Here is a 288,358-nt window from a genome sequence, read left to right as displayed (position 1 = left end):
TGACATGATGCAGATGATGGCCGGTGCACCTTAGGTCCGATAGAGATGATTAAAAATGAGAAATATGTGTCTATATTCATGAATTACAGTGCATCACCCCATGAGATTGCTGCAGTGGGAAAAATTAAAGGAGGAGCCGAGGTTTGGCTGGCAGATGTGCTGTGCAGCAGGAACACAGGTGCAAGCCGCTTTAATGAGCAAAGGGAGACCATGTGGACTAAACTCCCTCATCTGTTGCCATCACACCCATGATGAGTCCTTTTTGGGGTCAGTTCCGCTCCGTTTACCCACCCTCCTGGACAAACAAGTTTCCAAACCTGGCCATATGGGAGCAAATGCAGGATTATTTAAGCCCCTTTGGCATTAGCCTGCCTGCAGGGGTTTCCTGTGCATATGGGGGGAATGCTATATTAATATAATGAGGGGTAACAAAGATATAGTTAATTGTTGCTGCATTAGCCCTCTAAATATGGAGGATTTGTGACAGAGGATTTGGGAATGCTACTTGCAAAATGTAGTGGGCTAAGATAACCATGACTCTAGCTTAAATGAAGCATGGGGCTAACCCTCAGCTTTAAATAGAGCAAGCTAAGCAGCATCTACTAATGTAGCTTGCTGGCATGATTTTTTTTTTTTACAGTGAACCAATTGTATTCCAAGTCAGGTATTTTTAACAATATTTTCTTGTGGAAAAATGTATAAAATATCACTGCTTTATAATAATGTACGTTGAAACATAAATTCAACCAACTGGTCTATAACACTCAGAAAACAGCCATAATTAAGCACAATTTAATCAATGCAAGGAATCAGAGTATGCAGGTTAAATATATCAAATTGGTTTGCTGTAGCTATCATTAGCAGAGCTAGCACTGCCAGCCTTCGGTCTTCTCTATAGGTTAACATCCACATCCCTGTGCTGGTTACACATTGCTGTTAAGTGTTATATGCCAGTTTATCAGAGATTGCTGACATTTTCTAGATCAAAATCCTCTGAAACTGTGCCACGCTGAGACACCATCCGTCATCTGTGCTTGTTTACATTCCAGTAGTTGTGCATTATATCATTATGGCAGTACCCATTAACTGAGGCTTCAGCCCTTGTTAGTGGCAGGTGGTTACGTTGCAGCTTAGACACCACATATATCCAGCATTTCAGGTTTACAATGATGGAAGTATTAAGTATTAGTTTAACTGAAGAGTAACTCTGATGCTGACTAGCGAGGGTGAAGCTAAATCTTTCTTGGGTTATTGGGAATCTAGTGATGTGGCAGAAGGCCTGAACACATACATGCCCACCTAAGGAAGTGTTGTCACAAACTGATGGATAATAGTTTCTTAAATCACAGTAGAATCTACTGCACTGTACCTCCAGCAATGCTTCCTAAAATATAGCTTGTGTGTAGCCAACAGCTCTACTTCATCAATAAGATATTTCAGATACTGAAAAGTTGTTTGCTTCAGGAAACAGCAGCATTTCCACCTCATACCTGGGGAAAGTTGTTGAACCAGTGGTACTGATGCTTGCAGTGCTACCGACACTGCTAATAGAAGGGTACAAAGAAGTAAAATATATTTAGTACAGAGGAGAATGGGTGTATTTGTAAGGAGCAGCAAGGGAAATAGTAGGCTACTACCATATAATCAAACACAGACTGGCCCCTTTCCGAGCCTCAAGAAATCAAAGCAAAGTTAAAAACAATGGACGCATAGTGGGGTGTTTAAATAATAACCAGGTTGCACAGCGGGAAACTTGTTTGTGTCAAACCAGAGTAGCTTTTTCCTATGACTAGCGCTTAAAACTCAAAGCCAGTGGAATAGCAGTCCAAGATTTACCAAAGGTCTCACTGTCACATTAAGTTACCACCTCTGTGAGTCTCACAAGACAGTGTTTTGGCTGCTTGAGATTAACTTTCATGTAGCATTATGATACTGTAGTTTTCCCGGAGATGTGAACAAGGCTTCATGCAAACACTGACAGGAGTGAAAGTTTACTTCTGAAGAGCCGCTAGGTTGGTGCACATATACCGTCTCAGAAGGCCCAGAAAGTAATTAAAGAATTCATACTGTTAATGGGTAATATATGTCACGCAGTCAGCCAGGCAGACTGAGGTTTGAAATTTGCATCAACCTGAATTTCCCATTAGATCCAGACAAGCTTTTGTTGTGCCTGCGGCTGATGTAAAGCTAAATGAACGTGGGCACAAGAGCTGACCTAAAGCTATTACTACATCTATTGTTATGCTGCAGTGTATCCTATTTGTTTTGCTCTGTTCTAAATTACCAAACAAATATATCAGCTGCAAGATACTGTTGTTCCATCATTGTTCTGCTTTGAGTCACACTGACTAATGTGGGACCGGTGGCCGGCTTTAGAAGCAGATAAAACTGCTTTGCTTTTCTACCAGTTTGAGTCCCTCTTGTCTGACATGGCTGGTACGGATGGGTTGCACAGCAAATAGACTTAGCCAGGGCAAAGGACATGTAGGATATCGCACATGGGCATGGACGGATGAAAGGTTTTGGTACTCTGCTTGTGACAACAGCCGTCTCAGATCTCTGCTTTGATGGTGGCGCACTATCTCCAGCGCTGCGCCCTGTCCTGCTAACCTCTCGGCCTTCCTGTGAAGGAGAGAATCACCATTTCTTCCCCTCTCTAGCTCTGAAATGTCAGCATCATCCTAATTGTTATTTAGCACTGCTGCAGCTAAGTATCAAATATCTTGTACTATTTACAGTGAACCCTCTGCTCCCAAGCTTCACTGTTCATTACCATCAGCAATTACAGATATCTGAGATTATTACACTGGGGGTGAGCTGGATAAAACTTGCTCGGCATTGATTACAGTGACAGTGAAATTGGAGAATCAATGTCTCCTGGTTATCACAGCCATTTATCAACATCAAGTCTGGTGTCTGTGTATAATGGACTGCAGACAAAATACTGTTTGTTATAAATATATTTGTATATAAGTCCATTTCAGAATCGCCTTTTCAAGAAACTAAACAACTAAAAGACAACATTATGGTTTAATTTATGTCCCTTAATAGAGGACATGGTTACCTTGATATTTGGGAAGCACTCCCTTGTTTCATAGCCCTTCAAATTCTAAATAAGCCTCAGGCCATTTTCATGTAAGCTGAGACTCTCTTAGAGTCCGTTCTGAGAGGTTGAATTCAGTTAGCCCGTCATGGATCCAGAAATGCCGATAAGTTGCTGGATCATATGAACAAATGGCCGACTCGAGAGGAGATACTGCCGGTCACTCAGGCTAAAGAAATAAAAAAGCAGCCCTGTGGTTCGCATCTCTCTCTGCGTTTGACCTCTGAGCGCTAACACAGTCTTCACTACAGATGGCTTGCATGCGCCTCACTGCTCATTGCTCACCCAGGTACCATCACTGTCACCTTGTTACCCTAACTCACACACACCAGTCACACAGCCCAGTGACAGGCCCAAGAGCTGGCAGGTGCCCAACAGCCCTGGGCCCACCTCCGTGCAGCCAGGGTAAGCTCTTACTCAAGTCACTTGAGAAATCTCTTGGAAAATGCGTCCGCCTCAAATGCAAATTCAGGCTTTAACTGCAGAGATGATACACTGCTCTGGTAACAAGTGCCATTCAGGACACTTTGCTGGAGAATTGATAGTGAATTTTTGAAGAAACAAATCATGTTTACCACCTCTAGGACTGCTGTACAACCTACAACGATGTCTGTTGCCTGATCAATGTTATGGTAAACGCATGTCTGTCCCACCTCTTTAAGGCACCTTGACCCTGTTTATCACCTTGCACTGAGCTTTATCACATGTGATAAAATCCTGACTCACCATCATATATTTTTGGAGAAGGTGGGATGGTCCTTTTACACCAATTGAGGGGAGTTGCAATGTACTTATTTTTCTATTAGGCTGCATCCTTGAGAAACTCTATATTATAGTGATTGTAAGATTGTAACATTGATGTCAGATTGTAGTGCATGCTAACTTCTGATGCTGTGTTGTATCTGAGCTGGCAAAAACAGCATAAATAATGCATTAAAATAAAAACATTGAGTACATAGGACTACAAACAGTCTTCATGGTCAATCATCTGCCTGACAAATATCTGCTTTATAGTATCTACAATAAATGCTAGTGCCATGTAAAGTCTTTGTTGATAAATGCTATGTTTGCTCTTTTAAGACCCCAACAGTAACCCAATGACCTCCTCCCTGCCCATCACATTCCCACACATCCTCTATGTCCTTAAAAAACACTCCCACAAAAGATCTATACACACAATAAACCATATGGACACACAGATAAATATGAACGCTGCATCCTGCAGCATTTTAATCTGCAGATTCAAAGTAGTGAAAAGAGAGACAGAGAAACATAGGAAGGAAGAGACAAAGAAAAAGAGGGCGAGATACATAGCTAGAAGATGCTTTGCTCACAATAACGAGCAAAGAGCAGGCTGTTAACTGCACTGAGCCTCCAGCACAGATAAACACAAGATAAAACGCTACATTCACATATGCAGCCACTGGAAGGAAAAAGGGTCCATGAACAATTCAACTTAAGGGTTCAGAAACTCAGTGAACTCAAACATGCACTACACAGAGGCACATATGCATCATTAAATCTGAATGTAATCAACTTAAAAGATGTAGCAGCACTTATATAAATGTGTAATTTACATACATGAAACAATAATTATTTCCTGCATGTGAAGGTTGGGCTATAAATGGCCAGTTTGCAGAGCCAGGAATTAATCTGTGACAATGAGATGAGAATATGAAGAACAAATGCAACAAAATCCAGGGGTGTGCTTGGTCTTTTTGGACTAGGGTGGCCCAACTGGGGCACTAACCTATGCGGAGGTGGCATGAAGTTTGTGAGTACACATTCACAAATGAAAGTCATCACTGTCTCCACTAATTAAATTACTTTGATACTATTGTGCAGATATTATTATCTGTGTTGTTGTTTTTTGAACTAAAAGTAACACAACATTCAAAACTTCTTAGCCTATTTTTTAAGAACTCAAAAAAAACTTTTGTCTAAAGTAACAATTAAGAGTACTATAAAAAAAATTGCAAGCAAACTCATTCAACTGTTCAAAACCCATTAACTGGCAATGTGTCATTGCCCAAATGTTGCCAACAAATGTATTTTCGACAGCTGGAGAGTGTGCAAGAATTTCCATGCAATTTTTGATAGGCTGCTTCCTCTCCTACACGCCTGCCTTATAACAGAGATGTGTGAATAATTATTATATGCTTTATGCTACTATCAGCCTGTTGCAGCTCAGTCCAAATAATTGTTTTTAACATATAAGTCCCTCCTCCGACAAGGCAAGCAGCCAATTATAGTTAAGGGATTTGGGGTGGAAAGATGGTGACCCCTTGGACAAGCCTCTTTCAAAATCAGTTACTGCTGCTTTCAAGTTGGTTTATTGTTAAATAGTTTCCTAATTTTAGGACTTTGAGATGTACGATCAGTGGGTTGCATGTCTTCGTCAGCATACTGTCTTTATCAATAATTCTCAATATCAACTTTAGTCTTGTTTTCATGAACAGAAACACGATACAATCTACAGTGTAACAATTTTAAAACCATTTTTCCCTGTCAAATCCTCCACAAGTGAGATTTCGTGTTGTCTCCCGCCCACATGCCTGTGATTGCCTACAAACATTTCCTCCTCTGATGTACTCTCCCATTAGTCTGCTAGAGTGACAGAGACAGGAAGTCAGACTCTATACATTTGCAATCTGGTGCCTCCTCATGGCTTGTAAATACACTCAACTGCTCACATCTACCAGGATGAACTTGCACTAATGGAAGGGGAGGAACGCTGCAGACACCTTCTAGGTTACCAATAGTGTCCTCATTGACATTCACCCACATGGAGGGAATCTGGTAAAGCAGCTCGCATGTGAGAGGAGATGTGTGTGCGTTTCTGCTTTTAGATGTTTGCCTTAGTGCGTGTGCGTGCGTGTGCAGAGTGTTAATGTCAACACAGGGTGCAGAGGGTGAGGCTCATTGTCTTTGAAGACGTCAGAAAGAGATGAAAGGGTTTTCTCGCACTGATTCCCCCCCTGTGTTATCCCTCTCTACCTTCTTCTCCCCTCCATAATCCAATGACGTGCCTATAGCTCTCTCCCATTTCCCTCCTCTCTCCGCTCACATTGCAGTATTGACATGCATAGGCCATACCACTCTCTTCTTTAAAGGAAAATGGATTTGGCAGAAGTGAGTCGTGAAGCACTTTTGCCTTGTTGAATGTCCCATGGGGGTTGCGAATGGATAGATCTTTCCAAAGAGCAGGTATAAAGAGAAGAAACCCCCCTTAACACACACACATAGTTCATTTTTTAGCTGTTCATGCAGCTCCCTATGCTTCACAAGCATCCCAACAAGAGCTTAACACTGCTTTCCTAAGAGTTGTTCAGCACTCCCCTGCATGCAAAGGTATAATAAAGGTTACCAAGGTAGAGATAAGAAGTTGTATTAATACAATTCTGTGAGACATGCCTTTTTGTGTTTAAAATCCTTACTCTGGTGAACTATATGGTAAAACATTTGCACTGTGGTTTGGTGTGATATCAGGATGCAGAGCATAGAGTTAGACAATGGAAGGTCCTGGGCAGATATTCAAACGTGTAAAGGTTCCTTTAACGCTGATAAAACTTTAAGTCAAGTGGTGTGTGTTGGTTTTGATCTGTTCACTCTAAAGCGCATTTGAAAAGATGGAGCAGACATTGGTAAACACATATACTAATTAAACCTAGAATGAGCAGATTTATATGGAAATATGTGTATGTTGTAATGAATCCAATTCCCACATACGCAGAGACTGTCAGTGTTGGTAGCTCAGGTAGGAGTAAGGATCCAAGTTCAGATGCTAACAGATGGACTGGTGCAGTATGTGTTAGCATAAGATAGCTTACAGATCTGGTAGGCAGCATGAACCGCAGCATGTATTTAGAATCAAACACCAAAACCTCACCACAAAAGTCCTGTGACATCGTGACCCCAGGTATTTTTGTAAATGATGGAAGGGACTTTCAGCAACAGCTTGTGCACCTCCAGCAACAGAGTTTTTGTCACAGAGTTGCATTGACTGTCACTAAAATGATTAAACTGTTAGGCTTTCTTCATTTACAGACGTCTGAGTTACACCTGGCAACATCTCGAGCTGTGAGCGTAAGCTGTCAAAGTCAAAATCCCTTTCATAGAGTGCCAATGTGGAAGATGGGAAAATGACAGTCAAATTTTTTTGCTGCACACATAATCAGATGCTTCAGGTCAGCAGCCACATGCAGGTCTCTCTGTTCGTAAAGACAGCATGTGAGTAGTCCCCTCTACAACTTTCATTGGCATTGCAGAATTTATCTATTTCTAGGCAATGGAGAAGCAGTGCATAATATATTTTGCTAGTGACGTATCAGCTCTACCTGCCCAACCGCTTCCTCGGTCTCCATGGTTTGTTGGCAGGCAGTCAAAATGATCACAAGAAAAAAGCATGCAAACAAGCAGCATGGTCAGAAACAAAGGAACAAAAGAAAGAGGTTCTGTCAGCTGAACAAAGAGTAGAGGCTGATATAAGTGGAGTAGGAGTGATAAGTGAAGGGTAAATGTTGATTTGCTGGTTGGAACCAGATTTAGGTGTGTAGACAGAAAAAAGGAGAGAAAGTTGAAGGGCATCTGGTGGAGAGGTGGAGAATGGCAGAAGACATTGGAAAGTGTGACTCTTGAGGAGGAACAGGGAGACAGACTGTGACAGGCAAGAAGAAAAGGAGAGAAAAATAACCGAAGAACTAGATATTCTGGTAAGTGTTGAGATCAGTCAGAGGCTGAGCTGTCACTCAAACACAGCACAGAGGCATCCAACACATGGTTGCGTAGGTTTCTAGCTAGCTAAAGTTGGTACATTGGCATTCCAGGGTGAAGGAACACAAACAGCAAAGCAGTTAAATTTGTGTGAATAACAGTCGGTGAAATTAAATGCCTGACTGTCAGTCTTAGCTGGACTAAAAAGCATGCATACAGCTCCCAGTTTTTGAACTGCTTAATATGCTGCTAGCTATAGCATTTAGGTCAATGCGCTGGGGTCTGCCCACAACTCTTCTCTACCCGCTCCCCTGGTTCAGAGGAGACAGTCTCAGCTGTTCAATTACTCTGTCAATGTAGAGGAAATGGCACAAGGGTACAGGAGTAAAGGGCCCCACTTTTCAGTATCTCTAACACCAATCCGGCTGTCCTATATGCAGCAAAGACAGCGTGAATGTCAGGGAGGAGAAGAGATTAGCAGTGTCAACCCTGACATGAGTTTATGCAGGAGCAGGCTTACCATTTGTAAGCTGAAAAGATTGATTACTGTTTGACTGTGCGAGTATTAGCTTGAGCGGTGACTATTTCTTTCGCTAAGCCAGCTTTATTGTTGTTTTTCTTTGTTTCATTGATTGAAAAGCGAGCTGTAATAGGCATCATCCATTGCTCTCCTTGCACTATCTTTCCTCCTCTATGCTGGACATCCTCGCCCTTGAATCAACATCCACTGCATCACTTTTTGTTTCCACATTGGAAAGGGCAGGCCATTTTATTTTAGTATTTCATTAGTTTTTCAGATACACAGAGAAGACAGATTGGAAGCTTGCTCCAAACACTCCCTCTGCTGTACACTCTGCATTGTAAACCCTTATTCTCATGCATTTGTCTGCCTTACAGGGTGACACTTCTTGACACAATCTGTTCTGCTTTTATTCAATATATTCCTGCAATGTTTCTCATATTAAACTTAATGTATCTACTGTGGTCAGTCATTATTCTTTCCATGCAAAGGCGGTCTGCTTTCCAGCTCCTTGTCATTTTTAATCAGTGATGAGTGGGTGACAAATCTACAACTGAGCAACCACAAATACGAGAGTTTTTAGCATGCTAAAATAAGTCAGTAATTTACATATGAATGTATTGCATCTCCTCCAATCTAAATCTTCCTGTTTTATGTCTCATCTAACTAGCAACCGAAGCTCACTCGTTCCTGAGCTGTTAAAGCGATTCATAAGCCACATTAACTTAGAGAAAAGAAAATTGAAAGCACTGAAGAAACGCTTGAGAGCTGTGCTGGAGAGTTTTATTAAAAGGAGACCTTTTACAGACTGAGAACTTAATGCTGCTCAGTAATAAGGGACACTCAGGATATTTAACACTTATTAAAATGTCAGAGGTTTGGAAACATATTTAAACAGAATTTGGCTAAGTTTGTAATACTTTGAGTTTCCATGTGAAGCAGACTCAAGAAGGCATGGATGTGCGTCCAAGGGAGGAACAGGATTTGAAATTAGATGAGGCAAAAATTGTATCAGCCACCCCAATTTCCTCTACTACAAATGGTTATTTGCCTTAAGGGCTACATAGCAACAGGCTGCCAGCAGTTTTTGAGGCATTTCAATGTAACTCATTATTTTTCTTGTTGGAGACAAACCTGACATCCATGTAATTAATTTATAAATAAAAAAACGTATACCTTAATGATGGTTGTTAAAAATGTGTGCCTCATTTGGGCCACCTCATCCAAAAAAAGACTGAACACGCTCCTGCAAATGACTCAATTCAATCCAAAGCAAATGTTTAAAAGACTTTTAAACCAAGATATAAGAACTTGATGACTCAGCAACTGTAATCAATTTATCAGAGTGGAGTCAAAGCCAACTGGGAAGCTCCAAGTGCCACATTTATTCTCTGTGTACCTCGCTATAGAAGATAACACTAGGTTACCTGACATAAAGCAGAATTTTATGATAGCTTAAACTAGGCTCTGACGTACTGTAATGTTAATGTTTAACACAAAGGGAGAGAACCCAGATGCAAACTATAAGGCTGAATTTAAGGGACAAAAAAGGTATAACAAAGACATTTACAGAGTCCAGGAGAGTCATAATCGAAAGGTAATAAAGGCTCCAACTAGGAAGTCAAACAAAACAGGTGATGAACACAGAGGGAGCCACAAGGAAAATAATCCTCACTGGTTGAAACAGTAAATTTCATTTGATCAAACTTACGATTCATTTATGGAGAGGAGGGTGAGCAAAGGGATATTCTCAACGTGCTAAACATTTCACTTCACCTATGGTAACTTATGTAATGTCTTTACTCCGTTTCTCCAACTTATCAATCAATAATTCAAAGAGTGTTTGTGTCGTTGCTTTTATAGTGCTTCATACATTACTTAAAGCTGATAGTAAGACAGAGCCTGTGTAGACTATGATAATATTCATATTAGAAGATACTAGATGAAATACAAAAAAAGGTCAAACAGCTCATGAGCTTGTGTTACAAATAATACAAAAAATGAAACAATTTTTGAAATAAGGCATTTATCAAATTAACATTTAGAGATATTAAACTTGAGACTGTCACAGTGGCTGAAGGCTGCCTCGTGCTGAGGAGCTGTTCTCGTTCATAACCTGTGAAAACTTGAACAATGTCATATTTATCACAGAGTTTTCACCTTTTATGTGGCTGCATTACACAACACAGTAAGGGCGCTTTTTGTAGTCCATCTGCAGCAGAATGTAGTTCTGTAGTTTGGTTTCACATGACATCTGTAATATATGTCTAGTCTAAGAGCAAATGGATTCTCCAAACACTGCAGTTGTCTTTTCCTAACTCAATCCTTTCCTTGACCCTGTGATGTTTTCCATCAGGGTTCAGGAAAAGTGATTTAAAAAAGACATGATTGGAATATTTTGGGGACTTTTTGAACGTACCCTGAATCCTCATGGTGTAATCAGACTCAGGTGTGACTAACAAGACACAGGTGACAACAATAAGGGCGGGGCACACAATGACAAAGGTGGGAAAAACACACAAAGGTGGGAAGTGCAGCAAAGAAAGGGTGGTGAGTGACAAAATGAAACAGGAATCATCAAATATAGATGAAAAACATGACTTAACATAGATCACATGTCCCAGACTCTGTGACTGTCTCCCCAGGTGCTGCAGTGTTCCAGGTTTTGTGAGACTGCCTGCTTGCTTTACTGTGAGAAATGATCTTTACAGGCTCGACATACAGAATGTTTGGCATTGCATATAAAATAAGTCCATGTTTCACTGCAGAAACACTTCCACGTGGATCTGAAGGCCAAAGCCCTTCAAGGTCATTTAAAAGACTTGAAGCTGCAGCATGACAGCAGAGGAGAGCTCCACTTTGTAGAGCAGGAATATATTATCTCTTCTGCTGCCACAGTTTAAGAGCAAATAACAAATTCCAACCCCCCCAACCCGAGCTGCCGCTATCATCAAGGGAAATCAAGAGCCGGGGTGAGTTACAGCTCACAATAACCTCAAGGTGTGATGCATGTTGCTAACACTGCACCTGTAGCAGAGCAAAGATCCTGGAAGTAGAGCAATTTGTAGCCCGTCACATGCTGATGTTTTCTGTCTTGTTATATTCAGCGCAGGATCTTTCCTCAACTGATCCGACTGTGACATAGCTGAGTCACGTCTCACTGTTGTGGAATAAAAGGTGGAAGATGGAGGAAGTCATCCATCGAAAGGCCTGCAGTGGGGTAAGACTTTGAGAGAAAAGGCTCAACAAGGCAGAAAAGGCTCAGGGAGGAGCAATAAGTTGTCCCTGAGGTGACCCAGTCTGATGAGAACAACAACACTGCTAACTGGCCACAGATGCGCCCACACATAGACAATGCTGTCTATCTGATAGAATAGGATAACAACCTTTCTCCCTTGTATACCCACAGGCTCTTTCTGTGACTCTGCAGGTTATACTGCTGCGATCCATCCTGCATCTAACAGGTAATTTGTTGAGCTACCACTACAGCAAGAGTAAAAAACCTATTAGGTGTTCAACCATCACTTCAATCCACACTTTTAAAGTGTTTTCCTGGCCTTAGTATTTCCTAGAAGGCTGCCTGAGACTGAGTAACTTTCACAAAAATTCTCATTTCAATTTAGTGTGTCAAAGTGGTTTAATCTAGAATCAGATATGGCTGCGGTTGAGGCCCACGTGTGGTTGTAATTAAGGCTGAGCAGGAGCTGTGCCGCTGGAGGGAAACATGGTCTCTGAGGTCAGACTACAATCACCGCCTTCACATGTGGCCCGCCTGCCTCTCTCTGCACCACAGAGAGATCTAAGCTTCCAGCCAGGTGACTTTATTATCAGCAGCCTAATTGGGAAAACATGCCTTTCATTGGCCGGGTAATGACTGTGAATGGTTTTATAGCTCGTCAAACAACAGGCTATTTTCAATTACCTGCAGAACCAAGTGTTCGAATGCCATGAAATTGAGCAATGGAGGAGTTTTGAAAAAAAAAAAGAAAAAAAATGCTGATGTGCTTAAATCTGTTCAATTGGAAAATAGACCTCCACTACTGATGGTAGTGAAATAACAGCTCAAAATGTTGAGGCTTTGCTTCTTGCAGATAGTTGATAAAGACAAATTTAAATCCAGAGCATGTGTGTCCCCCTCCCCCTCAACACACATTTATAAAAGGGGGAGTAATGTCCCTAGAAAATACATTTCAGGACATTTCAATACAGGGGAATTTGACCTTTGACCTTTTGTCAATTTTCATAATTCCATTGTTGATAATATTGGACATTGGTTTTAAATTCAACCCCAACCTTTGACCTTTAACCACCAAGACAAGGATGATGTGAGGAGTTTGTGATTGATTTTGAAATAGTCCATCTTTTATGTCGATGCCTCTTCAGGACCTGGATAGTAAAATGGTATCATCAGCAACAAGACAGTTTTATTCTTAAACCAGTACATCTGGTCACCTTTGGTAAGCCAATGATAATAAATCTGAGTTTACAAAGTTTTGTTGTTGTTACATCACAGATCATAATTTTGCGTAGCCAAAAATCAATACATTAACTCCTCATTCTACATCCTGCAAAAAGTTGTCTTAAACAAAGAAAAGTAGTATCTAAAAGAAGATCTGTGTTGCATTTAACTGCTTCACCAACATGAATGCACTGGCGAGAGCGACATCTTTAAACAGTGGGAGATGATGAAGTCTTCAAATTGCAAAAACACCACTGATTTCATCCAAAGGTGTCATCAACACAAAAACTACAAACAGTGCCTTTAAGTTATTTTCCAATCTTTGTGCCAAGTTTTACGTTTTTCCTTCTTGGAGTTCCTGAATGGGATGATGTGCCAGCAGAACATTTGAAAATGTCACCATCCAGTCATGACTGATGCCAGGAGAGAGGCATAAGAATATTTTTAAAAAGCTCAGTCTTCTGGGAAACTCGTCACATCGTACTGATTACATTTGAATTCATGTTTGGTTATAATGTGTTGCTTATAATTGAGCAAAAAGCACCTATCTCCTTGTGCCAAGTTTTCAGCTTGCTTTGCTGAGTATCGTATCGTCCCTCAGCTCCCACCTGAATTCAATGTTTCTGCCGTCTTACCTGCCAGCACACCTCTTAAAATGTTGCTGAATCCTTAAGTCTTCTGACTCTCCTTCTTATGCTGCTGTTTCTCCATATGACACCATTTAACTTCCCTTTATCCATGACTCTTTTGTCTCCCCCCTTTGCAACATTGTTTTTTAAGCTTCATGTCTTTTGCACTACTCAGCTTATTCCACCCCGCCTCATCGTTCAAGCTCTCTACCCTCTTTATTTTCTCTCCATCCTCACTTCATCAACCCCTTCGTTCATTTCATCTCTTCACTCCGGTCGCACCATCTACATCACTTCCATCCTTATATGCTGTCGCTCTTTCTATCCCTCGCTACCCAGTTCCACATCCTCTGGAGGCTGAGCTCTCTATTAATAGCATAGCAAAGAAAGAAGAGCATAAAGAGACGGAGAAAGAGAGAAATAATGGAAGAAACTGCAAGAGAAGCTTGCACCACATGATTCCATTTTCAAGGCTTTGACATAGGTGACTGTTGCAGGGATGCAGCCATCAACACTTTTAACAACTCAGATCTTACCTTCACAATGAGCTGAGCCTCATCCCACACTCTCAACCCTAAAGGCAGTTTGTTGCATAGCACCCCTTTTTAAAGAGGCCTGTGTGGGTTTAACCATTCTCACAATGGGGTTTCAAATCTCGGCATTCCCTCTGGAAATCATGATTCTCTGACAGCAATGCAATAGCAAACGTTCCCTCCCTTAAAGATCACCCTGGAAGCTTGGATTACAGATTTTTCAGCTTTATTATACTCCTAAAGAGAATTTCCAGAGAGTATATTTGAAGCTAAATCCTATATTATCAACTGTAAAGAGAAAAACAGATTTGATACTCCAAACAAAGAACTAATAGGCAGCCATGAATATGTTATTTCTGTTACACTTATATGCGTTTGTTTCCTGTTTGGAATCCTTACCTCATTAGACCTTCATCTTGTGAAAATAGACATAGTGTTTTTATCCCTAGCTCATTTTTTCTCACAATTCAGAACTCAACTGCAGAGAAAAGAGCATGGGAGAGAGTGGTTATGAAGAAGCAGACGTGAAACACTGTGTCTGGAGGTCAGCTCGGCTGGGGAGCAGACTCCAATCACTTGGACACAGATCACCAACGATGAGAGCCTATCTCGCCTTGAAATTAATTGGTTTCCTTTTTCCAATGCTGGAAAAATGAAGAAAAAACACACATAAATAAGTGACTGCAAAAGAATGTAAAGGGCAAGGAAGAGGGCAAGGGGTTCATTTCCTTCCACTTAGTGTCACGGGGGATTTGTGGATGGAAGAGAAGAAGAAGAAATAAAGAAAAAAGGGTGAATCAGAGAGGAAAACAGGAACTGAAGAATCAAGCAGTTGCTATCAGAGATTGTAATCACAGCACTGCACAGCTTGAGGTATTACTGAATGCCAAACCTATCACGATGAGAATAAGATAGCAAGAAAATTATCCTTTGAACTGATTCAAAGTGGGTGTTTGTGATGCGGAGAAAGTTTGTGCCTATGTGCGTGTGTGTGAGTGTTAGTGAACATGTATCATTGATTGCCTCCCCTCAGGTGTGTGTATCTTGTATGTCTCTGCCAAACCGTTTGCTATACTACAACAATCTGATCTGTACAGCCATTAATCAGTGTCACGCACATTTGTTAAAGAGTTATTCATGACTGTCACGACTGCTGCAGTATTACGCTCCATCTGTTGCTCTTTGTTCTGTTTGGTTAGGAACTGTCACATCTGTCTCTCTCCATCATGACTCTTTATTGTCTGGTAATTATTGTTTTCATTTAAATCAACAATAATTTGACCAAGTCATAAATGAGGATGATAGGATTCCTCCCTGAATAGCTTCTCTATAGGGTGTATTACTTCTAATTGAAAGTTAGACAACACTGTTGTTCTTTTGTGGTTGAAACTTGATGCATCATCAGTATGTTGATCCAACCATGGGCAGCACCATTTTGAAACCTGCTTAGTGATGTGTTAAAGGATAATCAGATGTAGATGTGCATTAGTAGTCTGCAGGAAAGCATTGCATTTCTGAGCTTTGTTTGTGAAAGGTTCAAGCCTGAAGCAAAAAAAGTGAACACACATTGGAGTTCTCAAATAATATTGTAACTTGCCTGTATTAAAAAAAAGTTGTTCTGCAGAACTATCAGATATCTAATAATTGAGTATCCTTGAAGGCATCAAGCTCTACTGTGGTCCCTGGAAGATAGGAAGCCCAATATACTTTGTACTCTATGGAAAATATAGCAATAATCTGAAATAATAACAGGAACTTGAAAAACGTATTTGCAATGAGGCCATACAAATTGTGAAAAAAGTGTTCTTTGGAAAACTTGCTCGTAGATCGGGACAGTACAGATCGTCTTTCAAGGCTTCTGCTTTACAAAGAAAGAATGTGGGGAAAACGAAGGATATGCAACAATGTCAAGTTGGCCTCTGGGTCAAGTAGAGCAATGACAATGAGCTTTTATGTGTACCTCTCTTGGATGATTACCTGTGATTGTGGGGGAATTACCGTGCATAGTCCATGCTGTCACAAACCCTTTTAGCAGTCTGCTCCTGTGTTTCCTATCATCTGAATCTGAAATGGGTTGTGAATTATATGTTGGAATATGTGGCTGCTGAGACATTCAAGCAGAGCGTGTGAAAGGGTCAGAGAAGAGGTGAGATAAAGCAGGAAGAACGAAAAAGAGCGTGCTACAAGAAACACTTCTGGTAATGGATGCAAATTCCATTCTGCGAGGTGGAAACATAGACTGTATAAAACATTGATGTTGTTCATGGGACATTATCCACTTGCTGAAGAGGCAAAATGATGCCCAAATATCGTGGTCACCAGTACTTCTGGTTATCCAAGACACCAGGCCATTGCCTATCTGCCTGGCAAACAGCAAAGCATAGTAGCATAGCAGCATAACTAGTAAAGTTTTTAGAATCAAAACAGATTTTTCGAAACATATTAGTGATCAGGCTGTTAAGAATTGTAACTAAACTCTAAAATCGGGGCTTATTGGGGCTTCCTTGGTTTTAGGAGCCAGCATCAAGTGGACACTTAGGGAACTACAGTTTTTGGATTTGGGCGCATCGGCTTCATTTTTCAACAACAGAGGTTTACTCTTGGTTGGAAAGCAAAACCAAAACATTTTTCAAAACTCTTAAAAGACAAGTGAATGATAGAACTAAAGAAAACGGAGCCTATGAGTGTTAAACATGTTTTTAAATTATCTAATTAAGTGTCCATTAACAGGGATTAATGGATTTCATGAAGGCCTGAATTTGTGCATGGCATTAATTCAGTTAGGCTACCAAGTAAAGCTCTGCCCACTGTACATCAGCTTATCTTTACGCCAGCCCTTATCAGCTGACAGCTGAGTCAATTACCTTCAACATATCATATTGGCAAGGGTGTTCTATTTAAACATCTTTAGCCTGCCTATTCTTCTTGCTTCCTGCTTTCTCCACAAAACACTGTGTAAACCTGAATTGTCACTGGTGCCTGCTGTGTTGTGTAACCTGATGGTCTTTGCTGCTGCTCTACCTGCCTTGGCTTTTTTATGCACATAAAAGGGAAAGGAGGGGAGATGTGCTCTCTCTGCCTCAGGCTTTGGCATTCCACATATGCAGGTGGAAGGACAGGGAGCCCTCAGAATAAAGCCATGTCACCAAATATAACTTATTGCATGCCAATAATAATTCTCTTTGAAGAGAGGGGTCATTATCATAACAGCTGAATTAGCATACTGATGGAAAACCTGCTGTAGGCTAGGAAGAGCAGTCAAAGTAAATACAATTGCATATGGTTTACATGAAGAAAATATAATGTTAATGTATGTTTGCCAATGAGACTACCTTGCGAACGTTTCAACAGCACTACTTAAAAGGTGTCCGATATGAGGAATTAACTGACCCTGCAACCAATCAGAATGAAGTAGTCACCAGACCATGGTATTACGGCTGGTGCCGCCATAGTTTTGTCATATTTGTACAGATTCACTTCAGTGGTCAAGTTTTCTCTAAATGTGAACAAACACTAATGATTTTTTTCCTCTGCAGCACTAGGTTAATTTTGTTTCTGCAGCACTACACCAGTTTATTTATAATGACGGTCATAATTGCTTTTCTTTCCTCTCCACAATCTGTGCAATGACATCCCACCACTCATAACAACTCACAACCTCACACTGTTATTCTTCAAAACCTATTAGTCAGCCCAGAGTAACAAAAGGCTATGCTTTCCCCACAGTAGACTGAACCTGCTATCGCTGGTTTATTTGTCTTCTGTTCAGCGTTGTCCACTCTTTTGCCTCTACAACTCACATAGTCTCACCACAAACAGTAGATGCAAAGACTAACACATAACTGCAGACACGCACACACAAACTCCAGGAGGGGAAGGGATATGGAGCTGTAATGTATCACCCCCGCTGGCGTGGCCTTTTCACACAAGCTGTTGTGGGTCTCTTATCACCCACACTTCTTCCATGAGGAGTGGCAATATTTCTGCAACTGAATGGCTTAGGCGTAACTATACTTCAGCAGAAACTTTATGGTCTCTGTTGGAAACTCCTAGAGGACAGAGAGGTAAACAGGTTCAGGGCTATGTTGGTCAACTGTTTGCTTCGTTGCTGCTGTGTTGCAAAGGAACAGCTGAGCCAAGGTGGGAAGAAAGGATGCTGGATGTAAACGGGGAAGGCTGAGTGGAAGCGTTTGATGTGTGTGAGTACAATGGCACACCTGATTAGACAAGAGAACAACAGCACTTTGTGGCATCCTGTTTCAGCTCACCTCATTACTTTCCCATTCAGTATCAATAACAAGATGTGCTGTCACACTGTCTGCAGTGCAGGGGTAAGAAGTCATTAGAGGTATTTATTGAATCCCAAAATAAAACAGCCTTTAGGAAGGCATTAGGTATAGAGTGGCTAATGGTATCCTGTTACAGAACAAAACGGTGAGGTCAGACTTAAATTAAGCACCAGCTCTTACAATGCAGACACACATGAGATATATCTGTATGTTGACCACTGTCCACTTTACTCTGCCTGAACTTTGACCCGTAGAATTGTACAGCTCTCTGGGGTTCAGTCTTTTTTTAAATAGCAGGTAAACTGACCTCTAATTCAGGAGACATCAATTTTCTATACCCTTGTTTGTACTGCAAAATAACACTAGTAGCTTTTCTCTGATTGTATTCCTTCGTCCTGCTTCCATTACAAAGTAATTTCATATACATCTCAATGTAGAAAAAAAGGACTAATCAAGTTATTGTTGTTCAGACCTTGCTTCGAAAGAGCTTCTTTTGCAGCTACTTAAGTAATTTGTGTGTTATTTAAAGCAACAATAACAGTCTATATTAGTGGTAAGCATCCCAAGTACTCCCTTTAACAATGCAGTTAAGTGGGAAACCTATACGTCCACGTAAAAGCTTAGCATCCATCTTGACTTCGCTGCTGAAAAATCCATATGCGCCTCCTCCATTGAGTTCAGTTGTGCTATACATAGCTGTGACCTGTTTGTGTAACCTTACACTACATTTATCTACATCCTCTTGTTAGAATGACCCTGAGACTGTACTTAAAGGATAGACTATAGAGTGAAATGTCAAAGAGATACATCATGCCATGTTCCGTCTAAGCCGGATGCCTTTTTACCTTTTTATTTTTTTTTCTTCTCCTGTATATTTGATAACACAGCTGTCTCTGTTCATATCCATCACCCTTCGACAATGTGGGTCATCTTGAATCTTGAATTGTACCTCAGTATTCCTCTTTGTATCCTCTTGGTGGTTCCATTTCCTACTCTGGCTTTTATCGCTAGATATCAAGTTTGCCGCCACATATGCCATCTGGTCTCTTATGTATCAAAGAGTTAGTGCCTCACTAGGGTCAACTAGGCAGCACAGTGAAGCCAAACAATGTCAGCAGGTGGGGAAGTCATTTCTTTGAGCTGGTCCTGAATGGTGTAAAACTTCACCCACTTTCTTTATAAAACATAAATCTTTAAATTCTGGTATGCTATGTCCCAATTTGCTCGAATGTTTGTGTATCAAATGTTCATTTTTTCCGCTTTCACAAAAATCAAATAAGCAAGGGAGGATGACAAGACAGTGCAAGGTAGTCAACCATCATCAAGGAATGTATTAATAATCACAAAAACAAGAATAAGAATCCTGCGCAAAATACATCCCAATTAGACTTCTCTGTGGTGTGGCCATAAAGTTAGCAGATAAGAGGGACAGTGTCACGTGCTCCGGAAACAAACTATGAATTCAGAGTGCCTGTTTAAGTATTTATCAACAGGCAATGTAGTTTGCTTTCATAGGTTACGACCTCATGGAAGTACAAGTACCACGACGCTGTTGAGTTGTTGATCTGTGAGGCTCCTCCAGGAGTTGCTTCCTTCATTACTAAACCATGTGTGGGAAGAGTTATTGACAAGTACAATGTTTGATTTACAATCAGGGGACACTGTCCTAACAAACAGGAAGCTTTGACAGAGTCTACACACTTGGCCTTTTATGAGAATACTGGCCTTCACTGAGGGAAAGCACCTGCAGAAGATGTAGGGAACACAAGGGAGCTTGAAAATCTTTGAACCTCTGTGGAAAGAATTGACAGGAGACTGAAGAGAAAGCATTTATTCTTACTTTAGCAGTGAGGAGAGAGCCAACTGGATAAAAGTGTACTAAGCCAGTTTATCCTTTTCTAACCTCTCTCAATCTGTTGTTTGAGTGAAGTTATTTGTTCTGATTATTTAATTTAATGTGTGCCATAGCTATTATTTGTAATAATTACACTCTCTGAAGAGTGCTGTTAAAATGTACTTTAGGTAAAACAATTAAATACAGAAAAACTGTGCTTGGTTCTATCATAACGGACACAAAGGGTATTAAAAACTGATGATGCTATTCTTTTTTTGTCCCCATATAGAAAAGCTTAATTCAGAAATTAATTGGTTGCACGACACATATATTAACAAAGCATTCAGTCAGTGCGTGGTGAGCCTGTGTTGGAGCATGTAATAAATGTGCATTAAATAGCAACAAAAAGGGGAAAGAAGGAAACCAGCTCTCAAATGGGAGTTGGTTCATATCGTTCAGAGCTTGCTCTTAGAACCGAGTCATTCGGGACCGACACGCTACTGCATTCTTGCTCTCTCTACAACTCAACCACTTGCCATAGTCTGAAAAGACCACATCGTCTTTCACCTCCATGTCATGTTTGTTATGCTAGCTTGCAGCTTCCTGCTTGGTGCCGGTGAGAGCGCACCTATTGGTTGTTGATAATGTTCACATCATTAAACAACATGAGACAAGACTAAAGACCTGTGATAGAATTTAACATGATTGCTTTTATGGGGGCGGCAGTAGCTCAGTCCATAGGGACTTGGCTTGGGAACCGAAGGGTCGCCAGCATGGACGAAGTTTGGCAAGTGGACTGGTGGCTGGAGAGGTGCTGGTTCACCTGCCTGGGCACTGCTGAGTTGCCCCTTAGCAAGGCACCCCAAGCTCCCTGTCATGGGAGATGTTGTCATGGATAGCCTCTCCAACATCTTGAAGTGACTAAACTATGAAGTCGCAGTATATCAATTTGCAGACATGCAACTGACACTGATCTTGATGGGTGTTGCCATAGTAACAGGAAAAGTACAAGTCTGTCATTCATGGAACAGTTTTTTTTTTGGTTTTTTTGGTGCTTGAACAGTCCTCCAGTGTCATATTTTTGGCTGTAAAAGGGCACTTGATATCACATATCCCACAACAGACCGAGACAAATGACCAGTCCATCTGGGGAGGCAGAAACAAGAGGCCACTTGGTATTAGATTCTCTCACATCCTGCATTGCCATCCACAGTTTTTTTTGGTAGTGCATATTTTCTGCCTTTCCCTTTTTGCAGCCCTACTTGACATTAAGATAACAGGCGGGTAATCACGTCTGACGCTTTTTAGCATCGCATCATGACAAGCTGGGTCAAAGTCTGAGGTCGCGTAGAAATAAAAGAGCAGTAATTTACCCTTTTTGTCGGAGAACTTCACAGAAAAGCTGATTCAACTTTGACCCCAGTGAGTCATGAAAAGAGCAGAAAGTTTGCTCCCTGTGGCAGATAGATGTAGAGTAGGAAAGATTAAGTCAGAACTCAGCTGACAGAGCTGAATGTTTTTAATATCCTACCAAGTGCTGCACTGAAGATGATGGTTATGCTTGGTTTCCCTCTCAGCAAAAAAAAAAGACCAAACACTTCCCGTCACCTTGTTCTGCAACACCTTTCTTTTTATCTGTTCAGTGAAGAGCCACATTTCAAAAATAGAAGGCGTTACCTGATTCACTTTTGTGTAAACACCTCAAACTACATGAGGTAAATGCAAACACTGTCTCTAGGGAGCAGACCATGTAAATACTGTCACCTGGTGTGTGTGTGTGTGTGTGTGTGTGTGTGTGTGTGTGTGTGTGTGTGTGTGTGTGTGTGTGTGTGTGTGTGTGTGTGTGTTTGTTTATATGCCATTGTGGGGACTGCAGTTGCAGACTGATCACAAAGAGGGGACTCATATTAATTCTCGTTGTTAGCATATGTGTTCACTTGTTTTAATCATGTTGTGGGTAGATGCATAGTTTTGCAAAGTTATATTTGTAGATTCAACTCCACAGGGTTGCCATATATTTCACGAGTGAGAATTGTGTGACAATTATTTTTAGAATAAGACATCATCATTCCTCAAAATAAAATCACTGTCTGACAGTTTAGTTACTTTTCAGAGGGAGTTATTCCGACACTCTCTAGACACCATGCAGTGTATTGCCAGGTGTGCAGATGTGTCGAAGAAGGCAGGGTGCTAAAATCTCTCTGAAGTGTTATCATACCATTCATCACTTCATTACTACTGACATTTTTAGCATGCACAAATGAGTACTACATCATGCCTTCCAGGTATTCCATTAATTTAATTATTACACTTTGCATTTAAAGGAAAACATGCTGCGTTGTTTGATAGAATCCAGCATCCCTGCCCCAGTCTCAGTAGCAGTAAAAGTTGAAAGCCACATAACTTTGAATCAATCTTGCAATCATGGACACTAAACAGAGCAATTGATGTGAAAAAGTATTGATATTTTCCTTCAGTATCAGTTCTTGACAGTATTCCACAGAGGCATATGATGATCACTACGTTTAAGTATGTTTAGATTTAGTTGGCTTAAAGGTAACGTGTCCTCAAATGAAAGGTAGGAGTGTATCTGTGGGTTTGAGTTGGATCGGGTGCAGACTCTTGAAGAACCACTTGTTTTTCATTTCCAGCAACATCCCTGGATGCAAGATCATTATGTGGTCTTGGATTAATAGCCATAAAATATAACCAAATAATATCAGCCCATTGTCAGTGAGTCAAAACAAAACTTGGCGCTGCAATTAGTGCTGTACTGAATGAATTATTCCTGCATGTCTGACCACCAGGATGCCATTAACTCTACATTAGGGAAGTCTTTTAGATGCCGGTTAATAGTACTGCTCTCCCACCCACCCACCCTCTTTCTTTCTCTCTCTCTCACATGTCCCCCAGCCTGATGAGTCTGTGCTGAAAAAAAAAAAACATCACCAGCAATAACCCAAGGCTATTTGACTCCAAGAAGCCTTCCATCACAACCCATTTAGGTACATGATGGATAACAGAGCACATTAATTCAATATTTGAAAAGGCTGAGGCAATTTCCAACATACATGCCACATATCTTTTCTACATTAATGTCAACAGATAAGTTTCTCTATTGTGTCCTGAATATCAAATGAGCAATGGATCAAACAGTGGATTTAATAACAGGAAGGGTATGTTTGTTTGTTTGCCAGTAATTGTACGTAAGTGAAATAATGTATTCTACAGTTGGCCTTTCCTATTAAACTTGTCTCTCATAATACATCAAAGAGTGTGAATTTTAAACGGCTATTATCCTCGTATTAAGCCTAGGTTTATGACACTCACAATGGAGTGCTCTTTGATTGCTGCGTTTCATTATAATGTGGGGAAGCTTGGATTTGCATGAGAGTAAACAGTCAAAACGAGTGATGGCACAGGCAGAAGTCAAAGCACAGAGACCCCATTTATCTTTCTCAACAAGTTCCCATTTGTAGTTGAGCTCCATGTACACGCACAACAGCAAACAGGCACACGACTGCTCACATTCAGTGTGTCTGAGAAGTAGACTAAAGGCAAACATTAGTGGCAAGGACACATAGATGTACACACATTCATCCAGCCAACACATCACACTGTGCAGGGCCCTGAGTTGTTTCAAGCACACACACGATCAACAAAGAGCAGGCAAAGGGGGATAAGACGGTGTGTGCCATGAATTCCAATGCAACACTGCAGATCTCTTTCTTCCAGACATATGACATTTAGTCACTTATCATAGCTGTCAAAACAAGTGTTTTCTCAACGCTGCACAGCGCAGTAGGTGATGGCATTGGAGACAAACAAGGATGGAGGACAGGAGGGGAGGATAAGTGGAGAAGAAAGAGCCCAGAGTGGTTATCTATGAGGTAGAGAGGAGCTTGAAATGTAACCAAAGAGAGATAAAAGAGAAATCAAACAGTAAAATCAACTGACTGAGAAGCTGCATGGAGAAACTTTATTGCATTTAAAACTGCTGTTACCTTTCCACCCAACACCATCCTTACACCACACCCATCTGCTCCAACTTTCATATCATAGGCTCTGTACCGTAGTCTTCTATGAACCTCGGCTTATCACAGACTGCCTCTCTGTGGACACATCCAGCCCTGGAGGCATGCCCTGGGGAGGAGAGGCCTCTGGATTTCATTGCAGGGCTCTGATTTAGCAGCTCCTCTGATGATCTAGCTCAGCATTCTTTGCTTCTGTCGGGTTATGATTAGGTGCACGCAGGCAGCTTGTACTTACATTAACATGCTGTTGGCAGCCAGCTTGGATAGATGCTATCTAATGTTGCTTTGAAAAACTACAGTAAACGCCGGCCGTGTCTGGGATGCCTGTTGATTATCATTCATAGTAGCAAGTCCACAGGCAATTCCCAGAGCGAGATAGAAGTGTTTAATGACAGGAAACAGCTCAAAATGCTGTCTTTTATCATTTCCTGTTGCCAAGCCTCTCCTCCTGCATGGTGAATAATAGCACAGGTGAACACATTTGGCCCCGCAAAGAGCCCTTCAATGCCCATTCAGAAGCGTTATCATTATGTTGCCAATTTCTTACTGTAGCGCCTTTAACAACCTGTTACCCTGTACTCATTTTCCAATCCTTCTCTTGGACCACCTCTGCTGCTCCCTCATTACCATACATTGATCAGAATAAAGGACTCGACTCAGTTGGAGTTGCTCTGGGCTGCACGGTCCCACAGCATCCTCCCACTGCCTCATTAAACTACTATTCATAATCCCTGTGGTCTTCAATGCCAAACTCAGCCCCTTTGTGTTTTTAGTAAAATGCCACACATCCACGAACACTGGAACAAGTTAATACTTAAAGGGAGTGTGGTTCCAGATTGCTACTAGTTGGTGTAATGGCACCATTGGTTTTACGCTTATAAAATATTACTTCTTTAAACACTCTGGAGCATGGCTAGCGCTGCCAAAGTATCAGCTCATTGAATGAGATCCAAACTGTGCATCAATCATTTTTAAGTGCTCCTGCCTGCTTTTTCTTGCTTGCTGTCTAATATCCATGTTCTAACAGATTTTATTCAACAATAAGGGAGGGCCAGCAGCAATGTTATTCTTTTTGACCTTAATAAAGACTGACATTTTTGGCATTTATTGAGTAAAACTGGTTTGACTGGCAGGACATGTCAAACTCTTTGGAACAACTATAGCTGTCCCTTTTGTGAACATTCATCTACATGTAAAAGCGTAGATTGTATGAAACATGAACATAGTTTCTGTGATGCCACCCACTGGCTGCTGTAGAGGCATTTGGAAGCCAGGTGATGGCAGTCACCGTATTGCATACGCTGTTTCAACCAAACTTCAGAGTACCCAGGAACAGGCCAAGAGGTGGAGCTGATGTGGGCTATTAGCCTCATCAAAAAGAGCTACAATGTGTCCACACCCTTTGACTCACCTGGGCCCCTAAATTCGGAAATGTAGGCATAACTCTTGGTCTTTTTATTATCTTAACAGATACATTTTAAAAGAAAATAATCTTTCTTTTTGTCTGTGGTAAAGTTGGACATTTAAAAAAAAGTTTTGAATGGGCTTTGGCTTCAGTATTTTCAAAGAATGGAAGTATAACTTTAGATGTCAAAAATCAGATCTTCAAACCAGATCTTTTTTGACTACAGAAAAATTACAAACTGCTGACTAATGAACTTAACAATAGGGAGAAAATTTGAGTTAATGCTGCATTACAGACCCTTAATTTTGAATATTTTTAGACAAATTAAGCAAAAGTATAGACTCCAAATTACACCATTAGTGGTTTGAACATTTTCAATATTTTATAGTGTTTCAAGATTTAATGGAAAACTGACATTCAAAAGTCATTATGCATGCACAGAGTGTACATATGTGCTCTTTGTTGTGTATGCTTTGTTTTGAATGTAGATTTGTGTGTTGTGTTACTTTAAGCCATTAGGGGAGGAGATTGTGTTCTAAAACTTTCAATTTGAAAAACTAAGATTGATTCTAGTTTGACTTTGACTGACACGTGGCGGTGCATGTGAAGCACGGTGACGATATGGCGTTTACTCAACGAGTCAGATTGTCATCCGGAAATTTCTGCACTTCCAACTAAATGACATTTTCCAAGAACTGGGCATGAGTCTTGTTCATAAAGCCACCCATGATTGCAGTTTAAGCATCTGTCTGGAAGGTATTACAGCACATTGCAGACTTTTGGAATCATGAAATTTAAGACTCTTTAGTGTAACAGAGCCAAGATTGGAAAAAAAAGAGTGTTTTTTTAAAGTCTTTTGTTTTTGATGGTTGCAATACAAAGCACTACAGAGTTTTTTGAGCACGTGTTTCCACTTGAAGTTCTGCTCTGGTTCAAGTTTAGTTCTTTAAAGGGTAAACTCAGAAGCCTGACATGGACCTAAAAAGAAAAAAGAAAAACAAACTGTTTTCCAGGCAACAAGGTCAGCGTTAAAGATTTGTGAAAAGATATATGTTTAATTGAAGTATCGCAGCAAGTGAGGGCTCTGCAGATAAACAGCTACAGCCACAGCAACTCACTTACAGCTAGGAGTCCTCTCAGCGACAAAAAAAGAGCATCTTTAGCCATCCGTATCTCTCTCTCTCCCCTCCATCACTCTCTATCTTCTATTGTGCTCTCCGAGGATCCCTCTCATGTTTTCTGCACTGGCCTATTAGAGTGTACATCCAGCCAGTGCCACATTAAAATCCCTACAACCCAGTGCTTGTGGACTCAGATGAAGATCCCTGTTTTTTTTTTTCTTGTTTTTTTTTCCAGGATAGTTTGATCCATCTCCGACAGCACTCTACATTAATATTCTCCCACAGATCAGAGACAAAAGAGCCCCAGACCCATGTGCTGTGCTGTACTGACTGGTGTGTCATCCGTGCATCATCCAGAAACAGAGCAAAAAAGAGAAAGGGGGCGTGGGGGTGATGCAGGGATACTCAAATATACGGTAACACTGCATGAATTTTTCATTCCCCAGCAGCTGTTTTCATAACCTTTTCTCAGGGCAGCCGCTGTGGTTTCTGCAGTGCCAGAGAGTCATTGGCACGTCAAGCTTGGCAGCCACAGGAGTCTGAAGGAGCGCGAAAAACAGAGGAGGTGGGGTCGTTGGCCATGGTGGCGGGTCAGCTGCGAGAGGGGACGACTGTGTCGGTCTCTTGGGTCTTTGGTTATGTTTGAGAAGACAACGGGCGTGTGTGTGTTGTGGTGAATGGATGCCCCTGGCAGGTTTCCCTTAGAGGGAGTCAGGCGAGAGACAGGATGCTTATCCCTGGAGAAACTGCCCAACCCTCTGTGCCAATTTAGGTCCTGCTGCTGGTGCATGATGGGAAAGAAAAATATCCCTCCCTCCCTTCTCTCTTCCCTTGTGAAAAGCACCCTGACCTGAATACAGATTCAGACAAATAATACTTGCTCTGTAGACGAGTGCGACTTTTTGAGTATTCATCATCTTAAATCCCCCCTCTTGCCCCCTTCAAGGTGAGATTCGGGGTGTGAGGACTGCAGCGTCGTGCTCTGGTGCCGGTGAACTGAGTGAGAAACACAGCGAGGAGTGAGAAAAACAAGCAAATGTGACTGCGCAGTTGAGAGCTGCAGCCCCAGATTCACAATCATACTGGGAATCACAACACTTTTTAATAATTCAGGATGAATAGAGGAGAGAAAATTCTGCAGCAAGCGAGGAAGCCAAGGAAATGACAGGGAAGAAAAGAACCCAACAACACTCTGCGAACAAAATTTCCCGGTCTGGAGACACGTCTGAGGCACTGCTATATAAGGTTAAGCCATACATCAGTGAATAGAGATCTCTTTTAGCATAGAGAATCGCTGTGCTTCTTGTTATTTATGACCTTGGCTCATTCACACGTTCTCCAGCAACAGCCTCCCTCACTGTGATGTCTTCATTTCATCTGCAGCCACACTAAAGAGTGAGGAAATTCCCAAATTAGCAAGCCAGGCTCCAAATTTACAACCAATATCACGCTGTAAACATGTTATCAGAGTGTACATTATGGGTGGTTCTTATATCTGAGGATGCAATTCATGAAAAATGGAACAAAGGTTGTACCATTAACATGCTTCGATTTTCCCATTCATCCTTCCTGTACATTCCCCCGGTCAACACTTCTGTTAAGCGTTGAGTCAAATTCTAATTAATTTCATATCAAATAAATCAGTTTGTTTTCTTGTTCTACTTCTCTCGACTCTGGCACGAACCACGACTCATTATGCTCCAATATTCTTTTTTTTTTTTTACCACGGGCAACAAGGTAGTGAGCAACAAAAAAAACCCTTTGCCAATTAGTCCGAGCCCTTGTGATTTTGCCACTCTTGCTAACAAATCCAATTTACATTAATTATTCATTTTGAGGTCGCACACACACACATTGTCCCCGCCGAAGGGGCCTGAAAGAGAAGAAATGCTGCGGTGAGACCTGTTTGTGTTGATGCTGTTTCATTTCAAATAGCTCCACTTAGAATGTCTGTCTTCCTGTTTTCCTCATATCTGTTTATTTTAATTGGCCAACAGGCATCAAATTGAAATCTGAAATGCATTTTTAAGCCAAAGATTGGACTTTCATAGCTTCAGTATTTAGAAAACAAATGTGTGTACCTGTAGAAATCACCTCAATCTGTCTGCAGATTGTGTTTCTGTCTGAACACCAGGTGCTGCTCAGGATAATATTTTTCTCTGACCTTTTGTTGCCTGTTTGGTCTTTTCTTATAAATCAGTATTCAAAATAAAAACCCTGCCAGTCCAGACAAAAAAACACCTTCACTTATTGTCCACACGTCTATCTCCTTCCCACAATGCCTTGTTTATTGTTGGGACTGGAGATATGCTGCAGCCCTGTGAGTGTTTAATGGGCTGCAGGGGCCCAGTGAGCCAAGCGGCAGGGTCACGGGACGGGTGCTGAGAGGTCACAGCCTTTATGTTCAGACATACTCTTCAGGGAATTCTGCTTGCTTTGGCTAGTGTTTGCTAAACACACAGAGAGACAGACAGACAGACACACCAGACACACTCACACACACTCACACTCACACACACACACACACACACACACACACACACACACACACACACACACACTTCTCAGACATGTCTTATTAATCACAAGGCAAAGAAGAGGGAGAGTGTTGGATTAAACACAGCAGTGCTGAGTTTTGACTGGAGGCCATGGGGGCAGACCTTGCTGTGAAATAGCTCAGGCTCAGACAGATGTTGATCCACTTGTTGCTTCTCCAGACAGCAGACTAAATTTATTGAATAAAGAATTCTGACCGTCCAAAGTCTAACAAATTAAAACTTAATTGGTTTTATTTCTCAAAACTATTTCTAATCAGCAAGGCTTGGTCTGACATTTGGTCTTTTGTTTTTTCATTTTCAAGATATTGGCATCAATTCCATCTCAGACAGCATGAGACGTGCTCTTTAAGGACGCCAAAACTTTTTGGATTTCTCTTGCCCAAGACTAATTCACCTTCGCGGAAGGGTCTGGATTCATTAAATGCATTTCCTTTTTACAGGGGGCATTAGCAATGGCTGTATGTGGAAGCAATCAGACAGATCTACAACCAATCAGAGCGACGCAGCATGTGACGTAGCCCAGAGCGGCAGAAAATGTAAACAGACAGGGGCATGCTTTTTGATTTACATCATCCAGTTTGTTTAAAACGTCCACAATATTGCAAATTCAGCTGACCTCCCATCATGGCAGTTGATGAAAAGTGCGTTGTCATCTCACAAAACGTGCAGTATTTCTAAATGAAGGATGATGAATGGTCCAGTGAATCTAAGAAATAATTTAGAAAGACAGAAGCTCCTGCCAGCAAAAATGAATATGAGCTGGTTGATGTGTCTGGCAACATCCAGCGAGATTTGTCTTTGTTCATGTTTTAAATTAAACAAAACTATCTTATTGTGAGTTCCTCAGAAACTCCATAAACTCTGACTCTACTTAACATAATTTCCTTTTCAGAAAGACCCACTTTACCGGTTTTGTTTGGATTTCACAGCTGTCTGTGCAGATGCCTTTCTATACACTGTAACATCTGCCATGTCTTACTCTTTTTTTATTGAAGTATTTGTGCAGACAGAGGTACTAAACTTTTCCTCAGCGCTGCAGGCTGAAGTCAACAGTAATCATGGATCCATTCTGAGAGGGTTTCTGCACACATGTGTTGTCTGGTGTGATGCCCACTGCAGTGACATGGTCCATCATAATACAGCCATCTCAACTCAGTCAGCACTTTTTTTACTCAAAAGTTGCCGCGGCTGTTGTATTGTAAAATAATACAACACATTTCACATCCGAGAAGACGCAACACCAGTCAAACCATCAGTACAAACACAACAGCATGAGTCAGCACATGAACAGAGTTGAAACTTGTAATCTAACACAATAGTTTGGTGTGAACAGAAACAAAACAGAACTTTATAGTACAAACTGTTTTGTTTCTCACATATGTGATCATAATATCACCTCTTTTGGGACTATGTGGGCCAGGATGAGTAGATGAGTAGTGTATGCAGGGAGAGAAAGCTCAAGCCTTTTGGTTCTATAGCTGTGTTAGTGCCTGCACCTGCTAGGTGGGAGGCAGAGAGCTGAAGAGGGCTCATACGTACACCAATGTAACAACAATGGTGTGAATCTCCTACAGAGAGGAAGAGAGAGAGAAAGATAGAGACTGTGTGTGTGCGTGCATGCATGCATGCGTGCGTGCGTGCGTGTGTGCGTGTGTGTGCGTGTGTGTGCGTGTGTGTGTGTGTGTGTGTATGTGAACACCTGCAGCCGGATCAGCCCAGATGCTCCCACACAGCGCCAAGAGCTATTCCGATCAGCAGGATAATAGTGCCATCATTGCATAGTTTCATAAGCCGAAGCACTCCATGCAGAGATGAGAAACTGTCTAAATGTATGCATTTTAACAGACAGTTGCAAACTAGAGCCCTGTGTGTGACTGTGATCGTGTGATTGTGTGTGTGTGTGTGCATGTGTGTGAAAGTGTCAGGGCCTGCTGTGAAGGGGCCCTGACAGTTCAGGCTGTGGGTGTGCCTTAGTTGCATTGCCACATTATGGAGCTTGTACTGCGTGGAGACTTTGGGACAAGGAGGATGTCTATATCATGAACAAGGTGTGAAATCTGGAAATAAACACAGCTCGGAGAAGAGCTACTTTTAGGGTAGGGGAGGGGAGGACAGATAGGGTATCTTTCCTCCACACTCAAACATCATCTTAATCTTTCTTTGTCTTTTTGTCTTTGCCCTCTCTTTCTATCAAGTGTTTTTCTTTACCCCTGAACTCACAGCGAAACATGCATTACCATTACAAACAGCACGCCTTTTGAGTGCTTCAAACAAATCTGTATTTTCAGATTCAACAAAAAACATGTAAATAGGTTGGAAGTATTCTGGTTTCCATCTGCAGTATGTTTGCAGTAAAATCACATATCAGCAGGCTTTGGTGTCTGCAGGAAAAACAACCCGTGTGGAGAGCAAAAGCAGGTAGAACAAGCACCACTGCAATGACATCCCAGCTCCCAAAAGTGGAAATCTGGCGTTCTTCGTCTTTAAAGAATTATCTTCATTCAAGTGCTGCTAACAATCTGTTGTGGATCAAACATTTCAGCAAAAGTTCAACAAACGAGCATTTTACAAAGCTTTAATTTCATTTTTTAACAATCAGCATCATGAGGTTGTTATTTTGGAAAACTTGAGAATTTATTTTTTTGGGCTCACATCTCCAAAGTATAATGCCTTTGTACTGTCTACTGTTACACTCCCAGGATTATAACAGATATAACAGAAGTAATTTTGTTGATGTTGCTCACATAACATGGCACTGATAAGGAAGCCTTGGCTGGAAATTGTTCAGTGCTTACCGCTGGCTATACCAGAATTAATGAAAAGTTGGCATCCATTCCTAGAGGCGTATATTGCATATCATGGAAAAATGATGATAGAAGACCATTGCCGAAGGGTTCCAAGATTGCTTCAAACAGACAATATTAGAAAAACTGTAATACTATCCTTACAAAAACCTATTCCTTGAGTAAAATGTAACCAAATTGCTGACATTTTGTCACTGTTTGGCTCATAAACTGGCCTTCTCTTGTTTGAAGTATCCTGTACTCGTCTAAACCTTTGAAAAACTCCACAAATGACTTGGAAATTGTTGATATAATAACCTTTCAGCCACTGAAACAGTGTTTGAGATGTTAAGACTATGCGGTAGTTAGGAGACTGCAGCTGCCTGTGCAGCTCTTGTAAAACAGACTTAAGATTAAATAGGGTCTCCAGAGGTGGCTAACTCGACATTATTTTACTCCCAAACAGTCAGTCTGATCTAAGTTGTAGAATGTAGCTTATAATACAGAAAATAACCACTTAAAGAGAATATATCAGAGTCCAAAGGAGAGGCCTTCCCTGCAGTATTCCATTAATCCTCAGAGCTACTGTTAACAGGCATTTCAGCAGGTTTAAGTGTGTGTGAGAGTGAATGTGTAACACATGCACATGCTCTTGATAAATGTCTGCTTGTCCCTTAGAAAAGTGGAACAGCCTCATTTGCACTGATCCAAGGAAAAAGACATCAGTCTTCAGGGTCGATGGGCTTAACATGTCAATAACACCATCTCAGTTAAACACACAGGCATCACCACAGCCTGATACTTTATCTCCCTTGCCCTCCCTCTCCGTCTTCACCCTTCCTCAACTGCAACAACTCTTTGCTCTTCCTTTTCTTAGAGTTGACAATTGAATTGAATCTATTAACTTCCCTTTGACCAGTGCGGTGCAGGATCTCCCTCTGCAACCCAATCTGTGACTGTGTACAGAAGAAAGAAACTCAGTTTGATTTCACAGTCTTGCATGCAGACATCTACCTTATACCTCTCCGGCATACTTTGCGGTCTCTTTAAAGAGAATGTCTTGCATTCCCCAGAGAGTGCAAGGCGAATATGTAAAGAGATGTAAACAGGGTAAACAACACAGCCTGCCAAATATAGCCACATGAAAGACGTCAGACGCATGTTATTTATTTTATTGGAATGTAGGGGAGGCTGGGTTAAATAGTCAGACTGGTTGACTGACTGATAACGCAGCTACAGGAGCAGTTCAGTCTGCAAAGTGGCTCCAGAGGATGTTGTGCACTCTGCTAGCTAACTCACAGCGACTGTTAACCTCCCCATCCATCAGTGGAGAGAGCAGCCGTGACACAAAAAACCTGCTTCTTCCATTAGAGCCCTGACAGAGCCTAATGCCTGCCTCTCCCTCTCTCTCTCTTTCTCTCTCTCTCTCTCTCTCTCTCTCTCTCTCTCTCTCTCTCTCTCTCTCTCTCTCTCTCTCTCTCTCTCTCTCTTGTCTGCTCTGTATCTCTCCACTACAATAATGAAGTCTTCTGCTTCCTTCTGAAGTGAACAACTCTTTAATAATACTGTTTTTGTAACATTCTCCTCAGCGCCTTTCTGCTTCCCTCGATGCCCCTCATCTTTTGAGGGATAAGTGGGGACTCACGTTGGTAAAAGTGTGAATTAGCACGGAGACACATGCGGGATGAAAGACCAGCTCTTATTATGGCCTAAACGCATGAGCACACTTTTGGGAATCAAGATGTGTAAATGAGCTCCACACTCTGAGTGCTGTCTGTTTCTGGGCTGTTGTTTTGCTCTTTTAAATAATTGACAAGGCTGTGCTTGTGGAGACAGGGACAAATCTGCTGAGTTAATGTCCCAGCCAGAGGAGTTTTAGCACCAAACACTATCAATCCCCCCTCTACATGGAATTGTTACCGCCATGGCAGTTCATAAATCTTATGTAACCCCAGCTCAGCAATATAACAAGTCAGTATTACAGCAGCATGTTCTGTTTATTGTTTAGCTGGGGAAGCTGGCAGCGGATGACAACTGCTATATTTACCCTGTAGATTACGTTCCTTTTCCAAACAACACTTTAATATCGCGCAGGTTGGGGCTGGAGACGTATTAGCGTGATTGCTGGGGGCAAACTGTCTGCCATCTGGGGAGTAAAGGGACTCTGTAGAAGTCGGAGCTGTCAGGGGTGCACACACTTGGCTTACACAGTGATCTTATACCAGGGCGTGGGGGCAGAGAAGTAGCGGTGTTCCCTGTCAGACTTAGGCATCTCTGTGTTCTCCCATGGGAGTTGAGGAGTGTGATTGAGGCCTTGACTGGGAGCAGCAAGATGCAGAGACGCAGCATACATGGCAGTGACTGTCTATTAGCCTGACACTTTTTTCTTTTTGTTTCTTCTTTTTTTTTTTTTTTAAACCGCAGGCGAGACAGGATGCAGCTTTTGCTTCAAGGTCCCTTGCCAACCTCGGCAGATGGGTGGAAACCTCTCCTCGGAATAAATAAAAAGCTCTGAGCTTTCCCCTATTGCTCGCCATTAAAATACTGACAAAAAGGCAACTCCTGTGCTGCCAGGGAAAGAAAAACCATATCTGACTGTTTGTTCATGCAACCTGGCCTCAAGACCACACCGTTTTGACATCTGTCTCTTTGTTGTGCCAAAATGACGGCCAAAAACAAGATGGCAAAAGGTTCTGAGAGAGTTCCCAAGCAGGTTCATCTCTAACTGAAGTGCACCTGGTTTTCAACCTGAGCAGCGTGTGAAGGAAAGGGCTTCATAAGTGAAACCCCTGCAGGATCGAGGTGGTTGGAATTTAAAGCGACCTACTTCAAGACTTGTCTCTGCTGTCTCTGCTAAAGCAGGGTCTCCCTGGCCACACCTCTTGCAAAAAAACAGGAAAAAAGGGATCTGCAACATCAGTTAAGGAGGCCAGGAATCCGATGCAGCACAGAACCAACATCTTTCTCACACTCTTACCTCTTACAACATATGTCACAATCCACTTCTGTATGTGAAAGGGCTCTGTACGCTTTCATAAGCACTGGAATAATTAATACGCTTATCTCTGGCCCTCAAAACAGCACCTTGCACCTCTATTATGAGTGTGATGCCCTGTGTTTATGACGCAAGGTCTAAATGGCTCGAATGGATTCTATGAATGAGGGCCAACACTGAAGAGTAATGCTTGTTCGAGGAAGAAAACAGACAAATGTCAAGGACTTCACTCACATTCAGAGCGGTGGAATACGTAAGAAAAGACTGTGACAGAGACGTCCAGATATAGATTTCAATTTGATGATGATAAACTGCAAACACGGCAGGACAATTTTGGCGCCAATTCAGCCAGATGTGGAAAAAACACAGGATCAATTGAAACTGGTAATTCCATCCCACTCTTCTCCCCACTGCACCAGCCTTAATAAGGTCAAAAACACGGTTCTGCCACTGAAAATGACTGAATTTAAGGCCATTCTGAGACAATTGTGAGGGATTTGCATATAAAAAGATGTGTGATTGTTAAAAAGACCTTGGCCTATATTCAGTAATTGCTACAACTCCATCTGTCTCTCAATCCTGCCTTTTAAATAATACTCCTCCGTTCCTCTTTGCAACTATCTTTTGGGTTCTTTTGCAAATCCTCTTGTCCTCCTCGAGCCATAATACCAGACAACATCTGGTGCCAGTCTGTGTTTCCTCTATTCACTCCTAAAATATTTAATACAATTAAATCATGCTGCCTTCAAGGAATAGCTGGATATACAGCAATTCTTCTGAAAATTGGATGAATGTGAGAAGTCCACGCTAACTTTCAGGAGAGGTTTTCTATGATCTGCACCCACGCCCAACACGATTGCACACCACAATTATTCTAATCACCCTGCAGTAGGTAAGAGTGGCACAGAGTTTTAAGTGGTTCTGCAGTTGCAATATCACAGTCCACACTGTGTATTAACATAGGGTAGGATTAATCCTAACAGGCTGAAGCAATTACCTGAGCCCTGACTGTTCCTTGGTAGAAGTCATTCTAAGCCGTGACAAACGCATGAGCACAGATAACATTTGCCAGAACACACACACGGATGATATTACAAGCACTGAGCTCAGATGTGACAGTGACAGGAGCCGGTCTCATTAAAGCCAGGGACAAGGATGTCCAGCTCTCGAAGAGGAGAGGGGCAAGTGCAGCAACAGACCAATATCACAGGACTCTTGGAAACTGGATGAATCTCTCTCCTTTTTTTTTTCTTCACATTTCCAATGGAGGATTTTAAATTCACTAAGCAGGAGCTTCCGTCTGGAGGTATTTTCTTTAAAACGTGTATACTCGAGAGACTGAAGAAGTCATTGTTTTCACATCAAACAGTGTGAAATAAATGGCTTCTGACTGTGACATGGATGGAATGTGAGATTCATCAGAGGCATAATAAACAAGATCAAAACACGCCAGGAGTCACATCAGTTAACACATGATGTCAAACCAGAGGAGACGTATGCCAGTCTATACATTTAGACAGAACAGCAATATTCAGCCAGATATTTACTCGTAGCTAGCTAAAACACAACATATCATAATTTCACAGGAATATATCAGCTCCCTCTGTCAACCAGAGTGGGAAAAGTGATTGAAAAATTCATTACTGTCAGTTCATCTAAGCCTGCTTTCTTATTACCTTGTTTTTCTTGGACAAATAATCCTACTTTGTGGTCGAAAGTTAAATAATTGGATCTTCACAACGATTTGATTACATCACAAGGTAATACCATCCTTTAACACACACTAGACTGTCTATTTGCTTCAACCTACAGACTGCAGGATCCTTGGCTTCAGCTTTAAGCGAATTTCATATGGTAGGCTTCCATTTCTTTATTCTTAAGGGATGATTTTTCTCTTCTGGGCGATTAGAAAAACGTATGTCTGGGCTGTTTGCTCTCCGGGGTGTTGTGGGCCTAACTTAACAAAACAGCAGTGAAAAGAGGTGCCCATTTGATAACCTCAGTGATGCACTGGCGCTTGCTACATATCTGTCTTCAGGCTTTGGGTTTTGTGGGGGCCATGTGGTAGAGTAGATAGTATCAGTGTTGTTACTAACTGGAGCTTGCATGTACAGAGCCTGGGTCCATTATGTGGCAATACTGTACACATTGTGTTGTTAAATTGGGGTGTTCTGCTGGCAGCTGGAATGGAGGGGGTTGGCTCTTGGATGCCAGAACTAACTGTTAAGCCTCTCCGAGGTGTTGTGGGCCTAACTGAACGAAACATCAGTGAAGGGAGGTGCCCACTTGATAACCCCAGTGATATGCTGCCTCTCACTGCCCATCTGTTTTATCCATCTCAGGCTGTGTGGGACTTGAAGAGCCATTTGGTAGGCATCTAAACTTATTAGTAGAGGGCGTAGTGGGGCGGATTTCTTCACTGAGTGCTCATCCTCCTTTTAGAGCACAAGTACCTTGTATTTGACTCAGAAAGGGGAGACAGCCAGAGTTGTTGCAATGATAGACCATCAATAGACCATATTTCCACTGCAGCTATGTTCATGTGATGTCAAGCCCAGGGTGGGAAGGTTAATCATTGTAATCATGTCATACTGCTGTGTTTCAGGCTGTTAGTCATATAAGCAAAAAAAATCTGGAAAATTGTCGTTATTTTAGTGCTTCCCACTAGATCAGCAACTACAAAGACAACTACCAAAGTAACAACAGGACAAGTGATACTGTAAATCCAAAAAGATGTTAGGCCATATCTAAATAATAAGATATGGTTAATAACCGCTTAGCTAACATAGGAGAACAGCTACAGTAGCATCTAGCCACTTCCTTGATAACTTTTACCTTCAAGAATCATGGATATGATAGGAAAGGCATAGATATAAACCCTCATCTTGAACTCATTAAAATGAGCCTAGGGCAAAACTCTGGATGTATTTATGCTAATACCGTTATGTTAACTATGAAGCCTTCTCTCCAAGCGCCACCATTATTTTTTACCCTACTTCATCATCCATGCACCAGCAGTAGTTAAACAAAAATGATAGATTCTTTTAATTTTTGCACAAACACATTTTTCATTTATAATCTGACAACGTGTGTGGCACTGTTCATTTTAACATTATTTTAGCTAGCCAGAACTCCTGGAGTACAAAACCAGTAGACACAGGTCTTAACTTCATCATCAGGAATATAAGCCTTAGTTTTGTTGCTGGATTAAAAACCTTACTTGTGTATCCACACTTTCCTTAAACCAAATCTACAAATGGGATGATGAATTTTCTAGGATTCCCAAAAAGGATTAAAAAAAGGATACAGGAACTGGATTGGGGTCTATGTTTCTCACCGAAGTGAAATGAAAATGAACAGCAACATTAAAAATAGTGCTGCCAAAGTAGTTGGTTATATAATAATCAAATTGCACCTTTCTCATTGCATCCACAATTCTCAGTAGTATTAACTAGGGAGTGGTTGTATGCTAACATTAGCTGTGCTCTAATGGTAGCCAATCGTTTACCAATCTATTTTATGATTTGAAATATGTCCTGATGTCCTTTAGATTTTCACTATCAATTGCCTTTGTAGTGACTTATTGATTAGAAAATGAAAACAGTTTGTTAGACTTGATGTATCTTTGACTGACCTGGAACACAGCGGCAAGACACGATAACAGCAACTGAGTTTCCTGCCCTGAGCATGATGTCACAAAAACATGGCTGCCATGGAAAAATGGTCTAGACACAGATCAGATACCATCAGTAATTAACCGCCAAGAAACAATTCCACATTGTACCACTAGCAATGCATGCTATACTAGCCAAAGCTAGCCAAAAAAACACTACCAACCAGTTTTTTGTATTTTTTTTCTTTTGCAGTATTACATAAACTTTGTAACCACACTGGTACCTGAGGGTTACTCAGTTTTGAACGCACAGATCAAGGTAGAGAAATGGATACCAGAACATTCCCACAAAGCATTTCTTTGCAACTTTTTTTTGTCACTTGCTAGCATATCGCGATGAAGAACATGCAGCTCCATTTGAGACAAAGTCGATGGAAAAGAATGCTGTATCTCTTACCCCCCAGTATTAATGGCTTAAATTGCTCTAGGTCCATGTCCAGTACCACATTAGATATGTGGCCCTTTTTTTACTGGAAAATATGGAGCCGATGCCCATGTACATGACAGACGTTCCTTTTTTCTCCCTTTTCTTCACCTCTGCTCTTTCTTACAATGACACGCCACTCCATCTTGAAGACTTGCTAACTCTCAATGCCAAAAAGGGCAGATGCCCAGGTGCTGGTGAAGCTGAATTGCTGTCCTCAGCACACAAAGGCGATGTCGCCTGGGGAGGATGGCTCAGGAAAGGGGGAGAGCTGTCAGAGTAACAGGAGAGCACCTGGGATTACTGTCAACAGTCTCGTGAATCTGTCTCCCTCTGCCCCTCCCCCGCCTCTCTCCTGTCTCTTTAGATCTATGGCATTCTCATTGACATTGACCTTTAAACTCCAATTAGCCACTTAATCAGAAATTAATTATTAATATTAGAAAAACCAACAGGGCTGAGGTTGTTTGTCTCTTTCACCTCATTATCATCCGCTAATGACCATCCTTGCATCTCATTTCCACAACAAAGACTGACAAAGGTGGTGTTTGCACCAGTATCAGCTGATGTTTTCCCCTGTTGAGTGCTAATGGAGATGGATAGATTTTTTCCATGTATGTTCTGTAATTTTCACCCCTGACTCCTATTCCAAGTCTGGAATGTCCTGTGCAAGTTAATCATTCAGATGACTCTCCAGACTGCATTAATAAGAGAGTCCTCAGCTACATAAGAGCACAGCATCCACTTCTGAACTCACAGCCCTCATGCCCTAATTCAGTGTGAAATGGTTGACAGGGAAGTGTGAAAATGGCTCCCAGGGAAAAAAAAACAACAGTTCATGGCAAAAAAAGGGACTCTCACACCCGTTAGTGCTGTCTTCTCCTCACACACACACACACACACACACACACACACACACACACACACACACACACACACACATGCACACTTGTTAATTATTTGTCATCTTCTGTAAGGTGTCACATGGGGAAACAGTGCCAGAGGCTTCCATGGAAATACTCCTGAGTATTGGCTACTAAATAAATGGCTTTTGGATTTTAAACAACCTCCTTTGGCTAAATAAGATGTTTGGAATGCAGTGACAGAGCCAGAGGTGCATGTGTGGCAGTTTAATAAATGCGACTCAGCTATCCAGTAATTGGTAATGTTCCTCTGTCAATTACTCCTGATGCTAGGTTTCAGGGGTCGGGTCTGCAAACTACCAAGTGGTCAATTTAAAATAGCCTTTGGTTGCCTTATCTTATTAAATCAAAAGTTATTCTGTCATTTTGCTGCATATCATTGATACCCTGATTAGCTGATTTTAAACAGGAAAGGTATGCGTCTTATATTCTCAAAATGAACGTGTGAAACAGGAGTAGGATTGTTGTCCTCTCTTCAGATTTGCTTTCTATTTTCCAGGCAGCTTAGGAAGATTGGCGGGATCAGTTTAAGGTTAATATTTTGTTTCCCCTCTCCACAATATCATCTCCAATACTCATCTCCTTCAAAAAACCCTCCATCATCAGTCCAAACTGCCTCTCACCCGCATGGAGACACATAATAGTGCAACAATGCAGAGTTGACAAGGAGCGATAGCAGACGTCTGACACTGTGAGAGGATTAGGAGGATGATAACATGAGTGGGGAATCCATTCTTTTTAAAGAGAACTCTCTATGGGTTGTGATGATGGCTGAAAGTTTGACAGACGGGCGCTTGTTGTTCTTTCAAAACTCGTGTCATCATATCACATCACTTGTGTGGTGTTAGCTTCAGGGTGTGGACCTCCTACGTTGGTAAAGCCTCTGCTTGTCCTTATGTGGAAAAAAGACCATTTGTGTTTTATGACTTCAATATTTTTCTGTATTACCATCAACACAACACTTGATGTCTGAGTCACATCATCCTTTGGTTATACATCACTCTCAGAGATAAGAGAGGAGCCTCGTGATGTCTGCGGTGATTAGAGATTGTGGTGCTGAAGAGCCGCTGTGACGCCAGCGACACACGTCCATGATACCAGCTGAACGAGGGAGCAGAGAGCTGAGGAGCAGAGGCCACAGGTGCTTTCCTTGTGCTGATCTCATTAATGGCAAATCCTCCCACCCTGTCTGCTAGCACTGAAAACAACACATGCTCCTTTAAAGCCAATGCTCTTAATTGGAGTTGATTTACAAAATATGATTACTAAATGCTACAGGATTTCATAATTAGTACAACCAATTATCCCTGCATACTGTCAATCACTGGAGATGGAAGATTAAGTAACAGACTGTGCTGTTCTTTTATTTAAGATATGTTCAAGACAGAACATTTCTAGTGATTAGTATTCATGCAGATGCTCATGTGCATGCACAAACATATAAAGCTTGCATGATTTGTTGTGTTCATACAACCTCTTTTGTGCTCTCTGAGCTAAATTCCATTAAAATTGTTCAGCACGTTAAGTGAAGTCAATGCAAATGCATTTCCCAATTAGTCTTATCTTGCGAGTCTGACACTTACAAAAAGCTAATTTTACTGTATTTCTGTCTGCATGTGGGTGTGTACGCTCCTTTTTTTTTTCTTCCTCAAGGCCTTCAGAGGCCTACTTTAGGTTAAGAACTTGGATTTAAGGCTGATGATGGATTAAAGTTCAGGTACAAGGGTTGAGGTAAGCATGTAGAGTTGGTGCTTAGAAGTGCTTATCAGTGGTTTTGCATGTTTTAGCCCGTTAAGTACAAATAATGTATGTGTCATATTACAGTCAAAGCATTCCAGTTTTCAGGGCATGACACAGACTCTGAGTGGTTTCCTGACGCCCACACAGCCATCAGATTCAGCTCATGCTGGAACAGTATGAAGATCTACTTGTAGAGACTCTGCCTAAAGAATATTTCACCATGATGTGCATTTAGCTGCCTATATTGTCAGTCACAAGCTACACTTTTTGTCTGTGGTGAATGTAGATGCACCACGGGTCAGTTTTGTGTTGCATTTAAGGCTCTGGATTTTCAAAAGTCGTGTTCATAAAAGCACCCTTGTTTTCAATAGTTACAAAAGTGATGCAGTGGATTAAAAAGTAAAAATGAATGCTTGTTGTTTCATTTTCTCAAGCATGTTTCAAGTCCTGGAAAATTGATTTTCACACATTGTTCTGAAATTTAAAAGACACAGTAGCTGTTCATGGGGATAACAGAATCTATGACATCCAGGTTAGTGATGTAGTTGCGGTAAATTGGCTGAGACACGCCTGTATTAGAGTACATGGAATAAAAGTAATAGGAAGAGGACCCTTAGAATTGTACATGGATGTGTGTTTATGGCCATATGTGTTACAGAGGCTGCACATTGACACCCATGTTACACACCTGTCAGTGCTTGTTTTCATTGATTACTTCCCGTCATGTGAAATCCATAAAGTGTCATAAAACAGAACAAAAATCCTCCTCCAATAATAGTGACTTCCAAGTAACAGCCATTACAGGACGTCACAGGGCCGTACATATTCAGCCGACATCTCGTCTTTTCCATCTCAGCTCTGTTCTGACAGATCATCCCCAGTGTCCACTCTATGGCTGAGTGGTTTGGAGATAGAAAAAAGAAGAAGAGAGAGTTTGTGAAAGCAAGACTGAGAGATTGATAGAAAAGCTGAGAAGAAGATTGAGTGACATGTGGGCTTACATAGTACATGAATGTACACATGTACCCAGAAGCACATAAGTGGATTTTGTGTAAACTACAGAAAAGACTTCCACACACAACCAGGGAATCCCAACTAGCGCTCCCACTGTTCAAACAAAGATATGAGGACTTTGTTGTGTCACCTGCATTTGGATAAACACCAGAACTAGTGTTGGACATGTCTGAACATGTTTGTGGATGATATGGACATGACTGCTTTGTTGCAGCAGTAGTCCATCAGCATAAACTTACCCAGATATACAGATGACGAGATCAGCTGCTCGAGAGCCTAAAGGGCATCTTAAAATCTAAATGCCACTCCAGTTTTTGTAATCAGCCACAGCTTGCCACAGTTTGAACCAAACCTGTGTTAGCTAAGACACTCTCCTATGTGTTTGTGAATGATCTGTCACAGTAAACACTTTGCCTGATGCATCAGCCAGGCTCCCTGCAATGTGTTATTTTAGGTGCAAAAAAATTCAAATTCACCAGAGAACTTCTGCACTGCTCCTGCCAACGCTGACGCATTCCTGCTTCACTATTGTAGACTCAGACATGCTGGCATATACCGAACGCTTTTGGCAGACTGGCGAAATCTGTACTTTGAAGTCGTTTGTCTTGAATTAAGTGATTTTCTGTCGGGGCACCGTGCAAGCGGCAGGACAGCTGATTCACATAGAAAAACCTTGGACAGAGCAGGGATTGTGCATGTTCCGAGTACAAAAATTCCCCCTTCCCAACATGCCAATCACTTCTGATTCATCTCTCCATTTAAACCTCAGGATGAATGGAGAATGAATATGTGCTGTGGGGAGTCATCACTTTAAGGATATCTTGATGATGACATAATATAGTGTTTACCAGCATGGCCATTAGTTTGACACAAAACAGACACAGGCCTGTTTCCTATTACATTAAACAATATAAAGCTTCTTCTGGAATGCATGGTGACTCATTCCAGCTCTACAAAATAACAAATCAAAGACGTCATATTTCTCATAAATGATAATAAGATCAGTTCTGAGAGGCTGTCAGGATTCAGGTTGAGACAATAGGCCTTCCCTCCCAAGCTGTTATAGCTATAAGCACTCATCACCATGGTGTGTTTCATCTCGACTCTTGGAACAGCAATAATCGATCTGATGGCGGCAAGAAAAACATGTTGTTTTTCTCTGGCCCGAGGCACGCGGCAGAAACACACACACTCTAAACAGATGGTTTTTCACAAGACACACTAAACAAATACCAATAAAAACACAAGCTGTGAGCGTTGTATGGTGACCCCCACCAAGCATTTGTGTGTTTGTGAGGGATTTTTAAAGGTTAAGGCAGTTTTGATGTTTGAAAAAGCAAGAATTAAAAAGCAGGGTAGTTCTAAATCATCACAAAGGGATGTGTAAAGCTTACTCTAGAGTAGTGGTGTCCAAAGTGAGGTCTAGGGACCTACAATAGTCCCTGAGGGACTCCAAGGGCCACAGCAAGAGGAGTAACAGTTTAATTTCTCTATTGTTTCACTCCATTGATGATAGCACAACGGGAGCATGTATTACTGTAATCTATTCTCATTAGAGGCTTTATTCTCTCCTCTGTTGTCACACATCCAGTGCAGGCAGTCATGAAGCTGTATGGCCAATTAAAGCCTTGAAAGAAAGAAGCAGCTCCTTGGGACAAGAGATCATCAAATAAGAGCCTGTGGTCTAATGTGTTTCTATCCGGGGGATCTTGATATTAAAAGTTTGGAGAGCCCTTCCCTTTTTTATGAGGTGCTAAAGGTCCTGGCTGCTCATATAGAGTGTAGCCAGCGGAAGATAACCTTGTGAACTGCGGTTTGATCCATCACATCTAGATGTAGTGACACACAGCCAAATAATAATGCTCCGGCAGAGTGCAATGCTGGGAGAGATAGCCTTGTGACCCGGGTACAACTCATAAACTGCAGTGCGGCATCAGCTGTATTAATATCACATATGGTCGTCCCCACGTTTCCTTCCACGGATGAATATTTCAGCCAGTGCGTGTGGTGCAAATTAAAGATGCTCTTCAAATGGCGCATAGCCTGTAAGAACTCAACGTGGTGCATTATGGAATGTGTCATAATTAAGCATCCATTTCATAACCGTAAAAAAAAAGTACCTGCGCAAGATTCATGCACATCACGAGGACGCAGAATCCGCCTTTAAGGAAGCACTGCGCTGATAAAAGAGGCAAACGGCAACACCGCGTGATTAATTTGGGTTGTAAAGTTGCGTCTTACTCACCCCTTCTGAACATTTTGCAGGCCTAGGTGTATTTCGTCTTCGGTCCTCTGAGAATCATCTATTCTTATATTCCAGACTGAAAAAACTTGTGCGCTTTAGTTTTGAAGTTGATCCGGAGCTTCCGTGCCTCGACGCGTGAATGTCAGCTGTCACTCCTCGAGATTTTCTTGAGATTCCACCTTATCGAGTTGCTCCACAGACCATCTTGATTTTGATAAACACTGACAAGAAACAATAATCACCTCAAAGTCCGGCAGGAATCAGACGGACCTGCGAATTAGGAGGCAATCATTGCGAAACAGGCGCATCAAAATCATCCACTCAGTCCGAAATAATGGTTACTCCAGTGTGTGTGCGCGTGTGTGAGCACAAACGCACAGTTTGTCCAACAGAACCTCTGGTAACCAACTCCTTTTAGGCGCAAATGACTGTAGAGGCTGCAAATCAGCTCTGGGGGCAAGCCGATGGAGAGCGCGAACACTCCCAAAAACCCCAAAATTCAAGTGGCCAATCTGAAATTCTCCTCTCGGTGATTCAGAGCCGTCCAAATCGCATCATACTCGTTAAAATCTCTAATTAACATAAGTTATTTGGATTCACATTCCGCCTCTGATGTCGGATTATAAACGCAGGCTCCTCAAATCCTCCTTAATAATGTAGACTTTGAAGCTTTCGGTTTCCTTAAAATCCCCTCTTTTCAGCTCTCCTCTCTTCTCTCGTAATTGTTACATTTCTGTGATCTTGTCTGGGAAGATCTCGCAGTTTTTTTTCCACCTATGGATCAGGGCTCGCTGATGCGCTCAAGGAGGAAGAAAGTATGTTGTAGTGCCTCAGCCCCTCCAACGGGCAGCATCCTGCTCCATCCCTCTCTCTGCCTGTGTCCCTGTCTACGCCAGCCTGACACACTCAAACACACACTGACACACACACACAAACACACACGCTGCTTCCTGACACCAGAGGTCTTCATAAGAAACACAACATGACACCAAGGGACACACTGACATGTAACAACAGCAACTATATTAACCGACAGAGGAGCTTTGTGATGCTGCTCATTCTGCAGTGAGTGAGAGACTTACAGATCAAAAAGAGAGATTTTCTGATCAAATAGCCTCCACCCAAATCAATATGTGATAAATAATGGACTAATGCATCAGATAAACAAAGTACATCTCTCTCTCTCTCTCTCTCTCTCTCTCTCTCTCTCTCTCTCTCTCTCTCTCTCTCTCTCTCTCTCTCTCTCTCTCTCTCTCTCCTTTTTAATTTCTATTTCATGACACGTACACTTCCTTTGGCTGTACAGTTTATGCACGCCAGTTTTATTTTCATAGATATTTGAACTCATCTTACTTTTCTTGATTAGATCAGCATTTTAATGTTTTTATAATTATTCAGTGAATGTCGGTCTACGGTATTTTGTAATGTTTTTTTTTTTTAAATGAATCCTATGTTGATATCTATTTTTATTTGGTTCCATCCACTTTTATTTTAAAAAACTCATTTTTATTGAATTATTCTGGCATTTTTAAATTAATATTTTCAAATGTCTTACACCAATGTGACACAAACTAGGACTCCCCAACAGCATATATTTATTTTTTTCTTTCAAAATCTAGGTATTTATTTGATTTTTATTTGATTTATTCTTCTCTTTTTATATCATTTTTTATTTTTCATGTTACGCATATTTTTCATTTTATTTTATCAAAACCTGTTTTTTTATTTTGTATTTATTGACCATTGTGGAATATTTACATTGCACTTTAATTACTGTATATAGATCATATGAACTGTTGTTCCTCTATCGACGTTGTTTTGACGATCTGTCCCGTTTAGTGGCATCGATTACATCGGTGTTCGATTTATCTCCCCTGGACTCCTCACTCGATTGCTTTCGCCTTTCTCTTTTCCACATGTGTGCTGTTAGGAAAAGAAAACATGGCTGCGCCCGCGAGTGATGTACAGCTGGTCCCTGCCAAAAAGCCAACAGGTAGACATCTGACTGGAATAAGAACGATTTGATGTTGTAGTAGACTCGACATGTATTAATTTAGCGCCGTAGAGAGGTATACTGCTTCAACAACGACGATACGTGTCAATACTAACACGCTGTTATCAGCTGAGTTACACACACAGCAGTGTTTTGATACAGACACGATAATAAGTAAGGCTGTGGTGTTAAGCAGCGGTACAATAATATATCAAACTTTCATCATCTAACACTTGCTTTTGTGCTTGTTAGCGTTAGCATGTCTGGATGGTGTCAGCATGACTCAGCATGAAAACATTAGATCGATGTGAAATGTTTGAAAGCCTGGCAGCTTACTTTACTCTTCTCAAGTGAGATTTGGTCATATTTTGTTCACTTTTTACTGTTTTACCTTGTGGTCGGTCTATTCCAAGAGGCATCTGCTGTATGCTCGATGCTAACAGTGTTTGTTCGACAAAAGGAAAGTGCGTTTTTCCTGGCAGCCATGCACTGCTTCACTTCACACAGCGTGAGGTTGTTTCCTAAACCAGCATCGATTAAACAGCAATTTCCCCCAATATGATTTCACCATGGTAGAAAAGCTTTGAATAAATCTGAACTTAAATCTTTGTCTCCACTCACACTTCTGAAAGGATCACCAACACATGGTGTGGGTGAGAGTCTCGTCTAGTTCCAGCCATCATAGTCTGATTATTTATTATCCTTTTAGTCAAGCTGGGCTGACAACAGATCTAGAATAAAGAGGGATTAATAAGACAAAACTAGGCAAGAGATCTTCGTCCAATTGTGTTCAAACGTGTCATACAGCATCATATAAAGTGAGGGTGCTGTTTTGGTTACATGGCATGTCTCGGTTTGTCAATGTTAAATCAAGTATTCAAATACTTTTTAAATTTAAATGTGTGATTCAACAATTTTTAACTATTGGACTGTACAGTCACTCAAATTGGATAGTAATAGCTTTAACAAAGTAAAAACAAAACATTATCATTGTTGTCAGGGTAAAATTTAGAACCAAGCACCGAACCTGGGGGGACAGAGCCTTCTCAGTAGCCGCCCCCACCCTCTGGAAACTCACTCCCCTCCCATATCCAAAACTGCTCTGACCCTTCCGCTTTCAAATCTCTTTTAAAAACTCACCTTTTTAAGTTAGCTTTTCATTTGTGATTGTACTGTTGTTTTGTTTGATCTGTGTTATTTTATTTTATTTTATTTTTTTGCTTGTATTGGTTTTAACAATTGTACAGTGTCTTTGAGTTTTTGAAAAGCGCTATATAAATAAAATGTATTATTATTATTAACGAAAATAGTTTGACCCTGACTCAAGTCAGGATTTCTCCATGCACATCAATCAAATGTACTTATTTGGGGAATTAATAATTGACAAAGTGAAACACATTTAAAGTTTTAACGTCTTAGTTATTAGTTGAACCGAAAACAGAACTAATACAAATATACATTACAAAAAAAGTTAGGGCAGTATAAAGCCTTACCATGAGCAATGAAAGTGTAAGGGTATTGACAAATAAGCACTTGAAATTGTGAACTATTATGTGGAAGATAAGCAAGGTAGAGCAAAGTTAGTATGTGCAATTTAAAACATGTCCAGATGTTCTGACCAAAAAAGCTTGTTTTGGTTCTAAAATTCTGATGCCACATGACAACAAGTGGCTTTACATTAAGCTCAAACTCTGACAGTTTGTTTTACAACCCCTGATCACATCTCTCTTAACATTTTTTCCCCCATTTGAGACATCATTTACAGCCACTTATTGCTTTACAGGGAATTGTTTCAAATAAATGCTAAATGTAAAACGCAGTTCTTCAGTTCTGCACTCTGCTTTTTAAAAGTTGGTTCATCCTTACAGGGGTGGGGCAAACTTGTTCATTTTGAACTTCACCATACTGTCCTGACGTTACCAAATGAGGCCTCTACCCTCAGACTGTTGAACGTGTCTAAAGCCTGTTCTAAATCAGGACTTTACCTTCCTGTGTGGCAGTGAGCTGTACAGAGAGCTCCTGCTGTATAACTTCACTGTTAACTTACTGTCTGACTGTGACCTTTTTCATGATGACCGTGATATGGTATGTGTCACCAGCTCGTCTGTAGAGTGCACAGACACCACAGCAGTTAAATATGGTGTCCTTACTTCAACCCACATCCCTGACACTTCGTACTCTTTTACTCTGTCTTCAGTCCGAGGACCGCGGCGGGTCGCCAATCAAATCCCAGATGAAATCCTGCAGGACCCTGAGTTACAGGAAGCTATCAAAGCTCTGCCTGCAAATTACAACTTTGAGATCCACAAGACGGTTTGGAGAGTGAGACAAGCAAATTCTACAAGAGGTAAGCTCTCTTTTTTTTCTCAGTACACTAGTTTAAAATTATTCACAATAGTTGAACTATTTTTAAACTGAGGCATGCACTGTGTTAACTGTATTCACTTGAAATGACACACTTCAAATGAAAGGGTAGAACTTTTATGAACCATGTTTTCCACGATGAGTTTAGTGCCCTCTACTAAAGTCAGAGAGTAGCCATGCTGCTCACACACACAAGTCTCTTAAGTGCTTTTGCTAGAGGCTTTTAAACTGCAACACTGACTCTTGACTGCAGTTTGTCTGCATGAAGTGAGGAAAATAAGTGAGAAATTACTTGGTTCAATGTAGCGATGACATATGATGTGCGATGAGTAAACAAATACTGAAGTGTGCATATTAGACTTAACATCACAGTCCCATTGTCTTTCTGTTCTGTTCAGTTCAGCATGTTTTAAACAGAACCTGTCTTTGTGACACATTACATGGTCTCATTTAATATAGCTGCAGTGCTGTTCTCTTCCTCTGTGAGGTCTTCTTCAACCATAATTTTCTCAGCTCTCTCTCCTTCCTCGGCTGTTGTGCCAGATAGCCTAACAGTAGATAACAAATTGTACAAATTAATCAGAGGGTGAGATATTTTTTGTATTATTAATGTGCTGCGAAGTCTTGTGGGATGTGTTTATTGTAGAGACTTACATCTGAAAGAAGTTGCACGAGAGAAATTGGAGCACAGGCTGGATAAAGTGTCTGGAAGGAGGGTTTCTAAGACAGCCCGTGTGACATAACATGAGATTGTTCCCTATCCTGCAACTTGTGTGAGTAAGATAGGATGGAGTGTGAGTTTTTATTTGCTGTCAAAGATCTCTCTCCAAAAACCTGACTCTGAGAAACATTCCACTATTCTCTACGTCATCCTGACTTAAAAAAATGGGTAGTTTATTTCCAGCTCAGTGCATTCAAACTCTACTAAAGCACTTTACTTTGTATTATTCAAACCTCATTTACTGCTGCTTTTCAGGTTTAGAGAAGATTAACAGCACAGAGCGGGTGTATGAACACACAGGATGCACAGCTTTAAATATCTTATGCAGACAGACAGATAGCGTGTGCAAAAAAACATCCATGAATGCATCTGTGCTTTGACCCACTTTGACAACTTTATTGTAGAGTCACGCAGGTTTATTTAGTGATGACATAAATCAACAACAAAAGAAGGAGCTCCAGTGTGAAAAGGGCATGTAGGTCACCCAGCACTTACTCTGCCATTTAAACAACTTGTTCATTATATAACAGGTACATGTTAGAGGTGTAATGTATTTAATGCTCTGTGTGTGTGTGTGTGTGTGTGTGTGTGTGTGTGTGTGTGTGTGTGTGTGTGTGTGTGTGTGTGTGTGTGTGTGTGTGTGTGTGTGTGTGTGTGTGTGTGTGTGTGTGTGTGTGCGTGCGTGCGTGCGTGCGTTCACTCTCATAGTTACCAAAGTTAAGCAGGGTGCTTTTCACAAGTGCTTCCATGTCCACAGAGTTTTGGAGTCAGTTAACACTGAATTTGTGAGGGGGAATCTGTGAGCAGTCTCTGATCTTTCAGAGGAGGGACAAACCCTCCAGGAAGTCTGCTTATGTGTTATTGACAGAGTTGGACGGCTGCACTCACACTGCAGCTGACAGCGTGCCAGCTCCGATTTCTCCTCAACGTCCATGCAACACAACTGATTATGTGCAGTGTTACTTTAAGAGACAATCAATTCTTCTTCATGTCTCTTGGGACCTTTTCTTGTAGGCAGATTGTGGCCTTTTAAACAACACAGATTTCAAACTCAGTTCTGGAGTAAAAGATGGAAAAAATCAAAACATTCTATTTTTTAACTGGGCAAAAATTTCCCTCTCCTCTCCGACAGGCTCTTCAGCTGTCATGTCTTTTATTAGGATTTATTTTATTTGTTATTTCAGTCCATTTAAACTGACCCAGGTTATGGGTCACTTAAAAAACAGTGAAGTCAAAAAGAACTGTCAGATCTGGGAAATACAAATTTGACGCTAGTTGCTTGGACTGCTGTGTGTTTGTAGCCTCGGGACACACTGAAGTGAGAGGCCTCACTTACATTCGTTTGTTATGGTCTGTGAAATGGGAAAATCCATTTGTGTTGCTCCGGAACTGCTTTCAGTGAGGTCTGATTATAATTTGACATTGTGTTACTAAACAATTAATAAGGGGTCATTTGTACCAAAGTTACAAAATATTAGGGCTGTCAGAGTCAACGTGATAATTATGGCACTCATTTTTGTGACCTGCGTTGAACGCTAGCACGTTCTGTTATTGTGAGGCTCGGCCCGCCTCATGAGAACTCCCGAATCAGTGCAGCAGTAGCATTTTGGAGGGCAAGCCACGATGGGCAGAAATGGATAAAGAAACAGGTCCTTTGAATGCAAGTTCAGCCTCAAAGCTCTACCAGATGGTTCTCTCAACTTACAAAATGTATTTGCATTTAATGTGGATGTGAATTTAGTTACCACTAGGGTTGCAAAATTCCGGGAATTTTCAAAGTTGGAAACTTTCCATGGGAATAAACGGGAATAAACCAGGAATTTATTAAATTGAAGGTTGGCTTTTAATATGGAACTTAAATATAGTTGGGGAAAATATATTTTAGCATAATCCTGCCTAAAACAACCAGATTTCATGCAATTACAGTTGAATATCTATGCTATTCCTCAATCACATGCACATAGCACACTGCTTACTGCAGGGCTATTGAGACTACGCCCCCTACATGCACTGTGCATTCCTCCATCACATGCACAGAAATGTTTTATTTTGGATGGATGTCTGCTTATAACAAAATACATATTTATGCTTGGATATGATACATTTCCATTAAATTACTCTCAATTCCCGGTTAATTCCCATTAATTCCCATAAATTCTCATGGAAAGTTTACAAAATGTACCGGAATGTTTCCACCCTTTTGCAACCCTAATTACCACTAGAGTACATACAGTCTTGCTGGTTAGGCTCACAGCTGAGGCAGAGTCCTCCTCTTTGTTGCAAACAATCCAGCATGTGTGACATCATTTGTTTTTTAGCGTGAAGGATCCAGGAATTGAGCTTTGCATGATGGAAAATTTTACTGACCAATGCACTTGTTGCGCAATGTCTCTGTTGTTGTGATGCATGAGGTTCATGGTTTCATGTTGAGCTGCTTTAAAAACAGGGGAAGCTAAATTAGCCTTGACAAGAGTAAAGTTGGACACTACATTGTGTTAGTATAACTGAAGTAATGTTACATTCAGGTCAGTTGTTGCTCATTGGGCTTGAGTGTGCCATGTTGTGCCATCAGCATATTTTTGAGCATACAGTACCTTTGAGTAAAACTTTTCTGGACACTTTTCATCTTTGTTGTGAATGTTGCATCAATAATAGACATACACAAACAAAGCATATTTGTCCACTGCCATGTTGAAAAGAGTGTTTAAATCTTATAAAGTGTCCTTTTCAGGCACATTTAGAAGACATTGAAAAATGTGTGATTAATTAGTCCATGTGTTGGTGACATATCACCGACATATGGACTACTGTTGTAAATCCAGTGAGTATGCTTAGTGGGGATGAAAAGTCAAACATGAAAAAACATTACTGCATGCCCAGGGGTGCTCCTGTTCGCAGTAAAAACATAAATAACCAGAAGTGTTCTTTGATTGTCATGCTAACAAGAGTGATTTCCGTCTGAGTTGGTAAATATAGAATATTGATATGCATCTTTGCACACCAAACCCACAGGTGTGCATAAAGTACACAATTAGAAGTCAAACATGTAAAAAGTAAAAAAAAACTAAAAAAAACTTTGGTAATCTTTTAGACATCAGGCATCAAGAGAAGTTTCAATATTGGCTCAAAAATATTAATTCAACTCAACTCAACTGTATTTATATAGCACCTTTCATACATATAAACATGCAGCCCAAAGTGCTTCACAAAATAACAGATGCAAACTTGAAAATAACAGCCCTACAAATGTTACTGAAACACAATTAGGACTAATCAGATTGTCTGAATGCTTCACAGTGAAATGAAGCATTCCAGCTACTTATCAGCCTTTTTTTGTTTTACTTAGTAACAGAGCCACAGCTTTAAAATAAATAGTCTGGTATTCATGTCTGCAGAACTCATTACCACTGGTGTGAAAAAGAAACTTCAAAGTGTTTTAAGCAGAGTTGACATAGTTTCATGAAATGTATATGTGACAGAATCACCTCACAGAAAATGTCAAGGATAACTATCCATCACTCTTCTTCTGCTGCGGAAAAATCATTCTCAAAAGCAAACTTAACAAAACCCTCCTGGGTTCAATCAAATTCATATCTCCAAGGTCTTGTTCTGCAAAATACATTCAGCTGCTTAATTTTGAGGCAGTTTGGATCTAAATGGATTGTGACTTAAGTAGCGCCCCACTTGAATTTCAAAACCTATGACTGTTGTTTCTTTAAAATGGCTTTGGTTTAAATGTAAATTCATTTTTAAAGTACAATGACCTGTTACCTACAGGTACTTTAAAGTCAAATAATCACAGCTTCCAAAATCTATTTCAGTTATCATATGGTAATCTGAATAATTCAAGATAGACGTCAACAAATCTGCATCTGTCCTTCAATTTCTGCCCCGGTGCATTTTTGCATGTGTATTTTGACTTTCCCTCATGTGTGCTGTTCCCTGTGAAACAGGTCATTGGGTAGTGTTACAGTGGCAGCCTCCAGCTTCAGAAAAAAATCATCTTTCATTTATGTAAATGTCAAAATGTGTACTCGTAAAGTCGTTTCTGCCTTGGGTAGAAATATGCAGATGGCAAGCCAAGAGGATTGAATCATTTCTTAGATGTCCCTGTGGGGCGCGTGTGCTTTCCACAGTTTGCTGCCTTTGCTTTTTTTGTTGTGTGACGTTCTTTTTTTATTTTTTATTTTTTATTTTATCAGAGCTCATCGTCTCTCTCTGAACTCACAGAGCATAACTCACCTTATCACCCCCTGTCTCTCTGTGTTCCTCTTTGTGTCCATCTGTTTCTTTGTCAGCCTTTGAACTGCTCTCGAATCGCATGCGCCGTGCCTTTTTAAAACCAAGGACTCAGGAGCACACAGCAGAAATGTATTTTAGCTGCCCAGCCTCTTCACATCTGATTTTATTAATAGTCCAAAGATTTGTGTTAGTTTGTCTTATTTTAATCTGATTGTTTGTTGTTTAGATGTAATCTTTTACTCTGTCCTTAAAATAGTTTAGTTTTTTAGACCTATTCAACCTGCTGCCAGCTGTCTGCTGTCCTGATTAACAACATACAGTCAGATTAGGTAAAAACAAGTCAACACAGATTTACCGTAAAATCTGGAATGCAGTTTGCACAGGTGTAAACGACGCAGTTGATTTTGGGATGCCTCAGAGGGAAAAGGTTTATCTGTCTTCACTAGGGATGCACCGATCCGATCCTGGTATCGGATTCGGCTAGATCGGACTCAAAAAGCTAGATCGGATATCGGTGACAAAGGGCCGATATATAGTGCTAGTGGTAGATCTATTCATCTCAGTTCTATGCTTTTCTGTGTTTACATCAGCCATGTGCGTCTCCTACGTCATCAGCGCCGGCCGGTCTGTGCATTTTTGCCCGGTGGAGCATGATGGAGGTTAACTACGAGGCTCTGCAGTTTAGCTGCATGTCACGCTTCTTTTAACAACTCCGCCAGAAACCTGCAACATGTGCAGCGGTAATGTTTCAACGGATGGCGGTCGCGCTGAAAAATATAATGGAAGCCCAAAGGAAGAAGTTTACGTCAGCTGTAGCCTACTGCAAAGAAGCAAGAAACCTTCTATTAATGGATTCAAAGTGTGAAAACACTGACGGGTTATTGGATTTAATTGTTCCGGATCCTTGAAATTAAGGGATTTCAGCCTCTGGTTTTGCACTTGGAACCCAGATACAGTTCATCATCAAGTCAGAAAAGCCTGAAGTTGCCAAAACATGATTCTATCCTCACATTAAGGAATAGAGATTGTTAAAGCAATACCAGGATCAGATCAGCTAGTATCGGTGTCGGCAGATACCAAAGCCCAGGTATCGATTTCGGTATCGGGACCTAAAAAGTAGGATTGGTGTATCCCTAGTCTTCGCATGTGAAGACGTCAATCCCATTCAGCAATGTGCAGTATAGATGCAGCTGTGTAGCTCTTACAAGTCCCACCTGTTTTCACCATTCTGCTATTTACCAGCCTGCAGTGATGTTGAAAGTCATGAGCACCACAAGGTCTATGTACTTATAAGTATACCTTGGTTTTCTTTGAATACACGATTTCGACCTAATGAGAGAAAATGCAGTTAAAAAGAGTCACTTTCAGCCTGGTCCGCCTCACATTGCATCCAGCATGCTTCTCGCAGTGAGGCGGCTGCTTGCTTCCTCTAGCATCATCTTACTACTACAGCAACACAATATATTACCTGACACTGCATTTTATACCGTTGTGTAGGATGCTGCCCACCCAATGACAGAAAGCGTATTAAAAGTGTGTCTTGTACACAGAGTTTTACAGCAAATATACAAAACAACAACCTTCTATACAAAAAACACACACAGGTGAGTTAGTATGTTATTTAAGTGATGGACGAATGGAAAGAGAGGTCAGTCAAACAGATTAATCTGATGGAAACCCCCAAGCTTGCCTTTTAAGAATGATACAGTGGGGCAAAAAAGTATTTAGTCAGCCGCTGATTTTGCAAGTTCTCCCACTTAGAAAGATGAGAGAGGTCTGTAATTTTCATCAGAGGTACACTTCAACCGTGAGAGACAAAATGAGAAAAAAAAAATCCAGGAAATCACATTGTAGGATTTTTAAAGAATTTATTTGTAAATTATGGTGGAAAATAAGTTTTTGGTCACCCACAAACAAGCACGATTGCTGGCTCTCACAGACCTGTAACTTCTTCTTTAAGGAGCTCTTCTGTCCTCCACTCGTTACCTGTATTAATGGCTCCTGTTTGAACTTATCTGTATAAAAGACACCTGTCCACAGCCTCAAACAGTCAGACTCCAAACTCAACCATGGCCAAGACCAAAGAGCTGTCCAAGGACACCAGGAAGAAAATTGTGGACCTGCACCAGGCTGGGAAGAGTGAATCTACAATAGGCAAGCAGGTTGGTGTGGATAAATAAACTGTGGGAGCAATTGTAAGAAAATTGAAGACATACAAGACCATTGATAATCTCCCTCGATCTGGGGCCCCACGCAAGATCTCATTCCGTGGGGTCAAAATGATCATGAGAATGGTGAGCAAAAATCCCAGAACTACATGGAAGGACCTGATGAATGACCTGCAGAGAGCTGGGACCAAAGTAACAAAGGCTACCATCAGTAACACACTACGCCGAGAGGGACTCAAATCCTGCAGCGCCAGGCGTGTCCCCCTGCTTAAGCCAGTACATGTCCAGGCCCGTCTGAAGTTTGCCAGAGAGCATATGGAGATACAGAAGAGGATTGGGAGATTATCATGTGGTCAGATGAAACCAAAATAGAACTTTTTGGTAAAAACTCAACTTGTCGTGTTTGGAGGAAGAGGAATGCTGAGTTGCATCCCAAGAACACCATACCTACTGTGAAGCATGGGGGTGGAAACCTCATGCTTTGGGGCTGTTTTTCTGCAAAGGGGACAGGACGACTGATCCGCGTTAAGAGAAGAATGAACGGGGACATGTATCGTGAGATTTTAAGCCAAAACCTCCTTCCATCAGTGAGAGCATTGAAGATGGAACGTGGCTGGGTCTTCCAGCATGACAATGATCCCAAACACACCGCTCGGGCAACGAAGGAGTGGCTCCGTAAAAAGCCTTTCAAGGTCCAGGAGTGGCCTAGCCAGTCTCCAGACCTCGACCCCATAGAAAATTTGTGGAGGGAGTTGAAAGTCTGTGTTGCCCAATGACAGTCCCAAAACATCACTGCTCTAGAGGAGATCTGCATGGAGGAATGGGCCAAAATACCAGCTACAGTGTGTGCAAACCTGGTGGAAACTTACAGGAAACGTTTGACCTCTGTCATTCCCAACAAAGGTTATATTACAAAGTATTGAGTTGAACTTTTGTTATTGACCAAAAACTTATTTTCCACCATAATTTACCAATAAATTCTTTAAAAATCCTACAAAGTGATTTCCTGGATTTTTTTTCTCATTTTACTCTCATAGTTGAAGTGTACCTCTGATGAAAATTACAGACCTCTGTCATATTTCTAAGTGGGAGAACTTGCAAAATCAGTGGCTGACTAAATACTTTTTTGCCCCACTGTATATGTGTTGATCATTATTTTGATCAGAAGATGGATTAATAACATGGACAATTCTAAATGCTTGAACAAGTAAACACTGAGTGTCACATTTGATTTTCAATAAGAGGATGGATTTGTTTTTCTTTGTCAGAAAGCAAGACTTCCAGAGTGGTGTATCAATTCAATTCAATTCAATTCAATTTGCTTTATTGGCATGAACAAAGACATGTTGTTGCCAAAGCACATACAATTCATACACATTCTGTACATTACGTATATTCATTACATATTATATTAATTATATATAAATATATATATATTCATTACATATTATATATATTACATACTTTATAAGCATTAATGAACGATGGTGTCACCCATACAGATCAATCTGATCAATCAGTCAACTCTATCTGGCACAACCTATGTTTCCATATGCTGATAATCTGCTCTGGATGTTAACTCGTATACAAAACGACCACCAAAATATAGAGCAAGCCTTTTATATGGCCATACTTTAAAGTTTTGTAGTGGAGTTGGATTTTGATGAAATATTTTGGATTCATTCCTCCCATTTTATCACAGCCTTTGTCTAACAACTATTCTTCAGCTTTGCATGCGACCACTAAATCCCATTTGGAAAAACTGAAAAATTAGACCAGACAAGAGATGAAGCCAAAGAGGCACAGAGCGGTGCGGCCTTGAGAGTCTTGGGAGACCTTGAATTCATGAAAGAGTTTCCCTGCGGTGGTTGTAAAATACTCAGGGAGTTGTTCTGTTTTCTGTTCTCTTCTCACAACCGAACTACACACCATCAAAAGAAGAGCGTCGCTGACAGTTTGTCTTCAGATTTTTCCTTGAGCTCCTGGAGAATAAGCAACATGTGGACCGTTCAGATCCGCTTTTCAGATTCTGCTGTTTTCATCAATGCTACACTTACATTCAAGATGACAAATAAAATAAAGAAGTTTCAGAGATAATAAGGATGGAATAATCACGATTCATAAATATAATTTTGAATTAAGGATTGCCTTAATGCCAGTGTTAATTAAACATCCAACTAAGCCACAGATGGCTCGCCATAATACACAGAACCATCCAGATTGACAAAACATCTAGCTCAGTCCATGGCTGATATCTTGTTTTTCCCAATTAATGAATCTTCCCTTTCTAAATAGCCTCTTTGTGCATCCACCACCACTAGAACGAGTGATTTACTTCATCCCCAAATACAAAACGACTCCCAGTGAGTGGACTCAAATGGCCTTTTCTGCTCAGTCTGAGCATTGTCCTTTATAGAGAACATGACAGAGTGTTTCCAGGAGAAAGTCCAGGCAGTTTTCATAGTATCCACAGACAGGACATGCTTAAATGGAAGAGTGTGAATGGTGCTTATTGTATCCGTTTTTCAAATGTAATAATTTTTCAGATTCTTTTACTGGCTTATAAAGCTCTTACCCAGAATACATGACTCATTCTTTGTCATGTTATAAACTGTAACCTTTAGATGTTCTTCTGCTGGTATTTTAAGTACAAACTGTTGCACAAATAAGAAAACGTTCAGCTCAGTCCTTTTCTGTTTTTTAACCTCAACCCATGCTCTCTGATTTTTATGCTTCAATCTCTTTATACTTTGATTTCTTTCTCATAATTTTTACATATTTAATTGGTTCTAGAACTTTGATTTTTGCTTGAAAGTGTCCTTTTTTGGTTCTTATGACTGGTTGACGATGGCTCCACTATTCCCCTTCAAAAAAACATACAGGTTTACCATTGACAAAAATTACAAGCTTATCCTCATAATACAACAACTTTTTGCTTATGTACATTTACAATTTTATACTCATAAATGTAAGACTTTACACTTGCAAATGTAAGACTTTGTTCTTGAAATATTACAACTTTTTTCTTAATAACGTATGATTTTAATCCTCTAAATTTTATGAATTAATTCATGTAAATTAATGAATTTATTCCAAAACATTTATGACTTTATTTGTATGAAATTACAAATTCATCAATTTATAATTTTATTCAAACTATATTCTTGTAATATTATGATTTTTTTCTTCTTGATTATGGTCTTTATTTATTGTTTTGTTTTTAAAAGACTTATTATGCATAAAAGTGAAACTGAAAACTTAAGTGTAAAGTGAAATCTACACCCATAAAAACGAAACAATAAACCTTTGTGAAGATGTTTTTTTTAATCAGATTCATTACTCTTAGCTGGATTTAGCCCATGAACAATCGTCCATGTTGGACCTCCCTATCGTACGTCATGTGAACCCGCTAAGTGCATCACAATCTCTATACCAGTTCCATTTTATTCTTTGCATTGGAGGTGATTGATGTCTGACCATTCATCATGTCTGTCCATAAATGTTTGCAATGCAATCACACACACCAAATTTAATCTAGCACAGGATAATCCCTGCATAGAGCCATATTCTGGTCTCCTAGCTTTAACCCTTCTTTTGAAAATGCAGAGTAATCCCTTGGCTTTGTCAGCTCAGTCTGCCGTTCACTGATAAATTGGTGTTTCCAGCACTTTCTTAGTTTACTTTTTGTCTTTGATTGTCAACATAATCCCACATGTAGATATCTTGCACTTAAAGATCCGACAGTGTGTAAACCAAATGGAAACTTCCACAAATGAAGAGACACATACAGGAAAAAGACAACCTTGCATGCTTGTTTGAGTTGTTAGCTGAATAGACACGGCATCAAAGCTGTTTAATGAACTTGCTCTATTAAAGGTAGAAACAACTTATCATCCTTGTGTTCAACGTGTATGCAGTCCCTCCTCCAGCGTCTGATTCACCTTTCACAGGTGGCGGCAGATGGAGAAAGCTCTTTGCTTCTGTCAGCCGAGGCAGAGGTGTGCTCTGAAACCTTTCTCTGTTAATAAACTTGCCCTTTTCCAGGTAATGACCTGTCTCTCACTGTCTGCCTGGGCGCTCTGTGATCCCTTAACCTTTCATCAGTAAGAAATGCTCTGGCCCCTCCCCTCCCCACTGCCCCATCCATCACTCCATCTCATGACCACCCTCCCTGAACCTCCCTGGCCTTTTGTCCGTCCGAGCTTTCATTGTTTAATCCTGTCTGGCACAGAAGTGTTGGAAATTGTTTCAAGCCAAGCCATGTGAAAACCTTTGTGTGCTCAATGCAGCGTCCTGGTCTCATAAGCGTCCACTGAGACGTTGATGGATTTATTGAAGAAAGGTGTGACTGAGTTTGACTGGGAGAAAATGTCATGGTTGATTGAAACAAAGCCTTTGTGTCCAGGTAGGTAGTGACGCTGTGTTCCTGACATGGTGGCAGGGATTCATTAAACTTGTGTAGACCATGTGAATCACGGATAAATAACTGCTTCACAAAATTAAAACAAGAACTGCGACAGGAGGCCTTTGTAGAATGTCTAAAATGATCCAAATATTTCCCACAATTACAAACAGACAAAGACATGAAGATTTAATGAATGAACCAAACAGACAGAGAGCAGAGGAGAAAAATAGTGATGCCACCTGCATCCTGTATGTCTTCCATTAGTCCTGATGTAAGGACTGTTGACAGGGAGCTTCACACCACTGCACAACGATTGACACTACATTATAAGAAAATCAGAAAATGCAGAGAGACAGCAGAATCTTGGCAGACACACACCACACACAGCTATGAATGGTAATGCAGAGGGAATAGTTTCTACTGGGTCTTGAGATTTTTTTAATTTTTTTAAAGAGGTATTGTATTCTGACTTTTTTCAATGTAGTGCAGGACTAAAAATAGAAAATTACCCAATCTTTGGTGCCCAGGAATCCATTTTTCTTGCTGCGGTATTCAAACCGGCATCAATGTAATTCTACTTTTACTGGTAGTGTATTCATGTTTAAAAGTGACAACCATAACATAGCATAATGGCAACAATCCAAAACAAAGATAACCAGCTGCACATAACTTATGCACTTTAAAGCTGCTGCGAGGAACTTTTGTTTTGTATCGATTCTGGCGCCCCCCTGGCGGACAAAGTGATACCTCTTATCTCTTGTCCTATACATGCAAAAGTAGTGTTTTCAACAAAAGCCTCATCCTGTTGTCTTTAACAGTCAATTTTATCAGGCAATGTGATTATTTTCCATGAAAACAGTCAAATAAAGGCTGTTTCTGAAGTGAGATGTCCATCAGCTGGTCTGGCACCTACCCCCTCAGGGCGGTTTCAGGCATTAAAAATGACAACAGAGAAGGTGTCAGTGTTGCTGCTGATGGACTTGTTTGCTATTGAAGGTCATAAAGAGGCATCAGTATCATTTTCAGTCTGTTTCTCAGCCAGTACAAAACTCCTCACAGGGCCTTTAATCAACACATTACCAGGAGGCATTCCTGAGGGACCTTTTTCTCTATACAGTGTCTTCATTGATCAATAAGGGCAATCTTATCAGGGTAAAAAAACATGAGAAATGTCAAAATGGTGTGCAAATATACTTTGCTCAAATAGAATTATCAAACGTTTAGGCTACATTTAAGCCTGGTACAGTAAAAATGTGTAACCTGCATTGAAAACAAAAGATCATGTCACACCTTGTGTCTGTAAAACATATATATATATATTTTAGAATAATTCTGTTAAATTGGCTGAACATATTCACACTTCTTACATTTATAAAAACTTCCTCCTAATCTCAAGGAAGCACAGTTCTTCCATGGTATCAGCTTAAAAAGTAAAAGTATCACATTTTTCAGTCAAAATGACTAAACATGTTCAGACTCTAGCTCAGTTAATGTAAGTTAAACCTTCTTTTCTTCATTTCATATCACAAGAAGTAGAATTTTGGGCAATTTAAAGTTGAAATATGTCACATTGGGATCTTAGTGGAATTATTAGGACCATGTTTCACAGTTTGCATAGGTTTTATAGACCAAACTTCACTTTCATTAAAAAAAAAAAAACCCAAATCAAACAGATTATTTAACCAAGTAATGATGTTTTGGTGCAGTAGGAAATCAGACTGTTAATTAGTTTTAAATAATTAAATTTTTTTCCGCTGTGCTTTAAAAAAAAAAAAAAGCCAACTTAAAATGTGAAAACATGTAGAATAGGGAAATGATTTCATGTGATTTCCTTCTTTTTACTAGCACAAAGGGCTTTCCTGTCGCCCAGCACCATATTTGCTTTCCTTACAGTACAAATCTCCTCTCTGTCACTCTTGCTTTTTCCAATCTGGTCCACTTCATGCTCTGATTCCTGTTCGCTCATTCCTTGTGGGAGTACTTGACATCATCAATATATTAGTAGTCTCTGATTCCAAGGTGTCATCATGTTTATTTGATGACTAGATGGCAGGATTAATGTATACTTAATCATAGATTCTTTAGATACTTTAATGTAGAAACCACAAGTCTTATCTCGTCAGAATCCCCCACAGGAACCCTCGGATTTACATCCACTTTGAAAACATGATGATCTTTTCTTGAAAGGAGAACTCTGCAGTTCAGTTGAAGAAGATTAAACACTTTGAATGCTGTTCAAGTTTATGAAAGAGTGTTTGGGCATGTAAAGCTCATACACTTATCTTTATTTATAGAAATGTAAAATGATGTCTGTAAGATGAAGTCTTGATGGATTACACTCGAAGGAAATCAAAACAACAGATTGAATGATGTGAAAAGAGACAAATATGCACTACTGCAGGAAAGGTAACAGATCCACAGTTTGCTCAGCAGATACTCTGACAAGGGATGTTCTGAAGGGACTCATTTCCTAGTTGTTTGAACAGATTTTTTTTTATTTTGACTATCAAACTACTTTAAATGTAAGAAAACACTCAAAATTGAGCAGAGTGTGGCTAACACTGGCAGAGCTAGCACCAGCAGCCTTCAGTTGTCCTCCCAGGTTGACCTCCACCTGCCTGGTTACACATTGCTCTGGTTGAGTGGTTATATGTCAGTTTAACCTGACACAGCTGACATTCAAATGTATCTCTATTTTCTAGATCAAAAGACTGCCATGGTTGCATGACAGCTTAGACACAACATATGACCTCCGTATTGATCTTTCGTTTAACCAAAGTCATTCTGGTGCCGAAAGGCAAGAGTGACAATGTTTGATTGTTTAGTCGACCAAATGTACACACCCCTTCCTCTAACCACAATGAGGATTACTGTCAACATCGATCCAAAGCTGACATCTAAAATTGTGATTAATTACTACATAATTCATATCAATTAATTGCAAAGGGAGCATTGACTCTTATTGAACAGCCATCATAAATACATTAATGTATGATAAATAGTGACCCAGTTCATAAGCAGGCACATGGTGCAGACACTAGTGTTGTAATACTCAAGAACGGTCTTGGTCTCGAGATTCTTTTTTTAAAGTCTCGTGCTCATCTCGGACACGAACGCATTTTAACTCGGTCTTGTCTCAGTCTCGGATTGGGCGATCTCAGTATTTTATATCAAGACCAGTCGAGACCACCACTGATGCACTCTGTGTCCCTGTCATTATTTTGATAAGAGAGAACCCCTCAGGCTACATTGCACAAGAAAATGGGAGTAAGAATTATCATGCACATGGTGTTATAAGCGTTATGGTTCAGTTGCAATTGCACATGGCCTCTAATGTGGAATAGAATATTGTAAATGACAATGAGCATAATGTAGCCCACTATAGAAAGGTAATATTCCACATGATAATCAAGGGAGTAATGCTCATGATAGTGAAAAGTCATGCTCTATTTGACATTGTACTGAACTGGTACGAGTCAAACAGTTTGATGGTCACATGTGAAAAAGGCCACGCCCCCCTGATTAATCATAATTTTAAGGTTCAGTGAGCAAATTTCAACAATGTATAGTTGTCATGAAAAGATAAATGAGCTACAGAAACCAATAGTTTTTTTTGTACCAGGGCGACCAACTCTGCTGTAAAGCTGGGAGTTTTGATAAAGAGCCTAATGGGGATTTACTCATCTCTGGAACAAGCCTCAAGTGGTCAGTACAGGAACTGCAGTTTTTGGCTCTTCCTGCATCGTCTTTACTTGTCAGGCCCAAGGGGTCGCTTCTTGTGTTAGGCTTTTATCTCCCAGTTTTTTTCTGCTTTAAATAACCTTTTCCTGGTTGATGACACAGGCCATTAGATCAGTAGTGTCCTTGTTGTTAGCACACAACACCATCCGCTTACTAAATTCTGTGTAATATGTTGCTTGATTTTAATTTTATGGCAGCCTCATCTGTTTGTCCATATCCAATTCTGGCTTTGAAACCTAAACTTGTGTGAAGCTGGAGGAGGGTGGGGGTGTTTTTGTGCGTTTCAAGTAGAAAAGAGAGTGAAAATGTGACTCACAGAGCTGGTGGCGGGCACGGAGACAGACAGGAAAAAAGAGAGAGTGTAATGGCTCTGTACAAGCCCTGAGCTGTAGAGCCAGACCTGTGGTGATTGGTTTGGACTATATTTCCAACAGCCCGTCACTTGCTAAAATAAACCAACAGAACCGCTATGGCAGAGGGGAAATTGCCCTGAAATGTCACTATTTGCTGACAGCGGAGCTCTCTGAACCAGTAGCAGAGGCTTTGAATAGCTTTGCTGTCGAGGATTTATTAAATGTGCCATCATTCTAACACAAGAATGTTAATTTTTCTTCTTTGTTTGCCTTTATCCTCTCCCTCCAGTGGCTCTGCAGCTGCCAGAGGGCCTGCAGATGTTTGCCTGTGTCATTGCCGACATCATTGAGAGGTAAGATGGAGAAAGTTTTTCCTCCTCAATTAAATAAGTTATTCTAAAGTCCATGTGCAAGCAGCAGGTGGAGAAGAAAAACCAGCCATGTATGAACTTGAACTACAGCGGCCGCTCTGCACTCATTAGTCGAGTGAGAGCTTTATCGTAACTCCCCGCCTTCCACTCGATCAGGGATTCAGCAGAAAATGAGACACGATTAGGTTTTAGGACGGAGAAGATATCACAGCTCCACTTGCTCACGGTTGGAGTAGGGAAGAGATATTATTCTTGTTAATTACATCTTGTTTCAGTCCGCATATGCCCTATTGCGCACCAGCACTCCATCACACAGACACCAAAAAAGTTTTTTTTTACCATCCTGCGGAGAGAAGTGCTCCAGCCTGAATGTGCAAAGTAGTTTATCTTTTCTACTACACTGAAGGTTTGGCCTGCACTGTGCTAAATACACGATGTGCTTCAGTGCTTTGTAAATAGAAACAACCACTCAGAAACCTTTTAAGATGAAGCAAACTACAAAGCACAAGAAAAATCTTCAGTTTATTCCATCTTTCTTCCTTGTTGTTGCCTCTGTGGTCTTATTCCACCTCTACTTGACCTATAGTTCTCAGGAGTACTGTTGGCTAAGTGTTTTCTCAAAGAAAGGCTGCCATCATTAAACATCACTCTTTGTAGGTGCTCAGTCAATAATAACCTGATTACAAGATGGGTAAAGTAAGGAATAGAGTGATTGCAGTAGCCATAAAACCCAGGTATTATTTGTTAACAATTTTTAAATATGAAAACAAAACTAAAAAAATTTAAAACCCACCAGTTTTTCAATATTTGTCACCAATACCTAAACACCTTGATAGCAACTTATTTTCTTCCTGCAGTGGACTCTATAACCAATATTATACCAATATTATATATATATATATATATATATATATATATATATATATATATATACATATCTATATATGTTTGTGTGTGTGTGTAAGATATGCTTATTTTTTACCTCTTTAATTTTAATTGCCAATAACTTTTTAATAATTGTTATTTTATTAGCTCTTATTTGCTTTATATATTTCTTTTGCACTGTCTTCTCTGTTACTGTGACACTTAAATTTCCCCGTTGTGGGACGAGTTAAGGACTCTCTTGTCTTATCTTGTCATATTTTCTAATTTTATGATCACTTAAAGTGAAAAATAGCATTTGCTCAAATCCCATTTATCCCATTCCTCTACAGCCCCTTCAATGTTAGAACGTAGGTATAAATTGTTCTTTGAAAATTTTGTACACAACTATGAAGATAAGTGGTTAGCATTGTTGACTTACAGTCATATTATACTAACAAAGTGTTAGCTAAACATCTTTACCAATAGTTATCATGGTGCTTTATGACTTGGACATTTGTTTGATTGTTAATACATGTGCCTTGTAGCGTTTGATGGTATAGTTCTAGATATAATGAATGTACTGTTCTGTCAGTATTAAGAGTCCCACTCATTACCAGGGTTGCAAAGGGGTGGGAAATTTCCAGTAATTTTTTTGTAAATTTCCATGCAAAGTTAAGCTGGGGAATTTTGGAAATATTCCAAATTGGAAACTTTCCATTGGAATTTATGGGAATTAACTGGGAATTGAGGGGACTTTAATGGAAAGGTATCATCTCCAAGCATAAATATTTGTTCTGTTATAAGCAGACATCCATCCAAAATAATTCAATTAAAACAGATTTATTTGTTAGAAGAACTTTATCAAGTGTTAAATATTTTAATGAACAATCAATTATTTCATTGAAGAACAAAAACATGAATGTTGAGTGAAATACTACTCATCCCTGACCCAACCCATTCAAAAATTAACAAAAATGCAATTCCAACAAAGTCCCATTCAAAATGTTAAATGAAAAGAGCCACTCTACCTCCAAAAAAGTCCCATTCAACATGCAACTAAAAAAGCACCTTCCCATAAGCTTCTCAAGCCTAGCCTCTGCAGGATTCTAGAAATCATCTGTGCATGTGCATGTAGGGGGCGTGGTCTCAATAGCCCTGCAATAAGCAGTGTAAGCTATGTGCATGTGACTGAGGAATAGCATAGATATTCAACTGTACTTGTATGAAATCTGGTTGTATTAGTCAGGATTATGCTAAAATATATATTTCCCCAACTATATTTAAGTCCCCTATTAAGAGCCAACCTTCAATTTAGTAAATTCCTGGATTATTCCCATAAATTCACATTAATTCCCATGGAAAGTTTCCAACTTTGAAATCTCCTGGAATTTTTCAACCCTACTCATAACAGGTTATTTTGTGAGAGGAAGGTTAAAACATTCCAATAAGATTAACCCCTTCCACTGTTAGTCTGATTCAGGTTTTACATTTTTCAATACATTGATTTGACAGCTAACTACTCATTTGGATGAATGTGTAAACTCTAATAATTTTCCATTTGCGATGCACAAAATATTGAAGCTATGTTGTTAATAGTGTAAGGAGTTAAGTAGTTTATTGCCATTGCAGATTTCCTCAGACTCACTATGATCTTTGTGAAACCTTTCCATACCATTTGTATTTGATCATTGCAACAAGGATTTTAGGGCTTCAACTATTACTTTCAAAGCTTATTAAACGGTTGATCATTTTCTAAATTACTGGTAATTGATTTATATGTATCTGTTTGGTTTAGAATATCAGAAAGTGGTGAAAATTGTTGATCATTGCTTCTCAAAGCCCTTAAATGTCTTGTTTTACTCACACTGAATGGTATTTGGTTAAATGTCATGGAGAAGTAAAGAAACCCAAAGTATTTTCATTTAAGACGCACTATTTTAATTTAAATGTCTTATTCTGAGGCTTTACCATACATTCTGATGCTCCTCATTTTGGTGCCTGCCCAGATGCAAAGTAAGTGATCGGCTTTAGGCATTACCACAGAGGAGATCTCCTCACTCCGGCACTCTGTCTTAGGAAGTTGGGATGAACGCTGTGAACTAAAAGTCTAAACAGGTGTTGAGACACACCTCAGTTTCCACTAAAAACAACACAGGACTGAATGAATGAATGATATTGTGTTCTTTTTTACATGCCAAGACATTTATTTACCAGAAAAATGATAAAACTTTGGTCCGGCTGCTCAAAGAAGTATTGCAGCAGTCGTCTTTCTCCTTTCTGGTAACTTCCTGATCTATCTTTTTCCTTTATCGTTTTATCCATCTTTTCTCCAGCTGTATCAAACGCATATCGCCCCATCTACTAACTCTTTACTGCTTTTTATCACCAAAAGAGATGATAGAGTGAGGTTTTGATGATAAGGTTTGGTCTTATCAGTCCAGCTGCTATCACACTGAGAGCTACAGCCATTTGCTGCACAGCGCTGAAACCACACACCCATGCGGTCCACATTTATACGGTGTCAGTGTCCACAGTGGAGTCTGTTAAATTGGCCCCATCTCCTCTAATGAGAGCAATTAGCGGACACTAATTGCTTTTTCTCACTCACTTCATACCTCGCCCTCTATCGCTTGTCTCTTCGTATTTTTCACCCCTTGCTCCACCATGTCTCCTCTACACTGTGGCACAGGGGACATTTCTCAGGGTTTCTCCTTCAGTTGGACCTGTAATTTAGTTCCCCTTAAGCTATCCTGCATCCACCTATGCTGTCTTACCATGGAGGATTTTTTTTTGCAGTTCTGGGTTTTCCAGAATTAACAGATGGGTTCTTTGAATCCTGGATGAACATCACAGCCTCTGAGAAGTACTGAATATCTTCCATCTGGTGCACAGACTGACAGGTTGGGTAAAAATATTTGGATGACATCAGCTGAGTTTCAGGAGAAAACTAAAAAGTTGTTGATGAACTCACCAATGAACCAACATGTTGGTCATCCAGGATCATGCAACCTTAGTTTCATATAAAGCTGGCATTTCCAGTTTATTACAGCTTGGGTCTTATTTTGGTAGTTTTCACTTGGTTATTGTAACCGCTAACTAACCTGTAACCGAAGCATGGGTACAACAGAGTCGGACAAAACAGAAAAAGAGTGGTCAGGTGAGGCGTTGATATCAGAGTTAAGCTAATTTTGCCTTCTTGTGTGTCAGGGGAAACAAAATCATTTTTGGGGTTCAAATTGAGGTTTTTCTTCTCATATACAGTAAAATGCTCAAACTGTAGAGCCTGGCTGTCATAAGGAAGAATAGAGCTGTGACACTAACAGGCTGTAGGAAACAAACACAGAAAAGTACAATGAAGAAGGAAATCTTCTGTAGTGTATTTGCTTCCCATCCACTGAAACATACTGGGAAAGATTCACCCGTAATCATCTAACTGTCCATTTTTCTTTCTCTAAAATAAAGTGTTGAGGAATTTCCCAATGTTAATTAAATAACACAAAGACAGAATCAACTTGCAGCCTTTGCAGGTTTATTGAAGATACAGCATACAGCTCACATCTCTGATCATCCTCGAAAGACAGACAGACGGACCCAGAACCCAAGAAGAACCCCAAAAGAATCCTTTCCTTTGCTTTTTATGACCTCTCAGTGACGTCACCGTTTTGCGTTAAGCCTGATCATTGCTTCATACTTGGCTCCCTTCTCGTATCCTGTCAACGTATTGTATAACTGGAACACACGTGTTCTTCCAACTATCCATCTGTTACTGAGTATCTGTTCCTGAGAAAATGAAGCAATCCCTGTAAGGACAAATTAAGGAAACCTCTGGTTTCTGGGAAATCAACCTTTTGAAGTTCTCTTGCACATTTCTGGGAAATTTAGATGAGAGAATTCCCCACAACAACAGTAAGTTTGACTAAGACCTCTATGATTGTTTCTAAATCTTCCAACTGGTTGGAGTAATGGTTTTTACCAATAATAGGGATGGTGGCCAGCACTAAGATAATGTAGTCCTCCTCTTTGTAGAACCCAAGTATTCCCATTTACTTCAATTTTTTTCCATCCATTTCATTCCATTAAGACACTGAATCACAACACTTGTCTATTTAACAGTCTTAAGTCCAGGGGTTCTCAAACTTTTTGGAGCCAGGGACCCCTTACAGGTGAGAAAATTGTCCAAGGACCCCCTCATAATTGTAACAGGTTAAGCATATTAGTGATGTGTCATGATCAAAAGCTGTGGCTCTGAGAGCCGATGCTTTATAATGAATCAGAAGAACAATCGAGAGAGAGCCGGCTCCCAGTTTTTTCCTTTAGCTGCTTAGCTCTCACAGTGCTCAGGCCCAGCTCTGCTCACAGCAGAACTTTGTTTTGATTGGTCAGCATGGCGGCCATGCGGCCAATCACATGTGAGGATATAGGATATAGGTGATGGAGGTGAGGCTGTATCGTGGCTACATCTGTTCCTTCCGAGAGAATCTCCTGGTTTGGTTCTGGTTCTGTTTACTTGAGTTTGGTTCTGGTTCGGATTGCTTGAGTTTGGTTCTGGTTCTGTTTGCTTGAGTTTGGTTCCGGTTCTGGTTCGGTTCTGGTTCGGTTCTGGTTCGGTTCTGGTTCGGTTCGTTTAACTTTGGTTCTGGTTCGTTTAACTTTGGTTCTGGTTCGGTTCTGGTTCGGTTCGCTTAAGTTCGGTTCTGGTTCGGTTCTGGTTCGGTTCTGGTTCGGTTCTGGTTCGGTTCTGGTTCGGTTCTGGTTCGGTTCGTTTAACTTTGGTTCTGGTTCGGTTCTGGTTCGGTTCGGTTCTGGTTCGGTTCTGGTTCGGTTCTGGTTCGGTTCTGGTTCGGTTCGTTTAACTTTGGTTCTGGTTCGGTTCTGGTTCGGTTCTGGTTCGGTTCTGGTTCGGTTCTGGTTCGGTTTCTGTTTACTTGAGTTTGCTTCTGGTTCTGTTTGAGTTTGGTTGCGGTTCTGGTTTTGTTTGCTTAAGTTTGATCCTGGTTCGGTTCTGGTTCAGTTCTGGTTTTGTTTGGTTCTGGTTTTGTTTGGTTCTGGTTCTGTTTACTTGCGTTTGGTTCTGGTTCGGCTTGCTTGAGTTTGGTTCTGGTTCTGGTTTGGTTCGCTTGAGTTTGGTTCTTGTTCGGTTGTGGTTCTGTTTGGTAGTGGTTCTGTTTGGTTCTCGTTCCGTTTGGTTGTGGTTCTGTTTGCTTGAGTTTGTAACCCTAACCCTAGCCCTAACCCTAACCCTAATCATAACCCTAACCCTAACCCTAATCATAACCCTAACCCTAACCCTAGCCCTAGCCCTAACCCTAACCCTAACCCTAACCCTAATCATAACCCTAACCCTAACCCTAATCCTAACCCTAACCCTAACCCTAATCATAACCCTAACCCTAACCCTAGCCCTAACCCTAACCCTAATCATAACCCTAACCCTAACCCTAATCATAACCCTAACCCTAACCCTAACCCTAGCCCTAGCCCTAACCCTAACCCTAATCAGAACCCTAACCCTAACCCTAACCCTAATCATAACCCTAGCCCTAACCCTAACCCTAATCATAACCCTAACCCTAGCCCTAACCCTAATCATAACCCTAACCCTAATCAGAACCCTAACCCTAACCCTAACCCTAACCCTAATCATAACCCTAACCCTAACCCTAACCCTAATCATAACCCTAACCCTAACCCTAACCCTAGCCCTAGCCCTAGCCCTAACCCTAACCCTAACCCTAACCCTAACCCTAACCCTAATCATAACCCTAACCCTAACCCTAACCCTAACCCTAATCCTAACCCTAACCCTAACCCTAACCCTAATCATAACCCTAACCCTAACCCTAGCCCTAACCCTAACCCTAATCATAACCCTAACCCAAATCCTAACCCTAACCCTAACCCTAACCCTAACCCTAACCCTAATCATAACCCTAACCCTAACCCTAATCATAACCCTAACCCTAATCAGAACCCTAACCCTAACCCTAATCAGAACCCTAACCCTAACCCTAACCCTAGCCCTAACCCTAACCCTAACCCTAATCATAACCCTAACCCTAACCCTAATCAGAACCCTAACCCTAACCCTAGCCCTAACCCTAACCCTAACCCTAACCCAAATCCTAACCCTAACTCTAACCCTAACCCTAACCCTAATCATAACCCTAACCCTAACCCTAACCCTAATCATAACCCTAACCCTAACCCTAATCATTACCCTAACCCTAACCCTAACCCTAACCCAAATCCTAACCCTAACCCTAACCCTAACCTTAACCCTAACCCAAATCCTAACCCTAACCCTAACCTTAACCCTAACCCAAATCCTAACCCTAACCCTAACCCTAACCCTAACCTAAATCCTAGCCCCAACCCTAGCCCCTCTTACTACATTTTGCACTCTTCGTTGCCCTTGGAACTATTTGTATTGTAAAACGTATCAATGTAAATACTTCAGACCTGTACCATAGTGATAAACAGATAACACTTCAATTTGAATCAAGTAAATACCACTTGTATACTTTACAATAGAGCCATTTCATTCCTTGTGGATTCAACATGACAGCATTTATACTTTTCATGTAATTGATCTTAAACGCTTTCAGAAAATTAACAGTAGCAAGACTCACATATCCCTTCAAGCCACCAAATGGTATCATAACAATGGTGTATATGCTGTTTTTAATGACACAGCACAATTTTATAATTTATTAAAAATATATTCAAATTATTTCACAGACCCCCCACGCTATGGTTCGCGGACCACCAGGGGTCCCAGGACCCCACTTTGAGAACAACTGCTTTAGTCATACCTCAGATAGCTGAGCAGGGGGGTCTATGGCAAAGTCCACAGCCATAAGATTGAAATCCACAGAGTAAAGTAAGGCCAGAAGTCAACATTTACTGGCATCCAAGAAGCCCAGTTGCCTCTGACTTACTACATGTAGGTATCGTGACTCAGCAGACTGAAAATCTTCTTAGCCATACTTTGCTTATGTAATGGCCACAAGCACAGCAGCTTAAGTTGACGACTAAATCACATCTTGGGGCTTAAATTCAAGCAAAAAGTTAATAGAAGGTCAAAATCATCCGGTTACTCCCTACACTTTAGTCTTTGATCCTGATGTGGGGACAAAATTGAAGCTTTAGTAGGGAGGAACTAAAAGAACCCAAGGTCTTGGTTTTAAGTCTGTATCCCACCATGCTGTGACCTGATAGATAGTGCCCTGGAAGTCAGTGTAGTCTTGATAACAATCTTAACACAGAGGGCTCAGAATTTGGCTGATCCCCTCAAAGGTTTAACCTGCGGGTGAAAGCTGTCTGTTTCTGGGGGTCTAATCTTGCTCTGTGATAAAACTGCTTGTTGGGGAGAAACCAGAATGTCCAGCTGAGAAGCCTGTCAAAAGGTCTGGATACCAAAAATACAGGAAATGAAATAACTATGTCATTGAAGCGCAAAACCAATCAAACTGTTAGCCCAATGAAGGCAACTGTGGATTTAGCAACGATCGGATGGAGGTTTGTGTTTGACGATGGTGAATGACAGTAATCTTTGGATGTATGCACCGCAGGCAGCTGACCTTGTGTCACCTCGCTGAGGGTTATTAGAGGTCAGAAGCTTTGGGCAAGTCTGCCATCACCATTGCAGCCACAGTCCCTTGTATTGGTGAGGCAGGGCTGAGGTCCATATCAAAATGGGGATGAAAGGGCTTAGCTGGCCGCACAGTAAGGAGCTTCAGCGGGAGGGACTGCTAAGTCTAAATGAGGACAATCTGCTCTGAATTATGGGTACGCTGCAGTTAATTCATTCAGGCCAAAACACACACACACACACACACACACACACACACACACACACACACACACACACACACACACACACACACTCTTTACATACGCACACTTTTATATCACAGAGTACTATGCTCAAAGGAATAGGAGCTACATCTCTCTTTAATTCTCTCTTTCTGTCTCCCTCTGTCCATATGTCCACCTGTTTACATACAAAGGTAGATGGACATGATTATGAATATATATTTACAATGAAGCAACACAATAAAACTACAGCTTCTAAAGAAGAATGCAGAACATATCTGATCTGGAAAATGGAATAAAAACCTTGAAAGGATATATTAAATAAACAACTCCTGAACCTGATTGCAAAGAGTCATTCAGTAATTAATCCTGACCTGAGAACTATTGACACAGTCCAAATGAGATGCATTGAGTGTTTAGTGCTTCTTATCTGAATCACTCTCAGTAGTACCGTGTACCAACACCAATTAAGCCCAGAAGAAAGAGGTGATTTCAACGTGTTTTTGCCCTTCAGGCAACAACACAAGCCTCTTACATACTGCAACAGCACTGGAACACAGTTCCACCATCATTGCACCTTTGTACTTACACACTGCAGCCCGAAGCAACATAATACTGGTGTCCCAGCGTGTGATTACACATCGCATTACAAGGTTACAGAAGCGCAAGAGGCATGGATGGTAAACACACAACGGGAGTGCCATATACACTCAGACATGTACGTACATGCAGTGTTATTCCGGCCTGCTGGCTTCACATTGCCTCCTTATTCCCCCATTCCACCTCTGTTACTACAGGATCAGACTTTACCCCACCATTATGCCACCATGCGTTACACATTGCAGATGAGGCATAACATGGGCGTAAAAGTCCCCCAATGCAATGGCAGTATCTTAAATCCTACAGACAGCACTGAACTCTCCAATGACCATTATTGAGTTTCCTTAATGATCAGAGTCATTATTGATTCCACCATTGTGTCTTTTCTATTATTTGATGGAAAGACAAGGGGACAATACGATTTTCTGCTTAACAAGCTACAAAATCTATCCTTCAATAAACATGGCTGATGTGTTTGAAGGGTCTGTAGGATCCCCTTCAAACAAAACATGTAACTTAGAATAGATCTTGAACTCATCTTATGCCACCTTTTGGGTGTGCTTACCACAGCTGCTTTGAGTGGAGCAGAAGAATGGCTTTAGCTGATGAAAAAGTATTGTTGTTTTAATCTGAAGACAGTTAAAGGTAGGGCATTTTGGTTTAACTTGGTGCATAATGCTGACCATGGAGGTTGTGCCCCTACGCAATCAATTATTTGGCAACATAAATTGCGTTATAACTTCTTCTTGATAGTCAAACTTCAGCATGTGTCTTTGCATGCTCAGCCATCCTGGTGAGCAACTGACAACCAGACTTCTTTGTGTGGCTTAATAGCTGTTGGCTGGCAATAAGCCCACTGGGATCTCAGTACTACCTAGTTTTGATCCTCATTTCAGGTCATGTCAATAGTATGTGTCCAAGTGTCTATCAAAAGACATATGGTCAATCAGTGAGTTAAAGCATTAATGAAATTTCAGTGTTATATGCATTTCTTTCTTGTGTGATTATATCATTAAGAGGAAAGCATGATAACGCGTTTCGTCATGATGCATTAGTGAATTTATACCAATGTAAAAAATGCAAGAAATTGTATATGCATCTTTAGGCTGCAAACCTCTTTGGCTTTTCCATTTGAAACCAAACCAGCACACTTGGCCTTTAACTGGATTATTTAAATGTACCCTTTAACCTACAATTATCCAATGTCGAAATGTTAAATGTTAATGAAGATGATATGCTTTATTAAAACAGCCTAGCCCAATGCAGTTTTCTTTAATTCATTATAAAAGGTTTGTGTCTTATAGTCAGTTTCAGTCCATATTTTCCTGATGCAGATGTTTTCAGCCTGATTAAACCAAAATAACAGTACATCAATTGTTTTTTAATTTATTGTTAAGTAGAAGCTGGAGCACTTTAAGATGTGTGACAACTTGATAGTCATCTGGTCGGTACTTGAAACTCCTCTAGTGTCACAGTGTGTAAAACAGCAGTCCATTTATCACAGTGATATTGTCCCTAATCTGTTTTTCTCTGTGCCATTTCATTTTCTTCTCTCCTCTCCCTGTGTTGACATTGTCAGAGGAATTCAAAGACTTGTGAACTCTGCCTTCACAAATAAAAGCAAAGGAGAGAAAGCTTCCAGAATAAAACAAAGAATTGCTAACTTGTGCAGGCAGGCAATGATGCATGTGCTGTCACCGCACCATATGTTTTATTGCCTTTGATGGTATGCCAGCTGTCTGCTTCTCGCTTTGAAAGATACTTTTATGAACTTCCTTCAATATTTACTGCTGCTACGGCCTTTGTTGACAGAAGAGAAATAAAAAGCGGGAAGCGGGGTGTGCGGGGCTGTCACCATGTCCTAATCCTGAGGACGGCACTAGCATTTAATGTACTGTCTCCCTCTGTGCCCTCCTGGCACGGAAAACCCTGGGCCTCTACATGCAGATGTTAGCCAGCAACCTAATCCAAGGTCTTGTACTCTGAAGCTTGTTGGGAAAACGACAAATTTGCTGAGCACGCAAGGCCAAAAGGGTGCCTGTTATTGAGGCAGAAAAAGACAATAGTAAAAAATGAAACATCCCTCTCCCTGGGTTAAGAGAAGTCCCCTGGATAGCTGTAAGAAACAATTATGTCTTCACTGAACTGTGTTCAATATCTGTAACCAGTACTCACAAAAGGCATTATTGATAATAAGCTAAATACAAAAAATAAGATTGACATTTTCTTATGAAACAAAGCTGATATACTTTTGAGGACATTTTGTCAAAAAGTTAAAGGCACTTCATTCATCACCATTCGTTTTTATAACAGAGTGTCCATAGAAGTGAATTGGCAGTTTGAGACCACATGATTGTTCCTGCCCTTTTAGATTTTAACCAATATGATTCAGGTCCATTTTGTTGGCTTCAAAAGCTGAAGTAAGAAAAATGACTGATGGAATTTGTGGAGCTGGCTGTAGGTATCAGTGTCACCTTTAGGATCATTTAATGTCATTAGCTTTCTAGAAATGACAGTCTGTGTGACAAAAGATATATGTTATGAAAGACAATGCCTTGAAATTTGGTGGCAAAAACTAATGAAAATGTTTTACAAAGTAGTGAGCAGGGAGTTAAAAGGAAAAAGGCTGAAAAGATGGAAGAAGAGATTACTCAAATGTAAGAGTAAAATCTTAGTGAAAGTTTGGACTGCCGCCGGATTATTATTTTTTCTTTATCTGGCAGTTTCCCTGAAAACATCCACCAGTTACCCGATCCTGTTATTCCAAGTTTTGTCTCTCCAGAATAACAGTCAGCAAAAACACATCCGGTCTCTTCACACTCCAGTATAATGAAGCCCACATTTCTGATTAAAATAGAAACAAGAACAGGAAGCAAGTTCTTCCATAATAGGCTTAGAAATGAAGATACAGCAGTGACTGAATCTACCCATTGACAGAGCAGGCCAAGCAGCCTTGGCATTGAGTTTACAGAGATGAGTCAGTGATTTGTAATTAGTACAGAAATAAATGGTATCTAACAACCGGATGCTGAATTTGGGAGTCAAAACAAATTACCTAATGATAAGAGTAGAATATGAAAGAAGGACTTTTGTTTGGTCTCAAAGAAAGACATGTATGCCCCTACACCAAACAATGGATTACTGTGATATGTACTGCAAATCTTTATTCTTTCAAGGGGTAAATCCCGCTGAGTTTGTGATCCTCTGACAACTGAAAGGCCCTGTGAGGAGTTGTTATGTTGTGTTGGCTCTGGTGACCCCTTTGGATGGAATCAGTAGTGTTTTTCTGGTATGAAGACTGCATTTCCCATCAGCACCATCACCCACTGTCATGAAGACTCACCAAAGCTTGCATTTGTACAGATCTTTTTGATAATACTACTTTACTTTGTTCAAGACAACTTTTATACTAGGATACAGGAGGTTATATATTGATTTGAAGATACGTAGAATTATTAACTGTAAAGTACTAATAACAAAAGTTTGTAAACTGATTTATTATTAGATGGCTTACCAGGCGTACCATCACAGCTCCGGTGTCATGATGTATCCCAATCACTGTCAGCATAAGGTTTATATGCACACACTTGAACTCTTTAGTCCTTGTTTGTGTGATTGAAGACCTTCACTTGGCAATGCCACTGACATACCATCACACTTGTTTCCTGTCTCTCTACATCATGTACAGTCCCAGTTAACTGTCAGCATCCGCCGTCAGTAGTTGAAGTAACAGTCATGTCAGATTCTGTGTGTTGGTAAATTAAGGTACAGTATGTACACCATGCCCCCAGACATCTCCAGGTGCTTCAGCATAGCTGTTTTCATCCATCAGAATAGATTCCTCTGTATTCAGTATGGCAGGTTGAATCATTTCAGTGGGAGCAGCAGCCACAGCCCACAGCCTCCCAGGGTAAATGTCAAATCTCCCATTAGGAGGGAGCCTGGAAGGAGCCTCCAACGCCTTCTAGCCCTCACAGCATCTTTGTCTTCCCGGCGCCCACAGCGCAGCTGAGCTGTAGAAACAGATCTGGGTGTAAGTGATTGAACGAATGTGTCTGTGTCCCGGCATTTAATGTATGTTCTGTATGTGTATATGTGCACTATGGTTGGGTGTCTGTGCTGTCTCCTCTGTATGCTCCTCAGCTATTTGAGATTCATATATGAGGTAGAGAACAGTATAGAAGGAGAAATAGGTGCCTGTGTGCCTCTAGCATTTTCCAGCAACCTGTTTTTCCACAACTCTTCTGGGGTCTGGTTAAAAATTATTCAGGTTGTGAAAGCAATTAATGCCCCAGGGTGTTTGTTTGACAGCCATGTCAAATCAACATACAGGTGTGGCAAAAAAGTAGGACTTAATAAATCCAAGTTGAAGCATCTTGTGTTTTTTTCTTGGCCACTATCCGTGTCAAAATGCAGAACTTGCGGTTGAAAGATCTCCACATGTTAAAGATCCTATCCCCAGAGACAAACGAAATATCTGGAACAACTCTGGGGTTGTTTTTTACACTATAACCTTTTTCCCAAAGATCGAGAAAAGTGTGAAGATGGGAAAAGTTTCCCTTTAGGTATGAGACAGCATATGGCTCACCCATACAGCCATGTGATGTCTAATGAGGTCTCCCGCCAGGCTCACCCTTACAGCCCACCTGAAGCGTAGGATGAACTACAGCAATATCTCATCATCAGCAACAACCTGCAAACCCTGAAGAAATCTAGTCTGCATAGGTCAGATGTTTCTGCTCCTCTTTGTCATCTACGACCATTTATCCAGGAGGAGAGGCAGACACTGACACATACTTTAAGACTAAATGATAGAGGAGAAAGGTTAAACCTAGAGCCCTGTATCATGCTTGAGATAATAGTTCAGCAATTTCAGGATGACAGTTTCTCCTCGTCATACCTGTTCTTCTAAAAATAATGCTTAGTGAACATCAGGTACAGCTGAGAAAAGAGCGGACATTGTACCACCCACATGTGGACTTCTCAGATCAGATACTGGTCACTGCCTGAGGATGATGGGACACTCCTGCTTCCTCAGGTGAGTTTGATTGTAAGGTCAGGGTGTGGAAAGGGAGAGTGTAAAGTGAATCAGCCACACCTTTGTCCCTACATCTCGCAGACTGAGGTCTGAAGAACCGCTGAGACTCCCACTGTCTTATCTCTGCTAATCACATCTCTTGTAGCGAGATTTCATGTCCAGGCAGACTGCAATCCCTGATGGATGCTGACACTATGTCATGTGATATCCTGGCAGATAGCACCTTTGAAATTGCCTGAGCTATCATAAAAGTACATTTGATTCAATCTGAAGATACCGCCTGAGGAAAAAAAGGTCACTTGGGCAAGACTGGGCAAGCAAGATGGAGGTGTAGTGTTTGTTACTACCAGGCCTTTAACTTCTGAATTAAATATGATGATATTAATGAGAGCATGTGGTAAAGGCAGGGATTCACAATCCACTGGTGAAGAAACAACCAGTTTAGTCTTGGAGCGTATACTCCTAATTTAAAATAATGATACAGACTTTCCTTCCTCTCAGAGGTGCATGAGGAGAGGAGCAATGCTTACTACTGCAGGTTACAGTCTTCGTTTTCCCTTCTCTTCTGTCTCTAACACAACCTCTCAAACTGGCCATAATCACATTCATTTTGGATGGCACACTTCCAGACATATGACCATGTACAAATAGAGCTCCATTGTAGCTATTGGAGGACTATTACCAATTATTGAAAGGGTCCTTTCACGGTAACACAGCTGGCACTGCTAAAGAAGTCGAAGGACACAGATTGGGGATGCACAAATTGGAAACACTGTGTGTAGTGAAACTAGCCATGCCAATAAGTTACCAGTCCGTAATGAAACAGCTAAAATATGAACATGTCTTTTGCCACATTATCTTATATTTAGACATATTTTGATTGTATGCATTATGGCGATTAAAAGTAACTGAGCTTATGAAGGGAAGCGGAGAGGGAACAGCTGCTCATGTGAGATTGTCCTTTTATTCGTCAGAGGATAAATGAAGGACAACTCAATCTGCGGGACCCACCCCGATTCACCGAGCTCTGAAACAAATCCTAATGAGGGGGCAGTCCCTGAAATTAAGCGAGAGCTGTAATGATAGACAGCAGCACAGAGGAATTATGACAAGTAGCAGAATGGAGTCAGAAAGCTTGAGAAAATGTAGAGAGAGGGAAGAGACTGTGAAATGACTTGAGGGAGCCACCTGACAGATGAAGAGGAGGAGGAAGGGATGGGGGGGCGCTCAGGGATGAATGAAAGTAGGATTAGGAAGATCTGACCTCATCAATCAATATAGGAAGAGGTTTTTATATTGTCCAGAGTTCACTACCCTGCGGACTGGGATTATAAAAAGAGCAGTGATTCTCAGTGTTTTATGGATATTGTTTCCTAAGCTGAAATATGCACTTGCTGCCAGTAAGGTGTTTTCAGGAAGCTTCATTATGGTGATATATGATTTTATTTAAAATGTTTACTTTAGGGTCACTTCTGAATCAAATCAAAATGTGCCCACAGCTGTTGCATTTTTTCCACAGCCTTTAGATGAATTCATCGCGATTGCCTTACTATCTGATTTTAGCACATAAGAGATTGTTCTTACATAAAGAAGTTTTACAATTTCTATTCCATTTTTTAAATATAAAATAATAATAACCGTCATAATAAAAACATTGTTGTAATTATTATTTATTTATTTTATATTTTATTTTGATTATTTCCTTTTTTTGTTTTTTTCAAATTAAATAAGTCTTGTGATGATCATTTCCTATACAAGGATTCAGTCCCACTGACATGCTGGACCATTAAGTAGGCTAGCAGTCATCAGTTGACCTGTAATGTGGTTGGAATGATCTTACATTAAGCCCTAATGGTTTCTATTAACACAAATCAATATCCCTGTCAACTCTCTCTCTGGTTCCCTCTTCATTTTGACCCACTAGGGGGCCGTGCCAAAAAAGTTGCAATGGCAACACAAAACATTCACCGTCTCTTTTTTTTCTTCAGACCTTTATGCCTTTTTTTTCTGAGAAGACAGGACAGTGGATAAAGCAGGAAACCCAGACAGTAACGTTTTGTCTTGTCCTTTTATATGTGCAATAAGAAAAGAGCCACATCAACCAGAGAGTAAGGAGTGACATGAGGGAGAGGGGCCGCAGGTGGTGATTGATCCACCTGACTGCCAGCTTGAGGTCTATAGCCTTTGTACATGGGGCGCTTGACCTAACCACAAGGCCAGACCAGTGCCCCATACATTCACCTTTTAGGTTAATGAGGCAAACTGGCTGACTTTGTAAATATAATAAAATACAGAGGTAGGAACAGTCAATCAAGAATTTAACTCCATTAACGAAGCTGTCAACTTCAATAAAAAAGTTAACATTAATGTCAACGTTACAGTTAAAATTGCAGAAAGTGTCTCCATGAATCACGATCCATGTCCAGTAAATTTAATCCAAACATGTTACAGCCACAAAGACCCACAATTAGTTCAAATCTACAAAGTCTGATCATTCTAAAGTTGTCTGTGATCCATCTTACTATGTGAGAGCAGAGTTTGGATCCTTTTTCTCAAGTTGACAAATTGACCAGCCGCATTGTCAGTCAGTCAGTGGCTACCTGGTGCCTCATATTGGCGGAAAGTTTCGACATCTTTCACAAATTCTGTCCTCTCCATGGCCGGGATTTGTCAGCAGTGTGATAACTTCTAACCTAAAAATGACGATGTCAATGAAAACCAAATTGAATGGAAGTTAATTCATGATCAACAGAATTGTGCCCAGCTCTGAGAAAATGCCAAGCAACATTAGCATTTGTAGGAGTCTCATCTCTGACCAACTGAAGAATATAAATCTAGTTTTCACACTCCTTGAAACAAGATATATCTGTATTTTGTCTGTCGGTCTCATGTGGTCTCATTAGCTGCTAAATGCTTCACTATGTTTAGCAGGTATAAAAACTCTCTTGTTTGGTGCTTGGCAGATAATTAACGTTGGTTTGTTTGAACTTTTAATCTAAAATAATGCAAAAAGAAGTTGTGAGAGTTGACCAAAACTGTAAAAGTTGGTAGTCAGAAAACCCAAACAATGAGCTGAAGAAAGCTAAAAAGATGCATTAGCTTGAAGGGATCTGCTAAGTCATGTAAAAGTATTTGAGGATTGGTTACAGAAAAACATTTTTTTCCCCTTTCATTTGTTGCCATGAAAATACTGATTATACAAGCTTTATTTAATAACAGCCAAAGCAGTTCTTAGTTTCAAACCCTGCTTTTTATTCTTGCTTATTTAGATATGAATATTTAATGTTGTTGGAGCTTTAAAGTAGTCCCTTAAAACAGTATTCACATGTGGGCTTTCCATGACCCCCTATGGTGTGATTAATTTACTTAAGGCTATGCAAAAGATTAATAACATTCCTCCAACACCAACCACAGCTGCAAGGACGCTTCAGTGTTCAATTCCTGCAGAGGCAGTAGCATTTTTTTCCCATTATCTGTTCTCTTTAACCCAGTATCCTGATTCCTGTCTTTGCCCTCACAGATCTGATAACCGCTGTGTCAGCCTGGATCTAGATTTTTCTTTTATTATTATATTTTTTGAGAGATTAGATCTGTTCCTGGTTGTAGGCCTTGCCCTGAGTTCCCACTTCCTTGAGCAATGTGAGAAGAAGCAGCAGTCAGTTGTGTTAAGTTTCATCATTTTGGTACTGTTTAGTAAATTGGATTGGAGTTCTTTTAAGCGCGCTCTGCTATGCTGCACAGTTCAGGGCTCTATCTTGATAAAGCTGTAGGCTTTCCATAATGACCCATGGCTCAGGCATTTGAGTAAATGCCATGACAAATAGATGAGATACACTCACAGAAATAGCAGTAATGATCTTGTTTTTCAGGGAGTTAAAGGATTATCTAATGGTATTACTGAAAACATCTGTCTGAGCATCAACCCGCGCTCGCTGCCTCATGTCTCAGTGTTTACACATTCCTGGCAGATGTTCAAAGACTGCAGTTACAATGTCATATTTTACAGGGAGGTTTGTCCCTGGATTTTTTTCTTTGGAAAACAGACAGCCATGGATTTCTGTGTCAACATTACTATGAGTTGTATCGGAATAGACAGGGAGAGGCATCAAGTGGAAGATGTGCAGAATGAGGAAAGGAGAGGAGAACATTTAATCCTCCTGTCCAGTGCAACCTGCCAAAAGTATTTTTAGATGAGAGCATTTGTTGGATGTTTTCTATGTTATATGTGCAGAAAGCAGATTATAGATATCAGATTTACTACTATTACGAGCAAGCAGCTCATGCGCCTTACGTCGTCTCTCCTTGTCCTGATCATCACCCCTCTCTCCTTCTGTCTGCCCCGGCCCTCTCTCCATACTTCCTCTGGCCTCATGTGGAGAGCACCTCTCTTGCCCCCCTGTCCTGTTTTTCTAACTCACGTGTTCTGTTGTTGTGCTCCCACTCACCACTTTTACTCTTTCTCTGAACTTAAATTTTCTGGGTTAAGTGTTTTTTTCTCTCGTTTTACCTCAACTGAACCAACAAGGTAATAATGGCTGTACATGTCTGTTGCGTTTCCCAGCCACTTTTGGAAGAAGCCTCTTTTCCTGGCCCAACGTGATCTGCCCCGTGCCAAAGCCCACTCAAACAGACACACAATGTCTCAGCAGGGGAGCTGGTGTTTGAAATGTAATGGAATAAAAGATGAGCCTTTAGCAGAGGCAGGGAATAATTCACACATGCATTCTGTGTACAGGGAGAGCTGAGCCTCTGTCCTCTGTGTGTGAGAGTGCCAGCGCTTGGTGTGCTAACGTGCCACATATGCTCATTTGAGCTGTCTGCCCACCGTGTATCAGTGGCAACTGTGCAAGTGCAGTGCTGCTGCACCTGTGCCCACCTTGCTGACCTGCTTGTCATTTTGTTTCCTGTGAGACCAGTCTGCTACCTGGGCTATTATTAGACTTCAGATGTAAAAAATCTCAGTAGCAGCACAGTCACACAGACAGACAACCTACTGTGGAGTGTGCTGCAAACCTTCCTCTTAAGCTGCAGGGAGACGCGGTAACAATACAGACTTTCCTTCTTAGAGCTGCTCTCGTTTAATCCTTCCTGTCCATATATTCATCTCACCCAGGTCATTCAGGGTAAACCACTACAGACTGTATTCATTTGAAACATTCATTTTGAATATACATTTGCGTAGGCAATCATGAGATTCTCAAGTGCAGAAAAACTGCTGCTTTGCCCCCTGTTAATCCCTCTGCCCGTTTATATTTTCCTGCTGCACAATGATTCATTCATTCACATCATTCAAATGTGTGCACACAAACATGAACAAAAGCAGTTAAGTAAGCCTGTTTGTGTTATGGCTTACAGCTGCTCTGTTTTTTAATAAATAAATCAACATATTTATACAATGTTTTCATCTCAAATTGTGGCGTTCTCCTTTTAACGTGAGTAACCACAGGACTATAGCAATAGTCAGGGTAAAGCTCATCAAACACTAACATCTGGAATATGTTGAGTGAAGTACAATCAGTTTTATTGTAGCATTTCTTGGGCTTTTTACACCGTACAAACCACTTTTTGGGGTCTTGAAGGTTACATTTGAAATCTCAGAAGGATTGCTTCTTCTGGATAAACTCAAGGCCCAGAATAAGTGCAGCAGTTAAACCCTGAATCATCCAGGTCAGTCAAGCTTTTCCTATTTTCATGCAAAACTTTAGAATATCTCTGCCCTATATACCAGTAACTTTGTTTAAAAGACATTTTTTATTGAGACATCTGTTTCATTTTGAGCTTCAAGCAATGGCAGAGACGATTGTTTGAAGAAGAGCCAACTGGATCAGAGAAGCTCCAGATCTTTTGGAAACTTCTGACACTCCTCATTATGTCATAAATAGGCACAGGAGCAGCTAAAGGGATAATCTAACTGAGCCCACACAAGTTTGGCACATCAGATCCTCTTTATTTGGGAAGATCACGCCTTAATACCACACTGTGGCAGAGAGGGGAAAGCAAGAGGTAGCTGAGATGCTCACAGAGCACTCCCTATCATTTGAAGTGAAGCTGTCGGAGGCAGTGATTTGGATAAACAGTGTAAAGGAGAAAAAAAAGTTTAGTGTGGTGGTAAAGATGTGCACATTATGATGCATAGTGACAGCTTTACAAATCCATAATCCTTGAGTTTTACAGCAAAAACTCTATTGACTTATTTACAAACTATACGGACAGATTCACACTAGAGAGGCCATTCATACGGGGTGCTTATATCAATAGGCACAATGAGTATATGCAGATTATTTATTACAAATATTCTGTGAATTTTGACATTTTTATTTAAACATAATTAGGTAGGTGCAAAGTTCAATTGCTACATTGCGAAATCAGCTTTAATTCCAAAATAACCTAATGCCACTTGTTGAAATGATATTCATTCTTATCATCATTCAGGATTAACACTGTTGATGTAAAATGAAAGCTTAGGTCATACTGCCGCATATATGCATATGGGTTGTGTTCAATTTCAAAATTTGTTTAAATTTAGTTATAATGCAACTAAGGTACCAGCAAAAGATGATGCCTATCCTTACTAACTGTCCCTCATAATGATCATGTTGATATACAGTAACTACTTCATGCATTTATGTCCAAGCTAACTTGGCTTCATATCCTCCAATGAGCTAAACAGCGAGGCAGCTGTGATGATAATCCGATACAATTTGCAATTAAAGTGAAGGTAAAGTGAATGTCATTATGTTCTTACAATAGCACCTGTCAGTGGCTGGGATATGTTTTGGGTAGAGTAAACGTTTTGTCCTCGAAGTCAGAGTGAGGATGTGAGTGATTTAACAATGGTCCAATTTTGATGGCTTGGCGACTGGGTCAGAGCATCTTCCAAGCTGCAGCCCTAGCTGGGTTTGCCCAGTCTGAAGCAGTCAGAACAGAACCTAGCCAAAGTGGTCTAAGTTTGGAAAAGTAGTGAGCTGGCGGCTAGGTTATAGGCGGCCAAGGCATTTGATGTGCATGGCGAGCAAATGCAACAAAGCCACTGGAACTCGAACTGCTGAAAAAAAGAATCTGCTGGTTCTGGTTGAAAGATGTCAGACCAAACAAAGCATCATAGTTTGATGTGTATGCACATACCTGTCTGGGTGCCCATACTGACCGAGGTATATGCCTACAATGGGTGAGCATAGGTGAGCTTTAGAATTGGACCACAGAGCAATAGAAGAAGGTGGCCTGGAGGAACACAACAAGTTCAAGGTGTTGACTTGGCCTCAAAATTCCCTAGATCTCAATCTAATCTAGCATCTGTTGGATGTGCTGGATAACCAAGTCTGATCAATGGAGGCCCCACATCTCAGCTTCCAGGACTTACAGGAACTGATACTAACATTTTGGTACCACATACAGTGCATCTTCAGATACAGCACACCTTCAGAGGTCTGGTGGAGTCCATGTCTTGTCATGTCAGAGTCCAAACAGCCCAAAACAGAGGGGGGAGAGGGAGCTGCATTATATCAGGCAGGTGGTCATGATGTTTGCTGGTATTTTAGCACATATTACAGAACTGAAATAACATACTGGATGCACTTGATGTGTGACAAGACACACGGTAACATGGTGTATTATATTACCATAACCTAGAGGAGGCTGGTATTCTCACATGCACTGAGAAAGTGGCTGTGAACAATTCGGGATGGGTTTGCAATCCATCAGCAGCGACTCATTCACAATCCTGCTTGGCAATTTAGAGGCACAAAACGATTTTGCATGTATTTGAAGTATGAGAGAAAACTCAGGGCCACCGGAGGAAACCCACACACCCACAGGGAGGACATGCAAACTTAATATAGAAAGAGCCTTGGCTGAAGATTAGAAGCAGAACTGTCTTTTGTAAGAGGACAGCGCTAACTAACTAAAAATATTCTGCTGCCGGAGACACATGTGGTTGGTTTTCAGTATTCTCTGTTACAACTTAACACTCTTTTAATGACAGATGGCAAATGTTATAGAAGTACCACAAAATAAATGAAACATTCATCAATGAACCCAAAGGATGCAAAACTTTAAAAGCAGGTAAGCTCAGGAAAAGCAAGCATCTTGTCCATTTTTCACTTTCCTTGCAAAGATACTGCTGAACAAATTCAATTAGAAGGAAAAAAGAGAGCATATGAAATAAGCTAATTGTATTAAGCCACCAGATGTAGCAGATGACTGTGAAAAGTTCAGTTATTCCCAGTTTTTGGCTTGTTGACAACCACTACACTTGCCAAGGAAAGGCATAATACATGACTAGTAGCGTTAATGCAGCTTGTGGGAGCAAGTAATTCTTTCTAGGGGCATGATTGCACTCTGAATATCAGTTAAAGGTTTTTTTTTCATGCATTACCTGTAGGAAATCAAGCAGCTACCTTTTCTGTCCTCCATTAGAGTAAGACACTTAGCCGCCTTTTCTTAAGAGTGGAGATGAAATGGAACATTTCAGAATCTTACCAAAATCTAAGCAAAAGCTACCATCATTTAGAGGACAAACCTTAAATGTTGCTTTGAGCTGATTTAATTGTTAGAGTTTTAATGAAAGTTTGTCATGCTGGCTTTAATTATATGTTTGAAACAGTTTAATTTGGCTTTCATATGTCCATTTTTGTGATATTTGGAATGTTTTTCAGACACGGCTTATTTGTCATAATAGGTGACAATTAAAGTCACAGCAAGTCACCAATTAAGATAATATTGATGGTTCAGCATGAAATAAAGTGTGACTTGCTATTATATTTGCAAACCAAACAACTCAGTTACAAAGTTGGCCCATGCAAGTAAGATGCGTGTGAAGTAGCATGTTCCAAATGGGCTATCAGATGGAGAAACTTTTGGTCTCCTCCCATGGAAAAATGTTGGTCATCAAATGCCATAACTTAAGTGATTTTTTTAGTTCAGAGTATAGATAGATGTCCTTGCAAGAACCAGTGCTAACCTGTTTTTTAAGCTAAAAGTGTTGAGTAATTTCCCGATGTTAATTAAAGAACACGAAGACTAGGGATGGGAATCAAAAACCGGATCCGACTTAGAACCGGTTCCAATTGATCAATTCCATTGGAATTGCACACCCCAAATGTTATCGATTCTTCTTAACGATTAATTTCCCAACACGACGTCACTGTACGTTGCATTACGTCACACACTCTGCGACGCAGAACTCCTTCAACCATGAGGAAACATGGTGCCTGGAGGTAAATACTTTGCATTTGGAGAGGAAAAACACTTTTCTTCTCCAAATTTCAAAGTATTTACATCCAGACTCCAGGGGCAACGTCCAGACTCATGCGGCCAAAAACGAGGTCAACCTATTGTTCAGTATGTTCAAGTTGAATATGTTCATGTTCAGTGTTGTGCAGACATAATTTTGGAAAAAAATTGGTGCGTAAGACTGTGTATAACTACTTATTTTCTCCTCAAAAAAATACTCAGGAATCGTTAGGAGAATTGATAAAGAATTGGATTGATAAGCAGAATCGACAATGGCATTGACATTGATAAAATCTTATCAATTCCCACCCTAACGAAGACAGAATCAACTTGCAGCCTTTGCGGGTTTGTTGAAGATACAGCATACAGCTCACATCTCTGATCATCCTCGAAAGACAGATAGACGGACCCAAAACCCAAGAGCCCCAAAAGAATCCTTTCCTCTGCTTTTTATGGCCTCTCAGTGACGTCCACTGTTTTGCGTTCAGCCGATCATTACCATGGCCACAAACTCCAGCCTGGAGGTCTTGCTTCATACTTGCCTCTTTTCTCGTATACTGTCAACATATTGTATAACTGGAACATGCATGTTCTGCCAACTATCCACTCAGGTCAGGTTGATCTGATTATCTGTTCTTGAGAAAGTGAAGTAAAGAACCCCTTTAAGGACAAATTGAGGAAACATCTGGTTTCTGGGAAATCAACCTTTTGAACGTTCTCTTGCACATTTCTGGGAAATTAGATTAGTGAATTTGTCACGACAAAAGTAAAACTGAGTGTCTGTATGAAAATAAGCTACAACTTCTCTCATTCCCCAACACCTCAACCTTAAATAAATTACAATGCAGAGAAGTAGTGGGAGTCTGTTTAATCAAGCCCTGCAATTTTCATCAACAGCTGAGTGTCATCTGCAAAGCGTTGACTTTTGAGGGCGAACGGGACGTTTCAAGGCAGGGGAAGTTGTCTATTCTCTTTGTAACTTGCAGCTTCTCTAAAGCACTGCTGTTAACAAGTTTCTCTTTTATGCAGACATGAGAGAAAATTTCTGTCAAAGTCAGAAAAGTTTATCATCTCCAGAGGACAGGAGCAGAAAGATTAATCTGCTTTCACAAGAACAATAATGGAGGAGAGTCAGATGCTATTAATACAAAACACATCAGCCACTTCACCTGTTGATAAACACTGATACAATCAGCTGGCACTGAATACAAAGTCTTGTGTGTGTACTCATGCTGCCATATGACTGATGGTAACTATATATTACAAACTGCTTCTACACTTGTGTTTATGGCACATGCGCCAAAGCTGTGATTTTTTTTTTTTTCTATAACAAAGATTCCAATCAGTTGGCAATTTCTCACACATATTGAGCTGTATGCTAAAGAGCTAATTAACAAGGAACGTTATGGAGCTCACAAACTTCCCTGACATCTTAATTAGATCTTAATGACATTTCAGTTGGAATGGGCTGAACTGAGTGAGTACTATGAGATGAGGAAGAAACCAGTGCTGATATACAGTCGGGAACAGGAAGACGACTGATAGGAGAGTGAGTGTACGCAAGAAAGGAGAGAGTTTGAGGAGACGTAGAGTAGAATAAATGGAAATGAGTGGGACATTTGTGCTGTATATGTATCCTTCAGTCATATAGTATGTCTTGTGTGCGATAATGCGTGTTAGAAATAGGATTTGATTAACACTGAGACACATTTCATTCCGTCTTCCTTCCTCTCCTCTCTCCCAGAGGAATACGGGACTATATGTTGCCCAGTAATTACTCTGCCCATATCCCAATGGTATCACATCTCTTATGGGGCCTCTTAATCGCATTCTTAGCATTTATTACCATGAAGTTTCACAGTTCTCGCTCTGGAAACAGCAACATATGCGCTGCACTGCCAATGAAGATAACATGATAATGGTATTTTTGGCAGATAGATGGCTGATTAGCTTCAATAATCTTCTGTAGTGCTGTGTTTTGAATTGCAGATGGTTCTGCACGGTCTGCAGTGATTCCAGGGAGTAGTCTCTCTTTTTCTGAGTAGGGGGGGCTGTGTATTTTTAGCAGAAAGGTTGATGCACCTCTATGCAACTCCAAACAAAGTCAACGGACTGCAGTGGAAGAACAATGGGCTGCGGCGAATGAGAATATTAGAGTTTGACTCCACAAACTTCATACCACCCTGTGATTATATCATTTTTAGTGCACCGTAATTACCTTCCTGCTGTCGACTGTGAGCACACATGTAAGCAGTACAGCGAGGCACTCGCCGACACCTTGTCAGCAGAGGGGGTAATTGATTAAAATCTCCAAAGGCAAATGTTTATTTACCAGATAAGTTGCTGTGTGTGTTTTTCCTGGGCTCAGCTGGCCTGCGCTGCCCTTCACTCGAGAGCAGCCATTAGAGGAGAAGGGGACAGGGAAATAGGGAGAGACAACACAGAAACTAGCGGCCGATGATGAGGAGCCCAGAGAGGGTGCAGACCAGAGATTCCATCGGAGGAAATGAGGAAGGAAAGGCTAAACAGAAACTTTGTGTGAAGCCCCTTGCGAAGAGCAGAGCGAGAAATAAACAGAGTGGATGTGGGTTGAAAGATTGGGCAGCAGGAGACACATTACTGAGAATGTGTTGGTTACTGCTGATGCTGTTCTGTGTGCAGCCATGTCTGTTTATCATTTTGCTCTTCTCCCCAAGCCCTCCGTCTCATCTTTATTCTCCCCCTTATGTCTAGCCTAAATCTGTCAGAATACAGCCACAAATACCTGGCAACAACCAACATTTGCAACCACCCCCTCGTCTCCCCATCTTTCCTCTCCTGCAATGCCTCGAGCTTTTGCTCATTTGCACTTCCTCCCTGTTACTCTGAGACTTTATTCATTTCACTTAGCCTTTATGGGTTTATTTAGCATTTTATTCGCCTATAAAGGGCAATAAAAGGAAGCGCTTGTTTTCTGTAGTGCATCGGCAATTCATTCTAACAGATCTGGGTCCACGAAAGCTTATGTAATTTGGTGGTTCGCCTTGCTCGATAGCCATGGTATTTTTTCTTTCCTGTTAAAGACACAAAGTGGAGCGTTTGGCCCACATGGCCTGTGCTTCACTCTCACAACCTATTTGTGGCATAGAGCATCCAGTCTGAATAGTTTAGTCTTTTGCTGCAGACAATAACCGTTGCTGAGATGGTTTCTGCTGTTTCCAGGCAGATGTTCTGTAAAGCCAGACCAGAGAAAGACCAGCCTCTGGTCTGAGGACGGGCGGAATCGTGACCCATTAACCCTCGTCTGGCAGGGCTTGAACTACCAAACAGCTTGTGCAACACTCTGGCCCGTGGCTGCTGGTCATGAGGAGCCAAAGAATAGCACTGTGTCACTCTGATACACTGTGAGTCAGTCATTGACTGACACTGATGTCAGATACTATATAGTGTACTCTATCTGTACCAAGTGGATAGGCATTGATCTTATTCAGCTCTCTCATAATCACACTGTGCCTGGAATGCTACATGTATTGATCCTTATGGGAATGAACGACAGGATGTGCATATGGTCTGTGACAGCACTATTCAGTGTCTGCGTATGTGTCTGTGTCATGGCAGGTTCACAGAAGCGGATACCATCGTGATGGGGGACGTGACTTACGGGGCCTGCTGCGTAGATGACTTCACCGCCCGAGCCCTGGGAGCCGACTTCATGGTGCACTATGGCCACAGTTGTCTCAGTGAGTCCTTTTTATCTGTATATGTAATGTTTGTCCTATAAATTGTATCGTTATAGAAAGAGTCAGATACATTTTAAGACCTTCAGGTAGGCACTGTGGCTGCCGCCTTTTTGGTTTTCTAAGCCAAAGTGACCATGAATGGGATGTGGGTGGGCCACTGTACAGAAGAGAGAGGTTGGCAAATGTCAAAGTTTCAAAAGTAACAACCCCAATTCCAAAATAGTTGGGACACTGTGTAAAATGTTGATAAAAACAAGTTTGGGTTTTTTGCAAACCATTTAAAGCCTGCATGTAATAGAAAATAGTGATCAAAGAACATATCAAATGTTGAAACTGAAAACTGCTATTGTTTTATGAAAAATAACTTCTCATTTCAAAGTTCAAATATGTCCCTGTCAGATATGTACCAGTGTGATGCATCACCTCTTCATTGAACAACACTATAGGGAAGGAAGTTTTGCACCTGGACTCTTCTACTACAGAGTCATGCTGTTGTAGTACCTGCAGAATGTGGTTTGGAATTCGTATTGCTGAAATATAAAAGGTCCTCCCTGATAAAGGTATCATCTGGGTGGCAGCATACGTTGCTCTAAAACCTGTAGCATTAATGGTGCCTTCCCAGATGTGTAAGCTACCTATGCCAAGGGCACCTATAAGATCACAGCCATACAGTATTGGTTTTGGGTCTTGTTCCTTTTGTACAGAGATTTCAATGACATTATGGACTGTATCTAAACACTGAGAAACATCATTTTGAAATTATTAAACTATTTGCTCACGCAGTCCCTCACAGAGTAGTGATCCTCTTGCCATCTTTACTTCTGTGGGACTAAGCCTCTCATGAATTCCCTCTTTATACCCAGTATTTTTAGCGTTACACAACTTTTGTGTTTTCCCTTTCCCAAGTTTTTTTTTAAAGTTATGTTTTTTGGGGGCATTTTTGCCTTTATTAGATAGGACGGCTAGAGAGAGACAGGAAAGGTGGGGAGTAGAGAGTGAGGGGGACATGCAGCAAATGGTAGCGGTCGGGAGTCGAACCTGTGACCGCTGCGAGGAGGACTATAGCCTCTGTACATCGGGCGCACGCATAGACCGCTAGGCCAATGGTGCCCCTTTCCCAACTTTTTTATGTACTACCAGCATCAAATTTAAATTGAGTGAATATTTTTCACTGAAAAATATTTTTTTTTAGATCCAACATTTGATATCTTGTCTTTGCACCATTAATACATGTAGGGTTTAAATGATTTGAAAACCATCAAAATATGTGTTTATCAATATTTTAAAAATCATCCTAAATGTTTTGGAGTTGAAGTTGTATTCAGTATGTACCTGTGGCTGATTTATTGGCTTTAAAAGAGGTATTTACTTGTGTTTCCCAAAAAGTAAGATTCAGTTTTTAAGGGTAGCCAACCAGAGCTCATTAATCTAAGTATGCCAAGAGAACCAAGACAGGCGGAGCAATCATCAGACCTTACTCCTAGAAAACAGTCGCTTACGCAATCACAACACTGCAAGAGCTCAAATGCCCCCTACTAATAAATATAAACATAATAATAATATAATTTTTCCACTGGTAAATAGATCTAAGCAGGCTTGACTCGCTTTTGGATCAAGCCTCAATGGGCCACTCAAGGACCTGCAGTTTTTGCTGCTTCATTTTCTAGCCCTGGACATTGGTTCTTGGTCCGCCCATCTTTGCCCCTCTGCATGCAAGTAATACCCCACAGAGAGCTTTGAATGAAGCGAGCACTTAAAGAGAGAGCGGCACGGTAAAGAAGTTAGAGAACAGTCAGACCCACTGACGGGTGGAGCGATCGATCAGCTGAAAGCATAACTAGTTAGTGCATCCTGCTAACTCTAGTACTGAAGCACATCAGACCTTTGGAGCCCGGACATCACATTTAGCCGGCAGATCAATGGGGAACATGCATTAGAGCCGTCCTTTTGAAACCTCATGCAGTTCTCCAGGACCTTCAGCCTCGCCCCCGCTGTCTGTCTCTTACAGAACATGGGAGGAAATGCTAAATCAATAGTTTTGATATATCCCTGCCAGGACAGACTCCCCTCTCCCAAATACCAGCAATGACCAACAGAATTTTAATATACTAGAAAGCTCTTTCTGTGTGCCTTTTATTGCTCGTCTTTGTGTGTGTGAACCTTCATTATCTGGTATCCGTGGAGGAGTTGTGTGCATGCATGTTTGTTTACAGGGATATGTACACGCTCCCAGTATACTCATAAGAACCTGATAAAGGCAGAGATAAAGGTACCAAAGATCAATCATTGGTTGGTTGTGAAGTTTATTTGAAGACATTTTCAAACTAATTGGATTGAACCGCAGATTACAAAACAATCTGTGTGTAATGGTGCCAGTATGAATGTGTTCCTGACCTTCATCACTCAGTCATGAGGACGTCATGTACACTAGCTCCAAAGATGTGGTACCTGTGGGAGATTAAAGACACTGATTTCTGACTTACTCACAGAGAAACGGTGTGTCCTGTGCTGCTTCATCCTCCTTTCATTTCCTCTGAGGGATCTGCTTTTGATTATCAGTGCCATCACTTCTTTTATCCTCATAAAGCAACTCCATCTAATGCAGCACAATATGGGCAGCGCCATACAGCCATGATATATGCTTTGAAAGGTGTGCTATTTTTACTGATACAAGGGTTGTGAATTAAATGTAACCTTGTTGAGGTTAAAGAACAGATTTTTTGACAAAGAACACAAAGATGAAATGGGAGTGAGTGGGCAATAAGGAGAGAAAACAAAATAAGAAAATAAATATGAACTATTAAATCTGAACTTTATTTTTGCTGCTATCCAAGAAATGGAAAAAATGAAATTGGCAAAACATGGCAGCTCTGCTCTGATAAAGTAAGGCCAGCTGCTGTAGCTCATAGTGTCACATCACAAGTAGGCCCTCACTATTTTGAAGGTATGAGTCATTACAGGACAGCTTTGATGAGCAAAATGTACTCCTGGCACAGACTGTAGTTTGAGCTTGTTTTACTAATTGAAACAGCATGATACTTGGTTTTTAAGTGACGAGCAATTCGGCAGTGCAAATCCATCGACATGTGGGATTAGATATTATAACTTCTATTAAACCACAGTCAACATTTCACCCCAGAAAAAGCTTCCTCATCTGTACCTCATATACTCTAAAATGAAATGTTCTTATCACACAGCTTTCTTATTAATCATCTAGCTATGTTAATTACTTGATTCTGATTGGTCAAAACCAACCAAAGATGGTTACTGATTCTATATAAATTGTGATGCCAGAGACAACCAGATCTCACATGTCATATCAAATTTTTCTAAGGAAAGGAGTCTGGCACATTAGTATTCTTTATACACAGGTACGACTGAGGATATTTTGAATCTCAGTTTATTTGGAGGGCACAACTCTTTAGATTGGTGGTTAATGGCTGACCTGTCAACAGCAGAGAAAAGTAGGCAAGAAGAGGAAAAAAGCTGTGAAAACACACAAGGAGCTTAGTGAAAGAGACAGACTTGTCAGTGTGTTTGTATCTTTAGTTGGTGACTAAGTGATAGGCTGGATCCACCCTGAAGGGTTTGTTTCTTACATAACCACCTGCTCACTATACTTCATCCTAATCTGAATACATTGTAGTTTTGACTACAGATACATTAAGTTAAGCTGTCTGTGTGGGTAGTGTTTTCATCCATGATGTTTTGTACTGGTAAGCACGATCCAATGAATGGGCTTGGGTAACATTAGCAGGGCGGCATGGGTGGATCCAGGTGGTGGCCAGAGTTCTGCTTAAATTCTGACTGGTCATCCCAAAATCCTAAATAATTATTTGAGCTGTGTTGCAAAAGGCAGCCAGTAGCTTTCTTCACATTTCTATATGGAACATTTTGAGTATTTTAAAACTCTGAAAGTGCTTAACCACAATTCACCTACCATTGCTGATTGGTTTCTAATAATATATCATGACAAGCATTACTGATTTCAAGGTGTGTGGTGGATCCAGTCCATCTTTTTTTAAATTTTTTTTTACCAAAAAACAATACTACTATATATATAACTCAGGAATTAAGATTTGTTTTCATGTACCAAAAACATCAGTTGTCACTCTCTGCTTAACCAAGCAGTAAATTATACTCTGTAGTTTAATTCTTCCTCGTCTAAAATAATAAGTGCTGTAATATTTACTGAACCAAATTCAGTCACAACCTTGAATGAACCTGTTTGTTTATATTGATTTTTAAATAAGCCATTGAACCATAATGTCAAAACATTCCTTTGCCCCACTTGTTATAAATGTGCCATGTCTATCTGTTTACATGCTGGCGCAAAGAAACAGCTTCATTGTGTGACCTCACTGCTATAACAAATACGTAGATGTATAGAAGCACTGATGGTGCTCAGGAGTCCCGTCCATCTCATTGACTCCGTCTCTGATTGCAGCTCCTGAGTGCTCTCAGGCTACCATGTTAATGCAAACACAGATCGATGTCACTCTTCTTTGCCCTTTAGGTTTAGTGAGTCTCCATAAACAAGCGACAGGACAGCTGTTAGTCTTTTTTACTCGACTCCTCCAACCCTTTTTAGCCTCATGATATATTTAACTCCTTGGTTTTTCACTCAACACGCCGCCTGCAGCAGAGCCCACCTTTTTAAACCCTCTATCCATCTCCTGCTCTTCCCTCTCTGCTGGGATGTGAGCCCATTCATCACCTCTGGTGCCAGTTAATTGACAAGCCATCTCCCAAACCCCCAAACACACATCCATACACACTCAGAGTATCCTATTACTTTTTTTTCCCCACTTTTCTTCTCCTCTATGACCTATCCTTTGGAATTTATATACTACATTATTAAATCACCAATCCACACCACCATATTGGATTTCAGTGTTTCCCAGCCTACTTTAATGTGAATGTATCATTCCTTACTCCTGGTTTCCTGCTTTTAATCCTTTGTAAAGACTTTTATCTCCCAGCTCCTCCACCATCTTTTATTTCTATCTTTTTTTATCATGCTTTACCCCCCTCCCTCCCTATTTGTCTCTCTTACTGCTTCTTTAATCTGGGTCATCAAGTGAGCTGCATAAAACATTTCCATCATTATGGGTCATTTGTTTGATCGCAAAAAAAACCTCCCCTTGCGCCTGATCTGCAAATTGAATGTAACACAAGAGGATGAGTAATTATAATGACCAACACAACCGCTAATTTGTCTTTCTTATCCGTGGCCTTTTCCCCCCTCCTCCCTGTTTTCTTGGACCCTCGCCTACTTTTTCAGCATCAAACTCGGCACGTATCTCGCTTCCTCTTGTGGGCCGTGGGAGCGTAGTAAATGGCCTGTGAAATTAATGGCATTAATGGTAATCGCATGTGTCTCTCTCCTTTTCCTAAATAATTAAAGTCTTAGTATCGGCTCTTCTGGCATGTGCAGGGGATTCGCGCCACGTGGGTTTCAGTTAGATTGCACAGTGGGCGCCTAATGCAAGCTATAGTGTGCATGTCCTGTGTTTCCATACAGTGCTGAACATGTGAATATTCTATCAGCATCAACAGTGTACATGACACGGGCTAACCTGACATAACAGAGTGCATTATTCATCTCTTTCTTTTTTGTCTCCCTGCAGTCCCCATCGATTCTACAGCGGGCATAAAGATGCTTTACGTGTTCGTGGACATCCAGATGGACAATGGACACTTCCTGGATACGGTCAAGTTCAACTTCCCTGCTGGACAATCTCTGGCACTCGTCAGCACTATTCAGTTTGTGGCAGCACTGCAGGTGATTAAGAGCTGGCTCTGAATTTGTGCGTCTGTGAAAAAGACTTCTGTCTGTCAGAAACAGCTGACGTGGAGGGATTCTGTATCTGTTCCTGGATAGTTTTTGTCACTTTAGTGACTGCTTCTGCTTCTCTCAAGTGTTTTTATAGGTACAGTATAGGACCACACACACACACACACACACAGCCACAGATATATTTCTGTACAGTGTGCTTTTCCTGGCTTTTATGAACAAGCTTGTACTCCACACTTAAGCTCAGTTCAAGTGTGGGTTTGAGGAACCCAGCAGTGGTTATTTTGGATTTGAAAGGTGGAATGAACTCGGAAGGCCTCTGGGTTCAGCGTCGTGCTTATCTCTGCTCTTTACATAAGCAGTGGCTGCAGCTATAGTATTAAGGTTGAACATTTCCCTCTGTGTTCTATAGTGTTTGCTGTGTACAGCACTCTGAGCCTTTCACTAATGTAACCACTGTTATTTATAAACCTTGCTCTGCGGGTGGGTCATATTTAATGTTCGGGGTGTTTGTGTGCATTGTGCACCGTGCAGCAAGCGTGCCTGCATTTCAATCACGTCTTATAGTGTGTGGGCTTGCTTAGGTCACACAGTATGGGCGGGAGAAGCTGGGAGTTCGCCCGTAATCCCTGCAGACTGACTTAAATTAGCCTTAAATCGTTCAATTTATCCTTCCACCTCCGATCTCACTTACTCTGTTTTTATTTTCTGCTGTAATTGTTTGCTCTCTCATCTTTCTGCTGTGCTTAAATGAATGTGGGTGTTTGAAATAGTTGATTTTCTTGATCTTTAAAGATTTCTTTAATCCAAATATTGATTTTCTTGTTTACTTTTTATATTTCTATCTACATATTCTTATACATTTTTAATATTACTTGCTGTTTGGTGGATAGATTCTTTGCCAGTGCCTCTCTGAATGATAAATTCCATACATATATATACAATAGGACAGGATCCTGATTGGTCTAATCATGCTGTCATATTAGACATCGTTCCAACCCTGTGTTTATAAAGCACTTCCTGTCGTCTTCTGACCACTTAGAGCTCTTTTACGTTACATGTCACATTCACCCATTCACGCACTGATGACAGAGGCTGCTGTGTAAAGAGCCCATCAGTATCAAATAATATCAGTATCAAGTTTAGGGTCAAGTGTCTTGCCCAAATACGCTTCGGAAAGATGGACAGTGGGACCGGGGATTGAACCCCACAACTTTCTGATTGAGAGACAACCAACTCTACCACTGAGCCACAGCCACCCAATTGTCTACACTATTGCCTTCTTCCAATCCTTCATCAGTTCTATTTAATACATGCTCCCTCGCTCCCTTGCATCCTTTATCTGTGTGCTCTTGCCTCTGTTGTAAGCTATTTTGCTAGTGCAAAAAAAAAGAGGCCTTTTAATGTTTTAAAGTAATGAGGATTGATCAGCTAAATGTATTTTTTTCCTTCAAACTACAGGCACTAATTGGCAAAAGAAACACATAAAACATTGGATCAGCAGCCACACTGGAAGCATTTCAAGCTTGGCGCATTAAGATGTTTATTAACAAGCAGGAAGTGACAGCTTAATTCGCAGTCATAACATGAACCTTAACACTAAATGAGATGTTAGAGCAGTTCATATCATTAAACATGATATAAAGAACAGACCAGCAAAATAACATGCTGAAAAACAAAATTATCTGACTCCATCCATTTGTGGCTCCTTCCCTGTTTCATTTGTGACATTATTGATCTTTTGTAGAAGCCACAGCCTGTGGTTGTCCACTTTGCTTGTATTTCCTCTCCTCTCTCTTTAAATTGTACCTGACCTGCTGTAAAACGGCATGAGAAAATGAAAAGTGTCACCATCCACAAGTTGTTTTTTTCGCTGGTCTCAGTTCATGGTTTGTGTTTTGCTATAAACATCTAATAGTGCCATGAATGGCCTCTGAGAATAACCATTAAACTCTTCCACAGAGATTTCTCTTTGGAAAGCAATTCCAAAACCCTGGGGCAACTCCAGAAAACAGGAAAGTGTTGATGATGAACTTGTCAAAACATACAAATCTCTAACTGTGTCTCCTTCCCCCTGTCTCTGCGCCGCAGGCCGTGAGTGCAGCTTTGAAGCCGGAGTACGATGTGCTAGTCCCGCAGTGTCGTCCTCTGTCGCCAGGAGAAATTTTGGGCTGCACCTCACCTCGCTTGGACCGCCATGTCAACGCCATAATGTAAGAAACCTTCCGCCTACTGTCTGCCACTGCACAGCTTCAGTTACATGACTCAGGTTATAATCAGAATGACATCACCACAATCACAGCAGACACAGCTATCTGTGTCTGTGTGCCAGGCTTCTCTTGGATACAGCAGGAAACAGCCAGATGCTGAAATAGAGCTGCAAGACTAAAAATACTTTCAGTCTGTGCAAAGCTTTGAATAGTGTAAAACCAGACAGACAAACCTCTTCCAAACCAACCACAAAACATCCACCAACACTCGCCAAATCGGAGCGTTTGAGGTTAAAGCATGACACCCACTGTGATGCGTTCATGGTGAGAATTGATAAACTGTGTCACCATTTGTTTTTAAATTTGTTTCAGCTTGTGTCATCCCTTCTTTTTTTTACCTCCCTTTTATTTCCCACAGAGATGATAAATCCAACAGGAAGCTGCATGTGTCCTGAAAGACTTTTTATTCAGTGTTTATATTCACATCAATATAAATGCAGTGCAAGTGAGACTATCAAAGTGATGCTTATCCTGCCTGTGCTGCAAGGAGGAGAGCACTCCGGCAAAGTAACAGCATCAGGCAAATAAACAACACCTCCACAGCCTCTTTTTGGTCCATACATACAGTACATCTGGTGCAGCTCAACACTTAGCAGAAACCCATGCTTTGTGGGAGCAATGGCGTGTTGAAGTAATTCCCCAGGTATAATTATGTCTAGGTGCATCACCCCGTACATCTGATCCGTGCACATCTAGTTTTAGTCCATGTGATTAAAACCTCCCGGAGATTAAAATGGCAACACAAGGGCACGCTTTGCTGTATGGCTAAGCCAGGCTGTATGTGAAAGAAGAGGTGTGTGTGTTTGTGCTTTTTTTAGTGTCGGTGTGTGTGTGTGTGTGTGTGTGTGTGTGCGCGCAAGTGAAAGGAGTGAAAGTGGAAGGGTTAGGGTGTGCTTCACCTCCTAATCCAATGTGCGTTGTCTTTGATGTGTGTAGGGGTTGGATGGAAGAGAGGATCGATAAGGCTGCCTTAGACTTGTTCCTCTTCCCTCCCTCCCTCTCTCTCTCTCTCTCTCTCTCTCTCTCTCTCTCTCTCTCTCTCTCTCTCTCTCTCTCTCTCTCTCTCTTTCCTCTGTTGAAAAAGCCCACATTTCCAAACTATTTTTTATAATTAATCTAAATGAAGGAAGTCTTTCATTATTCTGTGACAGCTCCACATTTAAATCACTGAGTGATGGGTTCCTTTCATGAACAAGCTTTCTTTCTACAAAGGATTTCAGACATTGTCTTCGATTGTCTTGAATAAAAATAATACAGAGTTAGTGCCTTTTAACAGTATATGCTTTTGTTCATCACCTTGCACAGTAGGGTAGATTCATATGTAACATTAGGTATCGTACATAAATTCAAAATGAGTCAGCGCTCCAAAAAAAAACGTTACTTGTAATTGCATTTTTTAAGCTTTGAGCTACTTGAGCACTTCGGAGAATGGTTTGTGGTGTGTTAGTCTTTGAGGTTTGTCTTGAAGCTGCAGAAAAAGCCTGCTGTGTCTCATTTCTATAATGAAGAGAAGCATTTTTTTAAGGGCTTAAAAGTGCTTGAAAAGAGCTGTAAGAACAGATCCGTCAACCATTTCTATCAGCAGCCTCCACTCTCTGTCTCAATCGCATTAGAGCATTAAGAAGAATGTGAATGTGTAGATACGGTGTGCCATAAAGCAGAGATGCACAGCTCTATCATTACAGGGAGAGCACTTTAACAAAGAAGAATATAATATGGATGGAAGGACTGTGATTGTAAAGAGAGCACACCAGGCTCTCAAGCTAAAGAAAGCTGAGGATAAGCATGGCTAAAGTGCAGAGACTTACTGTTGCGAATATAATAATGCGATGGCCTTGGATGTTGCTAAGCAAAGAGAAGCTATGCTGCTCCGGTTCATTCTGTCCTTCAGTGTTATACGTGACACACACAGGCACAGGGAGACACACGTGTACTTTCACGCATACTAATGAGTGAAGTCTCGGCTAGACATGTGCCCAGGTAGCCTGTATGGCAAACCACCCACAGCATGTTCCAAGACTCTTCTAAAGCTGACCAATTAGAGGGCTTAATTACATGTCCTGTCTCTGTAGGCCTACTGAGGCTGTGCAGTAATGAGTAGGATGACTGACCCGAAGCTGAGCTGAGCTGGACTCTTCACAGCCTGACCCCTAGAGAGCGGGTTTATTGTGCTTTCAGGCACCTGCGAGCCCCTCTGTACTTATGATTTGGTGAATCCTCAGCACCAGAGCTGGGGGTTAATTGAGAGGGCTTGCATTCTCTGTAAACACGGTGCTCCGATCGTTGGGGTCACGTTCCCTGACAGCAGAGATGGGCAAACCCTCCGCCCTAGCCTCAGGCCTTCAGCCTGGTAACACTTTAGCTTTCTGTTAAAAGGCCGCAGAGAGGAATGGATTTATAGACGAAGCCAGAAAGAAAGCCGTGAGAGAAGCCAGGAGAATAAAAGTATATAATAGGAAAGCCAGTTATTGTTATGGTTGCACATTGAATTCTGATTGTCTAGGGGGGTTTGCTTTCCATAGAAGATTTTTCTTTTCTTGACTTCTAAAGTTGAATTGATTGGTGTGTTTTTTCTACAGTTATCTGGGAGATGGAAGATTTCATCTGGAATCAATCATGATCGCGAACCCAGATACCCCTGCCTACAGGTACTGTGAAACAAAGTGGCACTCTTTTTCATCCTGTATTGTTTTGATTCTGTAATTCACCCATTAGTTATTACTGCAGTAACAACTATTCTTCATGGGGTTCTTACAAAAGAAAACAACTCTGAAGATGGAGCAACAGAAGGAAAAAAAAAACAACCACAAAAAGTACAGAACAGAGAGCTCTCGTTTCTTAATTGTACCACAACAGTAGATAGTAATAACAGTCATTAACTTTGTTATTTTTAACTTGACGTTTTCTAACTTAAACCCTTCAATTATCGTTCACATACACATACAAAATGTTCCATGGAGCCCAAACCAATCTCTTCCTACATGATTGTTTTTAAATCCACTTTTCTGAGCAGTCTGGGTTTAATGCAGTTGCAGTTCAGACTCTACAATGTGCCCTTAACACTCAATTAGCCTCACAGTCAAGTGAGCAATCTGGAAACATATGTTTGAAAAAAGCATTACGACATTAAGAATGATTTCTGTTTAAAGAATATATTTATAATGCTGTTTAAATCAAAGATTCAGCTGCAGTCATGCTCACCCACCTTATTGCAGTGCCATGATAACATCTGGTGAGGATGAAGCTCTGTTTTGATGAGGTCTTGTTTGTATGCAAAGTGAAATTGTGTTGTTATAGACGTACGCACTGCCGCACAGATCACGGATCTCTCTCATAAACAAGATTCTAATCTCAAGTGAACGACTTGTGCCAATGAAAAGGAGATTAGAAGCTCAGAAATACCTGAATTTGTCCCCAAGAAACATCAACTCCTGTCATACTTGATGACTTCTCATGATTAGATTTTTCTAAATCTTTTTTTTGTGTGTGTGTCCTCTACCTCAACATAGATACCTGAATAATAGATGGTAATATGCATAATGCATGCAGACCCTTCACACCTGTTCCTTTGTTCCGTCTGTGCTGGTAGGTACGACCCCTACAGCAAGGTGTTCAGCAGGGAGTACTACGACCACGAGGCCATGCGTGCCTTAAGGCTCCAGGCAGTTGACAAGGCTCGCTCAGCCCAGAGATGGGGCCTGATTTTGGGCACGCTGGGCCGGCAGGGCAGCCCAAAAGTCCTGGAGGTAAGAGTCTGGATCCTCATTTCCGCAGTCTACATGTCCTCAGGCCACTTGTGCAATGGCTTGTAATATTCATCAATGTGAGTTTCTCTGACAAGTGCTTTGGTGACATGAAGGACTGATAGAACACGCACTGGGAGCTTGTTATTTCACATTTAGGGTGATGCAACTCGAACAGAGTCCTGCCCTTGAATCCACTGTTGGCCTCAAGGTTGGCTGTATTGGAGTGTCACTGCCAGAAAAACAAAAGTATTTTATAAATCTAGCAATTTAAATAAGTGAGAATCAATCGTGAGAAAATAACTGGTGAAAATGTATCCTTTTCCTAGTTTGAAAGTTGTTTTTTTTTACACACAGTTGGGTTTTGCTTTTTCACAGCGCAGTATCAGTCGAGAAGATTAGTCATTGATTAAAACTTGAAGCATTGGATCACTCAAAGTTGTTGCTTATTTTGTGATTCATCAAATTGCCAAACATAATTTGAAGATTAAGTAGAATTATCCTTGAGCACTTAATATTTTCTCTGTGTTTGCAAAATGATCATGTTCCATTCGAGGCTGACGTAGAAGTGAGAGAACCTCTCAGGGCCTTTTCTCGCTCAAAATGAGGCTGAGGTGGAAACCCCCCTGACCGTGTGCACACACGGGCAGATTTGTTCAATCAGACTTTTTAAAAGGTGCATATTTTAGGAGTTGTAGTAACAGGAAAGTTTGAGTGGACAATCTCATACTGAAGCCTGCTTTGTTTAATATTTTTCAAATTAAATTCCATACATGAAGCTTACATGTTAATTTACACTATTCCCCCTCGTCATTTCTTGTATTTTAGTGTGTTTTTATGCAACAATTTGTCATGAAAGTGTCCATATACAGTATTTTTAAATGTAATTTAAATAACAATCTGGTACTTCCTGCATGCATGTCAAATTTCACATTCTAGAAGATTCAGAGTGCCATCATTCACATGCTGGTCTGATGATGCTCATAAAGGACAGTGAGAGGTTCACATTGTCTCCTATGCTGTACTCGCTCACCTCACAGAATTATGAGTCATCAGGTTTACACATAATGTTTTGTTCACTGTCTACATTTTCAATACCATTCCTACATCTGGAACACAGTTATTGACATACCAAGCTGTTTACATGACCTGACAGTAGCTTATCAGCCTTACACATGTCTGAGCCTTTTAGAAACATGCTATAACCAAGATGTGAGGGCGCTCAGTCTTAAATACATTGATAATTACAAGTACAGTATTACATTCCGTTTGTACCAAGAACAGAGAGAGGCAAAGACAACGTGACGGACAAACAAACAGAATTGAACATGAGCACAAGTGCGTGAGAGAAATTACATCATGATTTCAGACACAATTAAGGCCAGGGGCGCCTTCTCTTTTACTGAAAAAACACAGACACACTCAAAACTAAACGTTCACTTTTCTGTCTCAGACACAGTTTTGCCAGCGTCTTTTCTGGTGCACTGGACTGATTAAGAAACAATGCCACCACTACACCAGCGTAATGCCATATTTGCAATTAAAAATGACAAATTCACCAGGTGCTGTCTTCAGATAATGGTGGTTCCAAATTAGCATTAGAGTGCACACAAGTCTGTGTGGATTACCGATCAATCAACCTGAAGGCCCGCTCTGGTCACTCCAAACACACAGCTGCTCTTCCTGCTGCTTACCCCCTCCACTGCTTGTAACATATTAGTCTCATATTGTTGCATATGCCAACTTCACTTGATCATGTTTGTAATATGCAGATATCTCAGTGGAAGTATAGACGTGCACTTCATCATACAGAAGCTTTATCCGTCGGACACATTCTTGATCTTTAATGGAGCCCTTCTCCTGTTTGCAAATATCAAAACTTGAAGGCTTATGTAAGCTTTGATGCAAAAATGTCAACCAGACAGAAAAGTTTCATTTTAGGGTGTCAGGAAAGGATGGATTAAAAGAGGGGATTTAAATAAAAAGACCTACTATCTCTCTCATATTGATCTTTGAAGATTGAGAAGTGTTCAGTCAGATAACCTCTCAGCTAAGGGGACACAGCTATCTCTGATAACAGCACTGTCGCAGAAATGTCTCATGATACTCCCAAGGACAGTGGATATCAGCAACACTTATACCGTTATCTCAACCAAAGGAACATTTATGGGTTTTTTTCTTTTTCACCTGGTTTGGCTTCCTTCTGCATCCTCGAATAACACCTTGGTCCAGGTAGCAATGCCCAGAAGACAGAGGCAGTAAGGGAGCAGAGGTTCTTGAACTGGCTTGGCAGTTTCATTTATTGGTGTGTTATTCGGGAAATGGTGTCTGGGTTTTCACCCATGGGGCCCGACCCCTGCTCAATCAGAGGAAGTCAGCCTTATGTGGTCCCTTTCCCCTCCTATTGCTTTGGGAAATGGAAGGCAATGCTAAGATCCTTAGCGAGCTGAATTTACTTTTAAAGTTTAGCTGGTCTCCACTTTGTAGATCAGTTCTGAAGCCAATCTCCTTGCTGGACTCTTTTGCCATAGTTGCCTCAAACAACAGATGCCGTGCTGTTCTTATAAACACATAACTCCCCTGTTGAACACAATTGGGTTGTCGGTTTTCCTCGAGAATAATGTGGGAAACAACTTAATGACCGTGTGCTACAGAGGGCAAGGCACTCACTGTTGATTGCTCAGCCCATTGTTGGGCTAAACAAGTGCGGGATGATTCACTGCGGGAGTTCATATTTATTTTATGCAATTGTACGGTTATGGTTGTCTTCCTCAAGATGTCGTGCTTGGAACCTCAAGAGTAGAGTGAACAGTTGTAATTGTGTTCTCAGCTGTAAATAAAGTGTGTACTCAGTGGAAGTTGGACTTGGTTGTGCTTATTTTCCAATTCTGTGATTTTTATGGACAGAATGTCAGGGAGAGAAGCATCTATTTGTATCTGTCAGTGCTGTTGTTCTGTTGGGTTTATCATACTGTGACCATTAGCACTTACTGTTGTGGGTTTCTGTGAGTAATAGCAGGAGTCAACTCTGCAAGTCCAAAGGAAGAATACTATACTTGGTACTCTGGATTCCTCTCTTTGGAGGAGAGATCGCTGCCCAAAAAATGAAAATATGTGACCTTGTTTCCATATAAGTGTAGAATAGAAACATATTTTACTGTGTTTGTTGGCACAGCGATAATTTGAAGAGATTGATTACAGTTGGGGAATTTGGAGCAAAACCACATACTTATATTGAAAAAGACAGCTGAGATGGTCAAAGCGTCCGATTCAGATACTCCCCTGTGGACATTCTCTCCAAAGCCAACTGGAAGGAGACCCAGAGGACACCCCAAAGGGAGTGCTGATCCCACTTGGCCAGAGAATGTTACATGGAGTTAGAGGCCATAGTTAAGGAGAAAAATCTCTGTTACCTTGCTGAAATTGCTGTAACCACCATTTAGACTTGAATAAGCTTCAGAAAATGGGTATACAGATATATATATATATGAGGCAATGGAGACTGAAAACTAGATTGAAAAGTCTTCCTCTCCATTATGAGCAGTAAAGCCGAAATATATGGACGACCCTAGATTCAGTGTACAACGTGTGTCACTTTCACTTTCATAACCCGACAGAGAGCCGTGTTTGATGTATGGATTGAAAGCATTCCCATTATCCCTGAATGTCTTCTTCTTTCTCCTCTCAGCATCTGGAGTCAAAGCTGCAGTCACACGGCAAGTCTTTTACTCGGGTTCTCCTGTCTGAGATTTTCCCCAGCAAGCTGGATTTGATGTCAGATGTGGATGCGTGAGTATTATGATGCACTTATACTTGTACACTCTCAGATCAAGCACACAGGCAATGCATTGAATCACAAATGCTTGGTCGTTGCAAATGTACATGACCGGTAGCCTGTGTTTTTCTACCTCTGCAGAGTAGGGTGGACATGTTTGGCTACAGGACATATTCGTACAACACAAATAACAAAACGTCTTCTTGGGTTCTTTATGTAGCTGGTTTAGGGGTAATCCAGCTCCACTTAGAGTCATATTGGTCTATTCTCCTTAACAAAGAAAACCTCAAAAGCTTTTAAACCAATACAGTGCATGAGTGCATGGTGCATGGTGCAATAATAATGACTGAATATAAATATGGACGACGCAACTCCGTCTCCTCCCATTGTTAAAAAAAGCTATGCCAAAATACTGCTTGAATGAACGCTGACATACTGCACCAGTGATGTATTTTGGAGTCAAGCCATGTGCAGGCACAGTCAGCTGGTGGGGCGGCATTTAATTAGTAATTCAAAGTAAACTTCTCTCTAAAAAAACCCCACTTTAACATGAATCAGCCGGAGAAGAAAGAACTGCTCTGATAGAAAGCATTTTTAAGAACATTTATGATATGTATTGATTTTCTAGCTTGAATTGTGTCCCATATGTTTTAATGGAGGAGGTGGGTTTGAGGATCTATACTGCTGCAAATCACCAGGGAGAACTGTACATGTTTTGACGTCACTTGTTGGGAGAGGTTGCCCCATCCATCGTTTTGAGGGCCAAAATTCTCAAGCCTTTTTTCACAGTGCATTCTTTTTGTTTATATTTATTTATTCACTTACTGACTTATTTACCTTCTTATCTATTTACTGACCTCCTGCCATGAGTTCCTGCAACTTTAGGTTCAGACTTATTTTGTCCTCAACCCAACAACGAAACAGTTCTTCCTTCTACAATTACTTTCTTCATTTCTAAATTGATAACCAACTGTGGTTTTTTAAGAGTGGCTAATTTATCTTCACATCATGGCCCTTGGAGTAGTCCACTGAAAGTTGCAGTCGACATTTGAAATGTATTCTGTAAGCATCATTGCACAAACAATGTAGTCGTCAGCATAGTTTGAAAGTTCAGCGTCTAACAAGGAGTGGGTGAACTGTAGTGCATAACGTGTAGGCTCATAAACAAAATCCACATTCATTCCCTGACTGGACTGTAGTTTTGTCTTCAAAGCAAAAAACAAAGTGTCCGTTCTCCACTGAATACTTTATACTGTTCAGTCAGATATGATACCCTGTACATAAAAATGTTTACACTTGAATGATCTTTTAAATGTGTATTCATGCTGTGCTTCTGCAAAAGAAGTCAGAGCAGCAGAGAGACTAGAAAACATTTGACCTTGCCATTGCTCATTTAACACTTCATACTCCAAATTCAAATGCATTGAAATCATCTGAGCATGGGTATAGAATTAGAAATATGTTGTCTTACCTGAGCTCAAGGAGACTAAACCAATCACACATAATACACACTCATTCCCTCACACACTATGAAATTATCACTGGAGTATGACATTATTGATGCACTCATGGATCTTGTCATTAGTTCGTTCCTCATAATTACAGTGTTGGGGTGCTGTTATCCATCAGCACTCATTACTTTCTCAAAATGAAAATGAGCTCCTCAAATTTCTTCAATGACACATCAAGTGCTTCTTCAAGGTGCAGCTCCTCTGATGTATTTGTCTTCCGAGCAGCAGAACAGAGCTGCAGATGGACAAAGGGGTTAGTGAGACACTGATGTGCAACAGCTCAAATCACACTCACGCATGCACACACACACAAACGCACACACGCGCGCTCCTCCCACTCCCTCAGATTGGCCTCTCGCTGTGGAGTAATGAGAGGTGTGATGTGTGAGGGAGGAGTGGGTGAGAGAAGGACAGAAGGTCTGAGAGAGATTGAGAGGGAGTTTCGAGAGAAAGAGATAGAGAGATGCAGAGGTAGAGAGTTGAGGGGGCTGTGTTTGGAAAGCGAGCGATCACGGTAAAAGCCAATTTTTTCGTACTTTTTTGGCTCTCCTCTCCAGACTGACGTATGAGTGCAACTCTGAAATTATGTAAGTCAGGCACGATTCAGCCAACCAAAACAAACCCTCATTACTGACAAAAAAAGCTTTCAACAAGGTGGAAAACAAATGTTTGAATACAAAATTAAGGACCATTGTGTGCATAAACAATATTGTCTTTTATGCACAGGAGTCAGTTTATTAGCCACATTTAGCTAATTAGCGCCACATTTATAAATGTAGAGATGTTAGAAATTATGAAAGTAATTGTGAGATGTGGGTTTTGCAGTCCATTGAGGTCATCACGGACATTACTGTCAAACATTTGGACCACAGTAAAATTCATATGGGCATTACAACATATATTACAATGCTGTTGGGTGAGTATTATGAAGACATTACTAAATAATGCAAATAAATTGTCAATAGCTTTGTCAGAATGTCTAACGCAGAGCCACTAAATGGGTCAAATGGAGGCTAAACAAGTATGGAAGGAAAAAAGTTTTCAGAGTTGTCAAATCACAGTTATACAATCTAATCTACAGAGCCACAAATAGATACATTTCCACTTTGTGATGCATCCTGTCGTCAGAAAGATATAATCAAAAAGAAGTTAAATTCCTCCAAGAAAACAAAGGCACGAGCCACCTGGAACAAGATCTTTACGACAGCTGTCGCACTCTCTTCGGTCACAGCAACCACAATAATCGACACAAATTAAAGTTTCTCATGGCTACTTTAGTTTCTCCTCTTTTCTTTTTTCTCTCTCTCGGCTCAAAATAGCTCGTAAGAACACACTCATCCTACATTACACTCAAATAGACTTTACACACCACGAGGCATTTTAAGATTAGTTGTGTCTGGCTGGGTTGAAAGAGAAAGAGTAGAAGAGGAAAAGCAGGAGATTGAGAGATAGACAGTGGGGTGGTGGAGGACGCATTAGTGCTAAGCACCAGCCGACACAGCACACTGTACAGAACTCACCCCCGGGCTTTCTCTGTCATTAGACACACAGATACTCGCTCTTATAAAGAGGGAGAGACACCATTAGCATATGCTCTTAAGTGTGTAATTAGGCTGTCCCCAAGCAGGTTTTAAACCATTGTACAGTTATCTGAACAGCACACACATTTATCTCAAGTAGAGCGTAAATGCCACCCAGTGCTGAGCAGTCCACTCTTTTATCTTCACGTTTGAATTTTTAATTTTTAACTAAATTGAAATGAAAATGTTTGTTTTATTCAATTGCGTTTGCCTTCAGAGATGAGCACTCTCCTTTCTGTTTTTTTCTCAATGCGTTGTAAGGTTAATTGTTCTTGCTTCTGGTGAGTCGAGATTCTGTGTGTAATTGAAGCGAAGCCATGCAGGTGGAGGTCTTACCAACAGCATCAGGGAGTAATAGGCCTCAGCAGGAGATGCAGCAAGGCAAAGACTTGGACTCACATTGCTTAGCAGTGCTGAATACCACAAGGGCTTACCTTTATGTTTCCCTGCTTAGTCTCCAGCATCATTCTGCTCCTCTAATCCTTGCAGGTGTCTTTGTGTTGAGGGGTTTTACTTCATTCTAAGTAAGAGACAAGGTTTCCATCCAACCTGTCTTTATCTGTTCTTTATTTCTGTCAGCCTCTGCCTGGAAATAAGTTGTAATACAAGGCCAGAGACAAAAGCCCAGTTTTTCTCCTCCATCTCTGCGCCGTTTTTCTTTCCTCCAGCTTTTTTTTTTTTTCGTATTGCTGCACCGCATGATATGAGTTCTCCACTGTGCCGGCTAGATTGAAGGCCGGATATGGGCTGGAAGTACAATTTGAGCTGCATTCTGGGGGCAATACCTGGCACAGCACACCATGCGCTTTACTGAACTGCACAATTCAGCCTGTCTCAGCGCTAATATTAGAAAAGTTCCTTCTGGCTCCATGTGCCAATCAGCTATCAGCTCTTTAGGAGGGATCCTCTCTGTGCTCCCTTTTTCACGCTTTCTGTCTCACTTTGCTCTCAGACCCTGTTTCACTTCCAGCCACAAGGATTTAACAGAGGAGTCTTGGTTTGCTTATTAATCACTCCTCTTTTTTTTTTTTTTACCACTCTGTTCTGTTTTAACTCTCTCTTCAAATAGACACGGATACATGCAGCAGAAGTGCGTACTCACATCGACTCACATGCTTGTGCTCACACAAACTCAAACTGTCAGACTCCCCCTCTGTAATTAGTTCATTTGCACTGTGTGTTGGACTAAGGCACTTTTTTATACATGTGCTATGTTAAAGGGCTCCTGTTATGAATAGCAGCTGACAGACTTAAAGGTCATTTCCTAGTTACCACATCTCCATCTCTACTCAGCAGACACAGGTCAGAGGAGCTTGGTGCTTTGTGCAAATACGTCTGACTCAGCTGAGTCTCAAATTAGGAGCATGAATAAGAATTTGCTCTTTTTTTTCTTTTTTTTTCGGGGGGCGAGAAAAGGAGTGTTATTTGAAAATGAGAAAATGCCATGCGTTTGCCTGGAGGGGATTGAATGTTTCTGTGGCAGAAAGCAGAGTGGAGCGAGAGTCAACGGTGCAATCAATTCTGCAGTTCGAGAAAAACTGTGAAAGTTGAAAAATGAAGAAAAGACGAATGGGGATTTTGACGCAGAAGACATGAAAGTATTCAAGCCATTACTCCTAAACTTTCCTCCTTCATCTGTTTTCCCATCCACGCCTTCTGACTCGTCGTGCTCCTTTGCTTACATCTCAAACAGATGTATTCTTATTGACCTTTACCTACATCTAACATTATCTCTGGGGCTTTTTTGTATGCACTGCAGCTCAATTCACACTTGTCGATATTTCTGATGGAACTCCGTCTTTAGGATTAGGCACAGGGGAGGGTCCACTCCCTCTGTGCAGATGTAGCCATGGATAGCATTGATCTGCGATAGCTAACCCCCTTAGCCCCTACTGCTCCTCTGCGTCTCCATTCTCCCATTGTTCATTTTTCCCCCTCCAGCTGTTTACATCCACTCCCTCCCTCCCTCTCTTTTAAGCATTTTCCAGAGTAAACACTTTCTCTCCCTGCCAATCTTCTTCCCCTCTTCTGCCTCTGTTCCCTCTCCTCTTCTTGCTTGTGTCTCCTCAGCCCCCCCCCCCCGCCTCTCTATTTTTGTCTTTACTTACTCTCTTTCTCCTTATCTCTGTATATCTGTGTCCTTCCCTCCTTTCTTTTTCCTCACCCACCCTCCTCCACCCTTATTTCTCATGTACACAGCCCCCCACACCTTACCCCTCCCCACCACCCTGTCTGCCAGCTATGTAGGCTACCTCCGTTGAGACCATGCTGGTGCAGGTTTTCTCTTTTTTTTTTCACACTCACCTAACCTCTCCCTCTTTTTCTCTCACTGCGTTTCTTCTCTTCTCACCTCGGTTCACTTCTTCCCCTGTTCTTCTGTTGGTGCCTCCTGGAACCAGTCTTCCCCCCTCCCCTCCTCTAAACCCTCCTCCCTCTCTTTCACTGCCTGCCTATGCATTCAGACCTTGTAGCTGTGGCTGTCTTTAGAGCTGTTGCAAATCAGGACAGATCTCTCCAACAGATGCTGGAGATCAGGTGGAGGGAGGCTCCTTCTGCACAAACCCCCGTTATCACGTATCCACATGCAGCGTGCAGCCGCAGATGTGCCCCGCCTGCCTAATAGGATCTCGATCTCTCGGCCCTTTTCTGCCTGGTTCTGTTTTTACACGCCTATTTGCACTCACTTACGGATGCACGCCTGAGCACAAATTTATACCTTCTCTCTCCAACAGGTGGGTCCAGATCGCTTGTCCACGCCTCTCTATCGACTGGGGCACAGCCTTCTCCAAACCCCTGCTGTCCCCATATGAGGTAAACACACACCTTTCTCGTTTTCACGGCGGGATCACAACTGTCACTCACTTAGCAGGGGAGTTGCATGCATTGCACACACACACATTTTTAAAGACCAATTGAATCAAAGTCTGTGTGTGAATTTCTAAAGGGCTCATCAAGGCCTGCTTGTCCCTCCTTCTTTTCTCTCCCTCCATCCTTTGCACATAAAAACACTCTAAACAGCATCGACAGGAGACTAGCCCCCCCTACTGGCTACGAGACCACACACACCCCTCCCTTCCCTTCCCATCCCCTCCCCTCTCCATGCAGCTGTCTTGTTTTTCTAAAAAAGGAGAGAAAGAGAGATAGATCGGACACCAGCCCATAAAGATCCATTTCAAAGCAAGTGTTTGTTTGTGTGCCGCTGCAGCTGCTGCAGCCACTTTGTGATGTGTTTGGCAGTTCTTTGTTATTATGTGTCCCTGCTGGTTAGCATTTGATGTCCACTATTAATTCATCCAATGACGAACAAAGATTTGCAACTGATTTGAATCCGTCTGAAATGGCTGCGAGGGGAATTGCCGTCAGGAATATCGACCCTTGATTTGAAATGGTTGCTGTTTCCCTCAGACTACACATCTTTATGCACCGCTTACACTTCAGAATGAGGCCATTGAGAATAATAATACCATTCACCTCAGCTGGAAAAGTGATGGCTATTTTGTATTGTTCCTGACAGAGGTCTATAAGTTTGAAATTCGCCCTGCGGTAATGAGGAAAGCTGCAATCCGTTTTCTCAGGTCGTTGCTTACTCTCCTCCGCCAGCTTTATGAGCATTCAAATCATTTGCAGCCTCACTCGTGTCTACGCGTGCTGTGGTTGCGATAGATCTTAATTCACCCTCATCTCATACCTATGAGTGCTATACGTCTCAGTGCATCGTTCCTCTTCACTGTGGCATTTACAATAAAGATGAAGAAGAGCGAGAGGGGAGGGTGGAGCGAGCCAGGAGTGTGGAGTGTGGAGGGTGGAGGGGGCCGAGGCATTTATTTTCAGTGCGTCTCATGTTATATTTATAGTCAATAAGACACACTTGGCTCTCCTGTCAGAGCAGGGATTAGCAGGGGAAGCTAGCTTCCACAGAGAGACGAGGAGAGCGGGGGTAAAAGCTAAAGAAATGAGAGGAGGGTGGAAGAAGGGCAGAGAAGAGGAGGAAATGAAGAGGAGTGTAGCAGAAGGATAAGGGAGAGGGGGGGACAAAACTATGAAAGATTTACTACAGTGTACAGTTTGTTTGTTTGTTTGTTTAGGAGGAAACACTTTGGAATTTAGTTGACTCATATACTCCATTTTCTATCGGACTCATATGACAAAGGGACGTTGTGTTATTATGTTGTTGTACCTGAAACATACACATATATAAATCATATAAGATCCACATTTTACCTGCTATGTTTGGTGCCTGTGTTAGTCTTATTAACTGAGATAAAGAAACTTCAAGGGCTTCTGTTCCTATCTGAATCATGTCCCTTTTGTCACTCTTATTTCTCCTTTGATCTAAACTCTCTCATGGTTTTAAATACATGTTTTTTACATCTTATTATATTCCATAAATTATCTGATTTCCCCCGCATTGTTTGAATCTGAAGCGAGCTCTCGGAGTATAAATAGACTGAAAGATTAAAAGTGCGTCTGATACAAATTAAGTATTTAGTTCCTTCATTCAGCTCCTTGTTTATTCTTCTGTTCAGTCATTCAGCTGCTCTATCTGTCATTCACAATCAATATTCACACACACTTCTCCTCCATATGGAGCAGTCTGCACTTATGTCACAGCACTGTCATGCCAGTGCTGTTGCTCTCCTGTAACAGCTGCTGTGTCGTGCCGTGCAGCTGCATAAGGATAACATGACAACTCTGCCTCTTATCTGAGATTAATATTATGACACCTGTCTCTTCTGTTGTTGTCTTGTCATCACGCAGTGCCTCCCTGCTGCTTGTTTCCCCAAAACATGCAAAATTCCAGATACAAACAGCAGAATAATGCACTGTAGCGTCTCATACAAGCATGAATCTGTTGCACTTTAAGGTTGCCGGGATTAATTATTTGCGATCTCACTATCTCGCAGGCAGCTGTAGCTTTGCAGGAGGTCAGCTGGAAGGAAGTCTACCCCATGGACTTCTACTCCAATCAGAGCCTGGGGCCGTGGACGCCCAACCACCCGGACAACCAGCCTGTGCGGCCCACTCGCAGACAGAACCAGGTGAGCCGGGGCGGGAGATAAAAGAGAGAATAATATTTGAGGGGAAATAGCAGAGTAGGGGAGGAATAGCTTGAAGAGTTAACCATCATTGTGTTGTTCAGCATGTGTTGGCTGGCTTTTATCAGGATGCTGCTACACTGACACCCAGTGGCACAATGAAAACAAGACATGCTTTGAGAAACATCTCTTCAAGGCGTGGTTTTAACCTTGACCTTGATGTGCAATATAAATAATTTGTTATAATTTTAAAGATGGATACTTATGCAGTTAATTGCTGTGTAAGAATACACTCTGCTGCATCCATAATGCCTTGAATTACCACTAATCTGTCTGAGGTAGGTACTGTCACTATTCCAAGTGTTAATGCTATCCAACCACCCGCCTGCAGAAACAAGGCTCCCAGCCAGCCCTTCCTCCCAAGCAGTGTGGGCAGGACCAGTGCGCCCCCTGTGGCTGTAAAGGAGAGTGACACGCCAGGACCAGTGCTGTGTGTGTGTGTGTGTGATTCGTCTCATTGCCTGCCGGGTGCCTTTGCCTCTGTAATGGCTGCAGGGAGGTCAAACCAGAGGAGGAGGCGGAGGAGGCGGAGGAGGACAGTGGGTATGTGTCCAGACAGTCTATCAACAGAGCAGTGCCAAAGCCAGAGGAAGCCCTCAGCCCGCTCCTCAAATGGATTACCAGCCATAAATAATCCCTCGTCTTACAGCACAGCAGTTCAAAACCCAAATTCATTGCTCTTATTCACGTTCTCCCTGCATGGGCTCTGAGCTCAAAATATGCATGCAACTGAGAGAATAGCTCGAGCGTTTATGAGCTCATTTGTCAAAAAAATTCCCCATGAAGGAGCTGCTCTCTGCTGTGCTGTGAAAAGGAGTTCTTCCTGCACAGGGGAAACATGTGGGCCTTTCTGTAATGGAGACGCGGCTCATGTTATTGTCGCGGGGAGAACGTGTGAGGTGACCTTGTGCACACAGTGTGGAATTGAAGTGTCTGTGGATGTGGGAGGCTTTAGTCAAACTTGTCCTTGGTTGAATTGCTGTATATAGTCAGACACTTGAGATGTTATCTTTATGATTGATTTAAAAGGTTGTATGAAGCACTTTGTTTGATGTACATTATGTTAGTTTTTACAAGATAATCCCACTGAAGTACGAGTGATGACAATGTAATGTATTATTACACAAACCTCCTCTGTCTTTTTTATTCAAATTCTAAAACATTAAATGAGTAACAGAGTTTTGTTTTCTGGAGGGTTTCGATAAGCAAATGCAGAAATGTTTTTAAAGCTGAAAGGGGGATGAGTTCCTAGATGTGTGCAGCCCTAGTCACGACTGCTCTCCATCCTCATTATTTATTGATGGCACATTCTGTCAATAAATATATAAATAAATAAATGAACACTATTGCTGTTCACCCGCCACAGCAGAAACCTGATTGACAGCAGCGCAGCACGGCGTCGGCTGATCCTGACAACTTGTGAACCTCCCCCAGGTTGCCGCGCACTCTCTCAGGTGGGTATCATATTCTGTGAGGTTTTCTTGTTTCTGATCTACCAGGTAGATCCGTCCTCTGTTTTTTTTTTCCAACATCGCATCTCCTTGGCAACAGAAGCCAGCGTGAGGCTGCATATCCAGCCAGATGTCCGCCATTCTCAGGATGTGTCTCACGTGTCCAAGTAGTTGCTGTTATTTTGAAGAGCTCGGTGCTCGTTACACTAAAGTGTGTGATGCAGAGCGGGCAGGAATAAATTATTGGGCAGCAGAGCTCCCTGGAAGCTGATATTTGATTTATTTTCTGGTGCTCTCTGTTAGGCGAAGAGTAGATTCATAAATTCTCTTTTTTCTATCTGAAGTATTCCGTTTTTAATCTCATAGCCTAACGATTAGTTCTGCTTTTAATATTAATTACTTGCTGATATGAACATCAGTAGAAGAGAATGTTTCTCAGATGAAATCCTGGCTAACAGACATACCTTATGTGGGACACAGTTTGAATTTAAACCATTTGATTTTGAACTAATATATAGTTCAATATGGTTGAATAAGTCATACGAGACACTTGTTACACCATCCACTATGCAATATAAATAGAGGTTAGAGTACTATGATGAATGCTAACCACAGTATAGTGTTGTCTCAATCAAAGCTGCTAATATACTTACAGATAATCATTGTGTTATTAATATTAACATCATCACACTCATTCGTATTGTTAATTGTTGATCTAAATCCCTCACATTTATATGGATTGTTCATTGACAACAGGTAATCACCAATGTATTCAGGTTGAAAGTAACAATATATCACTACTCTACACTGTCTACATACATAATAATGAAATTATATCAAACATTCAATACATGACATACATTAATTAGGCTGTTAAGTAGCTTTTCTCAACTCCTTTATTTCAAAATGATCAAATAAAGAAATTCAGAATATGCAAGTGAGTAATCATAAAGATTCAGGGTGTCTGATAAGTTATCAACTCTGGTTAGCAAATGAACAGGAACTAAATAAACCAGAGTGTGGGTCGGGTCCCCCTGGAGGATCGCAAGACACAAATGGGGGGGTTGTGTCTTCCGGAATGTTTTTTTTTTTTTTTTTAATTATCCAAAAATAGTACATTTTACCCATTATGTTAAAAAAAATATCAACAAAAATAGTAGCTAAACTTGAAATACAACCTTGAAAACAGAAAATGTAATGAGTTTTCTGCCTTTCTTTTTGCCAGATAACTTCTTAGTTTAGGGTTAGTGAACAGTTAGTTATCAAAAGCATCAGGAGCAGTAGGTTAATTCATAACAGCACAGGAAACACAGCCACATGCTCATGGAGGTAGGCAGATTATATGTAGACTAGCTAAATGAAGCCACATTACATCACTTTAAGGGACAGTGGGGGTTGCGAGTCTTTGGCACCGATATTTTGGAGGTCGTGGGCTGAAAAGTTTGGGAACACCTGAAATAGTCAACACTGAAAATCAAAAGGATGCAGGTAATATTTCACTTTTACCCAACATATTCAATAATCCTTATCCATCGTTATAACCTGTGCCATTTGATAACATGACACCTAGCAACATGAGAGTTGCATCTTCCTTATTGATAGTAATGTTAGCTAGCTAATGGATCTGCAAGCTAGCTAAGGGTAGTGAAAGATGGTAGCTAGGACTAAGTTGATTGCTAACTTACTTATGACTGTCACTATCTATTTAGCCACAACTTGTGGGGCTGTTAATGTTAAAAGTAGTTAACTGCATTATTATAATCCCTGTACAGTTCTTCAGTCTGTAACCTTTGATAGTTGAGCATGTTTTATAAAATGCTTAAAGAGTTATAGGAAGGAAGGTCAGTTGAGAAGGCTTACACCAGAAGTGTAGATGCTAGGCCTGACTAGTGTTTGAATATAGTGATCATATAGGTTAGACACATGCAACAGGTAAATGGACAGATGTTGCCTGTGACATTCGTTAGCCTGCCATTATATCACTTAACCAAATGCTGAAATAATGAAACATAAATAGATTACTCCTATGATGTGTTTTTTTATCATTTGATAACCTGTGCTAAAATGTTTTGAAAGTTGGATATCATACAAGTTCCTACATTTTGGCAGGGCGAGACCATAGACTGTATACATATGGACGTAGTACCCGTGACGTCACCCATCTGTTTCTGAATCGTCGTTGGCAGCCATATTGCTGCTGTCGAGCGATTGTGATGTAAAGAGGCAGAGTTTGAGCCTCCTAGCCAACAGCTACAGTGTTCCCGCCTTCAATCAAATCAGCTGTGCCTCTCATTGGAAGACTCGTAATCTCAATATCTTCGAAATTGCCGTGTTAGAAAAAAATTCACCCCCCCCCCCCCCCGTACAGTGTGTGCCGATCAAGAAATGAGCTATCCAGACTACACTCATCTTTTGTACCAGGCTGTAAACATGTTTATTTCTGCTGTAAAGATCGTCTTTTTTGAATTGGTGTATATGTGGTTTCCGGTACCTCCGGAGCCAGCCTCAAGCAGATCCTCGATGAACTGTAGTTTTTAGCACTTCTGCATTGGACTCGTATTTTTAGACTGGAGGTTGCTGCTTGGGCGTGACACAACTACTTTCAATCCTGACTTTTTGTTGAAGTTTTGAGTCAGTAAATAAATGTACCAGCTAATTCGTTACAAACTTCATAGGAAAATGAATGTCCAAACTTAGCTAGGAAGAGGATTATTGCTTTTGTAATTTTTTATCACATGGATGTCAACCTCTAAGTTATATTATGTTATTTCACTGTGAAATATGGCTCCATGACCTTCCCGCTTCACATTTAATATATACTGTTTAGTTTCTGATTAATTTGGAATCTGATTCTCTACCACAATTTGCACGCAGCAACAAAACATTATGACCTTCCCTTAGCCTGACCTCAGAAGAAAAGACTGTTTGAATATGATGAACTGCTCCCGATTGTGAAAAACTGAAGAGAAGTAAAACAGTGGAGGAGCACCAAACTTCCTGAAGTTAATAAGAGCACATTTCTGCCTAGATGGATGAAACCATTATGGCTAAAAAGCTGCGCATGGTAAATAGATTCGGTTTGTTGAAAAACACAAACAGAAGAGTAAGACAGCAAAATTAATGAGGCTCACATTCAGAAATGTGTTTTAACTTTGTCAGCGCCATAAAACTTCACCTAAAAGTTAATATTTTTCAAAATAATGAAATAAAATAAACTCCAGTGGCCTATTTACAAGGAGAAATGCTCAAATTGGGTTTATAGCAACCACATTTATTACCTTGTCATAAACTGAGGACAGCCAGTGGAACACAAAAACAACACACACAAACACTGACACTTGTGCACAGAAGGAAAAACAAATGCCTGCATACGCGCATACATAAAAAGGGTGTGCATACACTTACAGATATATAGGCTACACTAAAATATTTAAGTCCTTTGTAAGCATTTTTCTGTTTGAATCTGTTTTTCTTTCCTTTTTATCTGATTATCACTTGACCGTTGGGAAATGTTGTCTCCATAACATTCATACCAATAAGGCATATTGAATTAGTTTAAAATGAGTCATATAAGCCTCAGTCTGTCTTGTTTTCTCTTAGATTTATTACCAACTGTGACTACTGCACAGTGACCACTAGGTGGCACTGTTTGCATAGTTAATCAGCAGTCCAGTGAAGCATTGAAATCATACTTTTCACTATTCTGGGCATGGCAGCATGTTAAGGAGTGCAGAGTGAAAAAGCCACCACACCTAAGGTACTGTGGGTGCAGTTCTTTCCAGATGTGGTAGGAAATTGACTCCCAATCTTTGTACTGAGCATGTCTGCCTCTATATGTCCTCTACCATCAGTACCTTGAGGGCAGAGGCTGACTCACATAATTTGAGACATTTGTTAAAGGTGTCTGCAGATTCTTCATGTGTATGCCTGTGTGTAACATTACAGGTGCTCATGATATGGACATACTCTTAACTGCATGGTCATCTTGGTTGCTCTAGCATTTAGCCTATAGCAGTGAGCAGCGGATGTACCTGGAAGGTCATCAGCTAATGCACCTTAAACAAGCACACTACAGAAAAAAATCCAGAGGAGTTAAGCGAAAGAACATCAGTTGCTGTGAGCTGTTTATCCTGTTGATTTTTTATGTTTCTGTAGTGTTGTGTTCTACCTGGTGATGTCAGCAGCACCTGCGATGCATTTAGTTTAACACTGGCTGGGGAAAGGCTGAGTCACAGCAGCTTCTCACAGTCCCCTCCTCTCTTTTACCGTCACTTCATGCATATCAATCCACTTTATATATACCTCTCACTCAGTAAACACATTACCCCAAGCTTTCATCAAAGTGCATGGCATTTAATCGCTTCTCCTCTGTGTCTTATACCTGCACTTTTCTGCCCAAAAGGCATGGGTGGGAAAGAGACAGAAGTTTTGAAATATCTTTCATGACTCATGGCGCTACAACAAAAATAAACAGAAGAGGAGGAGATATTTGCAAGTTTGTTTTTGAACTCATTTTTTTTTTTTTTATTCCTATCAGTGTTTTTTGAGGAAGAGTGAGTCTTTAAAATAGTCACATGTGACCGGGGCTGTGCCAGTGAGGTGAGGAGAGAGGCAGTGGAGGACATTTATAAGATAAAAACATGACGCAACAAGTCTGCCTCTCTTTTTTTAAAGCTTTAAGAATTTAAGCACACTTAAGACTAATTTGGTTTAACTCGCCTGTACTTAACATCTGTCAAGACACAATAGGTGGGTGAGAAACTATTTGGGGGAAAGACAGAATGAATGAAAATCAACGCTCAGCTTGAGAGGAATGCTGTTTTAAGTATTTATTTGAGTGTGCCATGGCTACAATAATGAGTGTCTTGTGTGACAGTGCATTTGCAAATGTAGTTTCAGACAAAGGGCCTAAGGAGAGGAGCTGCATTTTGTCAGCGGACAAGGTGTTCATGCATAGATTGGACATTTCAGTGACATGTTCTGCAGAGCATGCATACAAATGAACAGAAAGTCTGTCATATTTTACAATACATGTAGCCTGCAAAAGTTGCCTGTCCTTAAGTAAACAAGGCTCACAGATACAGCAGTTCTCTTGTCATGTTTCCACCTTTGTCTAAAAAAAGGAAGAGAAAAAGAAGACAAGACATCTACGCATGTATTAAAAAGCAACAGGTCCCCTAAGAAAGGAAGAGAGAGCCCTCCACTCTGTCCACCGCCTGTTTTATTCATGTTCCTACTGGTCTATTTCCAAGTGATTCATTGATTCAGTTAGGATTAGCAGAATCCTATAACCGCTGAAATTAGCAGCATTGTGTTTAACAAGCCCTTGATCTGCATCCCTGTGGAAATTCGAACAATAAATGATTATGTCTAGAGGCGGCTGACTCTGAGCGTGTGTGGGAGAGAAGAAGCCTGGGCGGCCAAACAAGAATGTGAAGGAAGGTTGCAAGAAGGTTGAATAAGAGTCTTTAGTGGAAAAGAAAAAAATAAGTGGTGTAAAGAGATGACTAATTCTGCGTGGGAGGTCAGCCTGTCCCTGATCATCCGGCCAACAGCCTCCCCAGCACAGGGCTGCTGTCACAAAGTCACCTTCCTCCTCTACCCACTCGGTCCTGATGGGGATTGTCAGTGTTTTCCTCTGATGCTGGGATCAGCTGTTTCTGATTTAAGTATTCTAGATTTGAAAATGCAGAATGGTGGGAGAATGGTGGCTGGGTGGAAAACACAGTTTGAATTTAATTTGTTGCTTTACTTGAAGGTTTTAGTGTCTTTTATTTTTAGTATGAAGACCATTCAAACCCATAAACACTTAGATTACCATTTTTAAAGTTGATCTGAATATATATTATTTTTCCACGCTCTTGAGATTCTTACTAAATTGAACAAAAAAGTACATTTCATAATCTACTACCTAAATTTTACCCAAAACATATCCTTAAGCTAATTTTATACTGAATATATCGTGCCTGTATACATGATTAATTCCTTGATATCTGAGAAATTGCATACTAATCATTTCTAGTGATCAGATTTAACAAAGCATTTATTTTTTCCGATCATGATTCTTTATAAAAACAGAAAAACATGCAGCTGTTAGAAAAGCAGTTGGTGAGAGCAGGGAGGAAATATGAGTCATTGGAGAGCGATGAACTCAGTCAACTCTACAAATACCACATGTCGCTCTCTTAACTTGCTATGTTGTGCGACTGCGTGAGCTAATATTTGTGGCATATGGATGTGAATATGTATGTTAACGCGTTTGACATGATTCATGTTTTCTATGTTTTGCTGACTTCTGCTGTCATGAGTTAGTCTCAGAGTGCTTTCCCAATTTCCCTCCCAACTCTCATTCAGAGTTAATCAGCTATTTTATTTTTTAAGTTAGCCTTCACATGCACTTAAACTAAGGGACACAAAGGGTTTGTACTGGTTGTTCAACATGTTGTCATGGACTCTCTAAAAAAAAAACTCTCAGTCTTTCCCTTGTAATGATTCTATTATTATTTTATGCATAGGTTTTCTCACTCTCTGGCTTTAGTAACTACTAAATGATTTGTGTTGCATACTTGAAAATGTTACCATCAAGTTTTCCACCATTAACACTAACAACTAATAATACATTGACTCATTAACCAGTTTTATGTGGCACACATGATACAATATAAGGTCTGTTTACCATTTTACTTAAACTTTACTACCAGGGGTGTGTCCAGATTATTTTGACTGGGTTGACCAAACTGAAGCACTCATTTCTAAACTTAGCGCATCAAAAGATATTATATTCCTGTGTTGTTGCTTTTTGTTTTTACCATAGAGCTATAATAGGGTGGAGATATTAAAATCTTTTCAGCTTGAATCTCCAAGGACTTAAATATAAAGCATTTGACCAACACCACGATTTAAAGTCCCAGCAAACAGAAATTTGCTAAATTGAAATAGAAAGACTGCTGCCTTTTGAAACACAGCCCAAATATTTATCACAAATCCTGCTTCCAACAAGGTGACCTCTTGAACTCTCTCCTCAAGCATGTCTGTGACTGCACTGACCTACCCACATTCAAATCCCAGCTCAAAACTCACCCTTTCAGAACTGCTTCTAACTGTTGATGCTCTAACCACTGAGTTTTAACGTGTGCTTTTATGATTTTGGGGGCTGGAAGTTGGCCTCTCCTGGCTATCGCCTGGTTATGACTATCATAGGGAATGTTCAGTCGTCAATGAAAACATTCAGTTTTTACTACTAAAAAAATGTGTGTATGATTAAGACAGGATTCCTCAATTAGTGGTTTGATATTGTATGATTTTTTATAAATGATGGATAGATAACTATGAAGTCAATACGTGAGACATCACCAGCTCAGTGTTAACTAAGAACATTCCCCTTTTTAAAATATTTTAGTACTCCAGAGCTGCTCCAAGCTGTTGAACAGCTGATGATTTTATTTTTACTCAGATGAACTCTTAACTGTACTCAAATGGTACCAAATGTAAACGCTTATTTAATGGAGAAGCTCCTCACAATATCAGTATTTATTGATCTGGATTGGTGTATATATATACACACTATAATGAAAAAAAGTTATTGTGTATGACACCTCTGAGGGCAACAGGTTTGTACGGGGAGGTCAGAACTTCGAAGGAGAGCAAATCTGTACCTGTAGTGTCAACAAGGTGTTTATTGACGCATTAATAATGAACTAGCTGAACCATATTTGTTTTGACAGAATGTTTTATTACATGAAAACAAAGGGTTAAAAGTATTTGTATCCCCATGAAATATAGGGAAGAAGTGGGGCACTTATTATTGTGAAAGATTTCTCAATGTCTGCCCACTTGAAACTAATTCATATGTAAACATATTAAGCCAGTCACTTACTTCATTCTATAACTTTTTTAGTCTATAAACACACTGCTGTCAAATACAAGTTATCTTTGTTTCATGCTCCTTAAAGACATGTATGTATGCTTTACGTGCACAAATTACTTATTCTGCTGTATCTTCATCTTCAATCAGCATCCTCCCTCTCACCATATGTCGAAGATTTTTAATGCCAATAGTGATGCCAATGTCACCATCTGAGCCTTGATGTTTATGTTATGCAGAAAACTAGATGAGCTTAGACTCTTGATAGTGCTAAGATGACAGCCTCTCATCTCAAGGACCCTTACCCAGAGGATGACAACAATATCCTCAAAATGTAGGTCATTTATTTAAGAATTTTTGTGATGATCAGATCAATTAAATGATTCAACAAGTGCAGCCATGTTGGCCTGGCTTCTAAAATACCTCCAAGTAAGACATTGAATCCCTGCCAAGTGCAAGATCACAGCTGTTTCATTGACCCTTCAACTTTAACTCAACTGTTAGACGGCAGTTCAGATTATGATGTCTGACAAAGATACCAAGACTCATTTGCTTGTCAGTATTTCATTTATTGATTAAAAAACACGATTTACATGCGCATCATTTCATCAGGCATACCTACCGCTTGAAGGGTTTCCTTAAAAAAGAAAAAGGAAAAAAGTCAAAAGAAAATAACTTTCACCCACCTTTGAGTTCTAAATATCAGGATTCACAGCAAGTTCAGGATGTTCCCTGAGCCTGAGCTCTTTTCCTGGCAGGAGTGGATCAGTTTTTATCAGGACTAGACAGGTTGCCTCTGCCTGACACCGCTCCTCCTGATACACTTTCAAAACCCCAGACTTTCATCTACATGTCAAAGAGTCTTTCCTCCTGGAGGACATGGGTAAGCTGTGATGTTCCTTCTCAAATGCTCAGCAGAAATGTGAAGTGTCCTCTGGATAACATCTCTCACATTTAAAGAGCTTTCCTTCTGTGCAAAGATTAAGAGAATTCATTCATATATTGTATGCAGCCAGGGTCTTTGGGTCATATCAGACATGCTATGTAGCAGCGAGTTTTTCATGCATTCTGAATTTAGGTCAGTGTTTGTTTTCCTTAGCTTTAACTCTACATCAGCTGCTGTTAAATAACTTACATACCTTGAATCACTTTCCTCTCAATAGTTTCTCAATCATTTGTTAAAATGTCTATTTTGTCTTTTTACTACATTTTTTTGCACCTCTCTGCTTCAGATGTGTGTTTCTTTGCCCCCTAGCGACCATGGCTGTAGACTGTTACCAGTGGTGCTGTTGCTACAGTAACAATCTAATGCCACGGTCACCATGGAGACAGCAGAAGAAATATGATTGGCTGCGGTAACGGCTGACGTCCTCGGCTGGTTTGATGATGTTGGTGATGCAGCCTTCAGTAGTGCTGAGGAAAACTTCATACAGTAGAGCGGCATCATCCCACTCAGCTGAACTCTCACAGTGACAGGGGTGACTTTTTTTTTTCCCCTCACAGAGCAGAGGTTTGCCAGACGTCAGTAGCCATGACTGTAGACTGTTACTGTACTTTGGAGGAGTTTTTAGCAGTAAGCAGTCTAGAGCCAAGGTATTGATGCACTGACTGACAGAAAAGAGCAGAAGCATTGAGTTAAATCAGGCTGCAGAGAATAAAAAGATTGAAACATGCAGAGGAGAAGAGGCGCCATGATGTTTCCTTATGTACAGTGATTCATCCTTATCTGCATATTATAAACAAATCAAATGGAAAGCAAAGAAAAACACCTCCAAAGCTCTTCTTTTTTTTTTACAGTTTTCTGGCATATCTTTGTAGCACACTTCACCTTAATCATTCCCTATACTGTGACACAATGCTAACAGCAATACGTCATATCCTTTCCTGTCAAAGGCCTTAGGCGCTGTGTGGTCAGACTGCCGGTTACAAAGCCCACTTGTTGTGCTTGTACTATTGATTTCCATGCCGATTATCTATGAGTCAGACACAGGATATGGACAGACGGATGGACAGAGGGCACAGGGTGGATTGGTGGCTTATGCAAGCTCATCTGAGTAACTCTGAGACTGACGTCAGCACTCAGGAAATCTGAGTACCTACAAGCACTTATCTGATGTTTATGAACCGGCTGTTTGAAGGTGAGTAAAGTGGATGGCGGCGATTTGTGTATTTTCAAGAGGTGTTCTGTCTTTGTCATATGAATGAATCTAAAAATGAGGAAGCAAAAGGAGCACTTGAAGTGGGCAAGTTCAAAAGTTGCCACTTAAGTGTCACCAGTGGTTATCAGTGACATGGACTGGTTCCTGTATCATAGTCTCTTCAGAGACGTCACTGCCAGTTACTTCCATAATGTAGCATACAAGTACCAGTCATTGAAGTGAGGCTCTAACTTATATGTGCAAATTAAAAGTCAAAACATTTAGTATATGTGATTCTGCTTCATGAAAAGCAAACCCATGTCTCTGAAACTGACTGGCTTGGTAATGTCGCTGTCCATGGTGCTGAATATCATCCACTGACCGACAAACGCTGCTGGCTGAGTTTCTGCTGCTGCGTGAGCCGTAAGTGTCAGAAGAGAGGCGCCCCCTTAATTGTCAAGACACACACGTTAGAGAGAGACAAAAAAAAGTTTATATATTTCTTCTTTTTCACCTTTGACTGATCAGAAACTTACACAGAAGGCAGGGTGAGGTTCAGTAAGACCGAATCTCTAGAATTATATGTAACATTTCAAAACATCTGTTATATTTTATGTGTATGAGAACATCTGGGAAGATTCACTGTCAATACAAGAAAAGCCCAGCTGTCAGTCGTTATGTTTGAAATATCTTAATAATTTGTAGGTGTTCTTTCAGACCAGCTCATTGCAGGTCATCCCACAGACCACTTTCAGCACCACGGACAGCTCCGCGAGGCTAAAGACGTTCTTCTAGGGTTATTACAAGATCCTCGAAAGAGTACAGACTATATGCTCTTTTTGATTTATTATGTTCTTTCAAGTGGTCTGTCCACTTGTAAGTGGATTAAGATAACCTGGACAGCCGGACAGTGGGGCTAAATCCTAAAGGGAAAGGTTATTGAACCACACTCATTGTAATTCCGGTCATACCCCCCTCCAGGAGTTACACTGGGGAGTTTTCATCAGACCCCCGGGCCTTCCCACCCCCTCACCCCCCCTCACCTCCCTCATCTCAGCCTCCTAGTATAGAGACACATCGCAATGCAGGTTACAGACGTATATAGGCGCCTTGCACTGTGCCTTTAAAGCTCTCTGATGCTTGATTGGGAGTCGTCTGCATGTGCGCAGGAATGACGCAAAATTGACTTCATCTCAAGAACGCGTCACGATGTCATTTCAACATAAGACAAAAAAAAAAGAGATGAACAAACAAAGCTAGGGAGAAGAGCTCTGCATGCCAAGGAGAGGAATAACAGGTCAATGTATTTAAAGTAGGTCCCTTCTCAGGGGGGTTATTCTGTTTAATTGATGTATTGATGTCTTCCGGTTGATTCTGTGCTACTGTATATTTTACACAAGCTTGAGCCAAAACAATGAACAATATATGCTTTCTGAAACCACCCTAACCTCTCACACTAGGCTTTGCTATCTCCGCTATTAAATAGTCCCAAATGCAGCCTGTTATTTGACACGTCCCATATAGACCGAGTGATACCCATGGAAAGGGAATAAAATAAATGAGTCTACATGTCGTGATGGTCTGACTGTCTGCGGGGATGCAGCCTGGTTAACATGCAGTGAGCGCAGCCTACACCCCACAAGACATTCTCTCCTTTTTTGCACTGTTGTCACTGCCCATGTGCGCCAAAGTGACTCACACTGCAGTAACTTCCAGCCTCTGTAATCTACCGTACATGTACGAAGTGACACGCAGAGGAAAAAATTCGGTGACAGGAGAGGAGCCGGTTTACTGTAATTCTAACGAGCTTTTTTCACTCCCCTTTATTTATAGCTACACGTGGATGAAGAAAATGTGGTCATTCAAAATTTTGATGTGGTGAAAAAAAGAAACAATGAAAAGGAAGACTTACCTGCTTTTCCGCAATTGTCCAACCGAGATTTCCTCAGTTTACCACTTGGTCAAACTAAAAAAAAAAAAAGCATAGTTTTGTCATTTTCCACCTCGACAAATTATAACTAGACTGCAGCACATTTGTTCATAGAAAATAATCATAACCTATCTCTTTAGATCTCGTGCGTAATATTGTTATTATTATTATGTTTCTGTTATAGAAAAATTGGCTTCTTCCTCCTGGGTTAATTTTTCAATCTCGCTCCTCGCTCTCGCAGACTCGGTATCTCATGAAATTCAGCGGGCTGTCCCGGTGATCTGCTCTTATAGACATCCCGTAGTACTAGTAATGGAGATGGGAGGGGACACTCATTCATTCAGAAGCATCACCTACATGGCCGATGTACGTGGACTCTTACGTCATCGAGGAAATTTAGTCAACAGGAGGACGCTCAGGGTTCCGTGAGGGGAGGAAGGAAGAGAGGAGTGGGGGGGAGAAAAAGGAGGCATGACAGGCGATGGGGGTGTGTAGGGGTGATGGGGACAAGCTTTGGATTTCTATTGGGTACAGTAATGCTACCTCTCTAGTCCTGCTTGTATGTGAAGCACGTTTTACATTAATTGTCCCCTAGGATGTTGTTTTATTGAGGTGTACGAATTTATGTGTCAGAGTGAGGTAGAAAAGGGAATCTTAGGGGAAGAAGCAGGGTTAAATTCAAATTAGTCATCAAGACCCTTGTGTTGTTGGCTTATTAAATTATTTGTGTTGACTTCAATGTATGAGTGTGTGTGTGTGTGTGTGTGTGTGTGTGTGTGTGTGTGTGTGTGTGTGTGTGTGTGTGTGTGTGTGTGTGTGTGTGTGTGTGTGTGTGTGTGTGTGTGTGTGTGTGTGTGTGTGTGTGTGTGTGTGTGTGTGACAAGAAGATGATCAGTTATTCACTTCCGTTTTTTGAGCCTGTTATGTAATTTGTGCCCTCCTCTTCTCATCAGAGAATAATTACAAGGATCAAACAGATCTTTGTCATTCCTGGATTATCTCTGGGAGGCACCATGGAGCTGTGGGACTCCAATGATGTGCTACATCTTACCTTTTAAAGGGGTATTCCAGGACTTTAGTATCACACTTGGAGAGGGTTGGAAGGTTTGTGTAGAAGGATATTAAATATAATGTTTAATATCTAAGCGGCAGAGGCTGATATGGCCTGACTTAGCCCTGGCTATGAGTCAGGCTCCCAAAACTCTGGGTCATATGTTACCCATAGTACAGCTTTATAGCTTCTTGATAGCTTAATTCATTAATTTGCACCTTTCATATCTCTTTTGCAGCTCTTTATTATTAAATATGTATTTTATGACGTCACCACAGTTACTCTCTTACTCTTAAAAACCTTCTTTATAGTCCCAGAAGGCATTTTAACTGTTTGTATCCAGAAGGCTAAATCTCATGGCTTAGTAAACTGATCATCACTGCTGCCATAGATAGTTTAGGGCAAGAAGACAAAATGTGTCCTCTTTTTTTTAAATCTGGGACTCCAAGTGTTTTACAACCAAGAGATTTGATTGGACAAGATGCCTTCTATAAGTGCTGATACAGAGTATAACAACACTATGACTTCTAACTTGATTTATTACCTGGCTTTCTTTTTCTTTTTATTCACCTGGCCATGTTAATACTTGATTCTGATTGGTCAAATCACCATCACAGCTGTAATTAACTCTGAATAGCAAGAACGACACCAGGGACAACAAGATCACACATTGTTGTATCAAATCAATCCCTGGAAAGGACCTCTTCCTGTTGACAATGTGGGAAGAACGTTAGTTTCCGATAGCAAATAATATGTGGGTACTTTTAATATTACTCTGTTTATTTTAAGAGTACAAAAGTTTAGATGAGTAATTCCTGGCTGACTAGTCACTAGCAGAGAAAGAAGAGAGGAGGAATACACAAGAGGCTGAGTGAAAGAGGAGTCGACCAAATTGAAGAAAACAGACATGAAGGAACTACAAACTGCAACACCTTTGGAAGTGAGAAAAATAACAGTAAGGACCTTACACAGGTGCTGCTCTTATTTTCTGTATATGTTAAGAATGCTAGTGGAAAAACAAAAATGTTTTTTCATTATTGTGAATGAAAATGTTGAGTTTAGTGTTAATTTGAGCCACAAGTAGGCTGATTTGAATGCCATTTCTACAGAAGTGCTATCATCCGTTGAATCTGAGGGAAAAAATTTTTTTTTAGCTGCTCAAATTAATAATTTTTAAATCAAACATTTTTCTTTAGATCAATACTTAGTGTCAACCTGTTATATCTTTAGGTGGTAGCTAGTTAATGGGCAGAAAAACGTAGATTGAATGGATGGTCATGGAAAATGAACTCCCTTTGCTTTGCATCTAGCCCTCCTCTCACCCTTTTGGGATTATATTTCCCATAACCACCTGCTCACTATACATGAACTCTTATGTGTCACTCTGCCTCAGGTATTCTGAATATGGTTCATAAATGTCACTCAGTTAATGAAGCCAGTATTTCCAATCACACATACACTATCAGTCAAAAGTTTGGAAACACCTTCTCATTTAAGGGTTTGTTTTTATTTTAATTATTTGAAACACTGTAGATTAATACCAAAGACATCAAAACTATGACAGAACATATATGGAATTATTTAACAAAAAAGTGTTAAACAAACCAGAATATATTTTATACTTCAGATTCTGTAAAGTAGCCCCCTTTTTCCTTCATGACAGCTTTGCACCCTCATGGTATTCTCTCAGTCTGCTTCATGAAGTGGTCTCCTGGAATGGTTTCTAATTAACATGAGCCTTGTCAAGAGTTAATTTTGTGGAATGACTTGCCTTCTTAATGTGTTTGAGACCATCAGTTGTGTTGTTCACAGGTAGGGTTAGTACACAATGGATAGCCTTTGACTAGGATTTGACTACTGTTGTAATCCATATTATGGCAAAACCAGATTTTTCATAGTTCCAAAGTCTTCAGTATTAATCTACAATGTCGAAAATAATTAAGATCAATAAAAACATTGCATGTAAAGGTGTGTCCAAACTTTTGACTGGTAGTGTATACCAAGGCAACTGTCGATTGATTACGTTTTCACTGGTTGCATAATAGAGTCAAACATAGCCTACAGTTTAATGTGCAACACATAACTGGTCATAGGTGTGCTATACATTAAGTAGCAAGTGTGCTCTACAATTTAAATGTATTGATTTGCAACAGTTAATTTCCAGTCGAGGTGTGGGGCTACTTTTGTATTAGACCATATCACACTGAAGTATTATTTTGAAAAGCACTCATTCTGAAATGTAATAGCTGAGATCAAAAGTGAACGTAAACCGTAAAAACTTAATGTCTTTGTTTACATATTAACTCTTTTTCCCCTTGACATGTTTCAAAGAGGGCAGCTTAGACATCTGATGATTAATAATTATGGTCATCTCCACCATGAATCATTTGTGAAACTAGTGCTGTACCTGCTAAAAATTCTGGGGAAAGTGAGATGAGTAGAGAACAAGTACCAAATGAATTGTGCATTGATTTCGCCTTCAGGCAGACAGTTCATCTTTTTAATATGGTTAAGAAAAACTTTTCCCATGCTCTTTAGAAACTCTAATGTAAGATATTTATGTGATACAGTGGAGATCTACAGGCAGGAGAGAAGAAGTTATAAATGTCTAAAAGTGGACTTCTGTTTCAAAGGCCAACAGGGCGGATGGAGTGAAACTGCTCAGAGTAATGAAATCTTTAACACCTACAATTGTATGATGCATGGACGGATTAAGGATGCTTGGTTAGAAACTCTATAGAAGTTGAGTGAAAGGACCCTGAGTGCAGGTTGTTGGTGAAGGTCAAAAATGAATATTGAACGTCAACATTTTAGGCTGTATGTCAACTGAGCAAACATTTGCTACAAGTACCATGTGTCATGGTTACAAGTTCAAAAACAATCACACAACTGAACCGTGAGAATAAAAACTGTCTGTCCATCTATTGTGGAAAGACTCCAAATTGTTTGACCTGATGTATTTGATGATGATATGACCTCGTTTTCAAAATCTGCCCTCAACAGACTTTCTCCACGACTGATTATTTTAGCACAGCTGAAACTAATAACATCAAGGAGACCTTGTTTGAAGTCGACCCTGTATTAACAAGTCCAACTGTGCTTGGAGACTTATCTGTGGTTTTTATCTGCTTCTGTTTTGGATATTGATGACATTTTTATGCCAAGGGAAGCTCATGAATAAGTCAAGTCAGGATCAATAATTAATGCAGTAACGGAATAATGTGAGAATAAACTAAGCCATTTTTTTCATAATAGTCCAATAAACACAAACACATGAGCCAAAAAATGTAGGAAGTCCTTCAGGTTTTGAAATCGTCCTCTCTTCCTCCGCTTCTCGATCTTTGTTTTCATTCCCTCACTGTCATATATTCCCTGTATGACCCATTCAATCAACATCATCAACTCATACATAAACTACCTCCAACATATTTTCTCCAGTGGTTTAGAAAGAATGCACAGATATAAAACATGCCTAAATCTTTATAAACAATGAAGTGTTCACTTTAAATGACCAGTGCGTAAGATATAGGAGGAATTTAATATTTATAATAGACTTTTATGTAAGAGATCATGTGGTGATCGCTTTAGGGTCTTGCCTCCTCAAGTCCAAATTATTTTCCCATAACCACCTGTGTACCATATATTGTCCTGCTTATTACCTTGCTGTTACCCAAAGATACAAACAAGTTGACGCTATGTATTTTTCAAAGATGCTTTTATTCATTTAGAAATGGTTTATTTATGCAGCTAAAAGATTCATTGGTTGGTAGAGTTTCCATGGCAATAGTGTTATCATTTTCATTCATGGTAGAGTTAAAACATTAGCATTTTTCCATTGGCATTCTTGCAGAAAAGAACAGCAGCACCTGTAAAAGGCCCTCTTCACCATGACTTCTCTATTTGCATTTTCTTTCCACTTAACCAGTCCTGTAACTCTGCCAACGTCCGGACCATGTTGCAGCTCATTGTTGCTTTGTGTGTGTTTTCTTTAATATGATCAGTGTCTCTTTCACTCAGCTCCTTGTGTGTTTTAACATCACTCACTAGGGATGCCAGTTTGGCCTAGTGGTAAAGTCATGCGCCCCATGTATAGAGGCTATAATCCTCACGCAGGATCCTTTCTGGTCGTGGGCCCTTTCCTGCATGTTTCTCCTCACTCCCTGCTCAATCCACTCTCCTATCCTTTCTGAATGAAGGCATAAAAGCCCAAACATTTGATAAGAAAATGTAATAACATCCCTCACTTGTTTCTGCACTGTTTTCCTCTTTGTAGTAACTTGATTTCGACCAACCAAAACAAACCTACAATCCACTGAGGGATGGCTGTACAGGGACCTATTTAATTGACGCGTTGCCTTCGTTTCGCTTGCCGGTTTAATGAACATTTCTTGCAGTCATCCTCAAACAAGTTTATTCATAGTCATTTATTCCATTGAGCAATAAAGCCTCCATCACTCTAGATGTACTTATATCCATTAATAACTTTTAATCAACAGGCTCAATAGCCAGCCATGCAACAACATTTAAAAACTGTATGCTTCCTTGTACCTTCCCATACACCATAGTGCATATGCCTCCTACTATGGCAATGAGGGAATTACAACAAATCGATCACATATATTTTGCAAACAATACATGTATAAAAATGTTACGCCGCTACTTGTTTAATCTCTTCAGATCTGTTAACCTGCAACAGGGTTAACTTGAAACTTAATTGATTATACTTAAGGACTGTGGGGAAGAAAGCACGGGACAACTCCTGCTGTGCATCGTGATGCCTTTAATGACCCTTCCTCAACATAGGACAACAGCACATCGAACTTGTCACACATTTACTTAAACTCAAACCATATCACCCTGAGCAACCTTAGAGAGGCAGTGCAATATATCAAATATAAGTATTTCAAACTTCTGTAAAGACTCAATGATATAAATACTTAGACCAAAATAAAATCTCATCTTACAAAAATATGGCTAAACTCTTTGTCTTGCCAGTCACCAATAATCTTATGTTTTGTGCTCTCCAAGTAAGTTGGGAGAAATATTGAAAATATAGTCAACAGGAAGAGGGGAAATCATAAACTTTAAAAATATGAACCCTTTCAACGGATTGATTTGACATGATGTGCAAAATCTGGTTGTCCCTGGCATCACTCTTGCTATTTAGAATTAATTACTGTTGCTATGAGGTTTTGACCAATCATAATCAAGTACTGACACAGCCAGATGATAGTAAGAAAGCTAAAAATTACACAAACTTGTTGCTGTAAAATTTGAAAAAGGTTACAGGACAAAATCTTTGAAAAACTAAAAAAAATGTACATTTAGATAATGTAATCATTTCTGATTGATGTTTGTCTAAGAATATCATCAAAAATGTAATTTTTAGGTGCTTAAGTGTGTAGTTTCATCAACATCATCATCTTCTATTGCCTTAGTAGGCTCCTGATGCATGATTTCTGTTTCAATACCATTTGTCTTTTAAAGGATTTACTATTACAGAGATCAGTAGATTTAAGTTGAAGCATATCAGTACACTGAGTCTCCTCATAGCGCCTCTCCCTTCTGTCCACCTACACCTCCATACGCCCAGTAGACGCACTAAACTGCAACTAGTTTCGGTGTAGATGCGTGTAGGAGGTGTACAGGAGCTAATGACAGTTATAGGTAATTATACACCTCACTAAATGTGACTAGTAAATGAGCAAAGAGTACATGATTAAATAAATAACCTTGATGAGGCATCACAAATTTTTCTTTACTGCAACTCCTCTTTTTTTCTTTTCTTTTCCTCTTCTCTCTCATCCCTCCGTCCTTCTCAAAAGTGGTTTCTTTGATTGGCTGCTGTGTGTGTGACTGGACAATTGGGGGAAAAAAAACGGCAGTTAACTGAAGAGGGAGGGAGCGACAGCGATGATTCACTTGTTTAGTGTAAGCAGGAGAGCGACAAAGAGGTGGTAAGTATCTGTGGGATAAAAAAAACACAAGACTGAACACAGGATGGGCTGATGGGTAAACACAATGACAAGCAGAGGCCATAGGCAGACTGGAGGATGTGACAGACAGGAAGTGTAGTTGTTCATCACAGGGAGCTCTTAAGTCAACATGTGATCGTGTACCAGTGTGTACCTATGGCGGCTGTCTCTGAGAGTTTACTGTTCAGGGAATCTGTGGGCTGGAAAACGGATCGCTTAAGGGAACTCAGAAGAACGCAAAATAGTACTTGGACCAGCTAGACTGAAAAAAAAGGGAGCTCCAAAAACATCATAGGATTGTTAGCCAATCCAAACATCCTTTACAAGATTGTCAAATCACTGCAACTTTTCCACAAATATGACCAATCACCTAATTCTCCCCACGGGTGTCCTCATGTAGGTCACCATTAACGTTTAATCATACCCTAAAAATTCACCTTTAGGCCTGAAGTGTTAAATGAACATGAAAGGGTAAGGTTCACTGGGTTTTTAGTTTAGTATCATTGGCTGCTTGCTCAGCCAATAGAAGGCTTCATTGAAACATGTCTCCCAGGTACTCACAGTAGATGTTTAATGTGTTTGACAAAAAAAGCCTTGAAACTTGCATTCAAACTTTTTGTTAAAGCTGCAGTGACATCAGGATTTTAAGACCACAACAATGACACAGAAAGACCACATAATCCTTGAGGGACTGGTTTGCCAATCCATACACTTAAGTGCCATTCAAGGCAACATCATCATTAAAGTAGAAACCTGAAACAAATTTAATTAACTGTTCAGGCGCTGGGCTTGCATGGTGATGCAGTGGTGAGCTCTGTCGCGTGTCAACAAGAAGGTTCCTGGCTTAAACCCTGACTGGGCCAGACCCTGTCTGTGTAGAGTTTCTGTGTTCCCCCTGTGTATGGGTTGTGACACACACAGTTCAAAAACATGCTTGTTAGGTTAACTGGTGACCATGAGATCGCCTGTAGATGTGAGTGAGTGTGTTCATGTGGGAATTGTTTGTCTGAAGGTGTCAGCTCTGTGATTAACTGGCAACCTACTCAAGGGTTTATTTTGCCTGGGATCGGTGTCAGACCCCCTGGAAATAGAAGATAAGTGGCACAAGGATTGATGTTTACATACTAATGGCAGTGTCTCTGGATGCAATCTTGGGTTTGGCATCTGGCCTAAGTGTGCATTAACATACAGCACTAGAGGTGCCAGGAATCAAACTGTTGATGATCCAACTGGTGGTTCATTTGCTCTACCTCTGAGCCACAGTTGTCCTAGAACATGGTCCGTTTTGTAGACTTTGTAGAGCTGATTTTCTGATTTCTCAAGGCAAGAACAAATAACCATCCAACTTTTTGTCTTACACCTGCTAATCCGGACTCCCAATGTCATACCTGTGCTCTTCTTGTGAAACTATGAACCACAGTGTGTATTTTAAACCTTTATACATGACAAAACTTAAAGACAGGGACTGCTCTGACAACTAAACTCAGACCACCAAACTATCACTGAATAATTTATTTATCTTATAAAACATACAGTAGCTGGAATAACCAAATCACTAATACCAATTGGAAATCATCCATTGATTTGTGATGAGTACTCCAAAGATCTGTAGTATCCTGTGACTCTATGGTGAGAATTCCCCAAAAACCAAATTGCTAGTTTAGTGAATTTGATTGAGGATCCCACTTCTGCTTTAATGGCATCAATAATTGAGTTTTAGGTTTCTATAAGCCATCGCTTCACCTACACATCTCCCTCTATGCACTCATTAAATCGTGAAGCACGACTCAGTAAGAGGTCCGCAGAGTCAACACTAAAAGATGGGATGAGTTATACAAACTAATGAGCCAAACATTAATAAGTCATACAGAATCAAAGGTGACGTTGGTCAGAACTCTTACACACACAAATATCAGAGGCAGCTATCGATGTTCTCACTGAGGTATCATGAATTAGGTATGAAAAAGTAGTACGTCACTGGGAGTGCAATTCTCAGAGCGCCTCATGTTCGTATGCTCATTTCACCCCCTCTTCTCTGCCCCCCATTTTTCTACCCCGAGGCTGTATTCCACAACTCTTCGCTTCAGATTCTGTCTTTTCTTACATTGTAGTAGAGCATCATCTCCAGCTACCACATCTGAACCTCTCAGCCCTGCGTCTACAGAGAGAAAAAAAATCTGCTCTCTCCGCTGCATGTGTCAGAGAGAGAAAAGACAGAGGAGGAAAGCTAATGAAAAAGTGGGGGGCTTTGATGTCCAGGGATTGTCTCTGTATACTGTCTGAATCCCTTGTGTCTTTTATGTTACGCAAGTGCAAGTGATCCCCTCTTTTACTACATTTTTTTCAACTCTCTTGTTATCCTTTAGACTTCTTATCTTTTTCTTTCAATCTGGCCTACATCTGCTACACGAGCATCATTCTGCAGGTAGGTAGAGAGAGAGGGAGAGAGACCCTCGGCATTCACCTGCGGAGTGCTTTCCCCAGCCCTGCCCCACCTCCCCCTCTTCCTCTCACACACACCACTCATCAGTATTCTGCTTTACCACTCTTCTTCTTCCTAATCGTTTTTTTCTACTTTCATCCTCCTTCTCACCCATTCCCCCTCTTTCTTTCTCCTCTCTGTCCCTCATTCCACCACAGCTACATAGTTTTACATGCACTGATGTGCAACACTGACAATGATCCAGCCTGGTTTCCAATCTGCAGCTTGTTAGACGTGAGGGCCTGGAGCCATGTCAACACTCGTTCTGCAGTGCATTGTCAAAACAGAGAATTAGCTAATGCCCTGTGCACCAATAAAGCAAATCACAAGGGTAGTTCTCTCCTCTACCTGCTGTTTTACATACCCACTCCCCTGGATTATAGTATGAGCATGCCGATGCATATGTATCCACTCCTCATGCATATTTATCCAGGGTCTCGTTTGGTTACAGAATCCCTTTCACTTACATTGACACAAACCCCCTCCCTTACTTCATTCCAACATCCCCACTCCTCATGAATGTTTCATCACACCAACCCCACCACACCCCCTCCTCCTCCTCGGCTCTCCCTCACACCCTCCCACAGTTAGTGGGTGAGAATTAATTAAACAGGATCACCCAAAGGCAGTTTGATTCCACCAGCAGACGTGACTGTTCATTCACTGTTGTACAGGTGTGGGCTCCGTCGAAGAGAGGAAAATGTAGTCCTTCCACAGACCTGATGTTCACTCATTCTTCAAAATCAGACGCAGCAGGTGAAGTTGACACAATCCTGCCTTGTGCGCAGGGATCTCAGCGTGTTCGTCACTGGTTGTTTTAAAGCAGAGGGCTGTTTTAACTGTGGTATACACCTAGATCCTTCCACTGACTCACTGAGGCCAAATCAGATAAATTTGGACAAAGTCGTCAGTCTGACTCAGCTCATCACGAATCCTCCAACCAAAGAGTTTCTAACACAGAAACACACTCCTGTCCTTCCCTTCATACCTGCCATTCATTAGAAGTTCTCATTTTTCATTCATGTCGATATTTGAGCTCGTCTGGAGTCTGAATGAGTGGAATACAGTGCCACGCCATATAAGGTAAGGCGGAAAAAAAGGACTGTGGCACAAGGGATATACAGCAATCTTTGATGTGAACCCTATTCTCTAAGGGACAAAAAAACGGGAGGGAGAAGAAAATGGAGGTGAGAAAATATGTGAGAGTGAGAGGATGAGCTCAGAAAGAAACCCAGAAACTCAGCGAGATGGGTCTGACTGAATGAACATTTTTCAGTGACCCACATTCTTTTCAGCAGCCCGTCTCAAAAACATCTGATGTCTTTTATTTAGCTGCCTTTTCTTGTGAAACTTTCCCACAGTCTCCAGACTCTTTCTGTTCCTCTTCTCTCTTTGAGATGTTGCCTTGAATCTGCCTATGTAGCAGCCCCCTGCTGGTTATAAACACGCACTGCAGCTGGAGCTTGTTGGAATGATATTAAGCTGTATTCGTCATTCTGTCTCCCAGGAATACATTAAAAATGCATCAGAGAGAGCGTACAGTAGCAGCAGGTTTTACACATACAGTACGCTCTTGTATCCTCATGGAATAGCATCAGGCAGCAACTTTACACATATGTCTTTAACTATATGTCCATTTCGTCACATGACGCGCCTTAGCTATTCTCCTCTGGCCTCCACACCCCAGTCTTCTCCTCTCTTTCTCTCGCTCTCTCTATTCATCTTTCCCTGAGCTGTCCACACACACTGCACATGACTCATCCAGATGACTCACCCCCACCTCAGCCCCCCCCCTCCCCCACACGCACACGCTCACACATCTTTGTATTATCTCCCCTGGCTAACCTTGACTGAGAAACACAGAAAGGTGCTGGCATTGTAAGACGTAGCTGGAGATCTGCGGCTTTATGCCACCTCCGTGTTTTACATAAGTGCCCCATGGAGCAGACCCAAAAAGATTAGCATAAAGGTATCCAAAAATATCCTCCTTATAAATATAGCTGGTGTTAAATATACTTTGTATCCGAGGGCTAACATTACACTGTCGAAACCTTTTATTAGACCAATATTTATGCAGTTGTTTCATTGCCGCATGATTACATGCTTCCACTGAAACATCCTGTATATATGTATAAATATGCATATTAAAGAAGACAGATGCCAAATGTTCAACAATTTTAGCAATACAGGCCGCTCTGACTTCAAAAACTAACCTTTCTGTGAGATGATTCAGACTTTTAAAAGCACCGCATAAACCAGCAATCATTCGAAAAGAGTAGAATTAGGTGCCATTAAGTGTCATTACCAGGTGTCAGTTTTTCCAAACGGTTACTGTTTGGTTCACCTTAAGCGTAGTCAGTTTGGGCTTATGCAGTTAATTTATAATGTTCACCACAAATGAACTATGGGTACTTCTAAGAGACTATATTAAAAAAACTAAAGCGTGTTTTCCAAGTGGTTACTGTTACCTTAATTTTTCCTTCCCTGACATTTAAATATCCAGAAGACCAGAATTTCATTTGTTATTAAACACATTTTACATGACATTTTCTTCAAACAACTCTTCATTTCATAAATCTTTCCTTTTTTTCCTACAAAATGTCAAGTACGCTGATTGATTCTCCTCTATAACCATTGGAAATCTTGGGCTACTAAAGGGTTATTTTCTTGTCACAATGACTTATAATACATTCAAGTATATGTGACTCATTGTTTATGAAGAGGCATTGATGTCACCCCCTTCTTTTTGTGTGTTCAGAGATCAGCCTACCAATAGATGTCAGTGTTGGTCTGATGAAATTTTCCTGACAACTCCTGTACATAATGCATGTTTCAATAGACCCCTGTCACACAGAAATACTGCATGAAGTCAGCAGAGAACACATAAACCTACTGAGGAGAGTAATCCAGGTTCACAGCCTTCTCCTCAGGAGACCCCAATCACACGTCTTTCTTCGTTTCAATGACTTTGAGAGCTTTAGCCTCTCTTCTCACTCTTCTTTGAGATCAAGATTCAATTGACTCCATGCTTTCATTGGTTCCAAACAACCTGGCCTCTGCTGGCAGGCATCTATTATTCAGTAATACTTTATGCTCCACTATGAACAACTGCAATGTGATGTATCAATGCATCTTGCAAAACCTCTGAGCACTCTGCACCTACAGGAGAAAGCGCTTTCATGCCGATCCATATTTAATCGCAAACACTGAAGGTGATTGTTGCTACAGCATGTCACTGTGTCAGATGTACAGATAGCTCTTATTTAGAGGTACCTTACACTAATTCTTTATCTGCTTGATTTGTTTAAAGTCACAAACTTGTTGAAAACCGGGTTTGTCTCGTTGTACATTCCTGTAGCGGCCGTGTGGGCTGAGATTGTGGCTCCTAACTGCCATGGGAAGAGCAGATATGACTGTGATATGAGATGATTTAATGTCACAATCTAAACCACTGCTGGTTGGCTGCAGTACAGGTCACCACACACTCAGGGTGTGTAATCTATCTCTGGTCAACCTCACACAGGATATGCCAACACACACTCGAAACCCACTGAATGCCTTCCTTCTCAAAATGGGCTTTAAACTTTGTAATCTGAGTCAGGAGGAGGCGGGGGTAGATTATGGTGATTAAACTCATCATTTTTACAGCACTGTCGACAATTTATGACTATGTTTGAGTGCCATGTTGGGCCACGATATGGACACCTTTGTTTTATTACAGTTTATGGAACTGGACAGTGCAACAGTTTGGAAAGGCCACTGGAATTTTTCATGTCCACCCCTCATAGATTTGTAGACTACTTTATGCGTTAGGGAACATTACTTGGCTTGAGTAAGGATACAGAGGATTGTTACGCGGGGAGGGGGCCAACATTTTATATGTTTCTTCTCAACCAGAGAGTAGAGACATGGAATAAAGAACACAAGGTCAAAGAAATTCAAGAAAGTGAACAATGTGTAAACTTATATGCTCCTGGGGATTTTTGTAGTCCTTAACAAAAACAAACTTGAACATATTGAGTCCTTTTCTAAAGCTGATATTTTAAATGTTAGTATTGCGCATCGTCCTTACTTCTTAACTTGGCTGAAGCACTGTTGTATTTGTTTGCGCATTACCACCACCAACTGTTCATTATTGGAACACCTTTAAAAGCATCTGTGTGAAATGTACTGACTACGTATGCTTCCTTGTGTGCTTGCACGATACAGGCAGAATAGGGAACTATTATGAATGTGTTGTTCACACAACTCCACTACTACTACTACTACTACACTCCTCCTATTAGAGGTCATAAGATAACCTGTGATGAACTTTATTGACCCCTAACAGAGGAAATTCACTTGGTATAGCAGCTTACAAAAGTTTTTAGAAATATAAAGAGTAAAAAAGGATAAAAAAGTACAAAAAACATCCATAATATTAGGAATTAACCTTTTCCTTGGGTTATGTTTTACTTCAAGTATTTACGTTTTTTGCATCTGAGTACTTGAATGCAAAACCTAGTAAGCTAATGCGTCAGTAAAAAGGTCTACAGAGTCTCAGGTGTACACAGGGACTGATTGAAAGCAAATACAAAGCTGGTTGAGAGTTAAGGATTTAAACTGAGACACACATGTTGGGATTGGTTATAATGTAACAGAAGTGGCACTTTAATCAGAGATAACTCAAATAGACAATTGTTAACTGCTATCATTTTTGGCAGTATTTCTGATTGCCAGTTTAATTTATCTAGGCTTTACCATGCCAGACATGGAATTTATTCAAGATAAACACCTTTTCTTTCAACTACATTGCTGTTGTTAGTATCTCACAATGTACAATATAATGAAAATTATCTCCTTCTGTGAGATTTATTTCCATCCATTCAAAAATTCAATCTGCAAGTTATTCCTTGATGAGCTATTCAGATTCAGTTGACACGATCAACATTGTGACGAAAAACTCTTTCCCCTAACAGTGAGTCAGTCGTTGCCTCCTGGGAAGCAAACAAAGGTGCATGCAGGAGTTGACTCATACCTTTAGTTGAAAAAAAAGACACAACTATCATTAGAAAGAAAAAAATCAAAAGAGAGCCATGAAGTAGATAAAGAAATTGAGCATGTCCACACTAAATTGGTACACAAATTCACAGAAAACATAGGAGGGGTTGTACACAGAGGACTGAGGTTTCTTCTTCACCTTGAAAACACATGCCTGTGGTTAAAGACCTTGCTCGAGTTTCATTATGCGTTTAAGTAACAAAATGTTACTTGTGGAGGTGACCATATGTTGAGGAGGACGGTGAGATACGATTAGTGATTCTTGAGACTTGAGTTTTAATCACTTGTAGCACAGCAACTTACTTCAGTGCTTCAAGGGCCTGATGATTCATCGCTGCTCATTAATTAAAGACAAGAAGTGCAATATCTTATATTTCTTACAGACTGTCTGGTGAGTCAACCTTTCTGCCCGAGTCCAAAATGTGCACGTATACTGAAGTATATCAGTGTGTATGTCTGTGTGTTATAAAGCTCAGCGCACGCTCCCTGTGGTCTGGCTGCAGCATCTGCGTGGCCAAAGTCACGTCCTTTAGTGCAATGCTTGTGGGAATGTGGCGAGTTTGGTTGAGACCAGCTCATAAAACATTGCAGCCTGGCACTGTCCTGCTTCCCCTGCAGACAAGGAACTAGCGAACCGATGGGGAAGCCACACAGGCGGCCAGCATCGGGAGCTTCTCTGTACTGCTGCTTTTTTTTCAGTCCCACACATGCTGTAGCTCAGCTGACCCAGGGGTCAGGACCTTTAGCTCTAGGCCACTGTGGTTTACTGTCTCTGTGACCAGTTTCACTTCACCTGAATAGAGAAAAAACACAGTGATTATGCAAGCTGATTTTGCTAATGTCAGTAGATTTAATATTTCTGTTGAAAATTTATTTTTTGCAGAGTAGTCTGGTTTTGTTGTCATGTAGTCATCATTTTTACACGGCCGCTATTTTCCTCTCACCTCCAAATACAGTGATAAGCTTAGATTGTGTTATAGCTGACTCTATGCTGCATTAGACAAGTAGTTATTCTAACACTTCCTTATTGATCAGCAACTGAAAAACCTGTGGGATGTGAAAACCTGGAGGGGAATCCCAGCCATTTTTCCAGCTAGACTGACTTGTTTCATAACACACTAGCTACTGCTCACGTTCGCATTCAAACAACTCCATGACAACATTATTGTTGGTTTGTGTTACTAGAAAATGTGTTAATTCCTTGTTAACAGTTGTATTAGTATCAAACAAATGTGCTAGTAGCTCAGTTATGTTATGTCAGCTAGCTAACAGCAATGCAAGAAGAGGTGGAATGCTAAAGTTAGCTCAGAAATAACCTATGAATCCTTAAATATGTTGAAGTTAAAGTATGCCCCTCTATTTTTAGATTCGGTATTGTCCTTTCAGTCGCTGATGAGTGTGATAGCAGTGAAATTATACATTTTCTGTGTACAGAACTTGGCAGGATAACAACATGACATATAAGTAAAAGTATCTGTATCACTACAAGTGCCCCAAGCTGAGTAGATGACAGTAACACACAATGTTGAAATCAAAACGGAGTTTTTGAGAGATCATGCTCCATATAAGGGATAATGTACGGTGTGCAAGTAGTTATGTGAATTGGAATCCTGACAGGGTGAACAGGACCACAGCCATAGACTGTAAAAAGCTGGAAGTGAGGCTTCCACAAAAACTCCTCCCCCTAGTGGCTGGCTGCAGTATAGGTAAAAAACTCTGTCTCTCCCATTCATTTGAATGGGACTGCGGTCAAACTTTAAAAAATAAATACATGCTGTATGAATGTTTCTCACATCCGTATGCTGGGGTGATATGTAGTTATTATTTGACTGTTTTGTGTTCAGGGCCTCTTTTTTCTGAAAAGTTTCTTCTTCGTTACTTATTAGAGGTTAAAAACGGGGTTTTACTTCGAGAATTCACTTTGATTGACAGCTGCTGTAGAGAGAAACTCCATAGGATCTCGGGTTGGTACTGGTACTGGTATTGGAACTGTAGGGTGGAGCTTGTTAACGTAGCAACACAGAAATTACCGTTGCAATACAGAAATTCACTACTGTGCAGACTCTGGCTGCACATTCGAACTGGGTTTTTTGGCTTCAAAACCGTACAATGGGAAAAGGCGGAGCAACACTGTCCATTTTTTTTTACAGTCTATGACCACAACAGGAAGCAGGGTCGTGCCTCAACTAAAGTTCTAACAATTTGACACAAAATATTAATGCTAAGATTATTTGCTGCTTTATAAATAATTGATGTACAAGCATTCTTTTAAGACATTAAACTGAAAGTTACAATTCATGGTAAAGTCATGGTCAAACATTAGCCTGCTTATCTGTTATAGTTCACATTTACCTGAACATATCCATCAAAGGGAGGGTTGGACTGGACTGGACCACTGCAAGAGTATGTATGTTGTTTTCTCACCCTCTTCTTGGGACTCTGCAGTTAACACACCTTTGAACATAAATGAGGCAACAAAAAAAACACTTGCTATTTTGCTATTTACATAGTAGCAATCAGAAACTTAGAAATCCACTCATCAGCTCTGCTGTTATTGTCTGGATTGTAGGACAGGATCTAATATTCAAATATCCTCCATGTTGTTCAGCCAAGTTGGAACCACCTTTTTTGCCTTGATGTCATCAACAGATTGATTTGTTACAACCTGTGTGACCAGGTTGTCCCAGTGTTGCCTTTGCTGTTGGAAACAAACGTTTTGACTGTATTGTCAGCAGGAGGAGATAAAATCATAAACTCTATCATGGTCTAAAACTCCTTTAAGTGGATTGATTTGGTATTACGCGTGTGATCTGGTTGACCCTGGTATCACCCTTGCAATTTAATTTAATTTTTTGACCTTTTTTTCTCCAGTGTGCGTCAGTGTACATGCTTCAGCCTTTTTTAAAGCATTGCAAATAATCTACAAGTTGTACAGTTATAAAAGTATCAAAACATAACATCTCTAATTTATCTGATAAAAGAGAGCTGTAATAAAAAGGGAACTGGACAGTAGGTTGAGGATCATATGTGACCTTTTGTTCCAGTAGAGGTAGCAGAAGTGACTTTGTGGTTTGCTGTTGTGTTGCGACGCACGAGTGACAGTGGAAGTACCTTTGCCCTGTGAGTGCACTCTGTGGGTCTCTCTCTCTCTCTCTCTCTCTCTCTCTCTCTCTCTCTCTCTCTCTCTCTCTCTCTCTCTCTCTCTCTCACACATATACGCGCACACACACACACACACACATATGCAGCAGGGGCCAAGCAATAATTAAAAGCAAAAGTAAATCAGTGGTTTCTGGATGTTTTATGCATCATTACAGTCCATGGAACTCTGAACCACAAGTATAAGTCATAGCTGACAGGTCTCATTTTCTATAAAGTGATGAAGCTAAATCGAGACTTTACTGTACACATCCATATATTCCCAGTCAGTGCGTGTGTGTGTGCGTGTAATACGAAATTAACATGTTTGTATTTTTGCGTCTGTGTCTGCTCATTGCCTTCATGCAAGTACAACCATCATGCCAAGTGCTTATGTCTGTGTATGTTTACATAGCTATTCCAAATGTGTTGGGGCAGAAACCTAAGCCACCACTGGCTCCACAGGGCTTCACCAATTCCCAGAGGTCCCGAACCCAGTCAGCTCCAGCGCTGTCCTGGCCTCAGTTACAGTCTCAATCTCTGTGCTTCTGCCATGCCCTCAAACCCTTGGAAGGCCTCCTTCCTGCTATAAATGTCACAATCCTCTCTCACAAGATAAATGAACTTTCCGTCATGAGCCAAATAAGATAATCTTAAATCAACAGCAGCATCTTCTTGTACTTTCTATTTCTTTGTGATGTGTTTTTTATTTATTTTATTTTCAGTCAGGGGATTTAAATGAGTGTAAATGTGTCTGAAGTATCCCTCTTTCTTTCAGCTTGCAGAACAAGCTTTGTTAAGTCAGAATGGATGCTACACTTTGGTTTTCATTTTGGAGGAGCTAAATCTTTATGAAGTTTTGATAAATACAAATAATACATGTCCGTGTCTGTCATTGATCATGTTAAACCTTGAGGTATTTTTTCAGATAGAAGTGTGAGAAGCACATTTTCTTAGTTTCTATCTCAAGGCTGACAGAGCAAGCTTGCGTGAGATACACAACATCGTCCATTTCATTTCCGCAGAGAGGAAAAATTATTTGCATGGTGTGTCATGATGTTAATGCTGGTATAAAATAGCTGTTTAACACATCATCAGCGGACCAAAATAAAAATTACACTCCACCTACAGTAAGGCCTCCTCTGTTCTCCTACTCCCAGTGCAAGACAGTCACGCTCAGGTCCATGTGAGAGTCTCTTTATTTGTATTAAATTTGTTGATTTGACAAATATTATATGTATATTATATATATATTTTTCTTAAACAACTAAAAAGCTTGTTTGATTTCAGTAAAGTTTTAAACAGTTTAAATTTATTTTACTCTCATAAGTTAGTCAAGTTTTTGGGGTGCCATGGGCCTAGCAGTACAAGCATACACCCCATGTACAGAGGCTGTAATCCTTGTTGCAGCGGTCACTGATTCGACTCTCAGCTATAACCATTTGCTGTCTCTTTTCAGCTGTCCTATCAAAAAAAATGCCCATTTATTGGGAGATAGGACAGTAGATATAGAAAGTAAACTGGGAAGACAGAGTGGGGAATGACATGCAGCAAAGGGCTGTGGATCAGAACTGAACTCAGGCTGCCCGCTTTAAAGACTTTGGCATCTTAACATGAATCATGTGTTGTTTCTGCACAGCCAAAGCAGCTAACCTAACTATTGTAGACTGGTTCTGTATGTTCATTGTTGAGTAGGGCCCGATTCACAAGCCCCATGCAAGATAACTCTTAACCTTTGTATACAATTTTACAATTTGATTGGTTGTTAGATCGTAAAAAGTGTGATTGGGTGTGTGGGACAACTAATTAGCATGATAATTGTTATATCAAAATGCATGTTATTTCTAAAATGGAAGATAATGAGGATGAGCAAGTGGATAGTAATGAAAAGGGCTGTCTGAATGAGCTTGTTAGTTTATTGCCACTAGGAGGAATTCATTTCACAGAAAATGGTCACAAAGGAAACATTTAACAAATCACCACATGACACAAACAAGAGGCAAGTACATATAACACAGAAAAACTGTACATCAAACAGAGTACCCTTCAAAATGAATAACAAATGTTGCTATGGCTGAGGCAATCAGGCTTTTTTTTTGGTTGTTTCTTTAAATATACATTTGTTTGTGTACAGTAGTAACTCATATGGATATGGTGATTCAATCTTGGTATGTTGCAATGTTAGATGTTGTTGTTATCACACATTCCAGTCCCCATCTAGACAGCTTATACAGTATGACAACTGTGTGCAAAAGACAGAAAAGATTACCTTCAGCTTTAACCTCACTTTAGGTCAAATATTGTGCTCACAAGCTTTTGCAGGTATCTCTTCTATTAAGTGCCTTCTGCCTTCTCAACCACTCAGAAAAACAGGAAGTCAGATTTAAATCATGTGAAACTCTATTTTTTGTGCACTGCTGCATGAAAAACATGTTTTTTTGTAGTCTAATAAAACTGAAAAGTAGCTATCAAATTGTCTGTTTATTTTTAAGAGACCCTGAGCAAAGAGAGGCTGCTTTTGGGGCATCTCAAAGTGTTTCTGTATGTTCACTTATCTTTGTAACCATTCGGTGACCTCTATTTGCCGCACTGTGGTCTGCCTTTATTTGAAGTGCACTCGGCTCACACTTCTTGATCCTAGACCACACGGACGTGCTCACAGACACACACTTATACCTATGAACTCGACTTTCATTGCTTTTGTATCAGTGCAGCCCTTCAATAAAAAGTACTCTTTACTCTGCGAAGTCACTCAGCATCAATGAAACACATGTGCTCCGTTCACTCTTCCCTCAATTCCAGAAACAGTGATTGAATCTTGAATGGATGTGATTATGATCTGCTGTCAGAGTCTGGGGCCAGATCAGACACATGAAGGTGTGTGTGTGCCAAGCCAGCTGTTGTTGGCCATGAACAGATCTTGGCTAACCAGGTCTTATCTTCCCTGCATATCGAATGCTTGAAGCTCATGGATCACAGCGCTGGCTCGTAACAATAAAACAATCTTCCACCTGTACATATTGATTACTCAGACACTTGGACAGCCAGATTCAGGAGGAAAGGTGCAAAGAGACAAATGGAACAGTTCAGGTTCTCATTTGAGTGTGAGGACATGCATTCACACATTTGTTCACATGTAATTTGTGTTACAGTGAAGTGATATAAAGTGTAAGTGTCACTGTCAGGCTTAGCTGTAATGTTTTAACCAATGTGTTTTTTCCATCAAAACATCTTCTCAAGTGAAGCTTTGACATGATCTATTCTCATCACAATGGTGACCATAAGTTGACCTGAGTGGGAGCTCTAACACCAAAATGTAAAGTTTCAGACACGTACCATATAGCACTGTGTAGGAAATGTCACAGACAGAGTGAGAGCCACAATTAAAGAAGTGATAATACTGAAACGTCTGAGGTTGGCTTTTATAAAACCTGTACAGAAAAGGATCTTTTTCAATAACAAAAATGTTTAGAGGCAGTTTTTTTTATTTTTTATGAAATAGTTAAAAGGTATTTTTTTATACTTTATTTGCCACTTTTACAGTTTTTCATCAGAACTAATTGCTGATGAATCAGATGAATGAAATGAAAAGTTGCATTTGTCTGAATCAGTAGTCTATGCACATGCTCACACTCATGCACAAAACAAAACATATCCTTGGTGCTCTATGGGGGATCAGTGTGAGTTGTTGCACAGGAAGTCATGACTCACTACAGGAGAGGGGGAGAGAGAGGGAGGTAGAGAGAGCTAGACCGACCGATGGGTATCAGTGGGCAGGGAGTTAGAGATAGCAGCGCCTTGGCAGCTGTTGCCAGGGTTACCGCCTCTCGTCAGCACCGAAAAACACACACAGGAGCGGCGCTCTCACAAAAGCAAGGCCAGCACGCTTCTTAAAATGTGTGGGGCGGACTCTGGAGAACCCTTAAAAACATTTTTAATGCACAGTACTTGTTAGTGTCTGTATTGTACATGTTTTATGTGCGGGAGGGAGGATATGTGTGTATGTTTGTTTTTCGTTCATACACCTGACACTATGTTTGAGTTTTAGCTCCAGTTGTAACGTAGTCAGTCCGGCAAAATTAGGTTTGCATTAGAAAGCCTGTAGTGGGGTCAGAAATATGGGAATAAATTGTGTCCATAAAATCCTGATGATGCTAAATCTTTTTAGCAGTTTTCTTATCACATTAAAATAAAACGAAAACAAAGAATAACAATTTTCTACATTTTCTAGAAAGTATTAACTTGTGGCAAATGAAAACTTTCATATATTTTACTTCTTTGACTTCAAACCATAAGATAATAACCTCCACTTAAAGATCCCCAACTTATAGATTGTTTATCTGATCGGACAAAGTTTGCCAAACACCACTTTTTACTTTACATTTTTCCAAAAGAGGCATTCAGATATCACTGAACTCCATCAAGTTTAAAGGTCTGCTGCACTATGATTTTCAAATTTGAGAGCACAACTATCGACCACCAATGTGTCGAGATTTTTCCAAAACTTTGGAATTAATGTGAACAATTGTATTGCTAGTTTTTCCGTTGGATCAAGATCTGCTTCTCCTTTGGCCCATGCTATAAACCCTTAACTCCAATAAGTAAGTATTTCTTTGTTTTTAATAAACAACAATTGAACCTTATCTTTAGACCTGTTAATTCTTGTCAAAAGGTTGAAAGGAAGCAAGACTTAATGTCGGCAAACAAACTAGCATCTCTGTGGAGCTTAACCGATAATATCCAATGTCCCTGCCACACTCCTTCCCTCTGCAATCTTTCAGTCTAGAAGCTGTCTTCAGAAAAGTGAACTTTTGTGGTGGGTTTTGGAGAGATGACAGTGTGCTAGCTTAGCAAACATGCTCTTAACTAGCTAACAGGCTACTTCCTTCAATACAGTTGCCTGTCTTATTTTATTGTCAGGTGAATTTGTTTGATGAAAAAGAACGTGCTTATCTACTTTTAACACATAGTGAATCTGAGTAATGTTATACTGCAAACAGTCAGATTGTCTTTATCAGTTTGATATGAGATTCAGTCTGATTCATTGGTTTGACATAACACAGTCAGATTTGTCAGTTTGATCATCTTTATTTTTTATTTTTTATTTACCAATTAGTGTATATACATGTAGTCAATACAGACATACTGACAAGTACAAACATTACAAAACATGGAAGGACACATTTATACACTTGTGAAGAGAAGAAAGAAGACAGAAGATCAGAGAGGAGGGAAAAAAGAACCCTAAAAAAAAAAGAAAATAATAATAATAATAATAAAAATAATAGTAATAATAGCAATCAATAAGAGTAGTAATGTGGCACTATATTGTAATACAAGTAATCAGTAAGTAAAATAACTCTAAGACCAAAGGGGATGAAGATACAAGATTCAGTGTGATTCATTGGTTTGACGTAACACAGTCAGATTTGTCAGTTTGGTCATCTTTAGGCATCATCTTGATGATGAGTCTGATATACAGTCAGACTGTCTTAAACATACTGTAGCTACAGCTGGTTTCCACCAAGTTTCTACCTGTTCCATCTGTAAAGAAATACCTTCATTGTGTTGGACACTTGGATACAACAAGTGTCATCATCTGTATATTTATAGATCTAGGGACACCAGTTAAGCAAGTGGAGACAAAGCGTAAACCATACTTTAATATAGACTGAGATCCAGCATTGGTCCACCTGTTGGCAACACTTGGTAATAGTGGCAAGGAAAACCTACCATTCAATGCTAGAATGATGTTTCTGCTAATATTTACTAGGGTCATCACTTTGGTTTAGTATTCATGTTTGCTGATTAGCACAAAACTCAATAGAAACTACTAGGTAACTAATGTACCTAGTAGTGGTCATTATTTAAGATGCAGTACAAATTGCAACTTTGCATGATAAAAGTTGAAGGGTCACTGGGGACATATAGTTCATCCTGAAGTGTACATGTACTGTATGTTTGTACCATGCCGCAGAGCAAAAGATGAAATTGTTACTGAGACATTTTACTGAAAATATTAGTGCAAGAGGACAAGTCAGAGGAACATAAAAGTCATGAACAAAATTAAAGCCAATAGCTCAAAAGCTTAGATACTTCAACAAGTTAAAAAAAAGTTGTGAAGCTAACACCCAAAGAGATGCACATAAGTACTTGAGAGAAATTCATAAAGTATGGATTTATTGACTGAGGCGCTTTTCCTGGAGTTTGTTGACAATAAAAACTATGGCATAGCTCAGGTCTCGTCCTTTAACCTATGTTAAACATCTAACCTCTTGAAGGGAACACACCCACTCAGCACATTTCAAGCACATCATTATGTGAGTGAATGTGTGCACCCACACGTGCCGCATGTGCATCTCATACTTCTAAGGGCAGCGCTTAACCTAACAGAGGGATAACTGTGGGATAAACAACCTCGCCACTTGTGCTAACACTAAAGTGCCAGACCTGCTTAAGGGCGTCTGTATACACACCCACAAGTGAGTGTGTATAATCTATAGAAACACTCTTATGCTGTGTTGATACTGGAGGTGATTTAAAGGCTGCTACTGCATAAACTATTGTTTTAATCACGGTGCTCTGGGTCAGTGCTTTGTTAATGTCTGTCCGTATGACTCTGCGTATAAAAGACAGCTATTAGCTTTTGACTAATGGCTGGTTCTCCATGCCCGAGGTTGCCTTTAAACAGACCCCTGTCTCCTCCTGTCGCAGCTTTGGCTAAGCTGTGCCTAACAAACAAAGGCGCACTGAGGGCTGTACCAAGAGTTTGTAGTCATTAGTATTCCACTATTGTTGTATTTTTGATTGTTCCTTTCTTTTTACTGGGACTGTAGCATCTTAGTCTATTCACTTTCATGCACCAAAGTTTCTCTACAATGACAGAAAACAGCCTTCAATCCTTGATGAGGAGTTATCGGACACATAGCTAGCACTGATAACACAGTTCTGCTTCTGCTTAAGTGCTGTTTGGGATCATTTTTCAAAAGCAGATTAGATACTGTGCTCAACTTTTATTTTGAAAGACAATAACCTAGAAACCTCTTGTTTTCACACAAACACATAAATACTGGTGCTCAATAAAGTTTCCCTGAAGACAGACCAATAGAAACCACATCAGCAGATGAAAGGTTTCCGTAGCTATGTTAGTCAGAGAAAGTGTCAGGTATTTGATGAGGGGGGGGGGGGGGGGGGGGGTTAGTGTGAGAGTTGAGACTGCTATTTTAGTTTTTCACAATTATGACCTTTCATCACACCCAGCCAACAGTACGAAGTTCCCAAGCTGTTGATTTATCATATTGGGTCTTTGGACCAAAGCCTCAAATATAATTCACTTTCATTATCAGTCCAGTTAATGTTACACAGCAGAAAATCACTTTTAAATGTCTTACCTATCTTAAAAAAACTAACTTTACACCAAACATTTGAGTTTATTTGACAGAGAGGTTCAAATGTTAAATGTCTATCTTAAAAACAGTTGAGGCTTGCATCCTTTTTAAGCAACCAGCTGTCTGAGAGACTTTGATATCAGTTATACAAAGTCCTTCCTGTGTTTGCAACTTCTGCTTACAGCAACTTCACTTATGAGAACCGGCCCCTGTTCTTATTTCAACTTTAAGCTGGATAAATGAGAGGTTTTCAAAATGTAGTTAAAAGCTGCTGCCAGCAGAGGGCAGGCTCTTCCTTTGACATAGGGAAAGATCACCTCAGGTAATTTTAACAGTATGGGCTGCCTCCCCGCATTAACCATGACAGTGATTGACACATTGACTCTTTGACTCTCAGTGTCTCACTCAGTTAAACCCTATTTGCCTTTACGGCTCACTTTCTGTCTTCTTGAATCTGAGTCAGTCTGCCCGAGTGCTTAACTTGTCTCTCTTACTCTTCTTTCCTCTCTTTGACATACGTGTGTGTGTGTATGTGTGTGTGTGTGTGTGGTTGCTTTGTCTGGTCTCAGTGACAGTGTCTGGGAGTAAACCAATCACAAGACAAGAACAGGGTCCAGCGAGGGCTCAGAGGCCATGAGAAAGACTCGCCCACCCCTTTCACCAAACCCCCAACCAGCGCTGCTCTCACCCCTGCCGACGCTCCGACACGCACACTCACTCTGTCACATGTGCTGAGCACAAACAGAAGCACACACACACACACACACACACACACACACACACACACACACACACACACACACTTAGTAGAAATTGTATTCCCATAGAGGTTTTAGGACGATTTTAGCTTTATTAAAAGCATGACCATGAGGGGACCTCAAAAATGTCCAACGACACCTAAGTTCCCTGAACTACTAGGTATGCCAGAACTCACACACACACTTGTGTGAATCAGACTGATATCCACAGCAGAAAGAAAGGCACTGTTTCTGTTTTGGAGTGCATTTATTTCCACGGCCTGAGGTCATAAGTTTACAGATAAGCAAGCTGGGTCGATTAAGAAATAGCCTGATAGTGTGACATGCAAATGAGACCAAACGCTCATTTCCCAGGGTTGAGTTCCTCTTCTCAGTATAACTGTATCGTCACCACCGACACATTTTCTCATAAGTTAATTTCCCCTGCAGCCGTGTGGGCAAGTCATAGCACTCAAACCAGCTTTGCTTTCCAAACTTTGATTGTGCCAGATTTGCCCTGTGCAGCTGAATAATGAGAAACATGCACACACTGGCAAAGTGGCATGCTCCTCTGTGGGTTCTTTCATGTGTGTTTGTAAGTGTTCTTTGTTTCTGTGTGTGTGTGTGTGCCTCCCTCCATGCCCTGCAGGCCTTCTCACCCTCTTTCGATGACTTTCAATGTTATTTTTTCCTTCACAGTCATACTTTGCAGACAATTAAGATTAATAGCTTTAATAAAAATGCTAAGTAGCAGGTGAATATTTTTATTACCTACATACATCTGCTGTTATATGATTTTTCTACCTTAAAGTGTATGAAGTGACATTTCATGATAAGTTTTCATTAATTTTTATTTTTTGTGAGTGTGTGAGAGTGTGCCCTGACCTGCAAATGACCCCTAATCTCGGTGCACTGGTGTTTCATGAGTGCTGCCACACCAGGCAGAAGTGAAACCTGTGGGTGTGTGGCTTTTTGTCAGCCTGCTGTGTGTGTGTGTGTGTGTGTGTGTGTGTGTGTGTGTGTGTGTGTGTGTGTGTGTGTGTGTGTGTGTGTGTGTGTGTGTGTGTGTGTGTGTGTGTGTGTGTGTGTATTTCTGTACATGTCCCCATACGTTTGTGTTTCCTCGTATACCCACATTTGTACAGACGGCACTATGCTTCACCTCTGACGCCTGCCTCACTTTTTTGTTCTTCAATTCTGTCTCATTTTCTCCCTCTGTGGTGGGCATGTTCACTTCACTGTGGTTACTCATACGAGCACTTTTTGTAGTCACACTGGGGCCAGAAGTCATGTGCGCACATTTTCACATACACACAGGGGCAGGTCGTCACGTAGTCAACCTGATTTGCGCACGTATTGCACCATGCCCCTTTTTTTGTAGCAAGCACCTTACCATGGGAAGGCACATGTGTCTGACTTCACACACTGACAGACATATTTACTGTCAGTGGATGTTATTACAGGAGCAAGTTTACTTTTATGCCTAACATGCAGCTTGATTTGTATTTCACGTCCACAGAGAGATAACATGTGTCTTGTGGTTTGAAGGGAGAAACATGAGATGTCCATTGGCCTGTATCAGTGTGAGAGCGAAGACAGTGGGAAAATCAGAGTGGAGCAAAACTGATTTTTCACAATCACGTACATCGAAAGAGAAAATATTCTCATTACAAAAACACAAAGGTCAACTATATCACAATATGACGGTTGATTGAGATCCTTTGCATGCATGCATGTTTGTTGACAATGTCTCTTAGAAACCAGGGAAATTGTTTTTTTGACAGCCAAGTGTCAACTTAAGTTCATCTGATCGTATAACACACATACACAAATTGCCTTTTTTTTCTATCCTTTATACTCAAGACTATTTTTCCTCTTATAACTCTAATAGATAAAATTTACATATCATGGCATCAATTTATAATTTTCCGCAAAGCCAGAGAAAGTGAGGCACTATTTTACTCATTATTTTCAACAGGTTTAATCTTAAAAAAAAAATCTGTTTTTTTATTTTTCTAGATGAGTTTTCTGTCCAAATGACCTTAAACTGTGAACTCAAAGAGCAACAAGTGTGTAAAATGAAACACATCAAATCATAGCTGCTTCAAATTTCAAACATTTTTAACATTATACGGCAGAATTAATTGGTCAAAAACGCAAATTGACAAATGATGTTTCAGTTTAAGCTGCCCTTGTGAATTTGAAAAATATAAATGACATGGATTGAAATTTCCTTTAGTGGTTGAAATATTGATGCTTTTTAGTAAGTTCACTTTTGTATACACGCTAGATTGATGTAAAGTGCATTTAACCACAAAAAACATTAGCTGTATTCACACATGCACACAACTTGTGAAATTCATCCCCTGGGGGATCAATAAAGTATAATCTTATCTTATCTTACATTTTTTCTGGGTAGACGGAATGCAAACAGACAAAATGTTCCCCCTGATTTTATCAAAAAAAGATTCAGTCAGCATTGGTTGATTGTAGAACGCAGCATTAAAGGCCCTGGGAACCCAAATCAAACAAAAAACTCTACCTATGACATTTCAGACCATATGTAAACACTAAAAACTATGTAAAATATTAGAACTCATCTTCGATCCATTTTCAAATATGTTCAATAATGTTTTTTAACATGTTTTCACACTGGGTTTTAAGCGGGCTGGTTTAACTTGATTTTTATTACGTAATAAATATCTAAGCAATCAGAAATGAAACACTGAGTCACATGCACAAATGTTCAACAAAATATGCTCCCCTCAGTGTTGCCTTAGCTGTTAGCTTGTTTGCTAATCACATACTGTCTGTAATCTGTCTGTATAGCTGTCTCCCTGCTATTTGCATCCCTATGCTCGGTCGTCTCTGTCTGCACATCCAACGGTGAAGATGACAGCTTGTTGTCATTCCTTTATTTCCCTAACTGCGATGGATTTGGGGAATTTTTGGGATGCGGTTGAGTTGAGCCGCGGCCGAGGGGCTAAAGCAGTCCTGCATATGCACCGCTCATTTCCCCAGGACCGGTTCACTAACTTTCCCCAGGACTGATCCACTAATTGTCCCCAAACAGCTCCGTCTGACACCCGGAGCTGTTCTACTCTGCATGCACATACAACACGTGTCCCACGGTTCTAATGCCCCGGAGATTACGAAGTGATAAAAGTTCTGATTCTGAAGTATTTTGTAACTCAGCACTCAGAGACCATTTGAAATGAATAATTTTTAGATTCTGGAGTTTTTATGTCTTTAGATTTGGAGTCAGACAGCTCAAACATGCAGGCTGTGAACTCTCTCTTGACCTGTCAATCAAAGAGTTAGCGGACGCGCCCACACAGTCCTGAGAAATACTCTGACCTGTAAAATAAGCTGTTTTTGAACCAATTTCATTTTGATATTCGATGTGAATTTTAAATATTCCATTTATGTTTCCAGGGCCTTTAAATGGCTGGAAAAATTCCCCATGAAGAAGTACAGTGGGGCAAAAAAGTATTTAGTCAGCCACTGATTTTGCAAGTTCTCCCACTTAGAAAGATGAGAGAGGTCTGTAATTTTCATCAGAGGTACACTTCAACTATGAGAGACAAAAAGAGAAAAAAAATCCAGGAAATCACTTTGTAGGATTTTTAAAGAATGTATTTGTAAATTATGGTGGAAAATAAGTATTTGGTCAATAACAAAAGTTCAACTCAATACTTTGTAACATAACCTTTGTTGGCAATGACAGAGGTCAAACGTTTCCTGTAAGTCTTCTCCAGGTTTGCACACACTGTAGCTGGTATTTTGGCCCATTCCTCCATGCAGATCTCCTCTAGAGCAGTGATGTTTTGGGGCTGTCGCTGGCCAACACGGACTTTCAACTCCCTCCACAAATTTTCTATGGGGTTGAGGTCTGGAGACTGGCTAGGCCACTCCAGGACCTTGAAATGCTTTTTACTGAGCCACTCCTTCGTTGCCCGAGCGGTGTGTTTGGGATCAATGTCATGCTGGAAGACCCAGCCACGTTCCATCTAGGATGCTCTCACTGATGGAAGGAGGTTTTGGCTTAAAATCTCACGATACATGGCCCTGTTCATTCTTCCCTAAACACGGATCAGTCGTCCTGTCCCCTTTGCAGAAAAACAGCCCAAAAGCATGAGGTTTCCACCCCCATGCTTCACAGTAGGTATGGTGTTCTTGGGATGCAACTCAGCATTCTTCTTCCTCCAAACACGACAAGTTGAGTTTTTACCAAAAAGTTCTATTTTGGTTTCATCTAACCACATGATATTCTCCCAATCCTCTTCTGGATCATCCATATGCTCTCTGGCAAACTTCAGATCGGCCTGGACATGTACTGGCTTAAGCAGGGGGACACGCCTGGCGCTGCAGGATTTGAGTCCCTCTCGGCGTAGTGTGTTACTGATGGTAGCCTTTGTTACTTTGGTCCCAGCTCTCTGCAGGTCATTCATCAGGTCCTTCCATGTAGTTCTGGGATTTTTGCTCACCATTCTCATGATCATTTTGACCCCACGGGATGAGATCTTGCGTGGGGCCCCAGATCGAGGGAGATTATCAATTGTCTTGTATGTCTTCCATTTTCTTACAATTGCTCCCACAGTTGATTTATCCACACCAACCTGCTTGCCTATTGTAGATTCACTCTTCCCAGCCAGGTGCAGGTCCACAATTTTCTTCCTGGTGTCCTTCGACGGCTCTTTGGTCTTGGCCATGGTTGAGTTTGGAGTCTGACTGTTTGAGGCTGTGGACAGGTGTCTTTTATACAGATAACAAGTTCAAACAGGTGCCATTAATACAGGCAACGAGTGGAGGACAGAAGAGCTTCTTAAAGAAGAAGTTACAGGTCTGTGAGAGTCAGAAATCTTGCTTGTTTGTGGGTGACCAAAAACTTATTTTCCACCATAATTTACAAATAAATTCTTTAAAAATCCTACATAGTGATTTCCTGGATTTGTTTTTCTCGTTTTGTCTCTCATAGTTGAAGTGTACCTCTGATGAAAATTACAGACCTCTCTCATCTTTCTAAGTGGGAGAATTTGCAAAATCAGTGGCTGACTAAATACTTTTTTGCCCCACTGTAGATGGTGCTTCAAGGCCCTGGCACCATAGAAGAAGGCAAAGGAAGTTAAAGTTCATGTTCAGTCATCACTGTTAATGATGTAAGATGCCTAAACGTCTGTGTTAAACTGCCTTTTTTTAGATAGCAGCAAGTCCCCTTGGGTTTCGACCACCCACTTGTATAAAAACAAATTGACACCTTTGTGGTGTGATGACACTTCCATCATGTGTGATGACACTTCCATCATGCGACCGTGTGAACCCAAAGAGAGTGACACGTAGCAGGGTGGATTAAACATCAGAGGTTAAAGTTCAAGTTCAAAAGAGAACTTTAAAACTTCTGCACATTCGTCAGTTTATACATAGTATTGATATGGATGCAAGATCTCTCATGGTAATGTCAGACTATGTTGCCTCATCCACTTTCATGTTGTGAATTCTACTCTGTGGCTTCCTTGATATCATGCATTCAGAGGCTCATCTCCCTCCCCGGCTAACCACCCACCTTGTCTTACACGGAAGACTTTGAGGTAAATGTGACTCAACTTTGTAAAACTTTGGTAGTGCAAATTTGAAAGTAGTTTATAATACATATAACTGATACTGTTTATATACCAAAATAACAGTAGCAGAGGTTCAATTTCTGTGTATTCCTAGCCCTGATGGATAACTGGGTATATTTTCCCTTCTTTAAAAAACTCTGCACAGTACATGTAAAGATGTCAGAACATTCTAAACCTTTCACTCTTTGAATGGATTACCAAAGCAACCAAAATCAGCATTGTTCTCCCCCAACATAAACAACTTCCCACTGTGCCGGATTCGGTGACTGGGATGAAGATATCAAGAAATCAGAATTGGACAGAAAGACAAATACTTAGAAGTGCACGGCCAGCTTTTTACTTCTCGCAGCTGAGAATGATTCAGCCACTGATGGAGTTTCCAGTGAAGGACCTCTCAGTTTTCTGCTGCCCTGCCAACAACCACCAACCCTTCTCTCTTTCCTGGCTTCAGCCCTTACCCAGGGGCAAGCAGAAGTAGGCCCAAGGGGGAGACAAGGGGGTCAGAAGGATCAACAGGAACTTGTGTGTGGGTGGCAGTGCCAAGGGATGGTTGAAGGAAGGGAGAGGAAGAAGAGGAAGGTGGGAGGGTACTCTAGAGGCCTGAGGAAAGGGAAGATTTGCCAGAGAATCGAGTGAAACATTGTGTGATTCAGGCCTGATTCAGGAGGGGGGAAGTGGGCAAGAGGGCAAAAGGATGGAGGGAGGGAGGGAGGGAGGGAGGGAGAAGGAGAGGCACAGCATGAGTGGAGGGAGTACTTGTGGACTGCACAGGGGGAGTACAGGGGGGTGGTGGGGCTGACAGATGCCACAGTCCAGGCCCACAGCACAGGAAGTCATTCATACTGCTGGGAAGTGCTTGTTGGCGGCTCCCACTGTCCAGTCACAGAGCAGAGTCAGAGCGCACAGAGCTACCCAACTCTGGATCATCCTGTGACAAAAATAGCTCCCACTCATTTCATCAGAACAGTTAAAGACACCTGACACTATGACAGACTGTGTGTCACCGTCAAATGTACTTCAACACACACTGCATTTCTGATTACATCATGCTATATTTTTTTGAGAGAGAGAATTTTGTGCACTATATACCTTGTATTTTACGTTTTAAATAACTTAATCTACAACCCCAATTCCAAAAAAGTTGGGACAATGTGTTGGGTCTCCACTTTGTGCCAGCTGATGTGGTATCCATGATTTCCAAAAACTGTTCACAGATTGGTATTTGGAGGTGATTTTGAGCCGATGCAGTGATTTCCACTGTGCTTCTAGAATGCCTGAATATCATAGCCACCCAGTATTGTTTTTTGGCCTTGTCCCTTTTGTGCAGATATTTCTCCAGATTCTCTGAATCTTCTAATGATATTTTGCTTATTTGAAAAATAATTTACAAGTCATCATGAGGTCCACTATTTACTGTATTGGCTGCTGTTTAAATATGTAGTGGTAATATTTACATATTTGTCTAAAGTGATACCAAATTCCCTGGAAAAAGTAGGTGCACTCATACAAAAAGGTTACTTTAAGGGATAGTTGAAGTTGAGAGACTGGTTTACAGAGAGTTGGGGGGAAACCTCTGTGATTGGTTGGTGAGTCGTTTCATTCATTTTGGTTATTTAGTGCTAGCTGTCCCAATGGTTAGGTACAGCAGAACTCCTAAGCAAACATGCCGCTGGATTAATTGGGATCGGTTTTGTATATTCCTTTCCAGAAAAATGACTAATGCAGTCTCAGAGTTGCAGGTGGAGTGTTGATGTTTACAGTTGAACAGTCTGGGAAAACACAAGCAAGCACCAACTATGATATTTTTAGAAAAGCTGTTTGATTTCAGTCTGCTCTGGCCATGATATTGCTAACTTACACAGCTAAAATACAGCAAAGTACACTGCACAGCAAGCGAAAGAACACAAGGCCGTTGTATGGATGGAAAAAAGGGCTAAAGCCAAGGTGAAGCAGTAAGACACCTTTAAAAAATATTGTACACTTAAACTAAATGTTTTTCAAATATAAGACTTTTAGGTGGTGAAAGTCTGTGTTCCTCATAAACTGTCTGCAGGGGTACACAGCTTAGGTTGCAATTAGCTGCCTTCTCCAAACAAGGACTTTGCTTAACATCATCCACTATACGTAGTACACTTACTACAGATAATTACCTCTTACAACCCCACTTCAAAAACCATTATCATGCCTTTAAGGCAACATATGCAAAACTTAAAGCTCTGTTATATTAATATTACTCTAATGCATTTCAGAGCTACCCACTTCTTTACACATACTGTTTAACCTCATAGAGCCATTGCACCTTGTAGCGATGTACCATCAGGTCGTATGGGTTAAATGTAAAAGCCATGTGGGTGTGACATGACGAGGCGCATCCCTTTACCAGCAGCAAATGTGTGTGTTTGTGTGTGTGTGTGAGAGTGATGTGAATGGATATGGATGAACAGGGATTTTGAGGGGGGCAGATTGCACTTTGGCAAGGAAGTGCAGCTCTGTGCCAGAGAGGGGTCTGCTCATCTCATTGCCCGCTCACGCACATACACACACATGCAGTACACACAGTACACACACGCTAACTCCCTCTCTTAAGCCCATTTCCTTTGCACAGGGCATGGGAACTCCCCTGATCCTTCTCCTCCCACTCTCCTCTCTTCCTCCACATCATCCCTGTCCTTTTGCTCACCCTCTCTCCTCTTGTCGTTTCTCCAGCCCTCTCTCTCTCTCTCTCTCTCTTCCCTCTCCTCTACCTCTCTCCATCACATCCTCACCCTGTCCTGCCCTCGCTCTGTCACTCTCTCTGGTAACCCTTATTTCTTCTTCTTCCCTCATGGTCCCCCTGTCCTCTCCGAGTGTCTTCTCCTCATTCGTTTTTATTTCCTGCCTCCATCTGTGCCCAATTTATCCTGAGCAGGGTCTGTGTTTTTTCCCGATAATTTGTTTTTGATTCCCCAGAATTAGAAAAGCATTGTGTTGCACACTCTCACCACTGCGAGCACACATACAAACGCAGGCACACACACATGCACTCTCACACACGTACGCACACATTTTTATTGTATTATTCTATAAAAGTTCCTATAAATCACTGGTTATTAATCGGCCCCAGACGGCCGTCCCCCTTCTGCTCCCTCCTCTCCCTCCCCGCACAAACACAGACCAGATGCATAGGAAATGGGATGGCAAAAAGGGCACCCAAGAGACAGGCTGCACTTTTTTTCCTCCCCTGTCCTCCTCCTTCTTTTCTCCCCCTCTCCTCCTTCTTCCTTTTTTCTGAGAACATTTCATTTATGTAGCAATGCTCAGACCCCAGACTCACAGAGGAAATAAAGCTTAAATTAAAGTCTAGAAGAAATAAATTAAATAATAAATACAAATGGTGATCTGCTGCCAAACAGCCCGGTGTGTGGGATAGAGGTTAAACATCCATCCTCTGTTGTTGAAGGAAAATGGATTCAGTCCCAGTTGTTTGAATCAGTTCATCTCAAGTGTTTTTGTGTGTTTAATGTGTAATCCATTCACATTTTTAAGGTTGCCCTAATTATTGCAGCGAGTACACCACATCCTGCATTCGACATGTGTTGTACCTTCCACCTGTGCGGCTGGATTTATCTAAGAGTCAGTTCCTAAATTGGCTGAGACATCTGTGTGCCCCTAAACTGACACATGTCTGTGAGACAGTGCCTGCCAGACACCCGGTTTCCTCCCGGTGAGCTCACACACTTTCATATTAGCAGCTTTTCCTCATCAAACTACAGTAACACATACACACGCACACACCTGCACTCAGCTGGCTCACTCAGACTGAGCAGAAAATGGTGAGTAGCCACCAGAGAGAGGGATTTGGAGAGAGTGAAAGTGAATTATTGGGAGACTTTGGAGACAGAGAAAGACAGACAGGGAGGATGTGGATGTAATGTAAGTGACAGGACGTATCTGTCCCACCCTGTCCTGCATTGCCTGAGAGCTTGGATGATGTGAGGAGGGCTGAAGTTGAACTGTTCACAGAGAGCAGGCAGAAAATGTGAGAAATGTGCGCGTTGGCTGCAGGGGCGAGGGGGAGAACGCTGGTTTTTCAGGCACGCAGGGACAGCTTGCAGAGTTCTGCCAAGAGAAACATGGTGCTCTGTTCCTAAGAAAGAGCTATGGGGGTGAGAGAAAAGGGCAAGGGTAAAAAAAAAGAAAGACAAAAGGGAAAATGTGTGTGTGGGTGGAGTTGTGTGTTGAAGACGAAGATTAGGGGTTCCCCAGGGCACTTTCCTGGGGCCACTGCCCAGTGATATATAGAATATTTAGAAACGTGTAATAATCTGGTGTGTTGATCAAGGGAGCATCTCTTTTGATGTAAAACTTGGGATCAAACATACCGGTAATATATGCCATCTAGCGTCACAATATGTTAATGATTATGATCGTATATTAAGGCTGGCTCTGCATGTACAAGTTCATTCTAAGTTTTCATTAAAGATAAAATCTTAAGGTGTCCAATGAACCGTACAAAGCTGTCAACTGTAGTGTAAGCGATTCTGCGATAAGGGTTAGGGAGTGAGATGCAGCCAAGGCCTTAGCCCAGATGTCCACTCTCAGCTGTCCTTGCTGACCACTGCCTCGCCTGCCAACACTCGTCTGAATATCCCCACATCGCTGCAAATATGTAAATATGTTGACTTGGAAGGATGTCCTCTTCTCTTCCGACCTTGTAGCACTTCTGGAGAGAAGCAAGACAGCGCAGAGGAGAGAAAACAGCTCCAACACTCCATATAAGGGCCTGCTGTGGGCTCCAACACCGGCTTCTCATCACTTTCTACTCCGCTGGGCCATTACACAACTTAGGGGAACACATACAGGAACCCTAACCTTCAACACTTAGTCTACACACTCTCACACGCATACACACTGCATGGTGAGATGTGAAGTTCTGGGTGTAAGATGTAAAGGACACCTCGGGTCGTGAACACTCTGTTCCTCTCTGCAGTGAAATGATGCTTGTGCTGCAGGTGGGGTTTATTCTGCTCAGCTTTTTATAAATATGTTCACACACCAAGCAGAGAAAGAAAGTTACTTAGTTTACTCTCGTATTCTCAATTACTGTTCTCTTTGCTTTACTATATTTGTCCTTCAGCAACAGCAATGAGGAATTCATGCTCAAATATTTTGAATTGTGTTTGATTTGACAGACCAACACTCTGGGCCAGTTTCAACCTTTGAGAGCTCTTGATAAATGTACAGATTAAAAACTACAGTTGTTGAAGTTTGTTTTCTTTTGATTAAGTGCTTGAATGTTTTATTTCAAGATATGTTCGGAAGACTAAATATTCTACTGCATAACAGATCAAAGAGGATGACGTTTCAGCACCACTCTATTTATCAGACAGCTCACATTACTGAGAAGGTCTGATTTTCCTTATAGAACATTAGATACACAAAGTAAATATGAAACATCTCTTTATTGCAGGTATTAAAATATGTAAAAAAATCATATTTAAAATGTGTACACTTATAAACCCAAACTCCAAAATTAAAAAGTCTTTCACTTACACACTTACTAACAGTTTCAAAGATGCTAAAAGGGTTGTTTTGCACAAACTCTTGTACTGTGAGAACTTATACATCACCTACTTATCTTCAAGTTGTGGCTGTGACAGCTCTCTCTCTGTGTTTGTAAAAGAGGTGGTGGTGTACTAGATGCCCCACTTGAGACCTCAGGGAGATTAACTCTTTGCTGGTGATTTTATCTGTAGGGTTGCAATCTTCACAGTTTGTCCGGTCAGAACATGGATGGTGTAGATGAAAAGATATTCGAGGTGACACACTCTCTTTTGATTTCCACTCCTTTTATTGTCTTTGACAGTAATCTTTACTCTTGATGGTGAATATGAAATTGAAGGTGTGTGAACATAGGTGTTTGTGAAGCTGTGTGGTGTTTTCTGAAGAAAAGAATAAAATATATATAAACATAAAGTCTGTACAAATGATAACAACTGAATTAGATACTCTATATGATTATAATCTATGAAATACAATGAACAAAGCTAAAATACACTCTACTTTTCAAGGGACAATCAACAAATTATCATAATGACAGCCACTACCTCTATCTCACATACACACACACAGACATAGAACACAAGAAAATGCTGTCGGTCCCTAAGTGGACCCTGCATGCTCATGCTGCATGTTAGACATAGTGGCACCAATCAATTAACTATAAACTTTCTCTATACCACACAATATATGAACATAAATGATGGTATAGAACTACTACTGCAAACTTGTGACTAAACTATGACTAAAACTACTCACAATCTTATGGACGCACTCAAAAACTGTGAAAAGGGATGGGAAGAGAAAAGGATGAAGGTGAGGGGAAAAGAGACGTCTCCTCCGTTCGGCTGCATCACTGACTGAGGGGATGTGCAGGTGGGCCTCTGTGGATCCTGTTTTTGTCCCTTCAAAATAAAAGTCCTTTGTAGATACAATATTGAACATCCTTTGCTCCTTCAAAATAAAGGGTTGCAGATGCTATAGTGTAACCTTTTGCACAGTGCTTGCCTCACAGGTTGCTGTAGGACCAGGCCACACCTGGTGGTACCTGGTGGTGTTGCAGTACTCAGGTCTAAGCGGACATCTCTCCAGGGTGCACACAGAAGAGTAAGTGTGATGCTAAAGTTATCCTAGCATGTTACTGTTTGCAAGCTAACATGTGCATTAGCAACTAAAGTGGCTCAATCACTTGGTCTAAAATGTTTGGTTAGTTAAAATTCTGACGAACAGCGGATGAGTTGAATGTATTTTTTGACTTTATATGACACCTGCAGTGATCCCACCACATCAGAAACAATGTGCAGTGTGTGCAGTCACCTCATTAAGAGAACTGCGTTTATGTATGACAGCGCTGATACTTCAATGATAATTCATATCTCCAGACCCATCTGACAGTATCAGTCAAACTCATGTTAATGACTGAAATGTATTTTCTACACATCCAAAAGGTCCCAGACAGACAGCCAAGGTTCATACATTCAATGAATAGTTTGAAGTGAAACAGCCGTCCGCCTGAAAACAAGTTATAACATTCATAATGAGGACTCGACTCGAATTCTTCTTCAGTGATCTAGACTCGTCCCTGACTTGAAAACTGAGCATCCGAGACTTGACTCAGATCCAAAGTTTGGTGACTTGACGACAACGCTGGTTCCTGTCCAGTTTTCCAGGTGTCATTAAGATCTAGCAGACAACCTGCTCTCTCTCTCTCTCTCTCTCTCTCTCTCTCCCTCTTTAATACTTTCTCTCCCTCTCTCATACCCTCCTTGTTTTTGTTCAAAGCAAAATCATGTCTTTGTTTGCTGTTATGTTTTGTTTTTCCTAGTCACACTTCGCACCCCACATCATTTTCTCTGCCAACAGCCAAAACAGAGTAATTGATAAAAACAAATATCATTCTTTTGTACATTATAATGATTACATTATTAATTATTATTATTATTAACATAACTTTTGTAATACACATTTTTGCATCATTAAGTTGAACCATGTTTTTCTTTTTTCTTTTGGTCACGTCATGTGAGCTGGGTCGTGAAGAGGCAAATATCAGGACTTTTACCAGAAAAGCAGTCAAAGCAGTCAGGACATATAGATTTGTATAGATTTACTTACTGCTGTTATTGCATTCATCTTAAGCTGTTATGCATATACTTTAGGTATTCCTCATTTGAGCGCCCCCATGTGGTTGTATAAAAAATTTAAGGCGTTATTAACAAGCAACAATCCCTTAATATGTCCCCTCTCACCACAAAGGAGACACACAAGGACATATCGAAGATACAGACTGCATCAGTTTTTCTCTATCTTAATGCTTCCTGACTAATACACTTCTACACAAACACACACACCCTAACCTATGCCCTTGTGACAGACGTATCTCAGACCAGTCATCACCTCTGTTTCCCAGGCTGTGCAATGTAGTGTATAGTGAGGCTGTTGCTCATCTCTGTAGCGGCATGTCCCCGCCTACTGCCTCTGTGTCCCTGCTGAACTCTGTGTGCCCTTTCAGGCACGGATGATTAAAAGGGGGGGAAGAGAAGACAGAGAGAGACAGAAACCTCACTCATTCTCATTTTCCAGAACTCTACCTCTTTACTTGGTATGTGTGGTTGGTTGACTGTGTGTGTGAGGTGTGCATGTGTGTGTGTATGTGCATGTGTGTGTGGGTATATTCATCCAGGCCTCTTTGGCTTGTGGGTATTGGTTTGTGGTTTGGGTCTTGGTGAAGAGCGAGGGTGAGGGTGGCGGAACACCATGGCTGCCACACTGCCACAGACATACTGGCACCAGTGAGCCAGTGCAAGTTCCTCTTTCCAAAATACGGAACCACCACTCTGCGTGTGTGTGTGGGGGGGTTGAGAGGTTATATGTGTGTGTGTGTTAACCATCTTGAGATTCAGCAACTGCCTGTGTGGCTTTCACTATCTGTGTCTAAAAACTGATGAGCATCCGCGCAGATATAATTACATGTGTTTTGCATGTAGACTCACCGGCATGTGCGAGAAGAAGAAAAAACAACCCCTCTGTTTTGTACAGTTCACTTTGCTTGTCATGGATTCTGCACTTTAATTGAAAAAATGTTAGTTTCATTCACAATTACAAACACAGGCACGCATCAGCTCCAAAGAGGGGAAACTTGATGACAGTGAGGTTTAATTTTCAGGTAAACAATAGAAGGTGAAGAGGTTGCAGAGAATGAAGAGGCAGGTTTCAGGAGATTGCCCTGAAGTCATGCTATTTTACAGATGGTAGCACTCTTGGCAGGCTTCTCCTCATGCTGCCAACCTTTTTCTTTCCTCATTTTCTTTCTCTTTTCCTCTGTTTTTCTATGAGTGTGTGTGTGTGTGAGAGAGTGTGTGTTGTCTCCATTCTCCATCCCTCCCTGGGGCTGGCAGCAGTGTCTGGGCACTCGTTTCACTGCTGGCCCTGAACCCAGCAGGATGTGGAGATCAGTGCTTAAGAGTGTGTGTATGTGTGTGTGAATGCATATGTGTGTGTGTGTGTGTGCGCGGGCATGTGCTTCTGTTCTTCTTTTTTTCTCCCCTCCTTTTTCTGATTTTGCGTCTTGGCTGACTTTTTTACCTCTCGAAGAATTTGGAAAGGCTGTGAGATTTTTTCTCCTGCATGACTTTCAGCAGCGCTCGCTCGCTCATTCTCTCTCTCCCCCTCTCTCACTCTCTCGCTCTCTGTGTGTTACTCTGGTGCTCTCTCGCTCCCTCTCACCCTGCGTCTGCTGTGGCTCCTCGCTAATAGATTTCATATGTTGCTGCAGTTGACATCAGTCTTAAACTATTTTACATGTGATCTGCGATATTTCCTTAGGAAATCTGTCAGATATTTATTAAAGGCTGATAAAATAAACCACTCTTGTTGTCGTTTTACCTTTTCTATCTTGTCCTTTTCACGCTCCCTCCTTCTGTATTGTGTCATGTACACTGTTGTCCTGCTTTCAGAAGCTGACGTGATTCTATTATTATTATTACTCATGATTTTAAAATAGACTTTTTTTCAAGAGACAATTTCCTTCCATTCATGAGAAATGCTGCGGGTCAGACAGCACACAGGTTGGGTCTGTGTGGGCCGCTGGGGGTCTTCCCCTACCTCTGTCTCCTTGTCACATTGACTTTTTTTTGTTTTCACTTCTCTTTAAGGGCCTGTGTCCACCAAGTGCTTTTTGTGCTGGCAGCACTAATTGACCTCAATTTCAGAGAGCTTATCACCAGTGCTTGCTGTTACTATAGGTAACAGTACTTCCACTTCCCTTGGTAGTGTCTGTTCCATCTGTTTTGAATCCCTCTGAAAGCTGAAATATTTGCAGTCAACAACATTTTACAAAGAGAATGTAAAAACAATGGAAAGGATTTGTGTTCTCGTATCAGCAGCAGCTGTAGGCATGAAAATTGAACCCTCTAAAAAAGAGCTTTTTCTCTGCTGTTCTTGTTGACAAAGGTGATATCAAAAGTCCTGCCCCTTCTTGATTTTGATTGGTCAGTTAAGGAGAAATGACAGTTGCATTCCAAAAGCAGATGCCAGGGACTTTTTTGTGTATAGGATGCTAAACCCTGAAAAAACTGAACTCATTGATTTTGTGAGCAACACTAGCACAAACAATGCAGTTGGTGGACACAGGCCCTTATCCTCAGAATATACAGTTTGTCCCATTTTCATCACCCACTAAGCAAAATGAGGGTGTCCACACATATTTTTCAATATTCTCAATTTTGGTCTCATGGTTAAGTCATGCACCCCATGTACAGAGGCTAGCTCTTAAGCAGACGGCCTGGTCGATTCCCTTTCATGCATGTCCATCCCAACTCCCTATTCTAGTTTCCTGCTCTGTACATAATTCTATCCTTAATAAATACAGGTATAAAAAATCCCCTAAAAATCTAACTTACAAAAAGAAGCTACATTTGGATTATTCAAACATAAGATGCAAAAGCTTTTGCCTTCATTTTTGCACGATTTTAATAATTCAGCATGAATTGATGGTTTCCTTGAAAATGTTGTGGTCATGCTACAATTTAAAATTAAGTTGCGTGGGTTTGAACGATACTCAAAGTTTGCAATGACTGAAGTTTGTTTGCTAAATTATACAAACAAAGAGCTGGCGTGTTCAATTCAGAATCTTCCCAAAGTCGAGGCTAACTCAAAGAGAAAACTAAGTTTGAAAGCATAAAGCATCCATTAATTTATTTCCTTTTTCTCTTTATCCAGCAGCTCATGTCCTCAAGCTGATAGAGCCAAGCTGTCATCCTCTCTCCCCATCCCTGAATCCTCCACCCTCCAGTCCATCCCATACGTTACCTTACAGCACTTGTGCCAGACGAACCAGCATGCCTGGAGTTGTCTCTGCACGCAGCCAGAGCAACACACTACCTTATAAAGACAGGTATTCACACTTAGCATAAAGCACCGCTGCACAGTGTAAAAATGTGACAGACAGTGCTGCAAGGATACAAGTTTTGAACAGAGGCCATGCTGTGAATATGCATGGTGATGGCTAATGTTAGCGACACCACCATTCTGTTCATGTTTCAGCATCTGCACGGCATGTTTACTGAATGTGGAGATGAGTCTGCTGTGATGACACAGTTTCAGGCTTTAATATACGTTGTTTGGGTTTCTTTATTCCTTCCTGTGAGAAAAAAACTATAATTATTGTTCTGAGGTTGACTATCTCCTTCCAAGATCTCCTGTGTGAAGATTTGATTTGAAGAGATAAGAGTTTTGGCGATCAGTCCGACACTTTCATTTTAGACTTATTGCTCTGAGAATAGAGTTGAAAGTCTGTATGTAATATATCAGTGTTGCCGTTTGTTTTCTCTCTCTGTCATTGCCCGGAACAGCAGTGATGGAAAACAAACACATCAGCACTTGGCATTCTGAACCCTTAAATTGCCCTCCCTCCCTCTCTCTCTTTTTCTCTTTCTCTTTCATCCCTCTCCCAACAGTACACTCACTCGCTTCTTTCTGGGGTCCCCTGGCTGTAGTACCCATAATTCACCCTGAGACACCAACACCCACACCATGCTCTCACTAACCTTTATAGAGCGGCCAAGAGAGAGGGAGAGACAGGGCAAATACTTTCTCTGCCTCTCTCTGGGCCTCAGGCTGGAAAACAAAAGGAGAAGGAAGATGGACTGGAGGGAGTGGGACCCGGTCTACTCTGGGCACTGGAGACGGAAACTGAAGACAGATGATTTTGGGCGGAAAAGGGCAGAGGGAGCAATGCCAAGGAAGTGAGGGTTAAGGTTGCAGAGATGGTGTGATAGAGGGAGAAAGAGAGGGAGAGGCAGATGTAGAGAGATAGCCGTGGCAGAGGGTGCCTGCATGTCTCCACAATCATCTATGTGTCTGTCTGTCTGTGGTAAATTTATGTGTTTGTTTGTGTCGTCCTCTTCAACTCAGTCACTTCCGTAATGCATCCCATATTTTATGCCGTCACCAGCAAGAGTTCGCTGGCTCACTATGATATTTAAAGCTTCACTCTCTTCCCTCTCTCCATACTGTTGTCAATATACACAGCCTACCATAACCCCTAATCCCATTGACTTCTATAGAGGCAACATTTGCTTTCAAACACAGTAATTACAGAAAAATGTGATGCCTCAACTTTTGGTTTGGGGTTCTGACGGCAGTTTGAGGCCATTGCTGGAATTTGGATGAGCTTCATGGCCCTGGTCATATCCAGGTATACTTTGCGCTGTGCAATTATGTGGTTTTATTTGTTTGGTGTAAACACTCTTGTATCATGAAGATAACACTCTTGAGCGGCTGTTGAAAGGAAGCCAGCAGCCAGCTGGATGGTAGAGGCTCTGACGAAATAAACAGAGACACTAAATCACAAAATCCTCCAAAGACAGGATTGACTTTTAAATTGTTTTCTCGGCCTGCTCTCCAGGCGGAGTGGGCGACTTTACTCAGGCCTAAAAGAACAAGTACACTGACTGAAAATTAACCATTAGCATGAATTCATTGAAGTAATTCTTTGTCTCAGCAAGACTTACACTACTGCAACAAAACAGTTTAAATTCACTCAATCATTATAAACCTGCTGAGCAGTGTAGCCAGATCAAGCTACTAACATTCTTCCATAAAGCACAACTTTTCACTCTTATGCTCCTCTCTTATATGTATTAAAATGTCAAAAACTATTTTGCTAGTTTCGGAAAAAAGGCAAGCTAACTAGCTCCTGGCTGCAGCTTTACTTTGATCATAAAGTTTCAAACAGTTTATCGATATCTTCGTTTCAAACATGCAAACAGTCACTATTAAAGTGTAAGTAAGTTCATTTGGGAGGTGCGTCTAGATATTTCTTGTTTTACCTTGTTTAGCGGCTTGTTCCATGCTATAGGAAGCAAACTACAACTTAGCTACAGCTTTGAGTGAATGGAATGTTTTAAAAGATTTGTTGGTATCTTTATGTTAAATACGTACATTAATTAAAGTAAAAACAAAAGAAGAGCAATGAAACTTAGCTTTATCCGCAGTTTATGGCATCAAATATATATGCATATGCTTTTCAGCAAATTTTACATTTTTGGCAGTTAGCATTTTGCTCAATTCATCCAGCGACTTGGTTGACATGTTTGCAGCTGCTGTTAAAACACATGAAAAGCCTTCACAAACACATCCTAGTTTCAATTTTTTTAGTTTGATATCAAAATAAAGTTATTAGATATGGCTTTAATGAAAAACTAAAGCTGTTTGCCTGAGAGAAGGAAGTCATCAGCTGACAGGGTCACCTTTTAAACCAATACACCAGCAGAATTCGTGGCTGCAAGCTATTAAACATGTTGACTTTATCCATCTTTGGTTCAATTTGGTTTTCACTGCAAATGAATATTGCAGAACTGCTGAAACTCTGAACTAATGCCACTGTGTGTGTGGGTGGTTTTGAACTTCTAATCTCACTCCTTGCAAAAAAAAAAAAAAAGCAGAATTGTGAACACATATGAAAATGAACTGACTAAAATAGGAGGAGCAAGATAAGATTTTTCAAAATTAGGTCAAGGGTCCCTTTATGGTTGATAAAGCATTGCCTACATGCAGGAATATTTAGTGCCTCGCAACAAACATTTGCCCTGACCTCCTAAAATATGTTTATCTGGCTGTGGATCTACATCAGGGAACAAACATTTCAGAACTAGCAGCAAATATTACTCATGAGAATAAGCAGTCCTCAGAAACTGTTGCTGCAGACACAACAGATTGCGAAAGCACCAGGAAACTGATTGATGGGAAACTAGTGTATGTCTTAAGTTCATTTAAAGGAGGTGATCGCTCTACATGAGGGAGGCTGGCTGTGGTTAGAGGCCTCTGACTTTTGTTCCACCTCAGGGTGACTGATCGCTGTGTACGGGCACGGCTTTATCAGAATTACTGAGTGCTGCATAACAAAGGGAGTGTTGGGAGAATGGGTAAGCACTGTATTGTTGTAAATGAGTGTGACTGAGAGGTTAGATACCATATGGCAATGAAGTCATCTGGCCGGGCCCTTCTCTGGAAGCCCCACCCGAGCCCCGGCGAGAGACACAGGGCGCTGAGGCTGAAGAGAAAACAACTTCTAATCGATTATGATAACCACCATCTAAATCAAATCCCCTCCACTCTCCCTCCGCCCATGCTGCACCCCCCCTCCTCCTCCTCCTTCTCCTCCTCTCCTTCACCTCCATCCTTCTCTCATTTATTCCACCACACCCCAGGGTATTCTGCTTTCTTGGCAGAACACCGGAGCAAGCCACCTGCAACCCCCCTTCTTTTCTTAATCACACATATTCACACACACATGAATGCACATCATACACACACGAAAAGGCAATTCTCTCAATCAGTCTGACACACAAGACAAAGCTCACAGACATTGCAACATGCATTATGTCTATGTGTGTGTGTGTGTGTGTGTGTGTGTGTGTGTGTGTGTGTGTGTGTGTAGGTGTGTTTGTGTATGTGTGTATGTGTATATGTGTGTGCGTGCGTGTGCATGCACTTTCCTCTTGAGAGGCTCTTAACTTTATTCCAAGATGTGGAGTTGTACACGTGTATAGTTTTTATCAGCACATCAGAGCGACGCTACATACTACAAGTTTTCCTGTTTAAAAAATTCCCCTCCCTCAAGCAGATAACTCGAAGGACACATATTCAACACAAACAAACAAGTGCAGCAGCGACTTCTGACAAGACCAAACACCTAAATCAACCCTAAAGCATATGACAACATCAACCTGACAGACAAAAAAGGATTTTCCATCATAAAGTAGCTCTTTTGTCTCGGTGGCTATCCTCTGATCTATTTGCTATTTCCTTTTTCTCAAATCTATAGCGTTAACCATGTTTACTTTTACATGTCGTCACACATTCTCTCTGTTCTCTCTCACTGTCATCATACTTTTAAACCTGTTGGAAATTTAAACTCAGCCCTTAACTCATCAATTCCTTCAGAGAACCTAACGCAATCATACTAATATCCACATAAGCAGGTACTGTGTATGACGCAGGAGACACAAAGTGGATTTCAACTTAATTCAGCTTAACTTTATTTAAATAGCCATTTTCATACACAAAAGCATGCAGCCCAGAGTGCTTCACACAGGAGCAAAGGCCCAACAATAAAAATAGAAGTTGACACCAGTACATAAAATAATGACAGGCAACAATAGGGAAGAAGATAATGATACAATCATGTTAAAAAACAAAAACAAAAAATCCATCTAGCAAAAAAATTACAAAATACACAGAAAAATTAAAATGTGTGTATTAGAATGATAAAATAATGATAAAAATGTTGAAATTACTTTAAATGTAAAGCCAGATGAGAAAGATAAGTCTTTAATTTCCTTTAAAAAATACAAAGAGTTCACCATCTTGACATCCAGAGACAACAGCCCACTCCCTATACATCATCCTGCTTAACATGGCTACTTAATTATATTAATTATTATTATTATTATTAATAATAAATCAATACATTTACACCAAATATCCACTGTTTTCATCCAATTCTTGTTTTTTTCCACCGTAAACAAACCCATGTCAAATTGACCAGACTTCTTTCTACCCTTCTTTTTTTATGTGCCTAAAGTTAGTCTGCCAGATTCTGATTCAAGCGGCATGCCTAGCAGCTGCCTGTTCTTCATTGAAATGGTCTTCTATCAAGAAACAACAGCCCATTACTACGAACTGTTGCCATAATGACCAATCAGAATCAAGTATTTAACACAGCTTAGTAATAAACTATGATAAGTACCATGCCACAGCTGCATTGGTTCCCCTCCGCTGTGCCTGTGATGAATGTGCAAATCCCTGTATGGCCCAAGTTAGAATAAAAGGGAATATTACATTTTCCAGGTTTGAAATGTTTAAATTCCATGCTGTCATCTCATGCAGGACCTGTATCTCTGCCTAGACAGCCTCGTGAAAGGGTCACGTTGATTTGCTGTGGGTCATGAGAATAAATTGACTGAATTAGATAAAAGCCAAGGCAGAGTGTCAAAGCTGAGTGGGCTTTGGATGGGCTGCTGGCTCTGTGCAGTGTGCATAGCACAGTGTCGCAGATCACAGGGCTAACACGTCTGTGTTTGACTGATTATAAACCAGCGGTGACTGCACAGTCTCACTGCTCCTTTTACTGCTGGGGACAGACTCGTGAGTTGGTGCGTGGGCTCATTTAGCGGAGTTCTGGCTCATCCTCGTCTGATAGGGCGCTCAGGTTAGAGGAGATGTTAACGAAAGACAGAGGTCATTGTGTATACTCATCTGAAGTGTGTGTCTGAGCACGCATGGATGAGGACTCAAGTTAAACAGTTTGTGGTTAATCCTGGATGGGTGTTTGCTGTCAGAGCAGGTGGGGCTTGATTTGTGCACGTTATGTGTGTGAGTGTGTGTGTGTGCGTAGGGTGCTGTTGTTGTTTCTCTGACTAAATGATAAAGTTTTTACCTTAATTTGTCTCACTCTGGATTATTATTGAGTTTACCTGAATGTTAAACTGATCAAATTATATCCATTATTTGAAAGGTTGGCGCGTAGTGATGGAGAATTGGCTTCCATGTGTGCAGTTTTTCAAACTTCTCAGCATTTTAACTCCTATCCACATTTTGATTCAACTTTAATATTTCTGTCCTCTTCTCCATTTTTTCAACTGTTGCTTTATTAGCTGCACAACACTTCCCACTGTGTTCTGAACAGCTGACAGAACAAAAGTTGAGTGACTTTTACATAAAATGGCAAGGAATTCAGTTTGCTTTGTTTAGCTGGATTGTTTAAACATTTGCTATTAAAAATATATATTTTTTGAAATACAAGATATGTCAGTTTGTGTTGACTGAACAACCCCCAAGCAGCCAAAAAAATCAAGTAATTTATTATGCACTTCAAGACTTAAGTCAAAATTACAAGGATAAATCTGCAAAACAATTTCATAGGTTAAGTGGAACTGCTGAGCAAAACGTTTTAATTCAATTTCAAGAATAAAGTCCATTGTTGATAAGTGGCGACGTCACACTTACAGTATAACTGTTCCTGGATAGATTTGATATTTCTTCTCGGCATTGTTGTCCATCGATCTTACAATTCAGCACATTTCTGTAGATTGAGCAGCTGGCTCAGAAATAGCATCCCCATCCTCTGTTTGCTAACAGTACTACGTGCAGTGAATCACATCAGCAGAGGGAGATGAACTGAGCACAGACTGTCTATTCCTACTTCCTGATTCCGTGTATTATGCATCGTAACTAGCATATGTTTACAGATTAGCCAATAGCTTCATGCTAACATCAGGGACCTTTATCAAAGTTTTGTTTTCAGTTATTTAAGAATGAAACTGAAATTATAAACTTTGGTCATCTCTTCTTGCCTTTCCCATCACATGAAGTTTGTAAAAAAATAGAAATGAAGATTCTTTAAAGACTGATCTGTTAAAAACAGTGATGGACCCAGCACTGCAGCGTATTGAAAATACAATACATTGTAGCAGCTTTGAACCGGAAACAGGGGAAGTGTTAAGTAACCACTGAGCAACCGTTGACTTGTTTCTCATACTTGTTTCTCCACTTTTTGCTTGAGATGTTGACTTTATTCTCCACATCTCGACTTTTTTCTCAGAGTGCATAATGAAAAAAAGTCTTCCCCCTCTCATTATTTTTATTATCCCTGGCCCTAAAACTCTTCTGTAGTCCAGTCAGTGATTAATTAATTGGCTAAAATAATTTTCTAGTTAAGGGCTCAGCAGGATTAAACTGTGGCAGTTGCTCCACTTCCTGGTATCATTTCATTTGTAGATTGAATCATCTAAAACCAAATTTAACATCTCTATCCAGACTTAAAAACTCAGCAGCAGGGAAACTTAAGCTCCTGCAGACTTAAACTTTGTCATTTGTCTTCGGTCCTGAACCGCAGAGTTAAAGGATTGTTTCATCACTGCGTACTGACTATCTTCCCCTGGAGGTTTGGATCCACATACAGTGTGGCCAGAGGGCAGAGGGGCTCTGTGGGCTCTGAGGAGGGGGAGCACATTTCATCACTCACTGTGCTCTTTAGCTCTGCGTCCCATAGGCCAGAGAGGGAATGTAATGAAATGGCTGCAGCTCACATCAGAGTGGAGGAGAGTTGGAGCACAAGACTGTACCACAGTGAGAGTCCAGCATTCCTGTTGAAGCATCTGCTAAGGACATCCAGACTGGGCCAGAGTCCGAACCCAAGGCCTTCCGAGTGGCTTCATTCAGGGAAATCTGGAGGAGATTTCCCTGATCGGAATGCTGGGCCTGGCATCCTCTCCCTGAGTCGTGTTTGTTCTGATTGGTAGTCTGTAGCAGGGCTGCTTTTTAATATGTTACAGAGAGTAAGTATGTGAGGATGGATCTGTGATCATGAGAGCTGTTTTAGAAGCTCGATGCTCGCTCTGTGAACTGGAGCAGTTGCAACCGCAGAAAAACCACATGAGACCAGAAGTAGTGACGCAAGACGCACGCCGGAGCAAAGCCTGGGAAAGTGTGTCACTGAAAGTGCAGCAGTGCATCTTACATCCTCTTTGTGTCTGTTGTGCACTCTAATAAAACATTGGGACATTTCCATTTAAAAGTGTCAGCAAGTTACATGGCTGGTGTGGTAAAGGAGTGATCCCTGCAGTTAAACAGGTCACATCTTTCGCTTTCTTTTATATCACTGTACATTAACCAGTAAATGCACTATATAAAACATGTGTTTTTAGAGCTTGACGCATTATAACACCTTTCTGCATTATGTTATGCTCCCAAAATCCCCAAACTTGCCTACAGGATGATGTAATTCTGGACTTTTTTTTTTATCAAAAGCAGGAGGCTGTAACCACAAAAACACTGGAATTTAAGGCAGCTGAATAATTGCTTAAGTTGTTAGATGATTCAAGTAAAGACCCGGGATTAGCCATGTAAGTCAAGCAGCACAGAAAACACTTAAATGAGCTGTAAAAGACTTGTTGGATTAAACAGTTAATTGACATCTTTAACATTAATGTACTGATTCTGTAGTGAATTAAACAGGTGTTTTATGCATAGAGTAAAATAGCAGACACAGCAGACCTCTGGTGGGTTATCTTTGGAAGGCCGAAATAACTGAGTCAACATTGGCACGGGAAAGATCTGGAAACCACGAAATCTGGTAAACTGTACGTTATCAGCCCTGTCAAGTGTGTGCCAGAAACAGGGAGTTTTAGGTGTTTTCACACTGTTCAGAGAACACACCTCTTAAATTCAGCCTCCGTACACTGAATGAATTTCCTTAAATGTAGTTCAGTCCACACATCTTTATTTGACATGCAGAAGTTTCAGGAGTGATGGGATGATATTTAGCCAGAGCCTGCAGGTGGATGCTTGAGAGGTAGCGATACAGAGAGTTTGAGCACCATACTGGTGCAGGGCTGTGGCGGCAATGACAGAGCACTGGGAAAGACTGTAAACCTTGCAGGAATTAGATTGCTGAATTATAGGATGTGTGATCTTGAGAACAACACATCAAAAGTGAAATCAGAACAGCTCTAATTGTAGGTCTCACTTTAGACTGCTAGGTGCAAAGACCTTAATAACTGACAGTGTGTTTATTTGAACGTGTGAATTGCCTTAGTCTCTTAGTAGAGTATGTTTCGCGTGTTTACAGTTGGTTTATTAATGGCGAAGATATTTTAAGGAGTGAGAAGAAACCTTTGTGTGAGCGTTACATACTGTATGAGTCGACTGTAGTGTAACTTACCAGATCCTGCATTATGCAACTTGGTATGACTGGAACTTAGTGAGGGCAGCATGAATCAGATGGGCTATCTGAGGAAATGCTCAAGTTACATCAAACCTAAGCTATAAAATGTAAAGTAGTTAAAGACACATAAAAAAAAGGCTGAAAATTCTGTCAAATCTGACGTCATGAAAATCTGCAGCAGACTGAGACATGTTTATCAAACTTAGCTCCATCAGGGGTTAAATTAGGGAAAGGTTGCAATTGGATCTAACCCATATCTAGAAGCACAATTAGATTTGGTGAGTTGATGAAAGTCTGCAGCTCCAGAAGTTAACAAAAATGAAACAACAATATAGTTAAGAGCAGTGATTAAAGTATTGTCAAGTTGTGAAACGGTATAATAGCAGGACCGGAGGTTATGATGATAATCTGCTAGGAAGTGAGATTGAGTGAAACATGTTTTAAGCTACCACATGACTCTGTTGGTGTTTCTTTGGACATTCTGGTTTCACAAACACTGCAGTTTTGTCAAACATTCAAAAAGCTACCAATCTTGGTTACATCTCAGTTTCGTACATTCCTCATCCTGAAAATCTTTTTGATCAGGTCTGAAATGTTGCTCAACAGAGAGTTTCTCTGTGGTTAATCAAAGTTAAGAAGCTAAATTAAGAATATAAAAGCAGGTTTTTTTAAACCTTGTTGGAAAAATCAATACAGAAGTGTGTGTGAGGTTTTGTGTGAGAGTGTGTGGTATGTTTATCAGTGTGTGAGGGCATGGGTGTGTGTTTGCCTGTGAGAGGCCCAGTGAGTGGGAGAGTCGGGCTCTGCTGGGACTCACAGCTGCTTCATGGTGCTGTTCCAGGAAGAGCTGCTGGACTTGTTAGTGTTTACTGGCAGCCAGTGTGTGTATGTGTGTATATCTTTGAATCGATGTGTAAGGCTGGGTGTTGGTCCACTCTTGTTTGGCCGTCATGCTCTACCCCTCAAACTCCTCTTCTTTTTCTTCTGAAATTTGCATCAAAATTAGTCCATGGCACTCAGCCATGACACATGATACCAAGCAGTGGAGGCTGAAGTGCGATTCTGTCTGATGGTGGAGCTTAAAAACTGGGCATGGATGATCTGTGGGCAGCTAACACAGCTTCAGGTGCCATTTGGGTGAATTTTTCAGATTATAATGCTTAAGCATGCAACACAATATCAAGCTAGATTCAATTAAACTTTGTTTAAACTGTATTTTTCCACTTATTGTTCAAGTCAAAGTGTGGAGTCATCCATAGAGCAGCACATAGACAGGGATTTTATGTCTTGCTCAAGGACACGTCAGTGCAGTGGATGCTTGCCTGGAAAAAAGATTTGAACTGTTGTCTCTCATACCAGGTCAGCTCTTGCCAGACAGTGAACTAAAAAAAATAAAGAGAATATTTCAGATTGATTCACAGGATGAACACAGCCAAACAGAGTCTAAGCAATGTCAGACCGTCTAACAAACAGGATCACTGACAGGTCTTTACATTGCCAAGTCAGCCCCATATATATAAATTACAATGTCACAGTTTCATTTAGTAGATGCATTTGTCCAAAGCGACACAAGCAAGGGTCTAGACTGAATGGAACAACGAGTGTAAGTGCCACAAACTGCTTTAAGTGACATGGGACACAGATGCCAACAGCACAGAGGCAACACACAGGGTGTATCGAAGCTGATTTGTGACCTTTTCATTTTATCATCAACAACAGCAATGCCACCAATATCCTCATTGTCATCAACATCATCACTAGCAATCAATATCATTCAGTGCTGAGGTGTTCTTAAAAGAGATGGGTCTATTACCTTTCATCGGAGGTTGAAAGGGACTTCACAGATCAAATGGAGTTGATTCATGAATCCATCATAATTCATAATTCCTTCCACCAGAGGACTACAGAGGATAGGAGTCTTGCTAGTGACTTGGGGCCCTGTTGTGATGGGAGGATCAGGTGCCTTTCTTTGGCAGAGCGTACCAGGCAGGAGAGAGTAGACCTGGATGAAGGAGTCCAGGTGTGTGCAGGGGCGTGTCCAGAGGGGTGGCATGGGCCCCCCTTAAAATCTGATTGACCACCCCAGGTGCCACCCCCAAAATCCTAAAGTTAGATTGGCTGTTTGCCTTTTCAGAGGCTGCTAGCACTTTTTTGTGCTTTCATTGATGACTTTAAACAACCATCATCTTTTTGAGTCATCAGAGGATTAAGCTTACATGATTAATACGTGGGTTTGTGGTTGTGATACTTTGTTAAGTAGAAAAAATAAACACGAGAATATAATATCTTTGTGATAATTTAATGTTAGCAGGTAACAGAAATAATTAGTGGTGACAGAGAGGGTAAATAAATGACAATTATTCATGGGGGAAAAGACAAATTCATAAGTCAGCGCCCCAGTTCGGCCGCCCCATTCAAAACAGTCTGGACCCGGCCCTGGGTAGACGTTTATGTGACTATTTTTGTTGCAAACAGCAACTGGGAGCCAGTGGAGAGAAATCATCAGTGGAGTAGCTGATTCATTTTTGAGTTAGTTGAAGACCAGTCGCGCTGCTGCGTTCAGGATCATCTTCAGGGTTTGAACGTACATGCATGGAGGTCTGCTTGAAAGAAATTGCAGCAAATAGTGTAAGGTAATTAATCAAAACACCTCACTTTGATATTCAATTCAATTCAGCAGCACCACAAAGTACATCCTTCGAAGGGACCTAGAAGTTGCATTAGCACCTTTGTAAAACAGTTTATTCATAATTCTTTCAACAAAAAAACATGACATCCCAATAACAGGATATTACAGTACCAAAGTTTTTTTACTGGTTATGAAAAGGACTACAATTTACAGTGAGGTCTCTAATGACATACAAAAACAAAAAGACCATTTGCAAAAACATTGACGTTTTCTATATTATAATTTACAATGCCTGAAATCACTACAAGGGGGTTAGTCGCTAAAATAAAACACAAACAGAAAATTCCTCACAGGAGCTTTACGATCATTTATTTCACATTTCTGATCCAAAGCTTTATATTTAAAAAACAAAATGTTCAGCCCTTTGTCACAGTATTTTTTATGGCTGCACCTTACAATCAAATAGAAATATGTCCTCTATATACCTTTCCTCCAAAATTCAGCATGACATAAAGTATTTAGTGTGTGTTGGATCGTAAATGCAATTTGAAACACAGTTTTACAACATTAAATTCCATAATCCATCCCCTGGACAGTGGGGCTGACACAGTTAAGCCCCACTGTAGTCCTCAGTCAGTACAGAAGCATGAGATTCTTCTGTAACAGCAGCTGATTTATAGTAGGAATAAAATCAAAAACACGAAACTACAAACTTGTCCTTTTTCCAAGCCTAATTCTACCTACAGTTTATCACAGTGACAGCAGCAGAGTAAATATTACACTGAATATATGTCCAGAGGAGAAGAGCTGTGAATCTGTCAGGACACTGTTAGTCCCCTCGGTTACTCCTCAGCCTCTCATGGGTCTTGTCACACTCTGAAAGGACGGGGGAACAGACTAAACATGGAGAGACTGGCCTTTCTCCTCACTAAGCTCAGAGGTGTCTGGACCAGGTGTAGATAGATTGCCTTGAAGGGTGCCTTGTCTGTGTGTGTATGTGTGTGTGTGTGTGTGTCAGCGCATGTGTGTGTGACTGCTCTCCTACAGGTGAAGTTGAGGGGAACTTGATGCCTACAACAGGATGTGATGTAAAGAGAGTCCAGTGTGACAGAGGGGGTTTGCCACTGCGTTGGTTCTCGTGGAATGTTGAATGTTTCTCTTCACTTATCGTCCTTGTTTTCACTTGGTTTCGTATTTAAAGGAATTTCCCCTGAAAACTCTCTGCCTGACAGAAAAACCACAAGATGTGTGTGTGTGTGATAGAGCCTCTTCGTGTTTAAATGGGTATGTGGTTATTCACTAGTGTGTATGTGGGGGTGTTTTGTTTTTTCTATACTTTGGAGGTCCTTATCAAGATAGAAAAAGAAGGGAACTCCAACACTGGTCTACTTGTTTTTAGGTTAGAGTTTGACCTAATTAGACAGTATGTTTTTATTAATGTGTTTTATTCTTCAAGTGTCAACCCCAAGGCAGCCAAATCTTACATTAGCAATTTAGATGACAAGGACAACAAAAAAATAAACATCGAAATGAAAGCGAAAGTAAAACCTGAAGCAGCTGAACAGTTTAAAACTGAGAGGAGTTTAGTGTCACTCTGTGAAAAAAAAGAACATATCAGACAATTAAAAACTGAGATAAGTAGAAATCAGTGCGGGCAATTAGAAACATAAGAGAAAACGGAAGCTAAACAAGTTCAAGTCAGTCAACCGTGGATAATCAGAAAAGCAACTGAGAAAAAACAAGGCAGAAATACAGGAACTCATCTGGTGTAAATGGGAGTTTTCCTAAGAAGTGGTTAGTAGTTCAAACGAAATTTAACAGAAGTGATTCTGTAAAAAGGACCGTACTGACACAAACATCTGTGCAAATGTTCAGTGTGTATGTGTGTGTGAATTGGGGGGGTATATGAGGTAGAGATTACGTGGAGATAAGAGCAGCCAAAATGGCCTCAGGAGTCCAGCTTGGACCTTCGTGAGCGAGAGGAAATAGGTCCAGAGGCCAGACTCAGCTGTGTATATATTCTGCAGGGATCTGAAAGTGGCCGTGTACCCATCCTCCCCTGCCTCCCCTCTCCTGCTCCCTCCCTCCCTCTCCTCCCTCCCTCCCTCTCCTCCTTTAGCTCTGTTGGCCAGCGCCGCTCTGTGCGTCTCAGGGCAGATTTCTCCCACAGTTGGGAGTGCTGGGTTGTGTGGCGGCCTGTTTATACTGGAGCGTGGACTTCCTAGTGGCAGCCTGCACCTATCTAAACATCCCCCCGGCCGCTGCTCTGTGTTCCCGGCCTCGCACAGTCCCCCCCAACCCCAAACCCCCCACCTTCCCTTCTCCTCCACCGGCTTCATCTCCACCCGGCTCACTCTGCTCTCTCTCACACCCTCTCGCTGCTCTATCAGCCCTTCACTGCACGTCTTCTCATCATCCCTTCTCACTGTCCATCTTTCCTTCTCTCTCTCTGACACGCTCTTTCTCTTCTTCATTTCTTCTTCCTGCTTCCAGCTTTCTCTTTTGACTCTTTCTTCCTCTGCTGTTTTTTCTCATGGTTCAGTTTGTTTTGCGCTTTAACCCTTGGCTTGGTCTTGCTGTAAAAAAGAGTATAGGCACGATGTATTGAATGAAGGAGGGATTGTAAAAACAGACTTTTTACATTGTTTAGGATTTTAATATCATTTTATTGCTAGCTTGTGTAAAGTTTTCCAAATTGATATTTTCTTTATGCAGGTTTTATCATTAAGCCTGTCATGGTCAAATACATTTTACTACATGCAGGAAAAAAAGCATGTACTGATTTCACGGAACAGACATCGTCAGTGAGTGTTTAAGTAGTTCAATTACAAATATGCTCCCACATACAGGCGCACAATGCGGATGCTGAGGTTTAGCTGGTAAAACGTTTACCATATTAATTATCTTGGCACTGAACAATAAGCTTGGAGCCAATGTTAACAGGGAAGTCTCAGTTGTTTTCAGGTATTTGGTGTAAATCTAAAATGTTGGACAAAAGTTGAAGGACCACAAAAGTTACGATGACATGGTTAAAATAACCATTATCTATCCGGTTGAAAGTGGGGACGTCACACCTCCCCATAAATCTGTTCCTGGGTCCAAGCTGCTACTGCGTATTAATTCTCAATATGTAAACGCATTGCTGTGTTCCTCACTGTTTTTAACAGATCATTGTTTTGATACTGTTTTCCATGTGATGAGAAGGAGAGGAAGAGATGGCTTAAGTTGATCACTTCAGTTTTATTCTTGAAGAACTGAAAAAGAAACTTCTTTTAAGTTTACTTCAAGAGACAGTATCTGAAATGAGAGTTTGAAATGCCTGAGATAAATGACAAGTTTTTTGATATGTCAGTCATGTAAAGTTACCACAAAGGCATAAAAGGGACCATGTGAAGCCTGAAACTTAGCGTAATACCCCCTCTTTAACTATCTTGGATGACAGACTCAACAAATTAGCAGATGACATGTTGCTTTTCTGCATGCTTATGTGTTCTGTTATGTAATGTATTGGCTTTTTATTCACAAGTAAACAAACACAAATTCCAGAGGAAAGTAAGTGTTTATGAGCAAAAAATGAAAGGGCGTTGGTACCAAAGACTGGATCACGCATCAGTGGGGACCTAGCAGCAACCTCCAGTCTGGAGAAATGAAGCCAATGCAAAAAATCATTCATTTTAAAGATATTTAAAGCTGCTGTGAGGAACTTTTGATCTATATCAATTTTGTTGCCCCATTGTGGACAAAGTGATACCTCTTATCTCTTGTTCTGTACATGCAAAAGTAGTGTTTTCAACAAAAACCTCACCCTGCTGTCTTTTAACAGTCAGATTTATCACTCAATGTGATTATTTGCCATGAAAACAGCAGAAAAAGGGTGTTTCTAAAGCACCTACCCCCTCTGAGTGGTTTAAGGCATTAAAAATGACAACAGAGAAGGTACCAGTTTTGCTGTTTATGGTTTTGTTTCCTTTGAAGGTCATAAAGAGGCATCAGTGTTGGTTTCAGTCTGTTTCTCAGCTGGTGAAAAACTCCTCATAGTGCCTTTAAGTTACAAGTTCTGCATGATTAGGGCCATGGCTGACTTGACTGACAGGCAGTGTGACGACCCTGCCACCAGGCCACTCTGCGTCTGTGTGTGGTTGCTGGTGTCGGTGTTGCAGGGCGCCTGTCCTGGCTGGGGGTCATTAGCAGGATGAGCTGCACCTGTGTATGTAGCAGACTGGCTGCAAGAGATCTCCTTACTCCCTCATTCTCTCTCTGACTCTTGCTCTGGTTGTGGCTCTCCCTGGCATGGAAAGCACATTCTGGTGACTGGTTACTTCAGCTCCATTCAGTACATACGCTCTGACACACACTCACACATACAGTCAACACTACTGATAACATCTTAAGTTAGACGTAGGGGAGAACGGGGTTGGTTGTCACACTTTTTACTGTTTTGATAATTGCTCATCATTAAAACATCTTCCAGTAGTCATTCCTACATTAAATTGAAGCTTAAGGTGTTGGCTTGAAATGTGTATCCCTCTCATTGAATTTCCCTCAACCAACCCCATCACAGGGATGGTTGTCACACACTATGGGGTTGGTTGTCACAATGGTATTTTAATGGGAAAAATCTTTTAAAAAAGGCAAGAAGGCAGAACTAAATTTGAAAGTTTGAATGTTAAATTGCACTGACAAGTGATAGGTCTACATAACTTAATGCATTTTAACATAAATGCGCAAGGAACATGAACATGAAACACATCTTTAGGCCAGCCTATATAACAACATAAAGAACAAAACAAATAGGCTAAACAATAATGGCCTACTCAACTAGGCTACATGCAGTCACTGTCTGAGTTACAGTGATGGCAAATGTAGGGTCTGCGCACTCCAACTCATTTCACCATGCATGATTTTGCCAACATAGGGGCTGGTTGTTACATGTGACAACCAACCCCAAAGAGAATGTGACAACCAACCCCAACTGGAACAACCATCTAACAACTACTTAGCTAGCTAATAAAATCTAAACTATAGCTTTCCCCTCACACTTTGTAAGGGTACCACTTGTTTTGTTATAAACCCATCGTGTAAAAGCCTAGAAGAAAAATACTGAGGAGCTGAATATTTACATTTTGACATAAACAACACAAAAAGTCCTCTCACCTCAAGTTCAGCTGTCTTACTCCAGGGAAGACTATGTAGGTGAGCGCTATTTAGCCTCATTTTAGGTCTAACGAAAGTTAGGATGAGTCAGCATTTCCAATATTGCGACCACCTTGGATCGGCTTCAAAGCTCCACTTCAGAAACTTAAGGGTGATATCAATGAGACTATCATGTTTTATACATTCTATGGTTGTGACGTCAGACTTAATAAACGAATAGAATAATTTGCAGAATCCAAGTGACAAAGAGCTTCACAATAGCAGCAAAGTAAAACAGTGAAACCATAAAAGCATTAAAAATGTTCTTAAAAAGTAGACATCCATGTAGCTATAGGTCAAACATAGAAGATACGTTTGTCAGTGTGCCAAAAATTATGCTTCTATTTTTGTTTAAAAGACCACATCATTATAAAAGAACACACAGGTTACAGGTTGATCGCCTATCTCACATGAATTGTTGACCTGTTACCGGAACTACTCTCAGTTTCACCCACACACACAGGCACGTCCTTACGTCAGACGTGTAACACACCTCCCTGTTGTTTGTTTATTTGTCTGATTTTCAGCCCCTGTCCCAAAGAGCAGCAGCAGGATATCTGGTATAACACAATAGCAGGGTCTGTTCCCCAGGGAGCTCCCACTGCTCTGCGCTGTAAGAGAATTGGAGCATCCAGTTTAGCATTATCCCTTTCGTCAAGGGAACACTCTGCAACACTTGCCTTGAAGCAAGCTGAGAAAACTGCATCATGGAGTGTTTATGCGTAAAGACAACTGGTTTCATTCCCACTCTCTCCACATTCTGAACTGGCGAGTCCCTATCTTAGTCATGGTTTTACATGGCTGAAGAATGAGCGGCCTCAGGGGATCCCCTCAGCCCCTGTTGGGCTGTTTGCTTGGTGTGAGCAGTGATGATTGAATGATTTGTTCTTGTGTAGTTAGTCCGAGGTGAAGTATGTTGGACAAGCAATGACTGTGAAGTCTCAGGGGACATGTGTGCGTGTTCATGTTTTCACCCTGAGTGAAGAATGTGTGCGCAAAGTGTGGGCGAATTTGGGAGTGTGAAGTATGGAGGTCCAGCGAGAGCAGGGCCAGAGAAAGTTCCAGTGAAAGCGCGCCCTCGCTGACAGATGAATTGCTCTAATTAGAAATCCATAACATCCTGCCACATGGCCGCCTTATCCCCAGCACACTTCCTGCTCTGGGCCAGGCTGACGACAGCCAGCCCTGCTCCTTCCGTCACTCCAAGCAAAAGAACGAATGGATGGACAAGTGTGGGTGTCTCCTCCAGCACATGCCCAATGCGCAAGTCTTATTAGTCCCCCCTTCTCTTGGACCCTTAGTGAGCATATGTCAGTGTGTGTATATCTGTGTGTGTTTGTGTGTGCGTGTCATCTCAACCCTTTGTGTCTGAGATCCCGCTCAGCTGGCTGGCTCTCTGTCTCAATCACTTCCTCTGTTTTTGCCACTCTCAATCACGTTGCTGCTTTATCCGTCTGCCTTCCCAGTCTCACCCTCCATTCTTCTCTCTCTTCCCCTCCTACTATATTCCCAGGTGCCTGGATGGGGGGCACAAGTTGAGGGAGTCCAGAGACCAGCACAAGGGAATACAGATGATAACAAAGTTGTAGGCCTGGCTCTTCTCTGAGGAGGGTTCTCTTGCAGAAGCAGCAATGCCAGTTTGTTGGAGACACTGCAGGCCAGGAGAAAATCTCCTCTGAACATTAAGCAAGACATAACAGAAACCCATGCCCCATCATAAACATTATGCAAAGCTTAATGGCCCTGCTGAATGATCTGCACTATCTCTGGCCTATTATGAGTATAACAAGCTGTGGAGTACGCTTAATGGTCTTGAAGGAACTAATCTCTAAGTTGATGAATGGTTTCAGGGCAAGTATTTTTTATATGACGTTAATAAGTGAACTCTTACAGGTTAGTGCCAAGGCAAAGAAAACAATAACACAAGGTGTTTTAATGGGGTGTCTCGCTTGTGCAATCTGCCAAAACAGCTTCATTGCACATTTGGGGGAAATTTACACATTTGTAGTGCTTTAAAGTGGTAGTGTTGTGTGTTTTCTATATTTTATAAAGAAATGTGAAGTTATAAGTTATAATGTTGGATGTTAATACATGTGGGCAAGGTTTCAAATTGGGGCTAACATTTGTTGAAGTAATGAGACTGCAGGTCGCTTTGTTCAAAACCTTGCACAAGACTTATGTAACAGAGCCACGATATTTGCTCAATTTGTGATGTCACAGATTTGTGAACCCCATTAAAAGAGCATAATGGACGTGACACTTACCTGGTCTTTGTTTCAGGTGACTTTTTGGTTCCTTTCCAAACTTTCGGGTCAGATTTAGGGTCCAAAATATACGGCCATATTTGGTGATTTGTCATTCCTAATAGAAAAAACAACAGTTAACTCAATGTCGACAACTTTTTAGCATAGAAACAGTGGAGGAGGATTCTTGAGTGCTTTAAAGTGCCTTAAAAAGACAAAACATAACATGCTAGGACAGCAAACTGATGACATTGATCATGCTCCATGTTTGTTTGTCTTCTGAAGTCACGTTCTGAACATTAGTTTCTGAGAGATCCTGTTTCTGTGGAAACTGCACTGTTGTGGTGGTCTATTGGTCTTATGGAATCGTCTAGTGTGTGTTCCCAGGATTGTAATGTGAAACATAGGTCAAAACTGTCCTTATGTGTGTGGTCTCCCTTGGTTTTGAAACCAGTTGAGTTTATAAAGTCGTCTTGTGTGTGGCCAGCCTAAATTATTAGAGATCATTTGGTAGAATCTTGGGGTCCAAAATGTAACTTCAGATCTGATCTCATTAATTTTCTGGGAATGTTTAAATCTTCCAGTTTTTTCTGTCTTAAATACAGTTTCAAAGTGAGTTCAGATCTAATTGATTGCTGGGTTTTCAGATGTAGATAGAGATGTGTGTCATCAGCATGGGAATATGTAAATGGAGAAGAGAAGTGGGCCTAGGATTGAGCCTTGTGGGACACCACTGGATAGATTGGCTTGAGAGAAGATAAAATTGTCGGAGGAAATTAATGGTTTCGTGATCCAGCTTCCTGTATGCCTGATGGGGTAGTCGGTGGGAAACAAACACTGGAACTAAAATCCTAACTTTTACATTGTACCCTAAATCCTTGAAAGTATTTAACAGCTATGAAAATGTCTCTTGGATACTCTCTGTTTTCATGTAAAAGAAGAAGCATTTCCCAGCTTTAGGATGGCATGATTTTGAATCAGTGCTGTTGTGATTATCTATCCCCATGGTGACCATAATCTTTGAATTGATATTTAAGGGGAGGAATGCTTCTTTGTAGGGATTAGAGGGATATGACATTAATAAGCTGATGACACAAGTACTTAGGCCACAAACTGAAAGTGCACGAGAAGTGTCTAGAAAATTGCCTAAGTGCTCTTTTCAAGAGAGTCATCCTTGTTCAGCATGTTGTAGGTCTTATTACTGTGCCGGTTTAAGAGTGAGGTTTACATTGTCTTCAGTCTCTTCAAAATGTTTGGTGACCTTTTGCCTGGTGGATACAGACTGTCGTTTTAGCGGAATGAGACTCACAGTAGTAGGAAACTTTCTGAAAGTATGGTAATAGCTGAGGATGATATTGTATATGTTGGCATTGATTTGGCCCTCTGAAGGGAAGATTAGACCAAAACCAAAGAGGAAAAATTCTTCCCACCTGCTTTCAATGATATCCTTAATTTTACCCTGGCACTTTTTATATTACAGGGTATAGTCTGCTTGCAATGGGTAGATTTAAGTAAAGTGACATGAAAAGAGAAACACTGGAGCTTAGCATCTTTTACAGCAACATGACTATTTAATGTTGAGTGAACTCATTAAATATCAGAATATGCACAAACACACTGGTGCAAGCAAACATGCACAACCACTCATGCAAACATATGAGTTTAGACACAAACACAGCCTTGGTGAATTTGCCCACACACACACACAAACCAGTATACAGTACATGAACTTCTGGCTTCATGTTAAAAGTATGCAGTGTTTTTGTGTGTGCGTGTGTCAAAGAAAGTAAAAGGAGGGGGGGTAGGGACAGTCAGCGAAGAAGGGAAAAGTGGGACAAGCAAGAGTCGGAGAAAGAGGGAGAGAGAGTCGAGCCACAGAACAGCGCTGCTGCGAGCAGCTGTGGCACTCCCAGATTTCCCCCTGATTGCTTTCAGCTGGTACTTGAACCCTGGGCCTTTTGGGTTTTGGAGGCCAGCCCAGACCCCACAATCCCCCCAGCGCCCCATCCAGCTGCCTGACCCCTCCCTGACCCCGTGCCGAGGATAGGAAAATACGAGCAGTGCCAAGCCAGAGAGACTCTTTTATTTTGCCTGCTGGCATGCTGCCGGTGACCAGGGCTTACATAATGGGAAACATAGCAGGACCCAGGAGAAAGCAGCCCCTGCCCCCCTTTTCTCCTTTTCCTCACCAATCGATCCTCCCTTTTTCTCCCCCATCTCATTTTCTTCTCTTCTTCATTTCTTTTCCTACTCCGCTCCCCTCTCGCACCCACTAGCTTCATCCTCTTCCTCCCCCTGTGCGCTTTTCCTCCCCTTCTGCTTGTGATATATCTTTTTGGGCCCACTCGCCTGGGCACATTTATTACACACAGCCTCGACACAATCCTGAAGCCGAGCCACCAGCAACACAACAGCACTGCACACGCACACAGACACACTCAGACACACAGGCACACACAGGCACACACACGTGTAGGCGTGTGTTTTCATACTCTGGAGCATCTACAGTTTGTGTTGTGCATCCTTATGTACTTGTGAACTTTAAAGGAAGTATGCACATGTGGTTATTATATGTTACCTCCACAACACAGCTTAGGCAAGAGCAATACATTAGTGCATATTATAGTAATTTTATGTTTAAACCACTTGTTTTATGTCTTCAGTGTGGTTCAGTGATGCCTTGAGGTTTTTGTTAAGCTTTATTTTAGCTCAATAAAACAAATTCCTATCAACCACACCAAAATCAGACAGAAAGAAAAGGCATGTATTGTTCAGCATTAGTGTTTTGTTCCTCATTTAAAATCCACTTTAGCTTCATTTTGGTTAAAAGGCGAAAAAACAAGAGCTCATGGCTGAGTCTTCCCCACACTGCTATTATTTTAGTTAGCATACTTTAGGATTGGGTTTAATTTTATGAGCCTCTTTATAAGAATTCATTTGGAAGAACAGAACAGCACCAGTAAAAACAAGCATTTGGTTTCTCTTCTCTCTGATCTAAAAATGGAAGAGCAGGGCAGCTTGTCAAACCTCTGAACTGCCAAGTGACCCCTCCGCTCATGTTAGCCTCTCAGTTTGATAGAGTCCACTGGGAGCCAATTTGGAGGTGATCAAAAACCAATTAGCTGTACAGTGTGTTTTTAGGATGACATCACCAGACCACAGTGCTCTGGTCTAGTTGGGTCTAGACCGGCTCACCACAGCTGAGGCAGACATCATACAAATAGGTGGCCTGTGTGACTGCTTTGTAAAAAAAAAGGTGGAATGAGAGTGCAAGAACTATTAGGTCCACTTTAGTTTCATTCATGCTTGTTTGGGCCCCATTACAATACAGATGGTTAAAAAAAATCAGTAAGAGCACACAGGGAAGCACTTTTCCTTGAAGAACCATTGCATTTGTATTGCCACTTAGGCATTGGCTTTATTAATGCACATGCAATATTTTTATTCACCGTACGTTCAGTGTGAAACACACTTATGATAACTTTTTGACATTTAAAGAGTGGATGACCAATGTACCAGAATGAAATATAGATAGAAGTATTTTTCCCTAGAGAGGGTGCTATAATCTGTTTAAAGCTTCCTCACAGACATCGCTGTCATGACTGCTAGTGCAGCTGGCACCATAATGGACTATACCCACTGACAGTGAACAGGCACGATTGAAAATTTGCCCCCATTCACTTTGCATTGTAAGCAACCATTTCGCTGCTCAAAGCATGCTGGGAAACCTTTGTACGTAAACCAAGCTAGCATCACCACTTTTTATTAAGAGCTTTTCTCTGTTAATTACCCCCCAAAAAATTGAGGTAGAATAATAATAACTGAATCTTGTTTGACTCTCTGTGTACTCTTGTCATCAGACTTCTCATTGACTCATCAACAAGTTGACGATATGTTCCTTCATGAAGATGGGCTGTACACGGGCACTGCAGCTTATTTTGAGCTCATTCACTGCAACAACTCAAACTATAAGAATGTGTTTTGTCTTATTTCTTGAAAAAGAAATGATCTCATTAAAATTAATACAGGCCTTATTCACCTGACAAGTCCAGATACATGTCTTACTTCAGGATATAACAAGCAAAGACTAAAACCAGAATTGATGTAATGAGTACAAAACTCTGCCAATGGTGTAAGCACAATTTTCTTAAGTGTCTTATTATTTCAAGAAACTTAACTAGTAAACTTTGCTTATCCCATTGGCAGACTTTTTATACAAATTACAAGCAATACAAGCCTTATTTTTTGCTTTTAGATGTGTATCTGAGCTTGTCATATGAATACAGCTTAAATTAAGTCTACTGAGAAATAATTTAATAGAAATAAGAAAAAATCACTTTCTTAGTTCTGAGTTTTTCAGTGTCTTCTGTATTTTGTGACTTCAATAGCATCACATTTTTAGAAATGTAGGAAAGAAATGGCCCAGGTTGCAACAGCCTCAAGATAGGGAAGTAAGGAAATATGAACAAACAAACTAGTTTGTTGGTCTTTTTATAGGAGAAGTTGACTTAAAACAATACATAATGTCTCCAGCAGCCTTCACCTCTTCAATTTTATTGATAGTGATCATGCTGAGGTGCTGGTTGGCCTTGCTGTGTAAGTGTGCACCCGGTGTACAGAGGCTACAGTCCTGATCGCAGGCCACAACCCTTTGCTGCATGTCATCCCCCACTCTCCACTCCCCAAATTTCCTGTCTCTTCTCAGCCATCCTATCAAATAAAGGCAAAGATGCCAAAAAGATAAGTTTAAAAAACATTATCCAAACGCTGGCAGTAAGACCCAATCTAATGACCTCAATTGTTTCTTTAAGGTGAGGTTGGGTATCCTCCACTGAGGACCAATAGCGCAATACTCAAGGATGTCTGATGTCCGTCATCTCCTTTTCCCTCATGCTTCTTTGTCGGCCTTTTAATCTCACACTTCTTACTATGAATCCTGTTTCCTGGGAAGCTCCTATCAGAGCTGAATAAGATTAAGTCGTGGACGGCTGTTGAGGGAAAACGCTGACCTCCTCTCCTCCCTTTTGCTCTTTGTCTTTCATTCTTCAGTCTCTCTTTCTTGGCTCTCTTCGCCCCTCGACGCTCCTTTCTTCTCGCTCTCCCGTGTGCCCCCCAGCTTTCCAGATTGTAATAATAGTAATAATGATAATAACGGTGATGGGCCCGGTGACGGTGATGTAAAGAAACATAATATAAGAATAACAAACACACTCTCCAACCAGTGGCCATTGTTTGACCCCTGTGGATGTGAGTGTGTGCACACTCTCCGTGGAGTTTCTTAAACTCAGATTTTTGTGTGTGAGAGAAGAAAACGAGGAGATAGAGAAAGACAGCGAGGGAGAGGGAGTTTGCTGGCATGCTGTATATACGGTCACTTCCTCTCCAGTTTAAACAGAGCAGGCTGTGCTGGCAACCTCCTCTCCCCTCTCCAAATGGTTTGCATCATGTTTAAACCCCCCTGCCACCACCCCTCCCTCTCTCTTTCTCTCCCTCTCTCCCGCTCTTCCTTTCTCTATAAATCATCTAAATCTCAAACTTTATGTGTTTGAAAAAAAAGGACGACACTCCTTTGCTCTCTCTCTGCAGAAGGGCATAAGAAAAAGCTATAAAACGCTTCTAGGATCTCTTCCCACTTCAAACACCCTCCATCCTTCCTGCCCTCCTCTAGCCTTTCATCACCCCTTTGTCCTGGTCAGGGTGCTCTCATATCTAACCCAGTAGACTTTGCTTCTGAAGGGTCCGACGTGGCCTCAGTAAAAACACCATATGAGGGGAGCTTGTGGCCTCAGGACACAGATTATCTTGGTAGATGAATTCCTATCGTAAACCCTTCTGTTTGTGAATCATGTTTGTCCCATGTGGTAGTGCGCTGAATGCCTGGGTGGGAAGTAAATGGCCCATTTTCAAACCCTGATAAGAATTCACTGATAGATGAAAATTTCAACTGGCCATGAACAGACGACTGCAACTCGAGCTGCCCTGTGGAGGCTTAGAACACAGGCCTGGCTCACAATCAGAATCACCAAAATAAAAAGAGAACACAGACTTTTAAAATAACTAAAGCTGTCACACCAACAACTTGTTTTCATGTTTTTCTGAAAAATCATCCTAAGCAGCTGTGACATTGTTGACTATGAGGATGTGTAATGCTTAGTGGGATCATTGTGAGTGAGTCATTTTGTCCTTAAAGCCCAAGACTCATATAGAAACTACAGGATCATTACAAGAAGACATTTAAAGATGATTAAAAGAAGACTTTTAAAAACCATTCAAACAAGAAACCAAAGATTACCACATTGCAACATCCTGGGTGACCGCTTGACATTGTAAGTTCCCAGTTAGTGCTTTAAGAAAACAGCCATAAAGACTGAAATATGCTTCAGGCTACACATGTAAAGTTGTGTTCAGACACACTAAATCTCTGTAGGTACAGATTACAGCCCTTTCATTTGGATGGGGCCAGGGGGTGACACAGGGGAGTTAGCGACCCTGAATCATCCAATGAAATAATAACAATGTTCACCATTCCTGGTAGGTAACATTGTGATATGAACAGTGTATTTCTACTGTTTGCCTCACAAGTATCATGTTGAAAGTAGGGCTGTAAAAGTTGACATGATAACAATGCGCTAACGCAAATTCCTTTTAATGCTGCGCAGTTTACGTATGTACATTCTTTGTCCTCGGCCCGCCACGTGGGACATCAGGAACTGGTGCAGCAGTAATGTTGTGAAGGGCAAGCAGAACCAAACCTCACTGAGCACACATGGATAGAGAAACAGGTCTTTTGAATGATAAGTTCAGCATCAAAGCCAGCTAGATGCTTCTCTCAACAAGATCAAAGTTATTTACTAGTGATGTGAGTTGGGTTACCAGTATGTTGAGGCTCAAATACCACTTGCTAGCCAAGAACGAAGCTGATGCAGAGATGTCTCCTCCTCCTCGCCAAAGTTAGCCAGGCGTTTCCATTGCAAGCTGTCCAGCATGGCCTTGATTTTCCCCATGTAAGGATGGACTATGTTACACTGTGTGAGATTATTTGTTTGAGTGTAAAGGATCCAGGGAATGATCTTGATTTATGGAAAATGACTAATGTACTTGTACAATGTGTCTGTTGTTGTGATGCATGAGGTTCATCATTTTGTGTTGAGCTGCAACAGGGGATGTTTAGTTAACCTTTACAAGTGTAAAGTTGGACACTACATTGTGTTAGTATTACCAAGTGCTGTTACATTTAGGTGAGTATGCCAGTCTGTTGCTGCTTGTTGGGCTTGAGTTTGCCATGTTATGCTTTGAATATGAAGTACCTTTGAATGTTATTCTGGATCTTCTAGAGAGTATTTCTCATTGTTTTCAATTGTTGCAATGACAACAGACATATATTTGCACATTACTCGAATGTTTGTCCAAGGGTGTTAAAAACTTGAAAAATGTACCCTTAAGGTACATTTAGAAGAGATAAAACATGCAAATAAATTGCGATTAATCAGGAGTTAACTATGGACAATCATGTGATTAATGGTGATTAAAAAATGTATTGTTCAACAGCCTTAACTGAAACATTAAATAATTAGTTTGAGCTGTAGAACTCTAATATGATAACTCTTTACACACACTTAACATTTTGATCAAGCTGGACAACGTAGACTGAATTTATTAAATGCAGCCTATTTTGTTCGACAGTTTACTTGTTTTATCTGAATTCTTGCAGCCACTTATTATTTTATTTGTTCATAGAACCTGCTTGAATAATCAAATTATTTTAAATCAGTTCTACCTGTTCAAACTTGGTAAACTGGTGAGGACACACTTATTCACATTCTGCACAGACATGCAGAGCAATCTAGTTTTTATCTGTCGTTCAAGTAGCATCATTCACTTCAGCTTTGGCTATACAGAGGAAAACAATCCAAACAGCACACAATACAGGCAAGCAAGCGATATCAGCAAGACGACATGCAGCACAAAGCAATGTGACACAATGCACCAATGCCCTGTTTCTATTTTCACTTCTATCGCTAGCAGAGATATGGATGAGGAGCAGCTGGGAGTGTTCATAGCCATGAAATTGTTCATGAAATTGGGAGTGTTCATAGCTTAACAAAAAGGAGATAGTGGTGAATTAATAATATCCACATCCATGATTGAAGTGTTTTGACTTCCCTTGTGTCAATGCCAGGGGCATTCTGTTTGTGAACTGAACTCCTGAACACAGCTGATAGCAGTGTGGTTTGTCTACATGGCGTAACAGAAGTGTATTTTTCATGGATGCAGTGTAGACAGCGAGCATCTGTCGCTACATCAGATGCTTGCATGCTGTGGCGTTCTTACTCACAGGGACACTCTGTGAGTAAGAGAAGTTAAAGGGGTGGAATGCTATCAGGTAATACAGTCATCTAATGATGATTTGTCCTAAGTTACTGTAAACAAACAGATATCTGCATGAAAGTGCAACTCATAATCCCCTCCTGGATGCCATTTCTCTACACCCACTCCATTCTCACTTTCAAGTTGACTGTCGGACGTAAACAACTTAATGCACCAGAAAAGGTGTCTTTGTCAGAAGTGCTTCATCACTACCCTCTAATCTCTGGCTACACTAGATGCCCAGAGTAGTCAGCCACCTTAACCTTGTCAGCTGAAAGCCACAAAGTTCAGAGATTGGATTTGAATGGACGCACGGAAAGTTGCGTTATGGCTGTCAAAGCTTTCAAACTTGGGGTTGACTCGATGAAGTGCCAAAGGATCAAATGTTCCTGAGGGGAATAAGTGAGATTAAATTTATTGTGTTATTGTCCATATGGTGACTTGGTGTGTTGCTTTGCTTTATCACTTGCTATGTGAATTTACATAAAGCCATGTCAGGATAAGTGATCTCTTTTAATATGCCTGTGTGTTCTACATGACATAAATACCTGTGCAAGTGTCTGCGTGTGCTTGTGTGTATGTGTGTGAGCTGGAGTTGGCACCAGCTTAGTCATTAAACTTGGCTGTCCCCACACAGACCCTTCACTGTATTTAGTCATTAAGGGGATCTCTCCAAACCCTGAGGAAACTCTATAAATCAGCCAAAATATTTTGAACAGCGTCCCGGCCTGCTGGCTGGCACACACACCCACACACACATATAAATGCACAGACACACGCTGATATTTTCACACAGACGACACCAACACGCAGAGAGCTAACTACATGGGTGGGCACACATTTCTGTCGGCTCCGGAGATGGAGCCGATAAAAACAGGCCCACAGCGCTGCAGATGAAGAGAAAGAGGCGATGTGGGGACAACTGCCTTTAAACTAATAGACACACATACACACACTCACACACAAACACACACCCCTTGGGCTTTGGCTCACTGTTCTGTCTGAGCAGATCATATTTCAACATCTCACCTCTAGATAAGAATGTTTATCAAAGGCTTTAAGTGTTTCTACTGAGCCCAGGTTTACACTCAAACACACTGTAACATACTTTCTGCAGCTCCTCACAAGCCTCTGATCCATCACAGATGGCATCCTTCCGGAAAAAAATGAATAATCTATTCGTTTGGAATTGATTCACACTGATAAATTAGTTGGGGAATTACCATTGTGAGTCCTGGTGGTAGCTTGGAGAGGAAGAAGCTGCACTAATTTCCATTTCAAACAAGCCACATTGCCCTGCAGCTATTTCTTCATTGACTGAACATGTTATTTGCTGGACCTGAATCAAAATAAGTCTTTGATTAGAGCCATCCAAGGCCCGGGGTTCAACAAGTGAGGGCCAAAGAAACCACAGACCAAAGGTTGGGACCAGGTGTTAAAGAGTAATGGTAGAAGGTGAGGTGCAACAGTTAAGCTGTAGCAGTAAAACTGTGAAATGTTTGTGCGTGGCATTTCAATTGAAACATCACAAATTTATTTCTCAAAGCGCATAAATAAGAACTGTACTCTACTTATTGCTAAATTAATTGGTAATTGAAAAAACAAACAAAATCTTAACCTGAAACTAATCAGACCAACAGTTAACTAGATACTAGTTTGCTCATGTTCTAATTAACAGATATGCATTGTACTTAAAATACACAATGAAGGATTTGTATTTGAAACTGCTAGCTGGCTCCAGGATATTGTCTAGTTAAGCACTTACATTTCTCACTGTTGACATCTTAAGCACCCCAAAACCTTCAGTCCTGAGAAGGTATTTATTTTAAAACACGGGCAGAAACTAGCTGTTACCACACGATGGTAGCAAATTAGCTGTTACCTGGTGAAAGTTAGGAGAGGGGATGGAAGAATTTCCTTGCTAGCTGCCTTTTATCTTGTATTGCTAGACAACTGTACTGAAATACCTACAGCAAGCAGCAGCAACTGTGTTACTATCAGCTGGTGAAAGAGTATTGTTTACTAGAATAAATAATGAAAGCTTGAAATAATTCATACATCCCTTTCTTGGTCATATTTATATCGGCGAAGGAAGGCATACATGCCCCCTCCCACTTGACTTTGGTGCAGTACTTGGGGTATGAATCGGCAAACACCTTTTGAAATGTTGACATATAAATTTTGTGAGTGAAGTAAAAATGCTTTCAACCACAAACGCTACTTTTGTTTTAGAGAACCTCTGATTTTGCATAGCAGACAACAAAGCAAAAGTTTCTGCCCACTTCTCTATGACTTATTTAATCAGTTATTTTTACAGCTGTCAATTGATTAAAATATTTAATCGCGATAGTTCGTATGATGTCCATAGTTAACTGACGATTAATCTCAGATTGATTGCACATTTTTTTATCTGTTCTAAATGTACCTTAAAGGGATAAGTTTTTAATACTCTTATCAACATGGGAGTGGACAAATATGCTTGCTTTATGCAAATGCATGTTTATTATTATTGCAGCAATCCAAAACAATGATAAATACTGTCCAGAACAATCGCCACACAACATCAAAGGTACTGCATGCTCAAAAAATATGCTGAAAGGGAATTTTGACCTGAATGTAACATTACTTAATAATACTATAAGATGAGATTTATTTTGGTCTAAGTATTTGTATCACTGAGTTCTTTAATGAAGTTGGAAATACTTCTATTTCATATATTGTTCTGCCTCTTTAAGGTTGCTCAGGGTGATATGGTTTTGAGTTAGCGTGAAGGTGTCACATGTGTTGGATGTGCTGTTGTCCTATGTTGAGGAAGAGTCATTAAAGGCATCACGACGCACAGCAGAACTTGTCCCGTGCTCTTTCTTCCCTACAGCCCTGAAGTATAATTAATTCAGTTTCTGGTTGTTGAAGTTTAACAGTTCAGAAGAGATTAAACAAGTAACGGCGCTACACTACCACCATGTAATATCCAACTAACTAAACATCCTGTTTTTTTAAGCAGCTCAACAAAAAGTGATTGAGCTCATGCATCACAACAACAGACGCATTGTCCATGCGTCTCCATCACATCAACAGTAAATGCAGATAACTTTGGTCTTGTCCAGAGAACCATCTGACAGTGCTTTAAAGCTGAACATTCAAAACACCCTCTTTATTCATTTCTTCTTGTCATCCACAATGTTATGTTACTGCTGTATCGATTCCTGATTTCCCAAACTACGGGGCGGGCCGAGGGTCATACACAGAATGGCGCACATTAATCACGCGTCAAATAAATTAGTGGTGTTAAGGAGAATTTGAGTTAACGCGTTATTATCCCGTCAATTTCGACAGCCCTTTATATCCATGACATTTTTGGTTAACAAACTTGTGTAGTCTGATACATTCAAATGGATGTTTTTTTACCCCTGCTTCCCCAGATAAACTAAAGACTCAAACTTGAACAAACAAGAAAGACAACACATGAAAAATGCACAGACACAACTCTGTATACTCTGGAGCTGAGTCATAGAGCACTTTCAGCTGAGGCCTCTGCCACTTCTGTGTATTTGTCTGCGGTACAACTGTGGCGACAGGCTTCTTGTGACAATTATACCCCTACTGCAATCCAGTCAATTGACAGTTGTACTTTAATTGGCCAAACTAAATAGTGAGTTCACTTTACTCAAATCTTCTTAATGATAATTAAAGGCGATGTGTCCAGAAACCACATGTGTAATCCTACTGCATGGCTGACTACAAATAATAGCAGCTTGCACCACTATTTCACAGATTGAAGTGGCTTTTATGTGGAGGATACCGCAGCAGTGACCGGGTCACCGCCAGTTAGCATGTTCTGTGTGTTCAGACACGTGAACACAACCTCTAGACTGCAGCTTTTCTCCAGAGTGACTCAGAGCAAAAGGCCATCAATGGCATCAGTGTTTGGATCCGAGCTTGGTGACTCGGTCAGGGTTAACAGGCTTTTAGTCTGCACCAAGTCAACCCCCTGAAGTAATAGAAAGCAGCTGACCTAAAACCTCAGAGAACTGCAGGTTACAGCCTGGTGCTCGGACTAATGACCCTGTGTTTTCATAGCAAGCTGAGTGCCTTGGTGTTACATGTGGCCTCAATAGAACAGGTATACACAGTTCAACTCTCACACACACAGGGAGAAGAGAGAAGTCTCACCCTCAATTTTACAGCAAGTGCAATGAACCTTGGAGTGTTAAATGTGACCTCAGTTAATGCAAGAAGATGCACAGTTGACATTTTTCATTGCATCATCCTATACTCCTGTCAGAAGTTTGCCTTCTGATACAAGCTGACTGATAAGAAATGAGACATGAATTACTTAATAAAGTCCCTTTATTCCATTGCATCTACCACTTCAGAGAAAGGGTTATCATGTCATCACTCCCTTGCCCTCTTATCTCTGTGGTTCCAGTGGGTGGTTATTGATATGAAGCTTGTAATATTGGCTAAAATTAATGTTTACTTTATCAGTGACATCTTAGCATTGCTTTCAGTGTGATAGTCTTTGGTCTCATTTCCCGAAAGGTTTGTAGAGATACCAGTACACTACAGTATCAAGCCTTACAGCCCACAGCAACACTACTGTCAGCTTTAACATCAAAGTAAATTAATCATTTGAGTTATTTCGTGTATTGAAATACAGGTTAAAGTATGTATATGTTATAGTTATTATTTGTGTATTTACACAGTTAGAATAATTTCTACAGCATCTTGTAGCGGTGACCAAAACACCTTGAATGTACTTCTGTGGTTGTCATTACATTTACCTGGAGCTTGGTCATACTAGCCTCTTATTGGTTGGTTCTTTGACATGTGATTGGGTAACAAGGGTGTGTTGATGTTATGCCGATCAAGTGTGACTACAGCAAAGTGCTCTTGAGTAAGAAGTTATCCATCTCTATTATGCTGTTTCTTATTGATAGAATGACCCAATCATCATACATCAAACCCTCACATTACATCAGTTAGTGTGTGATGCTGTAATGTTCATGATAAGAAGTTATTGTTTTTTATGGTATGAAGATGAACCAAATTGTGCTGTTACATAGTTGACATGTTTACTGTGTGTTTTGGTAGTTTTTCAGTTTTGGTTGTGATCTCTTTAAGAGCTGCAGGAAGCATGTCTCAGGTAATGATGTCACATAACCTGTAATCAGGAAGTAAGAAAGTATAAGAAAACATGTTGTTGGTGTTATGCTACGGCCTGAACAATCCAGTGACATCTGCAGAAACGTTTCACACCTTTGATAGCAAAATGGTTTCACACTTTTCTGCATGAATAAACCTGGGGACAACATCTTCAGAGTCTTGATGTCAGGAAAGAGTTTAGCTGTCTGTCAAGCTATATTTTGCACATATGTTAAAGACAGGACACAAGTAACTGTACAAAAGTGAAGTTTTTGTCCCACATAATGTTGCCAGAGAAAAAGTCAGGGATCATCTGTTTTTAGGATTGATTGTTGTGACAATCCACCCTTGATTTAGTACAGATACATTAATGTTGACATTTAATGTATTGAGGGTTCATCCTCAGGGCACCATGATTATCGGTTCGAAACACAGTGGAGTTCGATTAGTTCGTTTTTAAGATATTTTCTGATTAGAAAAAATAGATTTCCACTTCAATATGGCAGCAAGGGAAAGTCAGGATATCATAAAAACAATAGGCTTCATCATCAGGAGATTATGAATGTTGATCATGATAATTAGTCCAGTGCCTGTGAGTGTGTGTGTGTGTGTGTGTGTGTGTGTGTGCGTGTGTGTGTGTGTGTGTGTGTGTGTGTGTGTGTGTGTGTGTGTGTGTGTGTGTGTGTGTGTGTGTGTGTGTGTGTGTGTGTGTCTCCTGCTAGGCTAAAGTTGGGTCACAGACACACTCCTGCAGCCCACGTCTGGCCTCTCTTTGGCTACAGGTGCTTCACATTATGGCTCGTAAAACTCAGCGAGAGGGAAAAATTACTGCCACAATTTGTTGGGGGACGGGGGGGGGGACGGGGGGTCAGGGAAGGGGGTGGGGGGGTGTATTGAAGTGCTGTATAAGGATACAGTATTGACATTCGTGACTGTGTTGTGTCTGCTGAACGCTTCAGCATTCCAGCCCTGTGCCAGGAAAGGCCATATTGTTTTCAAATTGAACTCGAGTGTCATTTTCTGAGAGATGATTTAGTGGCTTGTTTGTGTGTCAGTGTGTGTGTGTGTGTGTGTGTGTATGTGCTTGTGTCACAAGCCAGCTGGCACGCTCCTTGGCTGGTGGTGTGTGTGCCATACGTGCGAGGAGGAAGGTCACGAGGCCACGGGGTTGCAGGGAGTGCACTGAAGAGAGAGGAAACAGGCGTAATCTCAGAGAGGCTGGCAGCTTCCTGCTCTGAGAGGAGGGTACACAAAGGACACTGTCTCAGCTCTGGATACCCAGCCACTGAGTTTACTGTGTAATTCAATCAGGATTAGTCCACTCACTCACGCCCTCTAATAATAGTGAACCAAGAGGCCAGACTAAGCTTTGAATCAGTTTCTGCTAAACCTGATTTTTACTCCCAGATGTGTTGGCGCTTTCTTTGCCCTGCAACATGGTGTTCTTCAAGCGTGGTTCCTGTTAGCATAGATGAGCTAAAGTTATCTTTTTCATTACACAACTTGAACATATTTGCATCATTTTTCCATGCAGAACCTGCATCCAAACTTGTCAGTTGCACAATGTAAAACTGTAATGACCACATGCAGATTACTGTAAATTTGGATAGCATGTCTAGTGCTTTTGCTAAAAAATAATCAGTCACTTAAAAAGAGGCCCAAATCTATGTCATATTTCTATGCAGATTTAGTTAACCAATCACAGTTTCCTGTGTTTCCTCTGAAGATACTTCCACTGGTGTTTACAATAAACCAGGTCGAGTTGTGGTGAGCATAGCTCAGAAAAGACTTACAGGAATAGAAAATGAAAAAAAATTAGAGCAAGCAAATGAGCTCATGAGACCCTCAAATCAAGCTTGATAAATCAATAAACTAATGTGTGTGATTTTTTTGATGAACTAACTTCTATGCAAGTTATTGTGATTTAACTTTTTTTTAAATGTGCTGTAGTTGCATGTTCCCTCTATATTTCTGTATACTGTATTTTATGTTTATTTGTTTCTTACAACAGAATTCATAGACAAAGAGTTAAAACCTGCAAAAGGATTGCACCCATGCAAAATTGTGGATAATGGGAAAAAATATTTTGTCAGTATCACTGACTGGGAAACAGCTTTCCTCATTCTAATTCTAATTCTAATGTCAGGATAATAATTGACCATATTTTTTAACAGTGGAGAAGCACCACAGAGGCTGCTGGGACAAACTAACTGCTGCTAGTGACCAGCTCTTTATCAGATACTGTGGTTTTCTCAATGTCTACATTTAAAATTGCTTATCACTATGCATCATCTTTTATACTCATACTTAAGCTCAGTGTTTGTGCACAAGCTGGAAACATACTCCAGTTAAAGGCTAACAGGTCAGGGTCAGGTTGGAGTGCTGGGGGTTGTGGAGGTGGGCAAAGGCAAATGTCAAAGGAGGTGATCACACTGTCACAGTCAGAGAGGGGACAGCAGCTGAGTGTCAAGCTCAATACAGAGTTTATGTTGAAATTATGGCCTGAGCATATGTGGGCCTTCATTTTTGGTTATCTTCCATGTGACTGTGCTTCTTGTGGAACATTGAAGAATTCAAGAGATGAGGGCTGATTGGAGGGGCCCCAAGTGTCAAAGAGTGAAAGCATCCCACTTACCAGACTAAACATTCCAATTGGACGATTCTGTAAAATCCTGGATTATGTTCAAGGATGACATTTTTGAATACTCACTGTCAGTATTTCTTCATTTGCTGCTTTTAAAAGGTTGATGCAGGGAAACTACTGTATGTCTTGTAGGCCATAGGCAACCCAGCAGACGCAACTATGTGACTAAATTTCTGATACCATTGCTTCTTTTAAATAATATTTGCAGGTGTGACAATTCTAATGTAACTTGTTCCCCATTATAAGGTAATAAAAGTTTGTTGTTGGTCAGATCTGCCGGGATTATCAGGCTATCAAATGATGTTACAAACCCTAGTTTTGAGGATTCTGTGTCGAGGATATTTCTTCTTAATTGCATTTCAAAGGGAACCCCTACTTTCTATAGCATTTACTATTTACTGAACAAGATTAGGGTCACTTGAAAAAAAAGATTAAAGTGCAATATATATATTTTTAATTCTGGGATTAAAGCTGCTGTTGGTAGTCGTGATATAAACATCAGTTCTGATAGAGATTTAGAATGTCAACACTCCACTCTCTGCTGTTGTAACCCCGCCCACAAAAGATCATTGTGCACGTTCTATGAGGAAGTAGTGGCTTCCCAGCCAATCAGGGCGACGTAGTGGGGCCGCCACTCGACCAATCAGGACAGAGGGTTGGGAGTAGCTCTGATTGGTCCATGATAAGGGGAACAAGGGGAAAAATAACATTGCTTGATTCAAAGGCATTGGAAAACACAGAGATTTCACTATAATCTCAAATTACTGCACTTACAGATGAGTACCAATAGGTAGTATGACATTTTCTCCAAACCCAGCAGAAAAAAGTACAGTTTTTACACCATTCCTACCAACAGCAGCTTTAAAGTCAGAACTAAAATAAAATATTGCTCCTTTATTTATTTTTCCAGTCGCCCAAATCCTCTCCCATAACTATTTGATTTCACATAACCAAGGAAACAATAAATTATCTTACAAGTTTATAGACTAGACCATCCATATTATTGTTTAAGTTGGCTGGTTGGACCTACTGATGTTGCTTTCTTCCTAAATCCTTCCAAAGATTTCTCAAGCCAAGCCTGTCCAGAATGCTTCATATAAAACATCTCTCCAGTCACTTATTGGAGTGTTGTAATACTTGATCAGTCAGGAAGTAAACGCTCAGAGCTGACTCATCCTAGCTGTTTATTTGCTGCACTTCTGTCCTGCCTCTATCAGCCTGACTGTGTCAGGCGATTAGTGCTATCTTTTCTCGCTCATCGTAGTAACCGCTTATCAGATCTCAGTCACAACTTTTATTTCTCTCTAATCAATAAATTCATATGTGGTTTACCATTTATCTGTGGTTAATCCCCCACTTGCAGAGAAACTGAAGAGTCAGTTGCCAAGAACTTTCTTAGTTGATTCGCTACTCAGAATTTCAGTTCCAGTGCCAAATGATATCATTCAGCACTGAAGTGTGTTATTACTGACCCATGTTTTACAAAAGCCACTCTTGCTTTTAAACAGAGTCTGCAAGAAACAGTAAGTGTCTGTGTTTCCTCCAAACTCACGACTACAAAACAAGATCAGAAACTCTGAGGCAAACCAGCACTCTGATTTTTTAGAAATCTGCTTTTTCTTCTGAGCAGTTCTTGTACCCAGCGCCTGGTAAAGAAGTCCTAATGTCTAATAACACATCCTTACTTGTCATTTTATTGGCTTGTGCAGCTGGTTTTGGGCTTTAGTGGTTTAACGTACAGTTCAAGCTCTCTGCAGATGATTACTGGGCCTACATGAAAGCTTGCTGAACGAGGAAATGGGTACCAAATTACCATTAAGTGATCTGGGTGGATTACCAAAGTACTTGGTTCATATAAAACAGAACATATGAGTGACTCAGTTATTGTTTGTCCATGTCTGACTACATCAAACCCCCAACAGTGACACAATGGCCTAACCCCTAACATAAAAAACTAAATCCAGCTTGAAATACCTCACAGGCAAACAACTGTGGAGAGAGAATTATCTCCCTACAAATGAGCTACAACTTTCACAGAGTGGTGGGTGTGTGAGCGCCGTCACTTCCAGTGATAGAAATTGTAGCGCACCACAGCGGGGCAGCACTCTGGGTCATGTAATTACAGCATTACCACATAATGAGAGTCATTTGTGCTAATCACAGGGGCCATGATAACTCCAAGAAGAGCCTCCACTCAAGCAAGAAGTTTCCCACTGGTTAAAGGTGCAGAATAGGGACATGCAGGTGCAGCATTAAAGCAGAACAATAAACCAGTTTATGCAAGTGATAAAAAGGTTCAGGTTTCAACTGCTGTTCTATCGTTTCACACTGCTACTTTTGCTTTTAACTCTTAAGTCCTCTATTTTTCTGAGGTTATATTTTTGGGCTTTTATGCCTTTATTTAGAGAGGACAGGACAGTGGATAGGGCAGGAAACAGGGAGAGAGGGGGCAGTGACATGCAGGCTATAGTCCCCCATTTAGTACCAAGTTTCGAAACTTGAGCCTCCATACATGGGGCGCACCACTTAACTAATTGGCCAAACTGGCGCCCCATTAGTCTTTTGTTTAATACTACATTTTCAAACTCCATCAGCCAGCTGAACCTCTCAAACCAAGTCCATATGAAGCTGGCAAAATATAAAAATAATGTTGGTTCACATTCAATCTCCACTGGCTATTCGCAGATAATGATTTATTCTCTGGGGGCACCGGCTATCTTTTCAGGGCTTCAACTATAGCGAGAAGGCAGCAATAACAGAAATGTATACCATGCAAAATAAATAAACTTCAAGAGCATCTCGTCCATCTGTTGTTTCATACAGGTTGGTTGTAACACCTGTACCTTTGGATTGGTTCACAAGTGTAAATAAGTTTTAACTAGGACGGTTAGAGGAGGGACAAATATCTGAGTTTGTATGCTTGCATTCATTGTTTGGTTGAGATTTTTGGATGTACCCACTTGAGATCTACATCCAATCAAAACCAGACAGATTGCCATCCTACATCCTCACACTCTGAACTCTGCACTTTTCTTCCACCTGTCTTAGGCACCCATTCAATCTGTACCCTCTGTCTACCACAGGCCTGAACCAGTGGAGCAATTGGAGCTGGTGGGCAGCAACATGGCTTAAGTGCTTCCTGCAGAGCCATGGACAGGAGGAACCGCCACTGGCCCTCAGCCTTTAGGGGTGGAAAGTATGTGTCGTAGGTTTCGATCCCACCTCCAACCTCCCAGCCTGGGAACGGAAGCTGGGAGCCGCCAGGGAAAACAAGCAGACAATCAGGTAGGGCCTGAGTCGGGAGAAAGAGAGAGAGAGAGAGAAAGAGAGAGAGGAGGAGAGGCGGAGTGTCCAGATACGTCAGGTCCTGAAAGACTCAGCTAAAGCTCAAGGAAAAGCGCACAGATGTAATGTGGTCTGGGATGGAGGTCTTGTTTATGTGTTTGTGTGAGCATTTCCTCATCCATCAAAGAAAGTGAGAGGATGTGTGTGTTTGCAGAAGGATCCCGTCTGTGTGTGTGTGTGTGTGTGTGTGTGTGTGTGTGTGTGTGTGTGTGTGTGTGTGTGTGTGTGTGTGTGTGTGTGTGTGTGTGTGTGTGTGTGAGTGTGTGAGTGTGTGTGTGTATCTGCCTGTGCATCACTGAAACATAATCCAATATTAAAGTTCAGAGAGTGTTTGCACAGTGTGAGCGGGTTAGTGTGGGTGTGTGAGAAAGTCGGGTACTCCAAGTGTGTGCGCATGCATGTGTGTGAGTGTGTAGTGTGTTTGGCTAAGGACAGTGGCCAGCAGGGGACAGGGTGGGTTCAGGGCAGGGGAGAGGGGATGCCTAAAGGGAGGAAGAGTGTGGTGTTCAGTTTCCACAAGGGGGGTCCTGTCGGCCGGCACGTAACTGTGTGTGTGGGTGGGGGGCACAGACCTCATTTCCCTCTCTCTCTCTCTCTCTCTCTCTCTCTCTCTCTCTCTCTCTCTCTCTCTCCCTCACTCAACAATTAAATCAAGTAGATCTGTGCTGCAGTCTCTGACTGCTCATGAGAAGGAGTATGAATGAGGGAGATTTTCCTCTAATGATATTTGTGAATGGTTTGTAAAAGTGAACGAGGGACTGGAAGAATGAAAAAACATTCTATCTTTGTTTACCTGTGCACATATAACTATTGATAAATACAGTCTAGGTGAGTTATTTACAACTCAGCTTCAACCCACATTAAACTGATAAAAATGCGTTGTAACCACTTTATTTGTGTGATGTAAGCTAATTGTCTAACCCATTTTGTCTGGTCACTATAATCTTATTAACTAAATAAACCCAAAGCATTCATGGGGACAACTACTGCTATCTATCCCAAACTCATTTAAAGTCCACCTCAGCCACAGCACAAACAAACACAGACAATTGTGATGAATCACTCTGCTAACCTTAAATATAGTAGCAGAGATCATCAAATATTTACTCTTTCAGAATTATTGAAAGAACAGAATGACAATTTAAATGGAGTTATCATCATGTAAGATAATAAAAGTTATCTGAGCCTGAGCAAACAAATGATCCATAAAATAAACTCTGTCAAAAATAAATCCCATCTTTGATTATTAATTAACTACTTCATCCTCTTTACATTATTCTGTGTTTTACATTGATACAACTTTGTTTTTTTTTACAGTAGCCCATAGTGGACATGCGTCCATACATTTAATTAAATCAGATCATGATAACAAGTTGATTCTGTTTTCTAGTGATTTGGACTTAAGGTCAGATGATTGTAACTCATATCCCAAGTGCTGCAAAGGCACAAACAAACGCTGAAATAAGTTTAACTTACCTCATGAGTGTAGACAACGGCAACATGATGTAACATGGTCTGACGTATCACAGGCAACAACCTATTGTTTAGTTTTCTAGATTGCCAAAAAATGATCCCCATAGCATGTGAAACCAAGCTTTGTTTATCTTGAGATAATGAGATAAGTTAATCTATTAAAATGGGAACACTATTCTGTTATCCCGAAATAGGGATATAAATAATTTAAGATGTAAAGAAAACAGCTGGAAATGACTTGTTATCTCAGGAAAGAGAATGAAAACTGAATTGATGCATGTCCACTTTGGGCCTGCATCAATTATGGTCTTTAGTGTTGTGATATATTTTCAGCACTATTCCTTATATGTTTCAAAACAGATTTTTTTAAATAACAGATTTTAATTGTCAAATTTGAGGCACTTCCAGGATATTTTAGCCAGATCACATCACCAGCCTCAGTGGACAGAATCATCATGCTTAAATTGTCTGAGAAGGACTTTTTTAATAATGTTTCAAAAGTTGTTGAGCAAAGATATATGCTTCTTTCTGGATAGATTCGTTTTTGGATTTAGTTTTTAAATTGAATTGATAGACAAACTTGTTAGTAAACACATGCATAAACAGATAAGAGAATAGATAAAGGAACTAAGAGATGCTTCATGTCCCCTCTTTTGCTCTGTACCAGGATCTCTGCTTGTATGGTATTTCATTTGCTATTTCATTAGCTTGAGATGGCCCAAAGAGGTTGAACATGCTTCAGCGCTCTTTATGATCACATTCAGCTATAAATCTGTCACTTCACTTCCTCCCAGTAGTGATCCTGCTTTAAAGACAGGGTTGAATGCTGTTCATAATTATCAGGCTTGAAATCTGAGTATTTAAAAAAGGCTTGTAGGTGATTTATAAGCCAAAATGGAGTTATGATTGGTGATAACTGATATTAGCACACACAGCTTCACTTCCACACCTTGGTTCACTTGCTCTACACCTGTTTTCGTGAGCAATCATAATCAAATCAGCAGTCACGGCTGGTTTGGATCAGTTGCTCACGTTGAGGTGCAGAGTTTTCAGGGTAGAGGTTGGTGAGGTCATTGGATCCGGTGCAACCACTCGAGTCATGTTTCAGTTTTAGCGAGCTGTTCTCCTCGGGGTTTGGGTTATTTCCCCTTTTTTTCTTCAGAGTGGAAACAAGTGAGTTAGATAACACAATAAACCAATTAGGCTGTGTTACAGATCACACGGTTGGTTTTGTTGTTGTATTTATTAGTATTTCATCTCCTTGCTCTGTCTATATTACACAATAATGACTTTATGTGTGTCAACTCTGTGCACAATATGCCTTGCTGTCTGTGTTTTGGTACGTGCTGCATTCACTGTCCCGGGTCACAGTGGGACGCCAGTGATTGAAGCAGAGTTGAGAGACGGGACGGATGGAGGGGAAGGGAAGGGGCGGGGCTGTGGACGTGACATCCCCAGCTGGCCTGTGACATCACTCCGGCGGGGACAGGAAGTCGGGGAATTGGGAGGGCAGGGTGCTGTAGGTGACATCAGGGCTCTGTCTGGGTCTCCTGGTCGTCCAGCTGGGTAAACTAGACTCAGAAAGACCCCCCGTCAGTTCCACCGACCCCTCCATCCCGTCTTTAGTCTCCGGCCCACTGCCCTTTCTTTCTTCGACAATCTGCAGTTTAGACCTCTGTTGATATTACAGACACTACCTGCCTTCTCATGATGCCATGTGTTTCCTCATGCAGTCCGCCCTTTATCTAACTCTCTCTTTTATGTGTGTTTATGTTTGTGTGTGTGTCTGCTCCCCTTCCGCTCACTCTAACCTCGCACCTCTGCTGAATGTGATCAAACAGATCCCCTGCTGGCTTACATGTACACTCACATATACACTACATGAGCACATACATGAAGAGTTTGCCCTTTTCTTTCTAAGGAAAGAGTTGAGTCCAACAAAAGGATCAAACACCTAAACAGGGCCTGAAAAACACAGGAAAGCCCAAAGGCAGATGGGGTTGGTGTACTCTGTACATTTTGTACATGTTGGCCTAAATTATAGAAATAGAAATATTTATAATGATTTTATTGTATAGCCAGTATTGTCCAACTAGCTCTAGGTAAGTCCAAACATGAGAGCAAATTAAAACAATAGATTATGGGACCATTATGCCTTTAACTCTGATATTGGATAATACATGTTCAAGATAGCATGTTGTATTTTAAATTTGGTGTATGCCAAATCAGCCAAACACCCTCATTCTAAAAATGTATGTGTAACTCTTGATTTTAAAAAAAGAATGCATTATAAAAATAAAAATAAAGACGGCCAAATTTAAACTGCGTACAAATAAATAAATAAGCTATATGCCATAACCTTCATTTGAACCAGGTTTAACTCTGCTGTAAAGCCGAGCATTCTAACAGTGGATCTAATGGGGTCTCCTTGACTTTTGCAGCCAGCCTCAAGTGGACACTTGGGGAACTGCAGGTTTTTTTTCACACTTATGCATTGGCTTCATTTTTCAAAACCAGAGGTTGCCACAATGGTTTGAGGAATGGATGCATCGGTGTTGTCCTAAAAACAGACTTTGCCCAATATAAGAAGTCTTAATTTGGTAGTAGTCCGATTTCAAAATAATCAAATCCAAACTGAAACTTTACACTGAAGACAAAAAGACAGCATGTTTACTTACTCACTAACAAACATGTAATGGACTCCAAATGCATTAAAAACTTCCAGGAAAGGGTTGATATGAGAGTTAAGACAGTTTTTTTCATGCTGTTTTCCAAGAAAGGGGATGAAACAAAATACAAACTTTTGTCTTCATCATTTTTAGGCCTGTGTACAACATGTATTTATTTGTGTTAAGTTGTTCAGAAAGCAAACAAACAAATCTTTTTATACCAAAGCCTCAAGCTGAATTGAAAGGGTTGATAAAAGTTGATTATTCTGCTGGTTATACTCAGTATGTGTATTTTAGACATTACACTGTGGTCTTTTATGTCTTTATTTAGAGAAAGGACAATGGATAGAGTGGGAAAGTAGGAAAAGAGAGTGGGAAACATGTGGCAAAGGGTCGGGCATCGGAATCAAACCCAGGCTGTCTGGATCAATGGCTAAAGCCTCCGTACATGACGTGCGCTATTTAACCTCTGAGCTCAACTTCATTCTGTAGTTTCTTGCAATAGAGTTGTGATGTTTCACTTATTGCTCTCCACTCAACGAAGACCAGAAAGGAAATGAGCCGATTATAAAAATACTATGAAGAGGCACTGAAGTAAACAAGACAAGAAATCAGCAACAGTGAAGGCAACCTTATATCATGGTGTTTTCACTATGAGGTAATTGCTCAGTGTTACACATGATGATATAAATTTGAGGTGATACAATCAGTTAGCATTTAAAAAGTTGCACACAGATGCACTTTGAAAGGCATGAACTTTGAATTGAACTGATCAGAAGATTAAAATCAGTGAAGTGGTTTCTTATTTTCACAGTTTTCTCCTAATTTTATCATCTCACCTCTGCTAGGATATTTTCATTTCAGGTTGATGTTGTTGCATCAAGAATTGTAACACAACCATGAAGCGACATACACATGTTATAGTGCCCTGCATGTTAATTTCCATGACTACAGAGAGCAAGAGTGAGTGTGTGTGAGTGTGTGCTGCCAGTCACACTGAGCGGCTGGCCGTTGGTTTGCACATCTCCGCTTTGAATGTGAAACACATGTCGATGTGTGGGTGGGAGTCAGGAGAATAGAGCAGAGGGTATCCATGTCTCAATATGAAAACGCCCTGTCTGTCCATCTGCAGGAACATTTAATAAGACTCGCACACCAGCAGACCCTTTTTTCCATCCCCTCTTTCTCTCCATCTCTTCAACCACATGCTCTCTTTATCTTTGATCTCCAGGCTTTGATTCTTCTCTATGCAAATGATGTCAACTGGAAATGAAAAAATTTGTGTTTTAGTGCAGTTGTGAATGTTTGTGCCTGTGTAATGTTTCACTTTTCACCATACTCTCTGTGTTTGTTTAGGTGAGTAAATGTTTGCACAATAATCTCCCGTATCTGTCACATGGTGTAAGATTTCTCCACGTATGTTTCGGCCACATGTGTTTGTTGGAGAGACGTGTTATTGTGGGGTTGAACCAAACCCCCTGGCCTGCCCCCCTCGGTGCTCTGGTGTGTGTCTCGGGGCTCTGCAAGTGGGTTTATGATGTCTGGCAGAGGGTGAACAGAGTGCAGATGGCAGTGGAGAGAGAGTAAGAGGAGGGAGGGATGGGGAGAGGGAGAGGTGTGGGGCTGCATTAATATGGTCTGCTATTCTCGTTTGCACTAATCAGGGGCTTCCTGTACCAAGAGGAGCAGAAGTTCACCTTCCCAAGCACCACACAGACACACACAGACATGCACGCTTGCAGAAAACATTAACACACACCTGCACACTCCTGGCTCCCTCCCATCCTTCTCTTCCTACACACTCCGGCTGAATCCTGCAGCTCCATCTCTGACCATGTATCGCTCTCTGTTTGTTTGGCTCCTCGCCCTCTGCTCTGAAACCGGCCATAAAATAACTTGGAAGAAACTGGAAAGTGGGGCTTTTTTCCACTCTTGGGGTGACTTACCATATGCTCGGAGTCACGTGAGGCGGCAGCAAAGAGTTCACTCTCCCCTCGTCCCAATGTGAACTCTTATGGGGTCATGAACTTTGGTTGGAGACAAAAAAGAAGACAAACTTGTTGGCATCAAGGTTGCACAGATGACATCCTGGAATTTAGAGCATAATGAGGCATTCGTGAGCAGTAAATCATTCGCTGGCGTTGGCATATTCCAGAAAAACGAGTACCTAAGCCTGACAGGAATCAAGTCATGTGCATGAGTGTGTAATAGCATCTGTGAGCGTTTAGCGGCGGCACGGAGCCTGTGTGGCCATGATGGCATGTGGAATCTTTGGGCAATATGTTGACCACAGAAACAATAGAAACGAGATTCCACAATGAAAATGTCATAAGTACCCTCGCCCTCTTTCCCTTCCCTCCCTCCACAAATCCCTTCCTTTCCTTTCTCTAGAGTTTAAAAGAGCCCCAGGGTAAGATAAATTAATGTATTTAAGATGTGGAAATCAGATATTGAAATGATTGCCCTCACCATCCTCCCCCAAACCTCCCTCACTCACCCCCTTCTCCCTGCTCGTTTCAATCGAGTTTAATGGTGCACAGGGAGACGGTGTGATCGATAGACTGCGAGAAACAGAACTTTCTTCATTCAAAGTCCACATTTTTAGTCAACCTTTTTTTTTCTTTTTTTACTGTGCCCTGGGCTTTTGCAATTGATAGCCTCCTCAAAAGTCCACCACCCTTCTCCTCCCTCCTTTCTCTCCTCTTTTCCTTCTTCCCTCCACACCTTCCCACCCCCACTGAACCCCAGCCAGCCACAGCTGCCTCTCCAGATGTGAAAGAGAGAAAAGAAAGGGAGGAGAGGGAGAGATGGAGGACAGGGAGAGGCCACCTCCTGCGGGGAATGAAACAGAGAGAAAGGAGAAAAGAAGGGAGAGGAAGTAAGGAGATAAAAAAAAAAGGATAGGAAGGTTGGAAAAACAGATGTAATTAAAAGTGGAAAAAAGAAGCAAATTGGGTACATTGTTCGTTTTAGACAGTGCAGGAACTTGTCATTGAGGACCACCTACTTGGCCAGCCAGTCATCAAATGTGGCCAAATTCATTATTTCTGCAGCTTCACACCTCTTTTCACACCTTTAAATCATCACAGAGGAGCAAAATAGGAACAAAAGCCCTTAAAAGTGACCAAAATAAATCAGTCTCTAACATTTCGTTAGCCAGGTCTGCAGGTTAGCGGAGTCCGCATGTATCCAGGCTCCTCCATGGGCAGAGCTGATTTATGTAGCAGCTCAGGGCTCTAAGCCCAGAGTCAGCGCTCACACCGTACTCCTGGGGGCCGTCTGATTAGAGATGGAGGAGAGAAACCATGCGCTCACACACTCGGCCATTTGGTTCTCATTACACACATGTAGTCGCACACCCAGGACACACTTTCACCCCTCACACATGGACTCCAAGAGCGTGCACACACCAAGGTGCAGATGCAGATGCAGACTTGTGCAATCTCAAAGCATGGAGTGCCATTTTTAGTTCACCTGTGTTTGTGAAGTTTGAGGAATTAAGAAGAAGAAAGGCAAACAAAGTGGTTCAATATGCTCGCACTTCTCAAAACAATATTTCTGATGCAAATTTTGCAGAATTCCAAAGAAATCAGTCTTCTCCTCATCAATATTCCTGATTGTATTATGCTTTGAACTTCTCAGGCTTCTTTCTTACACTTCACATTAAAAGCAAAAACCCATTCCAAAGCTTAAATGGTTTCTCTTCTTTTGAAAAGTCAAGGTTCACTTGTTTTCCTCATACTCATCCTCAGATGGACAGAGACTTTGGTAGCAAAAATCAAGCCAGCAGCATCAACTTTGTGCATTTTCAGAAGAACCTAACACAGGATGGCACCCCATGCTGTTTAACACAAGTGTTAATATGAGAGGACTGTAAACACCCGCCTGTAATCACAGAGCCGCAGCATGTGGTCGCTTTGACCGCACCGAGATGAAGAGATGCATGTGTTATAGGTGGAAATGAGAGAGCCTAAAAGGACGGAAAGACTAATTTACAACACAGTAAGCCGGATTCAACAGCGGACCAATGCATGACATCCCAGGCAGGGTGTGTGTGATCCACTAAAGTCTCTGGATCATGCTTCATTTAGAGTATGTCATTAAAGCTGTGTTAAAATCTGTTCACTGAGCATCCCTGCAGTTATACACACTCTGTATCCCTACATGAAGACCTGTGGATTCAATGCACCCAGCCTTAACTCAAAGTGTGAGCTCTCCATTCATGCCCCCACCCTGCTGCCTTAGTTTCAGACATTGCCCTTCCCCAGACTCTTCCGGTCCGGACCCAAAAGCCTCACCCCCAGTGACATCAGGCCGCAGCAATGAGCAGAAACACTTAACACATGTAGCTTCATGCACTGTGCCCCCTCAGCAGATCAGGGACATGACGCTGGAGCTCTGATGGGTAAAACAGATGCACACGTAGACAAACACATCCATACATCATTAAGCACATTACAGTGGGAACAATGCAATGCAGATAGTCTTCTGCGGCATGGCGGAAGAAAGAGGGTAATTAATTATTAGGAATTATGGCTCTGTTAAATGCCTCATTCTGATTGGCCAATGTACTATAGCAACAGTCTCTTATTTCTTGATAACATAATGTTGCTATGGATGCAGTTCTAATCACAGACTATGCTGGACTTACTGTAAACATATCAGTCCCTAAAAGGAGTCCGCTCTGATGCTACGGACGAGAAAAAGGAGAAAAAAACCCTGGAGAAAAGGGAGGAGAGACGCAAAACTATAAGCTACAACACGAAATCTACAAAACTGAAGATGGAGCATGAAGTGAGCTCTTAACAGAACACAGATCAATGGAGTGATGAATGGAAAAGGAAATGTTTCAGACTCTGACCATCAAGGAAAAAACTCAACCAGGTGCAGAGCTGATTTGTTTGAACCTGTTCACCTTGTTTAACTTAATCAGTGGAAACATTTATTTTAATGTGAGTGAAATCAGCCCGTTTTAAGAAGGCTACAGAGTTAACTGTTACTTTGGATGCAGGTCAAACTGAGTGTAATGCATTATTTTAAACAGAAGAAATTGAATCTTTTTCAAGCAATAGCTACAATAATGTCCAAATCAGTATTTGGGTTGATTTGTTTGAGTGAAGTATTGTAAGTGGCGATGTTACAAGTCTTGTCCACCCTAAAGAGGTTCTTTATTGCATAAGCACTCTATAAATAAAAGTATTATTATTATTGTTGTTGTTGTTGTTGTTGTTGTTATTATAACCACCCACTCACTATACATTATTCTGCTTATGACCCAGCTACCAACTGAAGATAAAAACAAGCTGGCACTTTGTACTGATTAAAAAATGATTTATTTATGTGGCTGAAAAATGTCCTTCAATTAGTAGTGGTTCCATTGCAACAGTATTCTTATTTGTCTATTTGTGGTTCAAAAATAACATTAAACCTAACATTTTCATTAAGGTAAAGTCAAAATATTAGCATCTTTCCGTTGGCTTTTGTAACACATGCAGAAAATAACAGCAGCACCTGTATAAGCCCATCACCTTAAGTTTTCAGTCATCATTTTCTTCTCATTTAGAGATGCTTCCCGTCTGTTTTCTTCAATTTTGGTCGATGTTTCTTTCAATCAATCAATCAATCAATCAATCAATCAATCAATCAATCAATCAATCAATCAATCAATCAATCAATCAATCAATCAATCAATCAATCAATCAATCTTTATTTGTATAGCGCCAAATCCCAACAAACGTTATCTCAAGATGCTTTTACAAACATAGGAGGTCTAGACCACTCTATGTCAAATTATGAACAGAGACCCAACTTCAAGACAGGGTAAGACTCAGTCTGACCCCACCTTAATCCATCATGAGCATTGCACATCGCAGTATTTAGCTAGTTACAGTGGTGAGGAAAAACTTCCTTTTAACAGGCAGAAACCTCAGGCAGAACCAGACTCATGTTAGACAGCCATCTGCCTCGACCGAGTTGGGTCTGGAAAGACAGATAGAGGGGAGTAAGAGAGAGAGAAGTGATAGTGATGAGATGAGTCGTAGAAGCTGTTGCCGCTGGAGTCCAGCACGTCCGTATCAGCTGGAGTCCAGATCGTCCGCAGCAGGAGGAGGTCTACGGCAGCTCAGAGGAATCTACGAGACAATGGAGCTCAGGGACTCCAGAAAGGTCTATGGTTAGTAAATTTAATAGGACAGGCAGAGTTAAAGTGAGTGATGAAGGGGTTGGGGGGAAGGGGGTGAGCTAGGATCCCAGTGTGTCAGTCAAAGCTGGTCCAAGCCTGATCCAGCTCTAACTATAAGCTTTATCAAAAAGGAAAGTTTTAAGCCTACTCTTAAAAGTGGAGAGGGTGTCTGCCTCCCAGACCCTGACTGGTAGCTGATTCCAAAGGAGAGGGGCCTGATAACTGAAAGTTCTACCTCCCATACTACTTTTAGAGATTTTAGGTACAACTAGCAAGCCTGCATGTTGGGAGCGTAGAGTTCTAGAGGGGTAATAGGGCACTATGAGTTCTTTAAGATACGAGGGTGCCTGATTTTTAAGGGCTTTGTAGGTTAAAAGAAGGAGTTTAAAATCTATTCTACATTACTTAGCTAATCCTGTGTGTGTCATCTCTTGCTAGTTCCTACATCGCTTTCAGGCTAATTTTTTATTTTTCTTGCTAGGTCATAAACAACAAATTGATTTTTGTGTGTAGATGTGTGTGATCTGGTTTTCCCTGATGTCAATCTTACTTGTTGGTATGGGTTTTTTGCCAATCAGAATCAAGTATTTAACACAGGTGGGTAATAAGTTAGAAAGCTGGGGAATAATATAATTATAGAGACTCACTTCATTAGTTTTATTAATGAGGATTACTATTACTTATTATAGTATAATAATTCATGTCTAGGATGGGGGCTTGGGAGAATGGCAAAGAGAACCAGGAAGGTCCCGATTAAATTTTCTGATTGTCAGCCTCGATATGTTTCAGTCTGGAGGCTTCTGTTAATAATTGACACAAGAACAGGATGATATATTGCTGTCGAGCGTGTCTTTAAGACAAACAATGTGTCGTATAGTAAAGAGACACCTGTTCAGGACACTGCTGTCCGTCCAGCCTCAGTCTCTTGGGTTCATGTCTGAGTGTGAAAAGAACAATGAGGTGGACAGACGTGAATGAGAGGATTCTGCAGGGGACGTAGAGGAGACAGATCGTGTTCTTCCAGGGGGTAGTCGCTGTCTGAGAGGAAGTGTAGGTCAGCGCTAGACGTGTGTGTGTATATACATGTATGTGTTTTTGTGTGGCCAAGGTCTGCTCCTGCAGGTCAAGACTGTACGGGCAGCAGGAAGTGACCCAAAACATTCTGGGATTTAATTTAACCCCATGTGTGCTGCAGCATCTTCTACTGTGAGGTTTTTTAAATGGGAGGGAAAAAGTGAGTTATAGGTTTAAGATGTAAAATGTACCGCAGATTAGTCAGTCAGTATTTCATAAGGAAGTATTTATCAGAAGGATGTTATTTACATCAATAAAGATCAGATTGTAGTTACACAATGATGTAATCCTTGGAAAAGGATGAAGTAACAAACTGTATACGTGATCGTCTAAATACACGTATGAATATTTGGAATACTTGAGCGGAGGTGCTCTAAATTTAGAATCCCCTTGACTTTCCCTCGCCCCCTCCCAACACTTCTGCCTTCCAGTCTAAAACAATGGACCCCCTATGTCCCTCCCCCATCCTCCCCCACCCAACACACACTCCCTGTGCCATTATTGGATGTGCTACCTCTCCCTGTGTAGGTGTGTGTGTATGTGTGCTTGGCCTCTGGAGTCCCATCAGGAAGAGAGAGAACGTTTAGCAGCTCCTGTGCTCACTTTGCGATAGGGACACGATGCCTCTGTGGGCGGGAAGTGACTCCTGGGGCCGAAAGGAATTTTTCAGCCTGACGTTATGAGGGCAGAAATATGTCACTAGAGCTGAGCATGCGACACTTTTGGACAGGATATCTCTGCCTGTCAGCAGACACGTTTACATCAGTCTCATCCAACTCGGACTGACCCAGTAACTCCTCAGGGTTATGTAAGCGGGGCTCTGACGATCCAGAGACACTGTGCGTCAGCTCCGTGTGCCTATCTGCGTGTCTTCATCCTGCTGCCACTCTGTAAGGGCACGGCTGTCTACAGTAGCACACAAACAGGAGTTGACGGGGTGATCCGAGGTTCATCCTGTTTTGGTTGCAACCTTGAAGCATGTCATTTTCCTGGAGTGTCATGGTACAAACAGATGGTTGTTATCATCAGGGTTTGTGAGGAAGCGTCGCTGGCAGCTCATTAGTTCTTCCTCTTTTCTTCTCTCACCTTCCTCCATCATTCTCCTTGAACACACCGTTATCCCTTCTTGTTTCCTCTTGGAATTAATAACTCTATTCTATTATTCTTTCTCACAGAGTTGGATGAGAAGATGGACGACATTCAGAAGCAGCCTATCAGCTGAGCTTAGTTAGCTTCTCAACGAAACAAGAGGCAAGGAGATAAAAGCTAGCCTAGCCCCTTAAAAAAGGTAAGAAAATCTACATTAAGGCACTTGTCAAGCTCACTGCTTGACACACCAGTCCCTTTTTAGATTGCAAGTCAGCAACAGCGCTGAAGCTAAGCTCTGTAGCCATTGGAGGGCGATGGTAGTGGCGTGTAACTGAGCAGCAGCATCATCAGGAGTGATGCATACAACAGCAAGTGCTTTTAAAACAATAACAGCAGATTAATGTGGTACTTTATCTCACTGTGCAGATTCTGCAAACACAAGCAAACTTGCTCTGCATTCAAAAGAACATGATGCAAGTGATGTGGTGAGGACAAACTCAAGCTAATTTTTACTCTGGAAGCTGGTCACCCAAATAATAAATAAACTGCCAGTTCTGATGATTTATACTGATTCCATCTTGCTCTGCAGTGCCTGTTACTACCCATGAAGCCAGCTTGTCATACCATTATGCTTCTGTGACATTTACGTAACAGACAAAACATTACTGTAAAGGCAGATTATGAATGTGTGTGTGACCTGTGTCCGTAATTAAGGTCGTACGGGGTCACTGTCTGGTCAGGTGTTCCGTCCGCAAGGCTATACAGTTGGCTGGTTTATTCTGGTTTATTCCAAATTGAATAATTCCTCGATCATGTATACGTTCATTCCGCTTTAAATTAATTTCTGCGCATGCTCGTTCCCTTGTCCTGTCGCAATGACGCACATATTTCAGGCTGAGGTAGAGCAGCCGTTGCACTAACCGGCTTTGATTCGCCAAAGTACGGTCTTCTGCCTACTTTCTCCAGTCCTCTAGCTCTCTTCTCCTCCTCAGCTGATGAAAGTGAAGCAGTATGTTTGTGTCCAGCTGCTTATTCAAAACTATAATCAAAATCAAAGCGAAAGTTGTACTTATTGTGTGGTCTTCCATGTTGTAACCGAAAATAAAAGAAGCAGGAGTCTGCACTGGACACTGGAGTCTGTTTTCTTCCGGTAGATGTAAATACGTCACGCCCGCCCCTGTCCAATCAGAACCCTTCCCAACCCCCAGACCTTAAGCGGAATTGAATAAAGATGATTAAATGTGTTTTTCATGTAAACCTCAATTCGGAATTACTATTTCCATGTAAACATGAAGGAGAATACTTTAAATCTGAATTATTTAATTCTGAATAATTAATTCTGAATTAAAAAACATGTCACCATGGCCAATGATAAGTTTCAGAGTCCATGTGTCATCCTGATGGGAGACACTAAACAAACCTCTGAAGTTAATAACGCTGGTTTTAATATTGATAGAGGAGTGGTAATCGTTTCTTTTATTCATGTCACAAACTTTCAGAGGGCTTCACAAACAAATAGAAATAAAGTAAATATTAATAAAATGTTGAAATGTGGCTAAATGATGACGAACGCAGAGGTGAAAACTTTTTAAAGATGTTTTCACATACGTGTCCTGACAGAGGAGAAAGTAACCACACCTTAAAAATGCTGTACTGACTTTAAAGTGACACCTCAACAGACATAAAACATAACATGCATGTATTTTTATTTTTGTTCTGCACATTAAAATGTTCTCAGTGCGACTAAGAGACGGCATCTCCAGAGCTGGAGCATGTGAACAGTCTCTTGAGCCAGCTTTTCTTTTTCTTTTTCTTCTTAGCAGTCATTTCTTGCATCCTGCTGTCGAGTTTGTCCATTCTGGCGGCCATGTCTCTCTCTCTCTCCGTCCACTCCTCAGTTTTCTTCTTCTGGGTAGTGTGGAGTAGCTGGATAGTGTTCTGAAGGGAGCTCCTCTCCTCCTTCCACTGCTCCTGCTGGAGCTGCAGCTGGTCCAATGCTTCCTTCTCAGAAGCCATGATTTCATGGTTGAACTTCTGGAGGTCATGGAGCTGAGTGGTGAAGGCGGTCTGCATTTTTTTCATCTCCACCTGAGCTTCTTCCTTGATCTTCTGTAGATCTTGCTGGAGCTGCAGCTGGTCAGTCTGCTGCTCCTGGTCCTTGTGAGTCCTTACCCACAGGTACTTGTTGGGAGCTGCCTTCTCCTTTCCAGGGGTCTTCAGACTCAGAGCTTGGTTCAGGACATACATCTGGAGCTTCTGCAGGTGCACATTTATCTTCTGCACCTCCTCAGACAGGTTCTTCTGGCCCTCAGTGCAGGGAACAAGCTTGGTCGCTCTCTTTAGTAAGGCAGCTTGGTCCTGCTGGAGCTTCTGTTCAAGGTTGAAGATGCCAGCTTTCAGTGCCTTGACTTTGTCCCGCTGCTCTTCCTCAGCGTCTTGGTCACTGTCCTCGTTGGCCTGAAGCTTTTCAGTGCATTTCTGCAGGTCTTCATGAGCCGCCTGCAGCTGCACAATCAGCTCTGATGTATCTCTCTCCTGGCTCTGGGTGACCTGGTCAGCTCTGGAAACCTGAGCGACAGTGATGCTTTGCCTCTTCAGTCTCTGCCTCATCATGTTGAGTTTCAGTTCAGAGACTTCAGCTCTCTTTTGTGCGTCATGCAGATTAAAGTGAGCCCTATCCAGCTGGATCTTCATCTCTCCTGCTTGTTTCTCTGCAGCGACGTGTCAGCAGTAATGCAGCTGATGAGCTTCATTGAGCTGCTCTTTCAGACGAGCGTTTTCTGCCTTCAGCTGAGACAGTTTATCCTCCTTCACTGAGGACTCAGGCTGGCAGCCACGGTCTGTCACGCTGCTGTTCGCTGCCTCCATGTTTCTCCACCTCCTCTGGTTTCTATTTCTTCTGTCCATTACTTTAGATTAACTAGAAGCGTCTGGAAGTAAGAGTAGTGGATAGGTTTGTGAATGTTCTGAAGGTTTTGCAAAGTACCAACTGGTAGTTAGACTACTTGAAGTGGTGATGAAGCTCTGGTTGAGACTTCTGGTATATAGTCTGCAGTAAGCCTGATGTCATAAATGTCACGGTCCAACTCTCCACATCAGTGTTTTGATTCAAAACACAGTGGCCATGCAAATTTATTATTTATAGTTTTTTGCACAAACTCGGCCCCAAACAGCAAAATCTGGGGAGCATGAAATCATGCAGAAATGCAAAAAGCTGCAGTTCCTCGAGTGTCCACTTGAGGTTGTCTCCACAAGCCACAAATCTCTATTAATTCATTCTAATTCTAATTCATTGGTGCTGAAGATATTATAGCCAAGAGTCCTGCATACATTTGCATAATAAGAGGCGTAGTGTGTGCCAGGATGCTTAAGGCCCTTGAGGTCGAGTCATTGCATGCATTGCATTGTATTACTTTGAATCGCTCTGCAGGACACCGCAGAAGGAAACAGTGCTTTGCGTTGAATGCTTACAGGACATGATAAAATATGTTGCATTTCTGATATTAGGCAATGTCATCAATTCAACCCTTTCTAGTACATCAGCAACAGAATAGGCAGTTGTAATATAACTCTGCAGGAACACAATTGACAACAGCTAACATCACTTTTTAACCACTTGATAGTGTTTGATTTTTAAGTCAGGGATATGAACAAACATCTTGGACACATTTGAGTGAGTCTGAATGTTCTTCAGCCTGAGTAGTAACGTTAGCTGCTGTCTGACAGTGCCTCATATATTAGCAGATATGTTTTATGTCATGCAACATGGCCTAATGTCCCTCCAGATTCCTGCTATGTCTCTTTGGGTACAAACATTAAAATTGATGCAACAGAGAGAGGAGGGAATAAAAAGAGGACAGAGAGAAAAGAAGAGGAGGGGTAGAGGGAAACAAACAACGTGATGTATAGAGAGTTGTAGGACGGATTGAAGTAAACAACATGGGAGTAAATAAAGCAGAGAGAGAGGAATCATACATGCATGATGTTTATTAAGTCGGGGATAAATGAGATGTTGCAGCAGCTGGCTGGATGATAAAACTTAACATTAAAAATAAAGAGATGATTTCTTTAAAGGATTAATAGCACTCTGAAGTCATTGATGATCACTCACTGAAGACTTCATTATTCCAATTAATGGGCCCCTCCGCTACTTGACCAGACCGTCAGAATTAGTGGCGAGGAACCTTTAAGTCAGATGGATGAACTGCCACCGCCCTTTGCACTTACATGTATGGTCTTCACATTTTTTGGTTGGTATTGAATTGTTCTGTCTGCCTGCCATAACAATTAGGGGCCGATGTGTAAAGGCAGATTATGAATGAATGTGTGTGTGACCTGTCCGTAATTAAGGTTGTACGGGGTCACTGTCTATTTAAGGTAGGAACCTTTGTTGTGTGGTCAGGTGTTCCGCCCGGAAGGTTATGCAGTTTTTGACCGCTCAAGCAGCATGGTGCTGCGGGAGTTATGCATGTATGTTCGTCTGTGCAATGTCATGTTTTGGACACTTTTGGAGCTCACGTCACGAAAATAAATGGACCGAGAGTTCAACTGACAAATATGACTTGGACTTTAATTCATCAAGCACGGTAACTCCAGCGTGTCAGATAGGTATTCCAGGTGCAGCGCCTCAGTGGCTTAAAGCTTTGGCTTGGCCTCTACAATCAAATGGGTGCAAAAATCTCGCTTTGAACCGGAAATGTAAAAGGGGCACATATGTCACATTTGTTTAATTGATACAGACAGTCAAAGTATAATTACTACAACTCATAAAAGTATATGATGCACAGCAAGTGTCACCATCTTGGGATGATTTGTACCCTTTAGAAATATAGACTCATTGCCCTCCAACTGCTTCTGGTAAGGAAAAACTTTTTTTCCCCATAATTCCAGACTCGCCTCTTGCTGGGATATTTCAATGCTGGGGGAATGAGTGGGTAACACAACACAACACGGGACGCTTTAAAAAGGTCTCTATCGATCTAGCTGCTGTCTTTCTATGTGATAAAAAGCCAAGAAAAATTCAGACTCCCATGAACAGGTTGCCATATGTAAATCAGTGCAGAGAAACAAACAAATGAGTGAATAATCCAGGTACCTTGAACTCAGACACTGATAGCTGCTTCTTTGTGCAAATCATGTAAAAATATAATACCAGATGTTCACTAATGCAAAAAGATAGAGCACAGACCTCTTGGACACTCTTTTAGTTGAATCAACCAAATAGCAAGTATCATCCAACAAGTGTTTGCATCAAAGTGTCTCCAAGAAGATGTCAGCCTTGATAAAAATCTAGCAGCATCCGCTTGTCACTCACTTTTTGGAACAGATTTTTTAACTTTGATGACACATGTTTTTAATTTCCTGAAGAGTCGTCTTTACAGGTGCTTTGAGTTGTTTTAGTTACTTTGAAAGGAGGAAGGTTAGCTGTCTTAATGCTAAACTATAAAAAACTGCCTTAACCTCCAAGTCCATGCTCACCATGGCGTTAATCTTATTATCTATCTCTTAGCAGTAAAGCAAATGTAACTCAAAATGTTGAACTATTGCTTTATCTTTGGTGAAACTTTCTTTTTAAACGCTTTCTGACTGTACTGCAAGATAACTTTTCTCTGTACCATCCAATCAATTATTATTTATTGTGCATATTGTCTCTATATATTCTTCCAAAATGTCCTCTACCATGGGATCTTGTGTCTTCTCAACTTTGGGAACTCCAGCTGAAGTGAAAATAATGTTCTGAATGTTTGAACAGCAGGAGTTTGCAATGACTGGTAGAAGAGGTTGCCTCCTCTGTGTTCGTCCTTGTTACTCATCCGTCTCTCGTTCCCTCTCATCATATACTCTCCAGTCACTTCCTTTCTCTCCATGTTCTGCTCTCACTGTACAAATGTGTGCATGTGTGTGTCTGAAGTGTGTATGTGTTAGTGTCCATCTCTCCGTGGAAGCATTCCAGTAAAACTAAGCCAGTGAGGGGTCTCTGTCTCACATCCCTCTTCAATCAAACACAAACACACACGTCCGGCCAGCCTGGCCCACGCTATCTTCCCCTGCCTCCCAGTGCCAGATGCACACACCCTGCTCTCTCCTCTCCCAACATTCCTCCTCCTTCTCTGCCTCCTCTCTCCCCTCTGCTTGCTTTTCCTCCTCCACCTCCTCCTCCTCTGCTCTGGTTCGGCACCCCTGTGCATCACATTGTCTCCCGGCTCTTCATCTTTCTCCACTTCCTGTGTCCTGCTCCCCGTGCCCCCTGCACCCCCTCCTCCTTCCTACCCCTGCTTCTCTGGGCTCCTCTCTCTCTTTGCGACGTGACTTGTTGCACAGACAGTGGGGCCGCTGCCAGCAAACCGGGGCAGAATTGGCTGAAGATGTTCTTGTGCTCGCTGTAGTGTCCATGTACAAGTCTGACTGGGACGTGTGCTGGCGGACAACCCGAGAATGCTTAAAAATCTAACCTCCAGCACCTCTTAAGTTTTCTTGAGAAGGAGTTATATTTTGTTTGTTTGGCAAAGTTGACATTTCCAGCACAGACATTTGAGCCACAATTGACCTCTTATTTCACTCCAAGTAAGCGGAGAAGCACTTTTTCCATAATTTGAAACAATTTCTCTATAACCCAAAGCTGAATATTTACGTCGAGACACTTGTAAATCTTGATTTTTCCATCCAAATGTCTTGATATGAATTAAAATTAAATTAACCATGTTTGGTGAACTTACCAGAACTCACTTGAATTCAACCCCTAAGTGAGATTATGCACTAATTAGCATTTTTACCACTGTTATTCAAACATTAAATAAAGGAATACTGCTCAGAGAAATGGCATGCAATCTCTTTTTTAAGCTCTGGAGCCTTGTAGAATGTATAAATATATACAACTCTTTGGGGGGTAATAAAGCTGTTCTGCAGGCCTGTGGTTACCCAACACATTCATAATGTTCTTGATATTCATTTATCTTGATATTTGTCACACAACTTTAAGTTTAAAAAGTGTTTGTATAATCCTCCATCTTCTCTTATATCAGGAAATTCACATTTTTCCATGACTTCATAAAACATTGAACCACTTCGTCTTACATCGCGTTCTGTTGCTTTTAGTTTCACTTAATGACCCAAGTTTCTCCACTTAAACCCACTCACAATATTTATTGCTGATGGGGGCATTGTGCTCATGACTCAGCGGAGAAACACTTTTTTAAAATGTGATCGTGGGAATGACAGAGGAACCCAAAAGAGAGAGACAGGGACACAGAGAGAAGGAAAGAAGAGGAGGGGAGACAAGCTGCAGCTGGTACAGGATGTGAAGATGATGCCAGTGGAGGGGCATGAGAGCAATCAGCCGAGCGTTCTCACAGAAGCACAGCACACATGCACAAACACACCCACCCACACACAGAGAGACACAGACAGACGTGGCATAGTGAAGCCTGGCTGTCCAGACATGTTGTTGTGTGTTATCAGGAGGTCGGCAATGGAGGCCAAAGACGTCGGACCATCCCTCTCTCTGTGTTTACTCTCAGTCTAAACAGCAGACCAGCCACTGAGGCTAATGGGCCTCTAATCTACAGCTGGATGACACACACATGGCGTCTTCTCAGAATCCCAAACAGGCCAGTAACCTCTCTGAGCCACATGTGCATTTACAACATACACTGTATTTCATACATTTAACTGTAATCTATAGGGGTTTATATCATTCACATTCATATGACCGTATTTCTATAACGTACTTCCTGTAAAGTCCAGATTGTAAGTGAACTGGTTTGTTTTGGGGGGCTTCCAGAGGGAAAAATATTCTTCTGTCTTCCTGCATGAAAACTTCCATTGCGTTCAGCAACCCGTTGTTTCTATGTAGCTTTGTCGCTCTTTCTTGTAGTAGTACCATCTTTTTATCATCATCCTTGTAGCTTGAGCTCAGCCTTACAGTAGCATAGTTATGAGGTACCAACCATACAGCAACATCTGGTCTTAATAAATGAAGGTCATGCAAAAGAGTTAAAATATGGAGTTCCTCGAGAGTCCACTTGAGGTTGTCTACAAAAGCCCTGGAAGTCACACATTCCGTTTTGGTTGGAATAGCTAATTCCTCTATTCGTACACGCTATATGGGAATGATTTTTTTTAATAACTCATTAGTTTTGAAGATATTAAAGTAAAATGTTTTGCATAATCAAGACCACAGTTGATTTGACATACAGGCAAGCACACTGCAGCTGTTAGCAAGGAGGCTAACTCCACCTCTTTGCCTCTTGCTAGGTCGACCGAAAGGTAGGTTGAGTTACCATTTCAAACATGGCGACCGCCAACAATATTCTTCAAAACATCCCTTTAGAAACCAAAGAGTGACGTCGTTGAGACTCCTCCCAGGTTTTATCCAGTCTATGCTACGGCCCCATTGCTTGCGACAAACTTGCAAAGACTTGCTCCATCCGGATCCACTTGTCACTAGTTGTGGAGTGCAGGTTTTTGAATCAAACCTGCACTCCACAAGACTTTTATCCTTAAGTAAAACACTGTTTTGTACAAATGCATGATTATGACCTTATGACAGGAAAGCTCTTAAAAAGTCTGCAACGCTATGTATCATTTTTGATTTCAAGGACATGCTTCGTGGAGTGCCATCTGCTGGTCAATATACTGTAGCTCAGTTAAATACCTCTCTTTGCATTTTATACTGGTGTGTTGGTCGCAGTTCACTTTGCAAATGTCAAAAAAAGGTACCAAAAGTTTGTCTCATACAACACATTTTATGGTGCTCATCTTTTTAAGAGTATAATTAACTTTCATACAGGAGGAAAAAGGGATTAAACCAGCAAGTTGTCAGTGACTGAACTGCTGACACTGTTCCCCCAAAGCTGCAATCAATCTAACTGCTCATGGAGCACCTTCAGAACGAACTTAATACCCCAAATATTGAAGACGGGTTCTTTTTTTTTGTCGCTCACTTGAAGTATGAAATTTAAAGATAAGATATTTTCAGTGAAAATTATAAAGAAAACACACCCAAATACAAAAACACTTTAAAGGGGACAGAGACACAAACATCGAGCAGCAACACCCTCACTTTCTTCTCACCTTTACAGTTCAAGTACCAACACCCATTCACACATATGCACCCACATGCACAGTAGCACACACACAAGCGCACATACACAACTGAAAGTGATGAAGCACTTGGAAATTCATCACCCATGTCAAACTGAACAGAATGCTAATGGAGCTGCTTTTAAGTGCGTAACTCAAAGCTGAGGAGGTAATGGACACTGCTTTTAACAGCTCAGTGACTTTCTCTGCTCCAGGACACAAGGAAACACACACACACATACACACACACACACACACACACACACACACACACACACACATACACAGTTTTACCCACGCTCAGTCTTTCCTGCGAGTGTGTCACAAAACACAAAAGAGCCTCAGAGCTCCAGCGATAGATCCGGCACTCTCACCTTCACACTTTGTGTCATATAAAGAATACATCTCCCTGCCATCACTTTCACATAAAGTCACTCTTTCCTTTCACAACAGTCACACATCTTCTACGGGGCTAACACACACACACACACACAAATACACACACAGCCTATATGCGCCTGCTGCAGTAACACACACTTTGTCGATCAACTTTTGAACTGCGATTGTTTGCATGCCAGCTCATTAGTTGAAACTTTTCCCCTCCAGACTTAAAAAAAAGGCCGTCCTCATGATAGATAAAGATCTCATTATTACCTCTGATGTTCGGGCTGCCTGTATATACTCATACATACGTGTGCGTGTGTATGTGTGTGCGAGTGTGTTACCAAGCCAGGCTGGCCGTCAGCCCCACTCCCCCAAGGCTAAGCAGCTTCGTCCAGGCTTGTCTGGCCGCTGCACTCTCTGTGCTGGATGTACAAAATTTATGATGTAAAGTCCCTGTTTGGTTCCCTGTGTCTGCTTTTCCTTGTTCGATTCCAGCATCTGTTAATGACACCTTCAGGAGCATCTTATACAAGTTACTATTATCACCCTGTGGATTGGTATAGCACATCAAGTTTGTCTGGAAAGTTAGCAGATAATTGAGGTCAGTGTTTATGTGTTTGGAATGATCATACATGTTCAGTTTTCTCACCGTTATGGACGTTTCTAATGTGTTTTATTTCCATGTGTCTTGCCTGATAACTTTTTTTTTTCATTGAGGCAGAAAGAGTGTATGCATTGTGTGAACTGAGAGAAACAGGATGGGTGGGTTTGTCAGTGCAGGTGCCCACATGTTAGTCAATCTGCCGGCAGGAAATTGCACTGGCATAGACACACAAACACACACTTTGCCTACAAATATACACCCTATCTGTCACCCAGGGCCCTTCAGCAGCTGACGCAATACTTCCTCCTTGTACTTCTCTTGACCCTGTTCACGATCTTCAGTTCTCTTGTGAATCTATTTCATAGTGGATACATTCACATGACCCAGTGTTGTTTGAATCCTCCCAATCACTTACAGCTACATATGAAGTCACCATGTTTAAGCTTTAAAATGAGCTCAACCTTGACTTGCAGGCAGAAGAACATGACTGAAAATAGTGCAAAAGTTGATGGTCTTTTTTCGGCACGGTAAAGCACTGACAAATTTCAGTATAGTGCACACATACCTGAATAGTGCTTTTGAGTTTGTTATAATTAGCTAAATTATGTAGTGGAGCTGACCCCACCTGCAGAAGTTGAAAGCCTAGCTTCTGTTCTGGTTCTCCAGCCGCTCTCTCAACAAAGGGGTTGAGCCTTACGGCATCCCCTGTGGGTAACACAATTACTATTAACAAGTACCTCATATGACCTCAGTCAAAAAAAAAACAAGCTATCCCTTTAATGTTCTTATGCAACGTTAATCCACCATATGTATTGCATCTTAACATGCCATATCACTTGAATAAGCCTGTAAAAACATTGTTCCACAATGTTCTGTTTAAATGGACCTCATGAGATCTTAATGTTCTTTAGAAATCAAAGCAAAATTTTATGTCTGTTTTTGCCTTCACAGCGGCTCACATCTACCCCAGCAGGTGAACTTGGTTTAGTATCAGGGCAAAGTAATAACTGATGCGTTATTTCACTGAATGCATACTTGCATACTTGGCTGTGTAGCTCAGCTGCATTATATCCCTGCATTATTCAACTTGTCAAAAGCGGGACCAGCCATAACACCGGAGGATCACCAGGGAGTAAGGTTGGGAAACGAATTCACAGAAAGGGAGCAGAGGGAGAGAGTACCATATGTGGGTGAGAAAACATGTTCTCATACAGCCTGTTTTTCTTTTGTTTCAGCTGTGAGCCCCACCTTAAATGAGGACAGGGAGCAAGGGAATGCACTGGACAGAGGAGGAGAGGGGAGAGGTAGATGGGAATTCATTGAAGAATTGGGCATAATGTGCTCTGGGCAGTCCCCGACCCAGCTGTTTTCCATTCAGTGGGAGTCCAAGCAGTGAAATGTAGCAAGGGTGGGAGAGAAAGGCACAGGGAGAAGAGAAGGAAGAGGGAGACTGTGAAACATGGCGTGAGACACAACATGTAAAGGTCATGATGATGGTCGTTTAAGTGGACTTGGACCCCTGTTTTCTTCTTTCAATCACAAACTAACTTCTTCATTCACCTATTGAAACAGAACACACTCCCTTCGAAGGAATGAGAGCTGTTTTTAAAGTGCAAACTCAATACACAGTTCACTGTTTGCAGGACTGTTTGGGTCCTTGTGATCCACTAGCCTGTTGCACCGTCTTATTCCAACCTGCAAGAACTATACAATAACACATCTTCTCTCAAACTAACAAGACATCTGTTGAAGCTATGAGGTCACATTCAAACATGACACATTTAATCATTAACTTATCCTATTCACACACAGCTGACACGGCCACCAGGAGCAGTTTTGAGGACACTTTTGCATGTGGACAGCGGAACCTGGGATCACACCCCTGACCTTTGGATGGGGAGGTGACTAACTATCACTGAGACACAGCTTCCCCTTAATGCATGGCTTTTTAAAATCATGGGATGGAGAAGTGCAGACTAATTGCATGTTTATTTCATATTTGAAGAGTCCTTGCTTGTCAAATCAGCCTTTATCTAGCTCAAATATTTCTTGACTTATTCACATGCAGTAAAGAAAAAATTAAAGGTTGCCATCAACTACATCTCAAGTAATATAGCTTTTGAGAAAACCATCTATTGGCAGAAGATTAGCAGGTGAGGGGTCAAATATTTTATCAAAAGAGCAGGAAATTCAGATGCATGATTCCGTGTAATCTTGATTTAGTGAATGGCATTGAAATGAGGCTGTTACTGGAACTTCTTTTTCAATGTTCGAAAGTGTGTTCTCTTGGCATTTTTCTGGCTACTAAGCTAAACATGATTAATGATCATATTCAGTCATGATACTGAGAGCAACATCTGGAGTCTCTGGAGTTTTTTTTCAATGTTTCCAAAAATTTAACTTTGGTCACAAAAGTCCCAAAATAGCCACAAACCCTATTTTGCTGGGATTACTCTTTAATGACAGTATTACACTTGACAGCCACTGTTTTGTACACAAACACAGACATGAGCTCACGCTTCCTAATCTCTTTCCTTAGTGCTGACAGAGGAGACACTGCTGTGTGTGTGTGTTTGTGTGTGTATGTCCCTTAGTGTTAAAATGACTTTGCAGTCATCACCTTTGACCTTTTAAAGCCTGATTGACTCTACATCTGAAGCACAAGGTTACACAAACATCCACTTCACTGATTGTCAACCTGGTCTATTCATGTTGTGAACAATTAGCCCTGTGTCCAATAAATAGGGTCCAGAGCCTTTCCCAGCATACACTGCTCACATCCCAAAATTCACTGCTCCATCGCCGATCAAGACATGTATACTTCACATAGACACATCTTGTGGCAGAAGGAGAAGTTGAGTCTCTCTCTGGTGGTAACTAAGTCCTGGCACCCGCTTCGTGTCCCCTCTTGACATTACCAGCCTGTACAGGGCATCCACTGCCCGACACCGGACACCTCAGACCTTTGCCATTTAATGTGTGATGAGTCCAAGTGGTAGAGAGGCAGGGTGTGGGTTTGGCCTCTCCATGAAAGCAGTGGGTACTACATTTTGGACCATAGACATTGGATTGGAGATTGTTTTTAAGTCCAATATATGAACTTATTATCATATTATATATTTTTTTTCTATTGGATATGATCAGATTGTTTCTTGAGCTACAGGGACAAATCAAACAAACAAACAAAAAGGATCGGATCATCCTCCATTTGTCAAGTTTTTAAAATCAAAAACGTCTATATATAAATTATTTTGTGCAAAACATCAACCCCTCTCTTCTTCTTCCTCCTCTTTCTGTCCATTCTGTGCTACAGTATGGCAGTGCATGATGGCGGCCTCCATAGAAGAGGACCAGTTCATCTAGAAAAAAAAGGCTCATTCTGAGGTAACACAAACAAAAGGATGTTTATATTCAGGTGGTTAAACACTCATTTAAACATACTTGTGAATATTATGCTTCATTTCTACCAAGGCTGTTCTTTTAAATGTTGCTTAATAATACACACTGTACCTTTAAAATGTATTTCATTACTCCTAACTTTCCTTATTTGTAAGTGAGGTTTAATAAAAACTAAAAACTTTTGTAAACACAATTTTAGTGTATACAATTTCATAAATTAGCTTTAATTTTCAATGAGGAAAAAGACAGCCCATAATACGTTATACTGATACTCCTTTTTTTAAACCTCCTCTGAAAAACTTTTTTTGGTTGATTTTGGCGCCCCCTGTGGACAGAGTGGTACTTCCTATCCCTTTGCTAAACTTGTTCTTTACCTGCAAAGGTTGTGTTTTTTGACAGAAAATTTCCCTGCTGTCTTTTGAATGTCAAATCACATCACTCATCATGATCATTTGAAGTGGAAAAAGTAAAATAAGGGGTTTTTCCCCTGTGCTTTAAGTCAACTCATCTGACACTTCAGGCATTAAATATTACAGTAAAGGTATTGTCACTTTTTTTTGCTTATGGTCTAGTTTGCTTATGTAGGTCATAAAGAGGCCTCACAGTTAATGTCAGTGTGTTCATAACCAGGTTAAACTACTTTGCTTTGAAATAAACACAAGGTACTTGTGCTCTAATGAAAAGGAAAAGTGTTCAGAGAAGAGACCAATCCCATCACACCCTCGTAATATTTATGCTCTACTGATAAGTTACATAGCCAACCGCATGGCCCCTGATGTCCCACACAAAGTAGACGTGACAATAGATGAAGACAGATGATCTGTGAGAGCCAGTACATCACTGGGGTTATTAAATAGGCCCCTCCCTTCATCAGTGTTTCATCAAGTTAGGCCCACGACACCTCGGGGAGGCACAACAGTTAGCTGAAGAACTACCCCCCTCCCTGCAAGCCCCCCCCCACCCCCCCACCCCACACCCCACCTTATTACCCATACTCATAAAAAGAAAAGAGAAAAAATAGAGAGAGGGGTCTAGAAAGAGGTGTGAGAAAGAGGACAGAGAACGTTGAACCACAGTGAGAAGTCAGTTTGGGCTAAAGTTCAACCCCGCCAGGTTGGGCTGTACGCTTTACCTGCCTCATTTTCATCAGGAAGGAACTTAACAAAAGCTTAACCTTAGTTATCCTCCTACTATTGACATTAACAGCAAAACAATTAACTAAAAAAATCAATCAGTGAGTCCAACACAAAGCATGGGAAACAAGGCATGATGGGTCGTCACTGCAGTATTCAAACCTTTTTGATTGGAATGCCTCATTACAGAGTAAAGGGTTTAGATAACCTCTTTGTGCTTAAGCTGCCATAGTATGTTGTGTTTCTCACCTTGTTGGACAAAGTTCATTGATGCTGCCATGTGAGTCCAACATGCTCAGCGCAAACAAAAGAATCTTGGCATGTTGGTTCCTGCTTTTGGAAATATGTATCTGAAAGCTCTGGAAAAAGCTAGTTAGTGGACTTTGAGCTGTCAGGTTCTATTTGATGGCCACAGCTATGAAAATGAAAGCCACGTTGTAATCAACTGGAATTTTCCTTTAACGCAGAGAAAAGTGTGCCAGAATGAAGCGAGACATGTGATGAATGTCCCGCTGTTCCTTTTGTTTTCACCTACTGTTAAAAACAGCGCACAGGAGGAAGGTGTCTTTCGTTACACCTGGTGAACTTGATCTCTCAGGAAACACCTCAAACTCATGAATGTTGATGATTTACAGCAGCTGAGAGGAGAAATGATCATTTGTTTAATGTCAGAAAGAGATTTGTGGCATGTTGCTTGATTCATATCAAACATCTGGAAGGCACTATGATTTCTTATGTGCTGCTGATAGTAAGGTGATTTTCACACAGCGGAGAAGGATGTAAGTGTGTGTACACGTACATGTGTGTGTGTATGTGCCTGCCTGGCTGGCTTCGCCCCTGCTGACAGAGTAATGGATCTGTTCATTGTTGCATGTGGACTGTGTGTGATGTATGAGATTCATTTGAAATTCTCTGTCTTAAATGAGGCACTCACACGTCTCCATGTGGGAGAACACAGAGTTGAAGGCGAATGTATTATAGGAAAATGAACTAAAGTAGCTCATTTTTGCGGTCATCAATGCTGTGAAATGGTCTCCATCGTGGTCTTTGTCTCATATTTTTCTCCTCTGGTCTCATGTGAAACTCATGTCATGCACAATAAATGTGTCGAAAACACAATTGGTTGCTGTGCTGGTCTAATAGTTTCAATTTGGAATGGGTTAATATGAATGTAATTCAATTGAAGAAAATGCAAGTTAAAACACTTTCTATGAATCCACTACTTATAATTTATCATAAGCATATTTATGAAGCCTTATTAATGCATTTATAACAATCCTTGTTATAGGCATTTATAACAACTTCTAGGAATGTTTATTAATTGGTATAAGCAGTGAACATAATTTCTTCTTAAGGTGTTATACTTTAATGCAAAACTAACAAAAGCAGCTTTTGAATTCTAGGTTTCATAACTCTCACAACTTTATCCATTTATAAAGGTTCATAGAGAACTCAATCAATATATCACAAGAAGTGATAATTTCTATGATTCTCACATGGAAGAATGTCTCATTATTCTTACATGCTATAGCATGACATTTGGTGCCATAAGTACTGATACCAGTGTTTCTTTATAGAGAGATATTTACATTTCTTCAGACTTCTTTAAATGAGAGAAAGTGGCCTCCAGGTTCTCGCTGTTTATTTGTTGTCTCCTGAATAAGAGTTAAAAAAAATACATTAAGAAAACACAATTTGTCACATTACCAAAGCAACAAAGGAACAAATGATTATTTAATCAAATACACACCACAGGATATTGCTCAAACAACTTTAACCAAAGGTTCCTAAACCTAACCCTAACCCAACCCTAACAATAAACCTAACCCTAACCCTTACCCTGAACCCCAAACCCTAACCATAACCCTAAAGTTCTTAACCCTGACCCAAAAGCAGTTATTCTAGTTGTATGTGTAGTTGTTTGAGAAATATACTGCACTGTGTATTTGATTAAATATCCCTTTGTTACTGCAATAATGTGACATATTGTGTTTTCTTTATGTATCTGTGTTTTACCCTTTTTCAGGAGACAACAAATTAACAGCCAGAACCTGGAGGTTACCTTCTCTCATTCAAAGAATTCTGAAAAACTTTAAAGATCTTATTGAAAAAACACTGATATCAGTACTTTTATACACTGGTTTCACAATACAGAAGCTAAATCTCTACACTTAAATCAAACTTATAGAAACTGTCAAAGTGAACCATAATTTGCACAGATATGAGTCCAGCTGTTCTTTGAGATTTGGCCTTGAGAAGAGAATGTTTGAAGACTACTTATAATACTACTTATAAGTTCTTACACATGATGTAGTGCTGTCACTTTACTTAAAGCACACAAAGTCATGCTATAGCATGTTGTAAGTATTAATGAGACATTCTTCCATTGGAGAATTACAGAAAGGATCACTTCTTATGATACATTGAGTTCTCTATGAACCTTTATAACTGGGTAAAGTTGTGGGAGTGATAATGTGTTATTATGAGACGTAGAATTCAACAGATGCTGTTGTTAGTTTTGCATTAAGGCAGGATGTATTATAAATCATACCTTCATGAGGCATTATGTTCACTGCTTACAACACTTCATAAATATTCCTTTAAGTTGTTATAAACGGTTCTAATCACTTATAAGAATTGTTATAAAGCCTATAAATGCATTTATAAGGCTTTATACATTTGCTTATGATGCATTATAAGTGGTTGGTTCATAGAAAATGTTACAGATTTTTCTTTTAGAAAAATGTATATATTTTTCTAATTATTTGTAATTGATTGCACATGCAAAAATAAACCCTTAACAATTTAACAATCATCCGACACAGTCTTTGTAAATTCATTATGCAATTCACTTTATTGCCAAGTTGATTTTGAGTATAGAAACAAACAAACATGACATAATTCACATTGGCTTTTTAAAAAATAAAAGCCTTATCAACAATGATTGTATCGAGACACCATCATTAAATGAAATTATTATAAAAACCCACAATTGAAATTTACACAAAATTAACTATAAAACATTTTGACATGCAATAAATACATTCATTTCATTAAAGCAAAAGTAAGATCAATATTGACAATGAAATGCAGAAAATACAGAAATACTGTTTGGCTTTATCCTTTTGCTTTTAGCTTTTTTATGGTATGAACTCTCGTTGAACCACGAAACGAAACACTAAATGTGTCATGTACACGTGCTGAAATAAGATCCTGTCTACTGCAGAAAACTCTCATTTTAATAATAAGTTTGTAATGTATGTTTTCTATTTGTTTTCATGTATCTGTAGTTACAGCTGACTGCGTGGCAGTTTGTGTTCCTGCTGAATCTCTTATCCTTGAACCACAACTGTTACAAAACATCACAGTCATCTTCATTTGGTCATGATCCAACACTTCTACACGTAACCTTTTCCCAAAACCTGTTTTGATGCCTTGTGTGAGTGTGTTTGTGTATGTCTGTGTGTGTGAGTAAGAACCCTGAGGCTCAGGTTTTAGTGTGTGTTGGAGGAAAAACAGTCAGTGGAATCCCCTTTTATTTTAATGATGTCTTTTTCTACAAGAAGCGACACTCCAAACGGAGCAGGGCAGCCTAATTAAATCTGACCTAATCTGGAGCAGCAGTCTGCCATGCAGCTGTGTGTGCGCGTGTGAGTATGTGTGTGAGCATGTGTGTGATTTACAATCAAATCTTCTCCCTGACCAACTTTAGCTCTTCTAAGCCCTGCTTTTTCTGCATTCAATCTCCAGAACACATTTTCACACTGTAAACTTAAGGATTCAAAGTCCACTCAGTCAGTCAGCCATGTTGGTGTTCAAGGTAAAGACAGAAACTGATCTGAGCCAAACAGATGGAGGACGACATAATCAACCATAACCTGCTTTTCCTTGTTTAACTACAAAGAGCCCGCTGTGGGTCATGTGCTGATTGGATGATAATTGTTCATCATGACTGAATGACATCTCTGAGGGCATGCTGACATGATGCTGACCTTTAAAATTGCAGCAATGACCTGCAGTAATGAACAATGAGAAGGCGAAAAAGAAAACTGCATTTCCTCAAACAGTCATTTCCTAACAGAGGGCATAGAGGTGTCAGGGAAAAAAGACATGATGAGACGCAAGAAAACAACCAGCTTTCCCCTGTTATTTACTCAAGATTACGACTATCAAACACAAGCCAATTTTCACTCAGTCTCCACTTCTTTCCCTCTCTCCTCGTCTCTATTTCTTCTTCTCTCCATCTCAGTGCATGACTTGGCCGGTGCAGCCGAGGCCCGGCTCAATTGTGCAATTTCATACGTGTTTACTTTACTGGCATCTTTCTGCGCATATTTTCGCCTGAACATTTCCCCTCACATTATTCTGCATTTCCTCTACAACGATGTGCCGTCTTTAATCTCCCTTTGTGAGCCGATTCCTGGCCTCGAGGATCAGAACACAATCACCATGTCCGATTTTTTTTTTTTTTTAATTTGGCCCATCTAAGGGTGTATTTTTTGCACATGCCACAACATTCATGTTGGAAATTGATCAGGGGCTTAAAGAAAAAGAAAGTAGCCTTTGCATAAACATTTAGACAACTGTCTTCTTCAGCATGAAAAACAGCTGGAAGTAAGTGGATCATGGGCAAGGAGGAGGAGGGAGGAGGTGGCGGGTGGAGCGGGTCAGCGGTTTGTGCAGAGTGTAAGGGGAGAGAGGGGACAAGAAGAGCTAAGGAGGGAGGATGTGAGAGGAGGTAATAAGGGCACAGAGCAAGCGCGGCCAAGGTTTGCACTGGAGGGAGGAAGAGGAGGAGGAAAGCGGAGGAAGCAAAGTGCCAGAGGGAAGGCAATTGTGGGACTTCTAGGGGATCATGAGAGTAATAAAAAATCACAATACGATGATTTTTCCAGAAAAGTGCAGTTCGGGGAAATAAATCTAAAGCAGCTGTTTGTAATAAAGACTAGAAAGTGTCAAATCTCTGCGTTGTACTTCGCCCTGCTGCACTGTGGGAAAGGCATTCAGACATAGAGATGGACAGGTGCACTATGCAGACACTAGGGAACACCTACACACACACATACGCATACACATTTCATACACATCATTGATGCTTTATTCTGAAGGCACATTGGATTTTTTTGACTAAAGAACATTCTTTTGGTATGCCGCCAAAGTAAAGCTCAGCTATAGATATTATTTGGCTCTAGCTTACATTGAAACATTTGTCCTCATAAAAGAAATATGCGTACTAGACAAAAGCGTCATGTCCACCCTGCTCTCTTATAAAAACCACATGGACAATGGCTTGCAGAATGAGGCGAAGTTGGTCAGAAGATTAGCTCAACAATGCAGCAAGTGGACATTAAAAGGCACAAACAGTTGCTCAATTTTTGTTCTGAGCACCAGTGAAGTCTGCTAAGTTCTTCAGTCTTTTTGGTACTCACGGTAAAATACAGTAAAAGTCAAACACACAGCAGATCAGTGTGATTCAGTCTCTCAGAGTTGCACAGGTGACCTCAGTCTGATGTTGCTGGTAGAATCTTTAAAGGCATACTTTGCATTTTTTAACATTACACCTAACCCCTTTTAAGGGTCTACATGAGGGCCGCTGGAGCTCATTCAGATCCCTTTTACAGCCTTATTATTAGTGTTATAAGAGTTACAGGCTTTGGATGGTTGCCATTACAACACTAAAGAGGAATGAAGTGGCCTTCGAATAACGTAAAATAAAAACATAAACCCACATCTTACAGTTGGTGGTTTGCTTTACTGCTCTAATTTATATTAGCATTGATTCATTTTCATTACATCAATTTACTTAACTCATAAATTGTTTTGAATCCTAATTTTATGACTTTCTAAACATCTTCATCAAACCACTTTGGTGGCAATGAGACTTTCCTGGGTTGGTGTCTCATATAAATTACATTAACGAAAGCAGATGGCATTAAAGCTCATGGGATGAGTGGCTACGCCAATAATTGAAACAAGACTCGAGTCATTTCACTAATTAAAACGACCGCAGAGAAAAGGGAAGACGGACAGTTTTTAAAGTATGATTGAAATCAGTTTGCAGTCCTTGCATATATTAATCCACTGTGCCCTTATTTTTTAAATAATACACACACTGAAAAAATATTATAATGAATTTCTCTGACCGAAAGAATGCCAAAAAAGTTTAATCCACAACATCCTGAAAGTGCAACAAAATGTCTGAACGGCTTCCTCACCGGGCAGCCCTTGAAAGCCCCACGATGTGGTATCGCAGTGATATTGAGCAGAGGTTTTATCCCCAAAGAGCAAAGAGGGGAAGGAAAAGAGAAGATACAGTCTGGTTGTTTTCTGAATGGAGAGTTTTAGAAGTTCGAAACACTCTTTCATACTGAGACAATGGCTAACGCACACCCTGCTGCGTTCTCCATTGCTCCTCTCCCTCCCCATTCTCTCGTCTCTGTATCTGCCTCGGAGCAGAAACACACAGCACATCCTGCCCGACACGACACACAAGCCAAAAGTTCACTTCCTGCTCCTCAGCTTGTCTCCTTCACACTAAAACTACTCCCAGGACATACATTAACAGCCCCTCATTCACTCTGATGGCACAGGGACACACAAACAGACAAGCAAACACTTCCCTTTCTATAGATACCGGACCCTCCACCTCTGTCTGTCTTTAACATTAATGCAATTAAGCACATCTCAAACAGTGCACATCCTACTGAAATGTCCAGGCATTATCTCGCTCTTCCCTCCTGCACAGATTTGGAGTGACAGTGGAAACACTTTGTGTTATTCCAACGCTTTTCATTTGAACTTGTGAATGAGAAGGACTGAAATTCCCACGACTCACGCCTGCCCACCCCTTCACTTTTAACACGTATACATGTTTTTCTTTCTTTCCTCTTTTAAGCTATATCCTACTTTTTCTCGAGAAGAAGCTGAACAAAACTGGAAGCATCACCCAAAACAAGCTGGTTTCCTGTGTGTTTGTGTGCGGCCTAAGTCTGACTCTGACACAAAGTTCAGTCACCTCTTCAAAAGAGGTCAAACAATATGAGGCTGCTTTTCATGCTCACCCTGCTTGTCTGTTTAGGGAAGCACTGAGAATACATCATGTCTTGAGGAGAAGTAAAGCTTTTCGGTACATGTGATTGAAACTGAAGATCGGTGCTATCATTCTTGTTGAAGTGTGGTTCAGGGATTCACAAACTGCCAGTCATGATGCTACTGAAATGACTTTGCCTGTAGTCAAAACAATTGGTCTAACCGATAGAAGCCTCTTTGAGGACACAATAGAAAATGTATACCCTATAGTAAAGTACAAAAAATGTTAATATCACATATTATCTCTCCAACATTAAACTGCAACAAGAAATGCTTAAACACAGAAATAACCACAGGTTTAACACAGGACGAATGCCCTGTAGATTAGAAAACAAAGAGTGTGTGTAAGTGTGTTTTGGCACTGTTTTTTAAAAGTTTAGTAAAGCTTAGCGTCCCCATGCTGGGTTCAGTCCTGAGGTAAGCACCAGTTTCACGTGCGCTGCTTTCATTTCAAATCAAAATCAAGAAAAGGAAGTGACAGAAGAACAACATGTCTGATATGACCATATGCTACAGAGAAGAAGCCCTTAAATTATTGTTACACTTCAAAAAAAACAATCCCTAAAGTCAGGCACATTGTCTGTAATTTTTTTAAGCCTTTAAGTTTCACTACGTCTATCACAGTGTATTTATGGCTTTAGTCTTCACATTCACCCACTGAGGTTGGCGTTGGCACTATAGTGGTCAGACATTTTTTAATCTGAATCAAGGACAAGTAAGAGTGGAAGAAAAGAAAAACAATGTTCTTTGGAAAAAACAGACAAAAATGTGCCGTCTACCCGCAACCTTTAAGTGCTCTTTTGTTTTCAAGCTGGAGAAACTGCTGGTCAGCAAACACAGAAATATTCTTTGATACCAGCAGAGGAGGAAAGGCAGGGGAGGGAGACATTTGCTGGGCTCGGACGTGGTGTTAATAAGTGGATCAGAGGGGTAAGATGGCAGGCATGAAATGGGACATGGTGCCGGCGAGCAGTGCGAATTGTCCTGGAGAAAGTGAGATTTCACAGGGATTACTGAGGCACAGCAGCTGGGGTGTGCTGTTCACCCGCCGGCTTCTGGGGAAGATCCACAAACCCCTTCTTGTGTTCCTATCACGGGCAGATTAGCAGCCGTGTGTGTGTGTGGAGAGAGAGGGGTGTCTATGTGTGTTACTTCAGCACTCAATTGGCCTGTCAACAGTAGCAGGGAGGTCCAACAGTGGAGATGCATCTGACTACTGCTGCAGCAACATTAATCATCAGGCTAATGTGAACTTAGTCATTCCTTCTGACAGTAAACGACAAATATTTTTGTCATTAATTCTGATCTGCCCCTTCGCCTCTCTGCTCGTCACATCAACTTTTGTTAATACTGAAAAAATTCAAAGGCAACACCCTCCCTTCGATCGAGCTACACTCATCATGAGCAGGGATCAGTGTGTCATCAGTTGGGTATGTGTGGTCATGTCCCAGTCCTGACATCACAGGGCTGTGCTCAATAACAACTGAAAGCTAGAAGAAGTTAGTTCAAACATTAAAGGAAGTTTTAGCTCAAGTTTTAGCTCAAGTTTAAGGCTCATTAAGCTACCATTACTTTCACAAGATGATTTTTTAACTGCGAAGGGAGAGGGTGATTTAAAAAGAATGTGGAAAAAATAAAGGAAAGGAGGTTTTACCGAAATGCTTGGATGATTGTGGAACACAGGGATGTGTTTTGGTGAAGCTGGAGAGGGAGATACATGAAATGTCCAGTACCCCAAAAACAAAGAAAAACAAAAAAACATCCTCCCATTTCTTTAAAGTCCAGAAGAGTTGGCTTATTCATTTGGTAAAAGTTCCGCTCAGGTCTGGACCGACAACCCTGAATCTTGTCCTTATGTGCTTTTTCTTTTTTTTGTACACAGGTTTAGGGTCAGATTGCAACGCTTCCTTGCAACAGTTTCTCTTTGGATTTCCCCAAAATACAAAAATAAATAAAACAATTTCATTTTGGCTTTGGATTTGTCACTTTGGCTCAATGGCTGTAATTCTTTAAATGTTTGTTTGCATACACTGTACATAAATACTGTACTTCTTTGAGTGAGTGTCCTTTGGTCACAAAAAAAGGCACAAAGCTCCTTTAGGAAGGAGGACTTAAAGATACATTAGATGCATTGAAGGCACTTACAGTCTACACATGTTGGTGTGCATAAGCAGACCAATTCTTTTTGGCCTGAGTCTGAGGTGCAGAGGAGATACTGAGTTGAGGTGAATGGCTTTTGAATACTGCAGAAAAAACTGTGTGCACACAGACCTATTTGGTGATTGCCATATAAACCAGTCATGCAGTCTTAGCTGGGGGAGTAGCGGTCAATGCTGCGGGAGTCAGAGAGGGCCTGTGGTGGAGGGGGGAGTGGTTGTCCCAGGATATCCATCTTGTCATGGGTGAGGCCCAGGTGCTCCGCGGCCAGTTTGGACAGCGGGTAGAGGCTCTCTATCACCTTTGAATCCACTAGTTGCTGCTGTGCTTGGATGAGAAGCTCATTCGCCTTCTCCTGCTTGAGCCCCAGATGCTCGGCTGCGTATTTACTCAGAGGATAGATGCCCTCTGCAAAGTCCAGCTTCAGTTTTCCATCCGGGGTCAATCCCCCTGAGCTGCCTCCGCTGCTGTGCATCTTCATGTGGCTGATGAGGTTGCGCTGCTGAGCGAATTTCCCACCACACACCTGACATTCATACGGCTTCTCCCCCGAGTGGATACGCATGTGCTCTGTGAGGCGATACTGCCGAGTGAAGCGCATGCCACAGGAGTCACAGGCGAAAGGTTTGAGGCCCAGGTGGCTCCGCATGTGGCGCGTCATGGTGCCACGCTGCGTGAACTTCTTGCCGCAGATGCTGCAGGGGTAAGGCCGGGTCAGCCAGTGGGTCTTCTCATGCTGGCGCAGAGTTGCAGGGTCCTTGTAGGATTTCTCACAGGAGGAGCAGCGGTAGGGTCGCATCATCTCCACGATCCCTCCTGAACTCAGACTCTGGCTGGATTTAGACTCGAGGTGGGACAGACTGTTGCTGCTGTTCAGGCCCCCGTAACCATTCGTATTGCTGCTCATGTTTTTGTTGCTGCTGTTATTGCTGTTCCCCATTTCCCCGATCGAATTGCCGTACAGCTCCTCCTCTGTGTGTGTCTCCACGTGTGCATTGAGCTGCTCTGAGCTCGGGAAACCTTTGTCACAGGGGATGCAGACATACAGATTGTCCCCAAAGCTCTCAGGCTCGTAGGGCATGTGGAACCTCCCCATCCCTCCGGGAGGCGAAGGTCGGCCTTCACTGCTGCCCGTCTCCTCTGTGCCTGATCCGCTCTTGTCGTCCCCTCCTTCACTGTCCTCCCCAGGCTTGTGGTGGTTATGATGCTGGTCTCCATTTTCACCCCCTTCCTCTTCATCATCATCCTCATCATCATCCTCAGCTGTGTATGGTTCAGGTTTCACCCAGCGATAGATGTTACTCATGTCCCTGCCTGACTCTGCACCTTCTGTGGGGTTCTCAGGGCTGGGGGGGCACAGGTAGCGATCTGTGCCCTGGGAGCTGGAGCGGTGCAGGTGGGGGAGGTGTGGGGCAAGAGGCTGGTTGAGATGGGGGAAAGGCGGTGGAGTTGAGGAGCTAGCCTGGTCCATGGACTCTGACTTCTCAGAAGGGAATGCCCTCCCATTGGCCCCCTGCATGGGACTGGTGCGTTCGCTCAGAGTCCCGTCTCGCTCCTCGTCGTTGTGGGTGTTTGCCAGATGCGAGGGTGTGTGCTGGGAGTGGGAGTTGGGGCTTTTCTTGGACAGATCAAGGCCATAGCTGGGGGAACAGTTTCTCTCTGGGTGGGCTGAACGACCATGCTGGGGGGGCAGAGTTGGCTGCAGAGACGGGAACACCTGAGAGCCCTGGTTGGAGGTGGGGGCGTACAGCTCCCCAGCGTGGATGGCTAGTCGATGGGGAATCAGGTCCTCTATTGGTGGTGCTCGGGCTGCATGGCAGGACTGAATGACAGGAGTAGAAACCCTATACCTGCCCCCACCCCTAAACCCAAACCAGCAGGCCCCATCTTTGGGTAAGGCAGAAATGCAGGACTTGGGCGTGGAGGGTATTTGCCATTTCTTTTCAGTTTCTTTTTACACAAAGCCACTAAGTCAAGCAGCTGCAGGTAGCTGGCTGCAGCCAAAACAGCCCCTAGATTAGGTTCATTGGGGGAGGTGGGATCTCCGTCGCTAAGGCGGCCTGTGTAGATGTAGTCCAGAATCACCCTGAAGACCCCTGGACTCACCATCTCGTGGTCAAGGTTGATGAGATTGTCGTGGACCACCAAAGATTTCAAGTAGAGGCTGCTTGCAGCCAAAATGTTCTTATGAGCTCTGAAGAGGGCGTTCTGCACCACGATGATGACATCACACAGGAAGCCCTTGGTGCGCTGGCTGTTGAGCTGCAGGAGGAGATCCCTAGCATGACTTGGAACATCCATGGCATCCAGCATCGTCTTCAGTCCGCCACCTGTAACAACAGACATCTGTAAAATGTCACGCAATAGATGGAATTTCAATGCACAGTAACACGATTGATTTGTACCTCTGTGGACCACAATAAAGATTATTTATGAATCTTAAAAAGTTTGATTTATGCATCAGAGCATGATAAAAATGCGTCTGAAAATTTGATTGCCAAAAAATTTCAGTAAAAAAAAAAGTGGATGAAAAATGCCCAAAACACTGCGTTGGCACGGGGAGGCCTGGATGAGGATTAAAAAAAACGTTTTCAATCTTTTTTTTTACACTATAAAACTTTACTTAATTGCATTCAAATGTTAATATTTATGAAGTTTATTATTAAAAAATTTTTCAATTTCTGTTAATTACATTGTAATTCAAGCTTCACATATCTTCAGTATCAGTTTAATTCACACTTGATTGAACATGTTCTGGTTGCAGAACTTATGCATGGGAAATGCACTCAAAGGCCTTGCAGTAAGGAGAACTTTTGCGAAAGGTTAACACTTGCAATGGTTTTCTCATTATCAGAAATCTACACGTTCACTTCCTCTGCAGCGCACAACAGAGAGAAAGAAGAAAATTCAAAGAATTTAAAAAACCCGCTGATATAAATTTGTAGCTGCTGGCTCACTGATAAAAGTATTCCAGGGGTAGTGTGCAGACTTTCAAACAAAGCAAAAGATGAATGTTTGACCCGTGTGATGAACAGCAGGTATAAACCAGCGGGGGAAGGACACATCCAAAAAAAGATAGCTCTGTCTGCTCCTCTTTCTGCCCTGTCATATAAGGAACAGAGAGCGCAGTGGATGTAAATCAGCACACACAGAAACATATACACACACGCTCACACATTCACACACACACACTCAAATATCAACACTAATTGTTCCATCAAGCCTAAAATAAACTATTTCAGCTGCATGCATGGAACATCACGTATTGTTCACGCGGTGGCATCTGAGGATAGTTTACTTACGAGATTAAACGTCTCAAAGTGTCCCCGAGGGCTGAGTCGCACTGATGGGAAACAAGCAACTAAATAAATATCATGTCATCCGTGTGATCATGGTCTTCCTGACACCAGCTCATTCACTTCTTGTTTATTTCATTCAGTGTTCACGCTTGGCACAAAAAAGGGAAGTGTGAATCTATATTTTAAAATAACTTGACTAATGTTTAACTCAGGAATTCTCGGCAAATCATGAGGCTATTTGTGTCTCCTACAAGAGACTGCTGCTAAACAGTGTAGTCATAAAACTAAAGGTCACTCTCAGTGCAGCTTTAGCGGTTTATTTTTCAGAATGGATATTCAGCATTAGGCTGAAATTTTACATCATAAGGGAAAGTCATCACCGGAGAGGTGGAAAATGTACAGTCAGAAAAGATTTGAGAGTCAGCGAGTGATCATTTGAAGAACTGTCATCAATATGCAAAAAAACCCAAAACTTTTTAATACAATCAGTACCTTAGGAAGAAAGGATTTTAAATCGTATTCACATAGATGCTGTCTTAATACATGCATGTATTATTTGTATGCTATTTATGACTCAATCTGTTCAAAAGGTATCGACAGAAAGTGAAAACCTCTGAAAATAAGGCCTGTAGAGCAGGTTTCTGTCGGTAAACGCTCCATCAAGTCCCGAGTTGTCATCTAAACTGTTTCCACTTCTGGTTTCTGTCTGGTTTTGATTACCCAACGCTCATATTTTACGATAAATTTTCAACGTCGGTCACATCAAACTTGCCTAGATACAAGGGGTTATATGGGGAATAGACCAAGTACTTTCCACAACTTGCTCAGATTTTTTAGAGCCTCTGCTTGCATGAGCGGGTGTTCATAGCTCACTGTTACGGTGCAGTGCATGGTGACAAGTTCTGTTCCCACACACACACTATCAGTGCACACTCCCCGTCTGTAAGCAGTCTACAGCGCTGTGTTATGTGACACAGGTCAATTGCGTTAAACCACATGACAGAAATCCGGCCTTTGTAGCCTAAAGCAGAAGAGATGTCTTAAAGACATTTAAAGATTTAAAAGTTAAAATAGTTTTTTTTTCTCATTTCAAAAATATTTTGTAATACAAGAAAAAATACAAATGCAGAAAACCACATTTTTGTACACTTTGCAGTGTGCTCTGCATACGGCAAAAGTATTCTTGTCTTGTGGTGACAACAGTCAAAGTGGCGGTGGGGCTGCCATCAACACAGTGATGATCTCGTTTCACTCACTGTCTGTAAAAGTGTACAGAGAAGCTGCAGTACAACCCAAAATATCTGCGCTGACTGTTTGATGTAGCCTAGTGACAAAAAGTGAAAGGCCACAGTAAAACATGTTCTATAAAAGTCTTGATCTGGACGGTGTGTGTGTGTGAGCTCACAACATCCTGTTAGGAAGCCATCTTCGATTGCAAAGGTATTTAGTCAGAAAACACAGTCTGCTACATATCACGTTACTGTAAACACATTTAAAGCTTGAACCACACTTTGTTTTGTTGTTTTGTCATCTCAAACAAGCTATTTGTACAAGCTTATTTCAGCTTGTACACAGTACAGTACTGCTTCTTTAGAGAAGGTTAATAGTTCCTCTGTAATGCACGCTTGTTTTGATCTAATAGCTTCCTTATTAATGACCTGTCAGCATGCAGAGGACATTTAGATCTTACTGGTGTAATTAAGAGCAGCTGCATCCAGTTATTTGCATTGCATTGATTTTCAGAGTCCCTGTGTTTTGTCTGTTTTGTCACTTTTGAGGTTTGGGGGTAACGCGCAAGACTAAACTTCCTACCTCTGCATGCAGCCTCAGTCACATAAACACTGCACACATCTGCTTAAAACGTTGTGTTGACTCTCTATTTTCCTTCCTTTTAATTTGCTGCCCATTCCCATGTCACTTTGATTATTTTAGAAAATACTTTACTATGTTAAACATATGTTAAATGATCAAATTATGAAGAAACACTCAAATATGAGTGTATATTTGCACGATTTTCTTACATGTTTTGTACTGAAATAATTAATTTTGGTCTCTTTTTTTGTCACACAAGAGGCAAATACAAGCTGAATAAGCTTCACATGCACTACATAAAGAACTGAGTTTCACACTAATGTTGGGAAAAAATTGCATCTTGCAATGCAGATCAAGCAAAGCATTCATGAGAAGTGAAAAGTTGAGTTTTAGTCAGCAAACATCATGGGGAGTCAGAGTCAGTTTCCTGTTAGATTGCTGTTATTGCGCATCTGAAAATAATCACACCAGTAGAGAAATAGTGTTAGAGTGACACTGCTTCTCAATGTGGAACAGATCTAAACGCCAGATTGAGTATAACAAAATTATTATGATCTTTTTATATTCAACTCTTTTATTTATCTGAGTATTTTAAGTTAAGTCAATATTAGCAATTATTTACCAGCCTGCAGGTTTTACAGTCATTTGTGATCTCAACTTAAATCATGTTATTAAAGTCATTTTTAATTTATTCTTCTACTTTTTAAAGATATTTTATGAATTATTTTGTATGGAAGTTAATAAAATGAACTACATATTAAGTTTATTTGCACATTTCAGGGCTACATTCACCAGTAATCTGGGGTTCCCACTTCTTATGTTATTCTGTAACATCTGGTAACTTTAAGTCGTGTTTTGAATGCAAAGAAGTCCCTTCGTCCGCTCACTTCGTGTGACACCGTCCTTTCAGTCTGACTCTAATCTAGTTTCTCTCTGCAGCTCTTCACAGTAAACTGGATCACGAGTGGACGCATCCCTATGAGCTGCAGCGGTTCATTTTTTAAAGCCCTCATCTCCACCGAGAGAGAGAAAAAGCCCCAACTCATTCCAGGAACATAACATTTTCAGCTCATTGTACATGAAGTTGTAAGAAACAGCTGTCTCTTCCTCTGACCTTTCAGCACTTAAGAGCATCTTCTTCTACAGGCGGATTTTGTAAAGTCGGCTTCACGAGAACGAGCATGCATTACAAACATCATAAAACAGTCTAACTTTTCTCTGCTGTGCTCATCTGATGTATCTGTGCTAACATTAAAACACAAATTGAAAGGCCTGTTCTATATTGCCCTAACGGAACATTAATGATTTGCTGCTTCCTTTTGAATTTATTACAGGATCATGAAGAAGCTCAAGTTCCCTTTTAACAGAGGTTCACGTTCCCTTTAACTTTTATGGGCAACATTAAATTTTCGCTTCCAGAAAAAAGCAAAAACATGATGGCTAGACGAAAAAGAGAGGCTACGTTTTCTTTTTATATAAAAACAGTCATTTTGCAGAGCGAGAGGTCGTTTTATTTTGTAGTCTAACCGGAAACTATTGGATCATTTTGCACAATATCCCCAAAATGTGCAACTGATACATTTAATGCATTTTACTCCTTGGTCTGTGTATGTTCAATAAAACATATGTATTTATTTATTTCATTTTCGGAAAAAAAAAAAAAAAAGTTGTCAGATCGGACTTTAATGAGTAATTATTTCACACGCATTCAATTTTTAATCTTTGTACCTGAACATGAAACAGGAAAACGCTGCTCAATAGACTTTAAAATACATTAAGGTATTATTCCAACGATTACATTAAAATGTTCCCTCTCAGTCAGCACGTTTCTAAGTTTTAAAAACATAAAACCCTAAATATCATCTCTGCCCTGTCTGCGCGCAACAGTCTCAGCTCTTACCTGCATGCCCGATGTCTTCTGCCATCCGATCTAAGTCTCCCTTAATGATCATCTCAGCAGCCTCCAGGAGTCATATCTGACGTTTCAGCTTTGAACTGCCAGCCTCCAAAAAACCATGCCAGTTTTCCGCGCGCGTCTGCCAGCTCTTTTTTATGATTATTAATTGATATGAATTTCTTGTCGCTCCTTAGGTCCGTCCTCCCACCCACTTTCCTCCCTCTTCCACTTTTTTTTCTGAGTGTCTCTCTGCCCCTCCTCTCCCCCTCTTTCTCATCCCCTCCTATAAAAAAATACGTGCTCAGACCAGCATCAGTTTCCTCCGATTTTTTTTTCTAGTAATTTCCTTAGCTATTTTTGAGTCGGAGCAATAACGCGCACCGGGATGATAATGGAGCCTCTATGCGCCTTAAGTGTTTTAGCGCCCCGTGTGATGTCAGTCTATAATAAAACTAAAAGGTAACATCGAGGGCAGGAACTTTAAGTGACCCCGACTTGAACTTCTCAACACATCGTCTTAAAGAGACAGGCAGCCATTATACCCTCGTATATGTTTCCTAATTATTATCAAACAGCCTGCTTGAACTAGAGAAGAGCAGAGGATTGTTTTCCTACGCACAATTGAAAGTTTTGTTTTTATCCAAAAACTTAGAGGGTTTACACTTCCTCCAAACACACTGCCATATTTGATTTTATTTCCTCCCTCAGGCTGTAATCAAATTTAATCATAATTCGTGTTTGCTTTTGTGAGAGGGTTTATGAAGTAATAGTTCTATAATTGTGCAGCTTTTAAATAATTTAAATCAATTACACAGTGAAATGAAGGTGTAACTCTTCTTGCAGACCTCCTCAGAGAACATATGTGGCTTAAATAATCATTCAGGCTTCACTTTAAGAAAAGATCAACTGAAGGCACTCTTGACAACTTTTAAAACTAAATTTAAAACTCTCCCTCGCCCTCTCTCTCTCTCAGGTGAGAGGTGAGACACCTGCTGTTACTTAAATAAACCTTCACCTAGACATGCAAATTAAAGGGGACACTTTTCATTTTCTGTCTGTAATGTCAGTCAAAAGATAAACTGACACTGTTGGATGTTTTGGTGCTTACATCATGTTTTAATTAATTAAAGAAAAACGTGTCTCCAAATTTCCATCTTTAGTCCTGGAGACAGAACTTAAAGCACAGTGTCATGCTGATTTGGCATGAAGACTGCTTCACTATACTCCCAGATTTACCTCCTAGGTGGTGTAGTTCTATTTTAATCCTACATTTTAAAATATGTTACTTAGAAGTTTTGATCTCCTGACTTTCTACACGTTTTGTAGACAGCAGGTTTATTTGTCACTTATAGCCTAAGGCCTGCATATTGTGCTAAAATAAGAAATCAATACGAAATCCAGTGACCTGTTTAAATGAGACAAGTATAAGTGTACATTAAAAACTAAAACTAAAAAGTCTATTATATATAACAGACTGTACTCCAGATGAGCTCGAGGCCGAACATGCCCACATGATCCAGATGCTGAAGCCCCGTCTGTGCTGAAAACTACATCAGGACCACAGACCCAAACAATTACCACATTGCGTCTATTAAAACCTGTAGAAACTTATATATATCCCACTATGTGCAGCTCAATATGACACACATCAGCACGGATGTCCTCCGCGCCTCTCTGCCGTATCACAGACTTACCTCGGACTCATGTCTGGTGCTCTAGCCGTCCGTCTGCTCTCCTCTTCGGCATTCCCTCATTCAGAGCTCCGCAGTTTCCTCCACTTTCCAGCTCTCTCCCCAAACGTCTCTTCCGCGTGTTTTTCCTGCCAGCACAATCCTGCTTTTCCTCTTCTATCCCCGTTTTCCCAAACACTGAATTTTCTCACGTGTTAACGAGACTATCTGACACTTCAGACTGTGTTGGGGTCCGGTCGGACCAAAACCTGCCGGCGGAGACTTTACGCGGACAGCGACACCCAATGGCGTACCCGGTCCCACTGGACTGACTGTCAAGGAGAACATGCTGAGCTGTGAGAGAGGGGGGGAAAGTGGGTGAAATGAGAGGAAAGCAATGACCTTTCTGTCTGAGCATCATTTAATTTACATATGGTAAACTGTGACCCAGATAATCTATATGCAATGTGCCCTATGTCAAATTCACCCTGTATTAATGCGGGAAATTAGGCTTATAAAACGTGTTTTTTTTTTTTACAGTTATATGTATCTTTTATTTATGTGTGAGGTAGTATTTAGATATTTGAATGATGTACAAATTCAGAACTTTCTAAAATACTTCAGGAAAGATCTTTTATGCACAACCAAAAGCAATACAGTGTACTTGTAGTGCTAAAAATGAGTTTAGATATGCTCATTTAAATCCTGCCAGTAATATGATGAGACATTATCTGTCATACATTTTAAAGGAAATACCTGACAGCTGTTCCTTTATGCTGTTATTGTCTGTAAAATAGGTTTATTTTAATAAGTTAATGTACCAAATGATAACTCAGTCTCTTCAAATGCATCTTATTCTGAAGGCTCATTATATAACCATAATAAAATCCAGATTTGAAATTAGATAAAAGGAGTGAAAGGCACAATATTTCCCACATAATTGTTGTCAATAACAAGAAGGAACATCAAATGTTGAAGAAATTAAGATTTATGTCGCTTTTTGTATAGACTGATAGTTTGATCCATTTAAAACAGCTGTCTTTAAATTAATAGCACTCTAACTGATCATATAAAAAGAAAGATGAGACTATATGAGATCATCTATGCATATTTTTCTGCATTATTTTGTATTATTAAGTATGAATGATTTTATCTAAGTGTTAAAAGTTGTTCAGAAAACATCCTGAAAGGAATGCTAAGTTTGTCTAATGTTGCTGAATGCCTTGAGTCTCTGTGTAGAAGCAGATTTTGATTCTTTGTGCTCACTGTGTTGAGGAGGAGTCATTAAAACATTAATGTTGACACACATTTAATCTCCTTTATTGAGATGACTTGTGTCTGAAAGGCCTGTCTGTTATTGTTCCCTCAAGTCTTTCCACAGCCGCCCTGAGGTGTTTGAAAGACCGCAGATTGAAATTGATGAAAGTCATTATTTTACCATCACAGCAGCCGTTAATGGACAGCCGCTGTGATGCAGTGCAACACTTACCAGGCTGAGGCCTATTTATGTTTTGCTGCTATCACAACAGCAGCTGACAATCTCATACAGCATGCAGGGTTCCTCTCTTCCTCTCTTCCTCTCCAAAAGGGTGCTGGTGTTTGATCGAGGTGATCCGAGACACTCCGTGAGCCTGGTGGTATTGTCTGCAGCTTCCATGTTCCCTCGATGAACTGTTGATAACCTCGCCGACTGAGGCTGCAGACCTGTGCAGGAGAATAGATGTGCTGAATGAAGGATGTGACACTGTGTTTCAATTCATGGTCTCAAATAGATTTTCCACCTGAGGAAACAGGTTTGTTCTACATAGATAAATGTCTTTATCTTAACATGTTCTCACCTTGAAATAAACACTACTTACAAATGCTTCATTTAAATTCATTATAAGTTCCATCTATCTACTGGTATCTACCCATCCATCATTATCTACTCACCTACCAGTATCAATCCATCTATCAGTATCTAGTATCTAACCTTCAACTGGCATCTATCCACCCATACATCAGTCCGTCGATTCACCCATATCTGTTTACTGTGATTCAACGGTATCTATCTTTCGGATCGCTATCTATCTGTATCTATCTTTCCAGATCTGTATCTATCTTTCCATCTGTCTGGTATCCATCCATTCATCCATCTATCTATCTATCCATCTATCTATCTATCATACATGCATCCTCTTATGCTTTATCAATGCTAGTTTTTAATAATGGTGTACAACAAGTATTTTTTCTAAGATAAGCAGTGCTACTAAAATTACAGAAATATATAACTACATAGGTGCATTCAAGATACTTCATGGATTTGAATAATGCAGGATTCTGAGAGTGATAGCCAACAACTTAAAAACAACAACAAAAAACAAATCAGTTGAAATGCGTGTGTTTTTCTGCAGGATCGTCCCAAACCTTGCACCGACTATAGCGTTTTGAGAAACATAGCTCAGGTCAGAGTTACTTTGCTCAGAGTTTGATAAAGTCCTATCATATTTTCCCTCGGTCCCACAGGTTACAGTCAGGAATGATAGCTGATTTTATCTGGAAAGGACCTGAAGTATTTGGACATGATGCATAAAAGAAAAAAACAGCAGACAGCTGGAGGAAAAGAGGCAGAAACAAGTTTTGAACGTTGGTTGTTAAGATTGGCCCGTAAGCTGTTTTTGAGAGAAGGAAAGAGTTAAAAAAAAAAAGACTGATACAACAGAAACTAATGTTGGTTAATTTTTGTTTTCTTACATGTCTCACGGTACAGCTGTTGTCTTCCCAGACAGACTTTATCTCTTTAATCAATCAGCCCCCAGAGGCCTGTGCTGGACATTCAACTTCAGCCTGTCAAAACACAATTAAACATACCGTAATCTGCAGCGCTGCAAACGTGAAACGCTGAACTCTTAATGAACTGAAAAAGCCTTCAAATTGCTGCTTGTAAGCAATGATTCAATTAAAGCTGAGAGAGCCGAGCCACAAACACAGTCCAGAAAGCCCATCCCAGAGAAAGTTCATGTCTATTTCCCCCAGAAGACCCACACTCAGTAAGGAAACAGAGCTGGAGATAAGGCAGGCTGGACAGCCAGATCCCTTAGCAGTCTGCTGTCACTCTCTAAATCACACACCTTTCTCACCGTTTCTCCAAATGCAGGTTTTACATGTGACATATATCTTGCAGAAGCATTGCTGGCTGGACGTGGAAACACAATGAGGAGGTGAACTTTCTGAATGACTGCAGCCAACTTTTCAGACATCTGTGAGCGGATATGTAGCAGGGTCACGAAGTCTCCGAGGCCCGAAGCACCTCGTTTCAATTAAAGTTCCGAGTGAAAATTTTTGCAATCACCTTATTATTGCTCCATCTCTGCCTGCCAGGAGAGGAAAAGAGCAACACTGGACAATAGACAGGACAGTCTTAACACCTTGAAATCGACCATCTGAGTGCAATGCCTCACACTTCTCTCAACTACTCACAAAAGACCTTTTGCTCTCTTTTATTTCTCTCATTCCCATCAATCATCCCTCTCTACTTTCTTTCTTTCTTTCTTTCTCTCCAGTGGACATGGCCACACATATCTCCAGATGCTTGCTGTGACCACTCCACCATACCGGACACGCCCCCCTCCAGCTTCAGATTCCCTTCACCACCAGAAATTGAACGCTAGGCTCAACATTTACACACAGGCTCTCTCTTAATTCATCCTAATGAGCAGTTCTGCGACAGCTTTAGAGCATAGGCGTGCAAGGCATGTCATTAGAGCGAGCAGAGCTGTTGTGAGCGTTGGGTCGCTATTCTAGTTCGCTCCTCTGCCTGTGATGGAAGATTATGGTGCCATCAGAAGGACTTGATTTACAGTCCGCCTACTTCATTTCTAAATTCATTTTTATGAAATGTAGTGTATGCAAATGGTGTCTGGTTTTGAGAATGTTCATGCTCTATCATTTTCCCATGAACGTTTTTCCCTTTTCAGCCTTAATCAGCAATCAGGTACCTGAATTTTTACCAATAGAAAACTGAGGAAAACACATTAATATTCTGCAAAACAAGAAAATGAACTGGCTGACTCTTTCCTTTTTGGAGTAAAATACTTTTTTGCTTAGAGTTGGATAAAAAATTTTTATTTCTCTGTCAACTTTACAGTAAATATGACAATACAGCTAGCAGCTAATAAGCTTATATTAGCATACACACTGGCAGCAGGAGGATAAGTTGCAGTGGCTTTGTCCAGAGCTCAAAATATACACTTACCAACTCTCCTAAAGCTCATTAATTAAAATTGTGTTTCTTTTTACTCAGTCAGTTTTAGCTGTTGCTCTGGTATCAGGCTGTTTCTCTCTGCTTTTAGCCTTTATGCTAATTTAAGATAATCAGCTACTGGCCCAGGCTTCATATTTAGCTTACAGAAATGAAAGCTTTTGTGGTCTTGTAATCAAAGTCGAACATTATATGTAAAAAGCCACAGATTTCAATGTGGAGTGTTTTAAAACAGCGGGATAAGGACTTGTTGAGGGGTTTGAAGATACTATATAGGCAATAGTAAGCTACAGGAATACAAGAGGCTGACAAAGCGTTTCTACTGGGTCCAATCACAGGCTTTTCTTAAACAGTAATTCATAGTGCTTAGGAAAAAAATGGTAACAATGCCATTTTTTTTTTTTTTTACTCTGGTGCATTGTGTGATCTGGAGGAAGATACTTAACAGATCTAGCAATGTGGCTGTGTTGTATCAACTGCTGGTCTACAAGAAAATTTTAATTTGTTTTTAAGAAAGTGAAATCACTCTACTAGCATATTATCCTCTTTTTCATTTCATTTAACAAACTGGAGTTGTGTTTTAGCCACTTGATTATGCTTTTCTTTTAGTCCTGTTTTTGGTCTCCACTATCATTGAGTAAACTTCTGTTTCATTTTGCAGCTTAATGCTTTGCTGTGTTTAGAAGCTAGTCCTCAATATTGTCTGTCTACTGTTTAATTCTTACTCTTTTTTCAAACTAAGATAAATAAAAAATAAATAAATAAACAGCTTGCTGAGCGAGAATGGGGCGGGACATCCAAAACAACAGGCTGAAAGATGCTAAAATGTTTTGGAAAAGCAGAGAAACAACAGTGATTATTCTCTATGAGTATATTCCTGTTGAGAGCTGTTGCACTCACACATAGACATGTGTTCACAATGAATATAAATACGTGTTTTACATTTTTGGCAACGGTTACAGCTGAAAAATCTGAGATGACAGAAAACTAAACAACAAAATCAGTGTTTACCTTGCAGCACATTGAAAAAATATTTAATCGGAGAAGGTAGAGGTCAGTCCTAATAAACCAGTATGGCTGTGTTTGCTTAGTGTTTCAAACTCTTGCCCAACAGTGTGTGTATTCTAGTGTAAATGAGTGTATCTCTGAATGTGTGTTTGTGTGAAGGCCAGCCCAGTGGCCGTCTGTGCAGCACATGGCTGTCCGATACATGGTCTCTGCTCCCTGGTCTCTCCTCATTAGCCTCACACAGTGCAGCCATTCCCCGCTCTCACCTTCTCCTCCCCCTTCTCTCCCACTCTCTACCTTCCACTTGCAGTCTCACACAAGGGGAAGAGCAAACCTTTTGTTTTCTGTGTCCGACCTGCGTTCCAGCCCTCCTCCTCCTCCTCCTCCTCCTCCTCCTCCTCCTCCTCCTCTTCTTCACTGACTAAATCTCTTTTCCGGCTTGATACTGCTGAAAACCATATGGTGTGTGACATCATCAGGGCAGGAAGCAGTCGAGAGGGGAATGGTAGAGAGCTGGGGAGAGATTGGCTTGCCAGGTTTCTGTGCAGTGATGTCAGCAGAAAAGCACTCTGGGAGGCCCTTTGGGGGGTGAAAGTAGAGCAGGTTGGATATAGTATCTTTTTGGGGGGGGGTTTCACTCCCACCTGGATAATCAGTGGCTGAAGACGGGCGAGTAAAGCGGCTACAGGAGGTGATTTTTTAACTTGTGAGGTCATGAACTTGTTGCTGAGTGTGTCCAGTTTACATCCATGTGCAGGTGCTGCTGCAGGAACTTTCCCCCAAAAAGTTGATTTCCGATTGTTCCTCTGATGCTTAAAACTTCTGCAGATCATCTAACTATTTCTTCCTGGCAGTCCCAATCTGCTCACCAGGCTTTATGTCTGTCATAACCCTCCCTGCCTCCCTCCTCCTTTTGTTCTCTGGGTGAACTCTCCAGCTTTGTTGTGCGATCCTGGTCTCCATACCATCACTAGAGACCCAATCCAGCTCTCTATCAGCACACACAGAGACACACATAAACACTCAGTCCGCCACTCACACAGTCAGCATCTTTCTCCTTCACACACAAACACACATGCACTGAAATACCCTCACTGATTAATGGCAGAGCTGGGGAGGGTGCCAGGCAGGGAGGGGAGGTATTAGAGGAGGGGAGAAGAGAGGAGAGGAAGGAGGAGAGGCTGCTGCAGCTGTGGTTTTGGAGTCGGTCTCTGCGCCCCCTTGCTGCCCCCTCTCTCCATCTCCTCTCTGGCTCCTCCAGGGACACACGCCTTGGCCAGGCCCCAGGAACCAGGGAGTCAGGACCAGGCTAAAGGGGGAGAAAAAGGGGGGAACAAGAGAGGGAGGGAAAGATATCACAAAAGAAAGAGAAAAACAGAGCTGACCTAATGCGAAAGTATTGTCAGGCAGCACCTACATAAACAGGAGAGTGCATGAGATGTTCCTCAAAGGTTTTCACGGGCAGAGCGGTACAAAGCATCAGATTTCTAAAAACACTTGAGCCTGTTTGAGTTTGTTTTATTATTTGATACTGATGCTGTCATTTGGTTTTCTATTGCTAAGAAATCAGGGCTCAGTTTTCTCTGAGAAAAACTCTTCTTTGAGTCAAGTACCTTACATAAAGCTGGGGCTGGTGATACATTTTAAGAAGAAGTATATTTTTATATCTGTTAAAAGTGTCATTACACACAGAAGGGAATCAGTTAATCAAACACAATCAAAAAAGGGGAAAACAGTAGATATAGTTGTTGTAGGGCCTGCATGAGGAAGTATGTCAATGTCATTTTTTATCAATTAAATGATTGCAGATGCTTACTGTACCTGCATGTCTGCAAAAACTTGTGTGACATGGTTATTGTGCAAAATGTACAGATCCTGCATCAAAGTGCAGTACCCTTGTTGAGAGAAAAAGTGACAGAACTCAATACCATGAATGCAACACTGTAACCCCTCAGCAGTCATCAAACTATACTTAGTTACTTTTCAAATGTCTACTTAGGACTGTAAACAAAGGTAACATACAAAAATCTAACTTTTGGTTGGAAGTTGATAATCGCTAACTCTTGGCTACACCAGAAAACACTTAAAAGTTGCCCAACACTTCAAAAGGTTACATTATCGTCAAACAAGCTGGTGGGTTCCAAACTTCATTCCAAGAATGGCAAACCAAGATGCTTGAACAGCTGGCTCCGCATGGTTGTCGATATTTTTTTATACTTCTTTGACACAAGTGGTTTACTGTAAATAGACGCTAGGTTGAGTCTTAAAGAAGTACTTGTCAGTTTTGAAATCAGACTAACAAGAGACACTGTATGGATCTGTGAACTGCCCCTTTGTGATTGGACAGAGTCAGTTGTATCTTCTCTCTTTAGCTTTAGGAGTGTGCCAGAAGAAACGTTTTGTCAAATGTGGTCAATCATGTCAATACCAGAATTTGAATCTTTACTTGAAGTATAGACTTATGTGTAGTAGAATGAAGTATTAAAATCAAAAGAAAGCCCTTCAGTCAGTGTATCACAGTGTTATTTTACATGACGCACCTTCAATATAAGGTGCAACTGTGAGTTTTGTCAACTGTAGTACGCTGAGAGTTTAAACATCTCTTTGCTCTATCTACAGACACTCACTGCCCTCTAAGCAGCTAATTGCTCTAATTGCTGCAGTCAATTGTTCATCCTCCAACATCAGAGTGCTGCGGATGTACTTCATAACTACAGGGCTACAAAGGGTACGTCCTGTCTCTATGTGGAATGTTGATTTATATTGTTTGTGCCAATTCTACTGCGGATGAAGCTGAATCTGTGTAGCACTCTTAACGTAAGACAAATATCTCTAAGGGAAAAACAAAGTGTATTGCATTGCTTCGCATTGTAAGGTATTGTACTGCATCGTACTATATTGTACTGTACTATATTGCACTGTATCATATTGTATCGTAAAAACAAAGCTGTTTGTGTTTTTCATACTTTCAATTTCTGTTTTCAGCTCTTGACCAATCTTTGCAACTTACTCCAAGCTCTAACCCTAACCCTATTCAACATAACATCCAGATGAAGATTTGGGATACAGATGGCCAAATTTACACTCAAGTAGGCAGATGAGCTAAGATTAGAGACGGTATTGGTGAAACCTTCTGCTCCAAACATGACCGGCCTACTTCTCTTTTTCCCCTGATACAAAGCTTTAATTCTTCACAGAAGTGCATGAAAGTAAAAATACATGTACACTTGAGTGCAGATGATGCGATTTTTCATGGTTAGGGAGTTTTCCACTGGGACTCATCCTCATTAAACATGAGATAAGCTTATCATGCTAACTGTGATGTGTTAACCTGTGGTTTTATTGGTAGCCTGACTCAACATAATCAGGATATTTGGCTTTCCTGTGCATGCTTGAACCCAAAGTGTGATCTGCTCACCCCCACTGCCCTGCACTCCTGGGTAACAGTGTACTTGAGGCCTTTTCTCTTTCTCTCTCTCTCTTTCTGCTCTCCCCCTCTACTCTCAGTGTTTTATGGGCTGTGTGCTGCGGTGCAGTGACCTCCCTCTCACCCCAGTGCCACCCAGCCGGTGCAGGATTCAGGCGCGCATGGCCCCTGCCAAAACCCCATAGCGCCACATCTGCAATCCATAAACGCCAGCCACTCTCGCTCTCCTGCTCCCTCGCCCACACCGCCTCTGACTCTCACACTCCTCCATTTCCCTCTCTCTCTCTCTCTTTCCCTCTCACCCACTAACTTTTTATTATAATATCGAAATTCTATGCATCTCCTTCTTTTGCATTCCTTTGACTCCTTCCTCCCACCACTTCTGGTTTTTATTCAACATCAACTGGCTCTTCTCTTATCTCTCACTGCCCTCTTTTTTCCCCCTCCTTCCGTTTCTCCATCCAGATCCAACGGAAAAATCTCTCACCCATTATATCTTCAGTGGAAGCCAGCTAAGTGTGGTGGCAGAGAACTGAGAACCACAAGACATTCCTGATCCAAACAGCACTAAGTCACCAGCGTTCACGTCCTCTGACGCTGCCAAATACACACTTCACTTATGGGTTACCACGTCGCAGTTGTAGTCCCCAAACAGCTCAATGTTTATCTGTTTCAAATTGATAGTGTCAGGGAAAAATGCATCCAAACTAAGAGCCATTTTTTGTACATGTGTTACTTTAAGCATTCTCCATCAAGGGGGTATTGAATTCCCCCTCCCCTTGCCATGAACTGTTGGCCAGCAGAGCACACACACACCCCTCCCCTCAGCTTTAACAAGATGTGTTCAACACATCAGTGTAACTGTGCCCTTGCTTTTACACATGCAGAAAAAAGAGAGTAGGAAAGAAGGAAATAAATTGAGTGTTACCACAAAGCTGTCCAGAGCTCCCAGCTTGCCCCCCATGGGCAATAAAGACATTAGTCTTTTTCAATTGTATTATCTTTTTTTTTTCTTCAGTTCTTTCCACTGTAATCAAATAAAAAATGCACAGAGTGAACTTTTACTCCCCTCTGTTTCTTGGATCATGTTCTCCTCTCCATCCCAAAGTCTTCACCTTCTGCTTTCCCAGACATATTGGCATGCCTCTGTGCTGGAGTCCCAACACAACTCAAGGATGAATCATGTTGCTGCAAGCGTACAAGAGCGCCGTTTTGTGATAAATATTGCAATTCATAAATCTGTGTTTTCCAAAGCAAGAAGGGAAGGGGCAAGAGAGGACGTGGATCAATGGAGCGTTTCAACCTCAGTCGAGGCCACGACTGGAGGGAGTGTGTGTGAGATGAGCGCAGCTGAAAAGGAGGCCTCAGGTCAGGGCAAAACCATGGTACGGTGTATACTGCTGGTAGAAGCATAAATTCTGATACTTTAAGAAGTTATTCGATTTGAGGAACACCACTTGTAAATTATATCACTTGATAACAGATTACAAGGAAGTTCAGAGAGCCTGCGTACGTGGAGAACAATTGTTTTCAAAGCTGTTCTCTGCTCTCTTGCCCTCACACTGATGTTGATGCCATGAAGCCTAAAATAGCTTGCATGGGTTGAGGCATTGCACTCAGTGTTGTTTCAAACTGTATTAAAGTCAATTTGAGACTGGTGATTAATTAAGTTTTGGTAGTCCACTGAGGCATATTTGCGATAAAAGACTGCATAAATAAATGAATCTGACAGCTGCTATTAGTCACAATCTTTAAGGCCACAAGTCATTTATGGAGAAATTACAGAGAAATTTTTTTGAGGAAAAACTGCAACTTGGGAGTTCTTTTCCATGATTCAACTTCCTCAGTATCGAAAAGATCATTAAAATAATGTTCTCTTTTTAAGTTTGATGCAGCTGCAGCCAGGCTTTGAGACGCAAATGCTCGACTTCAAAGAGGTGCCAGCGTGATGTGTTTGATACATGACGAATGTTGAAGCTTTTGTTGCCTGCTCATTGGTTTAGTAACAACTCCAAGTATTTCCTCAATCCTAAAGCAGCCAACATATTTGCTGCTATTTGTCCGGCAGTAATCACTCAGACATTTTTCACCCTTATAAACCAAGTTCAAAGTTGCTCAAAGTGGTAATGATGTTTTTTGAATACTTATTCATTGCTGCCATCTAGTGGTGGAAACAGGCTCTGCTGCCAGCTGAAGGCAGCATGGTAAAATGGAGAAGGAACAACAAAGTCACAGAAGTTTCTTTGGATCTAAATAGTTTTAATCAATAAGGTTTACTTTTTTATGATGTCATGTGATCACACTGACTCTGTGTGTTAGTACATGCTCTGTGTTCCTTGCATTGTAATGTAGTCCATTCACTACTCCATGTCCAAGTCATCCATCTCCACAATGGCCTCGTTCTTCACCCAGGGTAACGGCAAGGGTACATAGGGATCGAACGTCCAGCGGGGAAACACTCTCTTGTACAAATTCATCAGGACGGTGTCCTGAGAGCGCAGCTGGCTGTCAAGCACACACTTCATGTGACCGTGTGTTCCTGAAAAAGAAAAGAAAACAGTCAGAATTCACAGGAGATAACAAATACAGGACAAAGTCTCAAGAACAGAATTTTCTCTTCAAATGTCGTCACCTAAAGCCTCTTTGATGTGTCCTCTTCGACCCCACTTTGTTCTGAGCTCAACTGGTTTAAACCACATGATATCATCTGTCACAGGACGAAACATAAGAACAGTCAATCACAGACCCTGAAGCCACAGAGAGGTTGAATGTTATATCATATGTTGGGTTAGAGAAAGAGGAGAATAAGAATATCCTTTTACCCCTGTTAAAGAACATGTAACGGACAACAGCAGAGCGCCGGTTAATTTTGAATGGGTGTCCGCTCAGCACTATCCTCTTCAGCACGACACGCCGAGGGTCACAGCTGAGCAGGCTGCCTGTAGCCACCAGGTCCTGGATGCCTTGAAAGCCAAAGTGAAAAGAAAAGATGCTTCAAATCAGTACAGAATGAGCTTAGGTAGAAAACTAGATTAACAGACAACATCATGGATGATCAAAAGTTCAAGGCAGCCAGGTTATAATGAAACTTATTCTCATCTCACCGTCATCCCTCTGTTTGTACAGCAGGACTCCTGCGGGCGGGAAGGTGATGGGAGCGTACACGGACACCACGGTGGGGGCATCTGGCCTGAGGAAGCGTTCCATCTTGTGCTTGTCAGCTGGAGAAAAGCCATGCCAAGTTCAACACTCAATAATTCATTTATTGCTTCATAACCAGCAGTCACGATCGGTCTCAGATCACTTTTACAATCGTTCGGCTGATAAATCTGATTACAAGTGTCTGAATAATTGGCTCTGCATCAGTAAACGGTCACATGAACCAAGAGACTGTGCTCATAGCCTGCTAGGTGTATTTGCTGGTTTGCGTCAGAGCATCACTCAAATCCTACACAACTAAAATCATATTCAAGATTTGATTTGCTTGGGGGCATATATGCATGCTTTGCAGGAGTTGTACCTGAGGTGTGCTGAGAAAAGATGGGAGCCGCCCTGAACCTCCGAAACCCACAGTGGAACACCAGCTCCTCTTTGGATTTAATGGGCTCTGTGTTGCTGGGGTGTCTCCTCACCAGGAGGTGCATCACTGACATCTGTGCAGAGGAAAGAATAAAGCTGTTACGATGACAGAAGAACAAGAACATTTGAAGCAGATTATTAGAGACATAGGGTTTTGAATATTGTTAGCATGGATTATACCTTCTGTTCATGGGGCAACAGGGACACCAATATCAGAGGTCGGCCTGCCTGGACGCTCTCCATCACAGAAATTGGCACGTCAATGATATGCAGCGTCACATACCAGCCGGCCTAAAACAGAAGGGACAGGAAATTCAAGAGAAAGTACAAGAATGAACCAAAAGTGCTTTCAAATGAAGACATATTATTTTACCATGGCTCCCTCTTCCTCAGCAGCAGCCTCAGCCAGGACGCGGTGGCGAGTGCGTTCAAAGCTCTGAAACTGGAAGATGCGAGAGTAGTTGAGAGGCAAGTTCTCCATGGGGTCCCATGGCGAGGAGCGGAAACTCTTCAGACCTCTGTAGCGCTGATATCTGGAGTAAGATTGCAGAAGCAGAACTCAATGTTAATAAAGAAAGATGCTTTAATCTGAAACTTGCATATTTCACATATTTCCTCCTACACACAGAAACAGAACTGACCTGATTCTAGCCGCCATGTCGAGGGGCGTGTCCACCTCATCAGGGAACATTTCGTTGGCTCGAGCTTCACGGTAACGTTTCAGACCTTCTTGTTCTGCAGCTTCATCCATGTGCTCATCGTAGCGCTGGTCTGCTCCAGTTCGCTCGGTGGAGCATATCTCTTCCTCCTCCTCTTCCTCATCATCTTCTTCTTCAGAGCCTGCGTCCTAAGTAGAGAAAATACAGAAGAAGAAGCACTCCGTTATGTCCTGTTAAAGAAGTCTGGGGTTACTAGTTCACAACAGACCACAATGAGATGTTGGATATGGTTCATCTAGTTTGTAAGGTATTGAGTCTTGGTTTCACTGTAGCATCCTCAAGACACTTTGTTACTCTCTCTTTATGTCCAATCTGCCTCTTGACAATTATTTAAAAGACAGGAGAGACATCTAGATGCATTTGACCAAATAAGGTTTTTATAAGACAGAAAATTCAAGCCACAAAATAAAGTATTGTATTACAAAATGTATTGGAGAAAATGACGGTACTTATATATCTATCAAATACTATATGATCTTTGCCACTCCAAAATAGTGGGAGCAAATCATGATGAGCGATACTTCTCAAAAATGTTTGTATCACCAGAAAGAAACTACTTTTTGGTCAATTTAGTGAACTGACCCTTTTATTTTACCAGCACTAGTAGAAGATCCCTCTCTTCCTACTAGAGTTATGCGTGTTTAGTCCATTATCTGAGGCCCATCATGTCGCTCATGTTGTGTCTAAGCTGTAGAACAGCCATCTGCCACTAGCTGGGGCTATAGCTCCAGCTAAAGGCTTCTGCCCTCGTGCTGTAAAACTCTACTACCTGAATGTAAACAAGCACATATAACAGATGGCGTCTTGTAGTGTGGTGTGGTTAAGCAGTATTTGATCTAGAAAATAGAGTACAAGTTGTTTGTAGGCTGTGTTTGGTTTAACTGGCATGAAATCCCTCGACCAGGGCAATGTGTAACCATGTGGACGTTAACCTGCAAGAAGGACTGAGGGCTGGTGGTGCTAGCTCTGCTAGTGTTAGCCACACTCTGCAACCAATCTAACTCTGTTCACCCACAGACTGTGATCCTGTGTTTGCATTTTCTTACCTTCAGACTACTTGATTAGTCGGACTTTGAATTTCCATTTTAACAAATAGGAAATGTATCGCTTCAGAACATCCTTAGTTTCCACGCCAAGCTACTACCTTCAAGATGTTTGATTTAAGAGACTTTGTGCAAATAAATATGGATACACAGATGTCTCTCTCTGACTATTACTGTTTATTATTGATCAATTTAAAATTCACAAAGGTAGCATTGTGGCTCCATATTTTCGAAGAAATTCTGGGTATAGATGTTGTGATTGTACAATAGTCAAAAAAAAGCCGGACTAACCCAGCCACACTGGGATAGTCACTGACTGCGTAAAAGCACAGGTGTGAGTGTGATGAAGAGTTACCACAATTCAAAAGGACAGGAATCTCGGAATTCCTAGTTTGCATACATTTACATTTTCCATAACCAGTGGGTTTACAAATGAGTCCTGTGTTACTAGACTTACACCTTTAGGATGCCTAGAAATTCAACTCAAGAGGACAATATAATTGTAAGAGGAAATGAATCATCACAGAGAACAGGCTTTTGAGTGCTCCAAAAACCCGCAGATTACAGACAGAGTCAGACAAATGAGGAGGAAGCACCCAGCAGGAGGCTGATTCTCAACCTTTCCAACATCCTCACAGCAATAAAAATAATCATTATGATTTGAAGTGCCCGTTTCCCCATTGTTACCCTGTCCTAGATACATATTCCTATGACATCAAACACATGCTAATAACAATCACACATCCTAATGAACCCGTTGCGTAAGGAAGAGTTCCCCTGACCTCTTTTCAAGCCGAGCTGGAAATAAATAAATTGTTCAACCCCTCCCTTCGTCCAGACAGGAAGCTCTGTTCACAGGACAGGAAGACAGGAGGCTTCTCTCGGGACTCCAAACACTATTGTTGTGGTGAGCAGCCTGGCACTGCAGGCCTGAGGCAGACACTGAGAAAACAAACAGTGCCTCTCAGCGCCGAGGAGCACCCACCGAGGGTCACGTATGCACCGCCGCAGCCCCGGAACCACAGACACTTCTTCTTCAGAGGTTACTGTCCTCGACCTCCCTGATAAGACCACACTGCTGCCACACTGCTACCATGACAACAAGAAGCTCAACTGACTGATCCTAGAGATGGTTTGAGGGATTTAAAAACTCCTCTTCACTCTGAGAAAAAATACTTTCAGTGTGTACCTGAGAGTTAATCTCTTCATCATCTCCATCCATGGCCTCGTCCAACATGTCGTCATTGTCATCGTCATCCTCGCTGCTTTCTTCATCCCCCTCTCCGTTCTCCTCGTCGTCGTCATCAACGATCCATGCGGCTTGGTAGTCTGATGTTCCTTTAGGGACTTTCATCACACGCTTGTTCTTCCTGGCCTCTAAAGAGCAGAGAGCCGGAAACATCCTTTACTAGTTTTTCTTGTAACCCACAGATCAGCTTTTTATCTAATAATCCAAGGATCCAGAGTAACATTTTCCTCTTAATCCACTTACAACAGGACAACTCTCAAAAAAAAATCAGTGACTAGTTTCAGTAACAGAGCACATTCTGAAGTATGTGTCACCTCAAAAAGTAACCGTGTATAATCGTGTTACTGCACCTTCAGCTTCCAGAAGCTCTGTTTCCGTCGGCCACGTCTGCTCTCCGTCCATGGGGTCCACCTCAGCCTCCATCTGCAGACTCTCTCTGCAGGATGGGTCCGCTTTCATTAACACTCGCACCGGAGCCTCTTCTTCACCTCCATCCTGTGAGAAACAGATGACCGGGATAAACATTCAGTTTTAACTAACTAACAACGTGTTGCATGATCCATCTGGGAGCAAAGTGAATGTTTTCTTAAATTACAAGTCTGAAAGTCTTTTCATTCATGAATCTACAAAATATAAATCCGATACTGGCATTTTTTATTTGCTTGCTTAAGTATTTTATTTATAATTAACAATCAATGAAGTGTTACCACCATATCATTTATGCTTGAAAGTAAAACAGTTAAAAGAAAACCATATAAATAAACCATATCCAATCATTTCATGCATTACCAACTATTTGTTAAAGTTTGACCTCCAAGAATAAAAACAATACATTATTAAACCTTTTATTTCTGCATCTTGAATTTTAAGCCCATTATAAATAAAATCTGAGTGAAAAAACACCCACCATCATGTCAACGTCTCCCCCCTTGCCAGTCTTTGCTGGTCTGGCTGCTGTTAAATTTAGTGGTAGGGGGTCTATTGGAGCGTCAATCTGACTGAGCTGAAAGTCTCCGTGTCCGCTGATGTGCACCAGTCTGTCGACCCTCAGAGGATGGCCTCGGACGTACCCAGACACACAGAGGGTGCCCAAGCCCGTGGGTCCCCCGCCTGTCCCCTCAGCTGGGCTGTTTGGTGTAAAAGTCACATGCTGGGCTAAAAGATGGGACCGTCTGGAGCGGAAACCGAGCTTCCTCTGTCTCTGTGCACCCAGGTGTCTGAGGAGTAAGGTGGCATCCTGCTCTGAGTCCAGAGGGAAGAGGCGAGTATCGGGAAAGCGGATCTCAGTGATCTTTGACAGAGCTCTCCTGGATTCGACCTTCTTCTTCACATGGAGATCAGACATGCCCTGACACACCAGGGCTACAATAGTGAAACAGAGAGGCACAAGATTAGGAAATAAACATCTGAAGATGAATCAAGAAAATCTACTGTATAAGAACAGTACGCTTAAGTTTATACCCACCATGGCTGGGGAGGCCCTGTGCAAAGAGGCAGGACAGACAGTGGTCCCCATAGGTGTCCCAACCTTCAGTAGAGTCCAGCACAAACACGAGGCTATCTGCAATCTTTGCCACATCCAGCAGGGAGTGCATGTCAGCTGTTTTAAGACATATGGAGAAGTTTCAGAAGAGAACGAAGCGAACAAAACAAATAGAAAACAGCACAGTAGAGACAAAGTATATACTTGTTTTCAACAGCAATTTTATCTTTTAATATGTACCTGTGCTTTGGCTCAGAAAGGTGAACCTTTGTTTAAAGCGGGGCAGAATCAGCCCAAAGCTGTCACTGATGCCACTGATGCAGCGCTCCTGATGTACGACACCCCCAGCGCCCTCCCCACGCAGCAGTTTGGTGACAACAGCTGCATCAACTGCAGCGTGGAGGGAAAGCACGGCGACCAAATGAGGGGGGCCATCCCTGCTACCGAGACGTCGCTTTTCTGTCAGGACCTAGAAAGACAAGACAAGAGACGTCAACTCTACAGCACCATCAGGAAAACAAGAGGGACTGTTTTCCATGTGGATTTGGAAATTACCATGTCTTTCTTGTTCCTGCGAAGCTGATTTGCTTTGTGTCTTCTGTCCATCTTCTTTTGTTCTTTCCTCTGTTTTTTGGTGAGGGCCGTCACAGACACTCTCCCTGAGAGAAAGGCAAACATAACGGTTTAAAATTATATTTTGTAACATCATAACTGAAAGCTTCATTAAGTTAAATTTGAAGAACATCTGATAGTATCAAGACTGCATGATATACCTGTCGCAAAAACATGCTTAACTCAACCACCGTACTGATTAAAGATGTTTTAATTTGAGCAAAACTTTGACATAATACTTTTTTTCTCCATAGTCTAGCTTACTATTGTTTTTGTTACCCAGCATAGTTACCAACCAAAACCTAAGTGCTTAGGAAACTCATTTGAACAACATTTGTTTTCATCTGCTCCTGCAGTCCTGCTGCAACATGTTGAAGTGGGCAGGTAAACACAGCAGATGATTAACAAATATTATGCTAGTGTGACTCACTGCGCACTCATGTCATCAAGTTTTCTAATTCAATACTTGGCCTTCAGCTAGATCTGAACGCTGCCTTGAGGTTAAACATTTGATGCAACAAACAGCTGTCAAGAAATCTGTAGTAGGTGCACACAGGTTAACAGCCTGTGAGCATGGCTTTGTGTAGGTTATCATTGATGACAGCGATATCTTCACGGTAATCTAAAATAAAAGCGCTGTAACATAAACCACATTTAATTTCTAAACTTTTGTGATCATTGTTCTTAGATGCCAGTCGAGCTTTTGGTTCAGTGGATTAATGGCGTAATACTCTGCACTGCCATTGATATAATGAAGTGCATTACAGTAGAGTGTTTGCATTTTTTGAGGCTCAGACATTTCCATGAATGCAAAGTATTGACAAAATAAACCCACACATACAATTCATCACGTGAGTCGTTACCTCAGAGTTCACAGTGTGGGAGTGATTCATTTTTTATCATAATAATCTTGTTTATGTACGTTTTTAATTGTTCTCTGGGTGCCATTGTAAATGAGGGCATGTTCTCAATGACTCCTGGAGATTAAATAAAGGTTGAATTGAGATATTTCGGTGACCCAATTGCCCAAATCATTCTAACAGTCCTCTGTTGACATTTTTAGTGTGATTATTTCCCTTTATGCCTGTCATTTTTAGGTTACTACCATATTCTCATCTTAGATTTATGAGCACTTCTGTTAAACCATCACATTGTTCATGGTTAAAAGGGGAAAATGACTCAATTAATAACTTCTCAATAAATTGTCTACACACTTTTTAATACTTATTTTTTTTGTCTTATGTCTTAATTCCACTTGTGTCACTGTTGTTGGAGGGTTGATATTGAAAAATGTCATTGACAAATCTACTTCCAAGTGACAGTTCTCCAAGGTTTCTAGGTTTGTTTGTACCTCAAACTCAAAAAACACCGCCAGCATTATTCTAAGAACCTAATTGAGTCGTATTATCATGGTATGACAATTGCTCTTTCTATCCTGAGGCATATGTAACCCGACTTGTCCCTGTGTGTTTTTAATGGTAAGGGTGGGCCTCAAAACAAGATGCACTGCACCTGGTAAAAAAGAAACGACGTTCATTACGAAACATCTTCCAAAATATGTGTAAAAACACTTCGTTAACTTGTTATTGATTTTCACTGAACTGTTGCCACCCTTCAATTACCCGAAAACTCAACACGTGTGTTTGCAGAGTCTAGTTACTACATCAACATGCTAACAAACCACAGCTAACATAACACTAGTTGTAAAGGAACTCATAGTTAAGCAAGGCTTACCTTTATTTTCTCTCTCAATTTCCCCTTTCGTCCGGTGCTTGCCATGTTTGTGGCCTTTATTTTTCTGTTTGTATATGCCGGCTCTGTGGCCCTGCTGTTTTTCCCCATTCGCAGCCATTTTCACCATGTGGGAACGTCGGCCTATTCACTTCCGCACTAGCGCTGACGTCACCACAGAGGCGTGCCTTGAAACTTTTTGGAGAGTTTCGTCTTCAAAATAAAAGCCGGTCTATTTATATAGAATGTAAAACTGAGCACAAATGATTTGCTTTGACCACAGAAAATAGAAATATCATATAAGAATAATAATAATAATAATAATAATAATAATAATAATAATAATAATAATAATAATAATAATAATAATAATAATAATAATAATAACAAAAAGCCAGTCATGAGTATGTGAACATCCATGTGCAATGGATTTGCCATTTAATTTCGTCACTCAGTACTGTAACTTGTTATACAACCCAATCTATTCTGTGGTATCCCCAAAAAAACAAAAAATAGTAGCCTGCTGGAGAGTAAAAAACATCCGGTGAAAGCAAATATCTTTTATGTCGCAATGGAAACAAAAATCTAACATTTTTCTTCTCAATACAGTGCTAAGAAATGTAAACAAAAATGACCACAAACAACAGCCTACAGCACATTCTGTATGAACATTATGTTTATACCCACAGTTGTTCAAAATCAGCTCTCAAATCCTCTGTTTGATATTTGATTTTAATGGTTTATTTCTTGAGTTAACAAGAGTTAATAAGATGTAGCAGGTCAGGATGCAATTGATGATTGAGTTTTGTTTGGGCTGAATTGGACTAAAGATAGTGAAGCAGACTTGATGGTTATGTGATGGATCATCTCTTCGTGGAGAAGCTCGAAGTAACCCAACACATGCAGCTCCAGTCACACGTAGCACCTACTAATGAGGAGGCATGTCATCGTAACACAGCCTCTTCTGCTCACAGTCCAAAAGCTTTCTCAGAGTCAACTTCTATAAAACTTTTTCACTTGTTGGCTCTGTATTTATACAGGCTGAGTTATCATTGCCAATCAAAAGTGAATTTAATTTGGATGAGAGGCTACAGGGGTTTCTTTAGCTGTTACATCATGCACAAAGCCACCAAAAATAGATAATGCATCAGTAAACAATAGGAGACTGTCATTTGCTGCCTGAAGGGAGAAATACATACTCTTGGTCTGCTGATGAAGGATTCTTGAAGTGTGACATAAGTAAAAGCTATGCAAGCAGCCACCCCTGGTAATCCAGTATTTGAGGAAGCCAGCATTAATGTAATTCATCACGAAAAATGTTCACCAATTAAAAACAAATTGTCTGTCATTCTTTATCTAGAGATAAGTTATACTAAGTTGTGTGAGATGATCAATGTGTCTTTTCTTTCTACATGAGAAGTAGCCACAATGGAAGACCTTGAAATGTGCTCTCAGGACTTCGGGCAACAGGCCAACTGCCAAAGACCCTTGAGGAAAAGGACACTGCGTTCCAGTGTACTTGTGATTTTACTGTTAAATTTCCTGATGGGGACCATTAAATCATGATCTTGTCAGATGACAGCAAAATGTGCTTATAGACCTGTTGCTGAGGTAAGCCAATTCACTACCAGTGAGTGAATCGCAACATAAATGTCTAAAAATAATATTCTGATTCAGGTTCATTTAAGCCAATAGCTAGGTCATTCACTATGCACACTTTGTAACATGTGATAAACTTTTTGTTCATCCCTACAACAAAAATCAAACTGTTTCCATAGATAATTCGTTGTAAGGTAACTTTTTAAACCTAACTGTTAAGATACCACAAAGTTGTTGTTTTTTTTAAGTTATATATATATATATTTTTTGCCCTTATTCGATGGGACAACTGAAGAGAGACAGGAAATGTGGGGAGTAGAGAGTGGGGTAAGACATGCAGGAAATGCAGGCCGGGAATTAAACCAGCAACCCCTGCAACGAGGACTGTAGCCTCTGTATGTGGGGCACTTAGACCGCTAGGCCACCAGTGCCCTACAAAGTTGTTTAAAGCTCCAATATGGAACTTTCAGTTTGTGCTGATTTTGGCGCCCCCTGTGGACAGAGCAGTATGTGTCATCTCTTTGTCAGTCTTGTTTTGTACATGTGTAGGCATGGTGCTTATCAGTAAAACAATCCCATCCTGCCTATTTTTAAGCAGTCAAATACCTAATGAAGAGTCTGTGCTGTGTTGTAAAAAATTAAAAAAATTCTGCTGATGTTGTAAATCACTTTGTCTGACACCTACAGCAAAAGTTTCAGACATTTAAAAGTATCAATCAGAAATAATCAGTCCCAAAACAAATGGTCTCCTTTGCTTTTATTGATTACAGAGAGGCTTCAATATTGATTTCATACTGTTTTATAACCAGCTAAAAACTTCCCACTTGAACTTTAAAGTGAAAAGTCACAAAATTAATTGGTACAAAACTGCTGCAACTCAAATGCAATGTTTTTGTTTCATTTGAGTTTATATTTTTAAATAATTACATATCTTGTGTGTTTTTAATAATGTCTCCGCCTATGGATGTTTTTGGGTCAGGCAGAGTTTACTGCAGCTACAGCAGGCAGGGCGGAACTGCTGAGAGCTCTGTGTCGAAGGAAGACGGACAGTAAGGGAGAGTCCCAGCCAAACTAAAACAGCAGTTATTAACATGCCATTGTTGTAGCTTAAATCTTCCGAGAACACTTTGGATACTGTTACGGCGTGTTTGCAGTTTGTTTCGGAGGTCTTTAAACTTCCTCTAACGTGTTTCCACGAAGGGAGGCGGCGGTGGAGCGCTCGGCAGCCATCTTTGGACCTGCCTGGGAGTGGGATACGACTATTCTGGCACCCCAGATACTTCGAGGGTGGGGATTTTAACTTCTAATATATCACAAATCTGTACGTTATTATCGACTGACAACGTGGAGAACCGCACGGATTGAGTGTGTCTGATAACCGAGAGTGGGATGAAACAGGAGGAAGACTTTTGTAATCCCAAAGTGTTTTGAATAACACGACATTCTCCACAGTGCTGAAACCTGGCCTGTCAGGAGAGGGTGAGTTTGAGCTAACTGGCTAAGCTAACCTAGCAAACACCCAGGAGGTTAGCTTGCTGGTTTTAGCTATTTATGGCAGTACGTTTGTTAAATTCCATAACATTCATGTGGTTATTTATGTTTCCACGTTATTCACACAAAGTATACGTGGCGTGGATGTTTTTGTTTTCTGACACGTAACTTAAGTTGGTGTGTTGCTAACATTACAGTCAACGTTGGCTAGCTGGGAGCTTTTAAAAAGCCTTGATTTGATTGTTTGAGAGTGTTGTTTGGTTTGTACATTTCAGACGTAGTGAGCTTGACTTGTTTGTGTCAAAGTTAAAGGAGCTTTGGTAAAGTGACAACTTTCAGAAAATCCCACTAATCCCTTTCTCTAATTCCACTCATGTTGCAACACAACCGAGGTGTTACCTAAGCCACAGGTAACTTAGGGTGTAAGATGGGAGGCAGGGCTTTTGAGTTTACCTCAGGTATAGTCAGACTTTGTTTATGTACCAGTGGCTTTTACAAGTTGTTTTCAGCATGATACAAGCAAGATAACACACGCCTATCCCCACAGTTAAACCCTTTGTAGTGTAATGTAGGCCTGTACTGAAACAATAATTTAAACTGACTAAAAGATAACAATAATTAGATTGGTTATTTGACATGGATGGTGAAGACAAAGGACACATTGATGATTGACACTGTGTGATCAGGTGGTTTTGTTTTGTGTATTTAATGACTTGACTAACCCACATCACTTCCAGGCTCATAATGTGTACCTAATTGTATTGATTCAAAAACACACTTCCTGTTTGATAAAAAAACAACTTGACTTCAGTGTCTGAAACGACTGTCTGAGGTCTGAATGCATGCCATCGCTGTGAAGACAGACAGATAATCACTAGTCAAAATGCTCACCAGGGCCCCTTCCTACCTCCCTATAGCTGTGCGAACAGGAAATGCTGAGAAATGCAGCGCAGTGAGGACATACATTGGGAATTCCAGCCCTCCAGCTTTTGTTGTCCTGTCCTGCTGCATTCTTGTGCATGTGTGTCTGTGTTGGTTGGAACGCAAGGGTGTTTTATGGAGGTATCAGTTATCATCACTCACTTTTGGGATCACGTGTCACCAGTTTGAAAACGCCATCATGAGATATGACAACAAGGCTCATTCATGAGAAACAATGTAGTAAGGAACAATGGCAATAAAGAGGCACAGTCCCACATGGTAATGAGGCTTTATTTCAGAGCCGTGGTTGCATCTGTGTGGAAGAGTGAGTTGTTCAGTGTTGTTGTGAGACAAAAGATGTCTGCTTGAACTGGGGGCTGTTTCTCCCAGGCTGGGAAAAGAAGTCTTGTGACTCTAGCGTCAGCTCTGCATCTGTTTGCAGCTGATCATCTGAGCCGCATGGACTCAGTAAACTTTCCTTCAGTGATCTTTTACAGTCTACATCTGTACTACAGCAGTTAAGCTGTTCAGCAAACTTTTTTTTAATAGGCAACAAACAGATTGAAGTTACAACCTGACGTTGGAGTTGTGTCTGTCTTTTAAAGGGTAAGTTCACGTAACATTAGGAGAACAAACAAAAAAAAGGCAAATCATGTTAGAGATGGTGAGCTTTTGAGATAAGGTAATTTCACACACCCCACACCCTGTTGGTGTTTTTAACAAGCGGCAACCTCCGGTCTAAAAATACGAGTCCAATGCGGAAGTGCTAAAAACTGCAGTTCTTCGAGGATCCGCTTGAGGCTGGCTCTGGAAGTACCGGAAGTCACATACACACCAATTCAAAAAAGCCGATCTTTACAGCAGAAATGAACATGTTTACAGCCTGGTACAAAAGACGAGTGTAGTCTGGATTGCTCATTTCTCGATCGGCACACACTCTACGGGGGATGAGTTTTTTTCTAACGCGGCAATTTTGAAGATATTGAGATTAAGAGTCTTCCAATGAGAGGCACAGCTGACTTGATTGACAGGCGGGAACACTGTAACTGTTGGCTAGGAGGCTCAAAGGCCCGCCTCTTTACGTCACAATCGCTCAACAGCAGCAATATGTCTGCCGCCGACCATTGGCCTCAAAACAGCGCTTCAGAAAAGGATGGGTGACGTCACAGATACTACGTCCATATTTTATACAGTCTATGGTTTTTAACCTTCAGAAGAAAGCAGACTAAGCTTGATGGAGTATCCTGATGGGTACAGGGTATCATTAACTGAAAGACAGACTGTTTTTTAACATTTTCAAATTGTATTTTTCAATAAGTGCATGAGCAAGACAAGTTCTCTATCTGAACCACGGAGAAACATGGGCAATGAGAACCTGATCTTGCTCAAAACCCCCGTGGATGATTCGAAATAGGGTTCTGTGGCTGATTTTGGTAAACTAGCCCTTTGATCACGTGCAGGAAGATTTAATGGACAACGTTTGGTATGTTTGAGATGTGTGTTTACAGAGTACAGGTCTAACAAGTAGTCCTATCACTGGAATGCTTTGTTTTGGTTCAGGCATCTGTCTCGGTGAAGCAGCAAGTTGTTACCTCGCTGCCTTTGTTGGAGCTGGAGATTGTCAGCTGCAAAGTTCTTTGTATCCTCCTCACATCTGTCCGTCTACATACCAGTCACTGAAGGTGTGAGGGGAGGTTGTCAGGACACAGCTCACTGATTTCCTAACTGTGGTTGCTGTTACTATGGAAACAGGAGATTTATCTCTTGTTACTGCAGGATATCCTACTGGCCATTTTTCCACATGTGCACCTTAGATAATGGTTTACTTCTTGGTTTTGGGCAGCATGGGTTAACTGGGTTTGCTTTTCAGATAGAGGCTTCACTTCCCATTGATTTAAATTCATCAATCCAAACAATCCTCAACTCATTCTTGCTTTTCTTTGTGTCTTTCAGCTCTTCACACTTATGAGACCACAGTCCCGCAGATGAGCCGTCGGTGGGGGCTGTCAAGTCGCTGTCGCAGACCCAGATAGTTCCTGGCGGCAGCGGCATTGCCCCCCCTTCACCCCATTATGCCCAACAGCAGTCGGGCGGGGAGCCTGAAGGACCCCGATGTTGCTGAGCTCTTCTACAGGGAGGACCCAGAGAAGCTCTTCTCAGATCTGCGCGAGATCGGACATGGCAGCTTTGGTGCTGTATACTTTGTGAGTATTTATAAGGACTACACTACCAGTCAAAAGTTTGGACACACCTTCTCATTCAATGGGTTTCATTTATTTTAGTTATTTTCGACATCATAGATTAATACTGAAGACATCAAAACTATGAAATCATATGGTTTTGCCATAATCTGGATTACAACAGTAGTCAAAAAGGGCTATCCATTGTGTACTAACCCTACCTCTGAACAACACAATTGATGGTCTCAAATACATTAAGAAGGCAAATCATTCTATAAATGAACTCTTGACAAGGCTCATGTTAATTAGAAACCATTCCAGGAGACCACTTCATGAAGCAGACTTAGAGAATACCAAGAGTGTGCAAAGCTGTCATGAAGGAAAAAGGGGGCTACTTTACAGACTCTAAAATATAAAACATGTTCTGTTTTTTTAACACTTTTTTGGTAATTAAATAATTCCATATATGTTCTTTCATAGTTTTGATGCCTTCAGTATTAATCTACAGTTTTTAAAATAATTAAAATAAATACAAACCCTCGAATGAGAAGGTGTTTACAAACTTTTGAATTGTAGTGTACATATTAAACCTCAAGGCCCTCATCAGTCTTGACCTCATTCATACCATATCACACCAGTGAGGCTTCAAAAATCAAAGGGACTCATGTGGACCTGGATGTAAACCAGAGGGCTATAAGAGCTAAAAGCAAACCAAGTTCAGTTTATTCAATTATTTTAAAGAACACAAGTTTATCCTAGCACTGTATAGCATTGGTTATTTTCAACACTACTACAAAGAGGATAAAATCAGGGGCGCTGGTGGCCTAGCAGTCTAAGCGCCCCACATAAAAGGCTATAGTCCTCGTCGCAGAGGCCGCTGGTTCGACTCCCCGCCGCGACCATTTGCGACATGTCTTCTCCCTCTCTCTACTCCCCACATTTCCGGTCTCTCTTCAGCTGTATCTATAAAGGCAAAAAGCCCAAATATATAACAAAAAAAGAGGATAAAATCAAACCCCAACATATGGAGACATTCCCAAAAGTAGGAAAACGCTGTGCCATATTTGAGAAAAGGGCTCTGTAAATGTGTTTTAGCCTGTCATTTAGTTACAGAATAGTCTTGAAAGTTTGGGCTCTGTGGCCTTAAAGGTCAATGATAAATATACAGAACTATTCTATGAACTATAAATACCATAAAAGCTTTCGGCATATTTCAGAAATTGAATCAAACTTTGTTAGAATCAACTTTTGTTCTTTATTTGATGGTGCATCATGTTTGTTATTCAGAGGATGTGCATCCTCATATCACGATTAAGCACTTTGTAGAGTTCATTGCTCGCGTCAGAGTATTCCGGATTTGTTGTTGTTATTATGTAATGCTATTTCTCCCCACCAGCTTCACTGAGTCCACATAGTCTGAATTCTCATGAGGATCATACAGTTTGTTCTCTAATACAGATTATGACGTCATTACAGTTTGGGCTACAAGGTCCCTTACAGAGACTGTCAATCAGTTAAATGTGTGAGCTAACAGGGAGACAATACAGAAAAAAATGATCATGAGTACTCCACAATAGAAGTACATCTGCTGTCATCATGCAGCCTCAGTGAATGTGTAATATGCTTGCTGTTTTCAGGCACGGGATGTGCGGACAAATGAGGTGGTGGCCATCAAGAAGATGTCTTACAGTGGAAAGCAGTCCACTGAGGTATGTTGGCACTCACAAACATGTCAGAAAGGTCGTTTTTAACGTCTGTATTCATGAACGTTTGGGTTCTGTAATTACAGTCTTGTGATTTTTACCATTTTCACAGAAATGGCAAGACATCATCAAGGAGGTGAAATTCCTACAGAGAATACAGCACCCAAACAGCATAGAGTACAAAGGATGTTACCTGCGAGAGCACACAGCCTGGGTAAGCTGCTACATGAGAGTGATGTTGCTGTATGACTTAGATACACTGATAGAAGATAGAAAAGCCTAAGACAAATCTCTATTTCTTTGCAGCTGGTAATGGAGTACTGTCTCGGCTCTGCTTCTGATTTGTTAGAAGGTGAGTTTTAAACCGTCTGAACTCGTAACCATTGTATTTATAATGTCTTACTCCGAGCACAGAATGTAGACTCCCTGCGACTTTTCTTGGTTTACATCTCTGCTGGTGAATGTCTCCCCTCCAGTTCACAAGAAACCTCTGCAAGAAGTTGAAATCGCTGCAATTACCCACGGTGCTCTTCAAGGCCTGGCTTATCTTCACTCCCACAACATGATTCACCGGTGAGTCTTTCAAGTGTTTAGGAGCACGCTGGGCACCGAGCGCTTTTTGCTCTCAGGCGTTTTTGTCTTCTTGTGTGGCGCTTTAATCACTTCCTCTTCTGCGTTTGACAGAGATATCAAGGCGGGAAACGTGTTGCTGACAGAGCCGGGGCAGGTGAAACTGGCAGATTTTGGTTCTGCCTCCATCGCCTGTCCTGCCAACTCGTTTGTTGGGACTCCATATTGGTAAGATAAAGAACGTGTAAATACAACAACAGAGTCAATTTGCAAATTTCCTTTCATATATTTCATCCCTACTATATTTGTTTCTGTTTTTAGGATGGCCCCAGAAGTAATTTTAGCTATGGATGAGGGTCAGTATGATGGAAAGGTGGACATATGGTCTTTGGGGATAACCTGCATTGAATTAGGTAAGATGGCATCCATCATTCATCTCAGTGCCAGTATTTATTTGTCTTAATCCATCACTAGATTACTGACTCTTTCCTTTCCTCTTTCTGTGACCTGATGTGCAGCTGAGAGGAAGCCTCCCCTGTTCAACATGAATGCAATGAGTGCCTTATACCACATAGCACAGAATGAAAGCCCCATGCTGCAGTCTAGTGAATGGTAAGAAGGATTTAATTCATAGGAGCCTTTGTTTTTTTTTTTTACCACCTGAGGTTGTAGAATAATAAATCTTTCATTTTGTGCTTCAATCTTAGGACGGATTATTTCCGAAACTTTGTAGACTCTTGCCTTCAGAAAATTCCCCAGGATAGGCCGAACTCTGAGGAGCTCTTAAAGGTGAGAATAAAAAAACGCTATCAAATAGTTATGACATGTTTTATGATTCATACCTGAAAACAACAGAATTGAAGATTTAACCCAAGATGTCTTTTCTGTGTTTGTTCTCCAGCATGCATTTGTTCAACGTGAGCGACCAGAATCAGTTCTTATAGACCTGATAAGTCGGACCAAGGATGCAGTACGAGAGCTGGACAATCTGCAGTATCGTAAAATGAAGAAGATCTTGTTTCAGGAAGCCCATAACGGCCCCACAACAGAGGCACAAGATGAAGAGGAGGTTTGTCATGTGACCGTTTTGACCACTGCTAGCTTGCATTTCTCTCTTCATCCATTTCTTTCATCTCCAGTTCAGGCAGTGATCTATATTATATCATCATATGCAACTGGAGAGTGTTGCTGTAACTTTGTCCGGCCTGTAATGTGTTTTTTTTGTTGTTGTTTTTTAAGGAGCCAGAGCACAGCGTGGGTCGGACGGGCACAGTGAACAGTGTGGGGAGCAACCAGTCCATACCCAGTATGTCGATCAGTGCCAGTTCGCAGAGCAGTTCAGTCAACAGTCTGACGGATGCAGGAGATGACAAGAGTGAGGTGGACATGGACGGGGATCACACAGTCATGTCCAACAGCTCTGTGATACACCTGAAACCGGTGAGGAGCTTAGGTTCCAGTTTGATCTGTCGCTTGTGTCTTTTAAATAAAACATCAGATTTTGAATTTGATCTATCATATTTGTAATCCAGGCTCTTGCTCTGTTGTTTACATTTTCTGTGCTTCTTTCTAATCTTTCAGGAGGAAGAGACATACAATGAAGAGTCGGAGCCTAACACCCGGCCGACTGAGCCCCAGTCCCCTCCTGCACAGACTCCACGGCCAAAACGGAACCGCGAGCATTTTGCTACTATTCGCACAGCCTCAGTGGTAATAACACAGTTATTATATTTACACATCAACAAGATAGAGAAGAAATCAACTGCCGAATAACTTAGGCAACACCTTGTGTATCTGCTGGCCTGATCCTCATCCAGGGGTGGATCTTTGGCAAGAAACTTTTATGTATGGTTATTGTGATTATTATGTGTTCACTTTAAGACTCAAACATGGACTTGCAGATCCCTTTCCTTCCACCAGCATCGATAAAAGAACAATGTGTCCTGTGTTTTCCAGCTCACTCGGCAGATCAAGGAGCACGAGCAGGACTCTGAGTTGAGAGAGCAGATACTGGGCTACAAGCGGATGAGGCGGCAGCACCAGAAACAGCTGATGGCTCTGGAAAACAAGCTGAAGGCCGAGATGGATGAGCACAGACTCCGTTTGGACAAAGAGCTGGAGAACCAGAGGAACAGCTTTGCCCAGGAGATGGAGAAACTGATAAAGAAGCACCAGGCGTCCATGGAGAAAGATGTATGCTTTCACATCATCTATATGTTCACCTCAGATTTAAAACATCTTTTTTACTTTGAGGAAACTCACGTTGATGTGTTTTTTCTTTCAGGCAAAAACTTTTAGCAATGACGAAAAGAAGTTCCAACAACATATTCAGAGTCAGCAGAAGAAAGAGCTCAACAGCTTCCTTGAGTCACAGAAACGGGAGTATAAACTTCGCAAGGAACAACTCAAAGAGGTAAAGAGGCCTCCAGAACTTCGGTGTACTTACTGCATCCGTCTGGTCTGTTCTGTAGCTGACCTGCGACTTCTCTTTATCTGATTCAGGAGCTGAATGAAAACCAGTCCACACCCAAGAAAGAGAAGCAGGAGTGGTTGTCAAAGCAAAAAGAGAACTTCCAACATTTCCAAGCTGAGGAAGAGGCCAACCTACAGCGCAGACAGAGGCAGTATCTGGACCTGGAGTGCCGCAGGTTTAAACGGAGGATCTTGATCGCTCGCCATAATATTGAGCAGGACTTAGTGCGTGAGGTCAGCACACTGCGTCTCCAGTTTTTCAAAAGTGATCTTTAACAAACTATCCTGGAGTTATCTCACGAGCCATACACTCTGATCTCATTTATTTGTCTCTCCATTTGCACATAATTAGGAGCTCAACAAGCGTCAAACCCAGAAGGATTTGGAACACGCCATGCTTCTCCGGCACCACGAGTCCATGCAGGAGCTGGAGTTCCGCCAGCTCAACAACATCCAAAAGACAAGGGCCGAGCTGATCCGCCTGCAGCACCAGACGGAGCTCACCAACCAGCAGGAATACAACAAGAGGAGGGAGAGGGAACTTCGGCGCAAGCATGTCATGGAGGTTCGCCAGCAGCCCAAGAGCCTCAAGGTGAGAATTCAGCTTGTGAGCATTCAAAAACACACGTTTCTCAGTTTTGAATATGTAAATAATTGTTGTATATGGTTTTCTCTACAATGTAGTCCAAAGAGATACAGATCAAGAAGCAGTTCCAGGACACATGTAAGATTCAGACCCGGCAGTACAAAGCACTGAGGAATCATCTGTTGGAGACCACACCAAAGTCAGAGCACAAGGCCGTCCTCAAACGGCTGAAGCAGGAGCAGCACCGCAAACTCGCCATCCTGGCAGAGCAGTACGACCACTCCATCAACGAGATGCTCTCCACTCAGGCGGTGAGTCTGCTAATAGCAAGAATGCAGGATCCGGCTCATCCAAGTTAACACTGTGCCAGCTATAGATTGGACGAGTTCAAACCACTAATAGTTGTGTACATGTGTTCTTTCTTTAGCTACGTCTGGATGAGACTCAGGAGGCTCAGTGCCAAGCCCTCAGAATGCAGCTTCAGCAGGAGCTGGAGCTTCTCAACGCCTACCAGAGCAAGATCAAGATGCAGACGGATGCCCAGCATGACCGTGAGAGGAAGGACCTGGAGCAGAGAGTGTCACTCAGGAGGGCCCTGCTGGAACAGAAGGTTGGCCTTGATTGATGTTCTTAGATTTACACAAGACTGAATCCTTAATTGATTAAAGATTTTAATTAGTGTGGCACTTGGCAGTTTTAATGCCCTTGCAGGCTTCCTCAAGTTTTTAATTGTACTGGTTTGTTAGACCTGCCATGTTGTGATTGAAATGTACGCTGCAGCACATATGAACACCTTCAAACTTGTTTTTCTTTAGATTGAGGAGGAGATGATGTCCCTTCAGAATGAGCGCTTGGAGCGAATCCGGAGCCTGCTGGAACGTCAAGCCCGAGAAGTGGAGGCTTTCGACTCGGAGAGTATGCGCCTGGGTTTCAGCAACATGGTGCTATCGAACGTCTCCCCAGAGGGGCTCAGCAATAGCTTTCCGGGGGCTCCAGGAAACTGGAGTCACCATCAGCAGCAGTCCGGGGGCTCTCATGGGTCCCCCTGGAGCGGCAGCGGATCATCAGGCGCAGGGTCAAGCCACCAAGGCAGCCATCACCACTATCACTCCAGTCCAGGAGGGGCACCTATGCAGCAAGGCTGGGGGCAGGGTATGCAAGGAGGCGGGGCTCCATCACCGTGGGGCCACCCATCGGCAGCATCCCTGGTATCCCGCAGCAGCGGAGGTGTACAGAACAGCCCCCAGGGGATGGGGAGGACACCCTCAGGAGGGCGCAGTGAGCAGAACATGAGCAGGAGTACCAGTGTCACCTCTCAAATATCCAACGGGTCACACCTCTCCTACACATAGATCTCCTGAAGGCCCCTGGGGGCTCGAGCAAGGAGACGTAGAATCCAACAAACACAGCAGGACAGGGTGTAGGCGCTGTTACTGCTTTTCTGTTACTCCCTGCGACTCCGTTTCTCCCGTGTACAGATGTGGATGTGTGATGAAATAAATGTTGCTCAGGTCAAAAGGGCTGGAAAAGACGCAGCCCGTCCTCACGGCAGTTTATCGGCACACATGCAGATCCTTAAATTTATGTTACATTAGTAATTTGAGTGTCAACACATAATACTCCCATTTGTTTTTATTTACAGCTCTCTTCTACAGAATTTTAAAAGTATATGTTTTGTGCTATCCACAGCCATTGCTCTCATTTTGCACATCAAACACTGTTCAAAAGCCTTTGACATGTGTTCACTATGTCCTTTAAGCAATGTGGTATTAAACAATCACAGGAATACTATTTTACTCAGCCCCCCTCTCCTCTTAACTCCACTGATTTACTCTCACTTATACACTGGTCGATTGTTGAATGCAGCAGATCTGACTATCGATGCGTTGCTGTTGTGACACCAGCCTGCTGTAATGGTCATAGTGATAAACTTAGACGCCTTCTTTTCTTCAGTGGTTTGATTTCACCTGATTTCCAGAGCATCAGCCAAAATGAGACTTTCAGAGCCAAATACACCTATCTTAACTGTTTCAGGCTTATGCTACAACACTACTACAGTGCCTTTTAACCTTTTGATCATAGAACTCAGTCTCAGATGTTTATAGTTTCATATTTTACATTCATAATCAGTGCTAGTGTTCATTTCGTTGAGTTCATTCTGTGATTGTACCTCCAGAGGACCCAAATACTTCTCTC

The 288,358-nt window shown here is 41.1% G+C and overlaps 5 protein-coding genes and 2 long non-coding RNA genes across 12 annotated transcripts in view; 4 read left to right on the top strand and 3 right to left on the bottom strand.

Annotated features, from left to right (window-relative positions):
• Positions 1-46,139, bottom strand: part of rtn4rl1b (reticulon 4 receptor-like 1b) — a 166,108-nt gene extending 119,969 nt beyond the window's left edge. Inside the window, exon 1 of the mRNA XM_034701884.1 lies at positions 44,996-46,139. Coding sequence (XP_034557775.1) covers positions 44,996-45,008 — 13 coding nt within the window. The 5' untranslated portion in view covers positions 45,009-46,139. The remainder of the gene's footprint in view (positions 1-44,995) is intronic.
• LOC117825905 lies at positions 10,905-11,800 on the top strand. The gene is made up of 3 exons (XR_004633934.1): positions 10,905-11,308; positions 11,444-11,556; positions 11,746-11,800. It is a non-coding gene; the product is annotated as an uncharacterized LOC117825905 (long non-coding RNA).
• Positions 46,140-46,855: 716 nt separating the features above from the next.
• dph1 (diphthamide biosynthesis 1) lies at positions 46,856-117,571 on the top strand. The gene is made up of 12 exons (XM_034701679.1): positions 46,856-46,988; positions 49,186-49,335; positions 65,272-65,335; positions 92,499-92,620; positions 98,251-98,405; positions 100,509-100,630; positions 103,267-103,335; positions 104,277-104,433; positions 108,119-108,219; positions 114,029-114,107; positions 116,201-116,335; positions 116,724-117,571. Exons 1-12 carry the CDS (start codon positions 46,937-46,939, stop codon positions 116,802-116,804), a joined length of 1,287 nt encoding a protein of 428 aa, XP_034557570.1. The 5' UTR covers positions 46,856-46,936; the 3' UTR covers positions 116,805-117,571.
• A 49,616-nt stretch (positions 117,572-167,187) lies between these two features.
• On the top strand, positions 167,188-257,393 carry LOC117825475. Of its 3 annotated transcripts, XR_004633851.1 has the most exons (6): positions 167,188-167,621; positions 167,747-167,852; positions 171,963-172,137; positions 210,277-210,478; positions 223,111-223,223; positions 257,138-257,393. It is a non-coding gene; the product is annotated as an uncharacterized LOC117825475 (long non-coding RNA). The 3 variants fall into 3 exon arrangements; XR_004633849.1 differs by having other exon boundaries at positions 167,188-167,852; XR_004633850.1 differs by lacking the exon at positions 257,138-257,393 and adding an exon at positions 234,045-234,105 and having other exon boundaries at positions 167,188-167,852.
• On the bottom strand, positions 240,461-254,004 carry hic1 (hypermethylated in cancer 1). Its single transcript, XM_034701342.1, is given in 3 exon segments — positions 240,461-248,731; positions 248,734-249,201; positions 253,883-254,004. Coding segments are annotated over 3 exon segments (2,229 nt in total). The 5' UTR covers positions 253,935-254,004; the 3' UTR covers positions 240,461-247,022.
• Positions 257,394-266,478: 9,085 nt separating the features above from the next.
• Positions 266,479-274,780, bottom strand: tsr1 (TSR1 ribosome maturation factor). The gene is made up of 15 exons (XM_034701045.1): positions 274,644-274,780; positions 272,853-272,956; positions 272,538-272,766; positions 272,280-272,414; positions 271,722-272,176; positions 271,165-271,309; positions 270,755-270,942; positions 268,445-268,650; positions 268,177-268,336; positions 267,984-268,094; positions 267,745-267,877; positions 267,329-267,445; positions 267,047-267,187; positions 266,857-266,931; positions 266,479-266,763 (listed from the first exon to the last, which is right to left on the bottom strand). The coding sequence occupies exons 1-15, from the start codon at positions 274,768-274,770 to the stop codon at positions 266,585-266,587; spliced, it is 2,505 nt and encodes an 834-aa protein (XP_034556936.1). The 5' UTR covers positions 274,771-274,780; the 3' UTR covers positions 266,479-266,584.
• A 2,408-nt stretch (positions 274,781-277,188) lies between these two features.
• taok1a (TAO kinase 1a) lies at positions 277,189-287,958 on the top strand. Of its 4 annotated transcripts, XM_034700802.1 has the most exons (21): positions 277,271-277,288; positions 277,440-277,526; positions 280,605-280,855; positions 282,469-282,540; positions 282,647-282,748; positions 282,841-282,886; positions 283,011-283,107; positions 283,219-283,332; positions 283,426-283,517; positions 283,623-283,716; positions 283,812-283,893; positions 284,006-284,173; positions 284,344-284,544; positions 284,686-284,814; positions 285,061-285,297; positions 285,389-285,517; positions 285,607-285,810; positions 285,929-286,168; positions 286,261-286,473; positions 286,590-286,772; positions 286,978-287,958. In XM_034700802.1, exons 3-21 carry the CDS (start codon positions 280,724-280,726, stop codon positions 287,512-287,514), a joined length of 3,072 nt encoding a protein of 1,023 aa, XP_034556693.1. In that variant the 5' UTR covers positions 277,271-277,288; positions 277,440-277,526; positions 280,605-280,723; the 3' UTR covers positions 287,515-287,958. The 4 variants fall into 4 exon arrangements, with proteins under 4 accessions (XP_034556694.1, XP_034556691.1, XP_034556692.1 ...); XM_034700803.1 differs by lacking the exon at positions 277,440-277,526 and having other exon boundaries at positions 277,189-277,288; XM_034700800.1 differs by having other exon boundaries at positions 277,201-277,526.
• Positions 287,959-288,358: the final 400 nt, after the last annotated feature.

Source organism: Notolabrus celidotus, chromosome 14 (assembly GCF_009762535.1).
Source record: "Notolabrus celidotus isolate fNotCel1 chromosome 14, fNotCel1.pri, whole genome shotgun sequence".
Classification (NCBI taxonomy): domain Eukaryota; kingdom Metazoa; phylum Chordata; class Actinopteri; order Labriformes; family Labridae; genus Notolabrus; species Notolabrus celidotus.
This window is presented reverse-complemented; position numbering and strand designations above follow the sequence as displayed.

What these genes read in the sequence shown, in the direction of transcription:
- dph1 (XM_034701679.1), top strand. Translation starts at nt 46,937, where the DNA reads ATGGCTGCGCCCGCGAGTGATGTACAGCTGGTCCCTGCCAAAAAGCCA. An exon ending in CCCTGCCAAAAAGCCAACAG is followed by an intron (nt 46,989 to 49,185) that starts GTAGACATCTGA and finishes CTCTGTCTTCAG; the next exon opens with TCCGAGGACCGCGGCGGGTC. An exon ending in CCCTGCTGTCCCCATATGAG is followed by an intron (nt 114,108 to 116,200) that starts GTAAACACACAC and finishes ACTATCTCGCAG; the next exon opens with GCAGCTGTAGCTTTGCAGGA.
- tsr1 (XM_034701045.1), bottom strand. Translation starts at nt 274,770, where the DNA reads ATGGTGAAAATGGCTGCGAATGGGGAAAAACAGCAGGGCCACAGAGCC. An exon ending in GGGGAGACGTTGACATGATG is followed by an intron (nt 271,310 to 271,721) that starts GTGGGTGTTTTT and finishes TGTTTCTCACAG; the next exon opens with GATGGAGGTGAAGAAGAGGC. An exon ending in GTACAAACAGAGGGATGACG is followed by an intron (nt 267,188 to 267,328) that starts GTGAGATGAGAA and finishes TTGGCTTTCAAG; the next exon opens with GCATCCAGGACCTGGTGGCT.
- taok1a (XM_034700803.1), top strand. Translation starts at nt 280,724, where the DNA reads ATGCCCAACAGCAGTCGGGCGGGGAGCCTGAAGGACCCCGATGTTGCT. An exon ending in GATAACCTGCATTGAATTAG is followed by an intron (nt 283,518 to 283,622) that starts GTAAGATGGCAT and finishes CCTGATGTGCAG; the next exon opens with CTGAGAGGAAGCCTCCCCTG. An exon ending in GCAAGGAACAACTCAAAGAG is followed by an intron (nt 285,518 to 285,606) that starts GTAAAGAGGCCT and finishes TATCTGATTCAG; the next exon opens with GAGCTGAATGAAAACCAGTC.